Raw genomic sequence first — 240,766 nt, forward strand, 5'->3', positions numbered from 1 at the left:
CGCAGCCTTTCACGAGCTTTTCGGCCGCCGCTGCGCGCTGCGCGTTGCACGTTGCAGATTAACTATTTAAATCAGGGCCTTATCTGGGCGCTCCCCGCCGCCGGCTTGCCCTGCTTGCCCATTAGGCCGCGCAGTCACACAGGTGTCCCGATAACGACGGACAAAGCAGTAATCCCGACTCGGTTTTCCTCGAGTGTTGCAGACGCTCCGATCCGGAAAGTCGAAGAGTTGGTTCCGGTTGATTCGGGGGAAATGGGGAAGGGGCCATACAATTAAGGGTCCGCACCACCCGTCCTGATTAAAAATGGAAAGCCATTCGCTTGAATCTGCTAGTAGCCATGGGTTTGCTGTAATTGTTTTTCAGCAGTAATCTTAAATTGGGTGCACTGGGTGCAGCCTTGTCTCCACCACCCGCCAAAATTAAAAACGACTTGAAAAATGATCTTAACTAGGGACATGTGCGATCCCTGGCGACCCGCCGAGCCGACTCTATCTCAGGCCAATCTCAACTCACATCATGTCCTCCACCTCGGTGTCGTGGGTAGCGTGGGTGTCTTGGGCGTCGCGGGTCTTGGAGCCGCCACTGCTGCGTTCCCCGGAGCCCGAGTTGCTGCTGACCTCCGCGAGCGACGCAGCGTCCGCGTCCGCCTCGGACGACGAGGACCCGCTCTTCTTGCCGAACAGCCTCCAGGCCAGCTGCGGCAGGGACATGCGGAGGGGGCTGGGGAGGTTGGCCATCCCGCTGCCCGCTCTGGCCTTGGAGGCGGAGTCCTTAGCGTCCTTGGCGGCACTGGACACGTACAGGCTACGCGCCGCGTACGCCCTCCACACCACGGCCATGCCACGCTGCCGACGCCGACTCTTGGCGCCCGCACTGCCCCGCCGGCTGCCGCCGGACCTCGTGCTACTCTCGCTGACGGCGCGCTCCCGCCGCCGCAGCACCACCTCCACCTCACCGTCGTCGTCCTCGCCGGCCTCTTCGGCCACCATCTCGGCGACGGTCACTCCCATGGACTCGCGGCTGTACACATCCACGGAGCTGACGGCACGTCGCATCGGGTACAGGTCCTCGCAGGTCGCCAGCTTGACGGCCTCGGCGGCCTTGTCCTCGGCCTTGACCGTGTCCTTGTCGCGCTGGAAGGCCGCTGGTGAGCAGACGCGATGGAGGTGGCACGCGCGGTGGCCCCGGCCGTTCGCGAGCTCGACCGGCACTACTTTGACGCGGAGCAGGAACAACTCAGGATGACCCACGAGCAGCGTCACGGCAAGGGCCACTCCGCCCGGCGCCGCCCTGCGCTGATATGGCTGCCTGCCTGGCTGGCCGGCTGGATGGCTGGCTGTCTGGCTGGGCCGCCGTGACGCGCAGCTGATAACACCGCCACTCAGCCACCTGGCTGACACCTCACCACCCGCGCGGCTGGCTACCGTTTCAAGGGCTTGCCGCCATGCACCTCTCCGCCAAACACAACGCCAGCACCGCTACAGCCAAGGGCTGTCCCAACAGTTACCCCGCAGAGCAGAGTCGGCCGGGGCTGCAGTCGGATTCCGGGTGCCGTTTCCGTCGCGCTGCCTCTCGCATTCACAGGGCGGCCCGTGTCGGCGCGAGAAAGACAAAGCGACGAACAGTCGGCAGGGCCTGTCGTACAGTCGTCGCCGTGACACCACCGTGACACTCACTCGCACGCGAGCCGCCGCCGCGGGCGCCGCGCCGCCAGGGCTATCGAACAGACAGCGGGCATGAAGCATAATCCCTGCCGTGCCCCAAGCCATTGGGCAAAGTGAAAAGAACGCGTCGGCGGCGAGCGGCGGTCGAACGGCACCACCGCCTCACCGCGGCATCGGTCTGATTTGCTCCACGCGATGTGGCAGGGCCGGGCCGGCCGGGAAGGGCGGCATGAAGCGCGGTGACGTTGGGTGGGCGGCCCGCTCCGCGTCGCCTGCTACCCCGCCGCGCGGCCCGCGAAGCGGTGACCGCACGAGTTGGCGGCCACCCCGCCCCGCCCCGCCCCGCCAGCAAAGCCAGCGCGGCGTCACCGCCACCTGCCACCTGCGATGGCCGATAGGGAGGACACACGCATGACGGCGACGCCGCGCGGTTCACCAAAGCGCCGCTTTTTAGTTGGGCCGCATTTGTCCGGCGATAAGGGTGACTCACGGACGCGATGAGTCATCCAGCATCACCGAATTGTGCCACAGCGCTGCGCGACACAGATAGTCCGGCACTAAATTTAGCACTGACCTATGGGCTGGGCACGGGCAACGCGGAGGCGGCGGGCCGGCCTTATGGTGGCCTTATGGCTGGCTTATGGCCACGCACGTGCGCTGATAGTACCCTGGCTGGCATTTACAGTGCGGGACGCCAGCAGACGGTGCACCCGCAGGATGATTCCGAACATCGCTTTCGTCGCACGTCGAACGTCGCTTTCGTGCACTCATGGCGATGGGGCGTTGCATGTAGGTGCGGGAGAGCGACGGAGCTACTAATCCCTGTGCGGAATGAGGCTGCAGACTGCAGGCCCTAGAGCTGGCGTGTCACTATCGCTTCCTGGTACTACGGACTAGGCGATTCATAGCCATTAGCCTCGCCATTGACGGCCACCCCTCGAAACCAAGTCGCAATGAGGACCCGGCCCGCCCGGCGGCGGAGTGACCGTCGGTGCGCACTTACAACCCTTCTAATCCGGCCACCTGGTCGCCGCGATTACATCATTCGTCAAAAACAGCGATAAAATGATAAAAATCGCACTGAGTGTGAGAGAGGTGGATCGGCGGCACTAGGCGGCGCTCTTAGTTGTAAGGCAGCGCGTCGCTACGCCCGGCGTTGGAAACCGCCGCGGGCGCGGAGTATCTTCTCGCTGTCTGCGCGTCGGGGGCTGGGCCGGGGGGCGGGGCGGGGCCGTGTGTGCGACGTGCATGTCCACAGCCGGTGGACGCGGGCGACGCGGGCGGGGAGGGCGGGGAGGACGGGGAAGTGCGCAGAAGACGTCGAGAAGACACGCAGACGAAACAACAACACCGCGGAGAGAGGCGGTCGGAACAACACCAAACAAAACGAAGAGCTGGAAGAACCTTGCAGAGCACTCACCCGTTGAGCAGCTCGTTGGGGAACCTCGGCGCGGGCGCGGGCCCGCCCGCCACGGCGACGCGCCCGACCTGGCCGACGCGGAGGAAGTCGTCATCCTCCTCCTCGGCCGTGGAGGGCGGGTCCTCCACCAGCAGCGGCGCGTGCGGCGCCACCGGAGCGGCGAGCGGCGGCCTGCGGGCAGAGGGGGTCATGTTGAGGCGGGGCGACGTTGCAGAATGAACTCGAGCAGGTGTCTCTCGCACACAAAAAAAGTAAAGTAAAATAAATAAAATAAGGGCAGCCCGCACCCGCCGCATGGACTTCTCGGCCGGGAAACAGGATGCACGGTTTTCCCACATGACATGACCCGAGGCCTGAGTGACTGCTGGACTGCTGGGCCGCGGCCAGGGCGCAGACACGACGACGACGGGCACCGCTGTCGCGCTGTCGCAGCGCATTCGATTGCCGACGTGTCCACCTCCACCCGCTGCCCGGCGGTGGCGGCAGGCCGGCGGTGTCAGGGCTGCATCGGCCCAGTTTCCGCACGTCACGGTACACGTTACGTCTGCCGGGTGCAAGGAGCAGGGCGTGCGGGGCGTGCGGGGGTAATCCCCCGCGGTGGCGGCCGGGGGGGCTGCCCGGCTGCGGACTCTTTCCCACGCGAACCCCACGTCGGCCGACGGGGGCCGGCCGCCTCCGAAAGCGAGGGGTGCGGCGGGGCAGGGGAGGGGGCGTCAATGAAACCCCACAAGCAAAGTGTCTCCGCGCCGCCACCACCTCCGCGACCGCCGAGCACGCCGTCAGCGCGTCAGCACGCCGACGGGACCCTGGTCACGGTGGTCATGCTCCGCTCGTTTGCGTTCGCATTTATTTACGATGGAATGGAAGGATAAACCATTCAAAATTCATGTAGGACGTTCCTTCGGCATTCCTCGGCAAGCCATCGACACGGGCTCAAACAGCCGTTCGTGTACGCTTGAATGCATTTGCCACGTACGCACTTGGCCGAAATACGCCAAAAGCACAGACGGTAATCACCTGCCTGAGTGCGCGACTCCCGAGGCCCCGGGACTGGGGTTCGTCCTTCCCCTCCCTTCGCTTCGCAGGGTCGTTCCAGAACATGAACCGCCACCTGCAGCTTGAATGGGCTAATCAAGGCGCGGCGCGCTGGAGCCCTGCACATATTTCATGACCCGGAGGGAAGGGGGAGGGGCCGACCTTTGTTACAGCAGTGGCCGCTCGGTGGAGGGGGGGGGGCAAAAAACCCGCGGCGCGGTGTTACGTGGAAGTTGGACGAGGCCGCGAAAGGTGAGGGCGATAGGCGGAGACGGCGCGCCGCTCTGCAGCTGCAGCTGGCTGCCAGCCGTCCTCCATGCGCCCCTCCCTGGTCCCCGCCGTGTCCAGCCAGCGCAGGCAGCAGCCAGCGCCCGCAGCCCGCGCGGTAGGCAGTCCCGCTCCACTCGCCGGCGGGGCGCTCGGCCTACCCCGCAGGCTGGCTGCCTCGGTGTAGCCATGCAGCCATGCAGCGCGATGCAGCCTGGCCGTCGCCGAGGGGAAGCTGGCCGTCGCCGTGGCCGCGGCGCGCGCCGAGATGAAGCGAGATAAAAATCGATGCGAGGATGGCCGAGGATGGCCGTGCTTACCGCCGTGTCGTGAGGCTTAGGCTCGTGATGGCGACGCCGTGGTTACGCCTGCAGGGGAGAAGTGACGGCGCCCGCGTGCTGCGGGCGGCCCTTCATCGGCACAGCCAGCACCGCCAGCACGGGGCGGGGGGTCGCGCCCGGGCGCCTGCCGAGACCCATATCACGCCTCGGCCTGCTCCAGCGCGGCGCTCAAACGCCTGCACGTCTTCAAGCGTCGTCCTCTAGGATCACGGCGAGGAGCACGGCGAGCGCGCGGTGCGGGGACGCCCCAGGAGGCAGCGCGGCCGCCGAGATGTCCGCCGAGACCTCCAGCCGCAGCTGCTCGCGGAGCGCGATCTCGGGGTTCGACTCCCCGCGGAGCGTCGGAGAGAACGAGCTGGCCGCCCGCGACGAGGGACGGCCTAGGGGTGCACCTCGAGCACAACGTCAGGCAGAGCACATTGGCGTAGCCCTAGGTCCAAGGCAGCCTCCAAGGCAGCCTCCAGGCAGCCTCCGGGCAGCCTCCAGGGCACGACCAGGCCGCAGCCGAGGCGCGAGGGACCACAACAAGCTGCAGCAGCACTGGCGACGGGCTGGCTGGCGGGCTGGCGGGCTGGCGGGCTGGCTCAGTGGGCGGGGGCCCTGGCGGGGGACATCTGATCCCAGGACACAGCACCGCCTTCTCGCTGCTCTCGCGGCGCGGTTCCACCCCGCGCGGCCTCCATCCCGGCCGAAACTGCTCGGGTGGACGGGCCCGTGTAAAGCACGGCCGAGGCTGACTGGGGTGAATTTTGCAGAGCGTCAGAGCCGCCCGAACCCGACATGGAAACTATTTTCACGTCGGAAAAGCGAGCGGACGGATCCAGAGGGCAGCACTGACGCCACACCTAAAGGGTGCTAGGGTAGGAGCCGGGCCTCCCCCCGCGGCGTCGCCGGGCGCAGCGCGACGCAGCGCGACGCCCATTGGCTGGCTGGGGGTGCGCGGGCGTGCGCGGGCGGGGGTAGCGCCGTCCCCGTCTGAGGTAGCCTAGGGCCCTGCGGGTCGATACGTCGATACTCCTGCCGCAGCCGCAGTTCCGCGTGGCGGGGAGGGGGAGGGGGAGGGAGGCGGCACTGGCCTTGAAGGCGGAAAGCGCGCGCGATTCGAAGCGGGCGGCGCCTCGGCACGAATGCTGTCGCCGCGCTGTGGCACGGCGGGGGAGGAGCGTGCGGACGCCCCCGGACTTCCGGCCCCAGCCTGGCTCCAGCCAGTGGAGGAGCAGGCCCAGCAGGCCCAGCAGGCCGGACACTTCCGCCGCACGCCCACGCCTCGCCGCGCCCACGCCCCCACTCACGACGCCCACGTCCACGACGACCACGACGCGCCCACGCCGACCCACCCTACGGAAGCAAAGGCATGGCAAAGGTACTGCCGACCGCCTGTTGCGGCAGGGCGGGGCGGGGCGCGGTGAAGACCCGTCTCAATAGAAAGCCACCCACGCCAATCATGATAGCTGAGGGACCCAGGCTATCCGGACTGGCAATACTTGAGGCCTCTGTGGTGATTCCCAACCGGGGTCGGCGATACTCCGAACTAGAGCGCGGAGTAGCGCCAGACGCGGCGCGCGGCCATCAGACTGATCCCAAAAGTTTGTTGTTTTCGTCGCCCTGTCTCGGAACGCCCCGTGAGAGTGCGACTGCTGCCTTACGCGGTGGCGCCGGTGATGTCCAGGACGTGGCGGGCGAGCAGCTCGGCGACGTTGCGGCGGCACGATTCCTCCTTCCAGTCCCGCCATTCGGACGAGCCGTCGGGGCCCTCGGACGAGCCGGGGACGGCGATGCTCTGCCTCTTGCTGGGGGGCACGTTGAGCACGCGCAGCGGCAGGGGCGCGATGGCGGCCGCTGCAAAGGAGGCGCGTCATGAATCAAACTGCACGCGACAAAAACGTGTGCGTTTAAGGACTTGTAAGCTCAGCGAGTGTCCCCTGTGGACAGGGAGGATGCAGCTTACCCAGGTTGAGCCCCGAGTCCGAGTGTGCGCGCGGCCGGAGCCAGTGCGGCCGCAGCAGGCGGCCGTGGTCGGCGTCGGCCGGCGGCGACGGCGGCGCCCACTTCATCTTGGAACCTGGAGCACGACACGACAGTCCTGTAGCTCCTTCGTAGGGTTGCAAAGCCGGGCAGAGCGCGCCCCTCTTAGTCATAAGCAAATTTGAAAATGCCGCCACACGAAATTGATGACTGTTTATGTTTACGCGGGCCGAAGGGCGCGCGGCGCGGCAGGGCTGGGCAGGCCCAGCAGCACAGCACAGCCTTGACACATCGCTGAGGCGGACGTCGGCGACGCCATCAACGCACCGATGCGACTCTCTGCCTCTCACTCTCACTCCCCCACCCCCCCCACCCCCCTCTCTCTCTCTCTCTCTCTCTCTCCCTCTCACTCTCTCTCACACACACAAGTACACTCCTTAAAGACACAAACAATGGCGGTGATGACTGGGACCGGCAGGACCAGCAGCCAGACGACCGGCCGGCCCGGCGGACCCCGGCGACAAAAATAGTCTTCGCGAAGGTCCTTCCTTCCCTGCAGCGCCGTGGGACGTGCGATGCGCCGCGCCGCCGTGCCGCCGTGCCGCCGGACCGGGCCGGGCCGGGGGTGGGAACGCCATCAAGGCCGGCGGGGCGGACTAGCCGCACGCCCCGGATGCCCGAGCCGCGTCCATTTCTTGTGGCACTGCCCCGCACTGCCCCGCACTGCCCACGGCCGTTCGTCTGCCTCGCCGTTCGAGACTCGGCGGCCGCAGGACGTGCCGCGGCGGCGGCGGCCACGCCAGCGAGCCAACGCGGCGCGGACGGCGACCGCCCCGAGGAGGCGACAGATCTAGGGGCGCGGGGCGCTAACTGCGAGGGGGCTCCCTAGGGGGGAGCTTCGAAGGCGCGCGGGGTGTTGGGGGGCTGACACTCTCGCGCGCCACGCCACTTGCATTCGGAGCGGACTGCGCACCGACCTGCGCGAGGATGCTGTCCCCCGCGACCTCGTTGCTGTGAGTGCCGCCAAACTTACGGGCAGAGCCACAGCGACGAGCCGCACCGCCATATTAGGTCCGGCAGAAAAAGGCTTGAACTGGAACCGGAAAGGGTGGCCGCGACTCGAGTGGCAGGGTGGCGCTCTCGCCTCTAGCTTGGTTACCCCGCCAGGTTTGTCTAGGGGGGGGGGGCGAGAGGCAGGGCCGACACTTGAGGAGGCGCCGCGAACTGGACACTCGAGCCTGGCCACACTTTGGGTGAACGCCCCTTGACAGTGACGGGACGGACAGGTCGCGGAGTGACACTGGCCAGGCGGGGCGGGGCGTACCTGTTGATCTAGACGCGGGTCTCGTGGTGCTGCTCCGCGCGGCGTTCCCTACAGTCTGCAGGGGGCGGCCATGCCCGCCGGGGGATATCCAAGCACTGGCGGCGGCCTTCCCGTTCGCGACGACGGGGTCCTCGACGACGGCGGCGCGGACCTGGCGAGGGTGGCGTCGGTGCAGGCGCACCCGGGAGGACGCGACGGGACGGACGGGACGCGAGTACGGGGGAGTGTGGCGTCGGCCGGCCCGGCGGCCAGAGCGCACGCGAGGCGCGAGGGGGGCTGAGGCTCGTTTGGCGGCGGGCCGGGCCGGGCGGGGCGACCCCCAGCAGCTCCACGACTCGGCTGCCAAACTGACCACGATCATGCCCTGCTCCTCCACCTCCACCACCCCGCCGCCCTGGCCCGGCTCGTCTAAAAGCGGGACGCGTCCGAAACGAAACGGCGGGTGGCGGCGTCAAGGCGGGCAAATGGCCACTCCGACGCGCCATGCGCCATGATTACGATGAGCCGTCAACTTTTCAAAACTTTACAAGTTTACTATCGATCTTCAATTTTGCCTATTGTCAAAAAAAAACTTCACCGGCAAAAACCTACCCCATGGTGAAACTTCACCAGAACTGGAACTCAACTCCCCCAAACTGTGCGTGAGTCAGTGCCCCGCCCTACCTGTCCCCACCTGTCCCCGCCCCGCCGGCCGCGGGGGGCCGCGGGCCGCGATAAGATAAGATTCCGGCGTGAAGGAAGCGCCCGGCCGCTCCCAGGCCAGTGCTTCGCCTGCTTCGCGTCGTCGCCATCGCCGCGGTGCTCCCGCCCGTCAGGTTACCACATTTTTCTGAATCCGTGCGCCGCCCCCCGTCCGCACCATGAAGCTCAAGACGGGCTTCTACCTTCTGGCCGTGGGCATGTGTAAGTACCAGCCACGCACTATGAGGGGCATCTACCTTCTGCCGTAGCCGTCGTCTCTTAGAATTTCACCACAAACCGACGAGATACCACCTGTGACTAGCAGACGGCTCATTCAACGACAAGACAGTCATGTAAATACGTTGTAAAGTTTATCTGCGTTAAAGTGGATTGATTCCCAGTCGTTTGGTGTCGCAATGGCGCCTCTCCCACCTGCGCGTCGAAGGACAACACCGCCTGCGCGCGAGGCGGCGCATGGCGCAAGCGTGGGCGCGTTGGCATGCCCTGCAGCGCGCTGTATGAGTTCCTGCTTTCTTGTTTGCAGTGGTGCTCAGCCTGCTGGTCGAGGACGTGGAGGCCAGGAGGAAGGTCCTGCGCGGCCGCAAGGCCATCACCCGCCAGTACTACAGTGAGTAGCCTGGACCGTCCCGCCGCCCGCGAACCAGGGCGAGCTAACGACACATGTGTGCCTGTGTCCGCCTCGTAAACGACTAGAGATAAAAAGATTATGCACAGGGCAAACTTCAATTTGAATTTTGGTTATTCTATGATGCTTAACTTTTTTGTCTGGCCATTTACCAAAATTTTAAGTTTCAAGAAGTTAGCACAGTGGTTCTCAACCTTAGGGTCGCGACCCCAAGCGGGGTCGCGAAATTTTTTTAAGGGGTCGCGGCGATGCTGGGGTCGTGTTTTAGGCCGATTTTAAGCAGCCACTGCGTCTGATCCGAGGCGGGCATTTTGCTCCCTCAACGGGCAATCGGTCTTTGGACCTTCCTTTAGCATGCCTTTGTTACGGAGTGCAATTATCAGTCTTAGTTTGGGAGCAGTATTGTCTCAAAGTTGGCCGAAACGGTCAGCAGTGTCTTTGAAAAATCGTGTTTTGGGCCGATTTTAAGCAGCCACTGCGTCTGATCCGAGGCGGGCATTTTGCTCCCTCAACGGGCAATCGGTCTTTGGACCTTCCTTTAGCATGCCTTTGTTACGGAGTGCAATTATCAGTCTTAGTTTGGGAGCAGTATTGTCTCAAAGTTGGCCGAAACGGTCAGCAGTGTCTTTGAAAAATCGTGTTTTGGGCCGATTTTAAGCAGCCACTGCGTCTGATCCGAGGCGGGCATTTTGCTCCCTCAACGGGCAGTTGGTCTTTGGACCTTCCTTTAGCATGCCTTTGTTACGGAGTGCAATTATCAGTCTTAGTTTGGGAGCAGTATTGTCTCAAAGTTGGCCGAAACGCTCAGAAATGTCTATGAAAAATCGTGTTTTGGGCCGATTTTAAGCAGCCACTGCGTCTGATCCGAGGCGGGCATTTTGCTCTCTCAACGGGCAATTGGTCTTTGGACCTTCCTTTAGCATGCCTTTGTTACGGAGTGCGATTGTCAGTCTTAGTTTGGGAGCAGTATTGTCTCAAAGTCGATCAAAACGGTCGCAAGTGTCTTCGAAAAATCGTTGTGACTATTTTGGTCAACTTTGAGACAATACTGCTCCCAAACTAAGACTGATAATCGCACTCCGTAACAAAGGCATGCTAAAGGAAGGTCCAAAGACCAATTGCCCGTTGAGGGAGCAAAATGCCCGCCTCGGATTAGACGCAGTGGCTGCTTAAAATCGGCCCAAAACACGATTTTTTATAGACATTTCTGAGCGTTTCGGCCAACTTTGAGACAATACTGCTCCCAAACTAAGACTGATAATTGCACTCCGTAACAAAGGCATGCTAAAGGAAGGTCCAAAGACCAACTGCCCGTTGAGGGAGCAAAATGCCCGCCTCGGATCAGACGCAGTGGCTGCTTAAAATCGGCCAAAACACGATTTTTCATAGACATTTCTGAGCGTTTCGGCCAACTTTGAGACAATACTGCTCCCAAACTAAGACTGACAATCGCACTCCGTAACAAAGGCATGCTAAAGGAAGGTCCAAAGACCAACTGCCCGTTGAGGGAGCAAAATGCCCGCCTCGGATCAGACGCAGTGGCTGCTTAAAATCGGCCCAAAACACGATTTTTCATAGACATTTCTGAGCGTTTCGGCCAACTTTGAGACAATACTGCTCCCAAACTAAGACTGATAATTGCACTCCGTAACAAAGGCATGCTAAAGGAAGGTCCAAAGACCAACTGCCCGTTGAGGGAGCAAAATGCCCGCCTCAGATCAGACGCAGTGGCTGCTTAAAATCGGCCCAAAACACGATTTTTCATAGACATTTCTGAGCGTTTCGGCCAACTTTGAGACAATACTGCTCCCAAACTAAGACTGATAATTGCACTCCGTAACAAAGGCATGCTAAAGGAAGGTCCAAAGACCAGTTGCCCGTTGAGGGAGCAAAATGCCCGCCTCGGATCAGACGCCGTGGCATGTTAAAGGAGGGGTCCCGTGGGGTCGCGAAATTTTTCCTGGGGGTCGCGGAAATTTTTGGCTTCAAATTTGGGGTCGCGAGCCGAGAAAGGTTGAGAACCGCTGAGTTAGCACGCCCCGCCGCTGCTGCCGCGGAACCCCAACTCAATCCAAACCCAATGCTTGTTGTTGTTGACTGGCTCATGGCACCGCTCCACCTGCTCGTGCTTTCAGGGGGCTCCGCCATCCCGGCCTGGTCCATCGCCCTCCTGGTGGGCATCGCCATGCTGGGCGCCGGCGGCGGCGTCTACGCCCTCATGAGCAAGATCATCCTCAGAGACACCGGCACCGACAGCGCCGTCTGACGCGGCCGACCCACTTCCGGTGCGCGGCAGGCCCGCGGCAGGCCACATCCGGTGCATGCTCATCGCCCACGCCCGCCACGCCCGCGGTCCCTCAGGCGCAGGACACTATGCCTCGCGGAGACTGCGTCGGACCGCGTGGTGCGAGGCTGCCCTGCCGTCCACCGGCACCGGTGTCAAGATCCTTTTTCATCTGGGATGGCAGGGCAAATAAACGGGGACGCTGTTTTCAAGTCTTGTTTGACACATTCCATGCCGATTTCATCATTTTATTTCATAGTTTGTCACATACAATAATACAGACATACAAATATCATTAATCGAAAACCATATTGTCGTTCCAGCATTCGAATCACTTGTACATAATTATAATTTATTTTCATACAATCTTTCTTGAAAAATAAATAGGCTTTCATGGTAAAAGTATACAATGTACCCCTCTGCACCCTGAGCGCGCCCACCACAGCGGAAACGCAAAATGCAAAAACGACTGTAGAAAAATGCAAAAGCTACGACAACTCCGTAAAAAGTTGATCATTATGAGATAGTGTAAGTACGCGGCACGAAACACAGAGTAAAAAAAACAACATCAACGTGTGACTGCTAAAATTTGAACAGAAAAACAATAAAAATGACTCATTTACTAATTACATCACAGAACTTGCCTACCATGTCCCATGGCGCGCCAGAGTCTTGTCGACTCGTAATTTCGTCTCGTCGGCGCGCCTTCAGGCTGCTTCAGGCCTTCAGTCAGTCTGGCAGCGCTCGGCCTGGCTCGGCCCCGGCCGCGCTCAGCGCATCTTGCTCTGCACCGCCTGGATCTGCTCGTCGACGCGCTTCGAGGTGCCCTTGAACTTGGCGGGCTCCGGGCCGATCATCTGCACCAGCTGCGGGACGTCGCTGGGCGCCACCTGGCAGAACCGCGCCAGGGCCTTCATGGTGCGGAACAGCTGCTCCTCGGCCGGGTTGCTGTTGAAGAACTGCAGCAGCGCCATGGCCAGCTCCACGGCCACGTCGTCGAACACCTGCGGCAGCACAGAGCGTCACCAGGGGGCGGGCGGGCAGGGCGGCGGGGCGGGCGGGGGCGGGGAAGGGTCGCCGTGGGGCGGGCCGCCGACGGAGCGCGCACTGTTGCACCGCAGGCGGCCGGCCCCGGAGACTCAAAGTTCAAGACTTTCAAGAGAGCTTGCCAGAGCGTTCAGAACGGCGGACTCGAAAACAGGCACACTAGTTGCAGTTAGAGCGATGCAGTGCGATGCAGTGCGATCCACAGACACGTCCGCAAAATCCTTTCTGCGAGGTCCACATGACGCGTGGCAAAGCGGCGCGAGAAACGTGGCGACTCAGAATTCGAGATCTCGAACAGTTGCTTCAGCCGTCGTGGTCACGTCTCAACGACCTTTCATTCCCCAGAGCGAACGTACTTTCGTTCTTGAACGTTTTGTTCTCATTCGGCGGGCAACACTACAGACACAGACATACGGTGCAACGACCAAAGCAGCAAGCCATTCGGGCCGTTGGGAGAGGGCCGACAGGGGTACAAGGAGGATGCCAAGAAAAACAAATGTGAGATGCCAGGCACGTTTGGTTGGGACTGTGAACCCGAGCGCGCTAACGTTCAGCAGACCTTCAATGCGGCCCTACAAGGCCCTACGCGGCCACGTCAGCAAGCGAAGGTGTCAACCCCTCTGGCCTAGCCGAGGCCTGGTCAAGGCCTAGCCTAGCCAAATGCAGAAAAACAGCAACATTCAAAGGAGCCTACACTAGATAAGAAAAAAAACATTGGCGACTGTGCGCTACCTTTGATTTGGAGCCGCGAGGCAAAAGTCTTCTAAGACTTGCGTTTTGTAACATTTTCTGGAAAAGAGAAAACCAAAAACACCGAGGCAAATCTTTGTACAAGTATCTGGTTCTGTCCTACTGTGTACTGCAAAGCCATGCACATCATGTCTGTGTCTGTAGCCACTGGGTTCACGATTCGAGTTTCCTGAGGGTGCCCAGGCGGGCGTGATGAAAATCTACCGCGAATAGCGCTCCCGCTGCCAACAGTGCTGTAGTGGCAAGTGCGCCGATGGAAAACAACTAAAACTCGGTTACAGTGAAGGGCATTAGGGGGCGGGGCGGGGAGGGCAGGCTCACCCAGTGCAGATACAGACCACTGTTTTTACCTCCTTGCAGGCCAGGTTGTGGATGATGGCCGAGCCCCTGTCCCTGAGGAGAGGGTCCTCGGAGAGCAGCGAGTTGACGGCCACCTTGGTGGTGACCCGGATGTTGCTGATGTTGTTGTTGCAGTACTGCCATTCGGAAATGTACAGCAGCCACTCGGAGCTGCTCAGGTTCTCGAACAGGTTGCACACCTGCGGAAAACCGACACCAATGAGGGCATTTCCAAAGCAAACCGTTAGCGCGCCCACCGCGCGACCCCGTCGCACACTTACGAATAGCGCGAGCGCTTGCTGCTCCTCGAGCGACAGCCGGTCCACGTCGAAGGCGTAGTTCATGAGCACGTGCTCGCGGCGGTCCTGGTGCAGCAGCAGGATGGAGTCGTCCTTGAGGGCGGCCAGCGCCAGGACGTGCAGCGTGTGCACGCGCACCTCGCACGGCAGCGTCTTGTCGTGCAGCAGGCGGCCTGCATAGCACGCAAGTGGCGTTTAGTTACAGTGCACGGCCAGCATGGCATTCCAACCGCCTTTGCGCCATTTACCGATGAAGTTGAGGAAGCCGTCGCCGAGCGCCCACGAGCCCTCGTCCTCCAGCATGTACAGGTGCAGCTCCTCCAGCGACTGCTGCTCGTCCGCGTTCATCTTGCCGTCAATGAGCCCCACCAGCTTGTCGAACTCGACCCGGAGCTGCGGACAGGGACGGGACGGGGTCAGCCTTGTGGGCGTCTCTGTAGGCGCGGGAGAGACAACCCGGCGTACTCACGTCGCAGGACTCCCGGAAGACGATGGGCGGGTCGCGCATGCGCTTCTCCTCCTCCAGCTGGCGCCGCTCCTCGCGCTCGCGCTTCTCCTGCTCCTCCAGCACCGACACCATGCTGTTGCCGTCCTTGCGCGTCTCGCGCGCGGGGGACTCCGTCTCGGCGCGCCCGCCGCCGTTCACCTCCGTGTCGGCCATCAGGGAGCGCCGCCTGTCCGCAGGGAAGCAAGTCAGTGGCCGCGTCGCGAGTCGGAGACACTGGCCGTACGCGTTTCCGGAAGCGACAACCTCACGGCACACTGTCAGTCACTGCAAGGGCGGAATGGGGGAGCATGCCAGGGTAAACGAGTCAACTACCAAACGGCACGCGACACACCAGCAGGACGAACACACCACTCCACACCGCGGCCGGGACTGGCAGGACAGGCCGCGCCGAGGCTGCTACAGGCTGATTCCGACAGTCGTTTCGCCGCTGTCTCTCTTGCACTCATGGGGGTGCCCTAAAGGTGCGAGAGAGACAGAGCGACGACAACGACTCTCGGAATCACTGCTGGCTGGGCCGTAGACCTCCAGCTTATCTAGGCCACTGCAGAACAGCCCTGATCGGTGCGCTGTCCTCCCGCCCTGCCTCGCTGGGGGACAGCTCATTGAGTGTCCCCTCGTGAAACAACAAAAACAAAAAGCATCGGCGGCTGACGGGACGCGAACCTGGAATCACCACCACCAGCGTCGGGGTCCTGCTCTGCCGGGAAGCTCTCCCGACGCTTCTTCCTCTGCTCCTTCCGCTCGCGCTTGGCGATCTTCTCGCTTATCCGGTTGCGCTTCTCGGCCAAGCGCAGCGCCTCTAGCCTGTCGGAACGAGTAACGGGTCGGAACGCGTGAGGAGCGTGGCGCTTGTCGGCCCGCCAAAATGGAAACAACAAAAGCAGCCTTGGTACCATTAAAAACTGTGAGTCTCAGAGGATCCAGAAATGCAGAAAGACGGTGAATCTTACTTTTTGATGTGGAACCCTTCGTTGTGCTGTGTGTAATATGTCCCTACATGTTTTTATAGTGCGAGGGGGCCGTAACAGGGGGGTCCATCGTTAATTTATCTCAGTTTTTTAAAGTTAAAGGTTACACGGGGTATCAAGATCGGTACCTTTTTTCCCTCAAACAGCCATCGTGTGACTAACTTTTGCTGCTTTTGCCTCCCCTTCATGGAAGAAACTTGAACTTGAAAGGCTGAAGCACAAAGGATCGTCTGCCATTTCGGGCCAGGCACTGCCAAAGTGCAAAGCCACAGACCGCCCGTACGAAAAGCACTGCCTTACGTAGCCCCCTCGCGTGTAGAGTCGTGTCGATTGTGCCCAATGCGAATTGGTTGTGGTTAGTGAAAAAGAGAGCAGCCATTAGTGCAAGAATAGGTCAAGTTGGTGCGCAGCAGCAAGTTTGCAAACATTACAGAGGAGCCTTTGTCATTTGTGAGGAAACTACAAGGAGTGTTAAGGTGGCACACAAGAAAAAACACCATTAGTTAAGGAATGTTTTATTCTTTTGTAATACGTTAAGTTACTTTACATTATACCACAGAACAGGAAGAAAATACTGATGTGTATTTGGCAGCAGAAAAAAATTAATTTCTATGTCAGAGTTGATTAAAAGACAAGGTTGAGGTAATCGGGGGTTGGGATCTACGACGGAGGCGGTTTCCTGTTGTAAAACACACAAAAAACGGAAACAGAGGCATGAGCGAGAGAAGCTAAAACGGGGACAACTTCTGAAGCATGTGGAGCATAGGCATACGGTGTTCGCGACATTAATGTGAGTTGGTCGATATTTCGCACAAAAGTTGAAATAACGGCCAATAACTTTACAGTATGCAGTATAATTTGTGATGACTTGGACAGTTCTAGGGATTTGCAATTAACCCCAGAGAACCGCGCATGCGTGACTTAGTGGTTGTGTTAGTGATTGCGTGCAATTTCGTGCGTTTCAGCGTTGATACACCATTAAATTAGACAGAATTTCCACTTTGAACAGAAATTCAGGAGAAACCAGCGGCACGCCGTCATCTTATGCAGAGTGTGGTGTCAGCAAGTATCAATAATCCTTAGGTACCAGTTAATAAAACATACTGCAAGAAATGAATGAAGGGTTTCACTTGATCCCTGCCTAAACCGCAGAGCTCATGGCCCGGTCCTCTCCTCACCTCGCCTCCTCGATGTCCGAGTTGAGTTTGACGAGGTCGGGCGAGTCTTCCCGCGCCCGCACGTTCGCCGAAGACCCGGGGCCTGTCGTGAGGTGGAAGTTGGGAATGTTGTGCCCGCTGGCGGCGATCTGGGCAATCAGCGGCTGAAGCAAGGCGCCAATGGGACTGCAGGACAGAGAGGCAAAAAGACCACCAATCACAATATGTTCCAGAGTGCGACAACGATCAACACCACGCCCTTCGATACTTACGTACTAAGAACTTCTTGAGGGAGATCTAAAATGTATTTGGGAATTTCTTGTCCTACGAGGAATTGAGCTAGTTCGTTGCTAAAATTGTTGCAATTGTGGCTAAACAGGTCGTAGGTCGACCCTCTGAAACAGAAGGAAAGCAGCGGAATGACAAACAAAGCCGAGACGGCCGAGACGAGCACCGGGCCGAAATAGCCGCCGTGAGGGAGGAAGGAGGAAGCGGGGATGAGAAATGGACAACTGTACCGACCTAAAAGTGGACTCGTTGAGTTCGGTGATGTAGTCTAGGAAGGTCTGCTTTGGGATGAACGTGTTGCCCAGGTCCACTGTCTTGAGGGGGTTGCCGAGGATGGTGCCACTCTGCAACAACAACAACAACCATACGTCAACGGGTGAATCACCCCAACGACCCGGACGGCGACGACACCGGGGCCAACCGGGGCGGCCACAATGGCGGGCACCTTGCCGACGTTGGCTCCCACGAGAGGAGGGGGAAGGGGTGGGGGCAGAGAGGCGGGCCCCGGCCGTGCGCACAACCCGGGTAGCAACCACCTCTAGGGCCGAAACCACGGCAGAGGTTCGGTCCTCCTTGCAGGTCACTGACTCGAGAGGGGCTAGCAGTGTAGGGCTAGACCGAAGTCCATTGCAGCCCGGCTAGGCCGCCAGGGGGCGTCTTGAGACACCACAGGGCGCTGCAGGGGCTAGATGGACCAGAGTGGCCAGCAGACCGGCCGGATGCAGCGCATCGGGACGCAGCGGGACGCACTGAGAGCCGCCATGTTGGCTGCTGCGAAGAGGGAGCCTAGCCTGCTTGGCCTGCCTGGCACACAGACGCGCACTCACAACGTCACTACGCACTCCCGGCGACGAGCTACACGTTAGTATGTACACGTTACAGACGACGCGCGCCTTGCAGCGTGCGCCCGCGGCGGATACGACGCACACATCGCCCGAATCGCAACACTCGACTGCACTTCACTTCACCCCCACAACATTTACCCGTCGACGGGATGGCTGCGAACGCCGAAGGCTGGGGAGCGGGACTTCTCCTGCACGGCGATCCGTCCTGCTCTGGCCGGCCGGCCGGCCCTGCCCGGCGTGCGCGCAACGCACGCCCCGGCCGGGCGGGGGAGGGGCGGAGAAGGGCTGCGCGGGCTGCGCGCGTGGAGGGGGAAGGCATAGGCAAAAATAGGGGCCGGCTGCCGAGCCAGAGCCAAACTTAGAGCGCGCCGCGCGCGTAGTGAGACACATTCCATCATGGACCCCGCGCCGCCACCGCCCGCCTCTCTGACGGCCTCTCTCCCTCCGTCCACCTCTCTGTCCGCCTGGGTCCGCCTCTCTGGGCGCGCGCCGCCGTGTTTACGGGACTCGCTCACTCCTCACGTGAAGCGCGCGGAGCTGGCGGAGCACGGCCAAGCACCGGCAAGTGCCAAGAAGAGCCGGCGGCCCGCCCCCGCAGGAGCGTCACTTCGCGGGCCGCCGTCGCGACGCACTAGGGGGCCAACAAACCGCACCGAACCGCACGCTCGCACCAAACCAAAACCCCGGCCGTCACCGACACAAGGGCCGTGCCCGGTCTGGCTGTCCCGTTCTACTGCCCCGCCGGACCGTCTCTCTCACACCAACGAGAGCGAGAGACAGGCCTCCGGAATCAGTTCCGAGTCGCTGGCCGGACCGGGCGAGAGTTTCCCCCAGGCGTACAACTCGGCCGGGTCCAGCAGGTCCAGCGCGGCATGACGGTGCAGGACTGGCAGAGACGCGTCAGGGCGGTGACGTCACAGCGATGATTGGCCCGGTGAAAAAGACCTGACTCACGGCAACAAAAACAATGCAGGCGCGACTAGGTTTAAAAATATATCAATGAAACGACTTGCGCTCATCGCGGCCCCCGGCCCGCCCCCGGCCCGCCCCCAGATTCTCGGTGGCGCTACAAAAACACCGGCGGGGGCGGCAGAGAAGGAAAGCCCTGCTTGCGTTGCCGGCAGCACAAACAACAACACATAGCTTACGTCGCACTGTTTCTGTCGCACTCACAGGGCGTCCCGTACCGGTGCGGGAGAGACAGCGACGAAGATCACTGTGCCGAATGAGTCGACGATACCTACCGGGTCCGAGTCCTGGACGCCCGAGCTGCCGAAGTAGTACTCCCTGCCGTACACCACGATGGAGGTGTGCCACACGCCGTCCAGCTGCCGACCTGCGACAACACAAGGCGCCGTGAGCGAGCGCGACAGCGACACAAACACCAGCAGAGCCTAGCGGAGCCTGACAGAGCCCCTGCCACTCCGGCGATGCTGAGCCGCAACACACGCGCGTGCAACGGGGCGGCCCGCCACCAGGCGCTCTGCGCTCGGCGACTTACCGAGCCTGAAGACCCTGCACCCGCATGCTGAGCGCAAACAGGCGTGACGGGGGGCCCGCCACCGGCGCTCTGCGCTCGCGTCTCGCCGCACTACCACAAACCCGAAACGGGGCCTCCCACGGACAGGACGTAGCGTCACAGGTTGACGGCTAGCAAGCCCCGCACGGGAGTCGTAGGCACGCGTTGCAACACCCCAACGCTCTGCGCTCCACTACGACACGAGCAAAACACATGGACCTCGCAACGCGGACGGTCGTAAAGACAGTTCTGACGGGGTGGCCGTTCCAAACGTCCTCCCTTGCTCGCAAACGATTGGGAGCTTGCGTAACAAGCGCTAAGCGGCAGGCTCGTGGCGCAACAGAACGGCATTGACAGCTATCAGGGTAATCAGTGGCGAGCGACGACACCGTGCGACTCTTCCTCGACGTCTGGGCTGCCCCTCGCGCGCGGAGTATCGCCGGCGCCTTGCTTTACCTCCGCGGCATGGCGACGAGAAGGAGCAGCAGGCGATGACGAGCAAGCGATGACGCGGACGCTATCGCCTCGGACTTGGGTCCGGCCGGCCTCGCAAAGTGGCGTGGAGGACTGAACGGCGCACCTGCCGGGACGGCCTGCCTGCCGAGAGGCCGAGACGCGATACACTGTGACTGCGCGTGCTGCGCGGCAAAGAGGCTAAGCCACTCCGTGGTGCTCCGCGCTCCGCATCGAGCCCCACTACCGCGCCACCGTCCACACAGACGCCGACACACTCACACACACCGCTTGGCTTAGCGCGCGAGTCTCGCTTCGCTAAATCGCCGTCCCGCCCGCACCGCCATTGGCCGCACCTGCGGGCGTGCCGTCCTTGTCGCGCTCGCGGCGGGCTGTGGTGGGCGTCAGACAGAGAGTGAGAGAGAGAGAGAGAGAGAGAGAGAGAGAGAGCACGGCCGTGGGGCGCAGCTGACCACGCGCAGCACCGCGCAGAGGGGGGCAGTGAGTGCGGGGAGAGCGCGCGAAACTGCACCAGGGGGCGGGAGCCAGCGGGAGCGGGGTGGGCAGGTGAGGGATGACAATGCGATGAAACACCGCGTCTGGCACCCTCGGCGACAAAACTGCCGCCAAAACACGCCCCCCTTTTCCTCATCTGCCGCCCCCGCGTGAGTTTGTTCTAGGCGCACCGGGCGCACCGAGGCAACAGGCACGCCGCGTCACCACTGAATGGGGCTCAACGTGCAGCGCCGCGGTGCCGCGGTCAAGGAGGGGGTACTCGAGATGGGACGAGGCTTGACGCCGCGCCAGGTCGCCCCGGCCTGGCCCTCTGGCCCCAGCCACAGCCACACGGCACATGGCTCTGCCCAGACAGACACCTGAGGGTGACAGTTACGGCACGGGTTTACATCCCCATATAAATAGGATGACCTCAGCCTCTTTTCAACCCCCTCCCTTAGCTGGGCCCCGAATGCCCCACCCCACGACAGGTGGGTGAAGATCCATGAAGACTGTCCATGAGAGTGACAGATGGGAAAGGCAAGGCCTGTTCGCTGTTTTATTAGTTCTGACAAGTCAGAGCGGCCGTTCCCTAAAATTCAACACAAATTCTACCAGAGAAGAGTCAAGTCTTGACCCAAAATCCAGCTTTTGTTTCCATAGACTCAAAAAGACCATAAATTAATTAGAGCAAGTTACACAAAAGTGAAAGTAAAGAACGCTCTGAAAAAAAGAACACTCAAATTGAACAGACCACTGCTGACAACAAGCCTTCACACAAATGAGATTTGAACAACCATGAATTACATTAAAAAATAATAAATATAATGTGGACAGAGGTCCTATTTCATAGGACAACACAAAACCATCAGCGTACTTTTCATGAGGCTACTTTGTGCCTAAAAAAGTGGTACTATTTATTGTTGAAAAAATAAAAAGTGAATAAGCAGACCTGAGGTTTAAGAGAAATTGACATTAAAATAAATAATTACCACTGAACACTGAATAACTACTGTCATGAAGGAAGGACACATCAATGCTACAGAATAAAACGCGAACTTCGAAACAGGTCAAAAGATACATTATCCGTGACGAGGGGCGCTACATGTGAAATATTACATCATGCTATTAGCGTATGTCATCATATCAATAAAACCAATGAAAAAGAAATAAAGAAATCCAGTTAACATAGGTTAAGTCTGTGTTCTTATACTATCGAGGCTACGTTAACTTGAATGACATAAAGGTTGGTCGTCACGAAAACCAAATGATTACTATTTCACAGATAGACTTACCTGAGTCGACGAAAAGTCTAATTCCTGACGAGAACAGAGTAAAATTTACGTAGAATTGCAGACACTGCACTAGCAGATCGGTGGTTCGGTTGAGAAAACGCACTTCATGACCCAGGAAACCACATTCATGAGAAATTTCTAGACTGTCGATGTTCTTCTGTCTCGTTTCCTGTATGGGAAGAAAACAAAACTACAGCGCTGCCGAAACTGTTGTAACAGCTGATTCGAACCCACTCGGACTCGGAAAAAGGATCCTCTCAAAATGTCAAAAAGGAAAATTGTGAGTGACCGTTACGTGCGCCCAGTGGAATTATGTCACTGTCCTCAGTTGTGTTCCCGCTTCACCTCATTTCTCATTTTAAACCTAAGATACTAGAAATACAGTAAAATTTAAATGCTTCGTCACCATTACTCAAAGACTTGTCTGATTGTAGGCCTATTTCAGCCTCTGCAACTCTTATTGCAAGGTCCAGTTATAGAGAAACCGTTCATTCTCTCATGTCAGACAAATTGAACCCCTGTACATGAGTGGTACCTGAAAACCAGAGCGATGCTGGTGGGTTTTGCAGGGGAGTTTAATGCGGCTACTAACCTCACTTTTGTTTATATTTCTCTTGTTATTTTCACCTCATCGGCACGATTTTACCCGTTAATGAATTGAGGCCTTTTTATTTCGTGATTTTACACGCACTGAATTGTGGCACCTAGTTGCATTCCATTTACTTTCTGTTAAGTGTTAATATTGAAGCCTGCATTTTGATGGAACAATCAAATGTCATTTTCACTTGTCAATGTCAGTCTAACACTTAAAAATAAAAAAGTAATGGATCCCAGTTTTTTTGTCAAGATGCACACTTACGGGCTATTTTATGCAGACGGAGATCTGTATTGTGTTAATTGATTTTCTATGTTTGTTTTCTTAGTAGTAGGCAAATACACATTTTTAATTCTTGTGTATCCATTTTCAGTTGCTACGAGTCCAGTCATCTGAAGGCACACGAAGAGTGGAATGTGATCCCCTTGATACAACCATGGATTTATTCCAAAAGGTACTTTCTCTCCATTGCTCCTTTCTTTCCTCTTTTCTTATCTGTTGTTTTTTTCTGATGTGTGCAATAGTGATCCTTTACACAGCTCTAACATTTTCAAGGCAGTTGTTATTAGTTTTCTAACTTAAAAACTGATTTTGTTACAGGTTCACGATGCCTTTGGATTAAGTGGATTTTGCTTTGCCCTTTTTCGTGAACGAGGAAACAAGGATGAAATCAATTCCTCCAGGAGCAAAACCTTGAAAAGCATTGGTCTTAACCATGGAGATCTCATTTACTTAGCACCTATTAATGGAGCTCTGTTATGGCCCATTGATTCCCCCATGAACTCTCATACAAGCATCACTCCATCAGGTATAATCGAAATGATAACACTTGCTATTTTCACTGTGTGCAACCTTTGAATTATGAGCTTAGTAACTATTTATCCATTCATGGTTTTATTGAATTTCATTTCCATAATTTACTGCAGCGTCTGGGGAGCATGATAGATCAGAGCCGTCAACTAGCAGCAGCCAGACATCGCAATGGAAAGCGTCTGCAAGTTTTTCTTCAAGTAGTTCATCAAATGGTTCTCAAGAGGATGATGTGGATTTGCAACTTTGGAAAATTGACGGAAAAATAAAACGAGATCGGGACGATAAATTGTAAGTATTATCTGCGATGTTTGTAAATGAGTTCTCTTGCTCAACTTGCTGGTATGTTTAAATTAGAAGGAGCAAGAGCATTGTATAATTTTCAAGATCCTTTTATGGAATAGTCTGTTTTAAGTGAGGCTACATTGGTTGCAGTTGTCGTCATGGTGCAAATGCTTGCTGTTTACATTGCTCCCCTCTAGAACCGTTTGATGAAGCATACTTGAAAGAACAAAAAATTAAACACATGTCTTTTCATTCATATCTGAGAAAACTGACTGCTGGTGTTGATAGGTAAATAGCAATATAAGATTCTTTTGTTGTTAATATTAATCTGAATAACTCTTAAGTGATAATTTGACCTTACAGAGGTAAATTTGTGGCCCTGGAAGACATAAGCTGCAGAATCAAGTTAGGTTGTAAAGACCATCCACCATGGCCACGTGGCATTTGCTCCAAGTGTCAACCAAATGCTGTGACTTTGAACCGACAGGTATTATTTTCATAATATTATTACCTTGTTATGTGGATTAAATCCTTTATTGAATGTCTGATTCATTCGGTTCTTCTTCTGACATTTTGTTGCCTTAGGTGTACCGTCATGTTGACAATATAACATTTGAAAATCCTCAAATAGTAGAACGTTTCTTGGATTATTGGAGGGTTACAGGTCATCAGAGAATTGGTTTCTTATATGGTACTTATGAAATCCATGCTGATGTTCCTCTTGGAATCCGAGCTACTGTGTCTGCCATCTATGAACCTCCACAGGTATAACTGTTTGGCTAACAAAATAGCTTTGATTTTCATGTACTCTATATTTGTACTCAAACTATGCACTTTTGCAAAAATTTGCCAGGAAAGTTCAAGAGACTCTGTTTCGTTGCTTTTGCCGGATGAGAAAGAAGATGTAGTGGATGATGTAGCCAGGCAACTTGGAATGAAGCGCATTGGATGGATTTTCACTGACTTAATTGCAGATAACATGCAAAGAGGAACTGTAAGTTTGCCTTCCCTACTTTATATTGTCAACCTGGAGCTTCCAGATCCTCCTAAATATCTGCTTCAATATTTTTGCCTAATTTTAATTCTTTTCCTAAATTATTTTTCAGGTTCAGCATGTGAGAAACATTGAAAGCCATTTCCTCTCTGCTCAAGAATGTATAATGGCTGGGCATTTCCAAAATTTGCACCCTAATCCTTGCCGATTCTCACCTGGTGGATACTTTGGTTCCAAATTTGCTACCGTCTGTGTCACAGGTAAAACATAGATGGTGGTTTTAAAGTGACTATGTTTTTTATTCACACTCATTCAATCCTCCATTGTTTTTTTTTTTTTGTAGGAGATTCTACCAACCAAGTCCATATGGAAGGATACCAGGTTTCAAACCAATGCATGGCTTTGGTGCGTGATAGTTGTCTAGTCCCCACGAAGGATGCCCCTGAGCTTGGAAGTATTCGTGAATCAAGTGACAAGCAGTATGTGCCTGATGTTTACTACAAGGTAAGTGGAACACTTTCAACTAAAGCTTTGGGACTATGGGGACACTATTGACACGTCGAGTGGTATTGGTTTTCCATTTTATTCGCACTGTGAGCTGAGCTGCATTACATAATTGACTCAAAGCTCCTCAAATCCATGAAAAACATACATAAACTGACATCTCATAGTGAAGTCAATTTTGATCTCAAAAATGGGTTTGAATTCATTGTTGAAATTGTGCCATTTTAAAATTGACATAGACAATTATAATAACCAACTATCACGTTCAAAGAATTGTTAAACAATACTGCATTCTGATATAAGAATTCACTTCTCGCCTTACTTGCTTTTTTGCACATTTAACATACAAAAAATTGTTCAAGTGTCTAGCTCATAGTATTCATTGTGCAATCTTGGTTCTGTTCGATTGAATTTTAGTTTCTAACACACTGAATACAATCACAATTTTGGTAGAGAAAAATAAGTACAAGAATTAAGCTAGTAGTGCTAATCTTGCTCAGCAATATACTCAAGACATTAATAATGCTGGTAAAAGATAGAAAGATACAGTAAGAATACCTTGTAATTAACATTCACCACTTAAGTATTAAATGCTAAAAAGAATAATTATTAAAGTAGGGGCAATATACACTTGGTTTTGCACAATTTGCTTTAGCCTAGGAACAAAATCACAGGCTTATAACATTTGGACCAGAACAAAATGTGGCCTTGCATGAGGTTTCCCTTTTATGACTATGGCACTATGTTCTCATCTGGTTCCACATAAAATTTTCATAAAAATTAAGTCTTTCAAAATTCTCAAGAATTGTGAAAATCGGAGGGAAAAAAGTGAAGGTAATAAACCAATGTGTAACCAAGAAGGTCTGGAAAAAGTCACAGAAATTCCAATTACAATACTAGCAAGATAAAATAACATGAGGATCTGATCTAGGTAAATTGATGGACATAGGTAAGAAATCTCATTTCATTCTTAAGACTACTTTAAATTGAGGGAGGGAAACACATTGCTTGATTCTCATATCTTTCATCAACCCAACATTTTAAAAGGTTGCCCACTGCAGTGTCACCACTCAGTATGTCAGGTCCCTTCCCCTAAAAAATAAATGCAAATTATCTGACAGGGTCAATTGACTTGACACTATTTCTACAGAAAATGGAATGTTACCAAAATGACATATTTTTCAAAAATCCATATCCAGAGACATACCTTGAATTAGATGCATTTACACAGCTTAATTATAAATCTTACATTTAAGTTGTAAGTCTTGAAACAGAACTAGAACCATCATCTAATGGAATGATTTATACAATAATTCAATTGACAAATGTATGTAATTGAAGATCAAGGAAGTTTCAACTTGTGTTAACATTGCATGATTTATTTCTATCCTTACTCTTACATCACAATGGACTGCAAAAAACTACCCCTCTGTGGAGCTTAAAATATAGTTTAACAGGAAGTTTTGAAATTTCAATGAGAGTTAAGGTCCAGTCTTTATAATGGATTGCCTTCATAAACAAAAATTCTGATTAGGAAGACTAATGAAAAGAAATGTTCACAATATCAAATTTGGAAGAAAATGTTCTGAATAATGTATTATCATAACAGAACCTAACATCGAGAGATTATAGTACTTTATACACGAAATTTGGAAAAGAATCAGCCACAGGTACTTTTTTAAGTTAGCTTTCCACATTTAGTAATTGTAATGGGCTTGACAGGTTTTCCTGTTGCATCTCCATGATTTGCAATCAGATCAACTATATCAATGCCTTCAACAACTTGACCAAAAATGCCAGTGAAGTTGAGAGTATCCTGGAGAACTATGCGGAATTGGGATCCTACATATCCAAAATAATCATGTTTCTTTTGCTGTCGTCGCATACCCACTGCACCTCTTATTGCGGGTAGTCTTGTCTCATCGGGTTGAAAGTAATGTTCATCATAGATGGACCTTCCCCCTCGACCGGTGTTATACTCGTAATCGCCAGTAATAACCTTAAAAATTGAGAAAAAATATTAGAATTTTATGAATGTTTTTCATTATAATGTAAGGAGGGCTGGAGCTAACTCACCGATTCGTTTTTCCAACATTGGAATATGGCGCATCCTTTGTATGAGGGCTTCCTGTCTGTATTGGTCAGTCTGTCAAAGTTTCGGCACATTTTAGGAGCAACATCTGGCCGCGTTTCGATGACGATCCTCCCCTTGGCAACTCCGCTTATATCTATATTGAAGTAATACCGAGGGGAGACGTTTGCCGGAGATCTGGTGGGAACTGGTCGCACAGGCGGATGAATAATCGGTGCAGGTGGTTCTGCTCGTTCCAATGCCATTGAATTCATCTGCACTATTTGGGCAGTAGTTGCTGCAAGTGGGACGAAGGGTTTTGGGGCGTGATGAGCAGGTGGGGATGCAAAGGGTTCTGGCGGGCTATAGGCATCTGGTGGGGTAGATGGACGAGAAAGTTCAAGTTCTGATGTGTTATCAAACGGTTCAGAAGCAGGTTGTGGAGCTACCTGATGATTATACTCAACCTGAGAATCATTAGTATCAATGAAGGGATCTAAAGGTTCACTCAAGGGCAGACTTTGAGTTGGGGTAAGCATGCTTGGCCTTGAAGAATCATTCAGAACTTCAGGTGGGGTTATAACCAACTGCCGCTGCATGCTGTGGCTCAAGAAGGCACTGTCACCGTTTGATCTTTGATGCATCCGAGAGTAAAGTTGAGACATGCAATAATTTGTCAGGAACAAGATAGGATCTTGAATTGGTTGCTTTAAGGGGATTGGCTTAATTTCGTTGTCGCTTGATAGGATACTTGCAACAGCTTGATGAAGGGATTCAAAATTAAATACAGCATCGGAATGTCCAATTAAATCATTGAGTTGACACTGAATTATCAACTCCTGACACTTGGTCTGTAATTGAGAAAAATAAAATAAGTGCTGGCATTCATGATCCATGTTCCTTTAAAAAGCATTGAGTTACTTATTTTAGTTACCTGCAATGATTGCTTTTTAAGGAGTGCAAGCGAGAATAGTTCATGCACCTCTTTAGGCGATTTGGCATCCATTAGTGCGATTTGTATATGAGCTAAGGCTTCACGTATTTCAGCCGTAGGTTCCACAGTCCAGTCGCTGTCTAGACTAGATTGTACCTCTCTTATCAGTGCAGTACATGCATCCCGAATAAGTATTAAAAATTGACGCTGTCGCCTTGCTAGTTGCCGAACATTATCATCCATGTGGGTCATGTAGGCCATTTCCTTAGAAGCCTAGAATTAGCATTTAGATTAGTTCATGTTAGGAGCACTTTAAATTAGGGGTACTTTGTATTTATTAAGTGAAGAATTGAAAGAAGTGGCTACCATCTTTTTCATTTGGTCCAAAGTCCATATCTTGTGGCTCTCTGGTTCCACATTTTGGCATTCGATGCAGAGAGGCTTCTTACAGTCAGTGCACCATAGGCGCAATGGAGAACTGTGAGGAATGCATAACTCGATTTGGTCATCCTGCAAGTGACATTTAAATTGGTTATTAAATTTTATAGAGTTACCTCCTCCATCCCCATGAAGCTTTCAGATCATACCTCATGCGTTGAAGGATCGATGTGAGGGCCATTTCCATTAGCCAAAGTAGGTCCATTGTTTTTGAGTGTCATGTACAGCTTCACTAAATTCAGTTTGGGACCATTGGTCTCAAGTCCCTCTGGTCCATTTTCTGCTAGCTCTGTCAACTTCCAACAGAGCACACAGTACAATTCCCGTTCTCTCACAGATCCCGATGTAGATTTGCCTAAGCCAGTTGTAATGCATTCCAAGCAGAAGGTATGCTTGCAGGCCAAATCTTTTGGTACAAGATTTGAATCATTGAATGTCCTCCGGCAGTGCCCACACAATATAAGTTCTTCTATTTGCGAAAGGTTGTAATCCCCGTGGTCAGTCATCTGCAACAAATAACAAATTGCTTCACTCTTTAGCTGAATATAACAAATTGTGTTGCTAGGGCATTTTTTCTCTTATCTTTGAAGGTTAGAATCTGAGAAAAGTTGATGCAAACATCAGTTATCATGGGTAACATAACCCTACTTGAGAAAGTAATGTATTTCATATTTAAAATGACAACTGTGCCCTAAAAAGTAATCTCTTAATGTACAACGGTCATTTCAATTCCATCCTGTCTGCAAGGAGGCTCTTAAATGCACCTAGCCGCCGACTTCGTAGCTGATGCCGAACTTGGAGGTTATTGTCGTTCAAGTGTGTTCGCTTCCAGATTGTTCCTGTTTGAGCTGTCACAGTCTCCAGGATAGCTGTAGTGACTTGATCGTTTTCTAGTTCCAACAGGAGCGCTACAGCCTATGAAATTGGGGACAGCGGCCCTGGCGTGGCTGCATTGTTTACCGTTGTTATTAAACTTAACACGTGCATATCAACAGTCCCCAACCTTCCACGACACCCAAGCCCTCGGCGGTTTTGCAACTTGCCAAACTAAGTCTCCGCTTGTGCGGAGACCCTCACAGCACGCTAAAGCTGCTGAGACCCCAAGAAATAGGATGGTCGAATCGTCAACAAACAACCACCTTGTTGCTTTGATGACACCGGCTCTGCTCGGCCTGCTCGGGCTCGCTAGTGCGCCAAATGCCGCATTTATCGCTGTCTTCCTTCCGGATTGTGTTCGGTGACATGAACGGGCTTGCTGACCGGCACCGGGCCGAGCGGCTCAGTAAACGGACAGGACCACGGCGTCGCGAAAATCGGTTCGGATCGGCGAACGAACAAAGGGATTTGCGGGCGAGCTGCGCCGTACCGCGCGGAGTGTTTCTCGTTGTGAGCTGCGCGGCGGGCGTCGGGCGACGCGGCGGCGCGACGACGCGTCTGTCCACTAGGCGTCAGCGCGGCGGCAGCGGCGGTGGCAGCGGCGGCAGGCAGGCAGGCAGCTGCAGTGGTAGCAGTAGCGATCGCGGCGGCGTGCGGCTGCAGCGTGGCAGGAGCGGATGGGGCGCGCGCGCGGGGTGCGCGGGGTCGGCAGGCGCTCGCGGGGGTCCGGGCCGCCGGGGCTGGGGCTGGCTGGCTGGCGGGCTCGAGACTGGCTGACTGCGCGGCGCGCACGGGGAAAGGGGTTGATCGGCCGCGGAGTAGCCGAGGTAGGGGTGGAAGGTGGAAGAGTTGCGGACGGGCCGTCCCGTCCAGTGGGGGCAGCAGGGGCAGGCTGCCGGGCTGGCGTTGCCTGGAAACGAATTGCGGCCGAGAGCTGCGCTCTGACTGCGCTCTCCGCCGCCGTGCCGCACCCTCTTCACTTACTGGCGAGATAGCGGGCCCGGCGAGCACTTTTGCAGCCCCTCGAGCCGCGAAGCGCGCAAAGCCAGCGCAGTGGCGGAGAGTGCGATAGCCTATTTCCCCAATCTGAACGCGGCGCGACGCGGCGCCGATGCAACTGTCAAGGACTCGTGGCCGGGGCCTGCCATGCACCAACTTGCATTCATTCGCGGATTTTTTTGGGCGGTCAGCGCGTTTTGCGCGTGGTACGGCACGCCAGGGCACACTTGTGGATTTCCCTCGACACCGTGCCTGCGTGCCCTGCGTGCCTACACCGTGACGCGACCGCCGCTGCAGCTCCTCGCTGGCGGGCCGCGACGGCCGCGACGTGCACGGCTTTGCCGATGTTATCGCGGCTGCGAGCGGACGCGAGCTGATATGACGCACAGGGGCGGGGCAGGCGGGGCGGGGCGGCTGCAACAGGGGGGTGAACGGCCGTTCCAGAGAGGGGGGCAAGACCGGCAAGACGGTGGGGTGGCTCTAGTTTGGTACAGCGTCTTGACAATCGCACCCGACCCGGCTCGATGTGCTGCCCCGAACGCGGCCCGGCGGGCGCGGGGCGGGGCCCTAGCCCGGCTGGCTGGGGGTCGCGCTCGCTGGCTCGCGGCGGGGGTTGGCTTGGCTTGTTGTTTGCGGGGGGTCGCGGTGCCTCGGTGGGGCGGCTTTGCTCGGCACGGACTCGCCGCGTCACGCCGCTATCCCGCTATCGCTACACGGCACGCCGGCACCAGGCCGGCACGCCGCAAGGCCCGCAGTGGGGGCGGCCAGCATTGATTACCCGCCAGCTGAAAATGGACAGGGATGGTGACGGGGATGCCATGCCTGGGCTGGCCTGGGCTCGGCTCGTGATTTGCGGCTCTGGCTGGCGCACGGCGCGCTGACTGCGCTGACTCGGCTCACGCGGCGCACGCGGCGCTTTGATAGCGATTACGATGACGATAGCATGATTGCGGTGGTACCTGTAGGCTCGGCCGCGCCGGCCTTGCCCCGGGTGGCGCCGGCGGCCGGGTCGCTGGAGCTAGCTGGAACTAGCTGAGCGCGGCGTGTCGACGTGTCGCGGAGTGCACACACTGGCACACACCTGCAGAAGGCCTCCAGGGGCTGCGGGGGCCATGGCGGCCTTGTTGGCGGCGGCGAGGCGGTGCAGCTGGGCGGCATGCGCTGCAAGTGGCTGGCCTATGATGCCCGGGACGGCCGGGACGGCGGGGGTTGAGGTTGACGTGCCGGGGGCGCAGTGGGCGCAGCGGGCGCGGTGCGGAAGCGCTGTCGCGGTGCTGGGCAAGCAGCCCGGACCAAACATCCCGGTGTGCTCTCGCTGCTCTCACTGCTCGCGCTGCGTGTGTCCTTGCCGTCGTGTGCCGCGGGGCCGCGGTGCCGATCGGAGCCCCGGTCCATGACACGCAGCGCGCCGCGCCTCACCTCCCCTCCGCCAGGCCAGGCCAGGCCAGGCCTCCGCCTTGGGGAGGCATTCCCTCCCCCTGGCTCTCCCGGTGCCCCTGGCCACCCTGGCTCCTGGTTCTGCCTGGCCGTGCGTCGAGCTTCGACAGGCTGCGGATTCAATCGAGCCTCCCCCCCCTCCTCCCCCTTCCCCCGAATTCGACGTACTTCAGCCGCCTGCTTTCGAAATGATGAGAATGTATGTGATGATTGTGCTGCACTAGAGCCCTACATGCCCCTTGGGCGCCCTACAGGGCTCTACGCTGCTCTCGCCGAGACCAGTAGGTGGGTCTAGCTTTGCCATTTCAAGATTACTAAGCTTACTTGGTTTTATTTTCAGGAGAAAGACAACTATGGCAATGAGGTCCCCCGCTTGGCCAGGCCTCTACCTGTTGAGTATCTACTGGTTGATGTTCCTGCATCCACGCCGCTAGTACCTCAGTACAAGTTTATGGTGGATCCAATGGTTACACAATTCCCTGTTGAAAACAGGTAAGGTCTCAAATACCATTTTTTTCAGTTCCTCTAAACAAGTTCTATGTTGTTGTTTTGTTAAATTTGTGCTTTATATTCCTTTTTTCTAAATTTTAGGATGGTGCAAGGCCATTTACAAGATTTTGCTACTTTAAGCACTTATATGCGCCAATTTTCTGATGATCAGTTCCTTTTGGCAATGTCTGATTTTCATGTCCTGCTGTATATGGCCACTATGGACATGTTACCTTTGAAGGTAAGTTCGTCTTAATCATTTGAATTTGTGGTAGGCTTTAGGAACAATGCGCACTTGTGTGCAAACTGAATGATTTTTTTTTTTGACAGGAACACATGGGTCCGTTACTGGAAGCAGTAAGGACGAATGACGGTGCCAAGGCCTTGGAATGGCGCCATTCGGAACAGTGGGGTACAGTGGAACAGTTGATCGCCGCCACCGAGGCTCCGAGCGCATCGGGCGCAGCGCGTGATGACCATGGTGTGAGTGGATCGGGACTCGGCGGGGGAGCCAAGTGGACTTGCCCTCATTGCACATTTATCAATGCATCACATTTGTCATCTTGTGAAATGTGCAATTTACCTAGGTCATAGCAAGGTCTTTACTTTTATAAGCTGTACTTTGGAGTACCTTTTTCCCTTGTTTGTTTGTTATATTTTGTATATAGTTCTAAATCCAAACCCTGAAATGATGTTACAATAGAGATTCAAGCTTGGAAGTGTATTGTGGATGAAGGCCTAAATGTCAGAACCATGCACTCTGTTCTGTGTATATTTATTTGATTGTTGCTTTATTCAGTGCTTTAGCATCCTGGAAATTCATTTTCTTACACTCCGACCTCCAATTTGGAATGGGTGAAACAGTTGGATTTTCAAACTGTTTGTGAATTTTCATGTAACTTTTAATGACATCACTTTCTTATGTATCGTTACAGCTGTTGCTTTCTGCCAATGTTTTCATGGCTGTTATAAGGTACAGTTGTTAGGGATTTTCCAATACTTACACCTCAAACTAAAACCAGGTTGTGCTCCTTCAGAGCATTTTTACTTCATCCTAATCAAGGAAATTGTTTGTGTAGGTAGCTCTTGTGTCCATATTTTAATTCTTGAGTTCGGCTTTAATTTTCATGGTCTTAAGTTGTATAAATTAACTGAATTTGTATGACTACATTTTTTAAGTTGAGACAGTATTGTTTTTGTCTCTAACTTTTGAGTTTTACTGCTTTTTCCAATTCCTGTTTTCCCTTACTCAGGTAATGAAATGAATTCGTTATAAGATGGATGCATGATTAACAACAAAAATGCCCATTGGTACTTTTGAATCATGTTTGAATCTGACATTCATCTGGTTATGTAGAAATAACAGGACTATGTATTTTTCTTCTTTTTTTTTTTTTGGAAAAAAAAAAGTCATAGCTGTGATCAATGACTGGTGTTATTTTTCCCAGTCATTTGCCCATGTAAATGATAATGTTAGTTAATGAAAAAAATGAGACTTTGGGAATTAGGAAAGATTTAATCATAATTATGATATGCTATAGTTGTCTGATAAAATCTCTGGAGAGCCATATATCCTACTTTTGACAATGGCTGCCTGAAAACTCTAAGTAATGCAGAGCTGACACCAGGTGTCAGCATTAGTAAATCTTTTTCTTCCCCTCAGGAAACTATGAGGTTATCTTGGACATTAACCCAGAGAAAGGCCAAAATGCAGATCATCCAAATATTAATTAACAATTCCCAAGTTTATTTTGAACCTTTCCTTGATTCAAAGCTGGCACCTAAGGTTGTCTTTCTGCTTCTAAAATGGAACAATCTTATTTCAAAGCTTGGGCTGGAATGTTCAAGCAGACTACATGTAATTTCTAAAATTACAAATGTGTAGCTGGTGGTGTGTGTTGGTGTTGCCCTGGGACTATATTCCAAAGAATATGGAATTTGTGTACAGTCGTGCTGTAAGAAGAAAAATCCTGCAAGGAAGCACTCTTTGTACAGTTTCATAAATAAAGACAAAAATTCTTCCATTATGTGCTGCTTTATATCCATTTCTATCAGAAGACAACAAAATTACAGACAAACATGTCATTAGTTCATTTTTTTAAAAAAGATATTTAAAAAAAAGCAAAATTATCACAAGTAAATAAGTTGTAACACGTTAATCTTTGAACCAAAAATTACAATCAAGGAGCAACTGATTTGGCTGAGGCTGAGATGTGAGCGAGTAATTCTTGGCAAGCATCTTGATTTCTGTAGTTAGAAGCTGTTGCTTTCAATCTTTCCAACAAATATTCAGGTTTTAACCCGGATAGCTCCTTCAGGACACCTGCAACAATCAATTAATTATTTACGGTATAAAACACCCCTTATCACCATACTGCTTTAAAAAACATAACTGTTACCTAGTAACAAGGATCCAAATTCAACACTGGGATCATCCAAATGAATAAGAAGAGTGGAATATAGAGCTTCAATATGCGCTGATGAACATTCTATGCTGTAGTCACTGGGAAGACAACTGAATAACTTTCGAAGAATTTCAACTGAAACTTTTCTCACACTGTCATCAACGTCGTCCAAACGTTTCAGGACCACTGAAAATAGGTTGACAAAGAATTGTAAGAGTTGATGGAATTAAATCAGCATAAATTCAAAATTGACATACCGTAATAAATCTTTTGAACATGTTCAGCATTTAATTTACTCATTTTCTGAGCAGCACTTATAATTTGGCATAACGAATAGCAGGTGTAGAGTCTTGTTTTCTTGGAGGCATCTTCAACAAGTGCTAGAAGTATAGGAACAAGTGAATCCAGCAGATACACCATTGTTTCACAATGACTTGTCCCATGGGTCTGCAGGATGGATAAGAGGCAAGACACAGTGATGGTTCGTAACGCTTCTGCGGTCCGTCCTGCTTTCCAAACCAAGTTTGGAGCTATCACACCTGTAGCAGGAAGCCCTCATATGTTAGACACTAAAACAACTCTCTGTGTTCAACACTTACATAAGCCAACCTATTCATACCTTTTATAATTGAAAAAAGAAAAGGATCCATTACTTCTGTGGAGATACAGTGAGTTTTATCTGTGTTTTGTAGAATCACTGCAAGATTCGTCAGCAACTTCAATTTCATTTCAGCATCTTCATTTTCAGGACATAAACTTGCTGATAATGTTGGTACCATAACATCAAGACAATCACTTAAGGCTGGACCTGAGCAAATATTATGTCATGAAGGACAAACTCAGCAAATAAAACCCCAAGAACCAATTGGCAAATTGTACAATGCTTACCAGAGTTCAAAATTAATGTTTGAAAAATCAATCTCTCTGGGCAATGAACTGTCCACCCCACTGGGGCTGAACTAACATTCAGTAATAAAGGCCTCATAAATTTTTTGTATAGTTCATAATCTTCTGCCAAGTCTTGAAAATTTTTTAACTTTTGAAGTTCATCTAAAAGAAAATTGTTTTATTCTTCTATTGTTCTTAGCAATACACCAATATCATACTGACCACAATTTACCTTGAGAAGCTTTATGAACTTCATCTGATGCAGCAAGGGCCAAGACAGTAACAAGAATATTGAACATTTGTTGGGAGACCTTGATACAATGTTTCCCACAAACAATCATCATAGACTCACAGCATTTGACCAACTGGGACTGATAGAGAGACTGAAGAGAGAATAATTTAGTTCATATTTTAGGCTACCAAAACTGTAATAATTTTTGATGAGTTAAGAGTTTACCTCTCTGGATTGACAGATGGTTGGCTGCTCAAGAAAGTCTGCTATGGTTGTCAGAAAGCTTTCAAGACTGCTTGGTTCCCCTCCTCTCATGACAAAAGCGAGAACTCGAAGGTGCCCCTGATGGCAAGAATCTTCCATGACAGGATGTATGAGTGACCAGTAGTTACATGGAGGAATGAAATATCCAATAAGATGAGATGCTTGTTCAATCTGCAATTATGGTCACTTTTAACAGAATATTCCTTGATCATAATTTGGTATGGAAGAAACACAAAATCAAAAGATGACAATATCTAACATTGTTGACAACTCTTATGTCTTCATCGTGGCAGGCTCTGTACATTCCCAGGAGCAGCTGTTCAAGATACTGGTGTAAATCAGACTCTGCATTCAATATGAGAACACAGAGAAGCTGTGATGCTTTTATCCGTACATCAACAAGCCAATCTTGTAACTCACGTACTAATGCTGGAGCAATTTTATGCAAATTTCTTTTGACCAGAGTACGGCAACCCATATTTGGCCTCCTTACTGAAAATGATAGAAATTGGAAAGAGGGAATAAAATATGTAGACAAACAACAAGCAGCAGGCACCACAAAAAATAAAGAGGCATCTTACTATTGTGAGGGTAATGCAATGGAACATTATCCAAGAAGTCTAACTTATCCTTGATGTCATCCTCATTTTCTTTCATCCATTGGTGACCAGCAGCATTCCACAAAATCCAAGCCTTTTCCTGAATGTCTGATGATGGGTCATTCAAACTGGTAGAGAGACAGGAAGATTGAGAAATAATAATTAATCATTTCCAAGATGCGACTGTGAGAAAGAATGAAATACAATTGACACATGCATACCTTGTCAGCATAAGAGGTATCATAATATGAAAGTATGAATATCGGTCTGGCAAATGAGCCAACCAGTCTCCTATCACTTGCGTTATTGCGTCACGAACTTGAGGAGTTTGATCAAACATCCTCTCTGCAAGAGGGCCAGCAACTTCTTTAATTGATTTGTTGTTTCCATAGCGAACAACAACACCTATTAAGGTTTAGAGCGTTTTTAGTACTACTGCGTGTACAGTGAAAGTAATATAATTTGCTGTAATTGCATTGTGTGGGGGCTCCACAACTAACCCAAGGCTAGGATGGCAGAAACTCTCACTCTGTATTGCTGATGTGTCAAAATCTGCACAAGTGGCTTGATAAGTGACTCAGACTGCATGTGAAAACTCTCAGGGATTGCAAATGCTAACGAAGAAGCACATTCACAGCTTTCCTTTTTAATTTTCGGGTAAGGATCGAGGACAGTTTTTTTCAAGATACTAACAATGTCATTAAAAAAGGGAAACAGATCTTTTGAGGATTTCTTCACAACAACATGAAGCAACTCAACTAAGGCATGTCGCACTTCTTCTGAGGGTTCCACCACCTCTTCTGAACCTAACCTACGTGACAGGACCGGCATAAGCAGCACAAGATTCACATCCGCAATCGCATCCTCAACTAAAAGATCCTTGAGAAAATTGACAGCAGCTTCTCTGCAAGCTTCTGACTCATCGCTAATGCACCTAATAATTGCCTTGGACACATCCTGATTGTCTTGCAGCAGAGAGGAACATTTTGGAAGTTGTGAAAACAATTGTTTCCGGAGGTCATTAAGAGCCGATTTTCGTTTTCTCTTGTCCTCGCTTTGGAGACCGTTCAAATTCTTTTGCAAGACGACGTTGTCAACGACGAGATCTTCCACAAAAGCCATTATCGATGTCTAAGCAGAGCGTGTTTTGAAGGTTTGGTCGTGAATAGCAGAGGGGCCATTTGTAAATAGAGTTTGTTGTTGCGCAAAAGGTCACGTGAACGACTACACGTGCAAGTTAATCAAGGTCACCACCCGTGTCACCGATTTCCTGCTCGTGAAAAAAAATAAATTAATAATGTCGGCCATACTGAACATTTCATTAGGCTGAAAGAAGAAACCAATCACAAGAAACATCTTTCGAATGAACTCAAAGTCCGACTAGTCGAGTCACCTATGTCTATGGTTTTGTGTGACATAGGGTGGTGGTGGTAGACTGGTTTCCCCCTTCTTCTTCTTTCCATGTTCACTTCTTCTTCTTGTGCATCTTTTTCCGTTCCGGTCCGCAGTCCGCCATCTTCTTTACGTGTTATGGTTGAGATACAAGACAACTTTTCCAGTAACTTAGTACAACACTACAGTCAAGATGTCGGCCCACGATCAAATGAAGGCGATGTTAGATCAACTAATGGGCACTGGGAGAAATGGTGAGTATCTTCTTTATTCGAAGTATCATTTCCAGTGGAAAAACTGTCTCTGCTTGTCGGCTATCGTTATGAGGTTATCCGCCGACCCTACCGCTTTCTAGCCTCAATTTTCCCGTTTCTTGAGATTCTTTCGTCTGGTCTGGTTTGCTTACGTTTTTCCCCTAATTTTCCTGCTGATCAGTCGCATGCACACGCTCGAACACACTTTCACTCGCAAGCGGGTCCTTGGCTCAGTGTCGCATTTTCCCACTACTGATATGGTTTCTGGTCCAATCATCACATCGTATTTGTGACGTTATTTTAAACTGTAAACGCACTCCCTCCGGTTTTCGATTCCACTATCAGTTGCGCCCTCTTATGTAACCGTCTAATGTATCTAATACAAACACATTTGATTCTTTTTTTCAGGCGAAAACAGTAAATACCAGGTTAAATTCACAGATTCCAAAGTTTGCAAGAGCTTCCTTTTGGCCTGTTGTCCTCATGAAATTTTATCTTCTACGGTAAGCCCAATTTATTTATGCTCTCCACCTCAAAATTGAAGTGTTTGGGAAAACATGGCATTTGAGCATTTCAAAGTTTCTCCCACCGCAATCATGCCTTGATGATACATCATGTACTTTGAAAATTAATTTCTTTATCTCAACTGCCATGTTTTCGCTGTGCTGAGATTAGTTAAGCACAAATCAAGGGCACTACAGTACATGTCAGTATGGCAGGGTCATTGACGATTTCAAGTGTTTTATTCTTTTGTCCTTTCTTTCACTTGAATTTGAAACCCTTTGACTCTTGAAATTAGAACAACACTTACCTGAGTGCTACCTACGAAAAATTCAAATGATTCAAAATTTCTTTAGAGATTTCCTGCATTCTGTTTGATTGGCTTTGATGTCCTTTCCATGAATTTATTACTTTCTCTTAAGTCAGTGCATATTTTATTCAAGTTCATGCATCTTTTCTAAAAGTCCACGCATGGTTATGATGGAAAAAAAAATTTAAGATGGTTTACTTCTGGTTTGAAGGAATCTTGTCGATGTGTGTTGTTAGTATGCAGCATTTGAGTGTTCTACTTGCATCCCTCATAACATGTTTTCTATATGAATTGTTCCTCATTGGCACAAATCCTATGAATCTTTTCTATTTAGAAATTACTGCTTAAACCTTAAAGGATTTATTACAAATTATTTGCTGCATATTATTCAAATCACATTTCATTTTGGCATATATATTTACCAGAATCTCTTCACTGTTTTCAGAAACAGTGATATTAGGATACTGTTGTGCTTAGTGAGGCCTGTAAGTACTCAGCATCATTGCTAAACTGATTTCAGTATAGATTTCCAATTATGAGCCTTGCTCAATACCATGCTCCTGAATGTTTTGGTACGTATCATGTCGTTAAGACCAAACATCTGGCTAACATGGTACGTATCATCTGATTAATATTTACCAGCTAAGGACACTAGTCTGTGATCATGGTGCATTATGATTTGAAGTGCATTAAAACCATATCCCGTGCATTTTGTTGTGCAAATATTTTCCAGACTAGATTATTTAGTCCTGTCTGTAGATATGTTGAATACGCGAGCTTCTTGTTTGAACAGACTGATGGGTTGTGGGGAAATACTAAAACTTTGTGTGGTGTGCCTGGTAAGTAAATAGGAAAGGGCATGTTTTGTTTTCCAGCTGCCAGCCGGTTTCACCTCAATAAGTGTGTAATTAAGTACTTTTCTAAGAAGGTACAGATCATGTGTCATCATTGTTTTTTTTTTTTTTTTAACTTTCTTTTTTGCCATGTGCACTTTAGAGGTAGCTTTGCAACCGATGGCCAATCATTCATTCTATATCTCCAGCTATTCTTCCATTATTCATTCTCCTCATGCTGCATGATGAAATAAAGTGGTAGAATAGGCCACATTTCAACACTAATGATAAAAATTCCATTAGTTCCAATCAGTATTCAGTTATTAGGAAATCATGGTGGTGCTAGTTTGGGAATATCTTTTCTGCAGCTGCTGTTCATTAGTTCTTACAGATGATGTGACCAATTTTTCAATTCGTTGCTTCATGACCTTTTGAGTTTGATATTGTGTTCCTGTAAGTGCACAGGTTGATCATGTGGTTGTAGATTCCTCAGGTATCATGCCCTGTCACCACGAGTAATAGAGTCAGTATCAAACTGGGTTTTCCCCCTCAATCTTGTGTGACTCTTTCATTTTTATCTAACATTATGGCAGAGCACCTTAGGAACATTTTTCAACATTCTTTGTAAGATAAGCAAGCCATTTCCAAGATGGCACCGTGCTCTTATGGTCTTCTATTTGTAAGTAAGATAAAGTGCATGGTCTTTTGTAGCTCTGTTAAGATGCTGGGATAAAGGGAACCAATCCACTGTGAGTATATATTTTTTTTCTCCATAACATTTCTCTGCAAACTCGGAATGATTGGGGACCTTCAAAGACTTGGTGATGTACTTAGAATACTTCTAAATTTTCCCATATAATGAATTCCTGTAGTGGTTCAGCCTTGACATCAATTCCAGTAAACTTTTATTCCAAACTCTTGGCAGTTTAAACTATTAATTTTTAAAGAAAAATCGATTTCAAGGCAAACCGAATCAGGAGAACCGGAAATGCTCCATGTAAATTGAGTTGGTAAAAGACTCTCAACTCACATACAAAACTGGTTTCTTTTACCCTCAGGGCTTTAAGTATGAAAGCATTTTGACTGAGACAACGTAATTAGAGGGGGTTATGACACCGTCGTCCGCATTCCAAGTGCCGCTCTCGAAGATGCGTCTGTAAGTTGCTATATCTGACCATGTCAAAACCTTTCTTATTATTTCTGAGGAGCCATGTTTCTTATATCAAAGATAGTAGGATTTGTTTGTAGGAATTAGCTAAGTCAGGAAATGTGATCCATTCCCAAGTAGTTTGCCTTTATCAGGTAATTTTAAATTATCTGTCTGCAATAGAATTAATTAGAGCATTTCAGGAAATGTAAAGCCCAAAGTAATAAGTTGAGGAATGTCTATGGAACATGTGGAAAGGGTCCTTTCAGTCCCAGTGAAAAATTGTGCCATCATTAAATTAAAGATATATATCATTACACACTTTCAATTGTCATCATACTATGTTGTAAAGCTTGTGATCTTTTTTTGATGTATGGTGCTTGAAGCTTGACTCCTCAGGATCATTCAAACTTCTCATGCTTCCAAACCAAGTTTGTCTTTTTCTCCAGGTTTCAAGGCAGGTCGATCAACTGCCTATCCTGGTTTGAACAGCTGTATTCTTTTCGCCCTTGTCCATTTTTTTTTCCTTGTTAGGATACCCCTTTGTTCGTGTTTTTTTACTGCAGGTTTTAAATTGGAAGAATTTGTAGAGGTGTTTGCTGAGGATCTCAGTGTTGACAATTATCATCAGAGTTGCTGCAAGGCTTTTTCCTTTGCCAAACAATGTGTCCCAAAAATAATGAGAACTTTTGAAGAATAAGTTCAGAATTCTACTAATTATGGCGAAGGTAGCATATCTTTGTCCCTTTCCTTGCAAGCAAAGCTAGGAACCTAAATAATACTTTTCTCTCCTATCTAGTATAGGAAAGGAAGCTCCTACCTGTCCAGAATTAACTATGTTTTGTATCTTTGTGGCTGATGTGGATTTGGCTGAACAGATCTTAAAGAAATATCGAGCCACTTCAAAATACCTAAAGTATTTCGTCTCCTTATTTTTATCTACTTTATCCTTTAAGTCATGTATTCTTGTCTTGCTCTGTCTGTCTGTGTCATGGATCCCATCATATAAATTCTTACAGCACATAGCCTTTATTTTTATTATATTATTGAGTTGTGAATTTTGAAGGTGAATGTAGAGGCAGACTAAGCAAGGGATGTACTAACAACTAGCAAAAAAGAAATATGCACACAGTAAATAGTTGCTTGATGTTTTTGGCTGCTCAGTCTGATTGTGTATGAGATCTTCATGCTCTGTTGTTTGATGTTTAGCTGTGTACTTGTTCTTATTTTTTTGTGTGTTGCAGCGTATGGACCTCGGAGAATGTCCCAAAATTCACGATCTTGCACTCCGTGCAGATTATGAACAGGCTAGCAAGAAAAGAGATTATTACTATGATATCGATGTAAGTTGGAGCTTTTCCTTACTTGTTTTAGTTATAAACAATGTCCATTTTTTTTGTATTTTTTATTAATCTGTATCCTAATCTTCAGGCTATGGAACATCTTCAATCCTTTATTGCTGACTGTGACCATCGAACAGAGCTAGCTAAGCAGCGACTTCTTGAAACCCAGGAAGTATTATCAGCAGAAGTTGCAGCAAAAGCCAATAAAGTCCATGAACTTGCAGAACAGATTGGTAAAAAATTGGCAAAAGCAGAAATGCTTGGAGCAGAAGGTTTAGTTGATGAAAGTATCAAGCTGATGGAAGAGGTAATTTAAAAATATTGATTCTAACCTTCTGTTTATGACTTAACTGTCAAAACTGTGCAATTCTAATGTTTCAATCTGAATTTGTTAAGATTGAAGACTTGCGTAAAAAGAAAGCAGCAGCTGAACTTGAATATCGCAACTCAATGCCTGCTTCAAGCTACCAACAACAGAAACTTCGTGTGTGTGAAGTTTGCTCAGCATACCTTGGTATTCATGACAATGACAGGCGATTAGCCGACCACTTTGGCGGAAAACTCCATCTAGGATTCATAAAAATTCGAGAGAAATTAGCACAACTTCAGGTAATTTATCAAATTTCTTCTGCAAATGCTCATCATGACAAGACAACTAATTCTGCAACTATAATCGTAATCGTCTTGATTCCAGGTTACAGTAGAGGAGCGGAAGAACCAGCGGCGTAACGATGGGAGGGACCGAGACAGGGACAGGGAGCGTGATGACAGAGTCAGGGATAGGGACAGGGACCGTGACAGGGACCGAGACAGGGACAGGGACCGTGACAGGGATCGGGAAAGGGACAGGGACCGCGACCGGGATCGCGACCGTGACCGTGACCGTCACAGGGAGCGTGACAGGGACAGGGATCGCGACACTAGACGGGATCGTGACCGGGACCGAGAGAGGGACCGGGACCGGGACCGGGACCGCGAGAGGGACAGGGACAGGGATCGGGACCGCTCCAAGCGCAGTCCCAGCGACAGCCGGAGTGAAGGGGGCAGAAGCAAGAGGAGGAAAACCCGCTCGCGGAGCAAGTCCAGGTGAAGTGGCATTCTTACTCTATCCTCTGTTTTTTTTTTTTTTCTTCTTTCCAAATAAACATCAAAAATCTGTAACCTGCTGAGTTTTGCTGTTATAGGTCTCATCGGTCTCGAAGCAGGAGCCGAAGCAGGCCCTCTCATTCCTCAAGGCGTCGCTCTCGTGACAGGGACAATGACAACCATCGGTCGTCATCTCGCAGTGACAAGTACAAAAGAGACCGCTCTCATGACAGAAAAGACAAACGGGAAGAAGGTAAACTAATTCAGAAATAAGAGCTTCTTATTGTTGTAGTTCTCAAAGAAAAACACTAATGGCATTTTCTTTCCTGTACCTAGAACGTCCTAAACCTATTCCTGAAGAAGCAGAAGCTGGGTCTCCAAAGAAACCAGAAGAGACTGCAAATGGAACTGCCAATCTGAACAAAGACGAAGCACCCACTGTGTCAGAACGGATTGCAGAAGGACCTGGAGAGGCTAGTGAAAAAGAAGATGGAGAATTGGGGGATGCCAAGAGTGATTAGTTACTTAATCTTTAGAAATTATCCAGAAATAATTTAACTGAGGAGTACATATACTTTGTAGCTGAACATGTACAATTGAAGCCATTTAAACAGAGGTAAAACACATTGCAGATATTTCATCACACTAGGAAATAAGCCCATCTATGTTTGATAATTGCGGCAGGTCCGCACCAGATTGTCCTCATTTTCTTTTCCTTTAGTTTTACTCTTTGTGTGGTTGATACTTGATCTTTAACTTAGCACATAGTGATATTTTTTTTATTCTTATTCTTATCATCCATTTATCAGTATGTGAAGATGACATACAATCATTTCAATAGTTGATTCACAATCATTCACTGGGCAGTGCATAAACAGCAATTTATTAATTTTGACCATAGCCTGTTATGTATATTTTTAAATTTGTCCTTTCCTTCTGTATTCAGAATCTTAAATTAGTGTAATCTTTGTTGTGTGTCCTTATGTTTTGTTTGTTGTGGTCCCTACTGTTACAACATTGTCAATCTTCATCAATTTTGGGCTGTGTCCAATACATCATCTTTATACTAAGAAACCTACTTCTACATTTAGTAAAGCATGCAATTGAATTCGTGTGAATGTCTTGTACATGAGAAACTATGAGTGAGAGTGGTTGAATTAAAATGATTACATGAATGGTGTCTCATTCAATGAGAGAACATTTTGGTTGTCAGAATGTGCTGGTATTGAATCCTCGATAAGCCACAAGTATTCTCTCCTCCTCAGTGTGATTTACCTCTTCCATTAGGTAAAACGGTGTTAACTAGGAACTTGTATTATCTTAAGACAAGGCACATTTTTCTTGAATCGCCTAGGCACTGTTTTGGTTTTGTGCAAAAATTTGATTCTCTTTTGAGGTGTTAATATCCCATTTCTGAGATTGTTTGTACCCGGTTCATTGTTTCAGCTGCTGTGCACTTCTGTTTTAATTTCAAAATATCTTTTGAACAATAAAAGTCAAATATCCAAATAACCTGTCTTTGTGTTTATAATTTTACTACTACATTTTCCTAAGCAATTCTGTGAAGAAAATCGACAAACTCATGTAAACTAAATTTCAAAGTGGGTTGAAAAAAAAAGATTTTTTTCACTTACCGTGTGGGGTAAACATCTGGTGAACGTTAAATTCCAATACCAGTGGCTGAAGAAATGACAACCAGTAGAAGACTCACATGTGACACCTCTTAAAAGAACCTAGATGGAAGCACCCAGTATGAAATGGGGGGCACTCAAGCCCACAAACCCCACCATAGAATCTGTACTCAAGAACCTGGATGGAAACAAACAATAGAAATGATCGAAATATTGGCCGCCGAGGGTGAGAAAGCTCTTTTTTCCTCACCCTACCCTACCCTGCCTGTACCCAAAGGTGACACTTCGAAAGCTGCCAGCTACCCGCCTGTTCGCCCCGCCCCCACCGCGGCAACAGACGACGATCGACTTTTGCGCCGCGCTGTTCCTGCCGGTCTGGTTGGTCGCAGCCGACGACGAAGGTAGCCAATCACAGCCGCCGTCGGCTAATGCGGAATCACGATCACGATCGTGAAATGGCGTTGGCGTCGAACGTCTCTCGTACTTGATGTGGTTGTGAAGTTTTGTTTACGTTCTTCCTAAACTTTCCAGGATTGGTAAGTTGCTGTCGCCGTTTTCTATGAGTAGCTCCTTGTTTCGAGCTTCGTTGCTTGTACTATTTATTTCCGAAGCAAATAAACTCCCGTCATTGTCACAAATTTTCACTCCCAGTAATGCAATAAGTGGCCAGTCCTGCAGTGTTTTCGACGAGTTTGACTGTGAAGCTTACTTAAATTATGTTTATGGTCATAGTTATAAATTTGAAATTTGGTACTGTGTGTGAATAGTATTCACCACAATGTATTATTTACGTACACCTGTTGTGCAGAATTTGGGTTATTGGTGTTGTGCCGACCTAACCTCTTCTACAGGCCAAGGTACCTGTTTGCACAGTGTTTTATTTAAACATGTTTTGTCGATCTCTCTTTGTTCCTCACGTAAATCTTGTTGAAGTCTAGAGACAGCCTTTGATCGATATTTCCAGCAAACTGACTCTGTGACTTCCAGGCTGTGTCAAAAGCTAGAAACCATTCAATGGTGTCTTTTTAGTCTTGCATTCTGCCTTTTTTTTTGTGTTTGCTTTGAACTTGAGTTTTTTTTTAAGTTCCCATACGTTTGGTTCCAACTTAAATTTTTTATCTTAAACATGCTTCGACACAATTGAAGAACCTGTCTATGACCTTCGACTCACCATCTTTAATTTAGACCATTAAGTTAAGGTCTTTCTGTGACCGTAATACAGAATATTGGAGTTAAAAATTTAATTTTAAAGATAAATTTGTATAAACATATTTTAGTCAGAATTTTTTTGTTAATTTTGTATTTGCAAGTGATCTGTGTTCTGCCGAATTTATTGGACAAATTCGGCCCCTTTTGTGTTTCATTTTCACATCGCGTGTTTTAATTATACTTGTGTCAAGACCATTTCGGTTTTGTGTGAGTGTACAATGTACAATTCAAGCCTTGTTAGAGTTTCATAGATGGCGATGTAGAGTCGATTTGTAAAAAAGATTTTCTTCCTTTTTTTTTGCTGGTATAATGAATTCTGCTTTTTGCATCGTTGATGAACCACCGGGCATCAACTGCAAGCCATTTGCCGGACTTTTGCCGCTTGTCTCTCGTCGGCGTCCTCGCGGCCATGCCGCCGGGACCGACTCGGGACAAGGTGCACCGTGCACCAGGCACCTTGGCAAAGAGCAGAGTGTACCGCGCACCGCGCGACGTGCCAAGTGGCCAAGTTGAGCTTCAGCCGGTTACACTCCTCGATAGAATGTTGGCAAGGAGGCGCAGCGCGAGCAGCTCGGGGAGGGAGAGGAAAGGGCATGAAGATGAAGGAGCTGCTCCGTGCCATGCTTGTGCCCCGCCGCCACCGCCACGCTCGCGAGGACCGCGTTTCGAGCCGCGAGGGCACAGAGGCGCAAAGCGCGAAGCGGCGAAGCGGCGCTCGCGCTCCTCTTCTTGGGGGAGGCTCGCGACGGCGGCCGCGGAGCGGAGCAAGCAGCACCGCGCCGCTGCACACCGAACGGGCGCGGGGCGGGCGCGGGGCGCGGACCTCGGCGCCGAGCCGAAGCAAAGCCAAGCAGGCCGAGAGGCTCGCCCGAGCCGGAGCGCCTGCGCTCACAAAAGCGTGGCACAGGCCAAGCCAGGCGAACGTAGCCGAACGCGGTTCGGGCGCTGCTCTGGGCCACTCGGGTCGGGCCCGGCGTTGGCGCTCAGCTCGCGGCGCTGCGCTCGCGGCTCGCGCTGTGGCTGTGGCGGCGGCAAGGCGCTAGCCAGGCTTGGCGGGCTGGCGCTCTTGCCGCAGCAGCCGCCGCGCCTTGTGGGCCTGCTCCGCGCTCCGCGACGTGGGCCGTGGGCCTGGGCCCTGCCTGGCTGCCTGGGCCCGACGGACGGCCCGTCCGCGACTGCGCGGTGCGCGGGAGTTTGGCCCACATATCTAATGCCTGGCCACGGCAGGGCGATCCGATCCGACAATTGGACGGCGCTGTTGCCGTCGCGGCCGCCCTTTCCCCCGTCGCCAGTCCACGCCAGTGCACGCCAGTCGCTCGGAATGCGGCGTTGCCGTCGCGCTGCCCAACTGCGTGCTGGCCGTGCTGGTGGTGAGGGCCGTGAGGGCCTCGGGGTCCGTCCGAGCGTGCTGCTCGCCCGGCTCGCGGCTTGCCTCGCGGGGCCCGCGATCCGCGACGCCCCCCCCCTTTCCCCCGCCCCGGAATCGGGGCCCCCGGAGCCGGAACGGGGTGCTTGGCTCCGGGTGCTCCGGGGCTTGTTTGGTCGGGAAGGGCTTCGTTTATTTAGTCTGGCCGGTCGCCCGACATCGAACTGGATGGTCGCCATTCGTCGCCAGCGGCCTTGGGACTCCCCCTCCCCCCTCCCTTCTCCCTTCGTGCTCCGCGACGAGCAGCGCGCCGAGGGGCCCAAGCTTTTTATCGCCCCCGAAAGGACGAGGCTTTTTCCGCGAGCACACACACACGCACACACACATACGCACACGGGGCTGCGCGGTGGCGGGCGCAAGATAACATTGGAGATTTGTCAGCAGCCTTGCTTGATAAAGGTTCCGAGTCGGGGCGCCGCGGGGCTCCGTCGTGCCGTCATGGGCATGGCGCCGGCCGCCGGGCTGCGCCGCTGCGCGTGGCGTGGCGTTGAGATGACGTGCAGGGGTGGGCCTTTGCGTCGCTCCTGGACCTTTGTTTCTCCCCTTCCGCGTTTGACACTCGTGACCGGCGTAGCGAGGTTGTGAGGGGCTTGTCGTCCTCGGCGTTTTGCCCAAGAAACGCTTCCTGCCGGCATGGGCACTCCCGCCCCGCAGACTGATTAGTATCCGAGAGGCTTTTACGTCGCTCCGTCTCTCTCGCACGCTTGGGGCGTCCCGCATAGGTGCGAGGGAGACGGAGCGACGGAATCGGTCTGCCCCGGTCTGCCCTCCATAGCGGCGGGGGGTCGCTGCGAGGGTCTCTGGGGTGTACTGGGTGTGCGCGCGGACGGCGCGGACGACCTTGGCAGGGCGGCAGGGCACGGCAGGGCAGGCATAGGCAAGGCGGCAGCGCGGTGCGCCACGGCGCCGCTCTTTACGATATTATGGATCCCTCTCGCTGGCGGCCTGGCGGCGATGCTCCTCCGTCTCCACAAATCTCGTTACCGGTCGGGCCTTGCAAGTGGGGCCTGTTGCTGAAGCCCCACAAGCCGCCCCTCGCCTTGCACGCCTTGCAGGACGCGTGTCTTTTCCCCGCTCGCCGCACACGCCCTCTCGGCGAACGCCGCGAACGGCGGGTGCGTGAGAGGTTTCCATCGATCCGCGTGCCCGCGCGTTGTACACCCGTCCTCTTCCAAGCCCTGCTTCGCCACCTGTCGGCGCGACATTTGCCCGGCCGCCTGGCTCTGCCTGCACACCGCTCCGTCTCTGCCGCACTCACGGGGCGCGTCGTGGCGGCGCGAGAGAGACAGAGCGACGGCACCACTCTTCGACTGGCCGCCGGCCAGGACCCGTGCTGTTGGGGTTTATTTAAACGCGCTTCCTTCCGTCGTGGCGGCGTCGTCCACGGCGGGGTGGTCAGGCTCGGAGTGAGTGCGGCGAAGGGCGCGGCCCAGTCTTCGTGGCGGTGCCGCTTGAACCGCGGAGCGTCACGTGGTTTGTGCACGCTGGACACGCGAGCGTGCCGGTGCACACTTTGGATGTCGCGGCCGCCCCGCCCTGCCCCGCCCCGCCGCTGCACGCTGCGCGACGCGGCGGACGCTGCTGGCGGCGGTCCAAGGATTGCGCATGTCGGCCCGGCCGGGACACAGGACGGCCAGGACGGCCGGACCCTGACAGCGGCTTTGGCGCGGCCATCGTCGGTGCGATGCGGTGCGGCTGGTGGCCGCAGAGCCGCCCCGGGCCGCCCTGGCTGGGCCCTCGCTGCACTTGCAGTGCACGCCGCTGCTGCAAGAGGAGCGGGGAGCGCCCGGCGGGTAGGCAACGCGGGCAATGCCGCGCACTCCTGTTCGCCGGGGCAGTCTACCTCGCAGGCGTCCCGCCGCCAAGTCGCCGCGCGTGCTGGTCCTGCCGTCTGATTCCGCGCACCAATGTCGTCGCTCTGTCTCTCTCTCACTCGTGGAGCGTCCCATGTGGGTGCGAGGGAGACAGAGCGAGTCGTGTCCTGGCCTGCCGCACCCACCTCGACCTGATTCCGGTCCTTGGGCCGCCGTGTCGCTACGCCCCGCCCCGCCCTGCAGACTGACTCCGAGCACTGCTTTCGTGGCTGTCTCTCTCGCACCCGTACGGTGCGCTCTGGGAGTGCGAGAGAGACGTCGTCAGTGCTCAGCCTGCTGCCTCGCCGTGAAGTGCGGCGCCGTGCTGATGCAGAGAGTTTTCATTTTGAACGTGGACTGAAAACTGCTGGCGGAGGAGGCGCGGCGGGGGTCAACAGTCTTGGCCAGTCGGTGCACACCACCAGGCAGCTTTTGCAGGGCAGACAGGCAGGCAGACTGGCAGCCACGCAGGCGGACGGGCGGGCTCGATTTCAGAACGCACGGCCCAAGGTGCAGTCCGGCTCGGGCTTGGCTGGCTTGGTGCGCGCGACCGGTTTGAGCAGCGGTACCCCGTCGCCGCGCCACCCTCACGGCCCGAGAGGGGGGGGGGGCTTGGGGCACAAATACCGATCGGGGCTTGTATCACAACAAGACGCTGCGCCTCGCCGTCGGCTGGCCCCACTGCGTCGAGTCCCTAGTCGCAAAGACGGCGCGCCAAAGGCGGCAAAATGGCAGAAAAACAGTGATGAACCGGGGAAGTATTCCGCTGCTGGAGCGACGCAGCAGGGCCGCGCAGGGCCTCGCGCGGTGCCTGGCACGCCTCCAACGAGTACGCGAAGCAGGCGAGGCGACGCGAAGGCCGCCCTTGCGCGCCACGCCGGCAGCACGCCGCCGCACCTCGGCCCGAGGTGGACCGCGACGGCCCAGCGGCGGTCGGGAATTTATTCTGGTGGCCGATTAGTGGCTCTGCGGCCGCGCGTTGTTTTCGTAACTCGTTTCCGGCGAGGCGGCCGGCAGTGCAGGCCGGCCAACTTGACGCCCGTGCCGCACAGGTGCGTGGCATCGTCGCTCCCAAAATCCACAAGAAAAACTCGCTCGCGTTGGCCGCCCTGCCGGTTGCCTAGGAGTGGGCTTCTGCCCTTTCCCCGACCGCAGTGCAGAGCTGCGGAGCGCGGAGCGAGCGACTGGACGCGGTGGCAGGCGAGGCCCCGGCTGGGCCCGCCAGCTGCAGCAGCTGTGTAGAGCAGCTGCCACCGCCACACCGTGACCCCCCCCCCTCCTTTCTTCCCCCGCAGTCGCTGAGCCGTGGCTGGTGCTGCGGCTGCTGCGCGCTGCGAGGTGCATTGACCCTTTCTTTACGCTCTGGTTTGTGTTTTCACTCAATTAGCAGTGCGGGACGGCGTTGCGGCAAGTGCATCGCGACGCGCACCTGCACCTCACCGTCGCGCCGTGCCGGCCCCGCCAGCCACGCCCCGCCAGCCACGCCCGGGCCGCCGCCGAAAGACAATCGCACGGCTCGGCCGCGCTATCGCCCGCTAGCCTGGGCCGCCTCGTGAGGCAACCCTTTATTTGCGCGCTGTTTTCGGCCGTGGCGCAGCGGGCGCAGCAGCCGACTGACTCCGAGAGGCGTCTGGCCGTCCCTCTCGCACCCACGGGGCGCGCGGCGTGAGTGCGAGAGAGACGGGACGACTCTCGGAGGCAGTCCGCAAGGGGCGGCCAGGGGCGGCACTGTCAGGGCGTCAGCGCGTCAGCACAGCGCCTCCTCAGTGCTCAGCTCAGCACCGGCAGACTCGCTGACGCGCGTCGTGTCGGGGAAGGAGGGGCAGTACTGTTGTGTTGGACTTCCGCGTGAGTCCGCGAAAAAAAAGGCAAGCGCCTCGAGAAGAAAAGGCCTCGGTGTGCTGGAGGGCTGGAGGCGTCTGGAGGGCCGCTGCCGCCACTGCCACCGCCGCCGCCACTGCTGGAGCGCGCGATATGGTGGAAGGGGAACCAAGCCGGAGAGTTGAACCACCTCGCCACGCCACTCGCCACGCCTAAAGAGCCACGCTGCGCCGCCGCGCCACGCCTGGCTGTGTTTTGGAAGCCAGGCGGAGCCAGGTCGTTCAAGGTTCGGCAGGCAGTCCTGGAGGATCCTAGGGTCCTGGAGGAGCTCGGCGGTTCCGCGCCGTGCGCCCGTTGGTGTGCTCTCTCTGTCGCACCTATTCGAGGCGCCTTGTGGGTGCGAGAGAGGTGGACGACGGCCGCACTGCGCGGAGTCACCCTGCCGCGTGCAGTGGCAGCAGTCCCGCCGTCCCGCCCTCTGGAGCTCAGGATCCCACACAGAGGCCGCGTCGCGCCGCCTAGCGCCGCGGAGTGGGCGGGGCAGGAAGGGTGTTGAGTGTTGGGGCAGGCCCGGCAGGCCCACGTGCACGTCGGCTGCAGCGCTGCAGCGGACTCGAGACGACATGAATGCCGCCGTCACGGACGGAACGGACGGACTCGGTGAACTCGGCCAAGTTGTGTGCGCGACGGCGCGACGCGCGAAGCGTGCGGGAGCTGTGCTGTACTACTGATAACCGCAGTGACGGTGCCCATGACGGCCAGGGCCTCGATCGGCTGCAAAGCAATGGCGGGGATTCGAACCGCTGTCGATTTTGTCTAAATCGGCAGCCCCGAGCCCCGAGGCGACGGTCGGTAGGGGGCAGTTCGCACGAGGTCAGATTGTTTTGAGCCGCCAAATTTCGGCCATGATGATGACGGTGGCGGCCAGGGCTCGGCCAGGGCTGCAACGGACGCATCGCGTTGCCTCAGCCCCGCGCGGACCGAGATAGCGGGGCACGGCACGGCAGGGCCTCTCGGCAGCGGGGCGAGTCCGAACTGTGCCTCGTCGCTGTCCCTCCCTCTCGTGGCGTCCCCGCGGGGTGCGAGAGAGACATCGACGAAGCACTGTTCGGAATGAGCCTGCAGGGCCAGCCCGGGCCAGCCGTAGCACCTTCCTGTCGTGATAAGTAGCCGCGGCCTCCCAGGCCTCCCTCTCCTCATCTCCCTCTTTCCATCTTCCGTTCATTCCTCTCTGCGTCCACTGAAAATCTATACTCGTCCCAGCGTAACCTTTCCAAATCACTCCGCCAGTAGCCAGAGAACAGAAAATAGTCCCGCACGTAATAGGATTTTTAAAAACTAATAATCAATTCTAGACCGTTGCGATCGTAATAAATCGTATAAGTAAACAATGTTGAAAAAATACGAACAATCTTAGACTTAATCACTAAGCATTCCGGGTTCTGCATTTCCGCGGGCAGACGACGCGCCGGTCCGAGCCCCTCAAAACACCGGTCTCTCGGACCCTCTTTTTGCACTAAGATTGAGTGACTGAAAGAGATATCATAATGACAGCTTGCATTACTCTAAACCTAAGACGTTTTTGTATGCCCAGCTGGCCCTTGTCTTTCGAAATTGTGCCTTATCATTCAGAAATTTTGATTTGAGTGCATAAGGCTGGCTTCTCCTCTAGACCGAGCTCCCAACTTTTTAGATTATCTTTGAGTAACTGAAAGAGATTCAGTAATACCAGCCTGTATCAGTGTAAGCCCTACACATTTTTGTCTGCCGGAATCACCTTTATTTTGCTATATTTTGCCTTCTTTTTTAGATATCCGGAATTGTGTGTGCGAGGACGGCTTCTCCTCCCGACCGAGCTCATGACTTTTTAGATTATCTTTGAGCAACTGAAAGAGATTCAATAATAATTGCTTATATCAATGAAAGCCCCGCACATTTTTGTCTGCCGGAATCGTCTTTATTTCAAGAATCAAAACTTATTTCCTGAGGAATGTGAAATAAACTGCGCCAATTTGGGGAAAAGACGGGCGAGGGACTACTTTCGGAAAGGTTACGCTGGGACGAGTATACCGGCGTGACTTCGTGCCGCTGCAGGGGCGTGAATAAAGTGTCAGGCCATTAAACGGCATGACACAAAAGTCACGCCAAAAATCGGCGTGACTCAAAAATTCACGCCAATTTTTGGCGTGAATTTCTTGTCATGCCGCTTTTTGGCGTGACTTGCCTCAGAAAACGCGTTGTCAATCACGCCAAATGAGGGCGTGACTCACCTGTCACGCCGTTTTTCGGCGTGAATTTCGTGTCACGCCAATTTTTGGCGTGACTTTTTGTCACGCCATAATTTGGCCATGTGTCCGACCATTACGTTTTCAGTGTCTCCTTTTTGCCCCCGCCTGCCTCCTCTCTCGCACACAGGCGCACCGAGCCACACAGACAGAGTTTCATTCCGTTTCGCTGGCCGCCCCCTGCCGCGGCTGCACTGCGAACTGCGAACACTCAGGTATACAATGTGTGTGACCTGCACTGGTCCTGCACTGCGGGCGTCATTGTGTGCCCGAGGTGCCTCTACCTGCCGCCGCGCCGCACCGCGCCCTGCATTGTCGTGGCGGCATACACGTTAGGGATCACCTTGTTGGGCGCGGCGTGGCGCGGCGTGGCGCGGCGCGGCGGGGGCCGTCGGTCAATGCGGTGGAGGGAAAGCACGCCGCGCTCCTGGCCGCCAGCAGAGGTCAGCGAGCGTGGCGGAGTGCTTCGGGTGCTGCGTCCACCCTGCGGCCACCTGCGCCTCGCGTCATCCCCCGCACGAACGCGTTGCGACACTTGCAGGCGCGCCAATTCGGCTGGCACGGAGCGCTTTTCGGCGGCGGCCGCGGGCGATACGACGACGCCGACGCACCGCGTGGTCGTGGTCCACATCCTGTAGCGCGGCCGTCCTGGCCGTCCTGGCCGCGCGGGGGAGCGACAGCCAGCGACAGCGCGACGGGCCGCTAGCTAGCCGGCTAGTGTTCTTTATTATTGTTTCCATCCGGTCTTTCAAACTGCGTCCGTTCAGCCGGGATGCCGTTTGTCGCGTTTATTCGCCCCCAGGGGCGCAGTGCGCGCAGTGCGCGGCACCGCCATGCCGGGACGCTCTAGGGTAATGAGGTCGCCGCGCCGCCGCCATCTCGCGACTGCCGCGCTGCCTACCCTGCACACTGATTCCGAGAGTCTTTTTCGTCGCTGTCCTTCTCGCACTCGTCCCCGAGCAGGCAAGCGCTTGGAGGAGGGCGCTATCCGACGCGTGCATGGATGCGCCCCTTTCAATGCCAATGTCAGGATGCCTATATCTCGTTGAGGCGTCCGTCCCGCACCGTAGCGCGGCCCCCAAGTGGCAGGCCACTGCTGCCACTGCCACTGGCCAGCCGATAAGCCTGGGATTCCTTGACCTCGGCCGCGGCGCCGTACCGCGAGCAGTGCGGGCGACGTGCGAGCGGTTTCATCGGCTAGGGCTGCTTCGGGCTTGCCTTGCCTGCCTAGCCGCCCTCAGTAGCGCATCCAGACGGTCTTGTTGCCGGGCCAAAGCCATCCTCGCCGCGCCCCCGTAGTGTCCCAAGGAGCCTGCCCCAATCTTGAAATAAATCCAAATGCAGTGCCAATGCGGGATTGCGCGGGGAGCCCCGCGACAGCCGCGACCGCTGGCTAGAGGCACGGGTTCGCCCCCACCCCACCCCCACCCCTTTCCTGCGCTGGCGCCTGTCTCATCGGTCGCCACTACACTGGCCTGGTTGTCACAGGGGTGGACGGCGCGAAAAATGGGAGCCGAGATTGGCCTTGAATAGGAGAGTCCGCTTTCAGTTCAGCCCACGACGTGCAGTCCGAGCTGCGCGGGGCGACGCATGGGCGGCGGCTCGCCGATTTCACCTGTCGATCTGCATTCGCTCTTAGCATTCGCACCTCTCACCCAGGGCGACATAACCTCGCTTTCCACCCCGGCCGCCTCGACGAAAAAGTGGTGGTGGGGGGAGGGTGGGCCCCGCCCCGCCCTGCCCCGCCCCGAGCGGAATTGCACATGCGTACTCGAGGCGTTTCCTCTCACTGCTGTGTTTTCGTTGAGTGCTGGTGATATGAAGCGAGTGACATGAAACTTGCCGAAAACTGGTAATAATTTGTGAGCGGGGCGTGGTGCCGTGGTCCGATTCATTCTGCGCGCGGAAAGGGGCGACCGTTCCGCCCAGCCTTGCCGCGTTTCCGCGGAACTGCGAGACAGCGCCCTTTTCTCGTGTGTGCGTGTGTGGGTGCGATTGCGGTGGTGTGCAAGTTTCGTTGCCTTTCGTCTGCTTGCCCTCTGGGGACGGACCACTAGCCTGGATTTTTCATATGGCTTTCTCGTGGCTCCCGCTCTGTGGCGCAAACGACGATCGATCAAAAATGGGACGAACTGCGCACTTGCAATGCACACATTGCTGACAAGGCTCGCCCGGTTCGGCGTTTCTGTTGGGAGTAAGGTGTTTTCGTCGTGCTCCGCGCGGGGCAGCGCGGGGAGGGGGCGGGGGGTGGAAGACAAGGGCGCCTCGTATACTCCGTGTACTCGATGTGCACCTAAAGCGCCATACGCCCCAAATTTGGTGCGCTCGTTCGTTTTTCCCTTGCTAATGCCACTGCGCTGCGCGTTGCTACGCGGTGTGGTGCGGCCAGCAGGCAAGGCGCAGCAAGGCGCCACGGAGGGTTTCTGTGGACGACTGCCGTTGCCGTGCCGTGTGCCGTGTGGCCGCCATTGTGGCGCGGAGTCGCGCCGCTGTGAGCGCAGCGTGGCTCGCGGCGGAGCTGGCGGGGCATCGTCTGGTTCGGGGGAACAGCCGAGCGGCCTAGTAGCGATAGGACGATGTCCTAACTCCGAAGCAAAACTCAATTTTCTGCCGTGGTTTCCTCGTTTGGCCCTATAAGCTGGTGTGTGCACATGATCGGTAATTATTTTTGAACGTGCAGTTCGAATTTATGGTGCAACGGGTCGAAATGGGCGTAAAGTCGCGGTGTAGGCTTACTACGTGCCTGGCCCCTGCTTGGCCTGCGTATAAGGATGATGTTGCCTTTGCCACTGCGGTGGTTAGTCGCTGCTCCAATTTTTCGACTGCGAGCGTTTAGGCTGTGATTGAGACGGGGGGCCGTGTCTGGGCCGTTGTGATTTGGACTGTCATTTCGGTGTCACGGCATTTTTGTTTTGTCGTGGATCGTGGCCGATTTTTGTGTAGTAAGTGAAACCCGATACTCCGAAATGGATACCATCTCCCACTGCAGTAGTAAGTCAGAAAATTGTGGACATTTCAAGCTCCTGCACGCCAGAGCCGTTTCTGCCTCACAGTACGGAAATGCATTTTAACAGCCGAATATCCACTTGTTACTTTTCAAAAAAGGTGCTTTTATTTGCAATTGTATATGAAATTTTCAACTTAAGTCTGTCAAGAGCCCAGGTCTCTAGGACACAGTTATTTGGGCCTAGGCTGGGTCAAATCTGCCATTGTGAATTTTCTTTAGCCAAGCCTCCTACCTTTGATAATTTTATGTTTGTCATTTCAACATGTAAGTTACAATTTTCCCATTTGAATTTGGTTCTTTTCAATGTTTTGACCTTTTTATCATCATTCAACATTGAGGTTAAGTGTGCTTTTTTTTCTCCCCTTTACCCTTTTTGTTTTTCTTGTAACTTTTGAAAAATAAATTTTTTTATCAAGTTTTTTCTTGTGTTTCCTTGTTGAGTAGATACTTCTATTTGAAAATATTTGTGTGCCCTGTTTTCATTTTGTCCTTGGTGAAGAGTCTAGTACTAGGGAGGCTACACCCAGTGCCTGAGACCTGATTATGTGGCCAACAGGATTTTAATTAAATTTACACTCTCATTCATGAGCACCTTTGAATAAGCTGATTTTGTGTTGGAAAAGAATCTGTACTTGCAGTGGTAATCAATTAAAATTGATTATTTTTTCTTGCATACATGACCTTAGTCCAATTAAATTTTCTGATGTTAAAGGGTTACTATGGTATCCATTTCTGCTATCGAATTCACTTTTTGGATAGAGTTCAGTGTGCTAGGATTGCATCCCACATGTAGATTAATCAATGGATCTGTAATATTGTTTTTTTTTTCTCCTTCTAATTTTCAGATCTCTTCCAATATGGATTACAATGTTCGCTGAAGATCCCTTAATAGTCATTATTAAGGTGAGAGCTAAAAAAACTGGTGAAAGACAGTCTTTGGGTTTTTCCCCTTTTTCTCAAACACAAATTAATGGAGGAGAATGTTAGAGTATTTCCTCTTATGTAGCACTCTTTCGTCTCCTTCGCCATCACTTCTCATAATTATTCTAAAATTAGTTCATTATATTTTGTGAACAGAAAAAGGCTCACCATTCAAATTAAGTGAAATTGCATCTAATTCTTTATTTCTTATTTCCTCTCCAGATTTTTTTTTAAATACATAGCCTGCCAAAGAAGAATTGAGCCCAATGTTCTCCAACAATTCTAGTTCTCTTGAGATTTCTTCTGTAGCAAATGGCTCCACACAAAATTTTGAAGATAATGGAGTAGAAGTGTTACATGGAGCAGGTCAGTCTGCTGAACCTGCTCTCAGCACATGTGGCAACGAACCTGTAGCCAAGGAGGGGTCCAGTGTCCCTACCAAACCTGTGCCTGACATGAGAGTGAGTACTACCCTGGCACACAAACGATCTCCCCTATCCACCCTTGGCTCAATCTTTATTGATTTTTTCTTATTTGGTTGCACAGGACACACAAAATTGCACCAATGACTGGCCAGGCGATGTGGGAAGCCAAGTGTCATCCGTGTCATCCACATCACTTGCCAGTAGCATCACCTCAACGGCAGCACAAAGTACTAATATCGAAAGTACAATGCAAGATGGTCTGTTTTCCAAAGATGCTCCTACTGTTGTGCCCTCTCTCAGTGCCTCCGAGGTAGCTACTAGCAGCAGAAGCCTAGTGAAACCATTGCACACGGGTGAGTTTCTTCAGCAAAATGATATGATGAGGAACTGATTTCAGAGAGTATTGGGGACTTAAGACTAATACAAGCTACTGATTGCAGGCTGTGATTCCTGTGGCTGTTGTAATCATCACCCTGATGACAACTGTGCCAGTTGTTTGAAGTCTGAGGCTTGCAGCAATGCTTGCAGCCACCAAATCACCACCCAATCCTCTGCAGAGGATGCCAGTGGGTGTCTCCTAGTGGAGACTGCCCACAAAATGTCTGTGATATCCAGCTCAAGTGGCGTGGTGGTGGCCACAGAGATGGAGCCTATTCCTCCGTCCCTTAGCACCAGCTCAGGTGCTCCTCAGGTATGTGTTACTGACTAGTCAAATTAACATGTACAGAAATTAGGATTGAAAGTCATTTTTGGGTGTTTGTTTTTGTATTTACAGAGCACCAAAGCAGTGTTCGCCTGTGACCTTGATTCTTCCAGCAGCAATAAGCTGCCTCTGCAGCGCTTTGAGCCTAGCAAAGCTAATGGCATGGCATTGCCCAATGAGTCAAAGCAGCATCACCAAAATAAAATCACGCCTGCTGCTGAAATAGAGATTGCAAAGTTCCCAGGCCATCTCATTCCTTCCTGGGAGGAGAAACTTACTACTGGTGCTCTTTCTGATCAGGATAATAATTACAATAAGGCTAATCATAGTAATAATAGCGTTAAGGAACATTCCCAATTGGGAGGAGGAGATGCCAAGCAGAGCAACAATGCCTGGAGTCTAACTCCATTCAACATTCCTGAGGCAGAGGGGGATGGCAATTCTCGAGTGCCTCAAGCCATTCAAGCAACGGTCCAGGGTATTAATGACAGTAGCAACCCACCTGCAAGCTTTAATAATAATGTTAATGTTAATGATTACGGTAATGTTAATGATAATGGAACTGCTCCTGTACTGGACAAGAGTACAATTTTACTGAATGACTACAGTTGTTTGAATCTGCCATCTGACAAAGACCGTGAAGCATATTCACCCTCCAAGAAAATGAATGTACCTTACAACCTGACTGAGGTCTCGAAGAAGCAAAACAAAGACTCAATGGAAAAGTTGGTGAAGAATTTCACTCAGCTGAAGAGTTGCGGTCAAATGATGGGACCTGCCAGCAACGCACGATGGGGCATTCCTCAAGGACTTGGTCTCCGTGGTGGGGGTGAAAGCTCCTTGAACAATGGAACCACTGGTTGGGGAACACCTCCAAGTGGAAACAACAACTCGAACAACAACACCAACAACAGCAATAACAATCCTGGAGCGAATTCTGCTGCTGCAGCTGGATGGGGTACTGCCAATTCCACCCCTAATGCAGGAAACAATCAAGGTGGCCAGTCCCAATGGGGTGCACCCAACAACAACAGACCCAACACTGGGAACAATCAGAATGCTGGTGCTCCTCCTATTGCTGGTCAGTTTCCCTAATCAATTTAATTTGGCATATTTATTTTTATCAGTCAGCAGCTTGTTATTAATAAATATTTTTATTATTAATAGGCCAATCACCTCCACAATCGAATCCGCCTGGCCAGCCTGCTCCAAGCCAGCCAGGCCCTCAAGGCCAGCCCAACCAGCCACCAGGGCAGCAACAGACTCCGCCTGGTCAGCCTCAGCCTCAACCAAACCCTGCTCAGCCACCACCAACATCTCAGCCTCCCCCTCAGAACGGATCCAATCCGTGGAGTCAAGGAGGGGACATGGGTGAGTTGTGGAAGATGTGCCCTAAGAACTTAAGATGCTGTTTAAGTGACTGCTTGTTTTATAATGATTTTGGTTAGCAGGTCCTAATCAGCCACCCCCGAGCGGCGGGCCTCCAAACAACAACAATGGTGGGCCTCCAAACAATGGGTCTGGAGTTCCTGGAGGGTTGCCTCCGACGAGTGGTGCTGCCACACCTGCTGCTCCATCGACAAAGCAACAGTTGGAACAGCTCAACACCATGCGCGAAGCGCTCTTCAGCCAGGATGGATGGGGTGGAGTAAGTATTCTTCTCTAGCGTTTGGTTTTCCCAGGTCTTTGGTTCTGCTTACTTATTTAACTTTTTCTGCCCATAGCAAAACGTGAACCAAGACACTGGCTGGGACATCCCTTCATCTCCAGAGCCTGCCACTAAAGATAATAATGGTAGGTTTCTTCCTGTGGCCACAAGACATTTTCTGGACTGAAAGAAACACCCCTCTCTAACTGTTTGACTGTCTCAGGAACGGACTTGTGGGAAGCCAACCTACGCAACGGCGGCCAGCCCCCTCCCCAGACTCAGCAGAAGACCCCGTGGGGACACACGCCCACCACCAACATTGGCGGCACCTGGGGCGAGGACGACGAAGTGAGCGACAGCTCCAACATGTGGACCGGAGTCCCTGCCAACCCCGGCCCCGGAGGCGTCGGCCCCGGCGGGCCCGGCCCGCAGTGGGGCGCTGGCGGCCCCGGACCGGGCGGTCCCGGAGGCCCCGGACCAGCGGGCGGCATGTGGGGAGGTGACTACATTTCCATCTCGAACCCTTTCCTTAATGTGCCCCGCCTACCTTTGCCTTGTTTTGGAGGATTCAAATGTGCGCCACGTTTGCAGGACCGAAAAAAGACGACTGGAACCGAGGCAGCTCCAACTGGGGCGAGCCCCGCGGAGACCCTCGCGGCGGTGGCGGCGGCGGCGACCCCCGGATGGGCATGGACGCGATGGGCGATCCGCGCGACCCGCGCGACATGAGAGGCGTTGGCGGCGGCGGCATGGACCCTCGCGACATGAGGGGCGTGGGACCGAACGACCCTCGCGACATGCGCGGTGTGGACATGCGCGGCGTGGACATGCGCGGCGACCCCATGAGGCCCATGGACCCCATGCGTGACCCAAGGTAAGTCTGAGACTCGGCCGCGACCGTGCTGGCGTGCGCGTGCGCGGCCTTTTCCTCATCCGCCCGTTCGGTGTCTGCAGGGACATGAGGGGCATGGCGGACATGCGCGGTGGCGACCCCATGATGCGCGGCGATCCCCGCGGCATTAGCGGCCGCCTCAACGGCGGCGTCAGCGACCCCTCGATGTGGGGGCAGCCGCCCCAGCCGCCGCACCACAACATGCCGCACCACCAGCAGTCGCAGCCCCCGCGCGTTGGGCCCGGCGGCGTCGGCTCTGGGGGCAACTTCCCTGGAGGTGAGTGAGAGCGGGTTCTGTCTCTACCGTCGAGCCGAGTCCAGGATCTGGACGGTCACACTGCAGTCGCGTCAAACTAGTGCGCGGACTATCGCAGGAGTGTGACCGTACGGAACTTTGACTCGTAGAAGGCGCTTGTGTGCTTGAGAAAATTTCGCTTAAAAGCGTTTTGAAAAAAGTAACGTTTGGTCTTCATTTATTGAAGGTGTGAATCAATGGGCTGGTCCTCCTCCCAAAGATATTGGCATGCCTGGAGGTGGCTCCAAGCCCTCAGGCTGGGAGGAACCATCTCCCCCTCCCCAACGCCGTAACCTTACCAACTATGACGACGGCACTTCCTTGTGGGGTCAGCAACAAAATCGTATGGGAGGCGAGTATTTGCTGCAACTCTTGGAAACTGTTGTTAGTCATCACCAGGGGCACTCGAGTCTAAAACACTATTTTGTTCCATTTCAGGTGGTGGTAAGGTGTCTCACTGGAAGGATATGCCTGCTCCGAACATGGGCCGCTCCATGCAAGGGTGCCCCCCAGGAATGCCTCAAAACAGAATGCCCGGAAACAACCCTGGCAACATGAAGCCAGACAATCCACTCTGGTCGCACCCTGGCCGCAATGGTTCTTGGGATGGCCCTCACGAAGGCGCTGGCGGTAACCCCTGGGTGGAAGAGCCCAAGGGAGGGCTTGGAGGAATGAACAACTGGAATGATCCACCGCTCACGCCGTCTTGGGGTGGGCCTAAGCCCAAGACTCCTATGAACCAAGGAGGCTGGGTCGACAATGACATGGACGCCTCTTGGGGTCAGCCCAAATCTGGTCCAAAGCCTGCCAAGGAGATGATTTGGGCAAGCAAGCAGTTCCGCATGCTCAGTGACATGGGCTACAAGAAGGATGATGTCGAGAATGCCTTGAGAGTCTCTAACATGAATCTGGAAAATGCTCTTGAGATGCTGAATGCAAGTGGTAGAATGAACATGGATGGGTGGCGTGCGGGTCACGAAGATCATGGTTTTGATATTGGTGGCAGCAGCCATCCAGCTGGTGGTTCTGGTTCTGCATTCTCAAATCGCTTCCAGAGCGCTCCACCAATGCATTACGCCCCTCCGGTAAGTAGGACGACTTATTTCATTTACTTGTGAGTCGAATTTAATTTGAAAATAACTCCATGTTGTTGTTTACTTGCAGGGTGGTCCGGGTCTGAACAGCCAGCCTAGTCTTATCAACATGAATAATGCCAATCCTAGTCTCACCAACATAAGTCCTGCATTGGTTCAGAAAATGTTGATGCAACAGCCGCCGCCTCAGCAGCCACCGTCACAGCAGTCTGCTCCATTCAATCAATCACAGCGCAACTCCCAAAATCAGCCCTCAGCTCAGCAACTGCAAATGCTGGTTAAACAAATACAGATGGCTGTGAGTGCAGGCTATTTGAACCAGCAAATTCTCAACCAGCCTCTCTCGCCTCAAACTCTTCTTTTGCTGAATCAGTTGCTGCAGCAAATCAAGGTATGGTTAGGTTAGGTTTCCTGTGTTGCATATATTTTTCACAAGTTCTCAATGTTTCAATTTTATGACCAATAAACTGATTTCAGGTCCTGCAAACCCTGACCCAACAGCATGCTGTGGTTTCTACTCAAAAGAATAGCCCAGCAATGCTCAACATATCCGTTCAGCTTACGAAGACTAAGCAACAAATTGCTAACCTTCAGAACCAGATTCAGGCACAGCAGGCCTTGTATGTTAAGCACATGCCTCCACAAGGACCTCCAGACTATTTCAAACCTGACCCCATGGGTGCCATGCCCAGCTTCAATGATTTGACCATTAAGGAGCCACCGGTAGGTTTAGGACTTTCTTGAGAGATTGGTATACTCCTGATAGATTCTTGTGTGACGAATTTTGTTTGGTGTGAACGATGCAGGTGATGAATGATCAGTCATTCCAAAGTCCACAATCTCGCCTGAATCAGTGGAAGCTGCCGCCTTCCTTGGACAAGGATTCTGATGGCCTGGGCAATGAATTTAGCCGTGCCCCAGGCACTACCAGCAAAGCTCCTGGTTTGTCCCAAAGTCACTCATCGCCCAACATTAACCCAATCCTCAGCCAGGGAGATGGGTAAGCATTTGCAACATTTTTCTCATGGTCGCCTTTGCTTTCCTTTGCTGACGTTAATTTTTATTTTTTCCTTTGTAGCCCATGGGCAAGTGTGAGCCGCTCCAACTCTGATACGGGTTGGCCAGATTCTGCGGGTGTCATTGAGAGTGGCGCCTCAGATAAAGATTGGCCAATAACATCTCAGTCTAATTCATTTTCTGATCTTGTGCCCGAATTTGAACCTGGCAAACCCTGGAAGGTAGGTCAACTATTTGCTTTCTCCATACATACAGTCAGTTTTGGATCCAACCTAGCTTGAGAGTTTGCCTTCATTTTGAGCATTTACTAATGTTGTATTTTTGTTTTTGTTATAGGGTATGAAGTCCATTGAAGACGATCCCAACATTACTCCTGGGTCAGTGGGGCGCTCACCATTGTCCTTGGCTGCACTGAAGGAGCCAGAAATGTTTCCTTCTGGTGGTGTAAGCAAAACTTCACCAACTTCTTCTGGTGGTGAAATCATTACTCCTTTGAGTCTCTCGTCGTCGTCGACATGGAGCTACAGCAATACGGGGTCTTCAACTGCCACCTCCTTTGCCAGGTATTTTTTTTAGTGTTGATCTCTCCCTGAAGTATGTTGCGGTCCATTTATTTTCTTGATGTTTTCTTGATCTGTCTTTTGGGAAAAACGAGGTAAAACTAGGGTTCACCTGAGAGGTTTCCTGTATGATCCATTATTGAGTTGGCAAATTTTTCATTTCTTGTGGGCATTTTGCTGTTATGTTTTGCCATCACTTCTCCTTTACATGTCATTTCAATAATAAGCATGTGCCTTGCCTCATTAGTTTGATGTGTCCAAACTATACCTAGTTCTAAATTTTATTCTGTTGAAATTTTGTGCCAAAATCCTCAGTTTGTTCAGGTTGGCTTAATGAAATTGCAGCACAAGGAGAAGGTAGTATGTAATTTTTAACAGATGACTTTTCTGTAGTTTTTATTCAGTTTCACATTAACTGCTCAGCATTGATGACTTCATGCATGTCACTTCATCTGGACTACTTTTGGTTTTGAAGTGAATGCTTGTCTTCTTTACTTTGCAATCTACATAAATCTCTGACTTCTCTGAAGTCAATAGGCTATCGAGCTACTATGCGCCCTTAGCTCTTGTCTCTGTGACCAGTTTGTATCCCTACTTAAAGGCCAGGGCAATGTTAATTATAGGCTGGAAAAGGATGACGTCAGATATTATAGACAGGTAGTTCTTTTGTTTCGTTTCCTATGTGGAAATTGTATGCATGTGACTGACCAGCTGGTTCCCTGCGCTTTCAAGTCTTGCCACACTAATCCGATCCTACTCTTCTCTGATTGAACCCCTCCTTGTTGAGCCCGAGCCATCGTTAGATGAATCTCTCTGCCTGTCTCTCTTCTTCTCGTCCGTCTCTAGACGTGGGGCCCTTCTGGACCGCGGAGTAGAGCGCAGAGCCCTGCGGCTGGCATGCGGCGCTCCTTTCTCGTTTGGTTTCCTTGTGACTGCGTGCGACTGCCTCGCCTTGAACACTTTTCTCCCTTCCTGTTGCAGCCCCCTCGGCAAGCTCGGCTCCAAGGGTCCTTGGGGTGACGGCCCGGTGCCCACGCCTGCCAACTCGGAGCTGTGGGGCGCGCCGCAGAACAAGCCGCGTGGACCGCCGCCGGGACTGAGCAGCAAGAATCCCAACGGCGGCGGCAACGGCGCGGCCGGCGGAGGAGGCCAGGGCGGCGGAGGCACGGGGTCGAGCGGCAGTAGCACGAGCAGCAACGGCTGGGGCCGCGGCTCTGGCGGCGGCAACGGCTCCGGCTCCGGCGGCGCTGCGTCGTGGGGCATTCAGGGCGCAGGTGCGACTGCGACGCCCGGGGCGGGAACGGCGGGAACGGGCACCACTGGAACTGCGGGCTGGGGCTCTACGTGGCTCCTCCTTAAGAATCTCACACCACAGGTCAGGCATTGTCAAGTGCAACTTCAGGCAAGGTGTTGCGAAGTTGAGTTCTGTGACAGGAAGGATTGTTTATGATCAACGACTACCTGTCGTCAAGTCTTGGAGCGTTTGGCAACTGGTCCAGAAGCTCCGGTTTGTCTGCAGTAAAGTCGAGTCTAAATTGGTTGTCTCATGTGGTTTTGTTGACACTAACCGGGTCTTGAAGGCCTTTGGTGGGTGTGGGTGGCGTTCTGCCAACTTGTCTGGTTTCCACTTGTCTAAATTGAGGCAATGTCAAGTCTTCAGAGGAGTGCAGGTTGCATGCTCTTTCGGAGGTTTCTTTTAACTTTACAATGGATTGACACGTCATGCCTTCAAACACTGTCTACAGTAGAGCCTCAGTCAGTTAATTTCAAAATGACCTGTTCTAACTTTGGTTGTGGGGTATTCTCCCTTCCCCTTTCCCCACCGAGTGGCTGTATTAAGCTGGTGGTGCACAACCTCCAACTTGATTCAGCTTGGTGTGTCAGGAGCGCGTACCGCCCTTCAGCTGCTTTCAAATTTCCTGCTTTTTATTTCCTTTATTTGTTTTATTTTGAGTCCCCTCAGTCTGTGAGTTCTATATCTCTTTCATTATTTAATCTTCTTTTGAATATGTCTTGATCAACTCCAAATTTATTAGTAGTCAAAACTTCAGACTGATAAATTTATTCTTTAATCTTAATTTGTTTTTTAGTAAACCTTTATTTCTTTTTCAAATTTTGCTTTTCAATTTCTTTGACAAAGGCGTACGCTGGGTGATATCAAAATTTGCCCTTATTGTCTTACATGTTAACCTAACACACCATTGTTTGTTGCAGTAATTGATATCTTTGCCAGTGTAACTTTAATTCAACCAGATAACTCATTCATTTGTGCAGCTGGTGCTGACTTAGCTCATTGAAGGCAGTAAACTCACTCCCCGCGTACACCCTTGAAAGTTACTTCTTAGAACACCTTCTGTAGCAAGTTCTATTTACACATCCTTGGTTCTAGTTTAGCATTCGCTCTGCATGCACTTTTGGACTTTGTTCTTGCTTCATATGTCATTCTTCAAATGTGGCTAGCTGGAATTCTCAAGTAAAATTTCAACTTGTCAAATTTAAATATCTAAATATAGCAAGTTAATTCTAGTTTTGCTGTTACGCATCTATCTTGGTAATAATTACTTCATCTAACATTGTGCAAGTTTTTATTTATGCTGTTTCACATCTACTGAGATCTTGATCAACTATCTTAGTCACAGACTCGTCTATTTATTTTTGCTTCCTTTTAGTTTGCTTGTCATTTTTAACATATGATTAATATTTTGCTTCTTGTATCTATTTTCAGATTGACGGGTCCACTCTGAAGACGCTATGCCTTCAGCATGGTCCTCTTCAGAGCTTTCATTTGTACCTGAATCATGGCATTGCACTCGCCAAATACCAGAGCCGTGAAGAGGCCAACAAGGTGAGGGACTAGCTCTTTGCTGTTGTATATCTTTCTTTTTATCTTCATGGTTGAGTTTCACTTATTTGAGTTTCCCTTGACAGGCCCAAGCGGCATTGAATAACTGCGTCCTGAGCAACACAACGATTTTCGCTGAGTCTCCAAGTGATAGTGAAGTGCATAACCTGCTCTCACACCTTGGTGGGCACGGTACCGCCCAGCAACAGCAGAGTGGAGGTTCCGCTCCCAACTGGGGCATGCGCTCCTCCAGTGGAGGGGCAGGGGCTAACCCGGGAGCTCCCCCTGCTCCTGGGAAGGCCCCTCAATCCTCTCAGGTTCGTTTCTGTCTTGCCCGATTGTCTAAGTAAAGACAAGCCCATTAAAATGTTGCTTTTAAAGAAAATAATTCTTATTTACACATGCACTTCATCATGTTTGCAGGACACATGGGGATCTAGTGGAGGTAGCAATAGCAGCCAGCTGTGGGCTAACACCCCATCTAGCAGTGTGCTGTGGGGAAATTCGCCCATGGACTCGAGTGGGGACCAGCACCGGGCCACTCCCTCTGCTTTCCTCCCTGGTGACCTACTGGGAGGAGAGAGTATGTGAGTCTAGGTGAGAAAGTCCCACATCATCCATCGCAATTTCTTTAATGTAAGGCATTGTACAATCACTGACTGACATATCTCAATTGAAAGCAATTCCTGTGGTTTTGGTCTTCTGAGAACTGAAGTAGACCAAAGGATATGAAGCCTGTTCTCAAAACCAGTCAGTGCTTTCATTGACATAACTGAAAGCAGTTACCTAAAATTAAGGCTCAGAGAATTATTCTAAGTGTTGTTTACAATGATTTATCATGTTTAGTATCCCCTGGCTCTACCTGTGATCTCAACTACCTTAATCAAACGGCTGCTTTTTCCCTGTTGTTGTTTATTAATCTGATTATTAATTGTAGTGGAAGGACTCTCCAAAAACAAACAAAAAAAGATACATATTTTTTAAAAAACGAGAGTTCTTTTATATGCAAACAGACTGCACGCCCAAGTATATTTAACTGTTTACCTTTCCATTGTTATGATTTATGTTTTGTTCACCTTCCAAGTTTCACAGAGAGCCAGCCATTTTGAGTCTCATTTACCTGAAATGGCTGTACAAATCGTCAACTTTTGTATTCACACCCATGTGCTGTGACGTTCATGTGTCGTTTTTGTCTTAGATGTGTGATGAAATTGCTTTTGTAGTCCATTTCTCTCTCAAGTTGTAATTGTAGTCATGTCTTTAATTGGTGCAACAAAATCACAAATCATCACATCAATGCTACCTATGTGGTATTGACATTTCTAAGTTTTATTATTTTATTATAAATTATATGTGTAATGTGTATCAGGGTTGGAACCCTACAGAGGCTCCACATTCAAAGATTATTCTAAGTACTTGCATTAGCTAATTGATGGTTTCATGTGTACATGTTTGAAATGCCAACTGTAGTGCTTAGTTGATGTGACCGATCTAAGTTAACTGAGTAGTGAAAAGATGAGATTTGAATTTGTGGTTAATGGAATGTGCTTTACTGTTGTTTCCTCTCTGCCAATACTTGTACCAAATATTATATTAAACAGGAAACATGTTTTACCTAGACTCTAAGGGTATGATAATGTCAATAGGAAGTAAGATTTTAATATAGAAGTAAATGGAAAATATACGATAAATGATATGGGGGAAGTGAAGTAACAATTAACAAAATGAGCATTCTCCCCAAGTGTAGACTAATGTCTTGGGACTCAACAAATTGTGACTTAGGTCGCATCGCTTCTTGAATGTGATATAGCAACTATAATGGACCTGTGAAATAAAAAAACCCTTGTCAATTGTGACTTACTTGAGTGTGAAGAGTTGAACAGAGAGAGAGAAATTCAATGAATACGTACACACATCCTGTTTGGCTGTTGTCTTTAATATATTGAAGATCATAGAGATATATAAATAAATATATATTATATTATATTATATTCATGAAACATATAATTAACTAATATGCCTAGATTCCTAGAACTGATGTTTTATTAAAGTACAAGTGTTCAAGTCATGTGTTTTTCCTCTAAGTGAAAAACATGCCAGCATTTTGCTTGATGGTTTCATGTTTTCGAGGGGTTATTTGGTGTCTTGCTGAAAAATACCAAGACCTTCAATGCCTTTTCAAAAGTAATACATGAAGCATATTTGTTGTTTGTGTTCTGTGTTTAGTGCTTTCTGGTATTACCTCTGTGACCAAAAGAATGATATGGTCTTGTGATGCAATTTCTATTAATCTATCAGATTCAAAAGTAGAATTATGATATTTTGCGTGTGAATGTGGCTATTGAAACTCTTCAGTTAACTGTGAAGCTCAGCTTTAGTAGAATTGATGTTAAACTTGTTAAGAGAGTTACTCTTAAAGAAATCTTGCACAAATTAAGTTGGACTAGCTGATATGGGTACTGTCCATCACCTGTGAAAGCATGAATTTGAGGCATGTACCATTTCTTAGTATTTTATATCCCAACAGTATTTTGTGATGTCAGTGCCACCTTGTTGAAGTTGATACATGTCAGAATATTAATTGAAATGTGTGCTTTAATAATATTATTGAATGTAGTAGTAATAAGCTCGTTCAGCGACATTGGAAATGTTAGTGTTACTTCTTCATGGTTAATCATAAAATTTAATTTTGATGAATTACATGAGCCATATCAATTATTTGAAAACTAGTTTCCTCATTACTGCTTGTTTTAAAAGTATATCTTGTGACTTCAAAAGTGAGATGGTCTGTTATAACAAGTCTGCCAAAATGTGTTTTCTTTTAATTATTATTTTTTAATAATAGATTTTTTTTAAAAACATAAAATTGACTCTCTAATACTTTTGATAGCGGTAGTGTACATAGATTGGTAGTTGGATTTTAACTAATAACAAGAGCAAACGCCAAAATTTGACCAAGTATTTTCTTTATTTTATTGTTTTGTTTTACTCTGCATTACATTGATGGTTAAGAAAAACAAGCTTGGTGCATAGTTGTAAGAATTGGCACTGATATTTTTCTTCCAGTGATCTTACATAATGTGAAGATAAATGTGTATTACTTCGTAGGTACAAAAAATCAATTTTGAACACACCTGTCTGTTTCATGTTCAGAAGCTCTGAATGTATTAGTGCATTTTTGTGTTTTGTGCATAAACCAGCATTGCAGGAATCTGGCTTAGTCATCTAGTATTTGCCAATACTTAATTGTATTATTATGAATATATTTCTAATGTCATTGGAACTCTTCTAACAGTGCTAATGAGTAGTTTAAAAGACACTGAAAAGACAAAGTCTCTGAGAATCGGTAATGGTAGCTAATATGCTCTCTGTGAGATTCTTCAATACTCTTCATCAGGCCATCCTGCCCTGTTGGTTCAACTTTGCCCAGCTGGTTTCTGATATGTTAGTTTGGGTTTCTGGGTTCTCTTATGCACTTAATATCACTGGGTAAATTAAATAATTGTAAATATTTGGTTGAATGTAAATTCCTTCTAGCAATTAAGTGTTACTTAAGATAAAGGGTTGTAGTGTTCCATTAATTTGATGTGTGTTAATGAATTTTCAAATGTGCAGGTTTACATGTCGGCCACCATTTGTGATAGCAAATTAAGTTGATGTGTTGAACACTGTTCAAGGAGCGCCTTCCTATAATAGAGCATTGATACTTAGTTTTAAGCAAGATTTTTAAAAACTGTTTGCTTGATATTAACAAAAGACTTAGGGGGTCATGCAAATGCTAAACTGGAACTTGTGCCATGTGGTCTACTATGACCAAAAAAACCTTTAAATGTAAATTCAAGCACTCTTTCATCCAGATACTTTTCCTGCTTTTGCTTAGTTAACTAAGTATCCAGTTCCATCTCATTTGACCCCCTCCCATTTCTCCAATATATTTCTTGTGACAGAAAAGCCATTGTACTTGTAGTTGTAGCTGATAGATTACCAGTACAATCTAGGGTTGATGTGGGAAAGATCAGGACTGTAGTTTACTAGTTAGTTTAAATGGAGTATCTGGTTTAGTTTGAATTGTTTTGTTTTTCTGTTATGTTTTCAAAGCATGTTTGTCTCTTGTTGACTGGTGTGCTTTTGTTACCAGACTCCCTTTAATATTAGTTAATTTAATGAGCTCCAGGTTACACAGATCTACTTACTCCTTCCGTCTGCCAGAGGATGGGTGTACTGCACTGGTTAGACACTCCTGAGAATCGTGCCTGACTGACACACTACTAGTCTCCTAGCTGTAAAATCAGTAATTCTTAAAATTATCTAAGGTTTACAAATTTGTTTTATACTGGCATTTTTAATACAATCATGGGTATACTTAAAGAAAAATGCACAAGTCTTTTATCAATAATATTGACTTTTCTATATTTTTATTTCCAATATTTTCTTCTTTGTTCCCCTTTTTTTGGTAGACAGTTTGGTTATGGTTGCGTTTGAATGACATTTAGACCCAGCAACATTAAGGAACACGGCACTTATGTTCATTGTTGCTTGTGATACTGTGACTTTGTCTGAGAGGACTACCGCAATTTTTTGAGTGGTTATTTTGTGTTTTCATGTCACTGTTTAATATTTAATACCAATTATTATCATTGGATGTTCGTTTATTTTGTAATAAATTTGAAAAAAGTAGTTCTGTAATCCCATTCTTTCGAAATTACCCTTACCCGCCTAAAGGCCTACAAGGCTCATGAGTCCTATCTTGTGGATTTCATTTGACATTCCGACCAGCAAAACCAATCAATTTATGTACCTGATTTGTGTCACTCAAGCCAACAGTCCTAATCTAGGCGGGATAAGTAGATTTTGTCTTTTCTTTGTTTTTTAGCATTGTATTCATGAAGCAATATATGAAATGAAGTAACCACTCAGTGACCTTTTTGGTTTTTATTTTATTTGTCATTGGTCAAAAGGCCTATTGGTGTGGAGTTTTTGTCCAAAATATTATGAAGGAAATTTCTTGTCTTGCTGATAATGGTGTCATTCTTAGTACGCTGAATTCCTGATGAATTTTAGTCAAATGATTTTGTTTTTGTGTTCTCATAGACTTGATGATTGCTGTAAATCACCACCTCTCGTAAAACTATTTTGGCTCCAAATATTGAACATAAGTGCCTGCATTTGAGCATTTTATGGTACCATCCATATTACCCAGTTATCGTCCATGTCAGAAATGTAACTAACAACATATCAGTTAAATTTTTGTTTTTGATCCTCATTTTAAATTGAATTGCAAAGAGTTGGAGAGATAGGAACTAAGTAGATTATTTCCTTCATGATGATTTTTCAACAGACTCGTCATGCCTAAGGTCGCACCTTTTGTCCAGTCAGGCACACCATCAATTCTTGCTGGTTTTGTTTTGGCATCAATACAAAGAACCTTGATGGAGTGTCTGTAAATGTTTGCTCAGTAAAGTCAGTGTTTCACCTGCATGTCCTTTAGAAATGCACAAAATATGTGAGTTTTGTTATGTACAAGCACAATGAATGGACGACAGCAGTAAGGGTCATTTTGCTAGCAATCCATCAAACTTTCTGTTTTAGTACATGTTATGTTTTAGAAAAAGATCTTTTTTGTTCCAGTAGAGTAAATGATTCCCAGTGGTATGTGGCACTGCTAAAGCTTTCTCTTAAAGTGTGCAGCAAAAAAAGAAAAAAAAGCAAACAAAAAAAACAAGGGTTTTCGCTTGTGGATGGTAAAGAAAAAAAGAGAGAGCTATTCATGCCAAATGTCTGACCTAAGTTCATCAATCTTTTAGTCAATTGTGCTCTGACATCATTTATAGAGGATTTTTATGTACCTACGTGATCCTACTGTTGCTCATAAAATAGCCACTGGGAATTGTCATTCATCAGACTAATTTGAGCCTATCTTTTCATCTTATTCAATTTGGGGAACATGATTCTTCATTGCCCATATCATTAGTTGTGTCTTTTGTGCTTATCAACATTTTAAAAAATAGCTATCAGAGACTCAGGCAATTGTGCTTGTGGACATCGTAAGTAAGGTAAACACTGTGGTGGAACATTTAAAGCTTAACCGACTGTAGAACTGTATGTTGTCCAATCTTTAAAGTATATTATTAGCAAATTATTCAGGACCATCATAAGTAGAAACTTCTGTTGTAATTACCACATCTGCCAGGATGTGTTCCAAGTCTTCAACCAAAAGACACTCAGTTGTTGGTATGAATGGAAGTTGTAAGGAGGTATTGTCAAGGAAAGTTGCTGAAGTCATTGTATCAGCCTTATATTCATTTCTTATGACATGTTACCACATGAAATATCCCCTCCATTAATTTTATGGTTGTGAGTTGTTGTAATGGCACTTCCTAGATTAGTGTGTATAGTGAGAACTGTAGCTTTTGATCTTAATATTATTTAGAATGCTTTTTTTATTATTATTCAGCTTTACAAAAGTTAAGTGTGACAAAAAAAATGTACTCATGTGATGAATGTGTTTGTTATTTATAGGCAATCGTGGAGGATGTTCAGTCAAGAGGTCTGATTTCTGTTGTCCTTCATTGTGAAGTGCCTTTTATGAAGTCCTTAATGTGATTTCTTAAAGACCTTTTATTTTCTTAGTCAAGTGAAAATGTGCAATTTACGTTCGTGCTGAAACTTAAGGAAAATTGTTTAAACAGTTAGCTAAGTGGCATAAAGTTTGACTAAATGTATTATGTCAACTGCCAGTGTTGTTTCTCAGGTGATGGTGTGAAGGTTGTAAATAATTGTTGGGGCTTTGGATTGGATTGAGGGAATAGTAGGGTTTCCAGCCCTGGAAGACTACTTTTGCTTATTCTTTTAAGATATTCCAACCGAGTTTCTTTAACTCGGGTATGCTTTGTGCATCAGCTCATTCTTTGACATGTAAGAATTCCTACTTGAATGAAAGATGTACTCAGTTAGTGAGCTTTCATTTTTAATTTATTTTTGTCAGTAGTCTTGCAACCAGCTTCCTTGTGAGTTCTATATGTTAGCTATGTTATGGCTGATAGGTTTGCTGAACAGAACACTGAATGCTGAGAGAGAACTTGTTACTGTAGGAGCTCATGGTGAAGCAGTGATATTCTTAACACAGTGTTGAACTTATGCAGAGACTAAAAAATTTTGTATTTATGGTCTATTTTGATGTTAACAATCTTTTTATGTCTAATGTTTTGTGTATTTTTGAACAATTTGCTGTGGAATTCTGTTAGACCTAACTCAGGACACTCACTTTCTTTCCAACTGGAGAGCAACTTTCAGAGACAGGGTTCTGTAACCATGAAATTGACATAACCATTTCTGGTCCATATCGAAAAACTTACAATTTGTGGAACACAATTTTGTTTTGATTTGCTCAAAATGTTCATGTTAATCAATTTAGGCAATGGTCCTCTACACAGCATTTCTATGGTCCTATATTACATCTGCAGATTATGCAGCGTACCATAAACAAAAGGGTGATACATAAAGTGAATAGAAGCAAGGTTAGTGTTACTTGTAGGGAAAGATCTCGTCTAATGAAATACGATCTGCCATGTTAATAGTCATGAACCAATTTCCTCTATTGTAAATGTGAAATAAGCAGAAGACTGGAAATTTCATTAACCATAATATCCAGGTACAAAAGAAACCTGTGAACAGTGGATACCTTCACTAATTTTCACCTATATCTATGAAGTAAATTCATTATTTTAACCCCTGTATCAAATATGCAGAGTTTACTTTACCTTATTTTCATTGTGACTTTCAATGTAGGACTCAAGTGAGCTTACAACCTGGTCAGCAGTGGGAATTGCTCTCCATTTTGTCAAAACATGTGCCTTTTCTTTTCATTTCTTTTAAGGGAAAAAATTGTCTTAAGTGAAACTTGTGGATGTAAACATTGCTTTTAATACTGAGTGTATCAAACACAGTGTGTGATAAAAGGCATTCAGATTTATATATTACTGTTCAAATAAGGATAAAATCTTGCACCTAGTCCAAGCTTTTTCATTTCTTCTATTTGTGTATCTACTAATTGTGATTAATTTTCCTATCTGTGCCTGTATTGTCCATGCCTGTCTCTGTGCGTCAGTCATGAGAAGAAAAGAAGGGATGGTTTACTCTAATTTCTTCAAACTTGTGAGGTCAGGGAAAACTGAGCAGTTTTCGGATTTATGATAGTTCAATGCTGAATCATTTTTCTTCATGTGCTGCATGAAACTAATTATTCAATTATTACCGTACCTTCCTTCTGAAATTTCCATTTCATGTCTGCATAGTCTTAGTCGTACTATAAATTCGGTCTGAGTAGTCATGGTCCTTTCACTTTCGTATGAGTGTATGTAAACCGTATTTAATTTAGGAATGGGAAATTTAAAGAGACAATAAATTCTACAATACAATCAAGGAAAATATTTACTTCTCTAGCATTTTAACAGGTCATTGTTAAAGTTACATACTATATCCCAATCTGTACCCTCTTACTTAAACATTTTACAAGCTTTTATTTCGAAGTCTAATTACAGAAAATTATTTGGCAAAGCTTGAAACCTTGCATACGGTTGGCTAAAAAAGTGAAACTATCAACATATCCTTCCATCCATGTTGTGATGGTTAACTGCTCTGAATTCCTTCCTACATCACAATGATCATATTTTAACTGGTGATTGAATTCCAGGAAATAAGTGGTATATCTCATTTTGCACAATGGACTGAAGCACAGATTAGACTGTATTTGTATTTTTCCCCGCACTCAATAAGTTGTAAGATGTTAAAAATGGAATTTCTTAGTCACTTAACGATTCCATTTACCAGTCATGACAAAGTAAAAAGAAAAAGTACCCCTGATCAGTATTTATCTGTGTATGCTGAAGAATTTTTAGTCCAAAATTAATTTACTTTTGTATCATAGATGTCCAACTTGTGTTGGCATTTCATACAACAGAAAATCAACCCCTATTTTCTGCCACTTTGGTGCTGTTGATTATGACTATTTTACTGTATTCCATTTCTTGTGTTCCTGCCAAGTTCAAATGTTGGAATGTTGCACATATATTACATACTTAATGCTTGCTATGAATTAAATTTCATAATACGCTTGCTGTGAATGAAAATGTTGCATTGTGTATCATCTTGGTCTTAAATAAAGTAAAAATATAAAGCTAAAGAAATGAGCTCTACTATAGTTCCTGTTCTACTCCTCAGTGAGTGGCAACCTTCAATCATGTGTGAGATATTTTAAGGTGACACAATTGATAATAATCCCAGAATGCCTAAGAACAAATGATCTGGAGACACTTGACACAAATCTGGTCAGTAGCAGAGATCACTGAATCTGTATGAAAATGTTCACACTTGAGAAGAATTATATCAGCCCCAAAGTTTCAAGTAAGAGATGCAGAAAGTGAATATGAGTGAACTGTCCTCTATCACAGCCAATCATGCAGTTTTATGCCTGCCTTTTGGGGGTTTCAATCCACTGCATTTTGCATTAAGTCTCAGTGCTCCTCAGCTCTTTTAATCACAAAACTGCTCAGATATTCTCAAGTGGGAAGACAGAAAATTGAAACTGAGTGCCAAAGTTCCAAGCTCCTATCACATCACCTTGGCATGCTCTCCTTCCTGATGCTGACCTACACGTGTAGCATGTTTCCTAAACCATTCGTCAGGCTCTAGTTTGCAATCATTAGATTTGTGTGTTGTAGAATATTTAAGCATTTGCTCACAAATATTTGTCTTCTGTGTGATATGTTTTAAATTAAATTAAAATTGTGAATGGTGTAGTGTTTCTGAAGTCCTGATATTGTTGGTTCTTATATGCATGTACTGCTGGGTGTCATTGTTTAGTAGTACCTACTACCATCCTTCATTAATTGTAATACATAACAAAAATATCAAAATGGGATTTTACAAGAACTGTCTTTTTTTTCTTTTGGTTGACATTGTAAATTCTGTGCATCCTGCAAAGATAAGCTTCTTTTTGCATCTGCTACATAATCGAGTCTAAACTAGAATTTCTATAAGGTTTACAAGTTTCTTATGTGTATGTAATGGAAAACGAACCATATAAGATTCCATTCGTAATACCTATGTATGTTCTCTTTGCATAATTTCAAACTGTGTTCTACTCATATAAAACTTAAGATTTATGTGTGCTGGTCGTGTCGTGATGTTGCTTGATCAGTTAATCAATCAATCTATAATTTTTGGTTGGTAGCATGCATCTTGACTATGTTACATTTTCTACTATCTTTCTCTCTCTCTTTTCTCTCTATAAACCCATAGAGTAGAGATTTAAAGATGGTTAGGGTAAACCTTGTGATCTGGATGCTGTCATTAATTAATGAAGGAAGAGGTTGCTGGTTAACTGGCTGGCTCAAATTATGCATTATTAAGTCATAAGCATGAGAAAGGATTTCAACGCAAGACTTAGTGGCATTGCATTGCTCTCAACTTGTGATTTTGTCTATAGACTGGAGCTTAAATTAAAGTACAATATTTTTGAAATAAATGATGGAAAACAAAATAATTGAGTTGAAATAACAGAACATCACACTATTCTGAATCCACTCTGTGTTCCATTGTAGATTGGGAAGATTGGTTAAGCACTATAAGTGCTGATGATTGGCTAATGTCTAAAGTGATTCTAAAACATTTGCCGGATCCACAAGGTGTAATTTTGTTACTTCCAGGCTTGATCAGGGCTAGTTGTATGAATTCACCATCCTGTCTTTACAATTTATCTGTGAGAAGCTGTGTTGTTTTATGAAATTTGATTTAGTTGTATGTTGATTGCTTGCCGACATTTTCCTAAGTGATGTCCTAAGGTGATTTTTTTCCTGATGAATATTTATAGAATTGTTGAGAACTTTCATGCAGTTGAAATGAGTACTGAAATTTTTCAACTTTTTATTTTAGGCTGTTGGGTACTAGTCTGTTGGAAAATACTGAGTTGAGATTTCACAAGAAGTTATTTTAATTAATTTGATTTATTTTCCTAGAGTATGTTATTTACACTGCATAAAACTTTTACCATTTACACTGGCCAAGAACCAGACTTGTTCACTGTATGCTTGGTGGGGGTTGGATGGATTCTGTCATACTTGAGATGCCGAAGATGGGTGTCTTGAATGTCCTAATATGTGATCCTTTCATTCAGTTTCTTCCGTATTAATCTAGATTTTGAGTGAGCCACACTTCCTCAAATCACTGTCAAAAGCTGACCATTTGAACTATGACGGTGTTTATCATACTTTCCAAGAAAGAAAAAACAAATTGAAGAACAGAGCAATCCCTGTCACTTGCAGATTCCTTTTAAGTAGTGGTTTCCTGTTTCTGTTTTTATAACCATTGTGATTCATACATCTTGTTTTTTTTTTCTTTTTTGTATCTTTGTTCTTGTATTCCCATTGTGTTCTTTTTGTGGTGCATATTATGGTAATGACTTTAAATGTAAAAGTAAGAATGTGGTTTAACTTCCCTTTGCAATACCATAACATGGTGGGGAGCCATGGTAAGCCTGTCCAAATGGAACTGTCAGTATAGTTGTTTGGCAAAGTGGGTTCTGTTATTTTTTTTCGAATGTTGTTGCTTCATTAGTAATATTTGTTATATACAGTCATAATTATCTACCTTAGCCTATGTTTTTCTTGGTGTTTTAAGGTTTGTGTAATGAAAGTTCTAGAAAAATGCCAGTGACTCTTAAAGGATTTGATATGTTAATATATTAATATATGTTAAATCATGTGATGTATAGTAATATATTAATTTATCAGTTTATATTATTGTACCATCCTTATCTGTAAGACCAGTATGCATTCAATAAAGGTTGTCCTAAAGCTTTGGTTTCATTTAATTTTTCCTCCTGCCTCTGGGTTGCACCTGACAAGGGTCGTGGAGCCACACTCCAATTTGCAACAGCAGCTGTGAGATTTGAAAGACCGGTAAAGGAGATGTAACTGTAAGAGCGCTCTGAATTACAAGGAAAGACACCATTCACTTGTTCTTTTTTTTTAATAGTTTTTCCTAACTTATGTACAAAAATAACAGCTTACAACAATATGCAGGCTTTTAAAGTATGGACACAATAGTGGTAGAAAAAATAACCAAGATTTCCATGGTCCAATTGATGTAAAGCAAGGATTTCAAATAAGGAACAGTATATGAAAACAGGGCAATAAGTTCTAACAGCTATTTACAATGGATTCAAAAGATTGAAAACAAAATTTTAAGACACAGATATTGGCTATTAACCGCATTCTCTTTCTCTGACCTGACCATTCGATCCATATGACTTCTTTATTGTCAGAACTTTGAAAGAAACTAAAAAAAAGACTCAACTTTGGTTGGAATGGCCTGGAATTAAAACCACAAACTAATGATCAAATGATCAATGTTTCAGGGAACACACTAATTGAACAATCCTGAGGTCTAGATATGCACAGAAGCAAGGCACCTCTACATAACATTATTTTGGCAAAGTTTCTACAGTTTAAATTTGTTGACTTTTTTGTTTTGTTTTATTGCTTTGAGTTTGAACCAATAAAAGCACTACCTGATTACACAAGTCATCCTCCTTCAGAGCCAAAACACAGCATAAAATTTATGATGATTTCATAACAACAGATTAGATGTTATGCCAATTGAATGACTATAGATACATTAAAAATATAAAATAAAAAAAATTGTTTGCTAATCAGACCTCAAAGTGTTGACAGTAATGATCAAGTACTATCCTATGTTCAATGGACAATAAGGCAGAGATAAAATGAAAGATCTCAAAATCTGCCGGGAAAATGTTCCTCTAGTCAGGCATTTCCCATGTGTTCAATGTAACACCTCTTCTGTTGGTCCCGTCTTGAACATAAAGATTCAAGAATAGCTAAAGATACGAGAACCACATCAGAGACGATAGATAGATCCCTCATAGTTTTGTTACAAACATCCAGTCTAGCTAAACAATTTACCATAGATTCCTTCTAGATTTGTATTGTCGAGACTTGATGAATAAGTTTAATAAATAAGCACAAGGCCACAGGGAGAGTGATGGGCCGAATCCTATATAACTGGTGCAGCTAAATTTAACAGAAATGCACTTTATACTACGCATGCTAAATCAAGATTGTTTTTTTCTTTTCCTTTTTTTGGAAGTATTACTAAACTTATGCATCCAAAAAATAAATTTGATGGTTAATTTTGGCAACCAGTGACGAAGCACCATACATATAGTACAAGAGAGGAAGGTAGTAAGCAAGTCTTAACAAATAATCTTCTACTTAAGGAACTTAATACTAGAGCAACAGAAAATTAAGGTTTTTGGTCACCTACAAAATACAATATTTAATTCACAAGTTTACTACATAGTTAAAAATTAACAAAAAAAAATTGTTTTCATTCTTAAGTTAAACAAAATTTAATTTAACAGATTTTAAACTTTCCAATCTGCACAAATTATAGAATGAAAAATTAACTTTTACAGTATAGCTACAGTCAAAGAGTACAGCATCTCTTGCAGTTTTTAATCTAGCCATACAGATATGTTTGCATTTAAAAGAGATATGTAAACTCTGATTTGAAAGAGTAAAACATGTTACAAATCAGTCAAAAGATTGACATTGATAAGCTACTGAGACATAACTTCAAAAAGAAAACAATGTAAAATTTTTTTCAAAAAATATACAAAAAGTTTTAAAAACCTTTTCTGTAAAATATTCCCTACACGTTCTTCCACAATTATGTTGGAGCTTAGAAAGTTTTTAACATTTCCCTAACTGTTTAAATATACAAAGTAAGAAAGTTAACACAGTCAAAATAACAAAAACATTATTGGGTTTTGCGATTTTCTCTACTAACACCGTCTGATGACACATATCCATTACTGATACCATTTGAGTAACAGCTTGAGTATGCTTTGCTATAAGGGCTTTCATAATCACTAGGAGAGTGCGCTTTGCCATTGGCGCGGTTGGCATTCCCGTCCGTTGTTTCATCAAGAACAGGCTGCAACAAATACACACATGGTAAACATTTTAAGCCCCTATCATCTAACGGAATGAAATAATAAAAAGGAACATCGATCCATACCATGCAGGCTCCTCCATTTTGGGAAGGTTTCTTTTGGTTTTTGGCACTGTAACTGGTTTTGTAAAAGTCTGAGAACAGGAAGAAGAACAACAAGCCGTGGAGGCCGATCCAAACCATGAAACTCTTGGGGTAATTGCAGTCAGTGAACAACAACTGGAACTGATGGGCCATAATGAGAACAAACTGAACCTGCAAAAAATAAAACATGAGGTCAATAAAATGCATTTTTCTTTTGAGCCCGAAAATTGAATGTTTTAAACAGCTGAAAATATGTGGTTACCATCTGAATTGAGGTGACGTATTTCTTCCACCAGATTAACCGCCTGTATTTGGGCCCCATGGCAGATACCATGTAGTAGAAGTACATGATTATGTGCACAAAGGTGTTCAGGAGAGCAAAGAAAGTGCTGTGGCCACCTAAAACATAAAATACATAAGATTTAAGAAACAAACACTCAGACAAATTTAGCGCTAGCGCAGCTTGTCATAAAATCAAATCTTACCTGGAGCAAACTTCACGCCCATCCAAACAGAGAAAGGCATAATTCCATGGTGGATAACATGCAGCATTGACACATGCTCATTCTTTTTGCGAAGGATAAAGAACAGCTGAAACAAAAGAGATCAGAGATTCAGAGACCAAAGCACTGAAAAAGTACTCATCCAAAAAAGGTACATGGAGAGGGAGTAAACTTACAGTGTCAAAGAATTCAGTGAACTTGGAGAAATAGTACCACCAGCATGTGTTGGCCATCTGCAATCAAATGTGGAAAAATTAAGACTCCCAATAAGGCAGGGATACAATTTTTACGGACAAAAGAAGAAAACAAAGGAAAAAAGAGAAGAACAAGAGCAAAAAAAACGCACCCTCATTGCTGAAGGGCTGTTGGAGTAGTCCACAGGTTGGCAACGGAAGCTGTACTCGCCGGCCCAACCGCTCATTAAATACTGAAACAGACAAGAGAGGAAACGAGGGTCAGCAAAATTCCGGCCACACCAAAGGGAGGCACAAGTGGTTCGGCCATCACGCGGTACCACCACTACCCCCGTTATGCAAGCGCGAGACCGAGACCTAGCTGCTCCAGCCTCCATAGCTCCTCTAGCTGGTCAGCTAGCTGGTCAGTTGCACGGGCATTACGCAAGACAATGAGCCGGGCGTGCCAAACTTGTGCGGGCAGAACACACCCAACACCAAGGTGACTAGGAAAGAAAAAAAAACTTGTTAAAGAATGGCAGTGCCCGAGTGAGTGGCTGGTCTGCCACGATGCGGTCCACCTCCACGGCCAACCACAACCACCCCAGTCCCAATGCCGCGCCGCGCGGGATGCAAACATTTGGCCCATTCAGGCAAAACGATGAATGACCCCCTCCCCTCCCCTTCCTTCCCCGCGTACAGCCATTGCACATCCTGATGGCGGGGTGGGGCGCCCAGCGCGCCCAGGCACGGCCGTGACTGTATAATGTGCAGAGTCCACGTCGAGCCGCGCCTGCCGTGCCACGCTCGCGTAATCATTGACACCCCTCCGCCTTGAACAAGCTGGCCCGCGGGCTAGGCAACCCGCAACAACAAGACCAAGCCCCAGTCAGGCCCCAGCCCTCGCTCAAGTAGGCAAAAAGTGCTTCGCCCCTCCTTTTCTAGCAACTACGGCTGGAAGCGCCCCTGCCATTCCCCTCCGCCCCTCCGCGCGAACAAGGACACGCTGTGTCAAGCCGTGTCTGCCGTGTCCAGCCGGCCGTGCCTTCGCCTCCTTCCTTCTCACGCCTTTATTAGCAGACGACGCACCATCCCGCCCCATCCCCCCGCAGGTCTTGGCTCGAAAAGAGCCGCCTTGTCTTTCGGTTTCTCGCTTCTCCCCGACCAGCCAGAAAACTCTGCCAGGAAGCGCTACTAGAGAGCTCGGCAGGCGCGGCCACGGCCACCGGGCCCGGGACGCGACGCGGCGTGCACGAGTTTTGAATTGTTGACTGCAACTGTTTTTCGCCACCTGGACAAGCACGGCGACGCACAGCGACGCACGGCGGAACACGCGCGTGCGGACAGCTCCAAAAGAGGGGTCCAGTCCCGCGCTCCACCGCGGTCTGTTTGGCAAACAGTGCGCGGCGAACGGCACGGGGCCCGCGGCCCTCGCGGCACGGCACCACGCGGCACGCGCCGAGCCAGCGCAGCCAGCGCCAAGCGCGTCACATGTCGCCACCAAAGCGTGGCAACGCGTGGCAAGCGTGGCAAGCGTGCCGGAGGCCGCAGGGCCCAGCCAGGCGGGCCGGGCCCAGGGCTGGCCCGTTGCCGCCGCACACGCTGTTTGGACGAAAATTAACAGCTCGGCACTTTCATCGAGCGGCCACGGCGCACTAGCGACGCTCGCGGCACCGCGCCACTGCGAACCGAGGCGTCCAGCCACGCACCGCGCCCGTCTGCGGTCCGCGGTCCGCCGTCCGCGGCGTGGCCATGACGCCGGGGCGGCCGGAATGCCCGCCACGCCACGCCACGCCGCCAAGACTGGCGACGGAAAGAAAAGAAAGACTCCATCGGCTGGCGTTGCCATGATAGGCAGCCCGCAGCCCGCGCGAGGAAGACCACCGTCGTGGCGGCCAGGGCAGCATTTTCGAGCCGACCAGTAACGGCGTCCATGCACGACAAAGCTCCGAGTCTGGCCGAGCCGCGCGTCCGGGGGCCGTGAAGGCGCGCCGGGTGGGCGTGGCGTGGCGGGGCGTGGCGTGGCGTGGCGGGGCGGGGCGTGGCGGGGCGTGGCGGGGCGTGGCGGGGCGTGGCGGGGCGGGGCGTGGTGGAGCCGGAACCAAACCCAGGGGTCTGCAAACGGCGTTCGAGCAACCCACCATGATGCAAGGCACGGGGAAAGACATGAGGAAGCTCACATTACAGCCCCCCAGCGGCGCTGCCGGCACTGCTCATCCAATCCACCAAATTCGGCCCGGCGGCACGCGGCAAAAGGCGGCAAAAAGGCGGCAAAAGGCGGCCGGCGCGAGGCTAGAGGGCCGCACTGGCACGCCGCACTTTCACCGCCACAAAAGCCGGCCACCCACACAGACACACGCACGCATGGCGACGCACGGTGTCCGGCAGGCGCGGCGCAGGCGGCACTGCCCAGCCAGGGTTCGACGCGTTTCGTCAACGCATCGTCCAGTTCCCACAGGTGTCGCCAGGCACATGGCACGCAGCACTGCCGCGTTGCATGGCTGGGGCGCTGGGGCGGGCCGCGGCCGTGTGCAAACGAGACAGGCCCCCCTCGCGGTCCTCAGCGGCCAGACAGACGGACGGAAAGTTTACCGACGGACGGTACGGACGGGCAGTGCACACGATGCACCCCATAATGCAACCCAATGCACACACCGTTAGCCACACACTCGGCCATCATCGCGACGCGAGGAGAGCCAGTCATTCCCTCTCCCCTCCAAAAAGGCCTCCGTGCCGCGCCTGTCGTCGACGCGATCCAGCCGACCCGTCACACTCGAAGGCGACGCGACGCGGATGTATTTCGCTCCGACTTGCGAAATGCGAATGCCCGCTTGGCTTCGGCCCGCCTCGACCCGCCTCGGCCCGCGAACCGAAGGAACGCCCCCCCCCCCGCCGATCTATAATGCATGCGGCCTACCGACCGGGCTTTAGCCGAGACGGGCGGGGCGGGGCGGGGCGGGGCGGGGCGAGGCGGCCACTCCAGGCCTAGGTGCGCGCCCAGTGCACTGCGCGGTGGCAGCGCGGCTCAAGGGTCAAACCTAGAAACGCAGAGCCGAGCCGCGCCGCCGCGCCTCGCGTTGTGACGCGACCGGGTTACGTCCGGGTCAGAATTTCCACTGCCCGCTAAACCAAAACAAAACAAAGACAGAGCACCAATCTCTCTCTCTCTCTCTTCCTTTCTACTCCACCACGTCGGTCGATCCTGCCACCACCGCACGCGCCCCGCGTTAGTCCGCGGTGTTCGCGCAGAGCGGCGCAGAGCGGCGCAGAGCCGCAATTATAGCTCTGTATATGGACGGGGCGGCGGGGCGGCCAACGCCGCAATTTCAGCCCGTCTTCGTCGCTCACCTTTCCAGCCGCGTGACTGTATGTGTGTGTGTGTTCGCGTCGGTGTGCGCCCGTGTGTGTGAGTGAGTGAGTGCGCAAGTCATCGGGCCCGCGCCCCGCCTCGCCTCGCATGCATGCGTGATGGCCCCTTCCGCCCCGTCGCCGCCTCGGTCCCCGCGGCGTGCGGCAGCGTGTCCCCGCGGGGCCGTGGCGGGGCGGGCGGGGCCACCCTGGCACAATATGGGGGGAGTGCGAACGGCACCGGCCAGGGCGGCACTACACCGGCACGCCGCGGCACCGCCCGACACCCACAGTGGCGCAGCGCGCAGCTCAGCCAACCGGCTCCCAGCAGACAGGCCTGGCAGGCGTGGCAGGCAGCGCAACAACAAACTTGGAATCGAACCGGCTGGTATACACTGTATACTGCATCAAGGAAGTCGTCCGAAAACGCGCACCTGGCCATAACGACCAGGCGTGAGGGAATGCAGGGCACTTTCAATGAGCTGCAAAAGGCGGCCAGGCAGGCAGGCAGGCAGGGCGTCTGGCAAACGCCACACCACGCCCTGGGCGCCCCCTCAGTCGCCCCTCCGGTCGCGTGCCCACGCCCAGTACACCCCGCACTGCCCGACATTGCATTGGGGCCGCGGCAGCGCGGCAGCGGCACCCCCGAGACCCCAGACCACACCGGGCCGGACAATCGTGGAGGCAGCCACTACACCCTCTCACTTTATTTCCGTTTTTATTTTCGTCTGTCGAGTGCGCGTTCATTTCCGGCCGTCTGCGGCGTCGCATCACCCCATTGTGCCCCTCCAGGCGGGGCGGGGCGGTAAGGGGCGGTAAGGGGCGGTAAGGGGCCCTCGCCGAGGCCCTCGCCGTCGTCGTCGGTCTGCCACGCGAACATCGACCAACTAACAACGAACAGGCAAGCGGCCTGCGCGGCAGGGGCACTGCCAGGGGCACTGCCAGGGGCACTGCCAGGGGCAGCCTGGACATAGACAGGCGGCCTCGGCGTGCCTACCTACAGGAAGACGGCGACGTGGCCAGGTCGCAGGTCGGGTCACAGCCACCCCCAGAGATAACGCGGCGGCAGTCTGGAGTCTCAGCCGCCCTCCCACGCCACGCCAGGCTAGGCCCCGCGTCGGCCGCGTCCCCAACCCCCCCGCCGCCAGCCGATACCGCCCCAAACCGCCCTGGACCGGCCGCAGCCGCCCGCCACGCGCCGCCCACGCACCGCCCGCATCACGACGAGGACCAAGCGCAGCCTGCGCAGCACTGCCCGCTCTTGTCAGCGGCGCAGCGCAGCGCGGCGCGGGGGTCGTGACCCCAGCACGTACGGGGCGGGACGCGCTCCTTGCTACGCCACTGCCGTGCCGCCGTGCCCAGGGTGGCCTGGTTCGACCCGCGCCGATAGTGCAGCCTGCAGGGCGAATCCGCGCGCAGTCCTCGGTCTGCCCCTCTCGCACTCGGGACGTCCCGTGCAGGTGCGAGAGAGCTAGGCCGACGGCCCACTGTGCAGAATGGCCCTCCTGGTCCCGCCCGGACTCCATCCGATAGTCTCCCGGGGGGTGGGCCCGGGCCCAGTCCCTGCCACGCCCGGCGCGGCCCGGCCCGGCCCACTGGGCGCGTCTCTAGGCCCCTCCAGACATCACTTTGCATGCTTGGGGCGGCGGGCCGGGGCGGCGGGGCACAGCTGAGCCGTTTCTGATAAGCCCGGCCCGGCATGCGCTGCAGATGTAGGCCATGCACGAGGCCCTCCAAGACTGCAAGGGCTGCAGGGCGAGTCCGAACCGGAACCGGAGGCACAAAGGACGGCATAAGGGCCGAGGCAAGGGCCGGCAGCGTCGAGGGCCGGGTAGCCAACACGATTTGGCCCTCGAGCGGCACTGACAATGCGCCGCGCGGCCGACGGCGACGTGCCCGCCTCTTCCTCCCCGACGACGTGGCCGTCGACACGTCGGACACGTCCGCCCAAGGCTTGCTGACCGCGGGTTGCTTCCCTGCAGCTTGCCTGCAGCTTGCCTGCAGCTTGCCAGCCAGCCGCGGGGCGACGATGGCGGCTGCACGCATGCACGCAGCGCCAGCACCCCGCAAACCGGAAACTCGTCGCGACGAAGCGCGCGTGAGGGGCGGGGAAGGGGGAGGGCGGTGCGGGGGTTGAGGCGCCACCAGCGCGCTGCGCGCTACGCGTGCCCGGCCGGCGCGGCCGCGGCTCAGCCAAGGGCGGGTAGGCCGGCACTGTGTTGCTTTGTTATTAGGATTACGTCCAAGGCCGCGCCAAACAAAGTGGGTCGCCGTGCTGCGCGCTGCGCCGACGAGCAAGCACAGCACGCCCCCGGGCCCCACAACGACCGGGCTGCAAGTTTGCTAGTTTTCCCGGCTCAGGCCGCAGATTCACCCCTCTCGGCCCGCGTTCGAGTTGACGCTCCGCGACGACCGGCGCGCCAGCTATCCAGGACCACGCACCACCACGACGATGCGGTGGCGACGACGGCGCCCCGGGTGCCTGATTACCCGCTGAGCACGCCGGCCCGCCCACCCCGCCCGGGGCGTATCGATCACAAGCCCATTCGCGCGGACGGACAGGCACACACCAACGCCTGGGCAGGGCGTGGCAGGGCTGGCAGGGCTGGCAGGGCATCGCACCGATTCAATCTAGCCGTCCAGCCGGCCAAATAAAGCCGCGGGGGGCGGCAAGGCGATGCAAGGCGAGCCGGTAGTCTGCGGCCGCCGCCTGTGAACTACCTCCGCAACCTCGCTGCTGACGGAGTCAACATGGTCGAGTACTCACTTCGTAAAATATCCACGTGCTAAAGGCGGTCTGGAAGGCGTTGTAGGCGATGAGCGTGTTCCTCAGGTTGAAGGGTTTCCTGTTCTCCATCAGGCGGGGGCCCACCACCTTGGCGAGGTACGCGAAGCTCAGGCAGATGGCGACGGTCGGCACCGGGGAGGACATCATGGGCCAGTTGTTGACCCGGGGATCTGCAAACAACAGACAGCGTCATTACTATGCAAAACACAGCAGTACCCACGCGTTCTTCAAATTTTTCCTAAAACGTTTTATCGGCGTCCCCGCCAATTGTAAATCGTAGCCGCCAAACCAGTATTCAATCAGCTCGCGGCACATCCAGACCTGACCTCTTTTCCCACTCGTTCCCACGCGCGAAGCTCATGTACATCGGTCAGGTATGTCACGGAGGATTCCTCTTCCCCCCCCCCTTTTCTTCCCTCCAGCATTTGCATATTGCATCAGCAAGTTCCGGCGGAGGCAATGCGAAGGCAATGCACGGCAAACGGACAGCGAGGCGAGATCCATCGGCATTACGCCACCGACAGACAGACAGACAGACAGAGCAGGCAGACAGACAGACAGACAGGACAGACAGACAGGCAGACAGACAGACAGACAGACAGACACAGACAGACAGACAGACAGACAGACAGACAGACGGTCCCCGGAGTGACTCGTCGCTGCACCCGGGCGCCTTGTCTTGACGGGCCGTGTCGCCAGCGCTGCAGAACGAGCCGGCCTCCGCCAAGACGACCTTGATCTTGACCAGCAGCGCCGCGGCCGGCCGAGGGCGGGGCGGGGTGGCGGGGCCAGGCACCGCCGGACTAGCCCCACAGCCAGTCGCTAATTCTCATTCTCACGGAGACGGAAGTCGTCCTGGATCGGTTCACTCACAAAGTTCACTAAGTTTAACGAATTAAAAAATCGTTTCCGTACGACACGGAAAAGTGACGGATGTCGCGATTTGTGTCGTAAAAACGACCCAAAGTGACCCAAGTCGTATTGTTTTCTGAAATGTCTTTTGGAAACAACTCCCTAACAATTCCTTTAAAAAATTCTATATATTTTTTTACAGTGCGCTGGGACCGGAGCTGGATCCGGAGCCGGCTCTGAATATAGTGGAAATCTACTGACGCAGCCCAGCCAATCGGTTTCCCCGAGAGAGGGAGTCGAACCATTCGGCAAAGCAGAGTAGCAATTCGGGCCGAAAAGCTCCGCCAATTAACGTGTTGCAACCCGACGGGGCGGGCCCAGCAGCGCCCAGCAAGCGGAGCCCCGAGTGGCAAAGCAAAAAAAAAACTGGACACACTCGCCCGTCATAGCGCAAAATTTTGCCAGATCGGGAAAACACGTTGACAAACCGGACGGGTAAAAAAAGACATGAAAAACAAAAACACGAATCTTCAAGGAAGGCGAGCCTGACGGGCGTCGCGGCCACAGCCGGCACCTCGGTTGCGTGTGTAGTGTAGTGTAGTGGTGGCCGGCCGGGTGATTAGTCGCAGCACAGTCCTGGGTCCGGCCAGCACGACAAGCGAGGCGCCTAGTCCTGGGGAACTTCTGCCGGACGCAGACGCAGGCGCCCATGACGCACAACTCGAGGGGTCCTATTCAAAAGATCTCATCTTTTCCGGGTAAAGGATCTCACCCGGTCATTTCCGGATAAAGAATCATATCTGAAATGCACGCGAATTCGTCCAAGTTTTCTACAGCAAACCCACCCCCTGGTTCTTCGGTCTTTCCTCTGGATCCCCGCTTTCTTGTAGTTGTCCCTAAAAATCGAACTAATTCACGAGTATTTTGGGTAGGATTTTTTCATTCGGAAACGACCAGATGATATCTTTTCCCCGGAAACAGTAAGAAAAAATCGTTTGAATGACGCCTCGAACCGCGAGCGCGACAGAGAACACAAAGCTGCACATTTCCCACAGTATTTCCTGGGGGAGGGGAGGGGACGCCCAGATAAAAACGTCCACAATGATAGGGCGGCTCGGACCGAAATACGTTTCTTTTCGCGAGAGCGACGACACGAGATTTCGCGCGATCTCGCACCCCGCGCGGCGCTGTAGATGGGGCAGATGGTCCACACAATTTCCTGTCGCGTATATTTTTAATACGCCCCCACCCTTCTTATCAGCCGGCAGATGCCGGTGTCGCTATCAGGGACTCGCGGCGTCGCGCCACCTGCCGCGCGCCCCGCCCCGCCCCGCCCCGCCACCCCGGCCCGCCCCGCCCCTCCACCCCGCCCCCAGAAGCGCGAGGCCCGATCGAGAGAACGAGGACTGCACGCTGACTTACAATCGCTGGGGCCGAGGCCGGATACAGTCGATGTCGAAACTGTATTTCCAGACCTGTCACACTTTGTTGTCGTCTCTCCAAGCACAGTTTGGCTTTAGTTTGCAGTGCGTCAGGCATCCGACGTGGTGGGCGAACGCGTCCAGGGAATGCTAGCGATGAGTGCACCCCGGCAGGCTTTCTAGAGCGCGGAGAGCCAAGAGCCACACACGTGCGGCGGCGGGAAAGAAATTGACGGCGAGTCCAGGCAATGGACCTTCAAACCTTGGTCTACGCGAGCCGGTTTCAGGGTCATTGGTTCTCGCTTTTCCACAACGCAACCGTAGGAGAAGAGATTCGCCACTCCAGAACCTGCTGCGCGCCCCGGCAAAAAGAAGGAATCGGCGTGGAGAGGCGGGGTGGGGTGGGGTGGGGCGGGGTGGGGGGAGGCGGGGCGGGGCGGGCCCTGCACAGGCCGGCAACCTGTTCCCAGTGGAATGTGCCACCAGCAGCGTCACAGCCGAAACCAGAACCGGCCTAAGGTCGCTCATTCATTACACGAGACGGAAAAGAGAGCAAGACCACACCGTCGGAGCCACGAGCACTAATCACAATCGCAAATCCAGCGCGCAGCGCGCAGCCCTTCAAATCCGACGGAGGCTCGGGCCCGGCCGGCCGGCAAGCCAGTGTAGCAGAGAGGCGTCAAGTGCACTGGCGTGCACACGAGGGTGGCGGGAGGAGGGGGCTCATCATCCTTTCTGTGCTATTTTCAGTCACACCCTTGAAAGTTAGGCCCAAAGTGGGCATTCGTCCACGAAACCTCTCATTATCAGTGCCGCCGACAAGGAGAGCACCTCAATTACACACCGGGGTCGCCACCACCTCATCCGAGGGCTTGTTCAGGTCCGCGCCCCTGTCCCGGAAACACGCGCCGGGCCACGCGCTCGCCGCTCGGCTCCACGGCTTTCGGAAAGGTCCGCGGTTCGGTTCCCAGTCATCGGTTTAGCATCGTCGTTACCCTTGCAGATTACCGGGGCGCGCACGGCGGCCGGGTCACGGGGTTGCGGACGCCTTGTGCAGTGACACTACACTGCATAATGCACGAATGCAGCCGATGCATGGCGCCGCACGCGCCAAGGGCAGCGAGGACACGCCGCTACCCGTGTCGGGCAGGGGCGGCTGCACAGTCGGTTTTGGGAGGGGGCGCGTCACACCTCTCTCTCTCTCACGGCAGAAGATCATGTGTGGTCTAGCCTCTCAAGTTCAAGTTCAACCTCTTAGGCGCAGTGTCACACCTCCGGGGCGGTGCCAGACCTGACCCCCGAGGTGCACTCGGGCTGATCAATGCGCCGAACTCCGCACACGGTTATCCAACCTCGGGCTTAGTGCGCCTAGTGCCCGAAGACGTCAGCCTGCGTCAGCCGCACTCATGCATATGTGGGCCCGAGGGGGCCACCACCCCCGTAATCCTGTGTACAAATTGGCTGGTAATCTACGGTAATCGATGCCGTAATCACGTAATCCTTGACAAAATTCTGACATTTTTCAACTTTTTTGAGTCATTTTTCAACTTTCTTGAGCCATTTTTCGACAATTTTGAACCAACTGTCCAAAATTTCACGCGTAATCCCTAGTTAATTTTTCCCATAATCTTGTGCACGCCTGAAATGAGAGTGGTGGCCCCTGGGACACGTCTGCGGGGCATGCGGCGCAGGACATCAAAACATCACACAAAACGCAAAACATCAAAAACATTGGATCTTCTCCATAGCGGCGAAATGCCTGAAGTGTCACCATTAAACTTTTAGAGTGTAGATGCGCTGCCGGCTCAGCCAATTCAACTCATTAGGGGCAGCAGGCACCGCGAGAGCGAGAGACAGGGAAGGGGAGAATTCGGCAGGCAGTTACGTGGTGGTAGTAATTGGATCCCAAGTAACACGCCGGGTGCAGCTCGGACCGGCTCAGACACTACTGGTACACTAGTAGCGCGCGCTCTCTCTTCGCGTGCTCATTGCACGTACGCGCCAATCCAGCCGACATTTTCGCCACACCTACGGCGGCGCCGCGGTGCACACCAAGCTCGAACCGAGCTTTCGTCGCGCCGTCTCTCTCGCACCTCCACGGGGCGGCCCATGGGTGCGAGAGAGAGGGACAGAGCAGTGTGCAGGTCGGAATCAAACGGCAGGGAAGCCCAAACTGGAATGGATTCAAGACATGCTCGGGGATGGGGGCAGGGCAGGGGAAACGCCGCGCAGAGCCGACCAGAAGGTAGGCAAGCAGTAGCACTTCAACACTGCAAGTAGATAACTTTTGATTCCCCCCCCCCAACCTCCCCGCCGACGCCGCCAGTGTAATGTGCAGGCCAGCGCAAGGGTCTCAGACACGCGGCCCGGCAGGCAGACTTTACTCCGTGGGACATGAGAGATATACTCCGTGGCGCCCCAGGCACTGTAAGCCCATACGGCGGGATGTAAGTACTCTACGCCGGCGGCGCCTCAGTCATCGGCCAACGCATCACCTTTTATGATGCAGTGGATTAGGCCACCATATCGACGAAACTCGAGTGCAACGACGCGGTGACGCGAGTGGGCGCCCGGCCCCGCCCCGCCGAGAGGCCAGGTCGGCGTCCGGACCTTCCCGATGATTGGCCCCTTCTTACGTAACGCCCTCGGCGTGGAGGGCGCGGAATTCCCCTCGAACGAACGAACGGAAGACGCGCGTCGCGGAGCCTCTCAGGTTACCAGACGACTTTGAAAATAGCTTGGGGCCACGAATGGTGCTCTCCTCTTCGGGTCCACGCACGAATCCGCCCGTCCCGTGCGGTGCAGAACACTCCGCGAGAGCGAGAGAGTGACCGAGTGCGGGCGGCAGAATCGGTCCACTGTCGGGCGTCTGGCCTGCGGAACCAGCGCGCGAGCCGGGCCGACTGTACCACACCGCACTATTAAGCAAATGGCTTTGACGGGCCGGCCGGCCGGGCAGCACTCCGTCCTCGCACTTGGACCGCGCACCGGCACACCGCGCAGTGACTCACCCCGCGGCGAAAGTGAGTCGAGTCGTATCGCAACACGCGCCGCCGCGCCACATCGCCGCAACCAGGACCCTTCGTCCCCGTCGTCCGCAAAACGCGCAGCCACACGCAAATCCGAGCCCAGCGCGGGGCTCGACGCGGGGCTTGACGCGGGGCTTCCCGCGGGCCGCGGCGCGTCAACAAGAAACCGCACTCGATTGCGATGGCGCGGATGGCGCGGATGGCGCGGATGGCGCGCGCACACCGCAGCCACGCTGTCTATAGCGATGTAGCGATTGCCTGCGAATAGCCGCGCCGTTAATTGGCGGGCTGCGCGGTGCGTCTCCCTCGCACTCGCGGGGCGTCCCGTGGAGGTGCGAGAGAGACGGATCGACCTCGTAATCCGCAGTGTCAGCATGCTGACGTGACGGCGCGTAAACCCGACCACACCCGCATGCATCCATCCACCTCGGCGCCAAACGCCGCCAAACGCCCCACGGCCACGCCGTCGGGCCGTCCGGTCGGCCGGCCGCAGACTCGCCACCGCCTTTCCGGTTCGTCTTCGTGTCACCGCGACACTGACAGTCACTGGGCCGTTTCCACCGCGTAGCGCCACGCGCCGAGCCACGCGCCGAGCGGGCAGCGACGCGGATAGAAGTGCATACAACTTTGTCGACAAGTCGAAAAGACCACCGAGACGTCGCTCGTTGCAGTGGGGGGAAGCCAAAGGCCTTCAAGAACTAATTGTTTGTCGCCACTGTTGTACACACACACACGTACACACAGACACTCGCACACGGGGGTCCGCCTCTGCCCCGCAGCCTTGGCCGCGAATCCCATGGCCCGGGCCGGCGACGGCGGCGAGCTTCGGGAATCGTTTAGGGACTGGGCTCTGGTCTGGTCTGCGCGTGCCGCCACGGTGCCGACACGGTGCCGACACGGTGCCCGACACGCGGCCGACGGCAGACGGTGTGCTCCGAATTCGCCCGCCGGCCCGCCGCACTGTATATGGATGCACGTACGATTCCGCGAGGCCGACCCGGACAAATTTATGCAAAGTTACTCGCACAAGTTTGTTGACGAATAAAAAGGGAATAAATTGGCGTGCACCGAAGTGAGCGCGACTTCCACCCTACACTGTACACACACGGCCCAACAGGGCAACGCGCTGGAGACAGGTGTGCTTCTCGGACCAATCACGTCGATACACTCCCCCGGCATAGACAGCAGCATAATGATTGCAGAGGCAAAAAAAGGGGGGGGGGTAAGAGGGGAACCGGGAGCCGACGGCCAGTTCGCGAGGAAAAACAAGCCATCCCGGGAATCCGGGAATCTTTCGTGAACCAGGATATATGTTTCGATTCGACCGCTCATTGACTGTAACAAAACAATCAACAGAAAAAGAAGTAAAATCTGAATGGAGTCATTACCTCCAGCTTTATCATCAGTGTCGCGGTGCTAAAGAGCTGTCTATACAGTCGCCTCCATGCCAATGCTTCAGCAGCCCATTAAACGTCTGCCGAATCACTTAGCACAACAGCCTAGGTGGCAACAAGTTTTTTTTTCTTTTTTTTTTCTTTCTCGTTTTCCACGGGAAGCGTGCCACTTGTAGCACACGTTCATACCAGGTTGGCAAATCGAGCACGCAGTAAAATTACCACCCAAAATAAAACCTACACAAGGAACATTTAGAGAAACCACGAGAAAAACGAGAGAAATAAAGACAAAGCGTCAGATAGCCCCGCGTGGTTTCCGCGATGTGGCTTCGAAAGGAAGTGGTGTCCTTATCGACGCAATAATCAACGTGCTATCACGCACCTATACGACCAAAAAAGCGCGTCGTCGCCGCTAACCAGAGGGAAATCCCCCCCCCCTCCCCCTCAGTCTCCTTGCGGTCTGGGTGGGTCGTCTGCCGGAGCGCCCGCGCACCGTGCGGTTCACGGAATGACTGACTGACAAGTTTCTAACAGAGCCGTGATCTAACCATCAATTTCGTCTTATCAATTATTGCCGAATGAATCCATTTCCGTAATGATCCTTCCAATTCCGACTCTTTACCTTGTACAGTTGATTGAAATCGATCACCGAAACTCGCGGGCCGATTACGGCTGAAGTGCCGCGGGCAGCCACGGGGGGCAGGCGCGGTTCTAGGAGAAAAGTAATGGGGGGTAATAGCCCCTCCCGCACGGTAAAAATGGCTCCTGGTTTTCCCAGGAACCCCCTGGAAATCGCCTACGTCTTTCCTATAGACTACCTGGGAAAACCAGGAAGCGTTTTCGCCGTGCGTGCAAGATAAGCATCCCGGAAGGTAGGCGACAAGTACAACTTTTAAGGAGGCAAAAAAGCGCTGATTTACCCCCTCCTCAGGGAAACCCTGGAGCCGCGCCTGCCGGGCTGCGGGCGGCGACGTGCGCGTCGTGCGCGACGCCGTGGTGGCGGTGATCGCGGTGGTCGCCGTGGTGCGGACTCGGCCGCCAGGACGGCGTCATTGTCACGACCATTCCGGCGCGACGGTCGATTGTCGATTCCGAAAGGAAACCGAGACGGCCCCTTGGCGCGCTTTCCAACAACTCACCGCTCTTGTTGTCCATGAGGTCCCGGTAGTAGTGCACGATGTTGCTGGCGAACTGCGCCATGGTGCTGGCGGGGGTTGGAGACCTGCGACACAAACAAGTCCAAGTCAGCGACCGGATCCACTTTTTGGCGCCAGTCCGAACGTCGGGCGCGGATGTTCGGAGCGACGGAGAGTCCTCGAGTAGATCTGTCCCAGATCCGAGGACTCTGGAAGCAGGGGTCTTGGCAGCGAACCAAACACTAGGCACGGCACGGGGGAATTTCCACGGATGGGTGAACGCTTCGCGACACGAATTACTCCAGATTTCCACAGGCACTGGCTGCAGCGAGTCAGGAATCTTCGGGGCTGGCGGCGGAGCAGACGAACCAGCCCGAGAGCCTCCACCGCAAGGCCCACCAGGAGGCCAAGCAAGCCGACAGCCCGTTCACTGCCGATGGGCGCCGCCGCGCCGCCAGCCAAAGTCCTGAAGCGAGGGAACGCGCGGGCCGACGAAGTCCAAGTCGTGTACCTCGTGGGGTAGAGTGCCGGGGCCTGGTGCGCGGGGCGGGGACGACCTGTCCGCCGGATGGACACAGACTAACTGCCTCGCACCGCCGCGCCGACGGGCCGACAGGCCGACCCGCGACACCGAGACGGCCCGCGGCCACCGCGGGCCCGCGCCGGGCGGGGGGCGGCGGGTGGGGGCCGCGGGGCACGAGCCGGGCCGAGCTGCGGCGGGGCGGGGCGGGGCGGGGCGGGGCGGGGCGGCCAATGGACGGACGGGCTCCGCGGCTCCGCGCCTCGCGGTCCACAAGATCAAGGGCGGCACCGGCGTGTGCTTGTGCTTCGCGGCCCCGCAGTCCAGTCCGGCAGCCAGGGCGGCGCGGCGGCACGGCGGCGCGGCGGCGCGGCCAAGGTCGGCGAAAGCCGACTGGGAAGCAGCGCAGCAACGCAGCGAGCGACAACACCGTCGGGGGTCGTCTTGCATTTTTACGTAACGCCGCGCGGTGCACGGGAGGCGGCACCGCGGCACCGCCACACTGACATTTGTGACGGCCAGGAACAAATGTGCCACTTACGAGAGCTTGGCTGTCTCTCTCGCACTCGCGGTGGCCAGCATTGGCCGTCCCCGCCTTCGGTACCTATAAACTCCCAACTATACGACCGAGTGGGTCCGCCTCCATCGACTCGCCGCGGAGAGAACCGAGACGCACGTCAGCAGGAAGAACCAGCTTGACATGCATTCGAACAGTTTTTTCACACGGGCCGTAGAAGTAGATCATACACTCGAAAACACAGCCAGTCGCCAAGTATGACGGGGCTTGACGCACTCTGGAGCGCCCCTCCCCACCCCCGTGCGCCACGAACGCAGCCGAGGCCGGCGGCCAAAATAAACACTAAAATCGGGGCGCCGGATAAGGCCGGTGTCGAAACGGACGGACGGACGGAGACACACCTGAACCTGAAGAGGAGTCGTGACGCAACGAGGCGGCCGGGCCGGGCCGTGATGGCAAGGGAAGGGAAGGGAAGGGTGAAAGCAGGCCGCGCCACTGGTGGAGAGGCTCGACGCCCAGAGGCAGCCCAGAGGCAGCCCAGAGGCAGCCCAGAGGCAGCCCAGAGGCAGCCCAGAGGCAGCCCAGAGGCAGCCCAGAGGCAGCCCAGAGGCAGCCCAGAGGCAGCCCAGAGGCAGCCCAGAGGCAGCCCAGAGGCAGCCCAGAGGCAGCCCAGAGGCAGCCCAGAGGCAGCCCAGAGGCAGCCCAGAGGCAGCCCAGAGGCAGCCCAGAGGCAGCCCAGAGGCAGCCCAGAGGCAGCCCAGAGGCAGCCCAGAGGCAGCCCAGAGGCAGCCCAGAGGCAGCCCAGAGGCAGCCCAGAGGCAGCCCAGAGGCAGCCCAGAGGCAGCCCAGAGGCAGCCCAGAGGCAGCCCAGAGGCAGCCCAGAGGCAGCCCAGAGGGGCAGCCCAGAGGCAGCCCAGAGGCAGCCCAGAGGCAGCCCAGAGGCAGCCCAGAGGCAGCCCAGAGGCAGCCCAGAGGCAGCCCAGAGGCAGCCCAGAGGCAGCCCAGAGGCAGCCCAGAGGCAGCCCAGAGGCAGCCCAGAGGCAGCCCAGAGGCAGCCCAGAGGCAGCCCAGAGGCAGCCCAGAGGCAGCCCAGAGGCAGCCCAGAGGCAGCCCAGAGGCAGCCCAGAGGCAGCCCAGAGGCAGCCCAGAGGCAGCCCAGAGGCAGCCCAGAGGCAGCCCAGAGGCAGCCCAGAGGCAGCCCAGAGGCAGCCCAGAGGCAGCCCAGAGGCAGCCCAGAGGCAGCCCAGAGGCAGCCCAGAGGCAGCCCAGAGGCAGCCCAGAGGCAGCCCAGAGGCAGCCCAGAGGCAGCCCAGAGGCAGCCCAGAGGCAGCCCAGAGGCAGCCCAGAGGCAGCCCAGAGGCAGCCCAGAGGCAGCCCAGAGGCAGCCCAGAGGCAGCCCAAAGGCAGCCCAAAGGCAGCCCAGAGGCAGCCCAGAGGCAGCCCAGAGGCAGCCCAAAGGCAGCCCAAAGGCAGCCCAAAGGCAGCCCAAAGGCAGCCCAAAGGCAGCCCAAAGGCAGCCCAAAGGCAGCCCAAAGGCAGCCCAAAGGCAGCCCAAAGGCAGCCCAAAGGCAGCCCAAAGGAAGGCCGGCGTCTTTTGGCGGGCACACGCCCCACGCCTCGCCGCCGCGAAGCCCCCCTCGATTACTCCGGACATCGACTTCACATGCACATTATACTCGTACATTACATTACCATTGAAAATCCCAGGAAAACAGTCACCCAAAGCCGTGGTACTAGCCAGGGGAAGGCCTTCGGCCTCGATGCTGAGCTGGATTCTGCTGGAGATGGAAATGCATTTTCATCAGTAGTAAATTTGGATGTGTTTATTTTGAAAACGAGCCTCTTTTCTTTTCGGGGGGGGGGGGGTGATAGCCAGGAAGTATGCTTTTGCGCGAAGGATTGTGATTCCGCAATGGTTGGTTTCTCCTTGAATCGACGGAAGGCTATTTAATAATCTAAAACTAAATGTTCAGACCAATCCTAACCTAACCTAACGGGCTCGTGACAGATCTTACTCTACCCGTGACAGATCTTACTCTACTCTCGACAGACCTTATTCTCAAACTAAATGGTCCAACCAATCCTAACCTAACCTAACGGGCTCGTGACAGACCTTTCTCTACTCGTGACAGATCTTTCCCTACTCTCGACCGATCTTATTCTCAAACTAAATGTTCCAACCAATCCTAACCTAACCTAACGGGCACGTGACAGATCTTACTCTACTCGTGACAGATCTTACCCTACTCTCGACAGATCTTATTCTCAAACTAAATGGTCCAACCAATCCTAACCTAACCTAACGGGCTCGTGACAGATCTTTCTCTACTCGTGACAGATCTTTCCCTACTCTCGACCGATCTTATTCTCAAACTAAATGTTCCAACCAATCCTAACCTAACCTAACGGGCACGTCACAGATCTTACTCTACTCGAAACAGATCTTACCCTACTCTCGACAGATCTTATTCTCAAACTAAATGGCAGCTTGGCGTACGACTATGGAGCTTGGACTATTGAGCTTGGACTATTGAGCTTGGACTATTGAGCTTGGACTATTGAGCTTGGACTATTGAGCTTGGACTATTGAGCTTGGACTATAGAATATGGACTATGGAGCTTAGACTATGGAGCTTGGACTATGGAGCTTGGACTATAGAGCTTGGACTATAGAGCTTGGACTATAGAGCTTGGACTATAGAGCTTGGACTATGGAGCTTCGACTATGTATACGCATATGAATATAGTAAAAATAAACAGAGGAAGATACCTCTTGTAAACTAAAGGTATCGGGGGGGGGTCGGACAAATGAGCTATTCAAAATCCCAAACAGGGTGCTTCGCTTCGCTCAGCAAAAAGCACAGGAAAAGTAATCATGTGCTACGTGTGTTATCATGAATGTAGTCCTGTGTTCCTTCCCACATGCCGGCTCAGAGTTGACGACCCCTCGCGGCCCTCGCTGACCCCCGGCCCCGGCTTCCGAGAGGAAGACCCACTCGGGTCCGCCGCTTCCTCCTTGCAACCAGTCTTGTTTCGGCCCGCGCTCGCTCGCAAATAACAATTAAACCCAAGCAAAAAAAAAAAAAAAAAAAAACAAGCGAAAAAAGAAGGAGCGCCGGCATGTTTTTCTGGTTTTGTTCTAGCCAGGCGCCGCGGCACCACACCGGAGCGCGGCGAGCAGCGCAAGCAGCGCGGCCGTGAGCGGCGCCGCCAACTTTTTATTTCCAGGAAGGGGGATTTTGCCGTCGGGGGCGGCGGGGGCGGCGGCACCCCCTCCAGCGCCGCCACGTCGTCCACATCGATCGCTGGGCGCCCCGCCGCGGGTTCGTGACACGCCGAGACGGAAGCCAGCCACATTGTGGACAGAAACGGCCAAATTAGCGGCAGCCCACTTTCATCCGTTCCGATTTAATCCGGCCTCATCGCCGACAGGAGTACGCCGCGGCACTCGGCGCCCCGGCTGTCTGTCTGTCCGGCTGTCTGCCCGCCCGCTGCACTTGGAGTGGAAGCCCGCCCGCCCCGCGACCTACCTCAACGGGTAGGCGCAGGTGTGAGTACACTGGAGAGCCCGCCGCTGGGCCTGGGCCCCGCGTCTCGACGGCCTACTTGTAGTTTGGCCCACCACCGGGCCGGGCCGTGGCGAGCCGTGACCACATGAAAGCACACGGCCCGGGCGATGCAAGTTGAAATGACGCGGTAGATGCTGCACTATAGGCTGCACTAGGCTAGGGCCGGGCCGGGCCGAGGTCGAGCAAGCGCTAAACCAGTGTCGCGCCGCGTGCACCGAGGTCGAGACCGAGGCCAGCCGCCACTGCGCCTCGCACCGAGACGCCCTGCCGTGCCCCGCCGTCAACAGTGGCTGCATGTTCTTATTGGCCTAAGCTTTTCGGCCCCGACCGTACCGCACGGCACCGCACCCCGATCCGGTCCACCGCGGCAGCCCGCCCACCAACGCGTCCAATATCCGCTCGTCCTCGTCCCCCCGAACCGCCCGGCCCCTCGCCCGGCCCCTCGCCCGGCCCGGACCGCAGCCCGCGGCACCAGCCGGCTCGTCGCCCTGTCTCTCTCGCACTCAAGGGGCGTCCCCCTGGGGGTGCGAGAGAGACGCAGCGACCGAGCGCGGCTGCTCGAAATTGCGGTGCAGGCGCCACAGTCAGCTGCCTGCTCCCCGCCGGGCCGTCGCAAACAGGCATCAGGCATGCAGCCCGGCCCGGCCGCCCTGGAGGCTGCAAGACAGAGACAGACATTGCCAGTGGGGCTGTCAGACGGAGACAAGCCGCGCCAGACAGGTGCCCCACCCGGAGATTGTGCGCCAGGCCGCGCCAGGCAGCGCCACGCCAAAACAGCGTCCTTTACGAATTCCGCGCGCCGCCGCCGTGTCACGTCATGTCACCTCGCCTTCCCTGGAGAAGAATCGCAAGAGGCGAGACGGGCAGGCCGACCCAGCTCCAGGGACGGCCGGCCGGGAGGCGTATGTCGCGGCGTACAGAACAGAAATGTAAGCCCCTCTTTCGTCCGTCTTCTTTTCTACCGTCAGCGCCTGCGAGGTAGGCCTCCAGTCCGTGCCGCAACACACCAGCGTGGAGACGGCGAGGTAGGCCACCGTCTCCGCAGCGGCGTGCTGCGGGCCGGACTGGAGGCTACCTCGCAGGCGCTAGGGCGGGCAGCAAAGGCACGTGGGAACAAGCCAATGCCTCTTCCTTGCCCTCTCGGCTCGGCAGTCCGACGGCCAGGCGGCAGGGATTAGCCATTCGCGGGGCAGCCTGCCTCGGCCTGCCTCGGCGTGGGCGTCGCGGCGCCGCGCGGAATGCCTTAGCAGCCCGCGGACTAGCCAGTCCACTGCGAACTCGGCCATGAGCAGCTCGGCGAGGGAAACGGCGAAGCGGCAGCAGACTCATCCCGAGAGTCGTTCTCGTCGCTTTAGTCTCTCTCGCACAGGTGGGAGTCGCGTACAAGGTGCGAGAGAGACGGAGCGGAGAGACACGCCGCGCGCCACGGGGGCCGAGGGGTCGTCAACTCACATCGGCCACGTGCTACAGTAATGCATGGTAACAGCGCATCACCGCGTTTCCGGATGATTTCTTTTCTCAGACAGTTAGCGGGCAGGAGAGGAAACGCCGGGCATGACACGGGGTAGCCTGCGTCGGACAACATGATGGCCAGCAGGGGGCGCGGAGGGAAACCCCACCCCACATATCACGGCGTGCGCGGCGCGCGGCGTTGGCGTTGCAACGGCGTTCCGATGCAGGCAGGGGCTTCACTTCATGCGCAGCAGTGCCGTGGCGCAGCGCGCGGCCTGTCGTCCCGCTTGACAGCCGCAACCACCAACAACCGCCACGCGGCCCGGCCGACAGCACCCGGAGCGGGCGGGGAGGGCGGCGAGCGCGGCCAGCGAGACACGCGGCCCCGGGGAAGTCCGCGCCAAGGCCGTGACCCGGCGGCCGGACCACCGCGACACCGCCGCACCGCCACACATTCCAGGAGCCGCGGGACGCTAATAGAGACGCGGAAACCGCCGCGATGTGCGCAGCGTGCGGAGCGAAGCGTGGCGGAGTCGCATCAGACAAGCTCGGCGTCAACGGTCAACGGCCACGGGGCCAGCACCTGGAGTGCGGCGTGCTTCAGGGCGGGCTTCGTGTCGAGCGGGACGCGGGGAGGGCTCCAAACCCCCAGCCGCACCGCACCCCTCCCAGCCCACTGCGCCAGCCGCCGCGCGGTTACGAGATGAGGAAAACAAAACCAGAAAAAAATGGCAAGGCGAATATGGCGACGCGCCGCGACGTGCGACCGGCTAGGCTAAGCCGGCTAGGCCGACATGACACGGCCGCGGCGGTGCGCGGTGGTTAGCGCCCCCCCCCCCCCTCCATTCTGCCTCACCGACACGCACTCCACACCCCGGCTAGCCCCGGTGGGATCGAGCGCCTTTCCGCTATGGTTTCCGGAAACGGGGTGGCCGAGTACCTGCCCTTCCACCCGGCCCCGCCCCGCCCCGCCCCGCCCCGCCCCGGCGGTGGGGTGCGCCGTGAGGCGGCGAGGCGCTGGAGTGAGCGAGCGTGTTGCGGTCGCGCCGACCAACGATTCCCCGGGAAAATGTTTCGGGACTGCGCCAGGCGAGCCAAGCGGTTGCGCGCGCCGCAGCCAACTCGGAGTTTCCATTCGGAAAAGAGAGGAACGAAGACGCGCGAGGCGGAACTCCGCGCTGCAGAAACTTCCAGCGGGATTAATTTATGTCATCAGAAGGAGAGGATCCCCCCTCCCCTCCCTCTCGCTGGAACCCCGTGGCGGTAGACAGACAGCCGAGCCACGGTTGCTCAAGACTTGGGTCCCGCGAGCATCACCGCGGGGACCCACTGCAGGGGCCGGCCCGGCCCCGGCCCACGCCCACCCACACCCCGCAAACAGAAGCCAGCGGCGGGGCGGGGGACAGGCGACACGGTGTCAACGTCACCAGTCAAAATGAGCGTCACGAGATGACGTCACTCCCGAACCAATCACTACCAGGCTCAATATTTGCAGATCGAATCCGTAGAGGCCGCGAGGTGACGCACGAATACACTAGCAGCCGCAGACCACTCAGCCCGGCAGCCCGGCAGGCCAACGCGGGGTGCGGGCGCCCTTGCAGGACTCTAGGGCCTCCAGCAGCGCCACCGCGTTCAAACCGGTGCGGCGGTCGGCGGCCCGCGGGTTCAGTCACACGGTGCACACGGTGTGCATGCACAGCATGCTGCACTCTGTCTTGGCACTCCTCGTCGGCGAGGTCACGGCCCGGACGACTGCTGTTGCTGATCGACCCGCCACTCCGCGACCAGCCAGCCAGCCAGCCAGCCGCCCCGCGGCGACACTGCGGCTTGGCCCAGACGAACCGCGGAGTCGAGTGGAGAGCACTGAACTGAGTGCCATTGGGACACGCCGTGAGGCGCAAAGTGCCCCACCGGGTGGAGCGTCCTCCAAGTTCAAGCCCAGCCGGTCCTCTCCCTCTTGGGCCGCACCGGGACGGTCCGCGACGGTCCGTGACGCCGAGGCCGCCCGCCCGCCGCCCGCGGCCCCTCCACGCACTCAGTCTTATGTCACAAAACCGCGAGGAATGCAGCGCCAGCAGCGCCGTCCGTTTCGGGACTGTCCGTCAACCACGTAACGCCGCCACGCGATGCCCGCGGGCCACGCCATGAGTGTGCGCCTTTTGGACGGGAAGGCCACAGGCGGCAGCCCGCCGCAGCCCCTTGCCCAAGGGCCGGGCAATCCGCGACCAATTTTGCAAGCGCCGCAAACGCAGGGCCCCGTCGGAGGTTTTGCAGTGGGGCCCGACTTTAGGCACGCCCCCTCAGGGCCCATCGAGGGGCCCGTCGAACTTGTCCTCCCATTGGCATGCCGCGCACGCCGCCACGCCGCCACGCCCGCCGAGGCACGGGCGTGGGCGGGAGGGGGCCGCGATAGCACTCACGGAAAGTGTATGGATGGAACCCAAAGGGGGCTCCGACTCGATGAATTTTCCAGGACGAGGCTGCGCCGAGGGGTGGGGGTGGGGGGTGGATTTCCGGCCACGCTTGGGCGAAACGCAGACAGCAACAGAATGCACCGCCACACCGCCAGACCGAGAGGGAGGGGCGAGGGATGTTGGAAGGGGTGCGGGAGGTCACATGAACCACTGGGGTGGCATCTCTCATCCCCGCCAGGCAGGCAGCCAGGCAGGCAGCGGCTTTCGAGGGGAGTGGGAGGAAAGCGACACCTACACTGGCTCGGCGGCTCGGCCAGGTGAGCCGAGTCCGCAGGGGTGTCAAAATAGGGTCACGCACCGCCGCCAGGCCGCGGGGTAGGGCGAGGTCTTCTGCCGTGTGCATGAGACGGGCGGTTCGTCATGTCTCTCTCGCTCCGCCAAGAACTCCAAGAGAGACAGAGCGACGGCACTGCCGTCGTCGTCCCTGCTGCACCTGACACTTGGCGTCGAGGCGGGGCGTTTGGGCGTCGGGTCGTCGGGGCGTGCCCCCAGCCCGTTATCGGCGTCAGAGTTCCAGTGGCGGAAGGGAAGGGAAACCACTGGCTGCCACCGCCACACCGCCACTGGCCCGACGCCAGGCGAGCACCATTTTGGGGAATGGCTCCAGGACACCCCACCCCCGCCGGGCACCACTCTCACCTGGCCGGGAGCCTCCATGGGCAGCCTTCACGAGCAGGCCGGCAGCCTTCGAGACCAGTAGGCTGATGCCGAGCAGCGGCTTTGTCTCGTCCCTCGGTCTCTTTCGCGCCCCTGGAGTGCGAGAGACAGCCCGCAGACTGATTCCGACAGCCGCTTATCTCCGTCTTGCTCGCACCTATGAGGGACGCCCTTGAGTGCGGGAGAGACAGAGCGACGAAAAGGACTCTCGGAATCAGTCTGCTGGGGCCCGGGGCCCGGAGGCGCGCAATGAATGGGCCATGCCGGCGGGGCCGCGGGGCTCAAGGGGAGAATGGCGGCGTGACAGCGGCCCGCCAATGGGCAATGGGCCCCCGTCGTGCTAAGGCCCAGTCGGACCCAGTCGGACCCAGTCGGACCATCAAGGTGAAAGGAGGCTGCCCAAAGGCTGCCGCTTCACTTGTCAGAGCGCTCATTACGTAGCACTGCGGCACTGCCCTGCTCCGTTTTCCGCTTGTCGCCAACGCTCTGATGGTCTTGAACGGTGGAGAGGGTCGCCGGCTCGCGAGAATGCGGCCTGCATCGCTGCCGCTTGACAGAAGCAGCCCGCAGCATGCACTTGCACGCAGTGCAGCGCAGGGCAGTGCAGGCAGCGCCGCCACTTGGCTGTCCCCCGGTCCCCCCGCCCCCAGGGCCCCGAGGGCCCCGCGGCGCCGCGCCGCGCCGGCCCGGCCGGCGTCACAAGGACTCGTCCCGTCCCACATGACGCCTGCCGCCTGCCTAGACGTCGCGCCGTCTCTTCGCCAACCCTAACCTCCAAAGGCCGCGCGCCGCACCGCCAAGCACCGCCCGGCCTCGCGCTCCTCGCGCTCTTCCTCTTCGCCGCCCGTCCCGCCCCGCCACCGCCGCGTTCTCGGCCGTCCCGGCGTCTGGCAGGCGGGGAGCAGGGAGCGCCTTGGGCGACATAACCTCAACGCGCCGCGGCGGCGGCCGGCCCAGGACTCCGGACGAGGGCTCCGCGTTCCCGCCGAGCCGAACACGGCGGCCCGAGACGTCCAGGACTACGACGGCGTCGTCCCCCGTCACCAGGACGGCCCTCGTCAAGTTATCGCCCGGCTGCATCGACCGAACCCAAAAAACTGGGCGTGGCTGGGCCGTGCTGGCCTAGTAAGAGTCCTAGCGCAGAGGCATAGGCGCGGCCGTTACGGCTATTTATACCGTGGCCGTCGACGCCCCGTCCGCGTTGACATCATGCACCGCGAGTCCCTGCCTCACTAGTTGCCCACTCACCTTTCTGGGAAACGGGGGCCGGTGCCGTGCAGGGCGACGGCGGTTATCCTCTAGCCTCGGCCAGTCGGCGCGCTGCGCTGGTGCACAACAAGAAGTGCTGATTTCTTCCCGGGCTCAGACACACGCACTCACGGCCGGAGTGCCCGACGGCTCGGCCTGCAGACGCTGCAGACAGGCCTGGGGGTTTCCGACGGCGCGACGCGGACGTTCCAGCGCCGTTCCAGGGAGCTGGCTGGACTGGCAGGACTTGGCGGACTTGAGGTTCACGACGTCCACGTCGACGTGGAGGGTGTCCGTGTGTTGGTGGGCGTTGCTCGCGCCGTGTATCACTGCGGTGACGCACTGACGTTACGATACGACGATGCGAACACAGCGGAACTCGCTCGAGTCTGCCTGACGGCCTGACCGGTGCGAGTGAGTGAAGCGCGCCGCAGAGCGCCGCAGAGCCGAGCCGAGCCGCACGACGGATGACTGCTTTACCAGCACCGTGCCGATGCCGACTGACTGCCTCGCCTGGCCGCCTGGCTGCCAGCCTGCCTGCCCGTCGCCCGTCTGGTTGGCTGCGCGCCGCGGGCTCGCCCACTGCCCCCTCCCTGCCCCTCCCTGCCCCGCGGGGGCCGGCGGGGGCGCGCGGGGGTGGGGCGCCTTCCTGGCGGTGCCGCTTGACACGGCGTGCTGGGGGTGGGGTGGTGGGGGTCGGTTCACCCTTCACCCCCGCTCCACTTCCTTCCACCCCAACTGGCCTGCCGCTGCCCGCGCTGCCCGCCACTCCGCTACCCTCGTCTGCCTTTCTCTGTCGCTCCCGCTGCGCTGCACCCCCGCGGCCTCACAGCGCGCTCCTCCACAGCGAGGCGACGGGGCGACGGGGCGACGCGAGGGTGCAGGGTGTGGCGCCGACGTCACTGATACTGTTGGATCATGGATGGCGCTGCGGGGGCTGCGGGGCCAGGCCGGGTGAAAGGGGTGGGACACAGGGGGTGACACTGTCTCTCTGCTCCAACTCTGGTCCCCGACGCATCCTAGGAGGGCCGGCTCCCCGCGGGTCCACGGTCCACGCTGACGTCACTAGGAGCGTCCCCGGGACGACCAGGACCAGCGGCATTCCTGGAGACTCTGGAGGAGGCGCCGGCCCAGCAGTGTGGGAAAATAAATTCAAGTGCTCTGCAGTCGGAAAGCCTAAACCTCTTGTCCGACTACGTACTTCAGAGAGTAGCCCCACGAGTGCGAGAGAGACAGAGCGACAAGGACTCAGGGAATGAGTCTGCAGCGCGCTTTTTAGGCGCCAAAAGGGAGTGGGAGACTCCCTCGGCCCTCCGCACGGCCAGGGTGGCGCCCTGGCAGGCTGGCAGGCTGGCGCACTGGCGCCGCCGAGGCGGGATTGCCGGCTGTTGGTGTTCGGTGTCCTCCGGTGTCCCCACTGGCACCTTGGCCACCTTGGCCGAGGTGACGGGGGCGCCGGGGCCGTGACCCCTCCCCCACCCCTCCCGCGCCTGGCCAGGCTATAGGCCGGCGACGTGCGCATCCAGGATGTCCAGAACCCGGAGAAAGGAACTGATAAACAAAGCGTCACGGTGACGTACGCGACAGCGGGACGTGCGTGGACCCTGGGCGGCCAGGGCGCCAGGACGTCCAGCAGGCCGATCCCTAGAGTCGTCGCCCTGTCTCTCTCGCACCTCAAGGGGAAGCCCCGCGAGTGCGAGAGAGGCAGGGCGACGAAAACTACTCTTGGCAGTCTGTTGGACGGAATCCGGCAAGACGGGCGGGCGAGACGAAAAAGAGCAGGACGTGTGGGCCGCGGGCGTGACGCGGGTATCGGGCGGGTGACGTAGCACCGCGCACCACTCAAACAAACTGTTGGCACCTAGAGCACCTTCCAGCAGCCATCTGTCTTGGATCGCCCACTGGGGAGGGGGGGGTCTTGTTTCTGGTTCTTTTCTGGTCGGCTGAAAGGTGCCGCAAAAGCGACTCTCGGCGTTAAGGAGGTGAGATATTTGGATATTTGCAGGACTTCTTTGTGTCTGACGCGAGCCGCGCCGCGATGCGCAAAAGCGCGCCGGTGACGCCGGTCCTCGTTTGCGGTTCAAAGTTTTATTTGGCCAGCCAATGATGGTGTCAAATCTCGGGGAACAGATGCCAGCGGGGCGGGGCTGGGCCGGCCGGGCCGGCAGGGTGTGAAAAGCTCATCCCTGCGTCAGCGGCGTCAGCACCGGCGTCGTGAGAGGAGGCCCAGGCAGGGCGTCGGCCGGGCCGGGAGCCGGGGAATTCAGGCTAGACTAACAGTTCGACGACTCCAGCACGACACGTTCCAAAGTACTCAGCATCGAGCGGGTTTTTTTCTCGTGCCGAATCGTCCCCCAGGAGCAAGTCACTGAACGTCTATTGCGGGTTGCTTTTCCCGTTGTGTACGTACAGGAGGGCCCGAACGCGGCCCAAACAGCCCAGCGGGGCATAGTCCAAGACGACACTAGACGGTGCGCAAAACCCCCTCACCGTAACCGCTCGCACTGGGAGCACTGCTCGGGAACCAAAGAGTGTGACGTCACACTGTTTGAACGCGAATTCATGCGTCTTTGGGCGGGGGCCTCGCCAGGTCACATTGAAACGAACGTGATAGATCCTCGCTCAAGCCAACGTGACGTCACTGTATCCTCAGTACGGCTCGGCTACACTGGTCACTAGCGAATCGGCCGGAGATATGCTAATTGATGATGGCAATATAATCCGCGCAAACAAAAAGGCGAAAAGCCGCCCAAAAAGAGCAACACCTGACATTCGAACTGGTTTTTGCCCCTCACTTGGGATCCAGGAATGTGACGTCACGTTCCTTGACGTGAATCGTGTCACGTTCGTTTTAACGTGACTAGGCCGCGGCCCGCGCCGCGGCCCCGCCAGAAAGGTGGGCAAAAAGTCACACCTTGGCACTGTAAATAGGCAACTGTTACCATTCTCTGGTACTTAGCAACCAACCCATGACCCTCCGCCCTCCCCTCTCTGCCCTCTCACCCGCTCTGCTGTACTGGTTTTTTTTTGGCGATACTTTATCAAAAACGCCGCTCCACCTTGGCTCACCGACCGAGGATCCTCATTTTCTTCGACGCTAGCCGCAGGCATCATCACGAACATCACGAACCCCAAAATTTCTTTGACAGTTGACTATGAATTTAAAAGGGGATAGGAACAGTAGGCGATTCGACATGAAATGAATTCGTCAAGTATAGTGCAATCGAAGTGAGGCACCATCCCGCTTGTGTCCCTCCTTCGAGAGACATGTCCCGGGCATGTATGTCCCTATGGCCCCGCTGCCTCGCTGCCCCGCTGCCGTGGGGCGTGTGGATCCGGAACACTGGGACGCCGAGACAAACGCCTTGGCCGCGTCGTCCTGGCGTCAAGGCGCCGAGGCGTCGAGGCCTTCCGAGCGCCATTCGCTGCTCGCCCACCGGTCCCAATCAAGTCCATTCAGAGCAGCATAATGGCCTGCGCAAACGGATTGGCTCGGGCGGCCAATAAACCGCGCGTGTAGCGGCAGTTGGATGCAGTCTGTGTGCCCAAACCGTCAGCGCCGCAACGTGCGCGCCCGGCCGCGTAGTGACAAGGAGTGCGCTCCAAGGGCACGGACGTCTCTACCCTGACCCAGGGTCGTGCAGCCGACTTGCATTTCCGAGGCGCGGCCGATCTCCGTTTCTGCCTGCCGCCCAAGCCACCAAGCCCGAAGGGCCAAAACCGTGGCGGGCAGAGAGCAACCTGGAAAGAGTGAAAGGAGGCGCGCATGCGGCGCACCGCGGCCACACAACGGCAGGCCTTGTCGTCATTGTTTCGATGCGGTTCGGCCATGGACTGAACACGGACCAACAGGCTCATGGCCCTACGTGCCCCCCTCCCCTCCCTCCCTGCTCTCGTCGATGATTGGCCGGTTCGAGTAGTGGACGCTGCCGGTGCACCTTACAAACGGGTGCGTGTGTGTGCGTGTGTGTGTGCGCGCGTGAGTGTGTGTGTGTGTGTGTGTGTGTGTGTGTGTTTGTTTGCGCGCGCGCGTTAGTGAGTGCGTGAGTTCGTGTGCGTAGTTCGGCCAAACCTTGTTGAGAGTTGATGTTTCTCCGGTATCGGGCCCGGCGTCTTGACGGTCTTGACGCACGCCCCATGCGCGACGGCGCGGACGCGGCGGACGCAGGTCAAACAGGAAATTGGCGGATGAATCGCCAAAAAGTAGTGAGCTCGTCGCTCGCGGAAAAGCCAAGAGCGAGGTTCGTTTTGTAAAATAAAAGGCAGAAGCCAAAAGAATGTCGGCGGGCCGATCCCCCAGCCCGGAACTTCGCCGCAGTACCGCAGGCAGAGTCCACGCAGAGTCCCTCGCGTGCGGCGCGCGCCGGAAAAAAAAACCGGAGCCTGTTTGGAGGTTTCCGCGTCGTTATACGTCGTCTTCCTTTTTCGGCCTCTGCTTTATTTCTTTAGTGGAGCTACTTTATCGCTTCGCTCGATGACCACGTCGTCGTTTTGGACCCTACCGCCCTCTAACGTCATATGACACCCCCCCCCCTTTTTTTTCGGTGCGCGCCTGAGAACGGTTTGCGAACAAACCTTGAAAGAAATGCTCTGCCGCCACAAGAAAGTCCAGCTTCGAGATCGGCACTCATCCCTCAAAAGCTGTGAGCCGTTGGATAGGTGACGCAGATGCATGCCCCTCCAGCGTGGCGACCCGCCCCTTTCCAGTGAGGGCGTCAAGCGGCTTGGAGCCTTCCGTCCGTCCAGCAGCATCTCTCTCGCACTCGCGACGCGTTCCGCAAAGGTGCGAGAGAGACACGGCGACGAAAACACTGCCGAGACTTGAGAGGGCCGGGCCGGGCCGCCACGGCCGAGGCTGGTTCAATTAGCACCGCGGTGACGATTGAAACCGCTGTCGCCCGGCGACCTTTGCCACCACCGCTCTGCCGCTCTGCGTTCTGACGCGGAGGAGGGGAGGGGCACTGGGAACTGGGAGGGCCGGGCGCCGCGGGCCGCGCCTAGCCGCGTCGCGCGTCGCGCCCTTGGTGCGCGTGCTGCGTGCTGGCGAGTGCGTGCGTGCGCCCGGCCGGGCCCCGCCCCGTCCAGTCCCGGGACCTACTAGCCAAATTGGCGGGCTGTGCGTCATTTCCAGTGTCTCCACCCCGTGCCGCCCTGTGCGTCGCTCTATCTCTCTCGCACACTAATGGGGTGCCTCGCGAGTGCGACAGAGACAACGATGAAGCGGCCTCTCCGGATGGTTCGGCTCGTAAGGCCTCCGGGACCCTCCGGGCACCTTGATCCTTGATGGGTCGCGGCGTCGCGGCGACGCGGATAGAGGCGTGCGAACCGCGTCCCGCGTCGGGCAGCGTCGCCGCCGCAAATTATCAAATCGTCGCCGAATCAACGCGAATGACTCGGAGCGCCTTGGACGGCCGCGGAGCGAGGGGAGGGGGTAGCTTTCTTTCGGCCCTCTTGACGTCGACGGGGCGGAGCAGGCGGAGCGACAAGGATGGCGTCGCTGCGGTAATCACAGGCGGGCCAAACGAAGCCAACGAATCACGCAAGCGGTAAACTTGCCTACTTACAGACGTTTTTCGTTTTGCAGGTGTGTTAGCGAGTTTCGGCCCGGCGGCTGCACAATTAGTGCAACAAAGTGGCTGGCCAGGCCAGGCCGGCGCCCCGGCAAGCCCCTCGGTTCCAGAGTGACGTTGCCCCGGCCAAGGCGCCAAGACCTCGGCCTCGTGGCCGCAACATGTGCAGACGCATCTCTGGGAACGCGATGACCGACTGGATGTTGTCACGCGTTCATCTGGACGTACGTCTGCCATGACACAGCAAGTGTCGTGTCTGTCCCGCCCGTCCCCGCCGCGCCGCGCCGCGCCCGGAGGGCCTAGTTGGGAATCTAGGCGGCGCAAAACACTAAAACTGCTGGTCAACCCAGTCTCCCCAGATAGAGCAAGAGCAGGCTCGTTATCAAATTGGGCTGTTTCTCTTGCAGCTCCGGCTCGGCGGCTCGGACGGGCACCACGCCAAGCGCCCTCGATCACAGCGAGAGCATGGACCGCAGGATCGCCTCGTCGCTGTCTCTGTCGCACTCACAGGGCCTTCCGTAGGGATGCGAGGGAGACAGCGCGACGAAGATCCTTCGGAATCGGTCTGAGGCGAGCAGGTGACCGACTGACCGATCGCACAGGTCCGAGCTTCCCCGTGGGCCCCGTGGGCCCCGTGGGCCGTGCCTGCTGCGCCAGCTTCGTCTCCCTGCACTGGCCGCGGCCGCCCAGCGATCGAATGGGGAATGCACGAGTCCGACCGCGCCCCGCGCCGCCCTAGGCCTGACCAAGCGGACCCAGCGGCAGCCCAGAGGCCGGGCCGCAACTACTGTAACCACGGCGTGTTCCAGCATATTCCAGGGCGGTGACGCAACTGAGTGGTCCTCTCCAGCAGCCCGCCAGGACTCCAGACTCCAGATCCAGTGGCCCGGCCGTCACTCCCGTCACTCCGCGAGCGAGCGCAATGCGCCGTGCATAGCCGTGCCGGCTGGTCCGGCTGGTTCACACTAGGCAATGCTTTACTAATGAGGGGCAGCTGCAACTATGACGCATCGAGTCGGCCAAATATTAACGAGGGAAAGATGCATCCTTTGTCAATCTGCTTGTGCAGTGGTATTAGGGTGAAAATAAAATACCAAAATTAAGGTTCTGATTTATCAATCCTTCAATACAGAAGCAGATCTAGAATATTTGGTATACAAAGAGTACAAGGGTATAACAATATTTTAAGGCATAACACAGTGTACCCATACACCTGATTTGATTTCAAATCTACATGGAGAATCAAACCTCTCTGGTTATGAATTGCAAAATGTGATGACACGTGTACTACCAGCTTCTTAGCTGTTCTAAACATTTTAGTGATGAGTGCCCTCTAACATTATAGAAATTATAAGAAAATAGAGGGGTGGAACTCATTGATAAGCTTTTGCATAAGCTTAATACATGTATCATCCTCTTACAATTAATTTAACCCAACATTGATTGCTTTAGTTGACAAATTTACAATCCTGCTTGAAAAGTACACTGAAAGTTCTTAAATAATATTACACACCAATACACAAATATACTTCTTTTGCTTTCTCTCATTTCTAGAGATAAGAGACAATCTCTATTTTTGTTGAATTCAATTTGATTCATGATAACTGTGGTTCTGTACATGGAACCTACACAAAATTTTGTCCCAGTGCACTAACTAATTATAACAGTACTTCACCTGAAAGAGCTTATTTTATTACACAAATGGTTGTACACATTAAGAAGGTAGAGCATTTGTTGCAACGATTGTCTTATCACTGCCTGACTAGAACAAGAACATTTATTGAGTGGCAATACTTTCTAATTTAGCTGGGTGTACTCCCGGATCCCAAGTGAAGCAATTTGGTCAAAAATATATTAAATTTCAGAACAAACCGCCCTATTACATTCAAGAATGAAAACCCAGACTTGACTCATTGAAAGCAATGGCAAAGTGTCTGACTTGTGTTAAGCAGTCTAAGTCATACACTATTAAAGTTTACTAAGGAAGAATCTACATACAACATGCATTGCCCACTTTATTTTGATAGGATGAGTGTAGGTATCAGTACAGTTCAGACAGTTCAATACATATTAACTTCACAAGACCTAAAATGAATGGCTTACTTATAGAACATTGGAAGGCCAGATTTGAGAACAAATATTGCAAACATTTCTAAATATTGCTTGGGACATCACCAATCTAGAGAAGTACTAAGTTTCTAAAAATTATTGTCCACAAAAATACTGGAACTGTACAAAAAAAATCTCACTTCGAAGGGTTGATGTTAAATATGTATTAAATAATCCAACCATGCCTTGATACCCGGTGGTCACTCACAAAGAGAAAAAGAGAATGTGAAGCCAAAGCTGCAACTAGTTGATCTATCTTGAAGACAATAGATTTCCCACTTCTTAATACAAATCAAACAGCTCATAAGTGGATACAGTACCAAACAAAGAAACGATGCAGAATATTCAAAGGCACATAAATCTCTCAAATCCCAGTCTTGGAATAAAAAAGAAGAAAAAAGTCATTTACACATGGTGTGAATAAATACTCTGGTAGAATTAATTAATACTGGATGATCATGATGATAGTACAGCCAAAATGCCATGATTTAGTTGCAAACAAACGAACAAACAAGCAAGCCAACTGAAATGTTTATGGTAACATGCTAAGTTCATTCCAATACCAAAATATGTGTAAAATTTAGACAAATTACAGTTAAACTACACAGAGCATCCCACAAAACTGCCTCATCTGACAATGGAAAAACTAAGTGATTGGCAGGAATAAACAAAACAGATTTCTTAAGGACCAAGGACGCCAGACAATAGTAAAAGAACGATAAGTACACAAGCTTTTGGTTCTGGAATACTTGAGCAAAGCTTCCCAAACACAAGATGTGGTGTCACATGACAAATTTCAGCAGTTATGTGATACCACAACCAAAATTAAAAACTTAAATGAGAAATCTAACATTATAAATGTGATTGCACTCTAATGGTAATACACTTAAATCTCAAGTCAAACTTGTGTATTGAGGTATCTGAAATAGCTGCAAATAAAATATACATTGAACTATGAACATGGCACCAGGCAACTTCAATTGTGAGCCCCCCACAAACATAGAAAGAAAGAGGGAAGGAAAAAAACTTAAATGACTCTAGTATTCACAACCAAATAAAAACTCTAAATTGATTTAACAATTTCTACATAAAATAAGAAAGAAAAAAAAGTTTAAAAAAAAGAGAAAAGAGGAAGCATGGATTTAATTTTGTTGAGGTTCTATTAGCTTCAGTTGTGATGTCAATAGCGACTTCCAGAAACATAACACAACCAAATTGAGTCAGAAGACTGATTATAGCATCAAGATGTACCAATGAAAACACTAATACTGAAATCTTTTTCACTGGGTGATAAAAAGCATGCAGGAAACCTTCTTAGACAAACTAAGCATTATCTAATTTTGTATTACACTTCTTTCTTTCAGATGAATGTCTTATGTTTCCTACATTACTGAAGTCAAGAGATAAGATAAGTTATCATCATAAAACCGAGTCAAATTCCTACAAACGAACTGCTGTGTAAAGAAGTCTGTATGAGAGTTAAATGTCCAAAGAATGGATTACAATACTTTGGAAGGCCCAACATTTTTTAAAACCAAGAGATATGAACTGTACATCCTTCACTTTCTTTGGACTTTGAGATCTAGATTGTGAATGACAAAATTATAAGGCAAGACAAAATTGATGATGCTACATATTAAAGCTCAATGAACTGTTACCATTGTTGTGTAGACCCAGGCCACATGTTGGCTGTCTCACATATTGCCTGTGTCCAACAAAATGTATTGTCATGCCCAAATTGTCATTCTTCATGCATTATACCAAAATGAAGATGATCCAAGGATTGAGCTTCCTTAATGACTATGATAATATACTACTTTGTTCAGAGATCCCTCCTCACAACTATCAGGTCACAAAATTTTGCAATCAATGTGAAAACAAACCTATGATTCATCCAGGATAGGTTCTTTAAAGATAAGATTTTTGAACCTTTATAGTGCACTGTATACCTACACCTAAACTTACATTCAGTCTAAAGTTTACATTCTAAGGTCAAAGATACATTTTAGCCAATAATCAGTTCCATGGACTCCGCAACTGATCACCCAACACACATAGTGTGTAAATTATGTTATCAAGTCTAGATTACCTATTGATTTTGGTGGCGACTTCGATCAACATAGCTACGTGTCACTTGATACGGTTTATTGCAAAAACAATATGAACGCGTGAGATTGTATTAGCCTCAAAGGCTGTACTGAGTAAATGATGTATCACACACATCACAAAAGTAAACAAAAATGACTGAAATGACTCAAAGAGTATACCCAAGTACTCACACAAAAAAGGATAGCAAAGAAGCCTTAGGTAGGAAGGTACTATTGAGTTTGATCTTATTCACTTAATACTATGCTACAGGGATTCCTGAGGATTATGGCATGCAAGTCTAAGCAGTGTAGACTACTGCTGCTCAGTCTGAGATTCATTTGAACCAAACCTCAGAAAATAAAATGCAGCTTTGAGAATACATTACGGTCACAGCTAACTATGCAGACTATTCCAAAGCACGCTCTTATTAGGGATGCTATAAAATATAGGAGCCATACAAAAGCACACCCAAATCAACACACACACAATGATGCTAGAAAGAAAAACAAACTACTGTATGTCTTTACAAAATTTGTGTGAAGCTTTGGCTTGGATCTGGCATGAAGAATAGCAGACTGAACCTTAGTAAAATTAGATTCCGATTCCAGCAACAGAAATCTACACAAAGATCTTGCACTTGATGTTCCAAAAATAGATGATTATTGAAAAACTTCATGGCATGGCACAAAAATAAAAGCCTAATGGGTATACTTCTCAAGAGAGGCATTCTACACGTCATTACTTCTTAAAGGGAGGAGAGAGGGACTACAGCTGTTCCAAGAATTCCGCAGGTTGTCAATCTCTAACATCTGAAGAGAGTTTACATAGCTGATTAAGTCACATATAAAATTTAATGATCATCTTCAGGAGAAAGTGAGACTACACACAACACAAGGACCACTACTATGCCCTCTTGGATACTGGAAAAGGTAGGTGCACATCTGTGTCCAAAATCAAAATCTGGTGGCAAACAGACCTTACTGAAGGTATTCAACCACAGTTGGATGCAATAAGTAGGGAGATTTTACAAATCTTTCTGATCTTCCTTTGAGGATTTGATTTATAAAAAAAAAACCACTCGACCTTGATGATGATTCAACCCTTACGGCTGGTCAAAACAAATTTTTCATTCCCTTTCAAAAGACAAGTCAACAGTTCCATATGTACATTAATTATCATTGTCAAAACGAAACAAGAAAGGTAGATTCTATAACATAATTTGATACAGTAATTGTACATATAAAAGATACAAATGAAAAAAAATCACACTACTATCTTTAAAAAAAGCTGTCTTCAATAGCATTTTGCACTACATTACCTACTTAAAAAACAATCGATGAATTCACATTTAATACTTTCTAGCCTCAGCAACTTGCTATAATATAAGAGTACTGTCACATTCACAAGGAGTAAGGTATTCATTATTCTACCTTCAACAGGAGTTTCAGACAAAAAAATATTTTAAATGGCATAAGTTAAGGAAAATAGAAAGACAAGGGAGGGGAAGAGAGCTAGAGTGAATTTTGTAGCTCAGAATAATGATAATAAGACTTGAAAACAGTCTGATTCCTATGTCATGGTTTACAAAAGAAAAAGAAAACAAACAACAACAATGAGAGCCACTGAACCTCATCATGATATCTGGATGAAACAGCTTGCAACATAAAATTGCAATTCATCCTAGCACAAAAAAAAAGGATAATCTAGACACACAACACACTTCAATGGCAACATTTACACAATAGCTAAATGAGTAGATACATGAACATATCTTGTCAGAGTGTTGCATGAATCCCTAGCTCATTTATTCCTGAGATTCAAACCCCAGTGTATACTGTGATTTCAAATTTAAGTGAGTAGCATAAAAGTCAGCATTGGAAGCATCTGGTTCATACTAATCTACAAATTTATATATGTAAGCACATACATATGTATGAAGACGTGACACTTCATTTCAAAATTCACCTCCTGAAAAATTACTTCACACAAGTACTGTCTTTGGAAGACTGCCTCCAAGATCTACTGTGAACACTAAATTGAAATCATCACAACTCCTTGGCAATTGGGTAACCAATTCAAGTGTATGAATTAGATTTAACAAGTTAGCCAGGCTTGCTTCTGAAAAACCTCCAGGACCTCCAGGGTATGTAGGGATGTCTAGATGGGCATTCTAGAGATTGGGGTCCTCGCTAGAAGAGAGGGCTAAGGTATCCAACCCTTCCTACACTAGACGTCTGTCCCAAAATAAGCACTGCCCTTCTGTCCGTGCCTTAACATTACAACAGCATCCATTTAAATGGAAAACCTTAAAATCAGCATTTCATTCAGTTATCACGATAAGCTTCTCGAGTATAAGCACTGCAAAATCCAGAAAAGATAATCCACATAGGATAACACCATCCAAAAACTTCAGCGCTGAGGCTTACCAACAATATATTATAGGTAAAATGAACTGCTAAGCATCTCATGGTAAAACAAGCAATAATGCTGCTATCAATGCCTACAGAGCACCCAGATGGAAGTCTATGAGATCATTGATGAACCCACATTCCAAGTTGAACAATGTTACATTGTGCTCCAAGGAACGAAAGAGCAGCAGCATTGGTAACAAAAGGAAACAACAAGTGTTCTGTGGAATACTGGCAGAAAATGGCCCAGCTGCTCAGGTATAAAACAAACAAAACAACCTAAACAATAAATAATATATATGCCACAATCAGCATAGAATTTCTCACTACTATGAAACATTGTTATGAAAGAAAACACCAAATAGAAACATTTTGTTTGAAATGGGATGATGAGTGAAGGCAACAAGTTCACCATCACCAAGTTACGATATCATTTGTTGTTGTTGCTGCTGCTGCTGCTGTTGATGTTCAGTTTGAACATGTTGAGGACCTGAATGCTGAAGTGTCAGCACTAAACCAGGAGCTGCTGCTGCTGGAGGATTGTTCTGGCTCATTTCTGCTTTGACCCTGTCAAGAAAAGACAAACAACCCATCAACAAAAAATAACAAGAATAAGAACAATCATTATATTCCCGATCTACAACTACATCATACCTTCTTGCAATGTGACTTCGAGTGTGCTTACGTAGGTGATCCTTTCGGTAAAAACCCTTACCACATTCAGTGCAAACATGCCGTTTTTCACCAGAATGAATCACAAAATGAAGGGTCAGTTGTTCCTTCCTTTTAAAAGCCTAAAAGAAGACAAAATAATAATTGAATTTGTCTCAGAAAAACTATATACAGCTTAAAAACAAAATAACTCGCCTTCAGGCAGACAGAGCAAACAAATGGTCTTTCGGGATTATGACTCTGCTTGTGGCGAGTCAGGTGGTCCTTGCGTTTAAGCCCAGCTCCACAAATGTTGCAGACAAATCTGCGTTCCAGTGTATGACCTAAAAGATGCTGTTCAAGCAGTTCTTTCTCAGGATATGCCATGTGGCACTCAGGGCAGCAATACAAGGTAGATCCATCCAAGGCAGTGGTAAGTCTGAAATATGAAATTGGCAGTGTAAGGTCTTGGATTCTATTAATTGCATGCAAATATTGTATCAATCATGGTATGGTACAAGTTAAAGATATTTTTTTTTAATGGGAAAAAGTATAGATAGGACCAAACCTGATTTCTCCTGGCTTTGGTCTCGGTTTCTTCTCTTTGGCTTTCTTCTTTTTCTTCTTCTTTAAGGCAGGGTTGATGATGACTACTTGTCCCGGCTGCTGTTCATGGTGCTGCTCATGCTGCTCGAGCTGCTCATGCTGCTCATGCTGGACCTGCACCTGAATCTGCTGCACAGTCTGAAGCTGTTGAACTTGCTGGTCATGGCCATTTGGTGACATTACACCATTGTTGGGATGGTGGGCATTCATATTGATAACACTGGTGGGAGCAGCTACTGCTTGCACAGGTGATGCAGTAGTGGGTGGAGCTGGATTTCCTTCTGACTCCTTTTTAATAGACTCAGCTGAATATTTAAGAAAATGATGGAGGCTAATAGGAAGAGTTGATGCCGGAAGGTGAGAGAGGTAGTCTGCAACCTGAAAAGTCATGAGTTACCAGAATTAGTTCTTAAGACAGCAGTTAAAAAATCAATTGTGTTGACGAACCCAAATACTTACAGTTGAACCTGGAGTAGCTAGCGACTGCCAAGATGCAGGCATTGTTGTCTGTGTTCCATGATGATGAAGGTGGTGCCCCACAACAGTTCCAGTGCCATTGAACACTTCTCCTGTTTCACCCGTTTCAGCCTGTTGTTGCTGTTGTTGTTGCTCCTGCTGTTGCTGCTGTTGTTGTTGCTGCTGCTGTTGTTGCTGCTGCTGTTGTTGTTGCTGCTGTTGTTGTTGTTGCTGCTGCTGCTGTTGTTGTTGCTGCTGCTGCTGCTGTTGTTGTTGCTGTTGTAGTTGCTGCTGCTGTTGCTCTTGAGCTTCTGTTTCAGCAGCCTCTCTGTCCTAAGAAGCAAAATTCAAATAGCAACAATTTAACAAAACTGGTGAAGCACAAAAGGCGGAAAAAAGCACAACTAATTGCCAATGGCTTGTATTCATTCTTCACAAGCTTAGCCCATACTTGTAAAGATGGTGATGTTGCAGATGGTTGAGACTGCTGTTGAGTCTGCTGAGCATAGCTGACAGGTACGTTTACAGTGTAGTGGACATTAGTATATTTGGTTGAGTTGGCAACTTGATTCATCATGGATGTCTGTTCACATGGAAGAGACAGAGAAATATGATAGATAGCTCAGACATGACATTAAACACAGTTAAGAATAATTGACGATTAACGTGACTTAAAAATAAAACAGAGATATATAGAAAGTCCTCAACTTAAAAAGGACCATAAACAGTCTCATAACGTCACATACCTGGGTAACAGATCCGTTGTTGCTGTCGCTTGTGGGTGCTTCTGGTCTAGAATACTTCACATTAACGGGCACACTGACAGGTGAATGATGCTGATTAGAAAAATGTGTTGGTCCAGGGCTAGAATGATACCTCGGAGCACTAGACATGTCGTTTTGGGTCACAGTATGAGTAGGTGTTGTATTGGTAGTACTTGTTGTGCCATCATGATTGAACTTGGCAGGAAATTGATGAACAGGCAAGGACCCAGGAAATGGGCCACCGAAGGGAGTAAAATTCATAATGATTGTTGGTGATGTTTCTGGCGAACACACATTGGCCACTCATGTGTTGCAAGTCAACCTGAAATATAAGGGTAAACATTAAAACTTGTTAATGACCAATAAATGTCTAATAAAACTGAAGTCTTTCAATGGCCAACTTTAAAATAAAATTGCTAATAGGATGTTTATTTGAACGGAATGGCAAGCAAACCAAATACAAAGCAACTAGCCAAATGACTGAATAAAGAAAACTGATCATATAAATTGGAAATCTGTTTAAAAGGGAAAGAAGATGTGCAATAATAAGCCAAACTTTTAATTTGTTGAGGGAGATTGCACAGCAACGCGATACAAAATGAAAAGATAGGAGCGAATTAAGAGGTTAGGGTAGAAGCAAACACTGCTAGCATTTCCCATGCCCTTGTCAATCGGACGGCATTGGCGTCAAAATCATCCAGGAAAGTTCGACAACACAGTGTAGGGGTCACAAAAAGAGCACCTATGGTTGGACAACCCACGACGAACATGCACAATTAAGTTTGTTCAACTGGACCCCAACCTGATCACAACAACACCATTTTCACCGAAATACTACGGCGGTTCCATCAACATTTCAGAGTGCAGCTTTTCGCTCAAGGGACCAACGCCACCACAGAGCGGTCGGACCCACCAAAATAACTTTTTAGGAAGGTGCGACTTCTTAAAATTACAAAAGTTAGGAAAAACTCAAGTAAGCGTCATGGACGGACGGCTCCTACCGAATTCGGTCTGCGCTGCGGTGTCACCGAGAGAGAGAGAGATGCCCCATAAAATTTGTTTACTTCGCCATTTTTGCAATCGAACCAAGACGGGTTGGCACGCCAACTGGAAAACAACCATACATACCACACTCACTGATTGATGAGTTATTTCCCTTTGCATAAATTAAGCACAGTATTGTTTACTGCACTTCGTCGCTATTTTAGGCTGTAAAGCGTCTTTTTTTGACGGTAAATGTTAGCCGAAAACACCTGCTGTAGTACACCGAGATGCTCATTTGTTGTTCGATGCTGCTCTGGTGGGAGAAAACCGTACTAACAAGCCGGCTGTCTCAAAAAGCGAGGGTGGGGGCAGGGGCAAGGAAGTAAAGGAAAAATATATCTTCCGAATTTTGAAACATTTGGAATAAGGAAAAAATTTTTACTAGTTAGTTATCGTTTATTAATCTTTTATGAGCTTTACACATATTATATGACGATTCCACTAGGAATTCATCATTTAACAAGTACAATACAAAAACAAAATTGGATCACAAATCACAAATGCCATACAAGTGTTCATGCTCTTACACAAAATTGCCCCCCCCCCCAGGAAAAATTGCTGAGACAATCATGTATAAGAAAGAACAGACATAAATACTAGCAGTTATCTCTGGATAAAAACATGTCTTCAAAAACGCCAGAGCAATTAGCAACCATCCAATAGTTGTATTGGTGGATTGCTCTGAATCCACCAAAGAATTTCAGTGAGTATGGAACTTGTGTGAGTTTTAGGTGGTATTGTACTATTGACTAAACAGTACACTCTTGGAATGTTTTCCTGATTTGAACAGCAACACATTTTCTAAAAACAAAACATTTGGATGCTAGTCAAAATAAAATGCCAAACTAGTATCACACAATCTTAGAAAACACATACTAATTTAGACGGATAAAGGACGGACTACCTAAGATGTGTTGCAAATGTGACAATTCGCTACGCTTATACTTTATCCTGAAAATCTTCTGTACTTATTGCCAAGAGTATTTATATGAATTAATGGACAAGCTGATTGATGAGCACTTGTACTTTTAATTAATTCACACATCCAGTCTTCATTTCTTGACACCTGGAGGGATCTGTTTCTCAAATGTCACCTCTGGTTTCCTACGCAAAAATTCTTTAACACAACCACCCATGGACAGGGGACTCACCAGGTGTCATTGCCTCCTCAGCTGATTAGGCAGGGTGACACTGAGCTATGATGAAACTTCAGTCAGTACTTTAATCAGAGCATCATAGCATAACTACAATGGTAAGACCTTCAACAATTTTGAAGGTATGATCACTGGATTTAAAGTGAGTGAGATAAAAAATTAGAATGCTGTTCAGTTGCAAAAACGCAGAGAAGCTTACCTTATAATGGCAAAGGAACTATCCCTAGAATAAAGGAGTAGTGTCACAGGACATTTCCATGAAACAAAACAACATACTCCAAATCAAAAATATTATGTGACCAGATTTACACATTTCATATTAAAAATAAATATTAAAAAGAATAAATAAAAGGATTCACAGGCTGTTAGTGAACATTCAAAATCAGCTAACACAGTGACTATTTTCATCTGAAGTTTTCTTGTCATGATACAATCTCAACCACCAAAGAACATTAGTGAGTTACATGCCATGATTAATTTATGTATGAAAACCTCCTAACTACACTTTGGAAGAATTTCAATATGTTTCGCAACACAGCAAGGCTATTTTTACCTTGAAAAAACAAAAACAAAGACATCCGAAAGACATAAAACTTTTTTCAGACAAGACTTGAAGGAGATCTATGACCATTCTTAAGTTAATGGGGTAGTAACAAGAATAACAAACAACAATCAATGATAAAATCACAAAGTGATACATCTTCAGATTCTGACTAGATTCTGCAATAAAATAAATTAAATTACATTGTTATACTGAATGGTAAGATGTAATGTGAGAGAAAACGTGCAGTTGACGACTGCACAGCTCAATCACAATTTAATTTTCAATTAAATAGACAAATACAATGAAACTTAACAAGTAAGATTATAGCAAGTTTACATTATGTTAAAATGGTACAGGGAAATTTATGAGGAGTATAAATTCATGTGATAGCAAAAGGGATGGAATGTTAGCTTAAAATTTAGATACTAAACAAACAAATCATTGGGGAAAAAATGAGGAACGTTTTCTTCCTAGAAAGTTAATGATCAGAATAAAAACTAAATGCAATTCACTTATATGCTATAAGATTATTCACAATAAAACTGTAAGTCTACCAAAGCATTTATGCCCAGGTAACTTGACTAACACACACACATACACACAAGAGTTTAATGTGATGAACGCTCTTCAGACTTTCTCTTACTTAGTTGTAAAGCATGGTTTATCTTCACAGAGAATGCACTTTCATTATCATAATCCTTGAAATCATTTTGAGCTTTAGTCAGCATTTCTTTACCTTCATCAAAGCCCTGCAAAAGTTAAAAACAAGAATGTAAGGACAGTGCTAATTTTCTGCAACATATAAAACACATTTGCCAATACCATAACACTGACATTTGTTGAGTCAATAAGAAGAACACCTAGTTCATAGAGAGCAAAGACCGTGATATGCTTATCAGGAATGTCAGGGTTGACGGTGTCTGAACAGCTGAAATTTCTTGCACTTAAGCATTGCCTGAAGCAGCTAATGGAGTTCTCTCTGTCATCATGTAAACCCCAAACGGATCCCGCTATGAGGAAACGTAAACCTGCCATTGGTTCAGCAGCGTAGTTGCAGCTGAGGCACACTGAAATAGATACAAACAAACTAAGAAGACAGGAACTATGTGACAATGAGAATAAACACAGGAATTACATGATCTTACCATCGAGTATGGCATCAAGATGTTCATCACTGCATGATGGTAGAAAATTATACATATACAGAAATTCCATGACCATGAGTTGAAAGTAAGTAGAGCCATAGAGACCAAAGTCACCACTATTGACATCAGCAGGGAATTTCTTTATTGCTTTTGAAATAAGAGTTACCCTGCGCCAAATGAGAATTTCTAGGCCCGTGTCATCTGACTTGGGATCTGAGATTGATGAGTGTAAGTCCTCTATTAAAGATACAGCATCTTCTATTTTACCAGAGGAACCAGCAGTTACTAGAAAAACAGGATATTGTAAAAATAATGTCACGCTTTGAACTTTGAAAAAAATTCTTTCTAAAACATGTATTAATTAACGAAAAATTCTTACTTGCGACCATATAGTTATAGAGATTATTTGACCAACGACTTTGATTCATAAGTGTATAAAAGCAGGAATGACCCTTTTCGTAATCAAGCTGAATAAGGTGACACATTGCCACTTCATGTAAACAGAGAAGTTGGACCTCTCTCTGGGGATTTCCTTTCACAGCATTCTCATAACACCTCAATGCCTCAGATGTATTACACTAGAAAAGAGTATAATTATGAGGTTCAAGATTTATGAAACACATAAACAGACCCAAAAAGGAGAGGATCAATTGTGGTCCTAGCCCCAGCCATTTCAATTCAATATGTTTAAACAACCATATACCTTTATCCTGTTGAGACGTCCTTCAAAATAAAGAAACAGAGCAGATTCACGAAATTCAGTTGAGTCTGTGAGCAGGTCTTCAGCAACCTCTAACTGCTTCTTCACCTTCTCTCCGTTACCAGAAGATGCAAAAAACGGACAAAGTATGGTATGATACCAGAGCAATGCCAAGCTGTAAACAAGCAAAAACAAACAGTAACAAAAAAAAAACATTTATTTTACATTCATTGAAAACATCAAAAGGGAATAAGCTTACGTTGCAAGTGGAGCTCTGAAGTCGTTGCTTTGTCTTGTGAAATTCAATGCACTTAAAGCAGCATTACGATCTCCCTCAAAACCCAAAAAGTGAATGAATCTCAAAAGAGGTGGTGGGACATATGACACACAAAGCTGAAATATTCCATAACCAAAGCTTACACCTGCCATAAGCCTTGCCACAACATTAGGTGGAATGTTATCTCTGAAAAATTAAGGTTTACAATTAATTTTGGCCCAACAGAACAGTATTTTTAATACCACAAGTGACATACTCAGGCTGAGAAGCTGAAAATGCTGAAGTCAGAAGAGAAAAGGGAGTGCGCAGACTACTACTAAGGAATCCTCGAATGCCGTTACTACTTGTTGAGGGAGTGCTAGCAGCGGAAGGAACAGCCCAGTCCGTTGGGCTTTGAAGATCTGCCAGTGTGTTGTCACGTGGCAGAACTTGCCACAGAGGAAACTCAGAGCCTGTAAAGAAAATTATAAGATTCCCTCAGAAAATATAGGAAACTGTGCACATTATCAGTGCAGCTTCACATTATCAGTGCAGCTTGGCTAAGTCTTACCTGGAACATTTTGATTTGTCCCGAATGTTCGCCTATAGAGATTCAAGATCTGGGAGTAGGTGTGCTGATAAATTTTCCATGCCTTTCTGAGAGCCCATCCACCACGAACAAACGCACTTTTGTCTCTCTGAATCAAAAAGGTCAATAAGGCAGAACCAACTTGACAGTCAGCCAAAATGATCTGTTCCTCTAGTCTGTGTGCCAAAGTCTGGGACTAAACAGAGGAGCAAACAAAATTATTTGGTGTCAAAAAAATCAAATAAACTTTTTCATAAAAATCAAATAATGACTCACATCAGTGCTACTGAAGACAGAGTTACGAACTGAGGTCAACCACCCTACATCATGAGCACACATTTTTTCCATTTCCTTGAATGCATCCAAAGCATCTTGCACTCTTTCTTCTTCAAAGGTCATTAATGCGTTCTGAAAGATCCCAAAGAATAGTATCAGCTGAGTGTCAACTTTAAACGGCAGGATCAAGAAGCAACACCAGATAGGCAATGATGATAAATCCAGACACCCAAAAAATACCTACCATGAATCGAGCAAAACAATGGCTAGCTGCTATATGAACATTATCTTTTCCTTTCGCAAACAGACTCTCGGCTTCCTCTTCTTTGTTGTTGAGAAGAAGTGCAATGCCCTGACGGGCCCGTTCAAAATCTTGTTCATTATCCTCCATTGTAGAGGGATATTACCAAAACATGTTAACCTAGAAGAAAAAATACAAAATGGAAATTACAAAAAATCGCAATGGAGCAAGATACTGGTGTAATTGAAGAAGCAGCCTTGTTTCAACAAAGAAAAGGGCTACTTTGAAAGCAAAAATATTTAATTAATTTTTTTTTAAAGCAACATCCACAAAACGCACTTAGAAGCACAAAACCATAATAATTTAGAAGAATAGAAAAGATTCTTTTCTTCCCCAGGAGCAAGGGCAAGAAGAAGGGAACAGAAGGCTTGCACAGAGGCAGACGACAGCTCCAACCCAAACATAAACAACGGCAGGACGGGACAGGGCAGTGTGCAGCGTCCACGCATAAGACGAAGACACACTTTACCCGCTCGACACTCGCGCAGGGCTGCCTGACACACTGGGCCGTGGCCAACAATCGAGCCCGGACTCTGTTGCGGGACGAATGGACGAAAATGGGGAGGAAATTGACGTTTCATTCCGAGGCCAAGTGCAGACAAGTGCAACCCCCTCCCCGTCTTGACATGTGTTCCCGTTGCGCCTCTGGCAAACGCTGCAAGCCCCGCGCTCGCCTATCCTCCAACAGGACACGAAGCAGAAGGTGCCAAAGATGGCCAGAATCCGAAACACGGTGACAAAGTGGCCGGATCTCACAAACCTACACAAAACTGACTAATTCGCCGCTCCGAGAGGTTAGGCTTCCCCTCTGCGACTGGTAACACTTCTGGACAGCAGGTCAGGGGGGAGGGGAGGGCGCAGGAGCGCGGCGTAGCGCGGGGTTGGGGGAGGGGCGGGGTAGGGGAGAGTGGGCGGTAGGCGGACGCAGCGACAAGCGCGCGCGGGCGCGGCGCGGAAGCGATCGTCTCCAAAAGGACTCCTACTCCAAATGAGGCGGCTATGTGACGCGGCGAACGCGGCGAAACGCAGGGCGTACCGCGAATCGCGACCGCAGAACGCGCGACGGTGGAGTGGTCCGGAGCGGGGCGCGCCAGACACACTGCGCGGACTCGCAGATAAAGACAGAGAACTCGGCCGCATTCGGCACCCCTGGCGCCCTCGCCCTCGCCCTCGCCCTCGCCTAGCGCCCTGGCCCATTCAAGCCCTTCGAGCCATTCAAGGCCGGAGGTGGGGGCGGAACCCAGAGTTTCAGGGTCGTGACGGTGGGGCCGGTGGGTGGACGGACACGGCAGGGAGGGAGCGGGCAGGGAGCGGGGCGGAGAGACGAGCACGTGGCAAACAAGTGCAGGGCGCAGCCCTTGGCGCAGCCGCGGTGCCGCGGCGCGGGCGCTCTGTAGGACCCGCGGGCAGGGCGGAAGGAGCGCGTCAATGTCGGCGCGGGTGGGGCTTGGACTGGCTGTCTCTCTCGCACCCTTACGGAGAGCTCCACGAGTGCGACGGAGACCGGGTAACAAAATGACTCTTCAGGAGGCTCTTGGGCCGGCCCGGCCTCGTGACTCCCCACAAGTCGACACGGTGTGCTGGGCTCAATCGCCTAACACGTAAGCTGCAGTTACCCCTTCCTCTGTGCTGCAGGGTGCAGGCCGACTCGTTTCGTCGCCCTGTCTCCGTCGCACTCCTGAGACGTCCCGTAGGCTGCGAGAGGGACTCTCCGCCAGAACGGCTACCAAAGCGCGCGAGATACACTGGAAGGAGCACCGTGCAAGGAAAGCCCCGCGCTGCCTTTGGACCAGAGTGGCGGCACGCTGGTCTGGCGCCGGCAGAGTGGTAGGCAGTCCCGCTCAACAGGGCGGCGCACTGGTTGCCTACACTGCATTACCAAGGCGCCCGCTCGGCCCCGTTGCGTGTGCGCAGTGCGCAGTGGTCTTCCCCGAGGGACGCGCCACACGGTGGATAGAAGGCGTGCACATGCCCCTCCACTCCCACCCCCTCCCCCTATCGTAGTATCTCTCCTCCTGACATATGATTTACGAAGAAGAGCGTTCGGCCTAGATCGGCCGGGATGGGCGGCATTCACTCGCATCAACATCATGGCGTCCAGGTGCGTGGAGCCTGACACTAACGCGCCAACGGCCAGCGACGCGCCGGACAAAACCGTTTCGTACCCCATTTTTGTTGCTCCGGGGCGGGTCACCCCCTCCGGGCCCGTCCCCCTCCCTACCCCTCCCCACCCCCGCTTCGATCCAGGCAGGACGCGCGGCCTTGCCGACCGCTCCCCGCCAATCGGGAGAGGGAATCCCCCGCGCGCCCCACGGCCGTGCCGCGTGAGGTACGCAAAGCGCGGCGGAGAGAGGAGAGGAGGCCTCGTAGTGGCGGCGAGGTCCACTACGCTAGTACCCGCCGCAGCGGCCCGGCACGGCCCGGCGCAGCCCCGAGCTGGTCCAGTTTGGTTCGGTGCGAGTCGCAAATCGGCACGCGCCGTCCGCCAAGGACAGGCCCTTGTCGTGGACCAGCACGCGGCCAGCGCCGAACCACCCCGCCGGCATGCCGTCCGCGAGGCCCGCGAGGTCCGCGAGGTCCACGCAGTCAGTCGCACTGATCGGCCGATAGCGCGCGCCGGGCCGTCGCCGTCACCACCGTCACCGCCACCGTGTTTGTCAACGCCGTCGTGCTGCAGCGCCGCAGCGCCACTGCTGCACCGCCACTCCGCGACGCACGGCCCGCGCTGGGCCCACGCCACGGCGCAGTTGATGCTGCCGGTGAGTAGCTCGTGGTGATTCGCACCCCAAAATTCACACTCTGGTAGAAACAAGGGCCGAAAAGGAACGGGTGATATCTGGTCAAAACTTCAACGGGTCGTACTACGTAAGTTCCATACACGTTTTCGGCGAGCCGATAAGCCTTTGTCGCCCTGTTTGGGATGGGCGTGTTGAACCACGGATCTACTTGTTCCAAATTGCACCACTTAGTGGGCTCGGCTACCGTGGCGTAGCATCCGGCGCCCTGCCTTTATCGCTTGCCATCTGATGTAGCCGGGTCTCAATATTCCAGTAATCTCCAGTTCAGTCCGCTGCCGCTGCCGTCTGCTGTCGTCGAGCGCGCGTCCGTTGATGGCTTTCCTTCAATCAAGTCTTTTATGTCCTCCTTGGACCGCACAAAGGCTAATTTCTTCACCGTAAGAAATAAAAACTTCTGTTCTCCAACACTATTTTTCCTGTGTACTAGCCTGCGGCTTTCTGCTGGTGGACGCCGGCCGCGTGACGTCGTATGGCGTGCGCTGCCAGTCGCGGATCAGCATTACGCCCGTGACGGACGCAGTCGGACGCAGTGCTCCGTCGCTCTGTCCCTCTCGCTCTCGTGGGGCGTCCCGCTCAGGTGCGAGAGAGGCAGAGTGATGAAAACGACTCTCGGAACCATAGTCTGCGGAGAGAGACAAAGGACGGCGTGGCAAAAAGCGGAAACTCGCCGTGAATGGCCAATGGCCTGGCCGATGGTCGCCATGTTCGAGGTCGCCGGCGTCGCCGGTCCGCCGATCCACCGATCCGGCGTGGCGTAGGGCACGCCATGTCACGTTAGCTGGCCCTGTCACAAAATGGACGGCAAACCCGCTGCATCCGCGGGGCGTCATCCACCTTGCAGCTGTTGGTCCTTGCTCCCGGCGACGCGGCGACGTCGACGTCCCGGCCGGCCCTGCCGTCCTCGAGGGATGACGCCACCGCTTGTCCATTACAGGGAGGCGTCGGGGCGGCGCGACTCGGCGGGCTGGCCACCGAGGCGCCACGGCTGGGCTGGGCGGCCACAGGGTTGCTGCCTCCCTCACAGCCTCAGGCCGCCGCGGCTCCGCGGCTCCAAGTTACGTTCAGAAGCGGACCTTGTTCTTTGTTCTGGAGCTGGCCCTGCGCTATGCTGACCCACAAACCCACAACATCAAGGATCAACATCCCGCATTGGCCGGACTGCAGTGACTGCACTCATGGGGTTGGAGCATTCTTCGCGGGTGTTGTGTGGAACGACCCTGGCGCGCCTGATAAAGGTGTGAGTGAGTGTAAGCGCGTGTGTGTGTGTGTGTGTGTGTGAGAGAGAGAGAGAGAGAGAGAAACGAGTATGTGTGTGTTTGTGTGTCGGCAAGGTGAGCCGGACGCGCGTTGCATTGGCTTTGCCCGGACTGCCGGACGACTGCAGGTTGCACTTTGTCAGACGCCCTGTCAGTGAAAGATAACCAACAAACGTAAAGGTGCGCCCCAGACGCCATTATCTCACTTCACGTCCAACCTCTTTTTCTCCTCTTTTTTTTCGAGCAGGGCGCTGGTAGGCAACCCACCGCACCTCACCGCCGCGACCGCCGCATGCCCCACTCTTGCAGGAGCTGCTCCTTCCGATGCAAGGCGAGTGCAGCGACCTTGCCCCACTCTGCGACTCTCCGAGACACGCTTTTAATGTAAGGACACGCAGACATATATGTGCGTATATATGTACGTATACGTATATACGTATATTCATGTACGTATATATGTGCGTATATGCACTGTCCTCCACAAGGCGCCGGCCTGGTCGTGAAACGAGCGAATCTCTGCTCCAACTTTTCCCCCGATTTCCGTACAGTCCAGCCGGCGCTCCATGAGTCCACGCGGCGGCGCGGCTCTGCTAGCGCGCCCATTGTCTCCCCGCCGCTTTTGCCGCTCTTGGCGCTCTTGGCGCTCTCGGCTTAGCAGTGCGCTTCCTGTCCCGCAGGCGCATAGAGTCCCGGACCGCCGCCACCGCGCTTGAACCACGCTTGCAAGCGCTAGCCGGGACGGCACCACCACCGGGCACCGTTGGCCACCATGCTGCTTCCCAGCGTCGTCGAGGCAAACCTGCGGTCCTGGGGGGTGAGTAAACAGAGATGTTTGTCGGAGGAAACAGTTCCTCAGCAAACCCGGTCCGGCAAACACGACACGACAGAAAAACAGAAAAGTGCCGCAATGATGTCATTGTTGTGACTGCCTCCGGTCCAAATTTGAACAAAAACGCGCGGTTTGCGTAAGTGCCTACCGAAGGTGCGTCCCAATATGGCCTGTCTAGGTTTGCCTAGGAAATATTTCCCTGTCAAAAACATAAACGAGTCGTCAAATCAAGTCGATGTCAGTGCTACTTGACAAGTGATGTACGTGCTACCACAGAAGAAAAGTCAAATGGAAAACGCGTGCTGTACACGTACACCCCCTTGGCACGGATCCGGGCGCGGGTTCGGCGCTGGGCGGGAACCGGTGCTATCCAGTGTGGCGCTACGCGCCGCCACGCCGCCGCCCCTCCGCTGCCCTCGCCACCACCGTGCGGCGCCCGGGCATCCCTCCCCGCCCGCCCCGCCCTCGCAGCCTCCGCGTCCCGTCCCTTCCGCTGGCCGGCCCGCCCCGCCGCCCAGCCGGCCCTAGGTTATTGGGAAAATGGGAAGTCGCGTCTTGGGCCGCGGGCCGACTGCGCTGACGACGCAGCGCGCTGGTGCCTAGTGCCCGTGATTTGGTGGCGCCATGCTGGGCACCCCGATCCACTCGAGGCGCATTGCACTGTAAGAAATTAATTGGGAATTTAAAAAGGTACCTCTCGGAAAAATATCTTGCCGCAGGAACCTTTGTAACTTCAGGAGACTTATTTTTACAGTGTGAAAGGGAGAAAGGAACTGCAAAAGTACAGAACATTTCTGCACTGTAAACATATTTTCACAATTTGGAACGTGGCCTCACACAATTCTTTCCGACCGACTCTTTTACTTGGAATCCGCGAAGTGGCTCTACAGTAGTCAGCAAGATCAATCAATCAGTCAATCAATGAGATTGGCGCACGTCCCACAGTAGTGCGTGGTAAGTACGTGCCAGACAAGGTGCAGCATTCAGACTCCCACCTTGGCTGTATCTTTTATTTTCCTCTTTCTTTTTTTTTCTTCGATTCGTCGTAGTTTTCTTGTTGGGCTTGGCGCGGGGCGCACACGGGGCGCACGCTTGTGCTTCGGCGACTAGGATTGGCGGGCGACACGGGCGGCATGACCACTGTTGGGCAACGCCGCCAATGCCCGGCCGTGGCCCACATAACTGGCGGAACGCGAAATTAAAAAGAGTCGCTGCCACCGCCGCCAGAAAATCCCGAGACCATCGTCAATCACACAATCGGCACACAACAGGCACACTGCTAGTGTGGGTACGTGCTCCCCGCGGCGAGTGTGCAGGCGAAAAGCAAACCTGAAGAAACAGTGCGAAGCGGACGGCGGGAAAATCCAACCCGTCAGTCAAATGGCCGCACTGACCTACATCGATTGTCGTCCTGCAAAATCGATACATCGTACATGACGTGTGAAGCGTATCACCGCCCATCTCCAGGCGCCACTCTTCAAGGCGATTGAAGCAGTGCTGATAACAAGGAGTTCGACGAGAAGCGAACCCCTAGTGGACGTGCACCGTGAGTCGCGGCAGCTCCCGCTGCAGGTGGCAGGTGGGAAGGAAGGGTTCTCGCTTCCCAGCGCGTGCCGCGTGTGTGGCGGAAGCGAGCGGAAGTTGGCGCGGCTAACCGGTACAGTTGCGTGAGGGGGAGGGGGGGGGGGCTGCCAGGAGCAGACTTCCAATGCCAATGTCGATGTCAATGCCACGATGAGGCAGACACGGACACAATTATGAGTCGCTGACTTTCCTGCCATTCGGGGACCGCGTGCAGAGTTATTAAGACAGTCGTGTTTATCTCTCTGTCTCTCTCGCATCTAAATGGGGCACCCCTGAGTGCGAGAGAGACAGAGCGACGAAAACGACACTCGGAATATCAGTCTGTCGGGGTAAGGACGGCCGTCGGTCACCAAGGCCCTCGGTTCGATGGCCGCCGGTCCCGGTCCTGCCTCGCCGGCTGCAGCCTCAGCGTTCAGTCCGGTCGTCGAGAAGGTCCTCAGCTTGACGCTCGGTCATGCCCCACTCGTGCTCGAGAATCCGCCTGCAGCGTTAGTGGGTACGGTCATCGAGGCGGCCCTCATCGAGGAGGCCCTCATCGGCGTGCTCGACTCGAGACCCGCCTTCAACTTGGTTACAAGTGTCCCAGCCGACTGATCTCGAGAGTCGCTCTCGTCGCTCTGTCTCCCTCGCACCGGTGGGGCGCTCCCTTCAGGTGCGAGAGAGACACAGCGAGGCTGCACATGCCGGCGGCCCCTTCAAAGGAGCGCGACGTCGCTAATCATTCGTAGAGCCGCCGAGTCCTTAGTCCTTCGCAGCATCGGCGGCCTGGCCGTGCGCGCCGGGACGGCGGGACGGCGGGACGCGTGTCTCGGCAGTGCTTTGGAAGTCAGTCCGGATCTAGTGCGGCGTCGGGCGTCGGGCCGCGGCGGGGTGTGGCTGCGATTCTGGCGGTCGGGGACGCTCCGGACCTAAATTCGGCCAGTTTTCTGTGTCGGAGCGCGGGGCGCACCGCGCACAGCGGGAGCCAGGTCGACAAGACCGCGCCCGGCGCGCCGCCCCGGAGATAGTGCTCAGCTCGGCGTGGCAGGCAGCCTCGCCCCCCGCGCCCGCCTCGCCACGCGCCGTCCGCACATTGTACGTCGTACATATCTGGGGCTGATTAGCCCAGGACGGGCACGACTGCCAGGACGACGGCGTCTCGTCTCGTCGCGTCGCCACCGCCTCACTGCGGCGTCGAACCGCGGCCCCAGTGGACGCCAGCAGCCGCCAGCACCGCGGCGCCCTAGCCCCGCACGCCCCGCACCGCCACCATGTTGATCTTCAAGGTAAAGGGGGGTTTCTGCCAGGCAGCCATACCGTGGTCGCCGCACCCCGCCAGCCCCGCCAACCCCACGAGAGGGACCAGCAGCGCCCTTCCAAAATGACAAGTGAAAGAGCAAGGTTTGCGGCGAAGTGGATAACGCGTTTGCGGGACGAAGAAAAGGCCTCCCAAGTTTTTATGAGATAAGCTTCTGCTTTCCAAAAATGTTGTTCATATTCAGTGCGGTTTTCCTTCATCACACAAGAGAGGTGCTCGAACCTAGTGCAGCGTGGCCTGCTTTGGGAGTGGAGCGGAACAAGCTGCACCTCGCTCAGCGGTTTTCAACCGTGTCTGACTCGCGACGACCCAAACATGTCACGACTCCACTGGCAAAATTAAGTCTCCCCAGTGCTCTTGGCCTCTCGCGACCCCACACGACCCCAAGCACCAAGCCGCGACGCCAATATATTTTTCCCCGACCCCAAATGGGGTTTCGGTCCCAATGTCGAAAACTGCTCGCCTCGCTGCACCCGGTGGACGCACGTGCGTCATGCGCGGCATGCGTCTTGGCGTCGCTGTGACGTCACGGTGACGTCACGCGTGTTGTGACCGGCGCGTCACGACACTGCAGTCTTGCCTGGCAAAGGGCCACGCCTCGCCGTTGAACGGCCACTGTGTCACAGTGTATAGTTCCGATAGATAAGTCAATTACATTTCGAGTGGCGCTACTTGAGAAGTGCGCGGTGACCAATCTGTCAACCTGTCTGTCAACCGGCGCGCTGTCAACAACCACTGTCACCCACTGATTCCGGCCGGTCTCTGCTCTGGTTGCAGAGGGCCATGGCCGGCCTCTGGGGCATGGCGTCGCGGAGGAAGCGGTTGACGGACGACGGCTCGCCGCTCGCCCGCGTCCTCAACGTCATGGACCTCACGCTGCTGGGCGTCGGCTCCACCCTGGGGCTGGGCGTCTACGTGCTGGCCGGCCAGGTGGCCAACGACACCGCGGGGCCGGCCGTGCTGCTCTCCTTCGTCTTCGCCGCCATCGCCTCCTTCTTCGCCGGTGAGTGCTTCGGGGGGGCCGGGGTCACAAAGGGACACCGAGCGGACAGTCGCCGCCAAAAACGAACCCGAGTACGCAGCCCAGCACTCCGTGCGTTCGCGTGTGAACCTCACGCCTGGCGGGAACCGTGAACCGCATCACGGAAAACAAGAGCTACAAGTAGCCGAGACACGTAGCGCCGGCGGCTGCCGTACTGCGGCTCAAAGTTCCGTGCGTGCCGTGCACATTGTCAGAATCATGCGCCGCGCCGGAAAAACACCGTGCTCTAATCGCTGCCACAAATAAAACTCACACCCCGAGGGGGAAAAACGTGATTATTCGTCGGCTTGTTTTACTAGGATCGGGGAAATCAAGAATGGATAAAAGATGCCAGTCATCAGAACACGCGAGGTGCGAGTGGACGATAAGGAGTAGAGAAGGAGGCGAAGGGGGAAGGGGGAGTCAGCGGTCAATAACACGGAACGCGCATTCGTTTCTATTTCCGGTATGGCTGTGGCCGAGAGCGTTTAGTCGTCGGTCCGCAATGCTGAGGACCGGCGTTCGACTCCCGGCCCTTTTAGGCGCTTTTCTTCTGTTTTCGGAGAGTCTCTCACTCGGTGCGATTGCAGGGCAGGGCTTGTGTTTTCTGGCGGCACTTCTCGCGTTTCGGCGGACCCAGGACCGGGGATTGCGAGGGTCGTAAAGCATCCCGCCTTTCGATTCGGCTTTATCGCGAACCGGATTAAAGAACCGCTGCGCATGGACGTGTCCATGGACGCTTGGCAGATCGGATCTCAGATAGCACTGTCAGAAAGGCAGGCGCGAAAAAAAAGACGTGATCCCGGCTTTTGACGGGTCCAAATCAGCGTCGCAGCGTTGTCCACCTCGACGCGTGCTTTGCAGTGTTTGCCCTTGGCTTGGCAACCAGGGCAACGTCAAAAAATGTGCGGACGTCTTCTCTTTGGGGACCCGCAGCGCCTTCGATCCGCTTCGACCCCTTTCTGACCCCACCCGTGTGCCGCTGGAGGGGCTCGGACTAGGGCACGCCGGCAGGGGCATTGGACAAGGGGCACAGGGGTCTCGGCTTCACTGCTCAGGGCGAAACGGCCCGAGGCAGGGGATTGTGTAATAGTCATCACTTAAGCATAATCCCTGTCGATAGGGGCCGACCAGGGGAGTGGCAGGGTGACGCCGCACAGCGAGCCGTGAAGCGATTTCAGATCTCTGTGATTCCTTTCTATAATGTGACGCGATTATGAACCTCTGTGACACGATTTTGGTTTGACGCCGTTTTGGACCTCTATGAAGCCTTGTGCATTGACTGTGTCAGTGGGGAGGCCCGGTGTAAACAGTTTTCCCTCTGTGTCCGCAGGACTGTGCTACGCCGAGTTCGCCGCCAGGGTGCCTAAGGCCGGCTCGGCCTACGTGTACGCCTACGTCGCGGTGGGCGAGATCGCGGCCTTCGTCATCGGCTGGACCCTCATCCTGGAGTACGCCATCGGTGAGCCAGGACCGCGTGGCGCCGCGTGGCGTCTGTGGCCAGGGAGGCCGCGGCCAGCACTGACGAAAGAAAAACGAAACTTACAAAGACAAACGACTTTGCTGCAGGAACGGCCAGCATAACGCGCGGCGTGTCCACCTACATCGACACCCTGGTCGACCACAAGATTTCCGACTTCTTCAACAGCACGGTGCCCATGCACGTGCCCACGCTGGCCAGCTACCCGGACTTCTTCTCCTTCGGCATCTGCGCCGTGATGACGGCCCTGCTCGCCGTCGGCGTCAAGGAGTCCTCCATCATCAACAACATCCTGACCTTCCTCAACCTGGGCACCGCCACCGCCGCCGTCGTCACAGGTGCCATCTACGGTGAGAAAATGGAACCTGCCACGGCGAATAGAGTACAGTACAGCAGGTCTGACATTCGATCCGGCGATACCCCGCGTCCGAGTGACGCTGCGGCGGCTGCGGCGTCACAGGCAACGTGGGGCATTCCCTGGTCCAGTCCCATCGACCCGCGACCACAGAGTCGCCTCGCTCTCCCTCTAATGCAGGATGCTCCTTTTCAGCCGACCCGAAGAACTGGTCGCTGCCGCCGCGGCCGGGCAAGGACACGGGGGGCTTCACGCCGTACGGCGTCAAGGGGATCATCGAGGGCGCGGGCATGTGCTTCTTCGGCTTCGTGGGCTTCGACTGCATCGCCACGACCAGCGAGGAGGCCAAGAACCCCAAGCGCAGCATACCGCTGGCCATCGTGCTGTCGCTGACCATCATCTGCGCCACGTACTGCAGCATCTCCACCGTGCTCACCCTGCTCAAGCCCTACTACGAGCTGGACCGCTCGGCGCCCTTCACCGTGGCCTTCGACAGCATGGGCCTGGACGCCATCAAGTGGGTCGTCACCATCGGCGCCATCTTCGCGCTCACCACCAGGTGGGTGTAGTTCTCGTTGCAGCGTGGCGACCAAGGTGGCGGCGGCCGACCCGCGGTGACTGACGCCCTCCTCCTTGTCGCACAGCTTGCTGGGGACCATGATCCCGCTGCCCCGCGTCATGTACGCCATGGCGCAGGACGGCCTCCTGTTCGCCGTGTTCGCGCGCGTCAACGACTGCACCAAGACGCCCGTGGTGGCCACCTTGGTGGCCGGCACCCTGTCCGGCCTGCTCGCGCTCATCTTCGACCTGGACCAGCTCATCGAGATGATGTCCATCGGCACCCTGCTGGCCTACACCGTGGTCGGCCTGTGCGTGCTGGTGCTCAGGCAAGTTCCACGTGGGCGTGGGTTCGATTCCCGGTCGGGGCGGGCGCCGTTATTGGTTTGCCTTCGGTTTTTCTTTTCTCCTTCTCAAGATGGCGGCTTGGCATTGCAGGTACACGGACTCCCGCGCGACGCAGAGCGAGAAAAGGGTTCCGCTGACCTTCGCCCGGTCCTGGGGGGGCTGGTGAACTGGGAGCGCGCCAAGCGGCCAACGGCCTTGACCACGGGCGCCGCGGGCGTACTGGTGTTCGTGCAAGGTGAGTGCTGCCTCGATTTGGCCAGCAAGTGGCACAGTGGGAGTGGAGCTGCGAACCTGATGGGCCGAGGGAGTCGGCCGCGTGCCCAGAATCAAAAATCCTGGAAAATTCATTTTTTTGTCGGCATTCGTGTGCAGTGCTGCTGACGCTGGCCCTGTGCGTGCTGCTCAAGACGGCGGGCGACGACCTGTACTCCAACACCTTGGCGTGGCTGGCGCCCACGCTGGCGCTCCTGGTGCCCCTCGTCATCGTCGTCATCATGCTGGGCCAACAGCCCAAGGCCGACGTCGCCCAACTGTCCTTCTCGGTGAGCACGAAATCAAGGCCCGGGTTGCCTGCCGTTGCCCACCTCGTCTGGAGACTGTCCACTGACACTGTGCTGCTGCAGGTGCCCGGGCTGCCCTACGTGCCGGCCATCAGCCTCTTCCTCAACATGTACCTCATGGTGAACCTCAAAGACGAGACGTGGGTGCGCTTCGTCGTCTGGATGGTGGTCGGTAAGTGCTCTAGCGCTCCTGTGGGCCAGCGCGCCAGCGGACAGAGCTCTCAGGCGCGGAGGGCAGGGAAATGCTTTACCCCCTCCTTACAAAAATCCTGGCTCCGCGCCTGTCTGCTATCAGCCGCGTCGCTATCACTCCCGGACACTGACGCATCCCCTTGCCGGCCTGCCCGGCGGAAACGGGACAGCTGCGTGCAGCAAGGGCCGCATCCCCCGCCGACAGTGATAGTGACTGCATGCTTTTGTGCAGGCGGCGTCGTGTACTTCTCGTACAGCCTTCGCCACAGCACGGAGCGCCTGCTCGAGATCGCGGACAAGCAGGCGGCGCTGGCCGCGAGCCTCGACCGCAACGGCGTGGCCATGACGAACGCGGTCTTGCCCAGCGCCCCAGAGGCGGCCGGAGACCCGGAGGCGTTCCACACGGCCAGGTTTTGAAGCGCGCAGGCCGAGTCGCGCGTTTCGTCTGCATTCGGGCCGAGGCTGCGGCTGCGCAGTGCTGAGTGTCACCAAGGCGTCACCACGGCGTCACCACGGCGTCACCACGGCGTCACCACGGCGTCACCACGGTGTCACCAGCCGCCTCCACGTGGGAACAAGGGAGCGTTCAGATCTCAAGGCGCGCAGAGCGGACTGTTGAACGAAATATCGAAACAATGACTTTGTGACATCCCCGCGGCGAGACATCGCGTAGAAGCTCGCACCGCTGTGGTTGCCTCCAGCAGTCGCACGCAGTGTCGTGGCTGCATCACCTTCCAGGCGCACCGACGAACAACCGCCGACCCGACAGGTCGTCTGCTTCACGTTTCGGAGGCCGCTCGGTGCGTCTACCGGGGACCCCGTCAATGTTTAGGACCAAGACTACCAGACTCCACGCACAAGCGCCACCACCACGGCGTGTTCGCGGAAAAAACACTTTCTTGAGGTGATCAACTTCGTTCGATAGGCTCATTTTGATGCTGCAATCGAATTCAGCTCATCAAACAAAGTTGATCACCTCGACAAAGTCTTTTTCCATGACTCTGTAAGACGAACCCTCGCAAAGAAAAGGTTATTTATTGATATATTTATAAGTATTTTTCTAGCAGTTTATTGCCGTGAGGGGCGCCGTAAGACGTGTTATGTGCCATTGCGTTTAGTCAACTCGCCTCAGGACTGAGAAATGCTGAATTACTCTGCCCTGGGCAACCCAGCTTCCTAGAGACACATGTATAGAATTGGTCGAGCTGGTGCCTATTCGACCGCATAGTGTTTCTGGGCTACTCCAAACCCCAAACCCTTTCCAGAGCTGTACTTAAACTACTTAAGGGCAGCCTGCAAAAGCGTTCGTTTGCTCAAAGTGTTAGCTGTGATGAGAGATGGGGATGAAAGCGAACCAATTTATGACCGCTGAATTCGTTTCGTACTTAGTGTAACGACATGTTTTTATTGATTTTATTGTGATTTTGTACTTTATGTTGAAATACAAATTTACATAAACCCACGAGCTGTCTTCATTTTCAAAACTCGAATACGTGACCTACCAAACACATTACACATTGCTAAGTCAAAGCCGTGCGGAGCGTGCGGAGCCAGCCTGCGAGGTAGGCCATCCCGCAACGCGCCGGTGCGTCGAACTCAGCCGGTTGCCTACCCTCGGTTCCACAGGCGCTTAAGGGCCGAGATAGGCCATCCCGCAACGCACCGGTGCGTCGAACTCAGCCGGTTGCCTAATCAAGGAGTTTCAAAACAGTTCGTACAGCCCTGTGCACGATCGGCTGCAGTGTAGGTGCTGTTCGGTCGAGGCGGCGTGGCTGCGTCGACGGGGAATCGGAGCGCCCTCAGAGAAATCATCCAAAGCACACACCACACTAGCCGCGGGAAACTCTGGCAGGGAAGGAAAGGGTGGGGGGTGTCGCCGTGCGTGGACATTGGCGGTAAGCTTGCCCGGTTTGAGGCGGTGGTTTCGTGCCGAAATGGCGGGAATTCTGTCGGCCGCTTCTCCGAAAACGGCGGGTGGTGAATCCACGCACAAGCTCTTGGGGGATGACGCGGAGGCTGGGGGTGGCGACTGGCAGAGGCCGTGGACCTCGGAGTCTTAAAATTAGTCGCCGGCCTTAACGACTCGACGGCAGACTGTCTCTCTTTGGCAGTCATGGGGCGTCCCGCCAGGGTGCGAGAGAGACAGGCCGCCCAGCCTGCAGCTGCGCGCCGCGCGCCCCTTCCTGCGCGACGTCACCGCGTGCTGGCGGTGCTGGCGGTGCTGGCGGTGCCGACCGCCACGGGGTGGGCGTCGGGCGCGTTGGGGGCGCTGGGCGTGGGGACGGCAGGTGGCGGGCGGGACCAGGCGGGACGGTGGGACGGCGGCAGGGTGGCGCGGCCAGGCCGCATCTATATAACGCCCTGGACGGCCTCCGGAGCGACATTGCCCTCCGCGCCATGGCCCCGGACATGGCCTGCACGACGTCCTGGACGCAGCGCGCCGCCCTGCTGCTGCCCGTGCTGCTGCTGGTGCTGCTGGTCTGCGACGCCGCCAGCGCGGCCGTCGTCCGGGGGCAGCGCACGCACGCCGCCAACGACGAGGTGAGCAGGACACGCACAACAGGTGCAAAGCCTTCCCGACGCACAGTCGTTGTGCCTCGACGCGTCGGCGCCACCGTGCTCCTAAACGCATCCGACCGTCGCGCGGCCGTAGTGCGCAGCGCAGTGCATGCAGTGCGTCGAGGTGCTAAAGTGACTCTGCGGTTCCAGGCCTACACCGGCTCGCTCAACGCGCTGAACCCGCTGGCCCTCCTGGTGCTCCGCGCCATGGCCTCGGATGACGCTGCCGCCCCCGCTGCCGTCTTGGACCCCATGGCGAGCAATGACGACATGGCCGGACTGGAGGCCGCCGTGTCCTCGGCCAGGGCGTCGCCGAGCAGGGCGTTTACGGCCTTGGCGGCAGCGGCCCCGGACGGCGACATGGGCGACACGGCTTTCCTCCGCACGGCCAAGCGGCAGGTCCGCTACCACCAGTGCTACTTCAACCCCATCTCCTGCTTCGGGTAGGCCGTAGACCGGGCCGACTTCGCGGACGTCGAGCTCGTGCTAGCACGGCCGGCCGAGGGGGCACGCGGCTCCACCTAGGCCGCGGCGAGGCGTAGTTCACCAAGTAGATGCAGGCGTTGGTGGTGTGGACTCTGGGGGTGATCGGTTCCCCTGACTAGTGGACTAGGGGAAGTGTGAGCGGCGCTACTCATACCAGTGTGCTCAGTGCTTCACCGAGAAAACTAACGTGCACCATGCCACACGTGTGGTGCGGACAGGGAGTTGATCGCGTTTCGTGGCGCCCGCACTAGAAAATGCGGTCTCTCTCTGTCCGCATCACCGAACGGAATTCGCCACGTTTGTTTTGCCAGTGTTACCGCAGCTTCAAATTCAAACGTCCAGTCCAACCATTCAAACTGTAGCGCCCCAACGCGCATTTCAACGCCGAGCGCTGCCGGGGATCCGGGGTTTCCGGCGACAAGTTTGACGCTGTGGTCTTGGGAGTTGTGCGCCGCCAAACGGGTTTCATATGGTGTTGTGATTTCCTTGTCTGCCTTCATCCAAATTAACATGTAACCCTCAAACCTGTTCATCTGAAATAAATAAACTAAATTTTGATAGCAAAGTCTTTGAATGAGTGACTCCCTGCCTCCACACGAGCAAGAAGTGCAGATTTTTTGGACTTGCGGGACCAGTCCGGGGTGTTTAGGGAGCACACTGTGAGAAAAAAGTAGCGTCAATCCCGCTTCAGGAACAGGATCGTACAGTGAATCCTGTTCCTGGAACTACACTCTTCGATGTACAAAAACCCTCACTTTGGTCATTTGACGACTTATAACTTTTTCATTTCGAATCCGAACCTACGTCATGCGCTTACATTTTTGATCTTCTCGTCGAGACGAATGCAGTGTGGTAGGGTAGGACGCGGAACACTCATCTCGAGTCTGAAACCGCCTGGCAGCGGGTATGTCAGGAGTAATGGCAGGCAGCGTGTAACAAGAACCCATGCGAGTACAACGGTCTCCGATTGCATGTGCACTGTGCAGTGAACCAAGCGCATCCTTAAAAACAAAAGAAGAGACGCCCTTGTCTTGCCGCTCCTCACAGCATCACTGCCCACACACGGATAGCCGTAACGAGGTGCGCCGTGGCGCCATGGCCCGCACACGCGAGGGCACGCCCCGCCCCGCCCCGCCCCGCCCCGCCACGCCCCGCGACTCGAAGCACAAAGGGCGTGCGCCGCGCTTTGAACGCGCGTTCCCCTTTCCGCGTCCGCGTCCGCGCCCTTCGGCCCTTCGGCCCTGGCGCCCCTGGCCCTTTGGTCGCGGTGAAGGATGAGGCCCGGCCGGCCGGTGACTAATATCGGGTTGCAGGAAGCCGGGGCTGGCAAGGCTGGCAGGGTTGGCCCGTGGTCTAATGGGGCTTCGTCACAATACTGGCAGTCCATAAAAAGGGCTTTGACATGTCGGCTGCCTGCAATGGATCACCTCTGGGCTTGCCTCTGGGTCGATGTGGAGCAGTGTACCCGTGGCCACCAAAATTAATTGTCTATCGGGACGTCTGGGAAACGATCCATTTAATGTAAGCCACCAGAAAAATTATGCCATCTTGGCGGGTCGCGCGTGTATACTTCCACTTGATTTGGAAGGGAGGAGGGCTGCTGGTGAATCATCCTATCCCTCTGTCAGCGCGATTAGTTCGAAGCAGTAGTTGGTTTGGAGCGATGGTTAGTTGATGTTGATAGTTGTTATCGCGCGCTGTATTACATGCGGATAACGATCATGCTGCTCCTATCTTCCGCTCACAGGCTTGGCGCGCTTTGGTTTGTTGGGCACAGGTGTGAGCGTGCAAATCTATTGTTTACCGAGTCACAGTGATAGTCCCTGGTTTGTGGTGGCGGAAGTTTATCCGACTTTATCAAACTGTTTGCCGAGTCTGTCGCGGCCCTCTGTAGCGCCTAGCCGGCAGGCCGCCAAAAACTGACCATGGGACACGGTGGTAGTTCACGCGGGGGCTGTGCACGTGCACACCGCCAGTCTGGTTTCCGGCCTCTGATTGCGAGAAATTCGGAGAAACCTGAGATAGTTCTTCCACTCCACGTACCTTAGCTCATTTTCAGAAGTGTTCTAGGCTGCTCTTTCCTTTCCACGGTCACTCGTGAACTCGGTAAATCCTGGAACCCACAACCCACCCCGCCCCCGGGCCCGCCAGACAGGACATAAGACACTGAGCCCGGCTTTTTTTTGAAGTAAACAGAAGGGGAGTTCTCGTACCAACCCACAACTATAAAGTACAGATTGAAAACAAGCTACGTTTGCTCGCAGGGGATCTTGATAGAATTTTTATAGCAGTTGTGAATTAGACTATTAATTTTTCTGATGTTTCAGTATAAAATTTTTGGCAATTTTGATTCGCGCGAAAATGTTTCTCTGTGGTTGAGTTCGTGCTGGTTTCAGTTGTGATTTGGTTTTGTTTGGGTATGTTGTTGTTGTTTTTGTTATTGTGTCGAAACGTTTGTCATAATAAATAAACTATCTCTAACAGTTGGGTGTTGGGTAACTTTTTACTTGTACACTGTACCGCTTCTTTTCATTGACGTCGTCGCCAGTCAAATAAAAGAGATTTGACTTTTTCCCATCAAAACCTTTTGTAGGTTATAATCTCAATGTTGACTTGGCTTGACATGACTTGTTTCTCTTTAATTTTATTTTATATTGTGTGAGGAAGCATAATATTATTTCACATTATCTTTGGATAATATTTTTAAACGCCATGCAAAAGTACGAAAAGTTGGAAAAAATTGGAGAAGGTTTGTCCAATATTTCTATAACTTGAGATTCAGCTCCTTGTCTAATATTGCTTGATAATTTAAGAAGTACTAATAGTTGTGCGCCAATTTCAGGGACCTATGGGACAGTGTTCAAGGCCAAAAATCGTGAAACGCATGAGATTGTTGCTTTGAAGCGAGTTCGCCTTGATGATGATGATGAGGTTCGCTTTGGCATCCATTTTCTTTCTCAAACTTTATAATGCGTCTTTAATATTCCAATTTGTGTTGCAGGGTGTACCTTCATCTGCTTTAAGAGAGATATGTCTGTTAAAAGAGTTGAAACACAAAAATATAGTTCGATTATATGATGTGCTGCACAGCGACAAAAAACTTACTCTTGTTTTTGAACATTGCGACCAAGATCTGAAAAAGTATTTTGACAGCTTGAATGGTGAAATTGATTTGGATATTGTCAAGTCTTTCATGTAAGTTACAGTTAAGATCTATTTCATTTATTTTCCTCTTTGACAAATGTGGCTGAAACAATCAGTACTGTATTTCTTCACATCTAGTTAACTTTGTTTTGCTATTGTGATAGGTATCAACTCCTTCGTGGGCTTGCATTTTGCCACAGCAATAATGTTCTTCATCGTGATTTAAAACCACAAAATCTTCTCATTAACAAGGTAATGAATACAGTAAATTCAAGTAGTTTTAATGTGGCAGTTGTCCTGTCAACCCTTAAGATGAGCAACGCCTTCCTTTTTCATATTTTTTGGAAACTATTTTCAGAATGGTGAGCTGAAACTTGCTGATTTTGGTCTGGCCCGGGCATTTGGAATTCCAGTAAAGTGCTACTCAGCAGAAGTTGTAACACTATGGTATCGACCTCCCGATGTGCTGTTTGGTGCAAAACTTTACACTACTTCTATTGACATGTGGTCAGCAGGATGCATCTTTGCAGGTGAAGTTTTGAATCACCATTCATTCTGCCATTTAATGAAATGTGTCACTTTTATGTATTTATTTTGTCATTTTTTCTTCTTCTAGAATTAGCAAATGCTGGTCGACCTTTATTTCCTGGGTCAGATGTCGATGACCAATTGAAAAGAATATTTAGACTATTAGGAACTCCCACTGAAGAGACATGGCAGGGCATTTCTTTATTACCTGATTATAAGCCTTTCCCCATTTACCATCCTTCTATGAGCTTCAGTCAAGTTGTTCCAAAACTCAACTCAAAAGGCAGAGACCTTCTTCAGGTATGTGCTTCATTTGAACCATTCCTTTCTGACATCTTTCCACTTTCTTTGCTGTAGATGTAATTAATTTTGAAAATTGTGTGGATTTTTGTTTCAGCGGTTACTAGTTTGTAATCCACTAATGCGGTTACCAGCAGATGAATCAATGGCCCATCCATACTTTAGTGATTTAAGTGCTTCTGTTAGAACAGAGCGCTAGTTGAGAATGATCCTCTTGTGAAGCATTGGTATTGATATTTTGTATAGATAGTAAGATGGATATATGAGATTTTACTGAGCCAACGCATTTATGTATGGGAGTGAATTAAGATTAATCCAGCAGTTCCCAATCTTATCCGGCTTCCAATCCCTAAATGGGTAAAACCAGTTTTTACAATGCCACATAGACCCCCTGTTCCAGTTACAGGTGCCTTTTTTGAGTATTATAGTGTTGTTTGTCTTTCCCCTCCTAATATTTTTTTCTGTGTAACTGAAAATGCACTTTCTAGTGCCTACTTGATTATGCTGGTATGGTTGTGGATGTTCTCTAATCAGGCACACTCCTCACACAAACACAAAATCAGTTGATGTGGGTATCAAAGCAAAGAGCAAATATTTCTGATGTTGTATTCAGTGAAGCATTCATTTCTGCATTTATCTCAACATCCCTGTATGCTATTTGTTTTTGCCCAAATTTTTACTGCTGCCCTCCAATGTTTTAAATAGAATTTTACTGTTATTACTAAGTTTAACTGAAAGTAATCACATTTGTTAAATTTTAAGCTTCATTTTCTATGAATTTTGGTTGATAGTAAGCCCATCCAATGCTGGATCATCAATACTTTTTCTTTAACTTCTTATCCTGTGTGCTAGTCAAGTTGTAAGTTACAAAAAATTTGAGTGGAGGGAAACAGATGTTTTTTACTGTGTGTTTCTCTTATCCCATCGACACAATAAGTTAAATGAATTTTTAGGTATATTAAGCTCTGCATTACATGGCTCAGAAATTCATCTTGTGTGATTTGGTCTGCCAAGTACTTCCAAACTGGATGTCCGTCTAAGCTTTTTGTAATAATTTTAAGACCTCTCTAAAGCATTGGATACTGTTCATTAGAAAGAAGACGAAGTAATATCTTATGAAACTAACAAATTTATTTAAACAACAATTAAGCAAGGGGAAAATAGAATATTTATATATCACCGTCACCACAATGAGCACAAGAATGTAAAAGACAATGTCACTTATGATGAAAACTTGGGTCGTCTCACTTGGTTTAGAAGGTAAATATTCCGTGTCAGTACGCAAATAAACGAAACCAACTTTTCAGGATCTTACTTGTAAGATCTTACACGCCCATGCATGTGGGGAGTTCCCAGGCCTCTGAAAACGAGTAAGATGGGCTCTTTATAAGCGCTTGACCATGGTATCTTCTTAATTTACTAGTCAGTCAATGAACAGTTACTAAGGATACATGGTTCACAAAGAAAAAAAAGACTTCCTTATAACAAATGATAGAAATAAATTTAGCTTTTAAAATACTCAAAACAGTTCAATGTGAAATGTACCTGGAAAATGGCACTAGCCTGTTGACAGAATCACAAATCCATTTACAATAATAATAATAATAATAAAAACAAGAAACATAATTAAGAAGCAATAACATCTTGTTTCTATGGCAGGAAATAGTATGTGCCATTGAATAATAGCAATGAATTACTGCAGTCATTTCGTTGAAGTCATTACAACAATAACAATATCTTGGATATCTTCTGAAAAATAGTATAAACAAAAGTGCTAAGGAATGATATGGCTAGGACTACAAGAATTGGATGTTAATACAGGCATTTCATCACTATCAATTACAATACTGTGCATCAGTAATACAAAAAAATGAGAGAGTAAAAATGTATCTCTATCAACAAGTAAGAACTATGGCACAATACAATCTACAAGCCTATGGCATGCTCATGCAGATTTAAGGTAGGAAAAAAATATTCACAGCAGATGACGAGGATCTGAAGGGGTGAGGAATGTCAAATTATTTTGTTTCTTCAATCTAGGACGGAACACCCATCCCAAAGGAAGATAATGTTGTAATTGGTCCAAGTGACAACAACCTGAGGCACAAGTTCCTCTAGAATGGCTACTTCTGGTGACTTCTGATCTTATCATAACATCTTTGTTATGATACCAAAGTCATGCCCATTGCTCCAATTCATATGAAGAGTGTACAGCGTCAATACTTCTCAAAACAAAATCAAAAAAAGAGGTCAACAACTGAAAAACACAGTTGTTATGTTAAACAATGGGAATTAGTCAACAATTTTAACAAATACAACACAAATAGAAAATATGAAAAGAGTAACAGAATTCTTAGAACAAATATTATCTAATAAATACAATGGCTACCAAAAAGATTTGGCATATTCACAAATTCCAAAGATAGGAACTAACTCAACAATAAACGCAAAGTTTGATGACGATGCAATTTCAATAATGCATTGTGACTGAAGCATTTTAGACAGGAGTTTGGTGGGAGGGAGAGAGGCATCAAAGCATCAGCATTAAGCTACGGTTGAAAGGGGTGTTAGAAACGATTGGCACAAGAACTGTACACAAATTACAACAAAATGAACTTGCATTATAGTGTTCTGAATACATGTTGAAATATTAAGTAAATAGATAGTAGGTAGGCGGTTAAGTGATTAATGGCCCATCATCCAATATAAGTGACTTGTCAAATATAAATATTAAGTAAACATCATCACCACATGTCACGCCGCCAGAAGATTTCAACAACTAGCATTATATGTGACATGTGCTACGCATGCTCACACAAAAAAATCAGTCTTCTCATTCCATTTTAGCCAGACAAATAAAACCACAAAATTTACCAACAGCAAAGTCTTTGAAGAGCTTATGTTCCTATTTTATGCACCAATGATGTCCTCAGATCCAAAAGTAACTCTTTTCAAATTGGAGATACATTGCGTGTCTCAAGACTCAATGATCTTTATCCTTAGGTGTTTCATGAATTCGCTCAATCAAAGCACGGACAAAACTACCAGGAATTCTTTGATGTGTTGCAATGAGATCTTCTACAGCAGCTGCGACCTAAAAAATGAAGTCATATAGTAAGGAGACGGTACACACATAATTTTACTTCATTGTTTTAAATGCTGAAAAGTCTCTACCGACCTTGGCAGACAACTCTTCAGGAGTAAGCCCAGGATCATAAGGAATTGGTTTGCCAACATGGGTCTTAAGTTTTACAGGGAAACCGCCATAGATAGGGACAATAGGAAGCCTTGTCCACTGGTAAATTTTTAACCAAAATTGCCTACCAAAACTAACTGTTCTGAATGATTCTCGTATATTTTGTGTAAATAATGGAATAATAGGCTGGAAATAATAAGTTGAGATATCAAGCTTACAACGACAATAAATAAAACACAGCACTAACAAAAACAAAAAAAAAATTTGAGGAGGAAAAAAAGGGATGTATACATACAGCTTTTGCGTCCAAGGCAGCTTTGGCAAAGCCTAATCTACCTTTCCACTCTAGATGATAGTAAGAGTTTCCAAATTGAGCTTCATAAACACCTCCTGGTGAGATTGCAAGTAAATTGTTTTCCTTAAGTACTGCAGAACATGTTTGAACTGTGCCAGGGATTACTTTCAGTGCCTCAGCAATAATTGAAAAGCCTGAAAGAAGAACAAATATGTATGCTATCCTAACAATGTATGAATGAAATCAGTTCCTGATGACATGATTGCCTCAAACCTGGTATCTTAAATAAGAAACGATCAGCAACTGTGTGAACCATACGATTTTTGAACAACATTACTTTTGATAAGAAGTAATAAACATCAACTGGGACTGCACCATGATAGTAGATGATTAATGCAGGGGTGTCATCTGGTACATTTTCCAGTCCACAAACTTCATACCCTGTAAAGGTGGATTGCAATTTATAATTTAGAAGGAGGAAGGAGAAAAGAAATTTCTTTCTAAAAATAGAAACCTTTAATACTTACCATGCCAAATCCATCCATGAGCATCCCAAACAATTGCAACCAGTTTTCTAGCTCCGTCCCAAAAACCAGCGACATCTCGCAAACGATGTCTAAGAAATAAAGAAACCCCTTAGTTTTTTATTTTTAACATCAGAAAATAAAAAAACTGCCCATATGACAATGCAAATTTTACCTATGCCAGCGATAGATGTAGAGGATGATGCTTGTTAAATAAAGTAAAAGGACAATGACTATTGGTAAGAGAAATGTTATGATTACTGGGGCTAGAACCCACGTAAGCCAGAGGGTGAAGTCTATATCAATGTATTGAACTGAAAACAGAAAGTCTAGCATTAGTAATGAGAACGCATTAAAAGTACTAGCAGTCAAGCTAGAAAACAATGTTCAGTGCCAAGCAAGTATATGTATTAGATTGTGAAGCATTTAGTTTTAATTTTATAGAAAATGCAGGGGGGCATGCAGACTTATCATTTGCCTACAATAATTCACATCATGGAAACTGTTACATTCCAAAGCAATTCAAAAATAAGGACAGAGCTAAAAATGTAGAAGTCAACAAAAAATAAGTCAAGCACATAAAAGTAAGTTGATTTTTTTAAAATAAAAATAATGGAGGTTGTAACTATACTAAATGTGCAACTATAGTTTGCTCAAATTTCTGACCTCCAATCTACAGGGGAAAAAAACATAACAGCAACAGAACTTCAAAATACAAGAATCAAAAAACAACAAAACGCTACAAAACATTTATCAGGCATATTGTGCAGTGATTGCAACAGTCAAAAATTTTCATGACGACTCACAAATTAGCATGGTTCTCCTAGTATTGAACTGAACATGAATTCCCGTCGCTAACTGTTACGCAAAGATTGGGCTTCCATTGGCAGCAGAGGGTTCATTTGAAAAGTTAATAAATCAAAGCAGCAGTTTCATGATAAGTATGTTCGAAGAAAAAAGTCAGTATCTTACCAATGACATTCTCTATGGAATTAACCATGTTAGGGACAAATGACATCATCGTAAAGCTTTTGGTAGAGTCCTAAAGCTGGCTGTCAGATAGATGTCACTGAAGACAACATACAAATTACAACCTCAAAATGAGGTCATTCCACTGAAACTGGCGCTAATGAGAGGCATGGGGTGACAAGGTAACAATTGAGTGAAGGTTCGAACTAAGCGTCATTTATATTCATGATATGCACCGCACCGCCTAACGAAGCGTCATCGGACCAATAAAACCAAAACATTTGTCAGACACGTAAACAAGGTTAGGGTTGAAGAAACCGTGACAATGGTGACTGGAGAAGCACCGAAACACTCGTCTTCTTGAAGTGACAAAAATTTGACTACGGGTCTCAACAAAGATGAGATTAAGGAGAATCGTATTATTTCTGCGCGACCCAGGTGTCTTCTGTTACGGTGGGAGGACTAGATGTTGTTTGCCAACATCAACCCTACATCGGCCACAGCTTGACCTTCTTTGTTCCGAAACCCTCAAGATGAAGTGGTGACTGCGAGGGCAGCAACTTTTTGTCGTCTGAATGCGATCGGGTGCTGTCAGGATGCCAAATAAAGGGGGGCTGCCGTCGCCACAGACGGAAAGAGTGCGTCAAAAGGGTAGGTGTGCACTGCAGTCATTCGAAACCGGGCCCGCCACCGCCCACCACGGCGCCGCATTTGCGATGTCCGCTTCCGGCGGTTCCCTCAGCCACGGCCTTCTACTTCTGTTTTCCACCGGCACATCGCAGTGCTGCCACCCGTCCGCGACCGCTGTCCCGCACTGTCCTTAACGATGCCGCTTTGCGCTTTGATTCGGCCTCAGAATGACATGAACAACTAAATCTTGTGGCGGACTGTCACTCACACGACTCGCGCTGACGTTTCTCCAGTAATGCCGATCGACCGAGTTTATTCGCTTCACACGGGGAGTTCAAGCTGTTATGTTGCGCGGGTTGCGAGTCTTCTCCGAGAGAGTGCCGCAGTCCCCTGCGGTAGTATGAGTCCCATGCATTTGGGGGAAAGTTGTGACATGAAGTGAACAATTTTGACAAGTTTTATCACCGTAAAAGCAACGCCTCCATCTGTGCTTGCCTGAGATTACGTTTTAGACGATATTTCTCCATCCTGTGTCAATCCTAATGGAACTGACAAACCACAAGTGACTGAACCATGGCAGCCATTTTGGTATAGCCTGGGTGTTGTCAAAATATTAATTCCTTGTCCTGCCTTTCAACTGTACCTTGGCTTGCCTGTTCACAAGCAAGAGTACTTTTTTAAGAAATAGTTTAATTTAATCTAACACCATGGCTACCGAGCGTGAACGGGAGATGGCAGCTGAGGACAGTATCAAAGTGGTCTGCAGGTTCAGGCCCCTCAACGATTCCGAAGAAAAAGCTGGATCCAAATTCGTCGTCAAGTTCCCCTCGGGACCCGACGAAAATTGCATATCCATCGGGGTGAGTCACATTTTGATTGTATGCGCGACATGTTTACTGTCAATGGTTGTCTGCGCTCAGTTGAGGAGTGACGTGCCAGTGCCACCGACCCCACTTGTATGTAACCCAAGTAACCTTAACCTGTTAAGAAGGTTTGAAAGCATATGGGGTATTGTGATAAATCTGATCGTTTTCATCAGATTATTATGCCTTCGCCATTGGTGGTTCGTGCGGTGGCCAAGACCTTCCGCGCAAGACAAACAACTATAATGTCATATTTATGAACTGTCATTGGTGGCATACTTTCAAATGTTTCAGCAGTCTGTCTTTTGGGGCTTTCTGCTTGGTCTTTACTTACGCTCTAGTTAGTTTCTTACAATTTTAAATCTATGACTTCGTTTTACATTTGTGTCTTCTCCTCTTGATTAATTTTGTTTTCTCCGTGGTTTGGTTTGTTACAAGTTATTCTAATAGGGGTGTTCTTTTCATTTTTCCAGGGCAAAGTCTATTTGTTTGACAAAGTCTTCAAGCCAAATGCCACTCAAGAAAAAGTGTACTGTGAGGCCGCAAAATCAATTGTTACAGGTGAAGTTTGATATCATGAATGTAAATTCGTTGTATTTGCGTAAGTGCATTGCATTACTGTTTTACTCAATAATTTCTGTTTTCTTCATTGCAGATGTACTGTGTGGCTACAATGGTACCATATTTGCGTATGGTCAAACATCCTCCGGTAAAACCCACACAATGGAGGGTGTTATTGGAGATGCCGGCAAGCAGGGAATCATACCGCGCATTGTCAACGACATTTTTAACCATATTTATGCTATGGAAGAAAACCTTGAATTCCATATAAAGGTTTCTTACTTTGAAATTTATATGGACAAAATTCGTGATTTGTTAGATGGTAAAGATTTTAAATATTGTGTCACTTGAATATTTGCACTTTTATTAACTTTCTGATAAACAAAACTTTTCCTTGCAGTCTCTAAGGTCAACCTCAGTGTTCACGAAGACAAGAACAGAGTTCCTTTTGTGAAAGGAGCTACTGAGCGCTTTGTGTCCAGTCCTGAAGAGGTGTTTGAAGTTATTGAGGAAGGGAAATCAAATCGTCACATTGCAGTGACTAGTGAGTTGAATAAAGATGAACAAAGATCAGTTCTTATTAAAATTATTCTTAAATATTATTGTATCTAATTATTGAATCTGTTCAATTTTCTAGACATGAATGAACACAGCTCTAGGAGTCACAGTGTGTTCCTGATCAATGTAAAACAAGAGAATTTGGAGAATGAGAAAAAGCTCTCTGGAAAATTGTATCTAGTGGACTTGGCTGGTAGTGAAAAGGTAATTTTATTTTTAGACTACCTCCCATCCTGCCTCTAATGTTCTAAGGAGGGAATGGATCAGGAACATTTTGGGTAGGGCTTATGTTATATTTGGTGATGGCGCTCTTCATTGCAAAGACATGTGAAAAACAAGATTTTACAATGTAGACTAATATGTTGTTATAATTAATTTCATTTTTCTTATTTTTAGGTCAGTAAGACTGGTGCTGAAGGTACTGTCCTTGACGAAGCTAAAAATATTAACAAATCACTGTCTGCTTTGGGAAATGTGATATCAGCTCTTGCTGATGGCAACAAAACACACATACCCTATCGTGACTCCAAATTAACTCGAATTTTGCAAGAATCTTTGGGAGGCAATGCCCGCACTACAATTATCATTTGCTGTTCTCCAGCATCTTTCAATGAATCTGAAACCAAGTCTACCTTGGATTTTGGAAAGAGGTCTGTATGTCACTAGCTGCAGGTCTCCTTTCAACATCTGAAGATTTTATTTTAAATAATTATTATTACTTCATTATATTCTCAGAGCCAAGACCATTAAGAATGTTGTAACAGTGAACGAAGAACTTACTGCAGAAGAATGGAAGAGACGCTACGAAAAAGAAAAGGAGCGTGTTGGGCGGTTAAAGGGCAAAGTGGAAAAGCTGGAGCTGGAGCTGAGCAGGTATTTGATTATTGAGAGTAAATTCTTGCTTTATAATATTGTCTGATAATTAATAGCCCCAGTTACCTAAATAATACGGGTCCATTATCAAAGCTATTGTATCTTCAGAGTTGGAAAGCCGTATAGTGAAGTTTGCATTGTCCTCTCTTTTCTCTAAGGTGGCGCTCTGGTGAAACTGTTAATCCTGATGAGCAAGTTAATCTTCAAGAGCCAATGGAGGCTGTTACCCCTGTTGCCCCTGTACCTGAAGTGAAGAAAGGTTTGTTACTATCCAAGATGTTTATTTATCTCATGTTATCTTATCTTAACAATTTATCTCACACATTTACAGAGGCTCTATTGGGTCCTATTCCAGCCACCCCAGGTGGTGGAATTATGATTGGCTCATTATCTAATGAGGAAAGGCAAAAGCTAGAAGAGGAACGGGAGCGACTTTATCAGCAGCTAGATGAGAAAGATGAAGAAATCAATCAGCATTCTCAGTTTGTTGAAAAGCTGAAGGAACAAATGATGGAACAAGAGGAACTCATTGCTAGTACGAGGAAAGACTATGAACTGCTTCAACATGAAATGAACCGCATCCAGCAAGAAAATGAATCTGCCAAGGAGGAAGTAAAGGAGGTTTTGCAAGCCTTGGAAGAGCTCGCTGTCAATTATGACCAGAAAAGCCAAGAAGTTGAGACTAAGAACAAAGAATATGAAAGCCTCACTGAAGAACTCATGCAAAAGCAATCTGCATTGAACACAACGTCTTCAGAGCTTCAGCAGCTAAAAGATATGTCCACACACCAGCGCCGCCGCATCACCGATATGTTGACCAATCTATTAAAAGATCTGACTGAAATTGGAGTGTCTATTGGAAATGAAGGAGACCTGAAGGTAGACAAGTCTTACCTTCTTCCTCTTTTAAATTGTTTCTCAGCCAACTTTGGTTTCTTATGGGCATGTATTCTTTTTCAGATGAATCCTGATGGCAATAGTAAGTTGGAGGAGGAGTTCACTGTTGCACGTCTGTACATCTCCAAGATGAAATCAGAGGTTAAGAACTTGGTTACTAGATGTCAGAACCTAGAAACAACCCAGACTGACAGCAATAAGAAGGTAGCCATCCTTAAAATTCCTCTTATCTTATCTAATTCAGCTTTCATGAAGTAAACTTTTTTGCTCTAAGGTTTGTGATTTTATGCATTGTTTATCTTCCTACTTGTTTGTGTTAAGGTTACTGAATATGAGAAAGATTTAGCAGAGTGTAGGCTGCACATATCTCAGTTGGATGCCAGGATTAAAACCCTCCAAGAAACAATGCGAGAAGCAGAGAATAAAAAACGCACCCTGGAGGAGGAGGTAGATATGTTGAGAGAGGATAATGCTAAAATGAAGGCTGCTGGTATGTACTGCTGGTTTCTTTCCGTTATCAATGTGCCTGTGTTGTTTCAAGAGTTGGGAGGAAACTACTTAAATATCCTCTGTTTTTAGAACAAGTTCAAGCTGTATCTACAAAGGATAAGGCTGAAGAACAGATTGAAGTTAACAAGGCCCGCCTTGCTTTGGAGGAGCAAATGGATACGTTGAGAGATGTCCATCAAAAACAAGTTGGTTCACTTCGTGATGAGCTCATGGAGAAACAAACTCTCATCACAGAGTTGAAGGAGTACGTATATTACAACAATTATTATGATACATTCTATATTATATCTTGTATAGAGCGATAGCACCTCATTTGAATTATTTATTTTCTCAATTATACCAATTAATTTGATTTGTGCTTTGCAGTGACAACCAGAGGTACTCCCTTGCTCATGAACAGCTCAAACAAGAATTTGAGAAACTCAAGAGGGAAGAGGAAGAAAAGAGTCAGAAACTGCAAGAGTTGATGTAAGTTGATCTGGTGTCTGAAATTTTTCACTGAATGTTTAATATTGCAATCCATTGTCATACATTTTGCATTTCATATCGTGCAGACTTTCCAATGAGCGGAGAGAGGAGGCTCGTAAAGACCTCAAAGGTCTAGAGGACACTGTCGCCAAGGAACTTCAGACATTACATAATCTGCGCAAGCTGTTTGTTCAAGACTTGCAAGCACGGATCAAAAAGGTAATTGTTCTCTTGTTTAAAGAATTCATATTGATGTAGCAATATGTTAATGATAACTTGCTCTTGCAGTCTGCTAACACTGAAGAAAATGAAGATGATGGCGGATCGCTTGCTCAAAAGCAAAAGATCAGCTTCCTTGAGAACAATCTTGATCAACTCACTAAAGTCCACAAGCAACTTGTTCGTGACAATGCTGATCTACGATGCGAGTTGCCCAAGCTAGAAAAACGCCTTCGGACCACCATGGAGCGAGTTAAGGTATACAATGTCTCATATGGGCTTGCTTCTGAATTGGTGCATAAGAAATAAGGCTGAAAAATAAATAAACTTGTTTTTAGGCTCTTGAAACTGCACTGAAAGAAGCAAAGGAAGGTGCTATGCGTGACCGTAAACGCTATCAGAGTGAGGTGGACCGCATCAAGGAAGCTGTCCGTCAGAAGAATCTTGCAAGAAGGGGAAATAGTGCCCAGATCGGTGTGTACCTTGAATCAACTATGGCATGGAGAACAGTTTTCAGTTTGTTTGCTCATAACAATCTCTTCTTGCAGCCAAACCCATTCGCGCTGGCCAGCATCACATGACTGGAGCTCTAGGCGGCATTAGGCCACAAGCTCACATGGTTACTGCAAGTAACAGAATTAGTGATGAAAGTGCTCAGAAGAAAAAGAGCATCCTATCAGGTGGCGCCACCAGAGGTGAGGATAATACATTTTCTGTGTCATTTCTGTAGGTTGGGTGGACTGTTACTGATTGTCTTTCCCTATTTCGTACAGAGATGGAAAGCTGAAGAGATGATGAACATATATTTTTTACACACATTGCATCATAATGTCTCCTTCCTTTGTGAATGCAAGTGATGCATGTGTGTATTGACGCAGTAATTGCTGGAAGCAGCCTCACTGGGCACTGTGATCTCTCACCGCCAAAATGCTGCTTGGTGTGGCAATTGTCAAGTGCTAAATTTTTTGTTCAGTTTTCACATACTCTCCTAATATGAAACCTTTTAATCCACTTAACTTCTAATACTGGCACTGGGTGTTTTGTTTAAAATGCCTTCGTTTGTTTCTGTGGTATGCCAGGCTTGGACCCAATCTTGCACATTGCAGACTGCATGCTTTGCTTGGTCAGCAACTTTATGTTACGTAGAAATCGTACATCAGAAATGCTGCCATGTAGTAAGTCTGTGTTGATAATCTACGGGTGAGCTCTTTGGGTAGTGGAAAAGATTGTGTGGGACTAATTTTTTAAAGATGTTAGATGTTCCAATCTGAGGTTAATGTTGATTGCTGATAATGTATAGATTGTGAGTTTACTACTGCTGGGCACTTTAAGTTTCTCTTTTATCTAATCCAAAGAAATGTAACCATGTCTCTTGTGATAACTTCTGTGAAGAAATAACTGATGCCTCTCCTATTTTGCTCACTGTATCAGCAACCTGAGACTACCCAGAGAAAACAAAACCTAGCTCCAATTCCTTTTGTAATACGTTTTATATTTATTGTCATACGAGTCTCTGCTTCTTGCATACTGTGCAATTAGAGAGGAAAAGGATTTTTTTACATGCTTGTACATTAAGACATCTCCCTTTGTTTTAAAAAAAGAAAAGGATCACTTCCCTTACAATATTTTACTTATGTGCACTTGAAACCTGTATAAAAACGTGTATAAAGCATCTTTTAAAAATAAAAAAAATAAAAAACAATTAGTGGACAGCATTAAAAGCTTTTAGCAGTGTGATATAACAACGTTTTCAAAAGCCAAACTTATCACCAATATTGAAATGTATTTTGTATTAAAGGTGTGACATCAATTGACTTCAAAACACCATCAAATCCAACTAATTTTGAACAGCGGATGTACTTCCAATCTATTAAATTCTGCGGCATTTATGACTTTTATCTTTGGCATGTGGATCATGATACTATTAAGTGTCAAGAATTCTTGCAACAGTCTGCAATCTTGGTGGCATATATTGATTGTTGGTTATATTCAATGAAACCTTATAAAATTGTTGACTGTAGGAGGTGTACTGGCATACAATACTTATGCTATGTACATACTTCATCAATTGTAAATTGTTCAAATGATTTCATTGATTTGCTTTTCATGGCTTTTTTTAAAGCATAGAATCAGGTATGCCTGGACAATCCAGCCCAAGGTTGTCGGCTGTGTTCTTCTGACTGCAACGTTTTATTTTATACATGACTTTTGATTGCCTGCTGTTGCTGTTACCTACCTTATGTGCTTTATTGATAGTGTACACCATTTTAATTTACTTGTACTGCGATCTACAGTTTGAAGATGGACCAACTAATAAGGCCTGGTGCTTAATGGCAATTAGACAATTCCGTTTTGTATGTGTCAATGTTTTCAATGACTTGATTTTTAAAATTTTTGTTTTCTTTTGTTTTTGTTTTTTACCAGTGTTGTAATTATGATCTGTGAGTTGTGAGGCTTCTTGAGTGTTGGATCAATCTAGCTGTTTGTATTATAGATTCCTATATTTTGTTTGTTGACATTTTATCCCTTTTGTTAAAATAATTTATCTAATGTGAAGATTTAAGTCAGTTTCATGTTTTATTTTTCTGACCTGCAACTCTTTTCTTCTTCGACACGTGGACTGTTGCCTCATGTCAGGGCCATGATTCTGTGTTCAAGACCTTTGTGGTAAATGTTTGCTAAAGGGAAAGATCAGATGGCAGATGGTTTCACCTCCATCAGTGGTTCCAACCAATTTAAACTCTTAACAGATCCTCTTTATTTTTAGGAATACTTCCTATGGATGGGGAATATTAGTCTGTATCTTGGGTCGAATGTGCCGGGGATAGTGTACATCATTGAAGTCCTTGCAGATTTCAATCACTCAATAAACCTATCCATGCAGGTGGACATCAAAATTTAAGCCTCAATGTTAAAGGATTGGGCTATATGACTTGTAGACACTGATTTAATTTAATCTAGATCAATTATATTGCCTCAAAGATTTGTTCACATTTGATCAATTTATACCCCAGTTTTTTTCTTTTACTTCTTGCATTAACAGCTTGACAGGAGGCGGTGTATGGTGGTGCGGTATTAGGTTAAGTACTATTGGTGTAGGAGGTTGTATTCCCTTCTACATCAGCACTGACTGATATTCAGAATGCACTTTCATGAGTTTTGCTTTTTGTTTTTGTTTGAAAATATCAGAAGTACAACTTAGCGTCATTGCTAAGTATTTGTCACTGCTGATTGCTTTGTAAGAGTTGGGTGAGGGATCGAGCTCCTCCTGAAAGTGCAGAAAGCACAGATTATGTAGTTTAAAGTTTGTGGTGCTGTGAAATGGGTTTTGAATTCTGTGTTAACAGACAGTTAGCACTTAAGATGTACAAACTTATTTCACACCAGGGAATGTGATCAGTATTCCAAAGAAACCATTGGCAACTGAAAATCTGAAAAGAATAAAAAAATTTGTAAAAAATTGTCAAAGGCAACCTTTTTTTTTGGTTACAAAACATAAAAAGTTCCTCTTATGTTGGCTTAAATATCTAGACATGAGGCAGTTTTTATTTAAACCACTATGGATGAGTTGCAATCTATTTTAGTGGTTGAGTTACTGGTGGTCTAAGTGCTTTATTAGCTTCCTTTATGCTCTGTATATGCTTCTCACCGTTTTAATTTATGAAATTTTGATTATTTGTGGTGCTTCCATTTCCTATATGATAAATCAACTTGAACAGGTTTGCCTAGTTTGCCTCCAAACAGGAGCTCAATGATGTTGAAACAATGATGGGTACTAGCTTTTTTGTCTATTTCGAAACCCAAACCTTGCAGTATTACACGCTCTAAGTGACAGCAACTTGTAGTTGATCAATTCAAAAATTGTCACCTTCCCCCCGTGCATGCATACATGTGTGTGCCGTTTAGCACTCAATACACAGCACCATACAACATCTGATTTTTTATTTTTATTTTTTTCACACCTTGGCATAATATTCCTTAGTATATTAGTTATTGATCATAACAGCCTATTTTATGCAAGGAGTCTATTTTCTGAATTTAGAGGGAAGAAAGCTTGGAACCCGCACCGCATTGGGACTGATGGAATTGGTCATTCTTGGCTATTATGGGAATGTACCAGTATGATGGAATGCACCAGCGGGCGAGGGAGACCCGCACTATTCCTGCACTGCTCTTAAGTCTGTGGTATTTATTTTTTAAGGCATGAATGATAGTTTCAATTTTTGTACTGTATACCTTGTTTTGGAGTTCATGGAGGACATCAGGGTCCTCAGATTTTGTGGGGTATAAAGACCTTGTACATGTAGTGTTAATTTATTTGATAGTTGTTTAATTATTCTTTATTTATGTTAATTGCTGTTCCAGCTGTTCCAGTTGTAAAAGTTTATAACATACCTATGCGCTTTTACTCATGGCTTAAGAGGTTCTTTGAGTTTTGTAAGATCTTTCTCATGAGAGTAGAAACTGTTTTTTTTTTTCCTTTTAATTTTATTTGTTGTCTGGAAAGAAATGCATTGCTGTTGTGTGGATGTGTGTGGAGCTATTCCAACCTTCAATTAAATTATTAGGCTTTTGCAATTGTTGACTTACTCACTCTTTTTCCTTAAAAATCATGAACAAACATTGATGCACTATAAGGAGAGAAGAAACAATCAACCTAATTGGAAGGGAAAATGTTACTTGTGAAAGTCGATTTCATTCAGGGGACTTGTTGCATCGTCCCAAACAAACTGTCCGCAGGCCAGCAGAATGTAGTCCATCAGTGACCAGAAGTAAGATCGATTGTTGGAGCCTCAGGGATCACAAGGAAAGGAAACCCCAGCTTTGAGTCACTTCATGAGAAGTGAAATCAATAAAAAAGCTTTTGATTTAAAAACATTTTTATTTTTATAAAAGTACTTTGCTAAAAAAAAAAAACACTATTGTACAAAAAACTTATAGGTAGGTTTCACATTGGCAGACTTGCACACAGGCCACACATCATTGTTTGGATCCAACATGAATTCTGTAAATCAGTGCAGAGTGAAAAATCATTCATAATACACACTTCCAATCAAGAAGCATCGTCACTGTACAAATGTGATGTGTCTCAACACAACTGTACACTAATTTTATACCTTCATTTAAAAAAAAAAAAAATTAAACCTGAGTATACATGAATGGATAACTTTCTGGTTTCTTTCAAAATACATGGAGATGATTGATCAATAGAAAATCAGTTGAAACACAGCCAGGTAGTTGAACCATACTAACCTACCTTTAGTTTTTACATAAATATTCCCAAATACAGTGAAATTGTGAAGTCTTTCATACCCATATCTACTGGAGACTTAGTTTCCAAAGCCCAGTTTACTGAATATACTCCTTAAGGTGCCTTACCAAGTGGTAGGGAACATTCACAATTTCACTGGAGTTGTTTCACAGAACTTTGATGCCTTACAACACAGCCAATCAATGCCTACACTCAAATATCACTAGGGAAGTCCGTAATTCAAACATTCTTCTCCAAAAATAGATAAGATACCTATAAGTTTGGTGGTGTCCTTCAAATTTCGTTACCTATTAAAAGATGTAAACTCATTTGCTTATCAAATCAGTTATAGGAGCAGTTGGGCGATGATGTGGTTGAGAGCAACAAGTGCAGGAAGAATTTTATCTCCAGACCACACAAGTTGGAAGATAACATTGCATTAGCAACAAGTCCAATACTGATCTCAAGATGTGATGACAATTCTGCATTACAAAAACACTCAATGAATATGTAAAAAAATGCCAGCAATTCTCATCAATCTACATGTACCCTACATTAAGTTAATCACATAATCTAAGTGTACTCCACTTTTCTAAACGACCTACAGTTGCATAGGTAAACTGGTATATAATAAATGCTTCTTTCGCACAAATAAAAAACATATGTTAAATAACACATTTTCCCTTTATTTTAGTAGTTCTTTCAATATTATTATTATTTTTCTTTATTTTTATTTTTTTACAGAAGACTAGGACTTAAGTTTGACACTCATGTCATTGACAACCATTTATCAAATTCAAGCAATTTCATTACACATTCAACATTGATTTCGAATCAATCAACAAATTGCAACTTGCAACGTAGACACAATTTCACAGATACTTTGAGTCCTTAATTTACATAACAGGCAGAAACCTAGTGAGATCCAGCAAATAAGCAGAAAATTTAATTCTAAAACGTGGTTTCATACTAAAGAAGTCCTGCTTGTACGTTACAGCAACCAAGATAAATAAGAGATGAAAGCAAAATGTAATGACTCATTAATCAAAACATGCCCTTTCATTCACACCGGATAAACTTCATACACCTTACTTGTTTAGTTTGTACATACAGTGAAAGTTTGTACTATTGACAATCCTAACAATACATGGCAGACTTGCCAATCTACCCAAATATCACTTTGATGGATGTTCAACTCAGCCCCTTTCAAATTCCTTACAATGGACACAGGGAATTACTCAGCATTAAAATGGTTTAAAGCAATCAACATAGAATAGTTGCTATTCTTTGCTTGAGGATTTACTACAAGAAAGAAAGTAATTATAAGTACAAACTATCAGACATGGCATTTAAATTGAAACTAAGGTCAGTGACATGATTTTAACACCTCCAAGAATGAAAATGAAAAGAAATATTAAGAAAGACATAGCAACAAATACGCTTTTCAAAACTTGAATTGAACCATGTTCTGAGGAAGGACTAAACAATGCCATCTGTTCTAAGCAATGGGTAGGTAGCAAAGAAACAGATGCCATTCAAATAATTAAAACTCACAATTAAGATTAAAAAGCCTCTGCTTAAGATCAGTTCAGTTTTGTATTACCATTCCTCAAATCAGAAGCACATTGCACCATGGTGGAACACTATCTGAATTCCTTCATGATTGCAGAAAATAAAGTTACAATATTATTGTTCTTACAAAGAAATCCAAATGAGTACATAATGAACAAATGCAAGTAGTGGTTTGATGGGTGTAACCAAAAATGTGTGCTAGGCACATTTCTGTTCAGTAAGGAAAACCAGTGCAAGCTGTAACTGCTGCCAGAGCAGCTATGGAATATGCAGAAGTAGCAGCAGCTGCAGCTTGCACATACAATACTACTGCAAGAGACTTGGTGAGATATAAGGCAACCAAAATGAAAAGACTTGACATCTTAATGAAGATGTCAACTCTACTCAGTAATGCAATGAGAAGAGGAAGCAGCACAGAGAAGCTGAACTAAAGTAAACTAACCACCAGTTGCATAAGGTCAAATAGTAATGAGGTAGCAGGTACAATACCTTTTGCAACCAACACAAAAAATATCACAAATATTGTATAGCATTCGGCAAGAGCACTAATATTTCTTACACTTTGAACTACTGTCAATATCCAAGGGGTCACATTAAACAATCAAATTAGAGTAAAAATTCACTAACGTTTTCTTTTTACAAAAGTATAAAACCACTTAAAATAAAATACACGAACTTGTCTAAGAGTATTTACAGACATAATACAAGACGACAGATAATATTTCATCTGATCAGATAAGACTGTTTAGCTGACTTGGAATCAACTAACACTTGCAATGACACCAAAGTCAGAATTACAAGTTACTAAAGTTGATATTGTAACAGAAGCAAGTATATATTACAGTATTATACAAACAGGTAAACAGCAGTGCTGCATAACTAAGAACTGAGTTTAAAAAACACACAAAGAAAACAGCATTTGTCTTTTAAAAACAAAATCACATTTTTCCTAAGCCTCAATGTCCTTTGCAAAACAAAGGACAAACATTATCACTCGGTGAAAACCACTAAAAAAATCTCTCAAGCATACACTTATGCTTGCTGAAGATACATTAGATGACTGAGGGGCCAGTAGCTCGCACAAGAAGAGGCTGTTTTCTTCTGGAGCCACTTGTTGTTGTAGTAGTAAATGAACCATTTACTTTGTAAATGTAATTACCCTGGAATCAAAGATTTAAGTTAGCATGTCATACTATATTCAAGGTAAAACAGAAAGACAGATCATTTTTAAAAATATTAACATACCTGAATGGTTCTTCCTGAAAATTCTTCTTCATCCAAATCAAAATCATAGCCATCTTGCCTGTCAGGATCAGATTGTGTTCTGCGCATTGTTGCACTTCCCATAGTTATGACTGTATTCTTCTGAATATTCTTGGCTTGAGTAAGTCTTATTTTTAATGGTTGCTGGCCATCCAATTCATAAATTCCTTCAGTTCCCTGGAAATAAAAATTAGTTTGATTAGGAAATGTTGATATTTAGCACCACTGAGTGGTGAAATCCTTGTGACCATCAAGACTTAATATACCTCAATATCAAAATCAGTGAGACTAGATTCCTCAAATGAATCAGGCATCTCAAAGTGAGTAGAGGAAATCTGAGAATCCAGTTCCATCTCAGTATCCACCTCATCTTCTGAAGAGGCTGCACCAGTATCATCATTATCATCAACATCTTCATCTCCCTCTTCATCAGAGCTGTCACTGTCATCACCATTGCTTTGCATATAATCAGCTCGGCTTGTCATTTTCATTTCTCCTCGTTCAAGCATTTCGAGGTTTTCTGTTAGGGTAACATGTTGTTAGTTAGCGTAGGATACTAACATAAAGAAAACTTTACGTAACAAATGTGTTAGTTTCTTACCTGGAAAAATCATAGCTTTCTTAATAGCCATAGGGTCCTTCCGAGACCACTTCTGAACTTCATCATCCATTTTGGCAATTTTAGCAGGATTCATTGCCCAAAGACACCCTTTTCGCTGACTCCCATTTCCTGCTGGTTTTTCAATCTTTTCAAAACATTTGTTCAAGCTTAGATTATGCCTAACGGAATTCTTCCATCCATTTGGAGCAGTTTTGAAATAGGGAAAGTGTTCACTGCAAAATAAATAGATGAAATCATTAAAAATTTAAGAGACTTAATAGATACATGATTAAGCTGCAGAAATTGTGTGAAAATGGAATCCTTACCACATAAAGCTGTAAATGTCCGATACAGGCAGACTCCCGCTCTTACTGTTTTTCAAGGCCATGGCAATCAGACAGGAGTACGAGTAGGCCGGCTTAGGATAAATCTTCTCGTCCAGGTCCACGTCCAGGTACTTGTTGTTGTTGTGGGCGTACTTCTTGGTGTGGCCGCCCGCCTGGAGGTGCGCCTGCTGGACGTGGATGCGCCCGTTGTGGCTCGCGAGGCCGCCACTGCCGCTGAGCTGCTGCAGCTGCTTCTGCAGCTTGGTGGAGCCGCCGTTGCTGGCCACGGTGCTCAAGTGCTGCGAGGTGGACGACGCCGGCGCGATGCGCACGCTGGGCACGACGCGCACCTGGCTGCCGACGATGCCCGCCGCCCCTGCCGGTGCGCGCGGCGCCAACGTCGCGGCCGTCGCGAAGTTGGACACGGTTCGCACGTAGCTGGGCGCCGGAGGAGACGGCGGGGGTGGCGGTGAGGGTGAGGGCGCCGGAGAGCTGCGCGTGCTGCTGGAGGGGCTCGCGGCCGCGAACGCCGACGGCGTGGGCGTGGACGACACGGCGGTGGCCGTCAGCGTGAGCGGCATCACACTGTTGGGGTTGACCATCATCGCCGCGCCGTCTCCGCCCACGAAGTCCAAGTTGAAGTTGGAGTTGGACGAGTTGCTGTTGGCGCTGAACCACATGTGCGTCATGTGGCTCATGCCCAGGGAGTCATCGTCCAGGTCTAGTGGTGGCAGTCCCAGGCCGTGGCTGTGGCTCAGGTCGGTGCCCGCCAGCACCGAGTCCATCTCCGTCTTGATGTCGCAGTCCAGCATGTCCTGGAGGGACAGCGACAGCGAGTCCTGGCCCAGGTAGAGATCCATGTTCAGGCGATGCTGCAACAAAATTCAACACGTTTCAAATACGGTGCCAGTTTGATTCGGCAGGGGGAAGTACTGGTCGCCAATACCCCATGCCCATGGGCTTTAGAAGCCGGCCACAGAGGCGGTCTCTCGCCCATGGGGTATCGACGTGTCCATTCCACTCTTTTGCGATTGATTGAGTGATGTAGGTACCCAGCACACATTCATCGCCAGGAAGTTGTAATCTGATCATCCATTCTGTACCAGATTGTACCGTATCAACGTCTCGTTTATACTGATGCGCCTTCATGTTGAACAGGAATGGAAAAGCATATATTTGAAACGAACTGTAACTCATGGTGAGCGTAGACGAAAACTAGTGGAACGCCGGGAAACATAACTAAAGTGAACGAGCGGAAGGGTGCTCAGCTCGGCACCGCAGCACTACGCACCGCGGAGCCGAGCCGAAGCCGGCACGGCAGGAGTAAAGAAGCACCCGACCACAAGGGCTGCGTTTCAAACGTCGCTTCGGACGCCACCCAGCCGGCAGTGCCCGCAGGAACCAAACCGGCTTCCCCCTCTCCTCTCCTCTCCCCTTCGCAGGACTCCGTGATTCCTGTCTGTCTGTCCGCCTGCTGCCGTCCGTCTGTCCGTCCGTCCGCCGCAGAGCGGGAGCGGGCGTGGCGGGCGCGGTAGGCCTCCCCTCCCCTCGGCCGACCCTCCCTTGCCTGGACCCCGCCGTGCCGCTCCGCTCACTGCCGGAGCGAATACTGCCTAAACCAACCCGCCCCGCATCGCCCTGGGCCGGCCGGCCGGCACGGCCTGCCTGCACCACCTTGCTAAGGGCTCCAAAACAAGCCGGCCGGCTCGGCGCAGCGCCTTTCGCCGGCCCTTCGGTCCCTTCCCTTCCCCACCGCCCGTCGTCTAGCGGGGCCCCAAAGGGGGCTCGCCCGGGCCCCAAATTCACTGCTAAGCGCTGTTTGCGCCACCCCTTCCCGAGCCCGGACTCGTATGTGGAAAGAAGCGTCTCACAAAACTTACAATTATATCGGGCTTTCCGATTTATTTTTGTCGGGTACGTAAGCCGAACATAAAGACGGGTGCGAAAGAAAGCATGACGGCGGGCGGACGGGCCACTTGGCATTCGCAACAATGGGCGATGCACTTGCTGCGCTGGAGCGTCGTCGCTGGAGCTGCACCCTCCTCGACCCTCCTGCACCGTCTTGGTCTTCCTCGCCACGGTCCGCTACACTCCGCCCGCCTGCATCGTCGACACAATGCCGCAGCACCACAGGTGCACAGCGCCCAGAGGGACTCGGAGAGCCTCCTCCAGGACGAGTCATCCTGCCCGTAAAGCACAAACGACGCGTGGGAAAAATGGGGAGGTCTGGGCGCTGCGTGACTGCGTCAGGCCGTCAGTGTGCCTCCACTGCACTTGCCTGCCTTGCCTCGCTCGAGGACGGACCCTGCCCAGGTCTGTCCGAGGCGGGGCGGAGCCCTGTGTTCGGCCCTCCTTGGTCCACGCCACTCGCCTGCCTCGTGAGCGACGCCCCCCGTGGGCCTTTGGGCCTTGTGGGGCTCCCTCCTCCAAGTTCCAAGAACCACCGAGGCCTTCAGCCCTGGTCCAGCACGGCTAGCACGGCCCCTCCCCTCGCCCCCCAGTGCGCCCGGTGGGCCCCCACAGCCCCCACCCCCGCTGCGCATCGTTTTGGCGCGAAACCAGCATTCCGTCTCGTGTCGTCGGTGGAGTCTGCCCGCGCCCCGCGCCGACCGAATGCAGAAGAGCAGTTCGTCGCTCTGTCTCTCTCGCACCATTTCGGGGTGCCCCTTGAGTGCGAAAGAGACAGAGCAAAGAAATGACTGCTGAATCGGTCGGCCGGCAAAGCTCGATCCTGGGGGAAACGGGTGCGCCGTTTCGGCTCCGAAAATAAATGTGGAAACTGAACGTTGCCCCACTTGGTGACGCTCGCCGCTCGGCCCGTCGAAAAGGAAAGGAAAGGGGCAAAGCCGGCAAAGCGGAGAGGCGCGGCCGGAGGGGCCGGAGCGAGGGGCCCAACGCGGGACTCGTTGGCCGGCCGGCAGAAGGACCTTCTCTTTCGTTGGCTTACAAGCTACAAAATTCAGACACGGCCCGGCGAGCATGAGCCTTGGCGCCGCCGCCGCCGTCGGCGGACAACGCGAGCAGTTCTCCAGCGCAGCGGGCTGCGTTCCCGTCGGTTCCCGTGCTCCCCGCCGCGGCCCCCCGAAGGCCCGAAGGTGTGGGTGGACGCGGGGAAGGGAAGGAGGAGGAGGTGCTCGTCTCGCCTCGACTGTCCTTGAACTTGTTGGAGAGCGTGCATTCACTCCGGCCGGGCCGAGCGCGAGCGCGGCCACAGCGCGGCCTGCCCGGCACCGGCCATGAGGCCGCACTCCGCCATGGCTCATGGCAGCTCATGGCCCGGCCCAGGGCCTGCCCATGGCTGGCTCGGCTGCATGGTCCTGCTCAAGCCGCGACGGCCCCTTCCCCACGGGCCCTGGCCAGCCCTGGGACTTGCCCCCCTCCAACTGCGTTGGGAAACAGACATAAAAATAAAAGTTGCACTCGAGGGCCGACGGACACAGAAGGCGAGGGTGCCCAGGGTGCCGCGTCCGTCCAGAGTCCCGACTAAAGGGGCCCAGGCCAGGTTCAGCGGGCCTGGCCGCCTGGCTCGCAAGACGTCTGTCAACCTCAACCCTTATTGTCGTCGGGGGCGGTGGAAATCCGTCACCGGGACGGGCGGTAAATTCAACTTGGCTGTAATTCCCTGCGAACCACGCAAGCCTTCCCTGAAGCGGCGGGTCGCTCTACGCGGTGAGGGTAGTGCCTCGGCGGCGCTGCGCTCGCTACGCTGCGCTGGGGGTGTCGACCGTAGCAAGGGTCGTTGCCGCTGCCCTTGGCGACGGGGATGGGGTGGCAGGGGAGCGCACAGGGGTGGGCAGGGTAGGGGTGGCTCCCACCCCATCGTGCGCAGTGCGCATGCGTCCGTCCGTACGTCGCTCCCCAGCCCCGCCCGCCGTGCCGTGCCAACAACAAACCCACCCCATCCCTGCCCGGCCGGCTACAACAATGATGAGCAAGCAGCTAGCGCAGAGCGCAGAAAAGCAATCGGATACTTCAAACAATGGGCCTAGCGCCACCGCCGGGGTGGCACTGGTGGAAGGGGTGGGACGAGGCGAGGGAAGAGAGAGGCCCTACCGGCCGAGGGGCGCCAGAGCCAGGGGCGGACAAGGGAGGACAGGGGCGAGGGGGAGCCGCGAACTTGGCGAGCGGACTGTACAGCTGAGGGCGAAGACCCCCCTCGCAGCGCAGCGCCGTCTGTCTGGTTGGGCCTACACGGGCCTACCCGCCCCGGGCCCCGCGCACATCGGCCATGGTAGGGTAGGGCGGGGGCCCGGCTAGGGGATGAACACCGGCACCGGCTCGGACCCTCTCACAACGCCTAACGTTTTAAAGCCCCCTTTTTAGATGCCACAGTGAGGATTGCTGCGATTAACTACGTTCAATTTTCATGAGGATGGAAAGTCAAGTCCAAGTAACTTCCAGCCGGACCGAAATAGAAAACCCTTCAGTGATTGAGCACGGGAGTTAACTGCTGCTATTGTCAAAAGACCACAGAGAAAACTGCAAAACATAGTTTGGACGTAGTCGTCTGCAAGAGCCTGGCGCTGGCAAACTGAGCACATGAGGCACATTGTAAAGGTTTGCAGTTTCAGTATTTGTCACAATAAAACAGCAAACGCAGAAAATAAATGAAGGGAATCCATAAATTAGACCTAAGTGTCTCTGGCTACATTTCTAATGTGCTTATAATGCAACCTAAGAATCACAGGCAACTACTTTTATGAAAAAAAAATATCGGAGTGAGAAAAGCAGTCATGCAAACCAAATGCCATGATCTATGTATGTACTTTTCATGGTTCACATTCAGTAAATACACTTTAAATTTATTCTGATCCATGCAACTGCCGGTGCAATACTGACATTTAATATAACCATATCAATAAAAAAAATTGCGAAGACAAAGACGAAGGGGAGAAGAAAGCGCTGGTTGATAGCAATGAATTCGCCTATTCCAAACATTAATTTTGAACAGAGCTTTGCCAGCTTTGCCTTGACAGCTGTCAAAGATATTATTTACCACGTATGACATTGGGAAGAAAATGAAAGCAAATCGACAGTAATCGGTACCAATTTCATAGCTTGACAGTCTTCAGGGCACTGAGAAATAATCATTCAGATGATGGAGCAGCAAAGGAAGAGGTTAGGCAGTAGGAGGGAAGCAGAGAGAAGGAAACAAACATAACTGCAACTGTGTGAAAAGTTCTCATTCATTGCTTCGAATATGTATCACGAGATCCCCAAGAGAATCGGACAGAAAATTGGTGATGTCCGAGAGGCTGTCTTCGTTGCCATAGTGACGGACTGCCGGAAGGTTTCTAGTAATTTTCTTAATAGCTCAAAATTTAAATTTAAAACAAAATAGGTTTGAAATCGATATAAACAAACAAGGAAACCGTAAAAAGTCCTAAAATAAGTCACAATATCTTGTCCAGAGATCCTAGACAAAACCAAAACAAACACCCCTCACCCCTCAGATTCAAATGCAGAAAGAGCGGGCTCGGCAAATGAAACGTCTCCATGTCAGGCGACCACAAAAATGCCTTTTCTCCCCTAAAACGAAGCCAACCGAATAGAAATGCCACTAATCAAACTCACCAATTAATAATAAGGTGGTGTTGATACAATGTCGACAGCAATCTCACCATAAATTCACTACAAATCTAAATTTTCTCGTCCCTCACATATCACCATCTCGCTCTGTTTCCTTGCCGAGCGGACTGCGAGACGGTTTCATGCTCGAACAAAGACGAGCTGATATTCGAGAGAGCCGAGCTGCTATTGGTCGGTTTGAATCATGTGGCTTTGGCGCTGCCTTCCCATTGGCTGGCACAGGGAGGCCTTCGGAGGCCATTTTAAAATGAAAACGATGCACATGTTGAGGAACGTAAATAAAGACACAAACAAGCCCGAAACAAAGAATTCGGGGCGTAACTCGACAAAATATGACTTAGAACAAATTCCTGTATTACAGATAATTTTTCTGAACACCCGTTCAAACCGCAGTCAGGCGTAAAAACAAAGTTTTAGCGTGAATTCACGACTCTGGATAAGCCGGGAAACAACGTCTACTGTAAGCAACATGGCGGCAAACTTCGGCGGCAAAGCTTCAATATCAGTTTCTAATAAATTTCTCCTGTCGACCGCAACCTCGGGGTGGATAAATTGACATGGGCGTGCGAAAAAATATGCAAAGTTTTCCAGTATACTTACGCAACTGTGATAATTCCCATTTATAGATGCAAAAATACAAGTAGCCGCAGACCCGACAATAACACTGCACTGTGCGCGCGCCGTACAAGGTGGCGTCGTAGTTGTCGTAGTCGCCGCAGGAGCGTGGCCGTCGCCACTCCACGCATGCGCAGACCAGGCGCGTCGTAGCGAGTAGGCACGGGAGGAGATGGGGACAGGTGGGGGAAGCGGAGCCGCGGGGAGGGGAGGGGAAGTTGTATCCATTGAGTACCGAAAGGCGGGAAAGGGGCGGTGGCAGCTGGCGGGAAAAGAATGTAAACACGACCAAACTAAGGGACTAAGCTAACAGCAGACGATATGTCAAGAAACTCGAAACTGTCAAGGAGAACATATACTCTCTTTTAATCATATAGGTAACTTCCATAATATATCATTATTCAGGTAACAATAACAAGCCTGAAGTGGCACTCTGAATTTAACAAAGTTACATGCAGCGTATTTGTTTGAATTGCAAGATGGATCCCACAGTATCCAAACCACAGGTTTACTCAAAGTTAACAACCCACTGACCATCATCAATATGCTTACTTTATAGAAAAAGGTTGGACACAGAAATGGTACTAGAGAGAAACATACAATCAGGGACTATTGTCTTTAACATTGCCCTGACGCTTTTTGGCACAAGACTATGGCACTGCATGATGACTGATAGACAGACAGACAGAAAGTCAAACCACAAAACAATGTGGTCTGTTACATATTTAACTCCCATAACACATCAAACATTTTCCACAGTCAAAATATACATCAACCAGTTAACATACATAAAATAATTTTTACAGATAAAATAATTTGAAGTCTGTAGCATAAGAAACCTAGCACCCTGTGTTTAAAAATCACAATCGAATTGTAGGTCAAAATAATTGTACTCAAGGTAATTAGTTCAACAATGATAAACAACAATAACAGTGTGTGCATGGGCACAAGGCTCCCATCTTGAGAGGAGCACCAGCTCACTTCATTTGACACTCAACCTAGAACAGACAACACCACAACACCACCTTTGCCAATGGCTGACACATTGAAAAATGAGAAACTCTGTATTAAGCATAAGTTGCACATACCTCTAAGGTGCAACGTTGCCAACAGCAGAAAGAAGGTTATAATAGATGTCAATTCCCCGAAGAAACACAGACTCATTCAAATACTCATCATGATCGTGGAGGAGCACAGGCGTGTTATTCATGGGGGAAAATCCAAATGCAGGAATGCCGACCTAAAAGATGAAATTAAAAGAATGAAAATGCTTGGAGTGCTTCACCTAACAATAAATCTTGATAATGGGGCCATGCAGGAATAATGTTGAAACTGCGAAGTGTGAAAGCTCTCAACGAATACATAAAGCAGCCAAGCAAAACTGTAACTAAAAAGTAACTAAATAATGCAAAGATGAAAAAAAAGATTCTCACATAACGAATGTATCTGCCATCCGTGCCACCAGGGAAGATCTCCCTTTTCAATTTCAGGCCCCTATGAATAAATAATTATTTTATTTACAAAAAACGAATTGTCAGCATTTTATTGATAATTTAAGATAATGTATTATCATCATAATGGTACTAAATTATGAAAGATCAGTCAAGTGACTAAATTTTTCTCATCTTGGGGAACTACTGGTGAGATAAAGAAATTTTGCGTGCACTACATGAAGAAAAATACATTTGCTCAATTCCAATGGTACATTTCACAATTAAGGACTTGGCGCCCAAAGCAATTCCTCAAATGAAACTAATTTAACTGTTCAGTTGTAAAAGCATCGAGGTCAATTGTTCAAATCCCCATCCAAATTTTTTTTTAAAAATATTATGAGAAAGCTGCAAGCTTAAGTAGGCCAACAGCCCTTCCCCAAAAGATGCAACAAACACATTGAATGTTCACCTGTCTAAGCCAACGGGCATCAGTAGCACCTGGACATGTCACATGCACAAGATTGAAACTCCTGCAAGTAAAAATTAACAGTAAAAATGAGACTTGGATAAATTAGAACACTATTGAAATTCATGTTCATAGAACTATTATTAGATTTAACAAGAGGAAATCTTTCAGAAATGTACCATAGAAAAAGACCATCCTTGAGAAAATGAAACTATTTAAATTTGAACTGATCAGGGTCTGAAATGTAAGAAGAAATAGTACACCAACCCCAACAAAGGTACTATATTAAATAAAGATCATCCGAAACTTTGTGAAAGAAATCAGTAGGTTTAGATGCAACAAATCAGACCATTCAATCAAGCTAAGATCTGCCGAACTCTAAAAAAATATGACTGTGCACTGTCTGGAAAAATTAGGAAAAACCTACAACTGATAGTTTTCTCCCATTACCAAGATAATGTTTAAGAGCTGTAACCTAGATGAACAATGTTAGACCACTGCAAAAGCTAAAATAAATTTAAATAAAACGATTTCCAACAAAATATTGTGCTAAAATGCTATTTTAGAGGTGCAAGAACAGCTAAGCTTGGACATGACAGATCTGACAGTCCAAAGGACAAAGATTGGAGGGGAAATGCTGACTAACCTCACGCAAGAACCCGCTATCTGTACCTCCAGGAAATATTGTGGTCTTCAAGTTCATTCCTCTGAAAGTCAATGAAACTCCATTTCAGGCCATGGCAAAGGACCTAAAGAGACCATTGAACTACGGAATAACCCAAATCAATTCCCACAGCTGAATTGCACCAATACAACCCATTTATCCAAAATTACAGCACAAAGTTCCTAAATAAAATTTGTATTTGCAATCCTAAATAATTTTCAGAGTTCTAAAATTTTCAATAATGCTGTACTTACATATTATCACACTCCTTTTTAAAAGCAATCCACCAAGGATTTGTCTCGTCCAGTTTAGTAACCTCTATTTTGGGATTTTTTTGCTCAAATTCTATCTTAATGTCAGAGCCTGCTTCCTTGCACCATCCGTTCACCATTTTTTCAAATTCATCATGGTCTACATCACAGGCCAAACGAACATCAAAGCAGGCAACCATTTCTTGTGGTATAACATTGGTCTGCACTCCACCCTGACAACAGAAAATAGGATACAGACACTCAACATCAGGCCAGTAGGTGCATTTGGTATTTTATAATCAACAAATACCTTAATAACAGTGAGGTTCACAGTAGTCACATCTCCAATGGTTAAATTAGGATCATTTTCAAGGCGGGCCTTTTGGTTTTGACGGAAATCCATGAATTTGTCAATAACAACTCGCAACTTTTCCCCTGCTGTGTTAGATAAAAGGAGTGATCCATGGCCAGGGTTGCCTGGGCAGTGAACATGGATTTCTGGAAGCAAACATTTTGATACATTGAAGCTCCATTCAAGAAATTGTTGTAAATTTAGTTTTAACAAGGGAGTGCCAACTCACGCCAAATAGAGCGTTCGCCTGGAAAAAGGATGAAGTGATCTGCTTTGCTCGCCATGCCTTCATCTAAGGCAAAGCCCACATTAAGATCTCGAAATTCTTTCATGTGAACAAACTTTGACATTCCATCAACACCACCGATCTCTTCATCTGAAACGAGAAAAACTTGTCAAACACATTTCCATTGAGCGAGAGTTCAGATGAGAACTTTACAATACCACAGTCTATCCTTATCAACCCAGAGGTTATCAATGTGTTCCTACCACTGAGGTAGATAAGAGGTACTTACCAGGATTAAACACCAGGTGCAAAGTCCGGAGCAGTTGCACATTTTTCAGCTTCAGTCTACGCACAGCCTCAATGTACTGTATGCCAACACATTTCATGTCTTGAGAACCCCGGGCAAATATGTTACCATTCTCATCTTTTTCAGCAGCAAATGGAGGGTGGGTCCAGCTTTCCTGCAAAAAATAAATGTAAAACATTAAAAAGCTTGGCATGAAAAACATGACATCACTATTTGAATTAACTTAATAATAAGAATTTAGAACATACCGGAAATACTGGCACCACATCCATATGAGAGTTCAGGAGAACAGCAGGAAGGCTTGGATCTTTGCCCGCCCATGTAATGACAAAAATGGGCTTCTTTGGAACTGCATAGTATATCTTATAGGGTAGCCCTAGGGAATCGGATTGCTTCTTCAGGAAGGTAACACAATCATCTGAAAAAGAGGAAACAAGTTATACATTATAATGGACCTGATTGAAAAATTGATTCAATATAAATCCTACACCCCCATGTGATAGGAACGCTAGCTTTATGATGAGATAAGTGGCTAGGCCCCAACAACCAGCTCAAGTGGAAAATTGCTAAGAGTGATTGAGATGTATGAAGCTTGCTCATGAGACAAATTACAGCAAGGAAGTCTAATTCAGGGATAATTGTGGAAGAAAAGTAACTGACTGGATTCGCTAAGAATGTGCGTCAAAATTACATAAATGGTAAAATATAACTTTAACCATTACTGTTCCTACAAGAATTAGGTAGGAGTTGTAAAGCACAGTTAAGCTGGTCTAGTTTACTGAAGCCAACCCAATCACATAATGTACACAGATAAGGTATGCTCCTTGCTACCATGGCAACAAGGGTAGTCCCAAGAGGCTCCTAGGGGGAGACAAAGGGCGACCAGACGCATCCTGAGGATCAAGAACATCGAGAACCAAGGGAACGGGCAACTAGAACTAGAAACGACAGAATAACTAAGTTAACGACGCAACATACACACACCAAAGACAATCGGTTCAACACCAATCCTGCGTCCCCATCATATGACGTACACTCATCCCGTACACCGTTCACGGGGTTGGTGTACCAAAAGACGTCACGTAGCAGGGGGATTAACGCTTATCTCAAGAAAAGGGCAAGCCTTGAAAGACAGTTTTCACCGTATGTCCCAAAACTGGCTACGAAACGTTGAGGATCTGCGAGCATAGGGGACGAAATAAGTCAGCCCCAAACCTCAACCCCCATCCACACATCTCCAGGGGTCCGAGATGCAAGATGCTCAACACATTTCAGATTTGCAGACTGACGCCAACAGTATGTCAGCATTAAGCCAATTGACTACGGACATCAATTTTCAGTCAGTAGATGGTAAAGAATCAAACGACCCCTCCAGTGTCGCCTGCCGGCGAGCGACTCACAGTCACTAACGCTGACGCTGACTGCTTGACTCGAACGGGGAACTTGACCTCACCGTAGTTGACGTCGGGATGGACGGACGGGATCCTGAGATACTCTCTGAAGTTGGTCACGGCTGGATCTTCCTTCCTTTGGGTCATGCTGACGGTTGTGATACTCAGGACGATGGGCGTGTCGAGGAGGGATGCTGCGACTTGCGACTGCGTGCCAGACAGACAAGCACAGACAAGCGTCAGCGTCGCGTCGGGGAGCAGTGGCGTGGCGTGGGGACCGCAGTGGAGAGTGGAGTGGGGAGTCGCCAGTCAGCTGACGAAGGTGTCGTGCTATCTCCCTCGCTCGCGAGGCGTCCGCTATCTGTTCCCGACTTCCCCGCGGGCGATTGCCCGATACGAAAAGTGGGACGCACAGGGGACGCAGTTCGCGGTTTAGGGCGTTCCTCCCTGATCAAACAAATTTCTGCTTCATCACCAGAGAGACTTCTAGAGTGTAAATAGCCGCCGCTTTATGGTTGGGCCATGCGCCACCCAAGTGACAGGGTGAGATGGCAAGGGAATAAACTCAGAGGTGTATTGTGTTGTTTCCTCATCCACTTTTATTGTTGATTAAATAAAAAAAATGAGAATAAAAATGAAGAAAAAAAAAAACGAAACACAAGGATCTTAAATCACTTTGAGTAATTCGAAACAGCCATGTAACAAATGAGCACAATAAAGTTTTGACAGAAAGAAGATTTGAAGGAAACAAGGCAGTTTGAAGGAATGTTACTGGTAGAAATGAGACTGTTTAAGAACTTATAAAGAATCAGCAAGTAACTTAAAACAAGTTGTGACAGGAGGTTACAAACTAAAAATAGTTACACATCAAAGTCAATCCAGACCTAGGAACTTGCACATGTATAAAACTAGAAAAGAATTTTTCTATAATTTTTTGGCTGCTCTGTTTGTTCGAGGTATACTGGATTTTGATGACTCAGATGAACCAACTTCAGCTTCATCCTGGAGTTTGATTCTTTTGGCTGGTTGTGATCCACTATCACTTTCATCAGGTCCCTCTGAGGTTGTGCCTTTGTTCTGTTGGGCACTTCTTTCAGCATCATTGGTTTCAGACTGATCATTCAGTTCTTCAAAATGAAAAAACAAAGGTAAAAATGCAATCATATTGAAGGCAAAAATTGACAATTTGGTGACAAATTTAAATCATGTTATACTGTACCTGAATCATGGTTTTGGACTGAAACAGTTTCAGATGAGCCATTCTTTTTCATGGGGCTTCTTTTCACAGGAGTGACCTCGCAAGGCGCATCATTGCTATCTTGATCTACAATTTGAACATTACTACTGATTTCTTCATCATTGATGACTTTTTTTGTTCCTGTATACCCATAGTATTCTTTGAATGACCGTTCTTCAACTTTGGAACCACTTGAAGACGAATTTTCAACTTTTCCATCAATTAAGTCAGATCGATCCAACAATTCGTCCAGTTCGTTATCAGAGAAAACTGTCAAAGAGAAAAACACATAAGGGGACTTCACCATGAAAACATACAGTTCGTATACTGAATCCATAAAGATACTTACCATAACCATTAGGATAAATCACCTGCTGATGATCTCGAGAGTTTAGCAGTTTTCGTAGCTCTACTAAATCAATGGAGTGTTCATCTTTTGGTTTAAGGGCACTGTAATTGCCTGGAACAAGAGGGAGGCTAATAAGTAATATGTCGAGTACGGCACATCTATTTGAAACTAAAATTGCTGTCATTCCAAATACACTAAATATATTTCAATTTATTAGAAAAAGTACCTTTATGAATAATAATTTTCTCAAGTTTGCGCTTTGCTGCTGCTCTAACAAATATTCGTTCATCAACAGTTCCAGCAGTTACAAACCGGTAAACAACAACAGGACGGGTTTGGCCTATCCTGTGACAACGGTCTTGAGCCTGCAGGTCAACCTGAGGGTTCTGTAAGATCAAGAACACATTAGAGAAAAGACTTGTAAAACGGGACTTACTTGAAAAATACTAGCAAATATACAAAAACATTGTACCCAATCACTATCAAATATGATGACAGTGTCTGCTGCAGCTAAATTGATACCAAGACCACCGGCACGGGTAGATATTAAAAATAGGAACATATCAGGATCATTGTTGTACTGCTTGATGTAAGCTTGGCGATCTTCCAACTTGGTATTGCCATCAAGTCGAACATAGGGGAACGAGCGAAGAGATAAATAGTCTTCTAGGATTTCAATAAGTGATGTGAATGTGCTAAACAATAGAACCTATGAGATAAAAAAGAAAAGATTAATAAAATATGAAAAGGTAAAAAAATAAAAAATAAATAAAAAATAAGAAAGCTTTGAAATTACAGTTGTTTTGATCCAAACAACATAAAAGTACAGAAGAAAAGATGAAAGGGTACCTTATGCCCTCTTTCCTTCAATTTAGTTAACATAGCATCCAGAACCTGCAACTTGCCAGATGCTTTCACTAGATCTTCATCAATACGAGCATACTCTGTGCCTTGTTCCAAAGGATACTGAATCAAATATGGGTGGTTGACTATTTTGCGCAACATCATAGAGGAATTCTGCATTTTTACTCGGATTGCATACTTAGGGTTTTCTTTATCTTCAACAATCAGAGTTTTACTGTAACAAGGTCATAGACAAAAAATCAAATATCCAGCACACACATGGGGCAAGGAGGTCTAGTAGAATACTAACTTATCAATTGTTGATCCAGAACTGTTCATAAGAGCATCTTCATCATGAAACAGATCCTCCAATACATAATATTTCTTAGTTTGAGTACAGGAACGTTTGGGGCGTGACCCATCTTCCTCAACATCTTTTTGCTAGGAGAAATAAGGTCATAAAAAAATGCAAGAAACCAAACATTACAATCAAGTTCATTGTTCTGGTACTTACTTCATCCATAGCTTTCAGTTTTGAATAATTGTAATCCAAGACTGCTCTATATAAATCTAGCTGAATGGAACTCATTGGAGCATATACAACTAACTCCTTCTTGGAGGGAAGGTTTAATTTCACCTCAGACTTCACCCGTCTCAACATGAAAGGTGAAAGGATCTACAAAGAGTAAAGATGAACCAGTTTACACCATCACAGTATCAAAACTTTTTCATTGGTTTAGCTTCACAAAAATTACTTTGTGCATCGTGGATAATATTTGTGACTTTTTCTCTTCTTCAAGAACCTTTTCACTGGCGTTGTCATCTGACAAATCTTCAATACGGAACCAAGATTCAAATATTTCTAGATTGTCAAATATTTCTGGGACAAGGAAATTTAACAAGGCCCAAAGCTCACTTAAACTGTTGTGTAGCGGTGTACCAGTTAAAAGCAGACGATTTGCAGATGTGTACTGCCGGAGTGCCCTATTGGTGACAATGTAAATTAAAATAAATACCAACAAGAGAATTGTGGGTAGGTAAAACAAGCAGGGTAACATACCGTGATAACAGACTGTTGTGGTTCTTTAAGCGATGGCCTTCGTCAATTATAATGTATCTCCAGCTTGTCTTATTGAGGAATTTGGCATCTCTGAGAGGATAGTCATAAGAGGTGATAATAACAGGGTAAACCTTATGACCCTCTACCACCTTTTTCTGTGACATCTTCTTCCGCAATGCAATTCTACTTTCTTCATTCCCATAATACAAAATAAAAGGAATCTAAAGGACGACAATATTTTAAAATATTAATTAACAAATCCAATTAGCAAATATCTCCAATCAAAGCACTAGAGAATTCCCTACCTGTGGTGCAAATCGTTCAAACTCAATTGCCCAATTAGGTAGGGTTGAGAGAGGTCCTATGACCAGGAAAGGACCACGAACATTTTTTTCTACTAAGTGACAAATAAGAGCAATTACTTGAATAGTCTTGCCAAGACCCATTTCATCAGCCAATATTCCATTGACACCATTTTCAAACAACAGCTAGAAAAGAATAAAATTCATTTAAAAAAGTTCAGCAAGTAAATACTTTAAATGAAGACATTCAGTAAAAGTGAGAGAGACTATAATTGAGGCACCATTCAAAATTCAACTTACTCTCAACCAGTTAAGCCCTTCCATTTGGTAGTCCCTGAGGCATGCCCCAACTAGCAGCTTTGGTTGACCAAGAGGAACAACAAGACCACTTTCCAATGTCTTTGTTCTACCACTGTCAGCATCCTCTGCAGCTGGCCCCTCTTCAACATCTTCCTCTCCAGATTTCTTAAAAAAAATAATGCAAACATATTAAAATAAGATACACATGTTAGGCAACCTAACAACCTACGTGTAACAAGCATACCTTATTGGCGATGACATCAGCAGCAATTTCCATTACCCGCTCGGTGTCTCTTTGATTTCCTTTGCGGGGCACAGGCTGATCATTTTTGTCATCCTTCTTCCTAAAAGATTGACAGTATTGTACATTAATTTGTAAGAGTGTACAAAGGAAATCATGCCCTGCAGCATTTGAAAGAAAGAAAACTGATTACCTTCCTCTCCCTTTTTTGGGACTGTTTCTTTTAAGTGGATCTTGTTCTAATTTTTTAACAAGAAACTCGGTATAAAATTGGCTTTTAGTCAATAATTCAACAAGTTTCTTATACTGATGATTTTTGTCAATGTCCTACAAGGAATGGAAGATGTGTATCAGTAGTCAGGCGATGATAATTAAGTAATCATATTTAAAAAATCTTAAATTATGGAACAGAACACAACTTACCTGTGGCTTGTAATCTTTTTTGTGTGCCTCTTGGGATTTTGACATCACTTTATCTAAGCGTTCACTTTCTTCTTCAAGAACTGCATCCATCTCAGAATGTGTTTCTGCATTGGACAATGGTTCTGTGCTACCATTGGCTGTGGATTCCGTGGCATTATCTACCCCATCAGTTTGAGGCACATCCTTTCCATTTTGTCCATCAGATGTTTCACTTCCCGACGAGCTTGCAGCATGACTAGAAGATTCCTCCATTGTGAAGGTCTGCGGACAAAACAGACAAGTAGAGATGGTATAGGAAAATTAGAAGAGTAGTTCCCTAGAGATGCAACTTGATAGCCTACTTAGCAGTGGCAACACAGCTCAACACTGGTGTGCACATGATTAAAGTAAACATGTTATAAATTCTACCTTCTTTACTATGGTTTTCTCTCTTATGAAACCGTGATCGTTAAATACATTCGGCATTCTCCTAACCTTTGAGTTTACCAAGCTGCAGCGTCAATTATGATGAAGCGTTAAAATAAATACCTATGTACGTTGGCATTAACACAGACAGTGGCTTGGTACCTTAATTAGCCCCCGGATGTACCTGCAGATCACGTAGATCCCGATTAATCCCAACAATAAGACAGGCACCAACAAAACTTCTTGAAGAACTCTCCGAATCTGACAAAAGAGGCGGGAACGAGGGGGCGGGAGGGTAAGGGGAGGGGAGGATTGGAGAGATTCCCTGCAGGAGACCTGCGAACACTCACTTAAGAGCATTGCGACTCTCGTTACTTTTTATTTTGGTAATAATACTTTCATAATTATTTCAAATGAAACACTAATTTCCCTCACTACACCACACCAACTATTTAAAGCAAACCTAAAAGCGCTAAAAGACTTTTTTACTGCACCGAAGTGCATATAATTGATCCAAGAGATATTCACAGTCACTCACGTCAACAACAACAACAACTCGCACCGTGGTCGTCGGTGACAACAAATACTTGTCAGGCTTGAGGTTTCTCTCTTGGATTGATGAAATGGATGAAAAGGATAGACAAACTCTTAACGACAATTTATCCAAATTGTCAGTAAACTGCAATTTTGATTACGTCTTAGGTTGTCTGGAGAACCTATTTACTGAGAGACAGCTGCAAATGTACCGGGTAAGTTTTGTTTTGTTACTGATAGGGCAGTCTTTGTGGATCTGATCTATTGCTACGTTTCTCCTGTTCCTTTCCTTCCAATTTAGAGTGAATCTTTCATGAAAAAAACTGAAGAATTGAAATGTCAGTCGTTATTTGAAGATATTCAAACTCGAGGGCCAAACGCCTTCAAGGATCTCTTACAGTGTTTTAAGAATACGGGTCATTTAACTCAATATATGATATTGACTGGCTTTCACAGTGGTAAAACCGATACGGAATCAAGAGATGAACAGGAGAAAGTAAAAAAGTCTCGCACAATCCAACGTCCAAGCCAATCTGTATGTGCAAATGTTTTTTATTTACTACCCTTTCACCATTTAATAAGACGTTTCATTGGAACTTTTGGTATGATTTAAAGGTTTATAAGATGACATCAGACCCAAGAGGCTATTTCATATTTATCAACAATATCAAATTTCAGAAACTTGATGAAAGAAAAGGAGCACATTTAGATAGGGCATTTGGAAATCTCTTGATAGATATGGGCTATGTAGGTACATACCACCAAAATCAGACCAAGAAGGTATGGGCATGAGTCTTTTCTATGTACTACCTTATGTTATTTCCTGGTGGCACTCAGTCAAGTTTCTTCTGTCTTCAGGATATGCGGCGCTTGCTCAAAGAATTCGCCGCCAAAGAAGATTTATCAACAGTTGATTCTCTAATTGTAGCAATTTCAAGTCATGGTAAAGTTAATGACTCAATGGAATTGATGATTTGTTCATCTGATGATTTAGACGAATCGGATCCAATCCTTGTGAATGAGGTCATTTCATTGTTTGATTGTTGCAAGTTACCTCAAGGACAACCAAAAATATTTTGTATCAATGCATGCAGGTAACATTGTTGTAGGAATGTATGGTTTGGCTTAGTTTGGAATTGTGTTGGAATCAGCTGATATAACCATCAAAGATGTTTATTTTCAGGGATGATAAAGATGGACGCACTGAAATTATTCATAGGCGAAATATGTGGTTGGATACTTTCTTTCTGGCTCCATGTTTTGAAGGTCGGTCACATGCTGGAAAACCTATTGGTTTTTTCTAGACTCTTCTTTTCTCTCTTTTTCTCTGCCAGGATATTTGGTTGAAGTTTTTACCATTCAATACAATATTTAGAAATTAAATGCAATTTTTTTTATAGGAACAACTGCAAATAGGTTTGAAGAATATGGTTCTTGGCTGTTCATGGCTCTCATTGAGGTCTTTAAAGAACATGCATGCGACAAAGACCTGGATCAAATGAAAAACCTGGTAAACTCCAATTGCATCAAGTTGTTGAGACTGTTTTTCTTTTTAAAGCAGTTTAAGTTATGTTCAAACCTTTTTCAGATCAATGATAAATTTGAAGAATATTATCATCATTCTCATAAAATACAAACACTTTCATTCTACAAATATGGAGTAAGCAAACGATTGTTCTTTAATCCTGGCCTGTATGATCAAGGAGCGGCAGCAGCATCATAAAAATTTCAACAAGTCTCTCCAAAGGTTTTGGAGTCTGAACAAGTAGGACGTACTGATCAAGCCTCAAATACAAAATCGAAGTACTGCATATGGGGTGATATGTTTCAACTCACATTTCAAAAATGTTTTCAATAATTTAAGGTTTACTAGAATCAGGGATTGTGTACAGTTGTCTTTAAACAATGCTATTATTTACATAGTTTATTTTTCACAGTGTTTAACTATAAGATATATATGTATATATATTTATGGATATATACATTAAATTTTTTAAACAGAAGAATAGTTTTCCTTAGATTTTATGCTGAAATACAGCAAAATCATCACATACTGGAAAGATCTACAGGAAAATAAAACTTTACAGGGGCCTTTTGTTAAAGGCTCATTGGTTGCACATGTTAAATACATCATATGTACATCTTCATAACCACCCAAGCACTGATAAAACAAACAAAAAAAATAACAATGCTAACAAACAGAAACAATGAGCAAGGGAACCAAGTAAGCTATCCGCTTTAAACTGCAAAACTGAGTAACACATGGAAAGAACAAAGACTAAACCTGTTCCTGAAATAACTACAGATAAAATGTGAATGAAAATAGCATACGGGCATGGGAAATCAGACCACCTGACATGCCGGCCAAAAAAGCAATTTAAATTGTTTAAAAAAATACTCCCAGTTCACACAGTTGTAGATATAACAGATTCAAAGTGACATTTCTAGTTGTTCCCAGGCATTGCCTATTGATCCCCCCCTCCCCTTAACATCTGCAAACCAACAAGCAATTGAATTAGAAAACTATTAGATCAATAGAAACAATGTGCACTAGAATGTCTCATTTTTAGTGTACTTACATTTATACTACATAAAGCGAGTTCGTTTGTGAGTAGGAGAATCCATATTAACATCATGAGGTGGACTCGAAGATGCCGGCCGTTTAGTACCATTACGTACAAATTCGCTTGCGATGTAGGTGCTTAGATCAGCAGACCTTGGTTTCCGAGCAAAACTGACATTTGAACCTTAGGAAGGAAAAGGAAACGGTAAAGTGTACAAGGCATCTGAGCAACTGCAAAAAACTGGTCATTTCAAACATGAATAGAAAATCACACTTACTTGCAATAGACAAGGCCTCTCTGAAAGTATGCATGTTATCTTCTGTGTTGATAGTGGCTGGGTTATTGTGGTGGAAATGGTGGATGTCCATCTGCTGAGCATTGGGAGATCCATGACGTTCTGTCAGCATTACCCTTGGCCTCGGTGAGACTCTGCTGCAATTAATATGTAAAAATTGAAAAGACAAAAAAACAAACTATTAGAAACATTAACAATAAAAATTACAAACAGAAAAATGAATGAAATTTTATATCTTTGTTTGTCTGAGTCACCCACAACAGCATACCTATGATGAGGACGTAATGGGGGTGGTTTGCCTGCCAAATATGCCATCAAGTCTTCTCGGCGAATGTGGCGGCGTTTCTTTCTTGCCCAGTTCATTAACTCCTTATTACGCCGTTGATAGCCACACTGGACTCCTAGCTCACCTACCCGCCTAATGGCATCAGTTGAATCTGAAAATAAGTTTAGAAATTCAAAGAATAAAAAGGTAACTCCTTAGAAATAAAACAACCGTCATTTAAAACTAATATGTAACCTAGTCATAAAGAATTGATGATATTACAAAAGACTAGAACAAAGGAAATACAGCAAACTAGATGAAAAATTAAATCAGACTGTGGACAATCTTAACAGTTCATTTGCTTCTGCTAGATAGAAAATTCTGAAACATGTTGATTTAAGTGAAAAAAGTCGTTATTGCAAAGAGGTCAGACTGGGTCAGAACATTACTTTTGAACATCGTAAAAACATAGTAAAGGGACTGCTACGGAAGAAAACTAGGCGGGTTAGTTTAATTTAAATTTTAACAAACACAGAGAGCATGGAAATGGAGCAGAAAGAGAATAACTGCACAAACTTGGGTTGAAACTACATCTTTTAGGGGGTGTCTGAATAGTTATTGGCTGTGCATGCACTTAACCTCATCAAAACAACAGAAGTCACAGCAATCAACCTTGACACCTCACAGAGGCTTCCATCGCAAAACACACACACGGCACTGCCATACCTTTGTACAGTGAAGTGACGGTGCCGGCGGCCGTTTGAAAGGGAATCCATAACGAAACGCCCTGCTGCCGATCTGAAATAATAAACAAACCCGCAACAAATCAATATTGTCAGTTCCCAGAACAGACGGCCTAACTGTAGCGACGGAGAGAGCGTTTCATTAGTAACCTAAGGAATGTGCGTCGCAGGCATTACCTTTATACAGCTGTGCGATAGCAGTGGCCGTGTTCTGAAACAATAACCAATTATTGTGGATGGATCTGTCTCGCTCGGCCTGCAGCTGACCCTCGCAATCAGGCTCGCTCTCCAAGTGCTCGGCACATTGTTGTTCCCAATTGGCGAGCCACAAATCCACTAGTGGGTCCTCTTCCCTCTCGCGTTCTTCGCTCATTTTCTGTCTAAATTGGTGTCGACTTGAAATGAGAGTTTAAAGCTACACAAAGCCAGACAACAGACAACACCCAGTCTTCGGACTGCCTTGCCGTCCCCGAGCCTCTTCACTCCACTTCAGCTTTCAGCCCACTGTACTTCTGAATTTCAGACACGAACACAAAGAATCATGGGCAATACGTGGTCCAAGACGGTCGTTTTGTGGCACAATTCCCTCAAGTGCGGCAAAGCGTGACGGCGAGGCTTCGTGGTATTTACGGAGAGTTTCGCGAAAAGACTGACAATCCGATTCTGGACGAATGACTGAAAAATGGAGATGAGGAAACACTGGACTGGACACTTCGGATTTTAAGCCACCGCCTTCAAGGGAAGGGCCAGCAGAGTTCGGTGAGAAGGCTGTGGTTCAGTTATTAAAAACAAACAACACTTGGATTAACTTTTTTGAACCAGGAAACTTTTGTGATGTGATGGCAAATAGGAAATAGAGACTTAGTTCGTCACCTACAAGTTCCTGCCTGGTTTTGTTCGAATTGTTTCCTCTGTGGTTTGTTTGTTCGATGCAGTGCTAGGCCTTGCTGCAGTGCAGATCACTTGTCATTGATGACAGCTGATAATTTGCAATTGTTTTCTTACTGCTTAATGAAAGTGTACTTTGACATGGCTCCCTTTGTATTGACCATCTTTTCAAAAGTTACCTGCTTCAAGTCGTATGGTTGTTGCTAGGTTAAAACTTTTCAATATGTTCACAGCATAGGGTTGCAAATGACAGTGAGTGACATTTTGTTTTGGAAAATTTTTGTATTCTTTCCATGAAATAGTGCAAACATTCCTAACATTGTTTTATTTTTTACAGATTTTTGTGTTGTGTTACAATGACCAAAATGTTAGAAGAAACCGAAGCTTTCCTTCCACCTGAGATACTTTCTATGATATTTGAATATCTGCCTGCATCAGATATTGCCAATTGTTCTCTGGTTTGTTTGCGATGGCGAGAAGAAATTAATCGCAATGAGCTTTGGAGACGCTTGTGTCTGCAGCGCGGTTGGGCTGAAGTTCTGGATCAACCGGAAGTTTGGAGCCAAACTACTTCCCGTGTGGAGCCCAATTTTAAAGCACCTGAGCAAAAAGAAGGATCAAGACTAGTCCCATTGTGCTCCTGGCATGTGGACTTTCTTCAGTGTGCACATCTGTACAAGAATTGGAGACAAGGCTGTTATGCCATCCAGAACTTTGATGAAATTGTTTCTGAACAATTAGGGCATGTCCTCATCACCTCAATGGATCTCAATCGCATGTTTGTTGTCCTCGGCGACGACACAGGTGGTGTTACAATATGGAAGCAAGCAAAAGAGAAGCCAGAATTTGTTGAATATGTTTCCTGTTTATTCTCAAATGCTGTCATATCTGAAATATTTTTGGAGGGTACTTCTTTTGCGGTTCTTCAGCTTGGACTATTACAAGTCTACCACAAAAGTGACAGTGGAAATTACACTTTGTGTTATACTAAGGCTATGATAGTTGAAGCACCTGATTTGCCTCCATTGTCTCTTGGCGAAACTGATAAAGCCCTAGATGATTGGTTTGTGGAAAACATCTATGAAAATTTTGAGGAGGATGAATTTCGCTATGCAAGAGCATGCCAAGATCCTGTTGTAGCCTTTTGGGGTACTATTAAATCTGTAGAAGTTCTGTCCCTTAAACCTGGCGGAAATCTTAAGACTTTGAAGTTACCATTTGAAAACTATAAAATTAGTGATGTTGCTCTTGGTTCTCATGCCTCTCTTATCTATGTAGCCCTTGAAAGCAAAGTACTAGGGAATGTTATTTTAGAGTATAGTTTAGAGAAAGATTTATGTGTGAAACAGCTTCAAGACACGTCTACAATAATGCGTATTCATTTAAATTGTAACTTTCTTGTTAGTGTGAACAAGCAAGGAATATTCACTATCTGGGACTGTTTGAAAGGAGGAAAGCATTGTGTACTTCCTCCCCTGGGTCTTACATTCCAAGACACAAGTTTGGGATTGTTTGGAGATTCTATTTTATACCAATCAGGTAACACAATTGGTTCTGTTCTAAACAGTACAGGGAAAATTCAGTTCAACAAATTTGAGGTGGAACCATCAACTAAATTTCTTACTAAAGGTATGGGCGATCTGTTCATATTAAGAAATGGAGAAGATGTTGAAGTATGGAGTTGGTTAGACAAAACTCTAAAGTATTGTATCCAAGGGATTTTGCGCAAGGATGATCGCTATGCTGCGTGGTGTAATGATGCATGTATTGTTCTGTGGGGATTTTACACACCACCAATACTCATTTGGTTCTGGTGATTCCCTATCCGTGTGAAGAAGTCAATAGAACGTAAGTTAATTTAAAACAAACCATTACATTTTATAAAATATATCTGTGATATGGCATAAGTTTTATGTATGTTTGGAAGAATTTAAAAAAAGGGAAATTGGTGGTGTAACTACTTTTAGGCTGTTCTTTGAAGTACTTACACATCAGAGAACTTTGTGTTTGTATGAAAAAATTATATTTTGCGAGTTATCTTATTTGTCATTTATCATTGAGCCAATGTTATCAATGTTATCTTAAAATATTGATTAAATAAAATATGTTGTCAGTAATTGATGTTTTTTCCAAATAAATTATTGTTCCTGACACCTTGTTGGTGGGAGGAAAGGGGGCTTTGTTCGTACTGCAGGCGACGCAGCCCAAGGCGCAGCACCCTGGAGGAAAGGCAAAATGTCGCGCTTTGCCTCTGTAAGTAAGCAACTTTTGGTGCTTTCCCCCTAGAGCCCATTCCTGGATCCGCCCTTGGGCTAAGGCGCTTGCTCACGCAAGGGGCTACCCCTAGCCAACCCCACCGCGGGGCCGCGGTCTAGGCCGGGGCAGAGGTGTGGGGGCTACGCCGGGCTACGGGAAGCTTGCAGTGCAGCGAGCTGCTTGCCGCGGAGAACGCGGCTCGCGGCACTTTCGGGGGGCCTCCAGCCAGGAGGCACTGGCGCTGTGTGTATGTGTGTGCCCGAGTCATTGTTACATTGTCCCTGACGGTTGACCTGGGCACCGGATGCCACCACGGTGTCACCGAGAGGTGTCACCTGCCCGTCGAATGAAAGGTCGCGGCGAGGGTGTGGTCGGCCTGCCTTGGACTCCCGCCACAGTGAGTCGCAGTGAGTGGCGCACGGCCCGCGCGGCAGCACGGCCATGGCGCGCTACGTCCTCAAGCTGCCTCCTCTGCCCCAGATGGGGTACTACCAGGACCTCGCCGCCGACGCCAGCCACCCCTTCCACACCATCCAGGTACGGAGGCCGACGGCGAGCCGACGGCGAGCCGACGGCGCTCATGGCCATTTACTAGTGACCGGAAGCAGGCGTGCGTGCGCGGCGTGACGCGGCGCGGCGTGCTGGGCGTGCGGCCGGAAGGAGGCCCGGCGTTGAAGCGACGGAGAGCAGCGCCGCCGCGAGGTGGTCGTAGTTGGGTGTCGAGAGCCCCAGGGCTTCAGGATCGCAGGTGGTTGGCCCTCCAGGATGACTGCATTCGCTTCGCCAGGGGCTCAGCAGCTGGTGGAGCGCAGTCCACACATCGGCTGGGCAGCCAGCCGACGGTAGGACGGACAGTGCCGCGCCACGGCTTTCCGCCACTTCCGGCCTCCCAGCCTCGTCCCCGGGCCGCGCGGGCCGCGTTCCGGACGGTCACCGCGGCAACGCACCGAGGCAGCGAGCACCGACACGGCGTGCAGCGTGCACCGCACGGTGTCCTGCGCGGTCCACGGCAAAACTCGACCGGAAGCTGCGCGGGGGCGGGGCGGGGACACACGTGGCGCGGCGCAGCGCGGTCAGCCGGGGCCGCGACACGGAGTGCGGCACCGCGGAGCGCCATGGAGGCCGTGGGGGACGCGGCGCGCCGCCAGTAGCGCCGTGATCCCCGCGGAGGCAGTGCAGCGCGGCAAGCACCACCGGGGCAGCCGGGGTAAGTCAGGGGCCTTCACGGCGCCCTCGCCTTCATCAAGGAGCGCCCAAGCTGCAGACTGATTTCAAGAGTCGTTTTCGTCGACCCGTCGCTCTCACGGTATGAGTGCGAGGAAGTGACTCTCGGCATCAGTCTGCGGAGCTGCGCTAAGCTGCTGGACCGGAAGCGGTTGCTGGGCGCATGCAAAACAGACGGCGCCGTGAACCGCAGCGAGAGGCGAACCGCCGGCCGGGGCGGTGCGTGACACGGTGGGGGACAATCAGCAATCAGCAAGCCATTGTTCGTCGTGCTCAAGTACCCGGCGGCACCTGTGTGTTCGGCGGCCCGCACCCCGCCCGGCCCGTCCCGGCCCGGCCAGGTTGTCAAAGGGGCCGCCGTGGCTGGCGGGCACTGGGGGGCTGGCGCTGGCCTAATCTCGCGCCTCGCGTCGGGGAGGCGTTGACGGCGTGTGTAGTACGACTGCGTGCGCCCAGTGCGCCCTGTTCCTCTTGCGGCACCGGAGGGCTGGGCTGGCTGGGCCGCCACTGTCAATTTACTGTCGCGCTGGTGGCCTTATCTTTTGGGCGCGGGTCTGTCAGGAATGTAGGAAACTGGGCGTAGCATCCACACGCGTGAAAGCGGCAATGGTGTGGTCTTAAGTGATGGGGGAAGACCAAAAGGAGGTTCCCGTCAAAAAATCTCTCCCTTTTTTTCCCTCTCTATTTGAATTGGCGGCTCCCGTCGTCACCAGCCCGTCTCCGTGAGGCCGCCGCATCGCCTGTAATAGCAGTGTGGTTTCCTCTGGCCTCTGGCTCCGGCGCCGCGCCGCGTCACCTCCCCGCTCACACACTAGACTCGCGGAGCGGCAGCAATTGCAGGACGAGGCGACGACTATTTGACGGCGTTGTCCCGTGGAAGCACCGCGAGCACCGCGAGCACCGCAAGGCGGCTTCCGCGCTGCCTTCGCTTCGCCTCCGTCTCCGTGTCCGCGGGAGGGAGCTCCACTTGTGGCAATCGATTGTGCTCGAGCTCGCCAACGTCGTCCCTCCCGACACCTCGTGGTGTCGAGTGGAACCGGCTCTGGGCGAAGAAATAATCATTGGACACGCACCCTGCGTGCGACGCCGGCGGCACCCTGCGTGCTCAGCGCCCACTCCCGGCAATGGCAATGTGCGTCGCGGGGGCGTCGGGGGGGCGTCGGGAGATGAACGAGAAGGGGCGCGAGTAGCGCGATAGGCGGCCGCTCGCGGGAGTGACGTGACGTCACAGGCATAAGGAAATGGCTAATATCTCTCCGATGGGTTTTTCTGCTCAGACGAAAGCGGCGAAAAGCGGCAGTGCTGGCGGTCGGCCCCCTCAGGCCATGGGGGGCGGCGCGGGCGGCTGCGTGAGCGGCGGCGGCGGCAGCAGTGAAGAGGACGCCGGGTGCCTGGAGGGCCTTCGCGGCCGTCGAGGACCTCGAGGCCGGCGCGGGGCCGGCGGCAAGGGTGCAGAGGCGAGCCTCGCCTTGCAGCACGACACCATCAAGTTCACCGCGCCGCAGCTCGCTCGCGCTGACGCCGTGCTGGGGGACATCATCCGGGATGACCTGCCCATGCAAGGTAAGCCTCTGTGTGGCGGCGGCGACCGTGTCCGATCCAGCCTTGATGTGCCTGGGGTGGCCTTGTGCAGGGGACATAGCGCCCGGCGTGGAGGCCGTCTGCGAGCGGCTGGTGCAGCGCTTGCTGTGCGCCGTGGGGGCCGCCGACTCGCGCTTCGCCTCCAAGTACCTCGTTTGTTTGGACCGGCGGACTTCAGGCGAGGTGAGTTCTCGCCGCAGTTAGAGCGTTGGCGTCCGCCTCAAACAGCCTCCACTCACGGCCCTCGTTGTCTCAGAGCGACGGTCTGACGCTGGAGTACCTGGTCCGCCTGGACGCGCTCTCAACCCCCGCGCTGTACCCAGGGGACGCGCCGCCGCCGTGTCGCGTGGTGGAGGGCGCCGCCCAGGAGGCCGTGCCGCAGGGCTATGCTCGCCTGCGCGCCAACGGCCACGACCACGACCCGTGGGCCGAATTCCTGAGCCCCGGCGGCTTCCTGCGGAGGTAAGTGCGGTGATAACACAGGACTGTTATCCAGAGTCTCCTGTGCCTGCACGTTTTCACGCTCCTTGCAGAGACAAAGTGCAGGAGCGCTTCGTCGAGCTGCTGGCCGCCGCCGCCGCCCCCGTGTCGTCGCCGTCCGTGAGGCCCGTGAAGCCCCCGGCAGGGGGCGTCGCCTTGCCCACCCCTGCCCCTCGCGGGCCCCGCGGGCCGCACTCGCCATTGCAAGTAAGATCGCCGGAAAGGCTCCTCGCTCTGCTTCAAGTTTGACACCCTGTCTCTGTCTAACCCTGTGCCAACGTTGCGGCCCCCAGGTGGACGAGTCACGGCTGTGCGGCGCGCCGGGCAAGGTGGTGGACGCCGCGGTGTTGGCGGACCTCCTGGCGCTGCCCGCCGACGGGCAGCTCTTCCTGGCGTCCGGTACTGACCGCTACCCCGACCCCAGGGACGCTCGCATCGCCATCGTGGAGGGGTCGCCGTGGGTGCGTCTGCGACTGGGCCTGACCCGCGACGTGCTCGTCAAGCTGGTGCTGGGCGTGGGCGTGGACCGGTGGCCGCGCGGCACCGACCTGCCGGCCAGGGTGCCGCTGACGCACCCCGACTGCCTGCTGTACCAGCACGTGGCCACGACGGGCTGCTTCCTGGTGGCGAGCGGCCCCCCGCTGCTGCTGCGGTGCGACGACCGGCCCTGTACTTGGCAGCTGTGGGCGCCCTGCGCCGAGGCCACGCTGCTGCGCCACTACGGCCCGCGGAGCGCCGTGACGCGTGCCCTCCGCGCCCTGCACGCCGTGCGCCGCGCCCTGGCCCTGCGCGCCGTGTCCAGGCACGCCCTCAAGTCGCTGCTGCTCTGGCGCCTGGAAGCTCTGGAGCTGGACGAGGACCCCGACATGCTGCACATGCAGCGCTGGCTGCCCGCGTCCGCCGCGCTGCACGTGGTCGCCGTGCTGGACAGGCTGGTGTGCGTCCTGCGCGGCGCCAGCGAACGCAGCTACCTGTTCCCGTCGCTGCACATCCTGTCGGCGAGCGCGCGCCAGGGCGTGCCGCTGTCCGAGGAGGCCCTGATGGGCGACGCCTCTGCCCTGGCCGCTTTCCTGCGCCGTCTGCACGTTGACTGCTCGGCCCCCGCCGTGCCTGGCGTGCCCCAGGGCCTCGGCTCCGGCGCGGGTGTGGACGCCAGGACCCGGCGACATTCGCACCAGGTTAGGACGCGGACCTAGGAGAAGCGCTTCGCGTTGCTCGCCAGGTGCCTGATGGGATTGACCGTGTTGTCAGAGCTGGACGTGCTGGCCGGGCGAGGAGGCGACGAGCGGCGACTGCTGGGGCCGCCTGGAGGAGGCGCTGCTCCCCGCCTGGACGGCCGCCGTCAAGGACAGCACGCCCCCCGCGGCCACCAGGTCGCGGCGCCTGGGCTTCCGCGTGTCCAGCAACGGGCCGGCCGCCGAGACGGCGCACTTCAGCCCGCGGCAGCTGCAGTACATCGGCGCGCTGCTGCGGGGGCTGCTGCTGTGCCGCGCGCTGCGCATCGAGGTGCGTGTGCTGTTTGGAGGTGACTGGTGTCGGCCGCGCGCCCACACGAGTACACGTTGTTGCTGTTGTTCCAGGGCGCCTCGGCCCACTCCTGGTTCCCCGGCACCATGCGGCGCCACCCCTTCGCCACGCTGTCGGCGGCGTCCTCCACCGGGACGCTGCGTTCCAGCGGCTCGGCCAGCTCCAACGAGAAGAAGCCGGCGGGAGAGGCTGCCTTCGCAGGCAGCAGGGAAGCAGCCGTGACCGCGGACGCCGAGGACGTGGCGTGCCTCGTGGCCGTGGTGCTGGAGCAGGCCAGGACGTACGCCCTCGCGGTGAGTGGCAGCCGGTAGCAGCCGCGCGGCAGTGCCAGTAGCAGTCAACTCTCACAGTGTGTGGGGCCGCAAGTAACGATCTCATTTGGATGTTCGCGACGCAGAGGCGGGGATCGGAGAGCGGGTCCAGGAGCCGCTCCGCCCACTCGCCCAGTGCGAGTCCTCACCCTCGCCGGCCGCGCCGCGCGTCCAGCAGCAGCAGCGGAGGGGCGGCCGTCGGCGGGGATGGCGGTCGCAGAGGCCGCGGCCGCGCCCGGGCGGACAGCGTGTTCCGGCGCCGCTACAACGCGGCCGTGGACCTGCTCCTCGAAGCGGTGTGTTCGTCGGTCCTGTCATTCTGTTTCTGAGACGAGGCGGGTTGCTCATTCTTACGGTGCGGGCGCAGATTCGCTCGGACCCTGGCGTGGTGGTGCCTGCGGACGACGCCGCCCTGGTGGGCAGCGTGTTGCGGTGGCTGCTGGCGAGCGCGGACCGCGCGCCCCGCGCCCTGGCGGCCCCCCTGCGGCGCTACCTCCGCGCCCTGGCCCAGGCGGCGCACCGCACCGCGGGGCTGCACTCGCTGTGGGCGTCGTCCCGGACGAAGGCCCGCGACGAGCTGGCCGCCCTCGCCGCCTTCTGCAGGCTGGTGGACTCGGGCCACACGCAGCCCATGCCAGGTGCGCAAAATTTCCTACCAGCTGCACTTGTAGCGGCTTGGCCACATCTTCATCGTGCCCGTCGTGTTCCACGTGTTCCAGGAGTGGTGGAGGCCGCGGACAAGGGCTGGGAGTGGGCGCGGTGGCTGCTCCGCCTGTCCGGCCGCCTCCCCGGCGGCGTCCACGCCGTGCTGGCGCCCTCCCCGGGCCGCGTGCTGCGGTTCTCGCTTCCGTGCGACTCTCTGCCTTCGCGGTGGCAGAGCCGAGCGGACGGTGGGACCGGTGGGACGGGCTTCCAGACGGCGGCGCGCTCACGCCCCGGCTCCCCCGGCAGGACCAGCAGGGCCAGCAGGGCCAGCAAGGGCTCCTCCACGAGCGGGGCCAGCACCATGACCCCCGCCGTGGCCAAAGTGTACCGCGCCATGCTGGCCGCGGCTGGCGGGTCGGGGTCTGAGGCGGAGGCCGACCCCGAGGAGGACGAGGAGTGGGAGCCGCTGCACGGCCGCCTGCGCAACGCGTCGCCGCTCAGCGACCTGCTGCTGCAGCGCCACCGCCAGGGCCTTCACCGCGCCATCGGCGACCTGCTCCCGGCGCTGCTAGCCATGCAGAAGTTCTCTGTAAGTACGACATTTCACATCTCGCACTCTGTGGTGCCTGCTCGTTCACACTGCCGTTGCAGCTCGTGCAGGAGGCGGCCTGGTCGCTGCCGGAGCCGCAGCGCGGCGAGGTTCTCGACGGCGTGGCCCGGATGGCGCGTGAGTCCCGACGCCGCTCGGCCGCCCGCTCCCGGATCACGCCGACGTCCACCCTGCGGCGCGGCGGCAAGGCGCCAGGCGAGGACGACGCTCGCGACGTCCACGCGGAGCAGTACCGCGTGACGGACGAGCACGCCCTGGGCACACCGTCGCCGTACCGCGAGGAGGACAAGGACGACCACGAGTCCCTGACCGAGGCCGACCGCCACCTGGAGCAGGAGCTGCGCCGCATGAAGCTGGCCGAGTCCCTGCTGGGGACGTGCCGCGCCGCCCGCGCGCCCGCCCACCTCGACGTGAGTTGCACCAGGGGGATTCTTTTTGCCGGTCTTATTCCCAGAGTAACTAATCTTTGGCATGTGTGACGATGTTCGTGTCAGGTGGAGCTGGCCACCATGTTCGACGACCCGGCCGGTACGAAGGCGACTGCGGGGGGTGACCTCGAGTCCCCGGTGCACCCGACGACGCTGTCCTCGTCCTTCCCGCCGCGCGGCGGCCTCGGCGGCCACGACGGCCACTACGGCTTCCTGGAGCAGACGCACGACCGGCAGCTGCGTCTGGGGCCGCCGCCCGGGCACCCCTGCTACCCGCCACCGGCCGTCAAGGCCAGGACGGCCGCCAAGAAGAGCAACAGCCACAAGAAGCGCGAGGCGCTCACCAAGCTGTAGGCCGTCATCCCCGTGGGGCACCGTTTGGAACACTGTTCCTGGGACAAATAGAAACCAAAGATGACACCAAATCACTCATTTTCCAGGGCCATCACCCGTATTGCTAGCTCGAGTCATTTTGCTTTGGCATGCACGTGCTGTCCTACCGTTCTGCTGGCAAAGCCATGCCATTTTTAATAAATATACGTTCCCCACGCATTCTATGTATTTTATTTGAGATTGCACATACTTTTTCTAATAACATTTAACAAACTATGAAAAGTCCTTAACTACAACAGGACACTCTTTCAGAGCATCGTTAAAACAAATATAGATATCAATAAACATTGATCATAAACAGATCATACAATCTTTAAAAAAAAATACAAACACACATAAGACATAAGAATTTTGGCACAGCCAAACAACAATTAAAATTAATATTGATTAGAAGTGCTATAAGATATGCAAGATGAGAGATCACGATAGATGTGGTTTGATTTGATATTAAAAATAATACCAGCACATTTTAATACTGCAACATTATTGTGATTCTTTAAATTTAATAAAAGTATGGTTTCCAACTTAATTTAACACATTACATTACAATCTTTGGCGTTTAATGAGTTGATAATATCTTCCGTGACGTGCTTTTAATTCTTCATGAGTCCCAATTTCAGCAACTCGACCATTGTGTATAACAGCAATGCAATCTGCGTTTTGCACAGTTGACAGACGATGAGCAATCGTGATGCACGTGCGTCCTTTTCTAGCACGATCTAGAGCGTCTTGGACAACCTGAAAAGTACCGGAATCCAGAAGTAATGCATTAAATACAGTAATACTAGAGGAAAAAAGTAATTTAAATTATTGGAGAAAAAATACCTTTTCACTATCTGTATCCAAAGCAGATGTTGCTTCATCAAGTAAGAGTATTTTGGGATCACGCAGAAGAGCACGTGCAATAGCAATACGCTGTTTTTGGCCTCCTGACAGTTGCGTCCCACGATCACCAGCCATGGTCTCATATCCCTATGAATTAGACTTGTGTTTAAAAGCCGAAACAAATAACAAGACACTCTTGGTAAATAATGTAAAGTAATGAACTGCATCTAACCTGAGGCAAGCTAGTGACAAAGTTGTGGATATTTGCTGCCTTGGCAGCTTCAATAATTTCATGCATAGGTACAGTGTCAAGCTGGTCCGCCTGAGCGGACTTGGAGCCTGAAGTTAAAGTAAAGGCTTTCCCATATGCAATATTGTGTCTTATTGAACAGTCAAACAATACAGGCTCTTGCGTGACTAGCCCAATGTGAGAACGAAGATGAGGAAGATTAATGGTACGGATATCAATGTCATCAACCATCTAAAAAAATAAAATAAACATAATTATAGTTTAATTAGGATTTATCCAAGATTAAATAAATAATGTGGGGCACTTACTACTGATCCTGAGGAGGGGTCATAGAATCGTTCCAGAAGAGAGACAGTTGTGCTTTTACCACAACCGGAAGAGCCAACCAGAGCGAGTGTCTGACCAGGATCCACAGAGACAGACAATCCACGTAGCACTGGGACATCAGGTCGAGAGGGGTAGTGGAACCGAACGTCTTTGAAAGTAACTTTGCCAGAGATGACCTACAGGCACCAAACAAACAAGGCAATGAATCCACATCTACATTTTTAAAGGGGCTTGAAGGTAAATATAACTTACTGGTCTTATTCCAGTTGTAGGAGAGCAATCAATATCTGGCTTCCTATCAATCAATTGAAACATCAAAGAAGAAGCCAGCTTAGCTTTGGCATAGTCTTGCAGATACGCTGACGTTTGTCCGACAGAAGCAGCACAGAAAGCCAGTGCGAAGAAAACTCTAAATGAAGAAATACAGAATTAAGTTAATGAAATCACTCATGATTGATGTTTATATGAAATGCATATTCTGACTTACCTATACACATCAGTTGGTGCCATATCTCCAATTTCAATCAGGTATGCACCAAATCGGAATGCTCCAGCATACATCATGTAGATTACAGCTTGTGAAAGGGCAAAAACTATGGAGTATATGTATGCTTGTTTCTTCGCCTCACTGAAAATTTTGAATTTGAAAAAGGTCAGGAAGGTGAGCAAATTTTTTTTCAAGGGAAGAAACTGAGATTTTAATCATGACACTTACGCAAATGGAGCACTCAGGTATCCCAAATACAATTCAAAGAATAAGCGTTCTTTTCCAAGAGCTTGTACAGTTCTAATATTTGAAACGCTCTCTGATGCGACCTGAAAAAACACCAGACAGTAAATTATTTTAAGATACAATATAACCACTGTTTCCAAGCAAAACGAAAATACAAGCAAATCACTTACTCTTGCAGCCTCGTTCATGAGTTCGGCATCTCTTCGCTGATTTCTTCTTAGAATCATCATTTGTTGGTATGATGCTCCCGCTATGAAAGGGACAGCTACTACAAGTAGCAGAGCCAATTTCCATCCAAACAAAAAGGCAATGAGAAGTGCAGCAAAGAGAGTTACAAATGCACCAATTACCTGCCCTGCTCTCAAGCCTGCTGCCTGAAAATGAATAAATATAAACCCATAAAATTTAGAGATAAAAAAAATTAAAACTTTTTTTATGGCCATGGAAAAACCTTACTGCTTTGACAAGGGGTGCATCACGAGCTAGACGATTAGTAAGCCTTCCAGCTGAGGAGCTGTCTAAGTCAAACCATCCGACCGCCTGGTAACAAATATTTTTGAAGGCCAGCAGCCTCATTCGCATCACAAGCTTCTCTGCCGCAGTTGTCATAGCCACAAGCTATACAGAAAGGAGCAGGTTGTCAAAATCAATATACTGGAAGTCAGTGTATGTCTTTCTACAACATATCGAAAATCTTACCTGGAGCCAAAAGCTCAAGCCAGATACAACTGCAAGAACTAAGAACATGTACGTCCAGAAAAGAGCTGCTTTTTCGAGCGCTTCTCCTCTCAAAGTAAAAGTCTGACAAAGAAAAACCAAAATTTCAAATTCAAATTTTTTACCAGAAGACAACAAAAAAGCAACCAGCACTAGAAATACTTACAGCAAAAACTTCTCCATAAAAAAATGCAAATACAGGCATGATGGAACCAGTGAGAGCACATCCAATAAATCCAAGCAACAACCACATCCACTCTGGAGAATTTAGTTGAAACAAGCGTCTGACACTCACATCTTCACTAACTTCAGTCTAAAAAATAAGATAAGAATAAATTTCAAGTACAAGCACAATATTTTTTAAAAAAACATACCAATGATTAAAATTTAATGCAAGAACCCACCTCATCTGCTTCCTTGGCAAGTCTGTCAAGCTCAGGGTCCTCCAAGGATGCCAATGACAAGGAAAGAGACCTTCGCTTGTTGTATCTTTTTTCCCTGGTTGGTGTTTGAGTTCCATCACATGACTCAGTTCTAAAAGTTCCAAGCAAATAAAAATTACAGAATTGACTAATACAAAAAAATAAGGAGGAAACATTAAATCAAAAAACTTACGCGGCTCCTAAAGCTTCTCCACCAGAAGAGTAGTCATTTCGAACAGATTCTTTCTCACCCAGTTGAGTCATTACAAGATGATGATAAAGCCCCTCCTTGGACATCAAATCTGCATGTGTTCCATATTCTTCAATAGCTCCATCCTGCAAAAAAGACGAAAAAAAAGAGTTAGATATCAAAATTTAACACAATCTGTTACCTATTGATGTTTGACCGTACCTTCATAGCATAAATGAAATCAGCATTTCTCACAGTCGACAATCTGTGAGCGATGATGATGGTTGTCCTCCCTTGCATGGCGTTGTCCAAGGCAGCCTGTACCACACCCTCACTTTGAGCATCCAGAGCAGATGTGGCTTCATCAAGCAAGAGCAACTTAGGGTTTCTCACTAAAGCTCGGGCAATTGCAATTCTTTGCTTCTGGCCTCCTGACAATTGAGCTCCCCGATCACCAACCATGGTGTCATAGCCCTAACAGAACATAGGATAAAGCCAATTAGGTTGTCATAGAGAAAAATAATTACTGATATTTGATGTATTATGGAGTAAACGTCATTAGGATTCTTTACATCTGGTAGACTAGAGATGAAACTGTGGGCATTGGCAATGAGAGCTGCTTGGACAATTTCTGCTTTTGACACATCGTCTCTACCATAGCGTATATTTTCATAAATAGTTGTTCCAAAAAGAACAGGCTCTTGAGATACCACTCCAATCTGAGACCTCAACCAGGAAAGATTAAGGTCCTTTATGTCAACTCCATCCACCAGAACCTAGGAAATATGGATAATTTCAACCATTTGTTGTAACACCAATAAAAAGAGCTATTGTCACATCAGTGCCAAATTTCTTTACCTGGCCAAGAGTTACATCATAAAATCGAAGAAGCAATCCCACCACAGTGCTCTTTCCTGCACCACTGGGTCCAACAAGAGCAACTGTCTTCCCAGGCTCAATCAAAAGAGTAAAGTCTTTCAAAATCTACAAAAAAAAAAACAAAAAAAAAAAGTAATAATACAAAAAAAAAAAATACTCACAACACTTAAGATAAGTTTTGTTAGAAATATGTACCTGTACTTCTGGTCTTGCTGGATAAGTGAAACCAACTTTTTTGAATTCAATGTGACCTTTCACTTTGTGAACCTTCAATCCTCTTGTGTCATATGGATCAATATTGGGCACTCTATCGATAATATTAAAAACATTAGATGCTGCACCAATAGCAGTGCTCACAGCATTTATAAAGGGAAGAGCATTGCCAAGAGAAAAAGCTCCAGCCATGACACTGAAAAATACCTGGCCACAAAAAATAAGTTTAAAGTAACAATGTTTTTTTAATTTTTTTTAAGACAGTCTAGTTTGACCAGATACTTACTGTGAAGACACTGCCTGGAGTCACCACACCAGCTCCAATCAGCTGTGACCCATACCAGAATGCCAAGCCATAAGAAGCATAGGTCACAAAAAAGACAACACCTAGGCCAACTGCTAAGTAATAATATTTTTTCATAGCCATCCATCGGCCTTTTTCCAAAGCATTCTCATACCTGATCAAAAAAATAAATTAAGTACCCACAAATCTACAGTTTATTATTTTAAGCAAAAATATAAATACCTCTTTGCTTCTCTATCTTGAGCCCCAAATGCAGCCACAGTTCGTATACAGTTCAATACTTCATCCGCAATGCCACCAGCAATAGCGTATTTCATCTGCTCTCGAGCAGCTGATGATGCAGCCACCCTTGCGAGGAAGCCTGACGTGCCAATGAGCAGGGGGCCCACACCCAGAATGACAACAGTGAGCCGCCAATTAGCCACCAAGCCCACTGCCAGGCCAGATATGAAGGTGGCGATGTACTGAATGACCATGCTGAATTTACTTCCTATGCCTTCACGAACCCTCTCTAAATCACTGCAATAAAAAAGAAAAGAAAAAAGATACAGATGTGTTCTGAAATTTTCTTTTGACTAACCCAAGTACATGTACACTCACTCAGCAAGCTTGGATGTCAGGTCATTCTCTTCATTTTGATCATACCAGCTGATATCTTGACGAAGCACTTGAGCATAAAATATTTTACGCAAAGTATGGACCTGACCCTCACAAGCCAACTCCCAGCAAAGTGTCTAAAAATGTACGAACATAATTGTTTTAACTATTGTTATAAAAAATTATCGGGAAAAACCACCACAGAATGCATAAACAATTTGTATAAGACCAACCTGAATAAAAGCTGCAGTAAGGACACCTATACCAATATAAAGGTAATACAGTGAAAATTGAGACATATAAGCTGTGAATTCAGCTGGCGAGAGACCTCCACTTCTCCACAGTTCGTTGATGTCAGGCACACTAAAACAAAGTTGGAGAATAAAACAAGGTGCAACAAATAGAAAATCATTCTAAAATGTAACTCTAAGATCAAAGTTACCTGGTGGTATTTGGATCAGGGTTGATCATAGTTGATGAGGGTGTAGTTTCACCAAACATCTCACCATTAAGAGCTGACTCATTGTTCTTTTTGTTGACAGAAGTCTAATCAAATTAGACGAAAAATATTAATCCTCTCAAGTGAGTGGAAAACCTCCAAAACGAGTAAAATGTCACTTACAGCAGTGGACTGCAGAATGAAGGTGTTGGTCATCTGTCCGAAGACGAGCGCCAGCACGGGGAATGACGCCCCGTGCACCGCCGCGAACAGCAGGCCCACCAGCATGAGCATCTTGTCCCGCCGAGTGGCGTACCTGAACTGGATCCACACACATCTTTCAAAGAAACACCAACAAGATGAAAAAAAACACCCAATTAAAATTGACGTAGCCAAAACTCACCAGACCAGATAGGCCGGATTTCCGAATACCGCGGTCATCGTCGTCGTCGTCTAGGACTGCCTTGCCTTTCCTAAACGTGCATAAAACGGAAGGAAGTTAAAATAAAAGAGAGTGGCGACAGCGGCAGCCGGACGCACGACGAGGGCGGCGAGTGGTGGTGGCTTTACCGTGTGCGCGAGGCCCTCGGACCGCCATCGGCATCGCCGACGGCCAGCCCGTACGACTTGCAGCGGCCGCCCTGGGCGCCCTGGGCCTGCGCACCCAGCAGCGGCACCTCCTCCAGCGCCTTGCCCGACAAGGGCTTCATCATGCCGTCGGCGGTCCGTGCGGTCGGTGCGAGCTAGCGGAGCCAGGGGACGTCCTGCAGGCCTCGGGGCTGGCGACAAAGTGCCGCGGGGACTGCGGACGACGTGCCGTGCGCCCTGCACTGGGAGTGTCGCGAGGCAGCGCGGGGCTGGGGATGCCACCCGCCCTATCGGGGCCCCCGCCGGCCGGTACGGGACGACGGGCAAGACCGGCACAACACAAACAAAGCCCGGGCTGCCCACCGCCCGGGCCGACGCGCAGCTCAATCCGCTGCGTCACTCCAGTTGCAGTCACACAGTCACACCTCCACCCAGCCACCCAGCCGAAGAGGCAGGCCGATTCCGAGAGCCGAAGCGTTTGGGTCTCGGTCTTTACGCCCTAGACGCGTCCCCCTCCCCTCCCCGATCGGCGACGCGACAGTTGCACGCGTCATGCTTGCAGCGTGTGTCCAGTTCCGATCAGCGTCATCAGCGGACGCCCCAAATAGTTATGGAATAGGTTTAGCTATCCGGTGGGAACTTTTTATGAACTCCATTTGGATCTTGAAGTACACGAGTAAGCAACCCCTGGCACATCGTGCTCCAGCATCCGTCTTCCCTGCCGATGAGCGGACGCGGCGGGCGGCAGTTCATCGCCACGGTGGCCTCCTTCCTTCCGAGTCCGCGTGTCCACCGCGACGCCGCCCCGGCCTGACGTCGTGTCGGTCATTCCCTGATAGGACGCGCGGTGACAGTGACGTCACTCGCGGCCAGCGCGCTACGCGCTACGCCAAGTGCGTGTCATGCCATGCGTGCGGCGTGTGCGCCGACCGGCTAGCGCGGCTAGCGGGTCGCAGGGAATGACTGGGCACTGGGCAACGCGGCGCGGCCTCGGCCGATAGATAGTCGGCCGTGTTTACGTTTTCCACCAAAAGGGCTGCGCGGTGCAGGCCCGCGAGGTCGCGGCGGAGAACTGGAGCAGAGCGGGCACCTTCGGCAAGCCTCGGTGGCCTTGGAGGGCTGCACGGCCTCGGAGTGGGGCAGGCCGGGCAGGGTCTTGGCCAGCAGCGGGCTCCACTCGGGCTCGCCGACGCGCCGCACCTCGGACGGCCTCCGGTGCAGCAGCTCGAGGCGGGGCGAGGTCTGCGTTAGAAACAGGGCGATATCAGTGACAGCAAAAGGAGGAAGAACAAAGAAAAAACCAGAGCATCTTATCATCTCACTACGGTGGGAATCACCCCTCCCCCTTTATTCGCTGCTTCCTGTGTTCCGGCCTCTGGGTTCCGTTGCTTCGTTTTCGGCTCGGCGTTCACGACGGGATATCAGAGATTACGGATTAGAGAGAAAGAAAGGAACGGGGCGAGGCGAGGCCAATGAATGCACTCCGTTGCACATTGGCCTGCATATCGGCCTCGTGGCCCTTCCCCCAGGCGTTAGTTGGGTTGCCTATCCCAGACCCTGGGTGCCCAGTGCCCGTTGGGTTGCCTATCTGCACGGCGTTATGGGTTCACCTGGGTTAACAGTGCCCACAAGCTGTACGCCGTGCACGTTACATATACATGCACATCAGGGGCGACGTCGTAATTGGTCGTAATCTATAGAATTACCGTCAAAACAACGCATGTCAAATCAAAAACGTCGCCAAAAAAATTAATTGAAATTTCCATTTAAACGTGACAACAAGAACCAACGAGCAACAGAACAACCTGGAAGGCCACGAACTAAGACAGTGGCCGTCAGCGACTTTCAAACACCCCCAACCCTCAGTCACCTGCCTTTGTTTACAAACTTGACACGGGGCAACCTAACCTCTGCGCACTGTTTACCTCGTCGTCGGCGTCGCTGCTGCTCCTGAGGCCACTGCCGCTGTCCTCGCTGAAGGTGGCCGAGCAGGTGCCGGTGCTGGTGGTCAGCGCGGACGAGTCACTCGCCACAGTGCCGTGCCGCCCCCGCGAGGGGCGTTCCTCACTCCCCGGCGTCGACATGCCTGACATGTCCTTGGTGGCGCTGGCGTTCGGCCCTCTGCCGCTGCTGCCTCGTCTCGTCTCCTCGGCCACTGCTCGGCCACGCACACCGCACACGCGCGGCTCCGGTGTCTGCGTCGGCCAGCGCCGAGTATCCGAGACGCGCGGCGTGGCGTGGCGTGGCGGTGCGCGGCGCGGTGCCGCCGACACGTGACTAGTCCGAGTCGTTCCGTCGTTGCGTCTGCGGCATGCGGCGGCGCGGCGGCGACGCCGGGCGCCGGGAGGGCCCTCCTCGCCCTCCTCGCCCTCCTCCTGCCCCTGCCGGCATGGCTCCAGCTCCAGCTCCAGCCCGAACCGAACGGAGGTGTCGGAGGTGGGGAGCCTCCTGGACCCTAATTACCTCCTCGCCGCCTCGTGGTCACAGTTCTGGGATCCTTGAATGGCGGCAGTAGTCACTGATTTGATGATGGCGAGTACAATGTTGTACTACGTGGTCCGGAAGTGGAGGTTAAAGGGAGGGAAGGGCGGGGGCACCACCAGGAGAGAACGGGCCGACGTTAGTCGAAACGTTGGAGTCCAGCCCAGTCCACTAACGTGCCCACTCGGTGGCGCTGGTGCGGTACAGGGCCAAAGTCTTACTTTTTGCCCACATTTCTACCCAGGAGGCCCCCCCCCCTTTCCATCCTATTCGCGCTTGGCTGGAGCATGGCTGGAGTGACTCGCGACGTCGTGCTCGTCCTTTCGCTGGAGGCCGATTTCGATCAGCGCTTCCTCGCTCTGCCTCTCTCACGCTCACACGGGACACACCGCGAGTGTGAGAGAGACGGAACGACGAACGCATTGTTCGGAATGAACCTGCTGCGTGGTGCAGCCCTATTACGTCTCAGCCTTGACCCCGCCCCGCTTCCCCCCGACCTCCGACCCGCGTGGGATGTCGCGGTGACAGTTTCGTACCTGGCGGCGTGGCGGCCCCGTGTCGGCACTGTGGCGGCCCTGTGGCATTGGGAGAGAAAGCGAGAGGCGGTTGCATGACTGCAAAGTGTTTATTCGTTCAATAATTTAACTGTCACAGAGGAATCAGCAAAAGTAAGTACAAGGCAGACGAACAAAGCACGCTACTGGATGTGCAACTCTAGTATAAACGGCAGTAGGGCAGTGGTTCGCTGGTGTGGTCCTGGTAGGAAAAATAAAACTAAAGTCTATGGTGGTTAAGTGTTCGCGGAATTCCCCCGACACAGAACAGTGGTCGTGCGGTGGGAAATGCAAGCGTCCCGCGGAGACGCGATCCCCTCCAGCAGACTGTCTCGAAAACAAAGAGCATTGCCAACCGGTGATTCTTAAACTTGGTCGAGAGTGGCCGTCAAGGCGGGCCAGGGTTCGCATGTCGTTGGCTGCGCCGCTTCACGAGTCGCGCTTTCTTCCCAGACAGCGGGTGCGCTCCTCTTCAGCCCGCGTCCACCACGAACTTGGCGAAGTCGTCCTTGTCGGGCTGGAAGGGCTGCAGCGGCGCCAGGCCCGCGTCGCGAGCGCGCCGCACCAGGTCGTCGGCGGCCTGCTGCCGGACCTCGGGGCGCTGCAGCAGGAAGCGCGAGCCTTCTACCAGCACCACGGCCTCGGGCGCCAGCACGGCGCGCAGCGCGGCGTCCAGGTGGCGCTCGCCGAGGCCGAGGCCGAGCACCGCGCAGTGGAAGCGGCCGGAGAACCTCGCGCGGCCCTCGCGCGGCGCCTGCAGGAACTTGGGTGACAGGAACACCACCTGCGGAGAACACCGTCTCGGAGCAATTGCTGCTTCGGCTCAAACACGATCGTTCCGTCGGGCGCGTGCCCGCGAGCCTCACCTCGGCGTTCTCCACTGGCAACGGCGCGTAGCCCTTCATGTCGGCGGACCGGCGCACCTTGCGCAGGGTCTGGTCGTCCTCCTCAGGAGGCGCCGCCGGGTCCAGGCGGGACTCGTCCGTCACGCGGGTGAGTACGACGCCGCCGTTGCCCCTCGAAGGATCCTCTCTTAAATCAACAACAACAAGTACGTAAGTACATGGCGCGGACGTCGGCAAGTCGAATACAGGCCCCACTCACGTCGGCTGGTAGTCCTGGCCATGCTGCAGCTCGTATGTGATCCTGTTCAGGTGGCGCTCCGCCGCGTCCGTGGACCTGCTCACGTACTTGTCGTTGGCCTTGCGGAACACCTCGGCCGCGTCCTCGGGCTCCAGCTGCCAAGAGAGGCGATGAGATCTGCGGCCACACAAACTTATTCCTGTTCTCCACAGTTGGTTTGACGGTGTGGTTACCTCGATGGCGTAGGCGATGAAGGGCGACGCGACGATGTCCCCCAGGTAGCCGCCGTGCAGCAGGTGGCAGCCCTCGCGGACGATGCCGGCGGCGAGGGACAGGTTGGGCTCGGACTGCTCGGCCTCCAGCCACGTGAAGGCCACGCCGGTCTCCCTCCAGTGGCGGTACTCGTGCACGCAGACCTTGTCGCCGGCCGGCAGGTCGTGCAGCACCATGTGGTAGTCCCAGTCGTAGGCGCCGGCCCGGCTGTCGTAGCGCGTGCCGAAGTGGCGCCGCAGCCTGCGGGACACCAAGCACACCGTGGAGACCATGGACGTGGAGGCGAGCAGCACGATTGGCTCCGTGATGGGCACCTTTGGTCCCAGTGGTAGCCGACCCGGAAGTTCTGCGGCCGCTCCTGGTAGAAGGCCAGCACCTCCTCTAGGCGGTCGCGGTCCCGGTGCCGCAGGTGGCTGAGGTCCACGAGGGGCAGGCGGCGCCGCAGCGCGTCGGGGTCCGTCACCAAGTCCACCAGCAGGCTGGACGCGTTGCGCAGCCACAGCGCCGTGCTCGGCCGCACCAACGAGTTGCCCATCAGCTCCAGCAGCAGGCGCACCTTCTCCGTCCTGCCGAGGCGGTCGGGCGGCTCCAGCGCCGCCAGGATGAACAGCAGCTGGCGCGCCACCAGCTCCATGACGGTCTCGGCCACGAAGAAGCGCACCTTGCGTCGCCGCGGCCGCCCGCCCTCCTCCTGGCCGTCGCCCTGGCCGTCGTCCTCCAGGGCGGCGGCGTGGCGGTGCAGTCGGCTCAGGGTCTTGAGCACGTGCCTGCAGTCCATGTTGCCGACGAGCAGCACGTCAAGGCTGTCCTCGTCGTGGGCGCTGCAACAAACGCGTCGGTGTGCGCGGCGTGCGCGCCCTTGGCGTCACTCAGATCAAGATCAGCCCGCCAGACAGCTGTGCGTCAAGGCGCCATAATTTATGAACAAGGCAAAGTTTGTGAGTGTGTTGGTGTGTGTGTGTGTGTGTGCCGTCCGTCGTGCAGGCGCAGAATGCAGGCCAGGGCTGATGCTTCAAGGCCGGGGCTCGGGCTGGCACGAAGTCAATAGACCCACATGACGGTGTCCCGGGGCGCGGCACGCGGCACGCCACTGCATGGGCACGGCGGCACGGCGATGCGAGTCAGTGGCATTGACTCCTTAGGCTCTCGTCCCGGCCCGGGGGCGCACGGCAGGCGGGCAGGCAAGGGATGCAGAAGCGGCTTTACGGGCCGCCACTGCGCGCTGCGCGCTGCGCGTCGGCGTTCAAGGCCGCCTCGCCTCCCCGGGACGGGATGGGGTTGGAAGGGGCGAAGCAGCGAAGCAAAGGGTCCTATCGCTGCGCGCTTTGCCTGGCTTTGCCTTCCCTTGTTTGACAGCAATCGACCAAGGCGAGCCCCGGCCCGGCCAAGGCAAGGCAGCGCAGGCAGCACAGGCAAGGCATGCACGAATCAAGGAGAAACAACGCGCCCATTTTCGGGGCCGTCAAGCGGAGCGGGCCACTACACTGCCAGGAACCCGGCCCCACCAGCCAGCTTCCTGGCAGAGCCAGCACAGTGTGATACAGTTTTGTGTGTGAAATCGGACTCGACGAAAAAAGCCAAACAAAAAACAGCTTAGAACAAAAATTTCAAACTAGCGGGGTGATGTGTACATTTGTTTTGTTTGCTTCTGTAGCTTTGCTCACCAGCATCGCTGTATTTAACCACCAACCCTGACTGCTCACCTCTCGTCGGGCTGGGGATCCACGACGAACAGCCCCAGCGGGTCCCCCGCGCCGCCGTGACCGCCGTGGCCGCCGTGGCGGGGCGGCTTCACTTCTTGACGACGAGCTGCGTCTCCAGGACGGTCCTGGGTGGGTGGCAGTGCGGGTGGCACTGGTGGTGGCAGAGGTGGTGGCAGGGGTGGTGGCGGCAGCAGGGCGGCGGGGGCGGCTTGGCCGTCTGGACGCACAGCGTGGTCACGCTCGAGTTGCGGGCCCCCGTGGCGCGGCTGCAGCTCGACTGCTCCATGGAGATGGACATGTCGTCCATGGTCAGCACCATCCTGGAGCGGCACGGGTCCCGGTTGTCCACCTGCACCGTGGCGTGGTTCTCCGGCAGTTCCGCCACCACCAGTCTGCCGCCCGCCCCCGTGCACGTGCCCTTGGCGCGGCCCCGCGGCAGCTCGGCCAGCTGGGAGCAGCACGTCGGGGTCTCCTCGCCCACCGTCATCTGCAGCGTCGTCTTCTTGGACATGGCCTTCGTGGCGTGGCGCGGGCCCTGCAGCAGCGAGAGGGGCGGTGGCCGTCAGGTCCAGCTCGGGGAGGCTTCCGTCCGCGTCGACGCCGTGCTGCCGACTGCTCGCCTCGCGACACCCCGCGACAGGAACCCTCCGCTCCGCGCCGTCGCGCCGCGTCCCGCCCCGCGTCTTGGAGGAGCGCAGCACAGCCAAGCGCAGCCAAGCACCGCGAGATGCCTGCCCGCCGAACTGACCCAGATCATCCGGGGCGCGGGCGGCGCTCGCAGCGTAGTGGGGGCGCGGCGGGCGCGGCGGGCGCGACGGGGTGGGGGTTCAACCGGCGGGGGCCTCGCCGGCGTGCCCCCAGTGCAGTCTGCAGTCCGCGGCACGCGGCGAAGCATCGATTCACCCAATTATTCTAACCTTGAGTGCCTCTTGTTTACTCACCGTCAGGGTCCTCGATCTCCGTGACGGTCACGCTCCCGGGGGCGGCGTCGGGCCCGGCGGAGGGCTCGGCGGAGACGTCCCCCGGCGCCCTGCCGCGCCACCAGAAGTACTCGCGGAGCACGTCCAGCGCCGGGGTGTAGCCCCAGAACATGTCGGGACGGCGTCGACGGCGTGCCCACGCCGAGCCGGCTGCAGCAGTGCGCGTTGGCCAACAAAGACTCCGCGGGCCTCGACGCGCCGCCACCCTTCAGCGCTAGCCGCCAGCCGCCAGCCCCTCCACGCACGCGCATCGACTCAACGCGCTGTCGCCATGGCGACGGAGACGCTCCGAGCGATGCCGCCTGGCGCCTGTGTCGCCCTGATCATCCGAGCAGCGCTTTGCTGCTCGGGCGATTTGTTTCTACCGTTTCAGGGAAAGTGAAAAACAACAACCAAAAAATAATGCCATTTTATTTTTTTAGAGACGACGAACATAAAGGGTACACACAATACGACATTGCAATACAAATTGAACAGACATTAAACCTAAGTCACTACGGGCCGGGCACAAGACATGCCGTTGTCAATCTTAAGACACAGGAGGGTGAAAATCGATTACATCATCTGCCGAAGCTTTCTGCAGTAGTCACAAATGAAGGAACAAATGGTGTTGTTGGGCTGAGTGGCGGGCCGACCCGGGCTGTCCCGCCTCGGTTCGACGTGCACGTCGGAAGAGGACTTGATCGAAGGCAGGTCCTTCCCGGCGTCCTTGATGTCCACGCGGTAACGGCCCCTGTGCCGCACCGAGCGGCTGTCCCTGCAGGCAGAAGGCCGTGAGGAAAAGGGGGGGGGGCACTAGGGTGCCAGGGCGCTTTCTGCCTCGCCACGGCCTTGCCTACCTGCTGCACGCGTCCTTGCGGTGCGGGCCCCGCGGGGTGCGAGTCCCGTCCCCGCCCTTGTGCCTGGCCGGGGTGGTTGCGACGCCGGGCAGCCGCGGGCGATCGCGAGTCTTGGACCGCGGGGTGAGGGGTGAGGCGTCGCGCTGCGGACGTCCAGGGCCTTGGGCGCCGTGGGCGGGCTGCCGTTTGTGGAGCTTCTCTGGCGCGGGCTCCCGCAGCTGGTTCCTGATGACCGTGGCCACGCCAGGGCCTTTGGAGATGGAGCGCACGTACTCGCTTAGCTGCGCCAGGTAGTCCTTGTGGGCGCGCGCGGCCCAAGCCGCAGAGCGCCCCAGCGCACGCTCCGCGGCCCTGGACGTGAAGAGCGTCTCCAACGGCTTGTCGTCGGCGAGGGGCGGCCGGCCCTCGTAGCGCGGGCAGGTGGGCAGGTGCTGCAGCATGGGGTGCGGGGCTCGGCGGGGCGTAGGAGGGGCCTGCATGGCGGCCGCCAGCGCCAAGTCCGTCTGCGCGTAGATCTTGGCGAGGTGGATGTTGGACTTGGCCGTCGCCGCGACGTCGTCGTCGGAAGGGACGCGCGTCGAGGACCGCGACGTGGCTACTCGCGGGGCGCCGTCCTCTAGAGCGTCGTGCTTGACGCCGCGCCGAGAGCGGCGCCGGCTGAGGGGCTTGTCGCGGTTCCAGGCCTTGATCTTGGGGCCGAGGCGCGACGGCGAGCGGCGCGGTGACAGCCCTCGCAAGCGCGATCCTGACGCCGACGGCGGCTTCTGGCGGGGTTCGCCGTTGTACTCCGCCACGCGCAGGCAGCTCCGCAGTCCCTCCTCGGCCGCCGAGGGCTTCGGCAGGGACCGCCCGCTACGCCCTGCGCGGTTCAAAATCGTCTTCAACAAGCCACAGTTATTGAACGATGGAGATCGCCGCGGTGCTCACACTGTTCCTGGCTGCCGGGTGGCGGTGAGCGCCAGGATAGCCGCGACGCCGACGAGCTCCGCGCGCTGCCTCTGGGTCCGCGCAGGGCGTAGGGGCCGTGCGTGTAGGCCTGGCCCTGGGCCTGGCCGGGCAGCTTGAGGGACACTTTGGGGCCCACCGCCCTGCGCGCCTCCTGCGCCGCCTCCTCGGCCTCGTTCTCCTCCAGGCTGAAGCAGATTGATGACGCCGGCCGCGGCATTGGAGCGGGGACGGCGGGGGCGTCCTTGGCAGTGGCGACCTTGGCGTCGGCGTCCTTGACGATGGCGTCTTTCGTGGGGATGTCTTTGGTGGTGACGCCCTTTGCGGAGACGTCCTTGGCGGTGATGTTCTTGGCGGTGACGTCCTTGGTGGGAGCCGGCACTGCTCGGAAGGACGGCGAGACGTCAGAGACACGCTCCGCGGCGGTGCAGTGATGGGCGAGGCTGCTGTACTTGCCTGCCTTGCCCGGACTGTCCTTGGGTGCTGGACCCGCGACCGTTTTCCTGGCCTCGCCGATGCTCTTCTTGACGTCCTCGACAGGCCGCGGGCCGGCGGCGGGATGCTTGCCTGGCGGTTGCCCAGGCTTGGCCTCGGGCTCCTGGTCGTCATCGAAGTCCGTGATGCTGATGCAGACGGACGACGCGATCCTGGAGATGGGCTTGGGGCCCAAGGAGACGGTGCTCTCCGGCACCTTGGGCTGGGCATCGCGTGGCGGCGGCGGCCTCGCGAGTGGCTCAGGCCTCGTGCGCGGCACGGCCCCGCCCCGGGCTGACGGAACAAAAAAAAATCCCCACTGCCGGTATTCGATCTTCGGTTCCCATGCCGTAAATCATCGGGGCGCGGAGTCCACCTGCTGCCAGCTGCTGCGACGGCTGCTGTGAAGGGGTGGGTGAGGGGGCGGGCGAGGGGGCGGGCGAGGGGGGTCCGTGCTCCCGGATGGCGCCGTCAGCCCCGATGATCCAGTGGTAGGATGACGGGGCGTTGACGCGCTGCTTGTCGCCGACGGCCTTCCTCGTGTCCAGTGCCCCAGCGGCCGCCCCCGGGGCTGGCCCCGCGACCTGCCATTTCCAGATCACTATCACGACGCGGCTGGAGTGACGAACTCGCCGAGGAGAGGAAGCGGAGGGATGAGTGTCGCGGCTGCGGAAATTACGGGCGCCGTGCCTGCTTGGTGTGCTTCGCGTCCGCGCCGCCCGCCGGCGTGGAGGGCGCGTCCAGAGGCCGGCCCAGCCCCAGGCTGCCGCGGCGCGGGGGCTGCACGCACTCCCCCATCGTGGAGGGCACGCTGAACACCAGATCCCCGTCGACGCCACCCTGGTCCCACAGTCGCCTGGAGGACGGCGTCACCGCGCGCCTCTCGACGTTAAGCGGCCGGCCGGCCCGCAGTGGACCCAGGTTCACGATGATCTCCATGGACTCGGCGTCGCCCAGCACGTACTGCGTCTCCTCGTCGGAGGGCGACGGCCGCGCCGCCGGGTCCTGCAAAGCCGTGTCGCTGACGAGCTGCTCCCTCGGGGCTCCGCGCCGACCCCACGCGACCCCACGCCCACGCACCGAGACCCGGGGCTGATTGGTGATGGCCTTCTCCAGCTTGTCCAGCCTGGACTCGATGAGGGCATACGTGTTCTGGAAGTCGGCGCGCTGGCCGCGCAGCTCCACCAGCAGTGCCTCCGACAGCTCGGCCGCGTCCGCCGGCCTGGAGGCGGCGGGTGGCGGCCGGTTGTTGTTCTTGTTGCTGGAGAAGAGCGGCATCTCGGAGCCTGTTCTGGGGCCTGTTCTGGGGCCTGTGTCGCCGCTGCAGCGTCGCGGGGGGTCATCTCGACACCTGCCGGCCCGTAGCGGCCAGCCGAACCTGGAGGCACACGAAGCGACTGAGCGCGCTCCCTGCCCACCAAGGCCAGGGCGAAGGCCAGGGCGTACCGTGGAGCGCTTCACTGGCGCGTCGTCGTGCCGGGTCACGGCGGGGGCACGGGGCACGCCGTCGTCGTCGTCTGTCCCAGCACCTCGTCCTCGTCCTCCCTGCTGCCCGCCGTTGCCCACCACAGGCGGCCGCCAACAATGCACGCCGAGCAGACTTCGCAACACTGGCTGACGGCATCAGCAGCGGAGAGGTCGAGCGCCGGGCGGGGTAGGCAGCCGCAGGCATTGGCGACGGCCGTGTGCCCCGGGTTGCCTATCCAGCCGCCGGCAGGGGCTCTCTGCCTCTGCGCGCCAGCTGCGCCCAGCCAGCCCGTTCCGTGGATCTGCTGACGACGCGCTGCCCCTCCCCTCCCGGCCCCCTCCCGGCCCCCTCCCGGTCCCCTCCCGGCCCTGCAGGCGATAAACGCGACGCAACTTGTTGGCCGCGCCGCCGCGCCGCCGCGCCCCCAAGGAGGCGTCCCCCTGGACCCTCAGACTCCCCGAGCTCTCCAGACCCGCGGGGAAACAATCACCGACCCCATTCCGTATTCCCTCGCCCCTGCCGCCTCTGCCGCCTCTGCCTCGCCGACTTGACCCGACCCGCCCTGACGGCCCGGCCTGGCGCATGGCGCTGTTTGTCTTTTTATCTCGCTTTCGGTCCCGGATGGACACGGTTGCCTTGACTTGTCATGGCCTATGTTGTGGGGGAGCCGATGGCCGGACGGTCCACCGCGCCCCCCTCCCTTCCGGCCCGCCCCGCTTCGCCCCGGCCGGACAATGCAACGGCGGGAAACACGGAACACAATACCCCCTGCATATGGATGGGAGTAATTGAAAGTGAAAAGAATCGTAATCATGGCGCGGACGTAAAACTCATTTCGCCGCGTTCGCAGCGCGGCCAGTGAGTGGCATACAAAACAGCGGCCAGGGGGTGGGGATGGAAGATGATGGCCTGGCCGGGGCGGCGCGGGGCGGCGCGCCAGTCGTACACCACGGCCATTCCGGAGGGACTGCCGGTCACTCTGGCAAAGCTCCTTTTTATTTTATTTTATTTCTCTCTTTCTCTCTCTCGCAGAGCGCAGAGCACCCCGAGCGTGCTGTTTGAGGCCGCCGAGCGCTCTTCTGCGTGGACAAGGGCCGGTCCTCGAACGCGCAGGGCGGCCGGCCTTGAATGAAAATTAGCGGGGCTGGAAAATGAACGGCGCTCCTTGGCCTCTGTTTGCTCCACCTGCCGGCTTGGCGCTTGGCGCTTCGCTTCTAGCTATTTCCAGCTTCGCATTTTTTTAATAGCGTCGTTATCATTACACCGGCCAAGCGCGAAGCGCCAAGCGCCGCTCTTCGTATTGATTTGTGCCGTTTCCGCCCGTCCCGCCCTTTTAGCCCGGTTTTTATTTCCTCCTTTCACTCTCCTCATCTCCTGTTTACTCCGGGCCGTCGCGTCCGGCCTGGCCGGCCTGCAGCACACTCATTCCGTCACTCTGTCTCTGTCGCACTCGCGGGGCGTCTCGTCCGGAAGGGGTGCGAGGGAGACAGTCGAAGAAACGACTCCTCGGAACGGCCGGACTGGGCCTGTATCGCGAGGCGGGCGGCTAGACGCGGCACGGCTCGGCTCGGCTCGGCACGGCACGGCCGGCTCGGCTCGGCACGGCTCGGCTCGGCACGGCGTCGCTCTCAGAGTCCCTTCCCTTCCGGCGGCTTGGGAATCGAACCGGCGCGGCGGCACCAGGGCGGCACACGGGGACGTGCAGGGCGCTTTGCAGAAAGCAAAAACAAAAAGGCGGCAAACGACGTGCTAATGTTTGTCGTTTCGCCGGGCAGTTTGAGGGCCGCACTCGGAAGTAAAGGTGGCGCCGATTAGTCGGGACAAATGCGGTCGTTACGGCTCCCCCTCCCCTTCTCGCTCATTGCCCCAACGACGTGAATTTTTTTCAGCCCCCCGAACGTCTTTTTAAAAAGTAAATGTGTTGTTGTTTTTTTTCTGATGCGTGTTCGTGGAAATGGCGTAGGTTGTGTTGACCCGTGTCGCATGGGTGCTTTTCTTGTTTCTTGGGCCCGCGAGGCATCGGTCAAATGGACTCAGAGGCATTCCTTGGCTGCCGCGTAGCATGCATGCACCTTCCATGAATATTGAACCCTCATGCCAACCCGGGACGTTTTTCACATCGAGTTTGAAAATAAAGAGACAAGCCAGACGTAACAAAAATCAGTTTGACATTTATTTCACCCTAAAATTAAAATGACACATTCTTGCATTTGGTTCGGCGACTGATTGTCGTCGATTCGTCGCGCGGTGGGTCGCGGCACAGCACGGCTTTTCCTCGCCGCACTTAATGGCGGCGAGAATCGAACAGCGATAAATATCCCCGTTCACCCGCAGCCCGGCCGGCGGGCCGCCCAGGCAGGCAGCCAGGCAGGAGAGTTTTCTTTCGGCACCGGCGGGGCGGCCCCGCCGTGACTGCTCCGCTCCGCCCATCTTGGCGCTTCCCCTCGGCGCCGCTTCCTCCCTCCCTTCCTCCCGGTCACTCGACAACAATGGAGGCGCGGCCCGGCCGGTAATTGATCGTTACGAAGGTGAGCCGGGAAGGGCCCCGGCGTGCACGTGTGTCCGCCGCGGCACGGCCAGGCAGGCAGGAGGATCCCGTTATACAGTCCAAATCGCGGCCCGAGAAAGGGGCCAGCAGCCTCCAACTTCCAGACAATAATGAATGGAGCGGTTCGAGTTCGCGGACCGGAGGGAAAGCACGGGGCGGGGGGCGGGGCGGTGACGACGTGAAGTCAATCGGCTGCGGCCTGGCCTCGGGCCTGGCGGCCACCGCGTTGCCGCCGTCCCGGTCACCTCGTCCCGGGAGCGGCACCCGGTCGCGGCACCAGGGCGACGGCCAGTCCCAGCACGACCAGCAGCGCGGCGGCGGGGGCGGCGCGGGGGCGGGCGGCCGTGGCGCTCAGCGCCGAGGCCAGGCAGCCAGCCTCCCGCAACCGCAGCAGCGGCGGCCCGGCGGGGGCGGCGGGCGCCGAGGGGTCGCGGGGGCGGCGCGGGGCGCAGGTGGCTTCCTCCGCTGCCTCGCGGACGCGCGCCGCCGCCGAGGCTTCCAGCGCGTGCACCTGGAAACGTCGGAAACGGAGTGAGCGACGGCGAGTCAACCAGTGCAGGAGTGGCTCGGGGCAAAGTCGATTCCAAACAATGATTTCGTCGCTGTCTCTCTCGCACCAGACCACAACGCCCAATGCGTGAGACAGAGACAGAGCGATAGGCCCACCTGCAACACCTCCCGCAGCCACCGGCGCAGCCAGGCCCCCAGCCACGACAGCGAGCAGTCGCACACCCAGGGGTTGCCCTTCAGGTTGATGCCACCTGCGACAAAAGAATTGGATTGATTTAAAATTTGTTCCACTGCCGGTGGTCTAGTCTTTATAGCGTGTCGGGGACCAGCAGGACTAGCTAGATCAGCAGGGGGAGCGCATAGGCGCTTGGAGGCTGGGGGCGTGTGGGCTCGCACCGCTCGCCACGCCCGCACAGTGCAGGGGCGGTCCTGGAAGTGACACAGCCCCGGATGAGTTGGCATGGAGCCACAACGCCCTCGCCACGCCGCGCCACGCCGCGCCACGCCCCGGTACATCCATTCCCATCTTCCTCCGTGGCTGCTAAACACAATGCTGCCAGGTATTCGCGAGGACCGTGTAACCCGCCGCCAGAAGGGGAGGAAGAGGGAGCGGGGAGGGGGTGAGAGCGGCGCCCCAAACAAAGTCCGCGCGCGAGTTTTCTCCCGCCAGATTGCAGCTCCCTTCCGGCCTTCCCGGGCCTTCCCCAGCAATCAAGTGAAATGAACGGGCGACGCGGGGTGAGGCGCGTTTTGGAGGCCAGCCTACTCGCGTCGCTCGCGTCTCACCTCCGCCCCGCCCCGCCCCACCCCACCACGCCCTGCGCCGCGCCAAGACGGTGTCGGGATCATCTCTTTCTCCAGGGCGACGCGGAGACGCGGAACGCGGGGGCGGCGCGGCCGGCACCCAACTATTCCCAGCCGGTCCAAGTCCGAGTCGCTGCTGCGGGAGTCCGGAGTCGCGCTGCGAGGGTGGACGTCCGCGCCGCGTCGAACTCTTGTCAAAGTTTTGAGGAATTCGGAGTGGGAAGAGGCGAGGCTGCCGAGGCTGAGGGCGAGGAAGAGGATTAAGCGGACGAGCGGCCGCGGCAGCGTGGGCCAATGCTACTGGCCGGGCACGCCGGCACGGCGGCGCGTCAAATCCAAACTATTTCGTCGCGGCGGGCGGCGGCAGCTGACTGCGAGCTGCGAGGCGAAACAGAGAAATTGAACTCCCCCCCTTCTCCTTGACGGAGAGGAGCTGCTGCGCCTTGGTGGGACGGGCCGCGGACGACGAGACGGCCTCGAGGAGGTCCTAATGGATTATTTCGCAATTCATAGCGTAGCGCGTAGCGTAGCGCCGTACTCTTTCCCGGCCCTCTGAGAGACATGGGCCTGGCTCTCGCCTGCTTCGCCTGCTCTCGGGGACGCAGTAGCGAGATCGGCCTCGGCCCGGCCGCCGTGTTAAAAGGGGCCCGGACGCCGAGCCCTAAGCACCAAGACAGAAGCTGGGCGACTCAAATTAGTGAATGGGTTTTCCAGACAGCAGCCCGTCCAGTCCGGGGCGCCCAGGCCGTCCGGGCGGTAACGCTGCCACGCGTGACAGGCTGGCAGGCAGGCTGGCAGGCAGGCAGCCAGCCCTCCGCCTGGCAGAAGCGCAGACGCGCACCGACAACAAAAACAGAAGCATGCATTTCGGGAGGGCGAAGACCGCCCCCTGCGCAGCGCCCTTTTCAGAATCTTTCATTTTCATAACTGTTATTTTTTTAACCCCCAAGTTAACCCACTAACCCCTTTTGTTAGGGCCAACTTTTTGGACCGTTTCTTGTAGTTCCGTTTTTCAGGACCTGCGCGACGCAGCAGCCTTTGCCTAATTTACTTTGACGGTCTGGCTTTCCGAGTTGTTGATTGCGCGCTGGCGATAGTTTGGTAGAGCGGGGCTGGGGGCTGGGGGCCGGGGGTGGCAGCACTGGGGTGGCAGTGCGAAATGAAATTCTACTCGGTGCTGGAGATGAAGGAGCAGGGCGGCACGGCGGCAGGGTGGCAGGGCCCCGGCGTCCACTCGGCCAGGTGGGCGGCGAGCCAGAACCACTGGAACACGCGGCGCGGTGCGGCGACAGCAGGGGCGCCTTGCAACCGGCCACTCTCTCACTCTCAAACAGCCACGCTGTTCGAGGCTGAAACAGCCTCGCTGTTCGAGACTGAAACAGCCACGCTGTTCCAGGCTCAAACAGCCACAGAGAAAGATGCCGTTTTGGACAATTGTGATGGCCAGCCATCCCACCCCGGCTAAAGGCTGCTAATTCCAAGGCAGCCCGGCCGGCGCCTCGAAAAATGGGTGCCGTCTCTTTGGCCCTTTGGCTCTTTGGCCCTTTGGCTCTTTGGCCCTTTGGCCCGTGTCGTTCGGCAATTTGGCGCGGGGGGCGGAAGGATCGAGTTTGCGCGGCTTGCAGTGTCTGCGACGGTCTGCGAGATGTGAGTGTTTCCGGCCCCGCCGCGCCCCACCGTGCTTGGCCCTTTGACAGCGGGGCCGGCACAAAAGCGACGTTGAACCCCGGAAATGGAGACAAGCGGCGGATGACGACTAGGGGCGGGGCGGGGCGGGGCGGGGTGTGTGGCGCAGCGTACTACAGGGGCAGGAGGGGCTGGAGGGGCCCGCACTGACCGGAAATGAGGGTGGTGCCGGCGCGCTCCCACGAGGACGAGTTCCGGTAGAAAGTCTCCGGGGCCATGCTGCTGAGGCCGTTCTCCCGGAAGTCGAGCGCCAGATGAGGGATGTGGGCGAGTCGCACAAACAGCGCGGCCGGAAACTCGGCCAGCTGTGTCCCCGTCACCTGCAACAAGTCGGACAAGTCGGCCTCGGCTGCCTCGCCTGCCGCGGACTGCCTCCAGCCGGAAGTGGCCCGGAAGTGGCCGCCAAGTACCTGCAGGGTGAAGCGCCGGAGGTCGGCGGGCACGTCGCGGCCGAGGCTGTGCGGCCCGAGGGACTTGAGCCCCGGCCCGGACAGCTCGACGCGGCGGACGCCGGAACGCAGCGCGCCGCCCAGGACGTGCGGCGGCAGCGGCGAGGCCTCCGTCTTGGCGCCCACCGACAAGGCCAGCACCTTGAGGGACGGCGCCGCGCCCAGCACCGCGCCCAGGCCGTGCGGCCCGAGCCTCGTCCAGGCCTCTGCCCGCAGCACGCGGAGCAGGCGCAGGGGCTGCAGCGTGTCGGCCTCCATGGTGTCCAGCGGCAGCGCGCGCAGCGTCAGCGTGGCGAGGCGCGGAACCTCGGCGAAGCTCTCGCGCCCCAGTCTCTGCGGAGTGAAGCAGACCGTCAACTTCCTTGCCAAACTCGCCCGCTGTCTCACCGCGACGGGGCTCACCGTGATGGGGTTGTCGGACACGTCCAGGTCGGCGAGCAGCGGGAAGGGCGCGCTGGGCGGCGCGGCCAGGCGGTTGCCGGCGAGGTGCAGCACGCGCAGCTTGGCCATGCCGGCGGGCGGCGCGGCCAGCGCGTTGCCGGACAGGTTGAGCACCACGAGGGACGGCAGCAGCAGCGGCGGTGCGGCGCGCAGCCCCACGGCGTCCAGGCCCAGCGCGCGCAGGCCGTGCACGTAGTGCAGCAGCTCGGCCAGGTTGGCGCGCAGCGGGTTGTGGCCGAGCTGTAGCGACAGCAGCGCGCCCAAGGGCGAGAACACGTTGTCCGGCAGGAAGGTGAGCTTGTTGGCGGCCAGGTCGAGGTGCCGCAGCCCCGGCGTGGCGACGAACACCGTGCCGTCGAGGTGCTGCAGCGCGTTGCCGGCCAGCCCCAGCCACCGCAGCGTGCCGCCCACCTCGGCCAGCGCGCCGCTCGGCACGGCCGCCAGGTCATTGTGCGACAGGTCCAGCCTCTCCAGCGGCGTGGCCTCCAGCGCGCCGACGGGCACGCCGCGCAGCCGGTTGTGCGACAGGTCCAGCACGCGCAGGCTGGCCATCCTCGCGAACTGCTCGGGCTGCAGCGCGTCGATGTGGTTCCGCTGCAGCAGCAGCACCTGCAGCATGTCGCAGCCCTGGAAGGCCCTGGGCGCCAGCGTGACCAGGTCGTTGTCCTGCAGCGACAGCAGCTCCAGGGACTGCAGGGCGGCCAGCACGTGCCCGTCCAGGCGGCTGATGCGGTTGTGCGCGAGGTGCAGGCGGCGCAGCGACGCGCCCACGCCCGACAAGAACTTGGTCTTGAGCTCCGCCACGAAGTTGTGGCTCAGGTCCAGGGTGTGCACGTACAGCGGCGCGCCCTCCGTGTCCGCCGAGTAGAGCTCCGCCACGCGGTTCCAGGACGCGTTGATGGCGAGGGGTGCCTCGGGGCGGCTCACGTTCACGAAGGCGCTCAGCGAGAAGACCTGCAGGCGGTTGCGGTGCAGGTCCAGCGTGGCCAGGGCGGGCAGGTTGCGCAGCGCGCCCGGCTGCAGCTTCGTCATGCCGTTGTCGGCCAGCAGCAGCGTCTCGAGCCGCGGCAGGTCCTCCAGCGCCGCGGACTCCACCACCTTGATGTGGTTGCCGGACAGCACCAGCGTGCGCAGCCCCCGAAGGCCGCGGAAGTCGGCCGTGCGCACGGCGCGCAGCGAGTTGCCGCCGAGGCGCAGCTCACGCAGGCGGGCGTGCTGCGGCCCGAACAGCCCCGGCGGCAGCTCGGACAGCAAGTTGTCCTCCAGGTTGAGGAACTCGAGGTTGGCGAGGGTCTTGAGCGCGCCGCTGTCCATGGCGCGGATGTCGTTGTTGTCCAGCGCCAGCCACCGCAGCGCCACCAGCGGCCGCAGGGCGTCCTCCGGGAAGCGGTCCAGCTCGGCCAGGCTGAAGCTCGCCTCCAAGCTCTGCAGCGCCGCCAGGTCCAGGAAGGCGTCGGCGTGCAGCCCGGCCAGCCGGTTGAACGACAGGTTCAGCTCCCGCAGCCGCGGCGCGTGGCGGAAGGCGCGCGCCTCCAGGCTGGCGACCTTGTTGCTGGCCAGCAGCAGCGTGTCCAGCGACGCGCCCCAGCCGCGCAGGTCCTCGGCGTGCAGGCTGGGGATGCCGTTGTAGCCCAGGTTGAGGTGCGACAGCGCGACGCAGCGCCGCAGCGCGGCCAGCGGCAGGGCATGCAGGTCGTTGCCGGCGAGGGACAGCGCTCGCAGAGTCCCGGCCACGCCCGCCATCGCGTCACCGCCCACCTCGGACAGGCGGTTGTTGGCCAGCAGCAGCGAGCGCAGCCGCGTCAGGTTGGCCAGCGCCTCGGCGGGGAAGACGCGCAGCGCGTTGCCGTCCAGGTCCAGGTGCTCCAGCGAGTGCTCCAGGCCCTGCAGCGCCGCCGGGTGCAGGTACTCCAGCCGGTTGCTGGCCAGCGAGAGCCGCGCCGTGCCGAAGCCCTCCAGCGCGTTGGCGGGCAGCGCGCGGAGGGAGTTGGAGTCCAGGCGGAGGTCGCGCACCGACAGCGTGCCGTTGAAGCACCGCGAGGGCAGCGTCTGCGAGCGGAACGGCGGAACGCGGGATTAGTGAGGCGGTGGTCATTGGCCGGGAGGGTGGGTCCGCGGCGCAGCCCAGCGCAGCTCAGCGCAGCGCTGAGAGGACGGATTATTCCACTTTGGTATTTTAATTCATGACGAATTTCTAAACGTCCTTCCCCTAACCCCCTCCCAGGAAGCCGCACCCCGGCGCCACGCCGCCACGGCACCACCGGTGGCAGATTCATAATTCCATTAAAGCGGCTCACAGGCGAATTACCCCTTTTTTCGACAACTTGGAATATAAATCAAATTGCAAAGAAGCCGAGGCGGAGGTGAATTAGCGGAAAGGGGCAAGAAGCGGAGTGGTGCGCGACGACGGCGACCGACGGCCAGCGGGCCCCAACGGGGGCCGCGCCAGCCGCGCCAGCTGCCCGGCCAGCCCGGCCAGCCCGGCCGCAGTGGCATCAGCAACAAGAAAAATAAGCTGCCAAATTCGACGGCAAAAAGGGCGGGCCGCTCGGATGCTCGGCCGCCGCTGTGAGCTGTGCGCGAAACGCGAGCGATAAATATGGCCGGGAGACGAGGCAATTACGACATAATTGCAAATTAGCCTAGAGCGTCGAGAAGTGAAAAGAAGACGGAGGGACGCGACGGCGGCGGGGACGCCGGAGACGGCCCACTTGCCTGTGAATGGAGCGCGGCCCCGCGGCCCCGCAGGTGAGTCTGTCTCTCTCTCTCTCCCTCCCCGCCCAACCTCTCGCGCCGGCCTCGCCTAGGAAACTCATAAATTTTCATCCCGGCTTCGAGGTGACGGCAAAACGACAAAAACGCTCGCCGTTTTACAAAACGGGGATGATTATAAAAATACTCGGTGGCGCGTTCGCTCTATCTCTCTCTCACACACAGAGAGAAAGCGGGGCCGGCGGGGGTGGCGGGGGCGGCGGGGCCCTCGAGACGGCTTGGGCATGACGGAGTGCGCAGACCGGGCGGGGATGCTCATTGCGAGCCACTGGACTGGCTCCACGGCTCACGGTAGTCTCGTTCCGAACTCGGCGCTCTGTCTCTCTCGCACCGCTACGGGAAGCCGCGTGCGAGCGAGAGAGACAGAGCGACCGTTCGGAACGGCGGACGGGTTTAATTCCCGAATCAGGTGCGGCCGAGCCGAACGCTCGGCGTGCACGCCTGGCCGCGGTCGCCCCTATTATCAAGCCGGCCCGGCCCGGCTCTTTCCTGCGGTCATCATCATCATCGCGAACGAGAAGCAACGGGGACCGGGCCAAATCCTGTTGAGCAGGAGCAAGGCGAAGAGATGGGCAAAACGCGCAGAAATAATCCTGTTGAAGGCACCAGCCTTGGCCGAGGAGAGGGCGGCGGATCCTGCGGGACTCGTCGCGCTGGGGGTGGGCCGCAGGGCCGCAGGGCCGGGGGGAGTCCTTTGCTGCTCCGCCGCACCCCGCCGCACCCCGCCGCACCCCGCCGCACCCCGCCGCACCCCGCCCCGCCCCGCCCCGCCAGCTCGGCTCGGACCGCGCGCTTTAAGTTGTTTATTCGGTGCGCGGCCGCGGCCGGTCCAGGGATGAAAAGAGAGCGAAGTGGCCGGGAAGGGGGGGGGGGGGGCGGGGGCGCCACTCCGCCACTGCTAATCCAGGCGCTCCATCACATCGGGAGGATTCAAAGCCACGGCAATCGCCGTGCCGTGCAGTGCCGCGCAGTGTCGCGGCGGACGGTGGAAAAGCCTTGCCCACCTGGATGTTGTTGTCGGCGAGGTCCAGCCTGTCGAGGGCCTTGTGCGCGCGGAGGCCGGCCCGGGGCAGCGTGCGGACCAGGTTGCCGCGCAGCATGAGGTGCTGCAGGCGCGGCGGGCCGCCCGGCTCCAGCAGCGAGTAGGGCACGCGCACCAGGGCGTTGTGCTGCGCGGACAGGGAGCGCAGCGACGCGGGCACCGAGGACGCCGTCAGCACGCTCAGGTGATTGTTGTCCAGCTCCAGCGTGTGCAGGTGACGCAGCTCCGCCAAGCTGCCCGCACCTGGACAGCAGTGTTAGGGGCGAAAACGGATTGGCGCGTCGGTGTTCGAACCCAGGGCCTCACCTTGCGCGTCGGTCAGCACGTCGTTCTCGCCGCCCTCGGCCCAGCGGTGGTGGCGGTGGGCGGCGTGGCCGCTGGGCTCGCGCGGCCGGGCGTGCCGGTCCGGCAGGGCGGTCAGGTCGTTCTCGCCCAGGTACAGGCTGGCCAGCGTGTCGCGCAGGTGCCCCCAGTCCACGTTCAGGGCCGTCAGCTGGTTACTGCGCAGATGGGAGGTGAGTTTGGCCATCTGCAATGCTTTCCAACGGTCTGCGACCAGTTTTGGAACCGCCGTGGTGTCGTACTTACCCGTGCAGACTGAGCCAGTGCAGCGACTTGAGCGGCCGGAGTGCGGCGGGAACCTCCTGCAGTTGGTTGTAGCTCAGGTCGAGTGAACGCAGCTCCCCTGCCAGGGGTCTGAGGAAGAAGCACAGGGATGAACCAAAGTATCACACCAAACTGCAATGTAGATTGGCGGTGCGGCCCGACCGCTGGACTCACGCGAGGGCGTGCGGCGCGATGACCACCAGGCCGTCCCCGATGAGCCGCAGGCTGGCGGTTCGCGTCCCGGCCAGGGCAGCGTCCTCCAGCGCCGTCAGCTCGGACTGCATCACCTCGACGTGGTGCAGGGCGCGCCGCGGCAGCGCTTCAACACGCAAGCAGTCAAAATGAAAGAAAAGAGGAAACGTGGAGAGGGGAAAATGCGACTGAAAAGAAAGAAATAAGCGCGCGCGGTGGTTCCATTCGTCCCACACACAACTTATGGCAAGGTGTACGCGGTGTGGCGCGTTCCTCGCGGTGAGCGAGGTGGAGGGGGAGGGGGAGTGCTTTCCGCGCGCCGTATTTTGAATGCCTTTCAGTCGGCGGTGTGGGTTGCAGGGCTGGGCGTTGGGCCGGGCGTCGGACTGGGTCCGGCCAGGGCCAGGTGAATATATAAAACTTCCCCGCCACCGCCCGACGTCCCCCCCCCCGGCTCCTTCTCGCTGGCCATGAATTCGCAATGTCTCCCTCCCCTCCCTCCACACCCCTGTGTGCTTCACACCGCCACATTGCTACCCGAGGCAACGCTCCACGCCTTCTGCGGCGAGAAGGACGACGTTCGAAGTGTGCTGGCCGTGCACCGCTCTCTAGACGGACGTAAGGACCCGTTAGGTCCTTTTTTTTGCATTCTGGATGGCCAATTAAATTTTTGTGGGGCTGAGATAGTCGCCCCGGTGAGATCGGAGCTGTGGGGAACGCTTGGCGTTGTACCTGGCATGCTGTGCAGCGGCACGCCGATGCAAGACACCTCCCCGGCGGCGCACGAGCACATCGAGTTGAAGTCGCAGGGCGGCGGGTCTGCCTCCGGGCCCGGCAGGTCCGGTGGCGGTTCGTCCGGGGTGCTGGCGGGGCTGGCGGGGCTGGCGGGGCTGGCGGAAGGGGGCACCACCCCCACCAGCGCGACGGCCAGCACGAGCAGCGCCAGCTCCCGGCTCATCTGCAATCACACAGCGAAGCAAAGTTGTCGATCAAGTCACCGCCACGCCGCGAAACTCGCTCAACAACTCCATCCTCACGGACGCGCGGAGGCGGCGGCGGGGCGGCGCGGTGGCGGACGTGAGCGGAAAAAAAGCAATAAAATGTGATTGTGTTCCGCTGCGACCGCGGCCTGACAGCAGACATATTGACAACGGCAGTGAGTTTCGGTGAAAAAGGGAAGTGCTCCGAGCGGCGCGCCGCGGTGGGGCAGCAGAAGTAGGCGCAGCAGCCTTCCCCGCCGGGCGCGGCGGGGTGGGGCGGGGTGGGGCGGGGCGGGGTGGGGCGGAGTGGGGCGGGGTGGGGCGGCCAGGGTAACGTGATCCGTGCGGACGGCACGCCCTTCGCTTTGTGTGCCCCAGGTGCGAGCGGGCGGCCGAGCCGGTTAGGATTTCCACTGTCATTGCCAACACGTAACACATGCGCACGCGGCGCGCGGCACGGACGGCTCCCCTCCCCTCGCCCCGCAGCCCCGCTCCTCGTCGAACTGGGCACAGCCGAGCAGCACAGCCCGGTCACGATTGCCAGCGTGGTGACGGCGGGCAGCGTCGACGTCTTGCCGACCGCACGGCCAACTTGGAGCTGGGGCCGAGCTGACAAGCTGTCGGCTCGCGACAAGGCCAAGAGGCACTCGCCGGGCGGTACCCCCCGTGTGGGGATCGAACCCGGGCATGAAGCGCGAGCGCGCGAGCCGGGCAATAGGGGTCCGGCCCACTCACCCAGACGTTATTCACCCAAAACCCAATAGGCCGAAAGTCAATACAGGGAAAAGTATTCCGGCAGCTGGGAGGGCCAGGGAAAAGTATTCCGGCAGCTGGGAGGGCCAGGGAAAAGTATTCCGGCAGCTGGGAGGGCCAGGGAAAAGTATTCCGGCAGCTGGGAGGGCCAGGGAAAAGTATTCCGGCAGCTGGGAGGGCCAGGGAAAAGTATTCCGGCAGCTGGGAGGGCCAGGGAAAAGTATTCCGGCAGCTGGGAGGGCCAGGGAAAAGTATTCCGGCAGCTGGGAGGGCCAGGGAAAAGTATTCCGGCAGCTGGGAGGGCCAGGGAAAAGTATTCCGGCAGCTGGGAGGGCCAGGGAAAAGTATTCCGGCAGCTGGGAGGGCCAGGGAAAAGTATTCCGGCAGCTGGGAGGGCCAGGGAAAAGTATTCCGGCAGCTGGGAGGGCCAGGGAAAAGTATTCCGGCAGCTGGGAGGGCCAGGGAAAAGTATTCCGGCAGCTGGGAGGGCCAGGGAAAAGTATTCCGGCAGCTGGGAGGGCCAGGGAAAAGTATTCCGGCAGCTGGGAGGGCCAGGGAAAAGTATTCCGGCAGCTGGGAGGGCCAGGGAAAAGTATTCCGGCAGCTGGGAGGGCCAGGGAAAAGTATTCCGGCAGCTGGGAGGGCCAGGGAAAAGTATTCCGGCAGCTGGGAGGGCCAGGGAAAAGTATTCCGGCAGCTGGGAGGGCCAGGGAAAAGTATTCCGGCAGCTGGGAGGGCCAGGGAAAAGTATTCCGGCAGCTGGGAGGGCCAGGGAAAAGTATTCCGGCAGCTGGGAGGGCCAGGGAAAAGTATTCCGGCAGCTGGGAGGGCCAGGGAAAAGTATTCCGGCAGCTGGGAGGGCCAGGGAAAAGTATTCCGGCAGCTGGGAGGGCCAGGGAAAAGTATTCCGGCAGCTGGGAGGGCCAGGGAAAAGTATTCCGGCAGCTGGGAGGGCCAGGGAAAAGTATTCCGGCAGCTGGGAGGGCCAGGGAAAAGTATTCCGGCAGCTGGGAGGGCCAGGGAAAAGTATTCCGGCAGCTGGGAGGGCCAGGGAAAAGTATTCCGGCAGCTGGGAGGGCCAGGGAAAAGTATTCCGGCAGCTGGGAGGGCCAGGGAAAAGTATTCCGGCAGCTGGGAGGGCCAGGGAAAAGTATTCCGGCAGCTGGGAGGGCCAGGGAAAAGTATTCCGGCAGCTGGGAGGGCCAGGGAAAAGTATTCCGGCAGCTGGGAGGGCCAGGGAAAAGTATTCCGGCAGCTGGGAGGGCCAGGGAAAAGTATTCCGGCAGCTGGGAGGGCCAGGGAAAAGTATTCCGGCAGCTGGGAGGGCCAGGGAAAAGTATTCCGGCAGCTGGGAGGGCCAGGGAAAAGTATTCCGGCAGCTGGGAGGGCCAGGGAAAAGTATTCCGGCAGCTGGGAGGGCCAGGGAAAAGTATTCCGGCAGCTGGGAGGGCCAGGGAAAAGTATTCCGGCAGCTGGGAGGGCCAGGGAAAAGTATTCCGGCAGCTGGGAGGGCCAGGGAAAAGTATTCCGGCAGCTGGGAGGGCCAGGGAAAAGTATTCCGGCAGCTGGGAGGGCCAGGGAAAAGTATTCCGGCAGCTGGGAGGGCCAGGGAAAAGTATTCCGGCAGCTGGGAGGGCCAGGGAAAAGTATTCCGGCAGCTGGGAGGGCCAGGGAAAAGTATTCCGGCAGCTGGGAGGGCCAGGGAAAAGTATTCCGGCAGCTGGGAGGGCCAGGGAAAAGTATTCCGGCAGCTGGGAGGGCCAGGGAAAAGTATTCCGGCAGCTGGGAGGGCCAGGGAAAAGTATTCCGGCAGCTGGGAGGGCCAGGGAAAAGTATTCCGGCAGCTGGGAGGGCCAGGGAAAACTAGTCTGGTAGCTCGGAGGGCCTTATGAGCTATATAGCTAAAAAAAGTAAAAAAAAAATCCGGCTGAACAGCTTTCTGGGTCAATCGCACGTGGGTCAATTACACCTGGGTGAAATACTTGGGGGTGAATAGCGTATGGGTGAAAATGCTTTGGGTCAATCACACCTGGGTGAGTCGGCCTAGAACCGGGCAATATCTCGTCGCCGGTAGCAAACGCTCAGAGCGCCCGAGCCGCCAAAGCAGCCGGCCATGTGGCATTAATAGCACAATTAGTGCCGGGCCGTGCGGTGGCGGCCGGGGGCGGCCGGTGCGGTGCCCTCGCGAGTAATTCGCCAAGTTGCCTCGCAACAACAGCAAGGCCAGCAACAACAAGCAGGCCCGGCTGCACGGCATAGCTCAGGGGCGTCCCGGATCGCGGCCAGATGCCGCAGCACCGGCAGGGGCGGGCAGGGTGAGGTGCAGTGGGTGGGAGGGATCTTGGAGGCTTTCACACGCCGCGCGCGCCGCGTCCACGGAATCAGGAGTGCGGTGTGTGTGGGGGGGGGGGGGACTTTCGGTTGGCTCAGACATCAAAGCTGTGCTACCTACCTAGTGAGCCCCACACACTGACGCTCTCTCTCACACACACGCACGCACGCTACCCCGATGCCCCCGGCCGGGCCGGGCAGGGCCGGGCAGGACGCTGTAAGGCCGTGAATAGTTAACCGGGCGCTTGGTTGGAACTTGGCAATCATTCGTCTGGCGCTCTATATGCCCGTGGGCCTGTAGGCCTGCGGGCGTGTGGGGCGCTGGCTTTCTCTAAAAGAAAGCCTCGAAGAATTCAGAAAGGAGGGATTTTTTTCCGCCGCCTGGCGGTCTTGGCGGTCCTGGCGGTCCTGGAGGTCCTGGCGGTCCTGGCGGCAGCGCCCCAAGTCCTGGGAAGCGTGTCACGGCACTGGCAGCTGGGGCAAAACTGCGATGCGGGACCGCAGCGCGCACCACCGTCCCACCCGCTGCCGCCTGCACTGCCTGCGCGCGCTCGAACCGCATGCTCGTGCACTGCTGTGGACTGCCACGCTGCCACGCACTGCCAAATGTTGCTCCTCGGCTCCGCGTCGTCGCGCGGTCCGGAGCCCCTGCCGAGCGCGGGGTAGGCCTGCCCGGCAAACAGCTGTGTCCACCCGCCAGCGGGTTGCCTACCCGCCGTCTCGCGGGCGCCCGGCCGCCCGGCCCACACCGTGGAGCCACTCCTAAAATGTAAAGAATTGCTGGGAGTCGAACCCCAGCCTGTCGCGCCCCATATCCACACGGCAACGGGTGAGGATGACGAGGCCGTAAAATGGCGAGGTCAAGCAACTTTGTCGAGGCCGGGCCGTGGCACGGAGCCTGGAGCCCGGAGCCTGGAGCCTGGAGCCCACGGCATCCGCGGCCTGGAAGCCGACCGACGAGGACCGGCAGCCTTGAAATCGGAAGACCCGTCGCCTCTCAGAGTAGGTTGGCGGAGAGCATAGCGGATCAGGGCAGGCGGGAGACAAATGGAGGGGAGGGAGCAGAAGGGGGGGGGGGGGAACCTGGCATGCGGCATGCAGATCACACATCGCAGCGTGCCACTGTGCCAGCCAGCAGGGAGTGGGTACACACGGCAGCCAAAGGGGAACATCCAAAATAATTCCTCGAGCAGAATAATGCCCCCGGGGGTTCTAATTTCTTTATTCGTCTCATTTTCTTTGCTGGGGCTTTTCGACGGGTCGTTTCTCTTTTGTTGTCGGGCAGTTGTCATGATCTGAAAAGCGGCCATGTTTAAAACAAAAGCGAGTGCAAAACGGGATCGCTGCGGGCAGATAAGGCGGTGGGGAGAAAGCGTCGGTGACGGTCGGACCCATTCACAGCCGAGGAAAAGCAGCGAAGGTGCACAGAATCATCATCAAAAACAACAACAAGCGGGTACACTGCTGAGCCGTGTTTCCCCTTCATAAATCACAGGGCGGGGTGGTGGTGGTGGTGGTGGGCTGATGTGATGAGTGCGCAGGCCGAAAAGTATAACAATATCCTAATCGCTTTTTCACACCGTTTTCCAAACTCCTTGTTGGCTTTTTCGGTCATTCACCACTCAGCCAAAGGCACGCGTGGCGCGAGGCGTCTCTATGTCTGTGTCCGTCCGCGCGCCGTCGGCACACTGCACACGGATTCCGAAGCGCAGTTTCGTCGCTCCGTCTCTCTCGCACTCGCACGCCGATGGGAGTCAGGCTGCCGGCCGCGGCGCCGAGGCTCGCCGTGGCGGAGACGAATGGATTCAGCGAGTCGCCCCTTTCTGGCGCGGCCCATACATCAACGCGCTCGCCAGTCTTAAGTAACGCATCGCGTGTGTCGCTACGCTGGAAAAAGTAAACGGCGGCGAGAAAAGGGTAGAAAAAGGGAAAAAGGGACACTGCACTGCTTTGTGCCGCGACCCCCGATTCTTCGATTCCGACTCGGGCACGGCAGCGACCCTCTCCTCCCGGACCGCCGTGCCCGCCGAGCGCGCCGTGCCCGCCGAGCGCGCCCCGCCCGGCCTGACTTGCTAAATTACGTTGAAACATGACCGGAATGCGAGTGTGGACCAATCCGGGACCGGTGGGGCGGGGTGGGGCGGGGTGGGGCGGCCGACGAGAAAAAGCTGGAGGAAAGGAAGGGGAACAACATGCCGGAGTAAAACCTGGGGTAAAACCTGGGGTAAAACCGTGAGGGAAATCTGGAGGGAAACGTGGAGGAAAACCAGGAGGAAACCCTGGAGCAGGAAGAGCAGCGCGAGGGGCGGCGGCGAGGTCGCGAGCCTCCACATCTCCGGTTCCGCCTTCGTCATAAGGGTCCTAACACCACCGCTGCGCCACGCACTGCTTCCAGGCTGAGTGTTCCAGGGACTGCATCTGCGAGGCGTGGCGAGTCGCACTATACGAAAGCGGATTGCGGGTACAGTGGTGTGGTCCTACCAATGCGGGCACACACACGCCCCCCACACACAGCCCCACACAATGCTGTGCTTTTGGCATCCACAATTGATTCGATTTGAGCGGGCCGGAGCGGGGCTGAGCAGGGTAACGAAGGATCCCGACCAACTACAACGCAGGGAGGAGGGACAGCGCGCTGCAAAAGCAAAAGCCCAAGGCAAAGCTGGCACGGAGGCCGCCCCGCCCCGCCCCGCCCCGCCCCGGCCCGGCGAGCGAGGCCGTGGCCAAGTAGGCCGTGGCCTCGATCAGGTACGTCCGCCACGCAGCAGTGCGAGACGCGGTGCGACGCGCAACGACTCCCCGGAAGCACGCCGTCAGCGCTCCCTGCCGGGCAAAAACAAAAACAAGCGACGTGGCGGGGAGTTTGCGCGACAAAGGGCGATGTGATGAGTATGACTGGCGCTTTCCGCCCGGCTGGAGGGGCTGGAGGGGCTGGAGGGGCTGGAAGGGGACGTGTTGGGGCAGGTCGTGGCCGGGCCGACCCTTGACTACGCTGCAGCATGCCGTGCGGCACTCCACCCACGGCCGGGACACACACACACACACACACACACTAACACACACTTACACACTGCATGTGTGTTCGCATGCGGGACATGCGAGAGCAGGCTGCGACGACCGCGGGCCGCGGCGGCCGCGGCGGCTTATTTCCATGGAACCATAATCACAACAAAAGGGTGGGCAAACAAAAGGAAATGACGAATCGATGTTTTAATAATTAATTTAATGTTTGTCGTAGCGCGAATGGGGGGCGCGGCGGCGGGAGGAATCGAACCCGGTCGGTGCCACGGCAGTCTGAGCGCACTATTGCCGATGCCACGCCCGTGACTCCCGCCGACAAAACCCCGGAATCGTTGTTGGTGAAGCAAGGGTATGGATGCATTAATTCCTGTAAAGAACGTCCTTTGTAGGATTTTAAGTGACTGTCTATGACAGCGGTTCTCAACCTTTCTCGGCTCGCGACCCCAAATTTGTAGCCAAAAATTTCCGCGACCCCCAGGAAAATTTTCACGACCCCACGGGACCCCTCCTTTAGCATGCCACTGCGTCTGATCCGAGGCGGGCATTTTGCTCCCTCAACGGGCAATTGATCTTTGGACTTTCCTTTAGCATGCCTCTGTTACGGAGTGCGATTATCAGTCTTAGTTTGGGGGCAGTATTGTCTCAAAGTTGGCCAAAACGCTCAGAAATGTCTTTGAAAAATAATGTTTTGGGTCGATTTTAAGCAGCCACTGCGTCTGATCCGAGCCGGGCATTTTGCTCCCTCAACGGGCAATTGTTCTTTGGCCCTTCCTTTAGCATGCCTCTGTTACGGAATGCGATTATCAGTCTTAGTTTGGGAGCAGTATTGTCTCAAAGTTGACCAAAACAGTCACAACGGTTTTTCAAAGACATTTCTGAGCGTTTCGGCCAACTTTGAGACAATACTGCTCCCAAACTAAGACTGATAATCACACTCCGTAACAAAGGCATGCTAAAGAAAGGTCCAAAGACCAATTGCCCGTTGAGGGAGGACGAAATACCACCTCGGGTCAGACGCAGTGGCTGCTTAAAATCGGCCCAAAACACGATTTTTCAAAGATATTTCTGACCGTTTTGGTAAACTTTGAGACAATACTGCTCCCAAACTTAGACTGATAATCACACTCCGTAACAAAGGCATGCTAAAGAAAGGTCCAAAGACCAATTGCCCGTTGAGGGAGCAAAATGCCCGCCTCGGATCAGACGCAGTGGCTGCTTAAAATCGGCCCAAAACACGACCCCAGCTACCTCGCCGCGACCCCTTAAAATTTTTTCGCGACCCCACTTGGGGTCGCGACCCTAAGGTTGGGAACCACTGGTCTATGAAGGTGGCCGAATCCCTCCCGGGCAGGTCTGTTCCCGCCGCCCTCGCAGGGTCAGGGTAGCCAACAAGAGCGTCACTCCGCCTGAGCGTCCCCTCCACTCGACACCTCGGCGGCCTTTTCGCTCCAATATTCGCCTGAAGTAAGACCGCGCCCGGCCCGGCCCGGCATATTACTTCCTGAGCCCCCTCCCCTTCTCCCCACCTGAGAAAACAGACGACTCGAATTAATGACGAGCTGCCGAGGCCCACGCTAATTGGGCGGCACACCAGAAATCATCGATATTCGCTGCGATCGAGAGGCAGGAGGGGGGGGAGTGGGGATGGCCGTAATTCAACCGGCAGGGATGCTCCCCTGCCTAACTTTCGCGACGGAGTGCTGCGAAATGGCATTTAATGAGCGCGGGCCTTGGCACTGCCGGCCTGCTTGCCCGCGACAAATGGCGCCATGTGTACCCAGACCGCCCAGGCCGCCCAGACCGTCCCGGCAGGACCCAGAGGCAGCGCGACGCGTCGTCGCCGTCGTCGCCGTCGTCCTCCACGCCGCCAGGCCGCCGGACGCGGGGGAGCGATCTGCCTATGGCTGGCGGTGGGCAGCGGTTGCCTCCCTGGCGGCAAGGTTGCCTCCCTGGCGGCAAGGTTGCCTCCCTGGCGGCAAGGTTGCCTCCCTGGCGGCAAGGTTGCCTCCCTGGCGGCAAGGTTGCCTCCCTGGCGGCAAGGTTGCCTCCCTGGCGGCAAGGTTGCCTCCCTGGCGGCAAGGTTGCCTCCCTGGCGGCAAGGTTGCCTCCCTGGCGGCAAGGTTGCCTCCCTGGCGGCAAGGTTGCCTCCCTGGCGGCAAGGTTGCCTCCCTGGCGGCAAGGTTGCCTCCCTGGCGGCAAGGTTGCCTCCCTGGCGACGCCCCGCGGCGTGTCTACGTGGAATCGAAAGGGTAACCCGGTCCCCGGGGACATGGTGGCCTCGCCTCCTGACCCCGGACCGGCGCAAATAATGTAAATACCTACTCTGCGCGTGTGTGTGTAGGTGTGTTTGCCTGCGTGTGTGCTGAGGCCTCCGCTCCGCAGCCCTAGGGTAGGCCGCCACTCAAAACGGAGCCATCGCTTTGAAGGGTCCGGCCAGGCCGCGTCGCCCTTCAAACTCCGCGACCACGGGCCCGTGGACTGAGTGTGAATTTTTCACTGCAGTCCCGTGACCCTTGCCCGCGCGGCGCTGCGCGGCCCTCGAGGCGAGGGTAAAAGAGTAAACGCCTGCCCGTGAGGCCGTGAGGTATGCCCGGCCAGAGGGGAGGGGTGGGCCGGCCCGCCGTCTTCCGTTGGCAGTGAGAGATTGGGTTATTTAATCGGGAGGGAATAGAAGTGCAGTTTTGCCGGCTCTCGTCGAGGCTCTCGTCTCGCTCTCCGCGGGGCGAGGCGGGGAAATGTCTCCCTCCGTTCCTTTGGCCGCCTGTAGGAAGCGCCGTCCCGTCGACTGATAGCGAAACAGAAACAGAAACAGAACAGAACACGGACGAGTTCAAACACTGCCCGTCCCAGGACTGCTTAAAGCAAGCACGCGAATTCCAGGGCGACGCCGGCCGTCGGCGCGGCCGGGGCGCGGGGTACGTTTTATTTCCCGGAGGGAAGGAAAAGAAGGAAAATGCCCTTGAGGTTGCCAACGAGTGAATTAAACAATGTCCCCCCTGCTCCCCCTTTTTTCTCCCTTGTCCCTCCGACTAACAGTCGCGGATTATTTACTTCGCCACGCGAAACCGCAAACCAATTTATAATTACAAACATCCCTTCTCCTTCTCGTTCTTCTTCCTTTTCTTTCTCACTCTTCATCCTCTTATTCTTCCTCCTTCTTCTTTGTCTCCTCCTCCTTCTCGGCATAAACAAACCGGCGGGGAAACACGTCGAGAAACGAGCTCGCTGAGGGGCGGATAATGTTCCCAGTGTACGAGGTGAGACTCGGCGGGGATTGGTTAAAAAGATGAAACAAATCGGAATAAAAATTACGCATGGCTGGGGGGGGCGGTCCAGACCGAGGCGGCCCGGCGGGACTGAAAGAATAAGAAGGAGGAAGTTGCGTGGAAGTAAAGGGGACGAGGCGGGGGGGGTCTGCTTTGAGGTGTATGCTGCGAAAAAAGAGGGCCCGTGGACGAGAGCATTAACGCGGCACAAGTTTCGCGCGGCAGACACGCGCAAAAAACTTCCCAGCGCGAGTACCACACTAGTAGAGCCGCGAGAGCCAGCGCGGGGCGTCGGATTTCTCAGAGTAGAGTATATAACTCGCAACTCGCAGGGACTTTAGTTCCGTGGGCCTTTTTTCACGGGGGTTCAATGACGTGCCGCAACGGCCCTGCTTTTGACCGCGCTGCCAAACACGCGGTGGGCTCTTCTCTCGTCTTCGCAGGCTCGGACTGGCCCCCGAAAGGCCCCAGCGGATAAGACCGCAAAATGCCCCCGATCATCATTATGTTTTTACCCTTCATGACCAACTTTGTGAGGCTACCGCTCCCAAACTATTTGCGGTCAATAGCCTTCCCGATACAGGGCATGAATGAGTAGGGTCTTAAGAATACTAGGACGTCGAGGGAAGCCTTTTACGGCAACTAGATTGGACACAGTGGCCGCCCAAAGTCAGCAAAATCAGCAAATTTCCGAGATTCGACCACTTTTTGACCAACTTGGTCGGAAAATCGTTGCGGTCAAAGCCAAAATCGTTGTGGTCAACGTCTTCCCGATACAGGGCATGAATGAGTAGGGTCTTAAGAATACTAGGACGTCGAGGGAGGCCTTTCACGGCGACTAGATTGGACACAGTGGCCGCCCAAAGTCAGCAAAATCAGCAAATTTCCGAGATTCGACCACTTTTTGACCAACTTGGTCGGAAAATCGTTGCGGTCAAAGGCAAAATCGTTGTGGTCAACGTCTTCCCGATACAGGGCATGAAAGAGTAGGGTCTTAAGAATACTAGGGCGTCGAGGGAGGCCGTTGACCGCAATTAGATCGGACGCAGTGCCGCCCAAAATCAGCGAAAACGGCTACTTTCGTCCTTGACCAACTTTGTGACGTCACTGGTCCCAAACCCGAAAGGCCCCGGCAGATTTTTCTGCCTGTCTGCTCTGGCCAGTCCGAGCCTGCGTCTTCGCGTCGCAAACGCGGAATCCTTCACGTTTGCGCCATGGTTATGGGGTAGGGAGTACTATGGCCGCAGCATTTAACGAAGTCAAATCTCTCTTGCGGAGTTCACCTTCCTTGTTTTGACAGTTTTGGCAGCCTTGAGGCACGGGAGCGACGCTGCTCCGTTCGCCAGATGAACGCGGCCGGGGCGCCAGAGAGGCAGCGAGGCCTCGCGCCTCCAAGTCTACATGCCCACGTCCGGCTTCAGAAGTGACGCCAGCTGCCAGTGCTTTTCTGTCCTTTTTCTGCTCCCGCGGGAGTTGCGGGACTCGCGCTGCGCGGGGCCACTGGGGGCTGGCGGCCGCGGGGGCGGCGCGGCGTGGGGGCGGCGCGGGGCGGAGCGGCGGGGGCGGCACTTGGCCGCCACCACGGAGGCAGAGCACGCCGAGCAGGCCAAGCAGGCAGATTAATGAAAGCGCTTCGGAAAGCGCTGCAGCCCGATTCCGAACAGGGTCGCTCTGTCTCTCTCGCACGCCCTGCGTCGCCCTGCGTCGCCCTGCGTGCAGCGCCGTGAGTGCGAGAGAGACAGGGACGACGGCCGCGCGCTGCAGTCGGGTGGAAGGGAGAAGGCAAACACGTTTTCGGCAGACGTGAGGACGGAGTGGCGTTGCTTGGCGTTGCTTCGCGTTGCTTTGTGGGCGTGTTGTGTTCGGCGCGTGGGCGGCGGGGGTGGGCGTGGGCCTCGGGCTGGGCGGAGGGCGGGGCAGGGGGCGGGGGCTATCGCATGACGCTAGTTAAGAGGACCCCGACGCTCGCGTCAGCGCGTCAGCGCGCCAGCCCTGCTGGGCGCTCGGCACGGCCAGTCAATGTGACGGCGACGCGTTCAAAGCCAGCGGCGCGGCGGGCTGGCCGACGGGCTGGCCGACGGGCTGGCCGACGGGCTGGCCGACGCGCTGGCCGGCCACCGCCACCTTAGCCGCACAATGGCCCTTTCACGGCGCAGGCTGGCCGGATCCGGTCGGTAAAGCGCCGAGTCGGCCGAGGCTGGAAAGAAAAAAAACTAATTTCCCGCATCTAAGCTGGGGAGAGGGAAAGCTGGGAAAGGAAATAAAGGCCGAAAGAGAGGAGGAGCTTTGGGGTGCAGCCCCGGGGAAATGCCCTACGTGTGGTGCAGGGCCTGTAGGGCAGGGCCTGTAGGGCCCGGCACGCAGTGAATAGGGAGCGCGAGGAATGTCAGCGAGTGGCGACACCAACCAACACACACACACACACACACACACACACACACACACACACACACACACACACACACCTATTGTGGCCGCGTGCATTCTTAGGCCGCAGCCTCTCATTGATGCCGCGGGGACAATGACGGCTTGCAGAATGCAGTGCACCATCCAGGCCAGCCGGGCCATGCCAGTGCGCCAGCCAGCCAGCCAGCCAGCCGCATGGAACAACTGTGTGGAACAAGCCCGGCCGACGCGGCCGCGACGCGCCGCGGTCGCAGCACTGGCCCGCACTGCCCCGCACTGCCAGGTACACCGCAAAACTCCGATCACGTTTTTCTGTCGTTATTTCTGGATCTTTTTCTTTGGATCTTTCGCCCTTTAACTTTAAGAAAATATTTCTCTGGCGGGGTGCAAAGTGCAGCCCGCGGAAGCCGCCCCTGTTTCATCGCCGAGTCTTCCTTTTACAGTGCATTGTGTCCTCGCCGTCCTCGCCGTGCTCGCCGTGCTGGGGGCGCAATAGTTCTTCCAGGTGGATTGCAGGTGGGTAACGAGGAGGGGGCCGTCTCATTGCTGAGCGAAAGCCAATCCGAAAAGAAGCAAGGGAGAGAAGGGGTTGCGACCTGGCCGCCTGATTCCGCATCGCGCACTTGACGCTCTGTCTCTCTCCCACTTGTGGGCCGGTCCGCAGGCCCGCAGCGGTGCGAGAGAGACAGAGCGCCGCGAGGGCCCTTGATAAACGGGCCGCCAATAAGGCTAGCGACAGGAAATAGAAATGTGAAACACGGCAACAGGAAGAGCGGGGAGGGCGGGGTGTGTGTTATTAACCCTGTTTGCCCTCCCCGTCCCCACCGTGCGTCCTGATGACACTCCGCTCTCTCTCTCTCTCTCTCTCTGTCTCTCTCTCTCTCTCTCTCTCTCTCTGTCTCTCTCTCTCTCTCTCTCTCTCTCTCTCTCTCTCTCTCTCTCTCTCTCGCACTCATGGGGCGGCCCGTTTGAGTGCGAGAGAGACAGAGAGACCGACACGCCTGCAGGGAGATGGATAGGAATCCTCTCCGCCAGATGCGGCGTGACGCGCGCAAGGCAAAAGTGGGAGGGGGGGGGCTTTATTTTTCTCCAGCGGCGGGTGCTCCTTCTCCTCCTCGGTGCAGCCCGACTGTTTATGGGGGTCGTCACTCCGTTTGGGAGGGCCCGGCCGGAGCCTTGGAGCCCGACTGGAGCGCTGGCGTGGTTTGCCCCCCGGCTGCCCCCGGACTGCCCCCGGGCTGCCCCCTGCCCGCCGCGTCAGCGGTTTCCACACGAGGGCCACTTGTTAGAGCCGCAGTGTTTGCTTGCGGTGGAGAGGCAAAAATGAAAGGGACGGCGCTGCTGTGTGAGAAACGCCAGTATTTGAACCCCGGCCCCTCGCCCCCACTCCTCTGAGGCCACCATCACAACTCTGCAGTTTCCATCGAGTTTCCAGCAAACTTTTTCTAAATTGATGCAATGAACTTATTTTCTGGAAGGGTAACTAGAAATGATAAATTTACATGGGAAAATGCTCTATCTCTTCATATCTTGCAGTAGGAAAAGCCCATTTTCATTGTAATTGTACTACACGAAGAAAATGTGTGATGCTTTATACCAACTGTCGTTGTAAAATGTGAGAGTGTGTTCGCGCATACCTTACACAACTACCAGTCCAGTCGTTCATTACGGATGGGCACATCCTGGGGTGCCCTGAAGCAAGGTACGCGTCGACCAGTTGTTGTTAAAAGCACCGCTTGAAAGTCCCGCCGCTGCCTTTACCTTTCCGCTGAGGGTGTAGGGGCGCTGTCGTCAGCCGGTCGCCCCGGCGCCGCTCTCCATGCCGAGCCCCCTCCGCCACCGGCGCGTCGTCGTCGCGAACCTCGTCGACGTGAAGCTCGCCCTGCCCGCGGAGAGGCGTCGCTCCACCGAGACCCGAAGCGCGCCGCCTGCCGCCAGGACGCGGACTGGCGGACTGGAGCAGGCGAGCACCCTGGCTGCCTGGCGCACTGGCCGCCTGGCGCCACCCCCCCGCAGTGTCTCTCTCTCCTCCCGACTGCCTCTGTCTCACTCCGGCCCGCCGTCGGCTCGTCTGTCTGTCCGCCCGCCGGACTTTCATCACTCGAACGGATCTCGGCGAAAATTTGAGACGCCCTGTGTCCGTGCCTGTGGAGTGCACTAGGTGGCACCGGCCGGGCCACGGCAGGGGGTTCTCGGCGCGGTGCGCTGTGACTCCAGGAAGTCGACTCACTATAAAGCCTTAGCTCCAGACTTTAGCCCCAGACTTTGGCTCCAGCCTTGGCTCCAGCGGACGGCACAGCGCGCTCCGCGGTACTCATTTGGACCCCCCCCCCCTTCGCCCTCTCTCTGCGCGGTGGACTCTTTAACCGGCCTGATTACGCATGCAGGCATTACAAATAAACAAAGAAACAAACAAAACAAACAAACCAAAACAGCAAAGACGAAGTGCATCGCTTTGTTCTTTGATCCTGCCGGCCGGGTCGGGCTAGGTCGGGCTAGGTCGGGTCGGGTCCACCGAAGCCGCAGCCACAGACCTGGTGGCGGCAGAGCGGGCAGAGCGGGCAGAGCGGGCGGAGCACTGCAAAGGAGCGGCCGAGAGCAGACCTGCAAATCCGGGGGCGAGCTGGAGGCGGCCGCGGAGAGGCGGGCGGGGGGCAGGGCGAGGACGGCACTCGGAGTGATTCGCAGCAGCGCAACAGAGCGGCCCAGGCGCTTTCAGCATTCAGCCCGGTAGGTAGGCAAGCCCGGCAGACAGCCCTGCGCGCCGGCCGGCCTACCCGCTCGTCCGCAGGCGCTTTTCCCCAAGCGCGAAGCCGCCATGCGCTCCGTCTGCGTCTCTCTCC

The 240,766-nt window shown here is 52.2% G+C and overlaps 25 protein-coding genes across 67 annotated transcripts; 11 read left to right on the top strand and 14 right to left on the bottom strand.

Annotated features, from left to right (window-relative positions):
* Positions 1-8,759: 8,759 nt before the first annotated feature.
* On the top strand, positions 8,760-12,033 carry LOC117646156. Its single transcript, XM_034386926.1, has 3 exons — positions 8,760-8,920; positions 9,243-9,326; positions 11,480-12,033. The coding sequence occupies exons 1-3, from the start codon at positions 8,878-8,880 to the stop codon at positions 11,608-11,610; spliced, it is 258 nt and encodes an 85-aa protein (XP_034242817.1). The 5' UTR covers positions 8,760-8,877; the 3' UTR covers positions 11,611-12,033.
* Positions 11,834-19,465, bottom strand: LOC117646237 (the record flags this gene model as incomplete). The annotated part of the gene is made up of 13 exons (XM_034387070.1): positions 11,834-12,632; positions 13,408-13,464; positions 13,776-13,964; positions 14,046-14,236; positions 14,312-14,456; positions 14,533-14,737; positions 15,235-15,375; positions 16,718-16,882; positions 16,969-17,091; positions 17,219-17,328; positions 19,074-19,165; positions 19,331-19,335; positions 19,428-19,465. Coding segments are annotated over 13 exons (1,695 nt in total), but the record flags the coding sequence as incomplete, so codon positions are not given.
* A 2,274-nt stretch (positions 19,466-21,739) lies between these two features.
* On the top strand, positions 21,740-34,047 carry LOC117646151 (nuclear protein localization protein 4 homolog). 2 transcript variants are annotated; one of them, XM_034386905.1, is made up of 13 exons: positions 21,740-21,871; positions 22,560-22,640; positions 22,787-22,994; positions 23,113-23,287; positions 23,432-23,569; positions 23,645-23,768; positions 23,867-24,046; positions 24,135-24,275; positions 24,388-24,535; positions 24,619-24,779; positions 31,875-32,026; positions 32,126-32,264; positions 32,354-34,047. In XM_034386905.1, exons 1-13 carry the CDS (start codon positions 21,854-21,856, stop codon positions 32,615-32,617), a joined length of 1,929 nt encoding a protein of 642 aa, XP_034242796.1. In that variant the 5' UTR covers positions 21,740-21,853; the 3' UTR covers positions 32,618-34,047. The 2 variants fall into 2 exon arrangements, with proteins under 2 accessions (XP_034242796.1, XP_034242798.1); XM_034386907.1 differs by lacking the exon at positions 21,740-21,871 and adding an exon at positions 21,998-22,147.
* Positions 24,840-29,657, bottom strand: LOC117646150. 6 transcript variants are annotated; one of them, XM_034386899.1, is made up of 6 exons: positions 29,362-29,657; positions 28,372-28,728; positions 28,151-28,294; positions 27,785-28,057; positions 26,856-27,701; positions 24,840-26,778 (listed from the first exon to the last, which is right to left on the bottom strand). In XM_034386899.1, the coding sequence occupies exons 1-6, from the start codon at positions 29,464-29,466 to the stop codon at positions 26,458-26,460; spliced, it is 2,046 nt and encodes a 681-aa protein (XP_034242790.1). In that variant the 5' UTR covers positions 29,467-29,657; the 3' UTR covers positions 24,840-26,457. The 6 variants fall into 6 exon arrangements, with proteins under 6 accessions (XP_034242790.1, XP_034242795.1, XP_034242793.1 ...); XM_034386904.1 differs by having other exon boundaries at positions 29,589-29,610; XM_034386902.1 differs by lacking the exon at positions 29,362-29,657 and adding an exon at positions 29,226-29,349.
* LOC117646149 (dynein assembly factor 5, axonemal) lies at positions 34,043-37,914 on the bottom strand. Of its 2 annotated transcripts, XM_034386898.1 has the most exons (12): positions 37,805-37,914; positions 36,912-37,681; positions 36,633-36,816; positions 36,394-36,539; positions 36,072-36,304; positions 35,774-35,983; positions 35,549-35,699; positions 35,317-35,478; positions 35,048-35,236; positions 34,686-34,967; positions 34,423-34,614; positions 34,043-34,346 (listed from the first exon to the last, which is right to left on the bottom strand). In XM_034386898.1, exons 2-12 carry the CDS (start codon positions 37,531-37,533, stop codon positions 34,204-34,206), a joined length of 2,514 nt encoding a protein of 837 aa, XP_034242789.1. In that variant the 5' UTR covers positions 37,534-37,681; positions 37,805-37,914; the 3' UTR covers positions 34,043-34,203. The 2 variants fall into 2 exon arrangements, with proteins under 2 accessions (XP_034242789.1, XP_034242788.1); XM_034386897.1 differs by lacking the exon at positions 37,805-37,914 and having other exon boundaries at positions 36,912-37,717.
* A 4-nt stretch (positions 37,915-37,918) lies between these two features.
* On the top strand, positions 37,919-44,789 carry LOC117646154 (putative RNA-binding protein Luc7-like 1). Of its 2 annotated transcripts, XM_034386921.1 has the most exons (8): positions 37,919-38,057; positions 38,466-38,560; positions 42,093-42,191; positions 42,280-42,498; positions 42,588-42,800; positions 42,886-43,277; positions 43,376-43,530; positions 43,614-44,789. In XM_034386921.1, the coding sequence occupies exons 1-8, from the start codon at positions 37,997-37,999 to the stop codon at positions 43,796-43,798; spliced, it is 1,419 nt and encodes a 472-aa protein (XP_034242812.1). In that variant the 5' UTR covers positions 37,919-37,996; the 3' UTR covers positions 43,799-44,789. The 2 variants fall into 2 exon arrangements, with proteins under 2 accessions (XP_034242812.1, XP_034242813.1); XM_034386922.1 differs by lacking the exons at positions 37,919-38,057; positions 38,466-38,560 and adding an exon at positions 40,760-40,857.
* Positions 44,790-45,296: 507 nt separating this feature from the next.
* LOC117646148 (protein Gawky) lies at positions 45,297-78,758 on the top strand. Of its 8 annotated transcripts, none has more exons than XM_034386892.1 (23): positions 45,297-45,444; positions 57,355-57,412; positions 57,653-57,891; positions 57,977-58,208; positions 58,296-58,546; positions 58,631-59,639; positions 59,726-59,929; positions 60,007-60,206; positions 60,283-60,352; positions 60,430-60,705; positions 60,798-61,080; positions 61,161-61,375; positions 61,581-61,745; positions 61,832-62,478; positions 62,558-62,878; positions 62,965-63,210; positions 63,294-63,487; positions 63,566-63,725; positions 63,841-64,067; positions 65,046-65,439; positions 66,790-66,909; positions 66,993-67,223; positions 67,330-78,758. In XM_034386892.1, exons 3-23 carry the CDS (start codon positions 57,697-57,699, stop codon positions 67,495-67,497), a joined length of 5,808 nt encoding a protein of 1,935 aa, XP_034242783.1. In that variant the 5' UTR covers positions 45,297-45,444; positions 57,355-57,412; positions 57,653-57,696; the 3' UTR covers positions 67,498-78,758. The 8 variants fall into 8 exon arrangements, with proteins under 8 accessions (XP_034242783.1, XP_034242784.1, XP_034242785.1 ...); XM_034386893.1 differs by having other exon boundaries at positions 60,010-60,206; positions 67,330-67,497; XM_034386890.1 differs by lacking the exon at positions 45,297-45,444 and adding an exon at positions 55,267-55,354 and having other exon boundaries at positions 67,330-67,497.
* A 156-nt stretch (positions 78,759-78,914) lies between these two features.
* Positions 78,915-106,642, bottom strand: LOC117646155 (elongation of very long chain fatty acids protein AAEL008004-like). 2 transcript variants are annotated; one of them, XM_034386923.1, is made up of 9 exons: positions 106,103-106,642; positions 95,669-95,751; positions 87,813-88,003; positions 81,871-81,951; positions 81,701-81,757; positions 81,507-81,612; positions 81,284-81,420; positions 81,004-81,192; positions 78,915-80,919 (listed from the first exon to the last, which is right to left on the bottom strand). In XM_034386923.1, exons 2-9 carry the CDS (start codon positions 95,727-95,729, stop codon positions 80,743-80,745), a joined length of 999 nt encoding a protein of 332 aa, XP_034242814.1. In that variant the 5' UTR covers positions 95,730-95,751; positions 106,103-106,642; the 3' UTR covers positions 78,915-80,742. The 2 variants fall into 2 exon arrangements, with proteins under 2 accessions (XP_034242814.1, XP_034242815.1); XM_034386924.1 differs by lacking the exon at positions 106,103-106,642 and adding an exon at positions 96,177-96,301.
* A 6,129-nt stretch (positions 106,643-112,771) lies between these two features.
* On the bottom strand, positions 112,772-122,058 carry LOC117646153 (ras-interacting protein RIP3-like). Of its 4 annotated transcripts, none has more exons than XM_034386917.1 (8): positions 121,883-122,058; positions 120,737-121,076; positions 120,442-120,573; positions 119,994-120,323; positions 119,497-119,912; positions 119,145-119,367; positions 118,932-119,071; positions 112,772-118,844 (listed from the first exon to the last, which is right to left on the bottom strand). In XM_034386917.1, the coding sequence occupies exons 2-8, from the start codon at positions 121,013-121,015 to the stop codon at positions 118,700-118,702; spliced, it is 1,665 nt and encodes a 554-aa protein (XP_034242808.1). In that variant the 5' UTR covers positions 121,016-121,076; positions 121,883-122,058; the 3' UTR covers positions 112,772-118,699. The 4 variants fall into 4 exon arrangements, with proteins under 4 accessions (XP_034242808.1, XP_034242810.1, XP_034242809.1 ...); XM_034386919.1 differs by lacking the exon at positions 121,883-122,058 and adding an exon at positions 121,756-121,878; XM_034386918.1 differs by lacking the exon at positions 121,883-122,058 and adding an exon at positions 121,557-121,691.
* A 1,808-nt stretch (positions 122,059-123,866) lies between these two features.
* On the bottom strand, positions 123,867-127,918 carry LOC117646152 (tetratricopeptide repeat protein 39C-like). 8 transcript variants are annotated; one of them, XM_034386913.1, is made up of 11 exons: positions 127,800-127,918; positions 126,707-126,883; positions 126,463-126,594; positions 126,169-126,382; positions 125,875-126,070; positions 125,601-125,804; positions 125,345-125,516; positions 125,021-125,219; positions 124,642-124,926; positions 124,331-124,563; positions 124,105-124,245 (listed from the first exon to the last, which is right to left on the bottom strand). In XM_034386913.1, exons 2-11 carry the CDS (start codon positions 126,851-126,853, stop codon positions 124,105-124,107), a joined length of 1,923 nt encoding a protein of 640 aa, XP_034242804.1. In that variant the 5' UTR covers positions 126,854-126,883; positions 127,800-127,918. The 8 variants fall into 8 exon arrangements, with proteins under 8 accessions (XP_034242806.1, XP_034242804.1, XP_034242805.1 ...); XM_034386914.1 differs by lacking the exon at positions 127,800-127,918 and adding an exon at positions 127,747-127,765; XM_034386911.1 differs by lacking the exon at positions 127,800-127,918 and adding an exon at positions 127,539-127,645.
* Positions 127,919-131,571: 3,653 nt separating this feature from the next.
* On the top strand, positions 131,572-140,503 carry LOC117646238 (cationic amino acid transporter 3-like). The gene is made up of 10 exons (XM_034387072.1): positions 131,572-131,631; positions 135,305-135,530; positions 136,882-137,010; positions 137,118-137,378; positions 137,579-137,942; positions 138,028-138,281; positions 138,360-138,524; positions 138,662-138,831; positions 138,913-139,021; positions 139,274-140,503. The coding sequence occupies exons 1-10, from the start codon at positions 131,587-131,589 to the stop codon at positions 139,456-139,458; spliced, it is 1,908 nt and encodes a 635-aa protein (XP_034242963.1). The 5' UTR covers positions 131,572-131,586; the 3' UTR covers positions 139,459-140,503.
* A 943-nt stretch (positions 140,504-141,446) lies between these two features.
* LOC117645960 lies at positions 141,447-142,646 on the top strand. The gene is made up of 2 exons (XM_034386535.1): positions 141,447-141,582; positions 141,751-142,646. Exons 1-2 carry the CDS (start codon positions 141,451-141,453, stop codon positions 142,045-142,047), a joined length of 429 nt encoding a protein of 142 aa, XP_034242426.1. The 5' UTR covers positions 141,447-141,450; the 3' UTR covers positions 142,048-142,646.
* A 1,833-nt stretch (positions 142,647-144,479) lies between these two features.
* LOC117645806 (cyclin-dependent-like kinase 5) lies at positions 144,480-147,367 on the top strand. The gene is made up of 7 exons (XM_034386243.1): positions 144,480-144,835; positions 144,929-145,017; positions 145,088-145,281; positions 145,395-145,482; positions 145,589-145,760; positions 145,847-146,058; positions 146,156-147,367. Exons 1-7 carry the CDS (start codon positions 144,799-144,801, stop codon positions 146,255-146,257), a joined length of 894 nt encoding a protein of 297 aa, XP_034242134.1. The 5' UTR covers positions 144,480-144,798; the 3' UTR covers positions 146,258-147,367.
* On the bottom strand, positions 147,170-151,737 carry LOC117645804 (transmembrane protein 68). Of its 2 annotated transcripts, XM_034386242.1 has the most exons (8): positions 151,046-151,737; positions 150,880-150,950; positions 150,249-150,387; positions 150,077-150,165; positions 149,823-149,990; positions 149,550-149,743; positions 149,237-149,440; positions 147,170-149,152 (listed from the first exon to the last, which is right to left on the bottom strand). In XM_034386242.1, exons 2-8 carry the CDS (start codon positions 150,887-150,889, stop codon positions 149,042-149,044), a joined length of 915 nt encoding a protein of 304 aa, XP_034242133.1. In that variant the 5' UTR covers positions 150,890-150,950; positions 151,046-151,737; the 3' UTR covers positions 147,170-149,041. The 2 variants fall into 2 exon arrangements, with proteins under 2 accessions (XP_034242133.1, XP_034242132.1); XM_034386241.1 differs by lacking the exon at positions 150,880-150,950 and having other exon boundaries at positions 151,046-151,735.
* Positions 151,738-152,009: 272 nt separating this feature from the next.
* LOC117645798 (kinesin heavy chain) lies at positions 152,010-161,199 on the top strand. Its single transcript, XM_034386226.1, has 18 exons — positions 152,010-152,532; positions 153,009-153,096; positions 153,191-153,418; positions 153,497-153,640; positions 153,734-153,858; positions 154,051-154,304; positions 154,390-154,527; positions 154,686-154,786; positions 154,859-155,406; positions 155,488-155,628; positions 155,746-155,914; positions 156,004-156,178; positions 156,301-156,402; positions 156,489-156,621; positions 156,691-156,879; positions 156,960-157,095; positions 157,170-157,316; positions 157,395-161,199. Exons 1-18 carry the CDS (start codon positions 152,380-152,382, stop codon positions 157,406-157,408), a joined length of 2,985 nt encoding a protein of 994 aa, XP_034242117.1. The 5' UTR covers positions 152,010-152,379; the 3' UTR covers positions 157,409-161,199.
* Positions 161,200-162,537: 1,338 nt separating this feature from the next.
* LOC117645799 lies at positions 162,538-172,093 on the bottom strand. 4 transcript variants are annotated; one of them, XM_034386227.1, is made up of 6 exons: positions 171,824-172,093; positions 165,635-166,506; positions 165,309-165,541; positions 164,974-165,227; positions 164,690-164,884; positions 162,538-164,604 (listed from the first exon to the last, which is right to left on the bottom strand). In XM_034386227.1, the coding sequence occupies exons 1-6, from the start codon at positions 172,064-172,066 to the stop codon at positions 164,497-164,499; spliced, it is 1,905 nt and encodes a 634-aa protein (XP_034242118.1). In that variant the 5' UTR covers positions 172,067-172,093; the 3' UTR covers positions 162,538-164,496. The 4 variants fall into 4 exon arrangements, with proteins under 4 accessions (XP_034242118.1, XP_034242119.1, XP_034242120.1 ...); XM_034386228.1 differs by lacking the exon at positions 171,824-172,093 and adding an exon at positions 171,256-171,813; XM_034386229.1 differs by lacking the exon at positions 171,824-172,093 and adding an exon at positions 171,209-171,813.
* An 87-nt stretch (positions 172,094-172,180) lies between these two features.
* On the bottom strand, positions 172,181-177,229 carry LOC117645802 (aminoacylase-1-like). 6 transcript variants are annotated; one of them, XR_004587746.1, is made up of 10 exons: positions 176,991-177,228; positions 175,786-175,955; positions 175,520-175,691; positions 175,234-175,380; positions 174,963-175,150; positions 174,656-174,885; positions 174,384-174,444; positions 173,272-173,332; positions 172,927-173,078; positions 172,181-172,836 (listed from the first exon to the last, which is right to left on the bottom strand). XR_004587746.1 is itself a non-coding variant. In XM_034386235.1 (9 exons), exons 1-8 carry the CDS (start codon positions 177,073-177,075, stop codon positions 172,929-172,931), a joined length of 1,203 nt encoding a protein of 400 aa, XP_034242126.1. In that variant the 5' UTR covers positions 177,076-177,229; the 3' UTR covers positions 172,181-172,836; positions 172,927-172,928. The 6 variants fall into 6 exon arrangements, 4 of the variants coding, with proteins under 4 accessions (XP_034242126.1, XP_034242127.1, XP_034242125.1 ...); XM_034386235.1 differs by lacking the exons at positions 173,272-173,332; positions 174,384-174,444 and adding an exon at positions 173,741-173,801 and having other exon boundaries at positions 176,991-177,229; XM_034386236.1 differs by lacking the exon at positions 173,272-173,332 and having other exon boundaries at positions 176,991-177,229.
* A 273-nt stretch (positions 177,230-177,502) lies between these two features.
* LOC117645797 (lymphocyte-specific helicase-like) lies at positions 177,503-182,463 on the bottom strand. Of its 4 annotated transcripts, none has more exons than XM_034386222.1 (16): positions 182,251-182,463; positions 181,684-181,944; positions 181,454-181,587; positions 181,264-181,363; positions 181,020-181,184; positions 180,723-180,905; positions 180,418-180,638; positions 180,113-180,341; positions 179,872-180,033; positions 179,668-179,798; positions 179,364-179,592; positions 178,987-179,223; positions 178,741-178,900; positions 178,515-178,625; positions 178,148-178,435; positions 177,503-178,055 (listed from the first exon to the last, which is right to left on the bottom strand). In XM_034386222.1, exons 1-16 carry the CDS (start codon positions 182,446-182,448, stop codon positions 177,853-177,855), a joined length of 3,012 nt encoding a protein of 1,003 aa, XP_034242113.1. In that variant the 5' UTR covers positions 182,449-182,463; the 3' UTR covers positions 177,503-177,852. The 4 variants fall into 4 exon arrangements, with proteins under 4 accessions (XP_034242113.1, XP_034242114.1, XP_034242116.1 ...); XM_034386223.1 differs by having other exon boundaries at positions 182,273-182,382; XM_034386225.1 differs by having other exon boundaries at positions 182,212-182,352.
* Positions 182,464-182,623: 160 nt separating this feature from the next.
* On the top strand, positions 182,624-184,625 carry LOC117645803 (caspase-2-like). 3 transcript variants are annotated; one of them, XM_034386239.1, is made up of 7 exons: positions 182,624-182,837; positions 182,924-183,157; positions 183,238-183,402; positions 183,481-183,716; positions 183,806-183,888; positions 184,023-184,132; positions 184,211-184,625. In XM_034386239.1, exons 1-7 carry the CDS (start codon positions 182,712-182,714, stop codon positions 184,343-184,345), a joined length of 1,089 nt encoding a protein of 362 aa, XP_034242130.1. In that variant the 5' UTR covers positions 182,624-182,711; the 3' UTR covers positions 184,346-184,625. The 3 variants fall into 3 exon arrangements, with proteins under 3 accessions (XP_034242130.1, XP_034242129.1, XP_034242131.1); XM_034386238.1 differs by having other exon boundaries at positions 184,023-184,625; XM_034386240.1 differs by lacking the exon at positions 182,924-183,157 and having other exon boundaries at positions 184,023-184,625.
* LOC117645807 (UPF0472 protein C16orf72 homolog) lies at positions 184,532-187,164 on the bottom strand. 2 transcript variants are annotated; one of them, XM_034386245.1, is made up of 6 exons: positions 186,667-187,164; positions 186,473-186,544; positions 185,750-185,918; positions 185,464-185,615; positions 185,202-185,369; positions 184,532-185,114 (listed from the first exon to the last, which is right to left on the bottom strand). In XM_034386245.1, the coding sequence occupies exons 1-5, from the start codon at positions 186,860-186,862 to the stop codon at positions 185,209-185,211; spliced, it is 750 nt and encodes a 249-aa protein (XP_034242136.1). In that variant the 5' UTR covers positions 186,863-187,164; the 3' UTR covers positions 184,532-185,114; positions 185,202-185,208. The 2 variants fall into 2 exon arrangements, with proteins under 2 accessions (XP_034242136.1, XP_034242135.1); XM_034386244.1 differs by having other exon boundaries at positions 185,464-185,618; positions 186,667-186,862.
* A 107-nt stretch (positions 187,165-187,271) lies between these two features.
* Positions 187,272-189,498, top strand: LOC117645801. Its single transcript, XM_034386231.1, has 2 exons — positions 187,272-187,629; positions 187,715-189,498. Exon 2 carries the CDS (start codon positions 187,734-187,736, stop codon positions 189,192-189,194), a length of 1,461 nt encoding a protein of 486 aa, XP_034242122.1. The 5' UTR covers positions 187,272-187,629; positions 187,715-187,733; the 3' UTR covers positions 189,195-189,498.
* Positions 189,499-192,281: 2,783 nt separating this feature from the next.
* On the top strand, positions 192,282-196,991 carry LOC117646239. Its single transcript, XM_034387073.1, has 10 exons — positions 192,282-192,621; positions 192,695-192,900; positions 192,972-193,038; positions 193,212-193,641; positions 193,759-194,096; positions 194,278-194,424; positions 194,499-194,738; positions 195,634-195,990; positions 196,053-196,421; positions 196,506-196,991. The coding sequence occupies exons 1-10, from the start codon at positions 192,403-192,405 to the stop codon at positions 196,791-196,793; spliced, it is 2,661 nt and encodes an 886-aa protein (XP_034242964.1). The 5' UTR covers positions 192,282-192,402; the 3' UTR covers positions 196,794-196,991.
* Positions 196,992-197,299: 308 nt separating this feature from the next.
* On the bottom strand, positions 197,300-205,512 carry LOC117646081 (ATP-dependent translocase ABCB1-like). 2 transcript variants are annotated; one of them, XM_034386763.1, is made up of 26 exons: positions 205,242-205,512; positions 204,407-204,558; positions 203,132-203,201; positions 202,912-203,049; positions 202,732-202,835; positions 202,523-202,652; positions 202,293-202,426; positions 201,915-202,211; positions 201,675-201,846; positions 201,371-201,595; positions 201,155-201,280; positions 200,869-201,072; positions 200,519-200,770; positions 200,300-200,442; positions 200,089-200,218; positions 199,851-199,997; positions 199,667-199,768; positions 199,424-199,585; positions 199,138-199,341; positions 198,950-199,050; positions 198,722-198,862; positions 198,487-198,643; positions 198,216-198,410; positions 197,890-198,138; positions 197,658-197,804; positions 197,300-197,570 (listed from the first exon to the last, which is right to left on the bottom strand). In XM_034386763.1, exons 1-26 carry the CDS (start codon positions 205,407-205,409, stop codon positions 197,376-197,378), a joined length of 4,245 nt encoding a protein of 1,414 aa, XP_034242654.1. In that variant the 5' UTR covers positions 205,410-205,512; the 3' UTR covers positions 197,300-197,375. The 2 variants fall into 2 exon arrangements, with proteins under 2 accessions (XP_034242654.1, XP_034242655.1); XM_034386764.1 differs by lacking the exons at positions 204,407-204,558; positions 205,242-205,512 and adding an exon at positions 203,299-203,456 and having other exon boundaries at positions 197,376-197,570.
* A 926-nt stretch (positions 205,513-206,438) lies between these two features.
* On the bottom strand, positions 206,439-209,921 carry LOC117646242 (dynein assembly factor 3, axonemal). Its single transcript, XM_034387076.1, has 7 exons — positions 209,503-209,921; positions 208,022-208,528; positions 207,668-207,947; positions 207,456-207,589; positions 207,218-207,383; positions 207,083-207,135; positions 206,439-206,442 (listed from the first exon to the last, which is right to left on the bottom strand). Exons 1-7 carry the CDS (start codon positions 209,919-209,921, stop codon positions 206,439-206,441), a joined length of 1,563 nt encoding a protein of 520 aa, XP_034242967.1.
* A 2,188-nt stretch (positions 209,922-212,109) lies between these two features.
* Positions 212,110-225,959, bottom strand: LOC117646243 (chaoptin-like). The gene is made up of 12 exons (XM_034387077.1): positions 225,899-225,959; positions 225,149-225,293; positions 224,957-225,064; positions 224,801-224,868; positions 224,331-224,611; positions 220,747-222,603; positions 220,201-220,446; positions 219,816-219,984; positions 217,287-217,425; positions 213,729-213,870; positions 213,439-213,653; positions 212,110-212,821 (listed from the first exon to the last, which is right to left on the bottom strand). The coding sequence occupies exons 1-12, from the start codon at positions 225,957-225,959 to the stop codon at positions 212,110-212,112; spliced, it is 4,143 nt and encodes a 1,380-aa protein (XP_034242968.1).
* Between the last annotated feature and the right edge of the window lie 14,807 nt (positions 225,960-240,766).

This window comes from Thrips palmi, unplaced genomic scaffold, assembly GCF_012932325.1.
Source record: "Thrips palmi isolate BJ-2018 unplaced genomic scaffold, TpBJ-2018v1 HiC_scaffold_19, whole genome shotgun sequence".
NCBI classification, from domain to species: domain Eukaryota; kingdom Metazoa; phylum Arthropoda; class Insecta; order Thysanoptera; family Thripidae; genus Thrips; species Thrips palmi.

What these genes read in the sequence shown, in the direction of transcription:
- LOC117646156 (XM_034386926.1), top strand. Translation starts at nt 8,878, where the DNA reads ATGAAGCTCAAGACGGGCTTCTACCTTCTGGCCGTGGGCATGT. An exon ending in CCTTCTGGCCGTGGGCATGT is followed by an intron (nt 8,921 to 9,242) that starts GTAAGTACCAGC and finishes TCTTGTTTGCAG; the next exon opens with TGGTGCTCAGCCTGCTGGTC. An exon ending in CATCACCCGCCAGTACTACA is followed by an intron (nt 9,327 to 11,479) that starts GTGAGTAGCCTG and finishes TCGTGCTTTCAG; the next exon opens with GGGGCTCCGCCATCCCGGCC.
- LOC117646151 (XM_034386905.1), top strand. An exon ending in CCATGGATTTATTCCAAAAG is followed by an intron (nt 22,641 to 22,786) that starts GTACTTTCTCTC and finishes ATTTTGTTACAG; the next exon opens with GTTCACGATGCCTTTGGATT. An exon ending in TGCCTGATGTTTACTACAAG is followed by an intron (nt 24,780 to 31,874) that starts GTAAGTGGAACA and finishes TTTTATTTTCAG; the next exon opens with GAGAAAGACAACTATGGCAA.
- LOC117646150 (XM_034386899.1), bottom strand. Translation starts at nt 29,466, where the DNA reads ATGTCACCGAACACAATCCGGAAGGAAGACAGCGATAAATGCGGCATT. An exon ending in TCGATCCTTCAACGCATGAG is followed by an intron (nt 28,295 to 28,371) that starts GTATGATCTGAA and finishes TGTCACTTGCAG; the next exon opens with GATGACCAAATCGAGTTATG. An exon ending in AATGTTGGAAAAACGAATCG is followed by an intron (nt 26,779 to 26,855) that starts GTGAGTTAGCTC and finishes TCAATTTTTAAG; the next exon opens with GTTATTACTGGCGATTACGA.
- LOC117646149 (XM_034386898.1), bottom strand. Translation starts at nt 37,533, where the DNA reads ATGGCTTTTGTGGAAGATCTCGTCGTTGACAACGTCGTCTTGCAAAAG. An exon ending in TTCTGCCATCCTAGCCTTGG is followed by an intron (nt 36,817 to 36,911) that starts GTTAGTTGTGGA and finishes AAACCTTAATAG; the next exon opens with GTGTTGTTGTTCGCTATGGA. An exon ending in AACATTAATTTTGAACTCTG is followed by an intron (nt 35,237 to 35,316) that starts GTAAGCATTGTA and finishes ATATTTGCTCAG; the next exon opens with GTCCAGCCTTAAGTGATTGT.
- LOC117646154 (XM_034386921.1), top strand. Translation starts at nt 37,997, where the DNA reads ATGTCGGCCCACGATCAAATGAAGGCGATGTTAGATCAACTAATGGGC. An exon ending in AATGGGCACTGGGAGAAATG is followed by an intron (nt 38,058 to 38,465) that starts GTGAGTATCTTC and finishes TCTTTTTTTCAG; the next exon opens with GCGAAAACAGTAAATACCAG. An exon ending in AAAAGACAAACGGGAAGAAG is followed by an intron (nt 43,531 to 43,613) that starts GTAAACTAATTC and finishes TCCTGTACCTAG; the next exon opens with AACGTCCTAAACCTATTCCT.
- LOC117646148 (XM_034386892.1), top strand. Translation starts at nt 57,697, where the DNA reads ATGTTCTCCAACAATTCTAGTTCTCTTGAGATTTCTTCTGTAGCAAAT. An exon ending in TGCCACTAAAGATAATAATG is followed by an intron (nt 60,353 to 60,429) that starts GTAGGTTTCTTC and finishes TGACTGTCTCAG; the next exon opens with GAACGGACTTGTGGGAAGCC. An exon ending in TGACCATTAAGGAGCCACCG is followed by an intron (nt 63,211 to 63,293) that starts GTAGGTTTAGGA and finishes TGAACGATGCAG; the next exon opens with GTGATGAATGATCAGTCATT.
- LOC117646155 (XM_034386923.1), bottom strand. Translation starts at nt 95,729, where the DNA reads ATGGCGCAGTTCGCCAGCAACATCGTGCACTACTACCGGGACCTCATG. An exon ending in CCTCATGGACAACAAGAGCG is followed by an intron (nt 88,004 to 95,668) that starts GTGAGTTGTTGG and finishes TGTTGTTTGCAG; the next exon opens with ATCCCCGGGTCAACAACTGG. An exon ending in AAAATGGAGGAGCCTGCATG is followed by an intron (nt 80,920 to 81,003) that starts GTATGGATCGAT and finishes TATTTGTTGCAG; the next exon opens with CCTGTTCTTGATGAAACAAC.
- LOC117646153 (XM_034386917.1), bottom strand. Translation starts at nt 121,015, where the DNA reads ATGAATTTTACTCCCTTCGGTGGCCCATTTCCTGGGTCCTTGCCTGTT. An exon ending in CAACATCACCATCTTTACAA is followed by an intron (nt 120,324 to 120,441) that starts GTATGGGCTAAG and finishes TTTGCTTCTTAG; the next exon opens with GACAGAGAGGCTGCTGAAAC. An exon ending in TTTGCTCTGTCTGCCTGAAG is followed by an intron (nt 119,072 to 119,144) that starts GCGAGTTATTTT and finishes GTCTTCTTTTAG; the next exon opens with GCTTTTAAAAGGAAGGAACA.
- LOC117646152 (XM_034386915.1), bottom strand. Translation starts at nt 126,853, where the DNA reads ATGGAGGATAATGAACAAGATTTTGAACGGGCCCGTCAGGGCATTGCA. An exon ending in TTCAGAGCTCCACTTGCAAC is followed by an intron (nt 125,517 to 125,600) that starts GTAAGCTTATTC and finishes GCTTGTTTACAG; the next exon opens with CTTGGCATTGCTCTGGTATC. An exon ending in GACGTCTCAACAGGATAAAG is followed by an intron (nt 125,220 to 125,344) that starts GTATATGGTTGT and finishes ACTCTTTTCTAG; the next exon opens with TGTAATACATCTGAGGCATT.
- LOC117646238 (XM_034387072.1), top strand. Translation starts at nt 131,587, where the DNA reads ATGCTGCTTCCCAGCGTCGTCGAGGCAAACCTGCGGTCCTGGGGG. An exon ending in CGTCACAGGTGCCATCTACG is followed by an intron (nt 137,379 to 137,578) that starts GTGAGAAAATGG and finishes GCTCCTTTTCAG; the next exon opens with CCGACCCGAAGAACTGGTCG. An exon ending in GGTGCTCAGGCAAGTTCCAC is followed by an intron (nt 138,282 to 138,359) that starts GTGGGCGTGGGT and finishes CTCCTTCTCAAG; the next exon opens with ATGGCGGCTTGGCATTGCAG.
- LOC117645960 (XM_034386535.1), top strand. Translation starts at nt 141,451, where the DNA reads ATGGCCTGCACGACGTCCTGGACGCAGCGCGCCGCCCTGCTGCTGCCC. An exon ending in CGCACGCCGCCAACGACGAG is followed by an intron (nt 141,583 to 141,750) that starts GTGAGCAGGACA and finishes CTGCGGTTCCAG; the next exon opens with GCCTACACCGGCTCGCTCAA.
- LOC117645806 (XM_034386243.1), top strand. Translation starts at nt 144,799, where the DNA reads ATGCAAAAGTACGAAAAGTTGGAAAAAATTGGAGAAG. An exon ending in GATATTGTCAAGTCTTTCAT is followed by an intron (nt 145,282 to 145,394) that starts GTAAGTTACAGT and finishes CTATTGTGATAG; the next exon opens with GTATCAACTCCTTCGTGGGC. An exon ending in AAAATCTTCTCATTAACAAG is followed by an intron (nt 145,483 to 145,588) that starts GTAATGAATACA and finishes AACTATTTTCAG; the next exon opens with AATGGTGAGCTGAAACTTGC.
- LOC117645804 (XM_034386241.1), bottom strand. Translation starts at nt 151,094, where the DNA reads ATGATGTCATTTGTCCCTAACATGGTTAATTCCATAGAGAATGTCATT. An exon ending in CTGCCTTGGACGCAAAAGCT is followed by an intron (nt 149,441 to 149,549) that starts GTATGTATACAT and finishes TATTATTTCCAG; the next exon opens with CCTATTATTCCATTATTTAC. An exon ending in CTGAAGAGTTGTCTGCCAAG is followed by an intron (nt 149,153 to 149,236) that starts GTCGGTAGAGAC and finishes TTCATTTTTTAG; the next exon opens with GTCGCAGCTGCTGTAGAAGA.
- LOC117645798 (XM_034386226.1), top strand. Translation starts at nt 152,380, where the DNA reads ATGGCTACCGAGCGTGAACGGGAGATGGCAGCTGAGGACAGTATCAAA. An exon ending in TCGTCACATTGCAGTGACTA is followed by an intron (nt 153,641 to 153,733) that starts GTGAGTTGAATA and finishes TCAATTTTCTAG; the next exon opens with ACATGAATGAACACAGCTCT. An exon ending in TGCTAAAATGAAGGCTGCTG is followed by an intron (nt 155,915 to 156,003) that starts GTATGTACTGCT and finishes CTCTGTTTTTAG; the next exon opens with AACAAGTTCAAGCTGTATCT.
- LOC117645799 (XM_034386227.1), bottom strand. Translation starts at nt 172,066, where the DNA reads ATGGATACAACTTCCCCTCCCCTCCCCGCGGCTCCGCTTCCCCCACCT. An exon ending in ATGGGAATTATCACAGTTGC is followed by an intron (nt 166,507 to 171,823) that starts GTAAGTATACTG and finishes ATTTTGTTGCAG; the next exon opens with CATCGCCTGAACATGGATCT. An exon ending in GAAAGCTATGATTTTTCCAG is followed by an intron (nt 165,228 to 165,308) that starts GTAAGAAACTAA and finishes TTACCCTAACAG; the next exon opens with AAAACCTCGAAATGCTTGAA.
- LOC117645802 (XM_034386235.1), bottom strand. Translation starts at nt 177,075, where the DNA reads ATGACCCAAAGGAAGGAAGATCCAGCCGTGACCAACTTCAGAGAGTAT. An exon ending in CCATCCCGACGTCAACTACG is followed by an intron (nt 175,956 to 176,990) that starts GTGAGGTCAAGT and finishes CCTCTTTTTCAG; the next exon opens with ATGATTGTGTTACCTTCCTG. An exon ending in AGGCGAACGCTCTATTTGGC is followed by an intron (nt 175,151 to 175,233) that starts GTGAGTTGGCAC and finishes GTTTGCTTCCAG; the next exon opens with AAATCCATGTTCACTGCCCA.
- LOC117645797 (XM_034386222.1), bottom strand. Translation starts at nt 182,448, where the DNA reads ATGCTCTTAAGTGAGTGTTCGCAGGTCTCCTGCAGGGAATCTCTCCAA. An exon ending in AAAAAGATTACAAGCCACAG is followed by an intron (nt 181,588 to 181,683) that starts GTAAGTTGTGTT and finishes CATTCCTTGTAG; the next exon opens with GACATTGACAAAAATCATCA. An exon ending in CCCAAAAAAGGGAGAGGAAG is followed by an intron (nt 181,364 to 181,453) that starts GTAATCAGTTTT and finishes TCAATCTTTTAG; the next exon opens with GAAGAAGGATGACAAAAATG.
- LOC117645803 (XM_034386238.1), top strand. Translation starts at nt 182,712, where the DNA reads ATGGATGAAAAGGATAGACAAACTCTTAACGACAATTTATCCAAATTG. An exon ending in GACAGCTGCAAATGTACCGG is followed by an intron (nt 182,838 to 182,923) that starts GTAAGTTTTGTT and finishes CTTCCAATTTAG; the next exon opens with AGTGAATCTTTCATGAAAAA. An exon ending in TCCAACGTCCAAGCCAATCT is followed by an intron (nt 183,158 to 183,237) that starts GTATGTGCAAAT and finishes TATGATTTAAAG; the next exon opens with GTTTATAAGATGACATCAGA.
- LOC117645807 (XM_034386244.1), bottom strand. Translation starts at nt 186,862, where the DNA reads ATGAGCGAAGAACGCGAGAGGGAAGAGGACCCACTAGTGGATTTGTGG. An exon ending in CGTCACTTCACTGTACAAAG is followed by an intron (nt 185,919 to 186,472) that starts GTATGGCAGTGC and finishes ACTTATTTTCAG; the next exon opens with ATTCAACTGATGCCATTAGG. An exon ending in CCATTACGTCCTCATCATAG is followed by an intron (nt 185,619 to 185,749) that starts GTATGCTGTTGT and finishes TATTAATTGCAG; the next exon opens with CAGAGTCTCACCGAGGCCAA.
- LOC117645801 (XM_034386231.1), top strand. Translation starts at nt 187,734, where the DNA reads ATGACCAAAATGTTAGAAGAAACCGAAGCTTTCCTTCCACCTGAGATA.
- LOC117646239 (XM_034387073.1), top strand. Translation starts at nt 192,403, where the DNA reads ATGACCTGCCCATGCAAGGTAAGCCTCTGTGTGGCGGCGGCGACCGTG. An exon ending in CCCCCGTGTCGTCGCCGTCC is followed by an intron (nt 193,039 to 193,211) that starts GTGAGGCCCGTG and finishes TGCGGCCCCCAG; the next exon opens with GTGGACGAGTCACGGCTGTG. An exon ending in TAGCCATGCAGAAGTTCTCT is followed by an intron (nt 195,991 to 196,052) that starts GTAAGTACGACA and finishes CTGCCGTTGCAG; the next exon opens with CTCGTGCAGGAGGCGGCCTG.
- LOC117646081 (XM_034386763.1), bottom strand. Translation starts at nt 205,409, where the DNA reads ATGTCAGGCATGTCGACGCCGGGGAGTGAGGAACGCCCCTCGCGGGGG. An exon ending in CCTGATCCAAATACCACCAG is followed by an intron (nt 202,653 to 202,731) that starts GTAACTTTGATC and finishes ACTTTGTTTTAG; the next exon opens with TGTGCCTGACATCAACGAAC. An exon ending in CTCCAGGCAGTGTCTTCACA is followed by an intron (nt 201,596 to 201,674) that starts GTAAGTATCTGG and finishes TTTTGTGGCCAG; the next exon opens with GTATTTTTCAGTGTCATGGC.
- LOC117646242 (XM_034387076.1), bottom strand. Translation starts at nt 209,921, where the DNA reads ATGTCCAAGAAGACGACGCTGCAGATGACGGTGGGCGAGGAGACCCCG. An exon ending in GGCCAGGACTACCAGCCGAC is followed by an intron (nt 207,384 to 207,455) that starts GTGAGTGGGGCC and finishes TGTTGATTTAAG; the next exon opens with AGAGGATCCTTCGAGGGGCA. An exon ending in TGCCAGTGGAGAACGCCGAG is followed by an intron (nt 207,136 to 207,217) that starts GTGAGGCTCGCG and finishes TGTTCTCCGCAG; the next exon opens with GTGGTGTTCCTGTCACCCAA.
- LOC117646243 (XM_034387077.1), bottom strand. Translation starts at nt 225,959, where the DNA reads ATGTGCTCGTGCGCCGCCGGGGAGGTGTCTTGCATCGGCGTGCCGCTG. An exon ending in ATCGCGCCGCACGCCCTCGC is followed by an intron (nt 225,065 to 225,148) that starts GTGAGTCCAGCG and finishes CTTCTTCCTCAG; the next exon opens with ACCCCTGGCAGGGGAGCTGC. An exon ending in CGGCACCACCCTCATTTCCG is followed by an intron (nt 217,426 to 219,815) that starts GTCAGTGCGGGC and finishes CTTTTGTCGCAG; the next exon opens with GTGGCATCAACCTGAAGGGC.